Source organism: Rhineura floridana, chromosome 1, assembly GCF_030035675.1.
Source record: "Rhineura floridana isolate rRhiFlo1 chromosome 1, rRhiFlo1.hap2, whole genome shotgun sequence".
Lineage (NCBI taxonomy): Eukaryota > Metazoa > Chordata > Lepidosauria > Squamata > Rhineuridae > Rhineura > Rhineura floridana.
Window position 1 is genome coordinate 274,714,465 of NC_084480.1, and position 232,964 is coordinate 274,947,428.

Genomic DNA, 232,964 nt, shown 5'->3' on the forward strand with positions numbered 1-232,964 from the left:
TTATAGGTTAGTACCAACACTTTGAATCTTGCCCGGAAGCATATGGGAAGCCAGTGCAGGCGAGCCAGAACAGGTGTTATATGCTCAGACCGCTTGGTTCTTGTTAGCAGTCTGGCCGCCGCATTTTGCACTAGCTGTAGCCTCCGAACCATCCTCAAAGGTAGCCCCACGTAAAGCGTGTTGCAGTAGTCCAGACGCGAGGTTACCAGAGCATGTACCACTGATGTGAGGTCTTCCTTACTCAGATAGGGACGTAGTTGGGCTACCAACCGAAGTTGGTAGAACGCATTCCGGGCCACCGAGGCTACATGAGCCTCGAGTGAGAGGGAAGAGTCTAAAATGACTCCCAGACTACGAACCTGCTCCTTTAGGGGGAGTGTAACCCCATCCAGGACAGGGTATATATCCACCATCCAATCAGAGAAACCATCCACCAACAGCATCTCAGTCTTATCAGGATTGAGTCTCAGTTTGTTAGTTCTCATCCAGTCCATTGTCGCGGCCAGGCAACGGTTCAGCACATCAACCGCCTCACCTGAAGAAGATGAGAAGGAGAAGTAGAGCTGTGTGTCATCAGCGTACTGATGACAACGCACTCCAAAACTCCTGATGACCGCACCCAGCGGCTTCATATAGATGTTAAAAAGCATGGAAGACAAAACTGAACCCTGCGGGACCCCACATTGGAGAACCCACGGTGTCGAGCAATGTTCCCCAAGCACTATCTTCTGGAGATGACCCGCTAAGTAGGAGCAGAACCACTGCCAAGCAGTGCCTCCGACTCCCAACTCCGCAAGCCTCTTCAGAAGGATACCATGGTTGATGGTATCAAAAGCCGCTGAGAGATCAAGGAGAATCAGCAGAGTTACACTCCCTCTGTCTCTCTCCCGACAGGTCATCAAACGGGGTGACCAAGGCTGTCTCAGTGCCGAAACCAGGCCTGAAACCCGATTGAAATGGATGTAGATAATCGGTTTCATCCAATAGCGCCTGGAGCTGGTCAGCAAACACTCGTTCCAAGATCTTGCCCAGGAATGGAACATTCGCCACTGGTCTGTAGCTGCTGAAATCCTCTGGGTCCAAGGAAAGTTTTTTCAGGAGTGGTCTCACTGCCGCCTCTTTCAGACAGCCAGGGACCACTCCCTCTCATAAAGAGGCATTAATCACTTCCTTGGCCCAGCCAACTGTTCCATCGCTGCTAGCTTTTATTAGCCAAGAGGGGCAAGGATCCAGTACCGAAGTGGTTGCACGAACCTGTCCAAGCACCTTGTCCACGTCCTCGAACTGAACCAACTGAAACTCATCCAACAAAACATGACAAGACTGTGCTCCGGACACCTCATTAGGATTAACTGCTATTAAGTGGGAGTCTAGGTCCCAGCGAATGCAGATGATCTTATGCTGGAAGTGCTCAGCAAACTCATTACAGCAGGCCACCGATGTATCTACCATGTCCTGTAGGCCTGGATGGAGTAGGCCTCGAACCACTCTAAAAAGCTCCGCTGGGCGGGAAAGAGATGACTGAATAGTGGCAGCGAAATGTTGTTTTTTTGCCACCCTTACCGCTCTTACATACAGCTTGGTAGAAGCACGAACCAGCTCATAATTGCATTCGTCGGGAGTTCGTCTCCATCTCCGCTCAAGCCGCCTCCTATCTTGTTTCATCGCTCTCAGCTCTGGAGTATACCAAGGAGCTGTATGAGCTCTACAGAGGAGAGGGTGCGCAGGAGCGATCGTGTCAACAGCCCGGGTCATCTCTGCATTCCACAGATTAGCCAGAGCTTCGACAGGAGCGCCAGTCCTATCAGCTGGAAAATCCCCCAGAGCCCTTTGAAAAACCTTCAGGATTCATTAGTCTCCGGGGGCGGACCAATTTGATAGGTCCCCCACCCTTGCAGAGGGGAAAGGCCACTGAGAGTCTAAACTTCAGCAAGCAGTGATCTGTCCATGACAACGGGAGAGATGTAAAACTCCCCACATCCAGATTACTATCCCCATGTCCAGTAGCAAAGATAAGGTCAAGAGTATGCCCCGATGTATGTGTTGGGCCACTAACATGTTGAGACAGCCCCATGGTTGTCATGGCAGCCATGAAGTCCTGAGCTGCCCCAGACAAAGTAGCCTCGGCATGGATGTTGACATCCCCCAGTACTAAAAGTCTGGGGGATCTCAACAGTACCTCCGAGACCACTTCCGTCAGCTCAGTTAGGGAAGCCATTGGGCAGCAAGGTGGGCGGTACACCAAAAGGATTCCCAGTCTGTCCCTCTGGCCCAGCACAAGGTGCAAACACTCCAGACCAGTAACTGCATGGACATGGTGCTTGGTGAGTGAGATGGAACTCTTATAGACCACAGCAACCCCGCCTCCCTGACCCTCAGATCTACCATGATGCTGTACCAGATACCCCAGTGGGCAGAGCTGGGAGAGACTAACTCCTCCCTGTTCGCCCACCCAGGTCTCGGTTATGCATGCCAGATCGGCTGCCTCGTCCACAATCAAATCATGGACGAGGGTGGTTTTATTATGTACAGATCTGGCATTGAAGAGCAGCAACTGGAGATCTGAGAGTTGGCTGAGAGGACAACCAACAACCCTGCGGGTATGAGAAGGACCGGAACAAGGCACAGCCACTACATGTCTGGGCTGCGTTCTCCTTACCTGGCACATCCTTCTCACAGCACCATACCTCCCTCTGCCCATCACTACGGCAATTGGGGCCCCCTCAGTTTAGTTCCTAACTAAACTGACCCCAAAGTAAACCCAATGTAAATGTCTTCAGGAGGATGTGGACATGATAAATAAGAACAATGAAAGAATTTAGGATAATCCGTCAGGGAATGTGTTGTTTTTCCAGAAACCATTCCCTGAGGGATTCCCAGATAACGACTGCAATCCTGTCTTCTCCAAAGGCTTAGAAATGCATAACACCTGCTAGTTTGAAAGGAGCTATTCTGTTTCCTCCTGAAGACCTAGATTATCATAAACATTTCCTTTGTTTGAAAGGAGCGCCTATTCTTACTGGGTGACAAATCCCAAATTTCCATAGGAGTCAGGAAGTCTATACCTACAGGCTTGCAAGATATGTACTCAGAGGTCACAGAGGGGCTGTCTCCCAGGAATCTTTGCTGTTGCCAGCTTTCCAGACTCTGGTTCACTGAGATGAATCAAAGATTAAAAATTCCCAATATTTGATTCCTCAGAACAGTCCCCCTCTTGTTAATGAGCGTGTTCAATCACACGTAATTAACGCTTCCTTAACTTGTTGGAACTTGATGCATTCCTCCAACTTCCTCAGATTTCAAGCTTGGGATATCATCCATTTGATCAAAACTCGCATTCCAATTATTGCCACACACTGTCCAATTAATATGACCCCAATTGGATGCATCATAATAGTCAAAAGTCCCAGAAGAATCTTGGCTCCATCCAAACAATGCATCCTACCATGTGTGCTCCTATATCTTTAATTTTGGCTGGAATTCCAGTAATAGCTTGATTTTCATGCTTTACCTGTAAAGTAGCTTGTTCCCCCATCTTTTTAACTGTTCCCAATTGTGTCTGAAATGTAGAGTGTGAAAACAACCCCTGTAAATCTTTAAGGCCGTATCCTAGATATACTGGAATGATTCTATTATGAAACTCTGGGCATAATTGGATCTTTTGAAGTGTCCAAAGAGGGACTTGGAAAGGAAAGTCACTTCCTAATTAAAATATTGCAAATACATACATTAAAGAAAAATTGATTATGTACAAATACCATTGCTCATTATTACACACATTATCATACATCCATTGGCTTGACACACACATTAACTGGACAACCGGTTGTCTCTCACACACACATTCTTTCCCCACACAGACTAAAGCAAACCATTTCTTGATATTTTAGAGAAAGCAGTAGAGGTAAACAGTAAATTACCCTTCATCATAGCATTCACAATTAATAGGAAAGTAAAGGATGAATAGTCAGAACATTAAACATTATAAGTCCCAACACAAACTTATACAAATCTGCGTTCTTCAATGTTTACATTATACATTGATTATGACAAGAGCAGTCCTTTCAAGCTTGGAATGAAGTTGCCTTTTAACACAAAGTTCATCCTCAGAAAGTTGAATGCTTCTGTTAGGTGAACGCTGAAACTTAGTCTGTAGATTGTTTAGTAGTTGAAGATGTTGGACATACAACAACAACAACAACAAATCAACCCCCGTGTGACATTGAAGCACTGCAAGCTTCATCTTGCCTCATATTTAAAGCTGTTAAACACATCAAGCAGGAAGTTGTAATACTGATAAAGGAAACAATGTTATTCGCTCTTACTCTAACAACATAGTTTTATTCAGTGTTAAATTAGGCAGAAATTCCTAAGAAAATAATTTTCTCCCCCAACACTGTTGGAGTTTTGCCTCTGCCATGGAAAATATTAAGCAAAATCCACACACACAAACTCCACTTCAATTGTGCTGCCTGCAAACAGGACAGAGAATTTTGGGAGGCTGCTTTTGCTCACCCCATGCCAGAAAGGAAGATACAAAAAATTAGAAGCATACTTCTAATCCATAATCCTCATTTCAAAAATCTAAAAACTAACAGAACAGCACATTCATGCCCCCTAGTGGCCATTATTCCTATTTAAAAAGAAAAAATATTATTTAAAATCATGATACAAGCAATTAAAACTTTGTTGTTACTGGCATGGATTCATTTGGAAGTAGGTGGTATTTTCTTGCAAATCTATGAAAACAGTTCAGGCCATTATTAGACAACAAAAATGCCATGCATTTGGTTCTTTTTACTACCAAGAAGTAATGTTCTCTCAGTTTCATTAGGTATGTTCCAATAATTACTAGGTCAACCCTAAGAGCATGATATTTTTAAGATAAAAGAACATTTTAACTGAGTACTTCTGTTAGTTTTCAGTTTTACCTAATGTGGATTGCTAGAAAGTTGAATAGGAGGATGTCAGGTTCTAAAATTGGAATGAGTTAAATATTTGCATGAGCTCACTAACACTGAATCTGAATGTGTACTTCCTTCAAGTCAATTCCGACTTATGGCGACCTTATGAATAGGGTTTTCATGAGGCTGAGAGGCAGTGACTGGCCCAAGGTCACCCAGTGAGCTTCATGGCTATGTGGGGATTCGAACCCTGGTCTCCAGGTCGTAGTCCAACACCTTAACCACTACACCACACTGGCTGTCATATGCTAACACTAATACTGCAATACTAAACCAACTTACTTTGGGGTAAGCCCTATTGAATTCAGTATAGCTTACCTTTGAGTAGACACGGTACCAGCCCGAGTCTATGGCTGAACCATGATGCTCGCCACTATGTCCCTGCTTGGAAGTAGTGTTCACTGAGCTCAGTTGGGAGTATTTCTTGCGAGTAAATGTGTGAAGGATTGTGGCCTGAAAATCAATCACTATGTGACATCCCTTGCCACTGTTCATTACTACCATCAGTTGTCACAGTTACATGCCATGACATACCACCTGCATTGGCCTCCACCTCTTCAATTGTATGAAAGGCTGGGTGCTGAACATCTTTTCACTTGGATCACTCACTTCTCCCCCTCCTCTCCGAGCTGCTTCATCTCACCTGCCATATCTCTTCCATGCATACCACCAACTACACTCCACACAATGCAGCTTGCTCATCTGATTCAGCCTTTTCTGTTCTCATTGACAAGTAGATCAACTGTTAATATGTGGCCATAACTTTTTTTAACCGTAATGGAGCCTCCACCTTCCTAAATACCTCTTAGATAGGCATCCACGGGAGTGTGTAGGGATACTACCGGAGTTAGCATGCATGCAGGCAACAGCATTTCTGAGCAGTGTGAGAGAGGATAACCATATGGATACATTCCTGCCAACAGAGTACTGCAAATGAAAATGGAAACGGACTGCCTTCAATTCAATTCCGACTTATGGCGACCCTACAAATAGGGTTTTCATGGTAAGCAATATTCAGAGGTGGTTTTACCATTGCCTCCCTCTGAGGCTGAGAGGCAGTGACTGGCCCAAGGTCATCCAATGAGCTTCATGGCTGTGCAGGGATTCGAACCCTGGTCCCCCAGGTCGTAGTCCAACACTCTAACCACTACACCACACTGGCAAGTATAAGGGGCAAAAACTGGGCAGAATTGGGGGCAGGACAAGGGAGGAGCAAAGTTTAGGGAAAAATGCAATGTTTACCCAGGGTTTGTTTCCACACCGTGTGAAAGACCATCATGAATATGAGCCAACAGTGTGATGTGGCTGCAAAAAAGGCAAATGCTATATTAGACTGCATTAACAGAAGTATAGTTTCCAAATCGTGTGAAGTATTAGTTCCCCTCTATTCAGCACTGGTTAGGCCTCATCTTGAATACTGCGTCCAGTTCTGGTCTCCGCATTTCAAGAAGGATACAGACAAACTGGAACAGGTTCAGAGGAGGGCAACAAGGATGATCAGGGGACTGGAAACAAAGTCCTATGAGGAGAGTCTGAAATAACTGGGCATGTTTAGCCTGGAGAAGAGAAGACTTAGGGGAGATATGATAGCACTCTTCAAGTACATGAAAGGTTGCCACACAAAGGAGGGCCGGGATTTCTTCTCGATTGTCCCAGAGTGCAGGACACGGAATAATGGGATCAAGTTGCAGGAAGCCAGATTTCACTGGACTTCAGTAAAAACTTCCTAACTGTTAGAGCCATACGACAATGGAACCAATTACCTATAGAGGTAGTGGGCTCTCAGACACTAGAGGCATTCAAGAGGCAGCTGGACAGCCATCTGTCGGGAATGCTTTGACTTGGATTCCTGCATTGAGCAGGGGGTATGCACTGTGAAGAAACGGAAGCCCTATTATACACAACCCCTCAACCCCCAAATGCTGGCAAGCCTATAGCATGCACTACTGCAAGCAGCAGAGACCATGAACACCTTAATTAGTAAACACAGGAAAACAAAAAGGCTAGCAACCTATTCCTATGAGTGGCTTGCTGGATTCACACTATTTTGCTCATCTTCCCAATGGGCTACAAGGAGGAGCAGCAGTGGATTCTCCAGCACAGGACCCCCCTCAGGGTTTGGGGGGCCTGTGTCATGGTCATGTACTGTTCCTCTGAGCTATAGCTCCAATGGGTGGGCTTTACCTGTCACCTCAGCATGTCAGTGCGCAGATCTGCCATCACCCAAAATTGTGGTGGGGGCATCCCTAAGGGATTGAAACCCCTGCTGCCATCTTGGGTGATGGCACACGTGCGTGTGCAGTGTGTGGTGTGTGTGTACGAACATGACAGGTAGTTAGGGCAGGCTTATTTAAGCCCTCTACCACCTGTATTGGGCAGGGGTGTTCGGCCATATGGTGCGGCGGGCCCAGGGCAGGTTGGTGCCCAAGGGCCTAGTTATGCCTGGCACCCTGCTGACTGCTATGCCACAGCTGAGATCAGCATAAAATAGTCACAATCCTGTGCAGGGATACACAAGCATCTCAACTTTTAGCCTCATTATAATAGCCAGATATAGAACCATAGCTTTAGCATGTATCTCTTGCTCACATGGCACTTTTGGTGCTTCTTTCTTGGATGGGAACACATTTGTACTTTATGGATACTGCAGAGAGCAGAAATCATGCAATGCTGATGCCTCTGTTGTCCCCTCCCTGCAGGGTCCATGGCTGCAGGACAGTCCAGGAATGGCTGAAGTGAACTGCAGTGGAGAAATCAGGGATGGATGAATTGGCCTGTTTTGGTTTTCTTAGTTCCTCATTTTTTTCCAATCTTAAGTTCAGTTCTACACATTTTTACATCAGTTTGTGGGGTTTTTTCTTTTTTTTGTTTAAAAACAAACCTCAGAAATGTGCATTTTTCCTAAACTACATATTTTGGTACTCAGTTTTGCCTAATATACAGTTTTGCAAGCAGTAGTCTCCTAATGTAATGCATTTTGCATGTTATTTTAGTATATGCATTTCTATGCACACTTTCCCATAATATATGCATTTTTGTACACATTATTTGGTTGGAGGACCAACCAATTTGAAGAAGTGCAAATTTCAAAGGATAACTATGTTTCACTTTGTGTAGAAAGTACAAATTAGGTCACATTAATTAAAATGTAAACTGAACCAAATTTCTCCCCCATTGCCCAGGAGAAAGGAAGAGAGTATCTCCCTTTTTTGATAATCATAATGGATAACTGTTGCTAGAAGGCTGTCACATCCCTGGAGTCACTTCCCCAACCTCTGCTCTGTCCAGGTTCTCTTGCATTGCCCAGCAGGTTAAAGTGATCACCTGTGCCAGGAGTATAATGAGACAATATTCATTAGGTGGGTAGAGACAAACATTGGGGGGACAGAAGGGTTTGGGCATCAGTCACTATAAAAGAGGTTTTGGGGGGGAGTTTTCATAGGTAATGACAAAAATAAACCTCAATTTGTGCATTTTAGTTAGGAACTATGACTTGTAAAATTTACAAAAAGACAAATAAATTTAAAATACAATATTTTCCACAAGCAAAATAGTTATGTAAACGAAATAACAGTGACTAGAAACTAAATGCATATTGTGCAAGTCATCCTACCATAATGATCTGAACTGTTAATAATGCCTAACGCCCAGTGATTTCTCTGCCAACTTGCAGAGGAACTATTCACTTGAAATTCCTTCAAATGTTATTTTAAAAAGCCAAGATTGCTAAGTTTACTTTTCTCTGATGAAGCATTGAATGCCTGTATGGTGTCAATACATGTGTCAAAGATAAGAATGAATTTTCACACAAAGCTGTAGATGTACCAATGGTGATTCCTGCAGCATACAAAGTGTACATGTGCAGAAAAGCTTCCGTGTACAGGTACAATGTTTTAGTGAACTTGTGAGTTCAGTTCCCCTGAGGCAGCTACTTCCTGAACTAACTATCCTAGTCTCCTTTGCCATGCAAGGAAAGCAATTAACAGGTTTTACTTTAAAATTAAATTAATATCTATAAATATCACTTTTCATAAGGAAATGCTTGACACTATGTCACATAGGAACTATACGTCTCTCCAAACCACAAGTGCTAGAATCAAGCACACAATCTACAGAAAGGTCCTGGGGCAGCCAGTTAACGCTGCTTCTCTATGACTGTACCAGCAAATCTCACGCACCCTGTTTTGGTAGTACATAAGTTTGCATGAGAACAGTTAAGCTGAATTATTCATAATGATCATTTGTACTTTTAGATGGAGATCTAAAACTGTTCCAACTAAGGCTGTAGCCATATTATACTCTTCAAAAACCATTATTATGAAATGGAACCAGCTTGAAAGGATATATTTTTCAATTTTTTAAACACACTAGGGAAGAAATGGCCCCCAGACACGTGCACGCACACAATATTCCAGCTCCACATTGCCTGGATAAGTTAGCAAGGTCTCATTAGGCCTCTGAGAGGCAGCTCGCTCACCCTTCTGCTTCTTCTCGGGTCCTGTCCTGGACTAAGCTAGGCTGCTGCACAGTCTATGCCCCAAAAGCCTTTAGGCACACCCATCAGATGCACTAATAACACCCATCACCTATAGAGGCTGGCTGATCACTACAGGAGAGGGAGAGATGCTCTGCAGTTCATAACAATACTGTCCTTCCTGCCTTTTCTTCCTCCAATTGCAAACCCTTAAGTTTATCAACTCCTTCCCCATCCATCAAGATTTGTGTTCACTTCATTATCACCTTTAATACTTATATTTGCTGTGTTAGCATTCTCGTTATAACTTTCCTCTTCTGCTCTCTTTGGATCCCTAAACTGTATTTCTAAAAGCTCAACTGAACTCCTAAGTTACTGCAATGCTAAAAATTTGGGGACTGAAGAAAAATTTCATTGGGGGCAGCATTATCATTTGGGGGGACAATACTCTCATCCCCCCCATCGCTACACCCTTGCCTGTTGCAGCATCTGTTATGTTATAAAATTGCAACTGACTTTCCTATTCAGTGAAAGGCATGCTTTCCACTAAGTAGAGCTGGCTCTTCTTCGTTGTTGTTGTTGTTGTTATTGCCCTCAAGTCGACTACGACTTATGGCGACCCTATGAATCAGCAACCTTCAAGAGCATCTGTCGTGAACCACCCTGTTCAGATCTTGTAAGTTCAGGTCTGTGGCTTCCTTTATGGAATCAATCCATCTCTTGTTTGGCCTTCCTCTTTTTCTACTCCCTTCTGTTTTTCCCCAGCATTATTGTCTCTTCTAGTGAATCATGTCTTCTCATTATGTGTCCAAAGTATGATAGCCTCAGTTTCATCATTTTAGCTTCTAATGATAGTTCTGGTTTAATTTGTTCTAACACAAAATTATTTGTCTTTTTCATGACCCATGGTATACGCAAAGCTCTCCTCCAACACCACATTTCAAATGAGCTTTAACACATAATTATTATATAAACAGACTTTAAAATATATTAAAACAAAACAACAAATAAACGCATATTAAAATAAAACATCTTAAAAACATTTTTAAAAGCTTTACAAACATCTATATATATTTTTTTTAAAAAAAGGTTTAAAAACGTATTAAAAAGCAGACTGGGATAAGGTCTCTACTTAAAATGCTTGTTGAAAGAGAAAGCTCTTCAGTAGCCTCTGAAAAGAAACAGAGATGGTGCCTGTCTAATATTTAAGGAGAGGGAATTCCAAAGTGTAGGTGCCACTACACTAAAGGTCCATTTCCTATGTCCAGAACGGACCTCCTGATAAGATGGTATCTGCAGGAGGCTCTCACCTGCAGAGCGCAGTGATTGACTGGGTATATAAGGGATAAGACAGTCTTTCAGGTATCCTGGTCCCAAGCTGCATAGGGCCTTGTACACCGAAACCAGAACCTTGAACTTAACCCAGTAGCTAATAGGTAGCTAGTGCAATTCTTTCAGCAGCAGGGTGATATGTTGGCGATAACCTGGCCCAGTGAGCAATCTCACTGCTGCATTTTGCACCAGCTGCAGCTTCAGGACCAACCTCAAGGGTAGCCCCACATAGAGCACATTACAGTAATCCAGCCTGGAGGTTACCAGTGCATGGACAACAGTGGTCATGTTATCCCTCTCTAGAAACAGCCACAGCTGTCTGCCGAAGCTGGTAAAAGGCACTCCTAGCTGCTGAGGTCACCTGGGCCTCTAGTGACAAAGATAATAATAATAATAATTTTTATTTTTCAGCCGCCTATCTGTCCGGGTTAGGGACACTCTAGGCGACAAACAACAAGAATAAAAACAATACATATAGATCAACATAATCAAATTTTAAGCTAAAAACCCATTCATTAATTCAGAACATAAATTAATCTGTCCCAATCTTGTAGGCCTACCTGAACAGCCAGGTCTTCAAGGCTTGGCGATAGCTGGACAGGGAGGGAGCATGTCTGAGATCGAAAGGGAGAGAGTTCCAGAGGGTGGGGGCCACAACAGAGAATGCCCTCTCTCTGGTCCGTACCAGCCTAGCTGTTCTCACCGGTGGGACTGAGAGAAGGTCTTGTGAGGCTGATCTCGTCAGGCGGCACAATTGGTGATTCTGGAGGCGTTCCTTCAGATATACTGGGCCAAAACCGTATAGGGTTTTAAAGGTCAACACCAACACCTTGAATTGGGCCCGGTAGACAACTGGTAGCCAGTGAAGATCTAATAACACTGGGGTGATATGATCCCAGCGACGGCTATGCGTAATCAAGCGTGCCGCCGCGTTCTGTACCAGCTGTAATTTCCGGACCGTTTTCAAGGGTAACCCCACGTAGAGCGCATTGCAGTAGTCTAAGCGAGAGGAGACCAGGGCATGTATCACCTGAGGGAGCAGGTGAACAGGAAGATAGGGACACAGTCTCCGTATCAGATGTAATTGATACCAAGCTGCCCGGCTCACTGCTGTAATCTGAGCCTCCATGGACAGCTGGGAGTCAAGTATGACCCCAAGACTGCGGACCTGGTCCTTCAGGGGTAAACTTACCCCATCAAGCATCAGGTCAGTAATTCCTAACTTCCTTTTATCTCCCACAAGTAATACCTCAGTTTTGTCGGGGTTCAGCTTCAGCCTATTCTCTCCCATCCATCCACTTACGGATTCTAGGCACTTGGACATGGTATTGAGGACTTAAAGGAGAGATAGAGCTGAGTGTCATCTGCGTACTGATGGCACTGCAACCCAAAACTCCTGATGATTGCTCCCAGCAGTTTCACATAGATGTTGAATAGCATGGGAGAGAGGATAGAACCCTGTGGCACTCCACAATGAAGAGGCCAAGGGTCTGAAACCTCATCTCCCAATGCCACCCATTGCTGCCTATCCGAGAGATAGGAACGGAACCACTGCAAGACAGTGCCTCCTATTCCTAATCCCTCTAGGCGGTTTAAAAGGATACTGTGGTCAACAGTATCTAAAGCCGCTGAGAGGTCCAGGAGGACAAGGAAGGTGTATTCACCCCTATCCAATGCCCTCCGCATATCATCTACCAGAGCGACCAAGGCTGTTTCCGTACCATGACCAGTCCTAAAACCCGATTGATATGGATCTAAATAATCCGTTTCCTCCAAGTGTGTCTGTAATTGCACAGCCACCACCCTCTCAATCACCTTGCCCAAGAATGGTAAATTAGAGACTGGGCGAAAGTTGTTTAACTCTTGGGGATCCAAGGACGGTTTTTTTAAGATGGGCTTTATTACCGCTTCCTTGAGGGCTGATGGCATTGCACCCTCTTGCAAGGATGCATTCACCACCGTCTTGATCCCTTCGCCCAGTCTCTCTTTACAGCTCATGATGAGCCATGATGGGCAAGGATCAACCAGACAGGTGGTCGGCTTCACAGTACAGAGCACCTTGTACACTTCCTCAGAGAGAAGAGGCTGAAACCGATCCCAACAGACCGGAATGCAACTGGCCGACTCTGGCCCACTTCCTGTCTCCACGGTGAGCGGAAGCATGCTCTTCAGACGTTCGATTTTATTGGCAAAGTGTTTAGCAAAAGTATCACAGGAGATTTTAGAATGTTCCATGGGTTCCTGAGCAACTGAACCGACCAGGCTTCGGACCACTTGGAACAATCTCCTGGGACAACACTCTGCCGACGCAATAGAGGCAGCAAAGAAATTTTTCTTTGCTGCCTTTGTTGCCATCTGGTAGGCAGCTATTGCTGCTCTAACCCGTGTCCGATCGTCTTCAGTGCAAGATTTCTGCCACCGGTGCTCAAGTCGTCTCACCTCCTATCTCAGAGCCCGCAGTCGTGGTGTATACCAAGGTGCTGTCTGAGTTCTGTTCAGGGGGAGAGGACGTTTCGGAGCCACCCGGTCCACCGCCCTGGCGATCTCCTTATTCCACTCCATCACCAGGGATTCGACCGGGCGACCTTCAGTCAGCTCCATATCCCCCAGCGCATTCAGGAATCCTTTGGGCTCCATCAGGCGTCTGGGGCGGACCATTCTAATAGGTCCTTGTCCCCTGCGGAGGGCGTGCGGCATCGAGAGATCTATATTCACCAGATAGTGATCTGACCATGACACGGGGTTAGAAGAAACAGCCCCCATTTTCAGAGCACTATCCTCCCCTCCCGAGACAAACACAAGGTCGAGAGCATGACCGGCTACATGGGTAGGCCCTATATTACTAAGGTGCAGATCCCAGGAAGTCATGGTTTCCATGAAATCCCGAGGGGCTCCTGTGAGGACAGCCTCGGCATGTACGTTGAAATCCCCCATCACCACAAGATTGGGGGAGAGCAATTGCACAGCCGAGACTACCTCGAGCATCTCAGTCAGGGATTCTGCTGCGCAGCGGGGTGGGCGGTACACAAGCAGAATCCCTAAACTGCCCTTTGGGCTCAACCTCCAGTACATGCAATCAACAAACTTGGTCTTGTGGAGAGGGGGTCCGGTAGATAACTGCCACTCCCCCTCCCCGCCTCCCAATCCTCGGCTGCTGTGCATATCGGAAAGCGGCTGGACACATGGCCTCAAGTATAGGAGCTGAGGCCTCATCCAGCCATGTCTCCATAATACACACCAGGTCTGCGTCCTCATCCAGGATCATATCCTGGATGAGTGATGTTTTCTGTACCACAGACCTGGCGTTACACAACAGCAATCGAAGATTGGATGGAGTTCTGCTTCCCCCAGTTATCTTCTGGTGGTAAATAGGCCCGGAACAAGGGATGGATATTAAGCATCTATCCCTAGTTCCCCGATGCCGGCTTGGCCTGCTACCCACGCCCCTACAGAATCTGCCACCTAGCCTTTCAATATTGTGGCCCCCCACCCCCCCACACACTAACCCCCTCTGATGTACACATAGCTCCCTCCGGTACGCCGACAGGCAGGCCTTCTCCTTCGGTAACAGTAAAAACAGTAAAACAACCCCCCGCCCCCCAAAAAAAGAAAAAAAAAGATAGATCCAGGAGCACCCCCAGACTACGGACCTGCTCTTTCAGAGGAAATACGACCCCATCTAAAGCAGGCAACTGACCAATTATCTGAACTCGGAAACCACCAACCCACAGCACCTCCATCTTGCTAGGATTCAGATTCAGTTTATTGACCCTCAACTAGCCCACCACTGGGTCCAGGCAGTGGTCCAGGACTTGCATAGCCTCTCTCAATTCAGATGTTAGGGAGAAATAGAGCTGGGTATCATTAGCATACTGGTGACACCTCACCCCAAAACTCCTGTTGACCGCTCCCAAGGGCTTCATATAGATGTCAAACAGCATGGGAACAAAATGGTACCCTGTGGCACCCCACAGCACAACTGCCAGGGGGCAAAAAGACAATCACCCAATGCTATTCTCTGAAAATGACCCTGGAGATAGGATAGGAACCACTGTAAAACAGTGCCTCCAATACCCATCTCACCAAGTTGGCCCATTGACCATATCATGGTCAATGATATCAAAAGCTGCCAAGAGATCAAGTAAGAATAACAGGGTTGCACTCCCCCTGTCCTTCTCCCAAAAAAGGTCATCCATCCGGGCGACCAAGGCCAATTCAGGGCTCATCCAGACGACTGCAAAATGTGTGACACGCCCGCTATGTGTGTTCATTATTTTTCGGTCGTCCAAATGACGTCTTGCGCTGTTACACATTTTCACGGGTTAAATCCGCTCCTTGCAATACCGGCAAAAATGCGATTTGCTGTTTAAAATCGGAAATCATCCGCTGTGCCTTCAGGAGTTAGGATGCAATACCGCGGACTTTACAGCTGATGGGCGGTTCTTGGGAGTTTCCCCTTGCCCTCCTCATTCCAGCCAATCACGTATCTGCACTTTTGCGCATGTGCGAGAATAAGCCTGGGAAAATTGAACCAATCATCACAATGGTGAGGTGTTGGGGGGGGGGGTCTGCAACTACTGCGCAGATGCATTTTATTTTTTGCCAGCCTGCAAACTGGGTGGCCGCTCTGGGTGAGATCTGCAATGCGCAGCAAGAGAGAAGGGGGGGTTGGTTTCAGCCTGCCTCAGAAAGATTTGTCAATTTCATTCGACTTGCTGGGGTTTTTGCTTCAAATCAGAAAAGCATACATTCCTTTAAGTGTAATATGGCAAATACAGACTTCTGGTCGCTTTCAAGCCTACTTGGAAAGCTTTGTCAATTTCATTCTCTGTGGGAAGGAAAGGGAGGAGGGGGGGTGACACCTTTCTTGCTTTTTTGGAGAAATAAGTGCAATTGCCAGCGTGCGTATCTCCTTAAATATCAATAAAGGCAGAAAAGCATACATTCGTTTAAGTGTAATATCGCAAATACGGGCTTCTGGTCGGTTTGAAGCCTGCTCGGAAAGCTTTGTCAATTTCATTCTTGTAGGAAGGCAGGCGTGAAACCGACCAGCAGCCTTTCCTTCCAGGGGAGAACTCCTTTACAGCCATATTGTGCTTCGTTGCAAAGGGGGAGAGAAGCATATGTAATGTTTTTTGCTGACCAATTGGTTGATAGGGGGAGGTTTTAGAGGCTGAGCTTGGAAAAAGCGAAAAGAATGTAGGGGTCTTACCGCTGCGTGTGCGGGTGCAAAAAAGCTTTTTTTTTAATTGGGAAAGAGCGAACTAAAAGGCAAAGTGAGGACTATCACATGACAAACTGAATATGGAAACCGTGGATTATCCCACTCCGTTTGGATAAGCCCTCAGTCCCATAACCAAGTCTGAACCCAGATTAGAATGGGTCAAGATAATCTTTTTCATCCAAGAGTACTTGCGATTACTGTGCCACAACCCTCTCAATCACCTTCCCTAAGGCAGTACTTGTCACAAATCAATGGGTCCAGGGTGGTCTTTTTGAGGAGCAGACAGATCACCGCCTCTTTCAGGGAGGCTGGAACCACTCCCTCCCACAATGATCCGTTGACCACACCTTAGATCCACTCGGTCAAATCCCCTTGGCAAGCTTCTTGGAAGACAAATATTAGCACTGGACCCAGATGTCCTGAGTTTTAAAAGCAGTTTGGAGATTCCACGGGGCAGTAACTGGTTTGTATGTGTGTGTGTGTAGGAATTGTGTATGTATGTATGTATGTGTGCATTCTAAGACAAACATTTTGTAAAGAAAGATAATTTCTGGAAAGATTTGCAAACGGAACATGTCCTTTATAAAGAACTGAAAGCCTGAAATGTGTGGAGTCATTATCTAAAAAAAGAAACCCAGTGTGCTACACTGGATAGTTTCATCTTGTGGGGTGGGAAGATGTATGATTGTGCGTGTCTGTATTAAATATATGCATGTGTTAAAAGGATGCGTGTGTCTGTGTTAGACTGTGTGTGTGTGTCTGTGATTCTACATCCCTGTGTGTGTGTTTGATAGTGTGCATGTACCTCTCTGTTAGCAGAGTGACTTGAATAAAGCAGAAGGAGTCCAGAGAGAAAACAGTAAACTGATAAACTGAGCAGAAACAGGGTATAACTTGAGGAGAAACGAACAGAGGGTTTTGCCTTTCTTAGGGTCAGGAAGATATTCAACAGCTAACAGATTGGGGAAAACTCCCTCAGAACTAGGCAGTCAATGTCAGTAAACATCATGCCACCCAGACGGGTTGCTAGGCAACACCTCCTCTTCCACCACCATCTCCACCTCTCTTGATTAACAAACAGAATTAACCCTTAGGCCACCAATGGAATGATCCCTGCTGTTGTACTTCCAGCATCCTCCACCCACTTCTGAAATGCAGCCCAGCAGTTGACATCCTTGGTTTGAAAAAGGTTCCCCTGATTTTTACATTATTTTAGCACAGGAGTGGGGAACGGTTTTCAGGGTCACATCCCATTGCAGGGAATGTTGGGGGGAGGGGCAGGTATAAAAGTAAGAGGAGCATTGGATGTGACTAATATCTTTGTATACTAGGCACACACCTCTCCCCATTAGGGAAACAATGCAAGCAACATATGCTGAAATTCCCTCTTCTATAGAATTATTAAAGGCACAAGAGCCCTGTTCTCTTTTGCATGTGGCCACCCTACATGCAGCTATTATCAGGGGCGTCACTACCGGGGTGCGGAGGGTGCGGCCCGCACCCGGGTGTCACCATGAGGGGGGTGACACCCAGAGCCACCCCACCCTGCGCCGTTGCCCGGCAAGGCTGCTCCAACTCCTCCTCGGAGGCGGGCGGGCGAGACCGGGAGCAGCGTTGGCAGGGTGAGGGAGGCGCGCTGGTGTTCCCAGGACTTCTCCGGCTGGGTGCCCCTCCGGCGCGCGCCCTCCCAGGGGCATGGACGGGGTGGCTGGCCTTGAGTGCGCGCGCACGCAAGCCCAGCCACCTCGTCCATGCCCCTGGGAGGGCACGCACCGGAGGTCCCCACCCCCCCGCACTCCCACTTGTGACTCCGCTGGCTATTATTACACAAGAATTGCTGTAAACTGCCCAGAGAGCTTCGGCTATGGGGCGGTATATAAATGTAATAAATAAATAAAAATAAATAAATAAGAACTCTTTTGAAAGGGTTACCACCTCCCCCCCCAAATCTCCTGTGCTTTTAACAGCTACCTGACACGCATTATTTCAACAGGTGAAGCTTCCTCATTGCTGAGCACATGCTAGAAAAAAAGTCGAATGCATTTATTTTTGCTACGCTGTCTCTTCAGCTTGCTGGAAGGGCACTTTTTTGAACCTACCCCTTTCCCCCCCCCCGAATCATTCCCTGCCTAGAGAAATCTATTTCTGTAGAACATTCCTTGCATTTCTGCTTGTTAGACGGGGCGAGTTATTATATGCCTGTGTGTCAGAGAAGGGAACCTAAAACTGCAGAAAATATGAGAAATATTGGGTAAGGGCAGCAAACATTAAAGGGACTGATTCTGAGAGACAACGGCGGCAAAGGAGACACATCGTGACCTTGGAGAGAGACAAAACCAAGAGTCATGGATGGATCCATAGGAGACACTAGACCCTTTCAAAGCCGGTCGGGAGACCGGCCCATCCGCACTGCGTGCCGCGCCGCCCAGTTCTCCACCCCTCCTTGTGCCGGAAAGCCAATGGGCGCGGGGGATGTTAGCGGTTGGGAGGTGGCCGTGTTGCTACAGCAGCCGCACTTGCAGCGACCGCGGCGCCCGGGAGCTGGAGCCTGAGGGGGTGGTTGTGGTGGGCCATGGAAGAGCTGGACGGTAAGAACGGGATGGAAAAATAGGAGGAGGAGGAGGAGGAGGAGGCCGGGCGAAACTGGGGCGCCCTTCCCTGTCTCTGAGGAAGGACGACAAACACGTTCCGAGACTGGCGAGGGAGGGCCGAGCCTTTGTGTTTTTCCTGATCGGGAGGGGAGGGTGAGGAGCGGGTGAATGCGGGGTGTGTGAAGGCAGAAAGGAGGCAGACGCTAACAGCCTCTCCGTGATGCTGAATCTCTCTCTCTCTCACTCTAACTCACACACACACCCATATCTACCTACCTCTCTTTTGCCGGGAAGGACCAGACGAGGAAGGCGTGGTGTGGGAAGGCGGCCGTTAGTCCTATAAGCATCCTTCAAAACTTTTCATCTCTGTTACTGTTTGGTAGCGGGGTGTGCCGCTCCCTTTCTGGGTTCAATAGCAACCCTGTTCCTTTTCTGACCCTGTCACTCCCTGTTAACAAGACCCATTTTCGAAGGGACTAGGCTGCACCTCAGAAGCGAGGCTGATGTATAATGTCAAGCGTAGAAAGGAATGGGAGGGGGTTAGTCTAAAGGCAGGCCATTCTTGTTTGTGAGGGATTTGCTTGGCATATGTTCTGAAGCCAGCTGCATCATAACAACAATACATCTCTCACATATCTAAGCCTGACAGGTTTTAAGGTTCGCGTTTTTAAATGTGTCTATCCTACTTCATATCTGTCTTCTTAAAATTGAGTCTGCTTGTTAGCCACTTTGAAGGGGGGAGGGAATGTGGCTTTTACATGCTTTAAAATAAATAAATAAATACAAAAGGGGGAGATGTTTTCAGGCACAGTAGTTAGGACTGCTTTTGACATGAAGTGCATCACATGAAGAATGTTGGCATTGAAAACTTGAAAGAACAATTTTGATGCAAGTCTATGTTCTAGCCAGTGTCGGTTTTATATTTCAGTTACAGACAAGGAAAATGCAAGGGGAGGGAAAAGCATGATTTCAGTGTCATTTGTGGGGAAAGGCCTAAAAACTTTTAGACTGGGAATGAGCCTTTTGCTGGCTTAGGATATCTTCCCTTTGGTAGAGTAGGGTTTGGCTGAGCTCTCTTGGCATGTCAGTGTTCTCTCATTCCTGAGCAATGACTTTGTATGGCTAGCTTTGACTCTGCAAGTTGAGCATTCATTGCTTTCTTGAGCTGTTAATGTATCTTCATTTTAAAGTGTTACATGTATATTAGTTCCCTCTACTTATCTAATCAGCATTCTTGTCACATTTATCCAACAAAGCACTCATTTGGTTTTGCTGTGGACAGCTGACATTCTCAGGATGATGACAGCATTATTTTGGGTTGTGCACCATCGCCCGTTTTGTTCTCTTTTTATTATTATTTCACAGTTCTTACAGTTATAGCAAAGAAATGCTTTTCTAATATTGATAATATTTCACACTGTATGTCCTGTGGAAGAGGAAGTGATATGTTTTGCTAAGAAAATTTTTGACATGACTGAAGCTAAACCACGTAACCTCAGCAAATTGAAAATGGTAGCCTTTTAGGTCACTTTTCCACTTGGATTGCAATCCTCTGGACAGACTGCTTAAGCCCCATTAAAATACATGTTTTTTGAAGGATTGCAGCAATTATCTTAAAGATTCAGAAGTACTTCTGCAAGTAACTTCATATCTGAAAATATGGGAGAAAGATTTTTGTTAAAAGCAAGATGTTCTTAAATTCTTGGCTTATCCAGGTCTTTATTTGACATTAAGGTATATGCACTGTTGTGCTCAGGTTCTGCTTGTGGGCTCCCTGTGGGCATCTCGTTGACCACTGTGAGAACAGAGTGTGGACTAGATGGACCTTTGGCCTGATCCAGCATGCTATTTATTATGTTCTTACTGTTTTTTACACACATTATTTGTAGTAAGAATATTTGCCTGGAAACAAAAACAAGAGAAGTGCAGGTATCTGTGCTTCATGGTTAAGAACTTTCTAAGAGTAGGGACCCTTTCTTGGTTGATAAAATACCAGTATTTCATGCTGGGGTTCAATACTGGCTGCTTGGAGATGTCTCGCTTGCTGGTGTCATTTCATCTTCTCCTTGCCTCTTAGAGGAGTCAGTTTGGCAAGGAAAAGGGGTAATTAGCCTAACTCACCCATGCAGACCATCACAGTGGGCACTTTTATGGAGGTTACAGTTCTGCAGATTTACTTGGGATTTATTTAAAATATTTATAGGCCACTTTTTCAGATCAGACTGACCTAAGTTGGCTTCCATCATACAAGTCACTGAATAAATTAAGAAGAAAGCACCAACAAACCAGTACTAGCAATAAAACATTAAGTCCAGTATAACAGTACTAAAATCCAAGTTATCATGTTTAAAACAGTTGAGATTTATTTATTATTTATTTTTATTTATTAAATTTATGTCCTGCCCTTCCTGTATGATTAAGGGAGCAATCCAACTCACATATACACGGGGCTGAGGGGAGTTGGATGCAGTGGATCTCCAGCTGGGTCCCAGCTCAGTCAGGCTACATTGGCATAAGTACCTCAGCTGGGGCTCAGCTGAAACTGGTGCAAAATGGAGCCAGCGTAAGGAATGAAAAAGGGGCATGTCTGGTGAGGAGCTGAGGTGAGGGGACTTAGGTCACATCCAACTTGTGTTCAGAGTACTCCTGCAGGTCCCAATCCAGGCAAAAGTTATGCCGGGAAAAAGGTTAGTCTAAGAAAATAATTGCAATAGAAATCAGTAGAGATGGCTTACTCCCCAGTAGGGGTATTTGGGAGAGTAGGCTTTTGCTTTCTGGTCCCTTTGTGCAGCTCCCGGCTGAGCCGGCATTTAACCAACCCAGAGGCTCCTGAATGGCTATTGGATGCGGTGGAACTTTACACTGACTTCTCTTACTCCAGGGCAGCTTACAACCAGCTTCCCCAGAGTTGGATTGCTCTGCCCTCCAATAGCTTGCAGAGCTAACATGAAGAAATCAATAACTGTGCAGTTCAGATCACATTTTGAGGTAACAGATTTACCGATAATGTAACTAAAAGCCATACACACTTTGTACATACTGTGCCTTGCAAAAGTAATCAGACCCCTGACCAGTGCTCTCATATTACTGAATTCGAAATGGTACATTGTAATTTTGTTCTGTATGATATTTTATTTTGAAACGTGTAAGGTTTTATGTTGGGAAATGTTTGTAAGAAACATAAAAAACTGAAACATATTGCTTCCATAAGTATTCAATCCCCACACATTAATATTTGGTAGAGCCACCTTTCGCTGCTAAAACAGCTTTTAAGTCTTTTGGGGTAGGTATGTACCAGCTTTGCACACAGTGTCGGGGGGATTTTGGCCCATTCTTCTTGGCAGATTTGCTTCAGGTTGGTTGGATGTCGCTTGTGGGCTGCAATTTTCAAAGAGTGCCACAGATTTTCCATGGGATTGAGATCAGGACTTTGACTGGGCCACTGTAGGACATTCACCTTTTTGTTCTTGAGCCGCTCCAATGTTGCTTTGGCCTTGTGCTTAGGATCATTGTCCTGCTGAAAAGTGAATTTCCTTCCAACCTTCAGTTTTTTAGTGGACTGAAGCAGGTTCCCTTGCAGTATTTCCCTGTAATTTGCTCCATCCATTCTTCCTTCAATTTTAACAAGATGCCCAGTCCCTGCTGATGAGAAGCATCCCCCCAGCATGATGCTGCCACTGCCATACTTCACTGCAGGAATGTTGTGTCTTGAGGCATGGACAGTGTTAGTGTTTGCGCCACACATAGTGCTTTAAGTTTTGGCCAAAAAGCTCTATCTTGGTCTCAACTGACCACAAAAACTTTCCCCACATTACAGCTGGGATACTCTCATTCTTTCTGGCAAACTCCAGATGTGCTTTCAGATGATACTTTCTGAGTAACAGCTTCTTTCTTGCCACCCTCCCATACAGGCCAGTATTAGCAGAGCTCTTGATATGGTGGACTGGTGCACCATTCCTCCATTCCCAGCCACTGAACTCTGTAGCTCCTTCAGAGTGATTGTTGTCCTTGTGACGCCCTTCCCTGGCTCTCCCTGTCAGGTTCCTACCTGCGCGTGGCTACTGCCTGTCACTAGGCACCACCAGGGACTCCACCAGTCCGGACTGTCCTTTATTTTATTTTTTCTCTTCCCGCTCTAGCACAGATCTCAACAGATCCCCCTGCTAGGCAACCACCAGTCACGTCCTAATACTAGTATTCCCAGAGACTCTGAATACTGGTATTGTTATTCTCTTCACCGCTGCCACCATTTGTTACAGTTCCCCTTCAGCCTTGGTCATTACCTTACCCTCCCTTCTGGTCTGTGAAACCCCATCCAAGGATCAGGCCTTTGGTAAACCAAATTAAGTATTTATTAAAGATAACAAAGCTAACAAGATTAACAAGATTTCTTCTTAAGGCACATAAGCATATGGTTTTACTCAATACTAATCCGAACTCCACCCCCCTCCTTCTCCACTCTCTCCTGGTAAACCACTATCTCAAACCCACCAAACAACCCACTCTTTCTCTTCTCCCCCCAGATTCCACTCTCACTTTTCCTTTTATACGTTCAGCCATTTTAAACACTCAGCCAATCATCTAGCATTCTACTGCCCATTCACTCCCCCTCTTTCACTCCACTTACCATGTATCTTCTAAACAACCAACACTTACCATATATACATTAATATAGGAACATCACAGTCCTCACTGCAGCTTCTCTCACAAGTCTCCTCCTTGTCCGAACAGTGAGTTTTGAGGCACAGCCTTTTCTTGGCAGTGCCTGAATGATGTGATGCAGCTTCCAGTTCCTGATTATTGATTCAACTGTGCTCACTGGGATATCCAAACACTTGGATATTATTTTGTACCCTTTTTCTTCTCTGCATTTGTATTACATTATCTCTCACTTCTGTAGAATGCTCTTTGGTCTTCATTTTCCTTCAGATCCACAGCTTGACCAGTGAGCCTTTGACAGTGGGGTTTTTATCCTGGCAATGTGGCAGCAACTTTAATAGTTCACAGGTGGAGGCCAATGATAAGGTAATTGTGTCCTCGATAGGGCAATTTCTTTCATCTGTGTAAACTGGGAGCTTCCACAGCACAAGGGTTGAATACTTATGCAAACAACATGTTTCAGTTTTGTATGTTTCTTACAAACATTTCCCAACATAAAACCTTACACGTTTCAAAATAAAATATCATACAGAACAAAATTACAATGTACCATTTGGAATTCAGTAATATGAGAGCATTGGTCAGGGGTCTGATTATTTTTGCAAGGCACTGTATCAAGATTGCCTTACAGCAATCGATGGGACTTCTGAGCAGCCTGGTCCAGAAAGCATGTTCCTTCTCTTTGAAACTATTGGTTTTGTTTATATGCACATTTCTACAAACTTAATCAGTTAACTCACTAAGGCTACTTTCCTAAAAGGCAGGGCAGGGATGGATGGCAGGGTGAAGATGGATTAACCACCTGCTCCCATGCCCTGCTGGGCTCATGCTGGTAGGGTGGAAGTGAGGTCAGAACTGTGATCTTTTTTTAAAAAAATTAATGTTCCTAATGGGAGGAGAAAAACATATGCCATCTCCAGGGCTGGCATGTAACATGCCCCCCTCCACCATTTCAGGAGCATGTTGGGGGATTGAAAGAGTTGTATATCCTTTGGATCCATGATTTTGTCCACTACACCCTTTTACAGCTTCATTTGATGTCAGAGCTCTGACTTGGTGAGACAAGGGCTACAAAGGTTTCAGTGTGAGGGGCCCTATAAAGCCAGGCTTTGTCTCCCTGCCAGAGAATATAGAATTGTATGGTAAGAGTTCTTTAATTGTTTGGTGGTCTTAGTATTATTTATATAGAAAATTTGTGATGACACTTGCACTTTTGCAAAGGTAATGGCATCTTTATTTCCTATATGTAGCATACAGTGTTTGAATAACTTTTTTCTGAAAAGCTTGCATAATTTTGTGCTTTCAAGCAACAGGCAAAATGAGAACTAAGTTGCTCAGCAAGCTGTAGATCCCAGGAGAAGGTTATTCTCTTGGTGGTTTCCTATTTTTCTTTTTCTGGCAAGTAATGGACCTGAAGCCTCAAAATTTGCCAGACATGTAGTTTTCTGATTGGTTGGGAAACCCTAGCATATAGTTATTAAAGTGAGGTTCCTTCCAGGTAGCTTCATTTGTGATCTTCTAAAACCTGAGGCAGTGCAGCCTTCCGATACATAGTGTAGGTAACTCCAAGAGATGAGAACAAGAGCACATGGATGATGTCTGAGCAAGAGAGTGAATGTGTGTGTGTGGGTTTTTTGCATCATATTACCACTCATTATCAGGAATCCAATAAACATATTGTCCCTTTGTTTCCTCCTTAATTTCTGCTTCACATACATGTTTGTAGGCTTTTCTGTCTGGCCTGTTTCACCATATATTTTTTATGTTATGATACAGTATTTCAATGAATTAAGCACTTTTTGCATATGCAAATCAACACAGTAAAAATAAATTATATTTAAATTTTAACATGTGAACTAGAATTGATTATTGAACACATATTGGTATGAACTAAAAGAACTTTAGCTGCAGCTGAACTGAAGCTAAACCAGAAGTTGTAATGATTTGAGTACCTGATGTTGTGAATGCTCAGTGGATTCTGGAGGAGAGGATTATGATTAGCAGGTGTTGTTTAATGCTAATATGACATTGTTGCTGACTGAAAAATTGTTTTTGCTGTTAGTGATATCTAGAACATTTTTATTATGTAGACTGCTTTAAAATCCTGATCAAATCCATTCCTCAAAAGACTTGCCCTGTTGGATAGAGAGAAAGATGATCAGGAAAAAGACTAGTCCATTATGCCAGAGTCCCTGGTCAAAGTCTGTCAAACAGAATACATTGGCTATTTTGCTGCGCAAAACTTGGCCAGTTTCATCAGAGCACCCTTTACTGGATTTTGAATGCATATTACATATTGCTTTGCTGTGGCAAATACTTCATTCCAAATAACTTTATACCATTGTTAATATTATAAATAAGAATTTATGTGATTATGAAGACTTATTTTGTGACAGCCTTACAAGAGTCATTTGTACGCATATTGTTTGTACTACTCGGTTGCTATAAAGGTGAGCTCGTTCTTAGGCAAATAATGCCTTTGGTTGCTTTTTTGAAAGGACACAGCTCAGTTCAAGTTTGCTATGGTATAAGGATTAGGTATAGACTGTTTGTACAGAGGGAAGGGGAAAACCAAACAAACTCAAGATGAATTGTGGTGCAAAGCAATTGAATTCCTGTTGGTGTGCATATTTTAAAGCTACATTATTTCCTAAATCAAGGTTGCAGTAGAGTAGAACCTGCAGTGTCATTTTAGGGATGAGTTTTAAATTTTCCTGGATTTTGTCACATGTTCATTTCCTTAGGATCTTGCTCAGTCTGTCTATTTGCTTTAGTGAAATTGATGCTTCAAGTGAAATCTGTAGGGAGCTGTTAGGAATGAGATCAAATTAGTTTGAACCAATATGACAAGGCTCAGTCCTGTAATGGCATTAAGAAATCTTGTTCATTCTCCATAAAGTGTATTGTTTCAGTTCTTCTAGATGTACATAGACCTTTAAAAAAGGGGGAAAGGAAAGGGAAATATGTTGTGGCATTCTTACCCCACCTCTTTTTTAAGGGCTGTCACTCAGAGAAATATTTGTAGGTTAATCATATGGCCTAAAAGGAGGCAGAAGTGGGAGCTGTCTTGGAGGGATGGTTGCAGTGATACTGACACCATTGTATCCTCATTACAGATACCTAATACATGTTGTTGTATTGATGCAAAGTGGTGCATGCGCAGAACAGTATTGTTATCCTGGTTACCTTTACTACTTGGACCCATTTTAAATGTAGACCACAGATAAATACAGATAAGTGTCAATAATATAACTAACAATCACCAGGCCATCTAGCCCCTTTTTGATTAAGAAAAGGGAACGAGATCTCAAAGGATGCAACAATTGGAAAATAAAGCACCATTGTTCTGCCACACCTTCCTGTAGTTAGGGAGATCCAGCAACAAAGGGATAGTAGTAGCCACCAACAACATGCTGCTAGGAACATCATGTGGCAGCATGATGTATGATAACCAAACATAGCACTGGACACCATGCAACAATACACGCATGTACAAAATCAGAATCCACCTATGTAATAAAATCAGGCAGACACAAGCAACAAGGAATTAATGTATCAACAGAATAGAATTATGCCCTCACCTCACCAGTACGGAGACCTCATCCTCAGCTTTAAGGATTTGGAAGTGACCAGACAAATTACAGTTGCATGGGTACAGTATTGCTCTTAATGCAAAACTGCATGGGATGTAGGAAGAGGGTGTGCATGTTAAGACATGACAGAAAACTATACATCTGCTCCTATACTATGTGTTACATATGAACTAAAGGATGAATCAATAAAGATTGCTGCTAATAGGAAATTGAGTACACAAGAGCATTGTAGAGTGAAAGAGAGATTCATAATGGGGATCACTGATGAAGGGACAAGCTCAAAAGAGGGGATTGTTACAAAGAACAGATGCCCATAAAGAACATTAGTTACCAAGAAGGCCTTCATGTTGTTTCTGCTGTCAGATTTTTCCCATAGATACCCTACAGTTTGTGGACACACAGGCCTGTTGAAAACCTCAAAGCTGCAGCTAAACATTAATAAATGATAGGCCTTCCAGGGGATGGAAGGGAGAGAAGCCCATAACGTTCATTACTGTTATTCCTCAACTCCCCCTCTAGGATGCACACCTTAACGTGGTGAGGGGGTTTGAGAGTGTTGACGAAGCTAAGAGCAATGCCGTCAGGAGTCTAGACCAAGAGTCTAGACTCCTAGCAGGGGCACCCAAGGCAGAATGGTCAAAGCTGAAACACCAGACTAAGATGCATCCAAACTCAGAGGAAGGCAATGGTAAACCACCTCTGAATATCTCTTACCACAAAAACCCTATGTACAGAGTATCCAAAATGCAACATGAGATAGTGCTGGAAGATGACACCCCCAGGTCAGAAGGCATTCACCGAGCTACTGGGAAGAACAAGGGACAAGTACAAGTAGTGCTGTGACTAATGATGCAGCTGGGTCAAAGCCGAAAGGAAGCCCAGAGGCTGATGTGCACAGATGTGAAAGGAGAGTCTGTTGTTGTATGACGCACACAATAGGAACATGGAATGTGAGAACCATGAACCAGGGAAAGTTAGAAATTGTCAGGCAAGAAATGGAGCGTATCAACATTACACTACTTGGCGTGAGCGAACTAAAATGGACGGGAATGGGACATTTTCAGTCAGGCAACTACAAAATATTTTATGCAAGAAATGAGAAATTAAGAAGAAATGGGGTTGCTTTAATAGTGAGAAGTGATGTAGCAAGAGCAATTAGGAGCTACAACGCAAGGTCTGAGCAAGTGATATCAATGAGATTAAATGGGAAACCTATCAACATAACCATCATCCAAGTCTATACTCTGACGGCAAATGCAGAAGAAGAGGAATTGGAGAGATTTTACGCAGAAGTACAAGAAGAAATTGATCACACACCAAAACAAGATGTGCTGATAATCATGGGGGATTGGAATGCAAAAGTAGGGAACAGAGAAGAATTAGGAATTGTGGGGAAATGGGGCCTAGGAGACAGAAATGAAGCAGGAGAAAGACTTATTGAATTCTGTGAAGCCAATAATTTGTTTCTTGTTTTTTGAGCAACCGAAAAGACGACTGTACGCATGGACATCACCAAATTGATTATATAATTGGTAGCAGAAGATGGAGAAGTTCTATACTTTCTGCGAAAACAAGACCTGGAGCAGACTGCGGTACAGATCATGAACTGGTTGTATTGAAAATCAGAGTAAAGCTAAAGAAGAACAACAAAGCAATCATAATGCCAAAATACAATTTAAATAACATCCCAGAAGCATATAAAGATCAAATAAGGAACAGGTTTGAGGCTTTTAAACTTAGTTGACAGAGAACTAGAAGAACTATGGAATGAAGTCAGAGACGTTATCAGGGAAGAATGCAAAAAGACAATGCCTCCAGTTAAAAATAGAGAAAGACCTCAATGGAGGACTGAAGAAACTCTTAAAATGCTTAAAGAGAGAAGGAAAGCAAAAGCAAAAGGAGATAGAAACACCGTCAGAACCCTAAATGCAACAATACAGCTACTAGTATGTAGGGACAAAGGACTATTACAATAGTTACTGTATAGAAATAGAAGAGGACAACAAAAAGGGTAGAACAAGAGCCCTGTTCCACAAGATTAGAGAAATGAAAGGGAAATTTAAACCAAGAGTAGGGATGTTGAACAGGGGAACACACTGACTGACTGAGATGAAATAAAAGGAAGATGGAAGCAATACACTGAAGAACTCTGTAAAAGAGATGCCGGGATGACAGATTCATTCACAGAGGAACTGTATGATGAAGAACCAGAAATTTTAGAATGCAAGGAATACTTGGAAGAAACAAATCACCAGGAACAGATGTCATACCAATAGAGTTGCTACAAGCTACTGAGATTGAATCTGTCCAAATTTTGACAAAAATCTGTCAAGAAATACGGAAAACTAAACAATGGCCCACAGACCAGAAGCGTTCCATATACATCCCAATTCCAAAGAAAGGGGATCCCAGGGAATGCAGCAGTTATCGAACTATTGCCCTAATATCCCATGCAAGTAAAGTAATGCTCAAGATTCTACAACAAAGGCCTTTACCCTATACGGAGCGAGAAATGTCAGACGTCCAAGCTGGATTTAGAAAGGGAAGAGGCACCAGAGATGATATCGCAAACATACGTTGGATAATGGAATGGAGCAAGGAATTTCAGAAGAAAATCACCCTGTGCTTTATAGACTACAGCAAAGCCTTTGACTGTGTAGATCATGAAAAACTATGGAATGCTTTAAAAGAAATGGGGGTGCCACAGCATCTGATTGTCCTGATGCGCGACCTATACTCTGGACAAGAGGCAACTGTAAGGACAGAATATGGAGAAACCGATTGGTTCCCAATTGGAAAGGGTGTGAGACGGGTGTATTTTATCACCCTAATTGTTTAATCTATACGCAGAACATACCATACGGAAAGCAGGATTGGACCAAGATGAAGGTGTGAAAATTGGAGGGAGAGATATCAATAATTTAAGATATGCAGATGATACCATACTACTAGCAGAAACCAGTAATGATTTGAAATGAATGCTGATGAAAATTAAAGAGGAAAGCACAAAAGCCGGACTATAGCTGAACGTCAAAAAGACTAAAGTAATGACAACAATTTATGTAACTTTACAGTTGACAATGAGGACATTGAACTTGTCAAGGATTATTAATACCTTGGCACAGTCATTAACCAAAATGGAGACAATAGTCAAGAAATCAGAAGAAGGCTAGGACTGGGGAAGGCAGCTATGAGAGAACTAGAAAAGGTCCTCAGTGCAAAGATGTATCACTGAACATTAAAGTCAGGATCATTCAGACCATGATATTCCCGATCTCTGTGTATGGATGTGAAAATTGGACAGTGAAAAAAGTGGATACCAGAAAAGTCAACTTATATAGAAATGTGGTGTTGGAAAAGAGCCTTGCAGTTACCATGGACTGCGAAAAAGCCAAATAATTGGGTGTCAGATTAAACCATAACTATCATGAGAAGCTAAAATGATGAAACTGAGGTTATCATATTTTGGACACATAATGAGAAGACGTGTTTTACTAGAAAAGACAGTAATGTTTGGGAAAACAGCAGGGAGTAGAAAAAGAGGAAGGCCAAATGAGATGGATTGATTCCATAAAGGAAGCCACAGACCTGAACTTAACAAGATCTGAACAGGGTGGTTTATTGCAGATCCAACAGCAAAAGGTGGCAAGCATCCAAAAGCTAAAAGAAAGAAAAAAGGGGGGAAACCCAAAATGCTTGAAAAAATATATTTATTATGGCAAAAGCCCTATGCGTTTTGGCCACTCTGTGGTTTGGCCTTCGTCAGGGAATAAATGGGACTAAAATATTCTCCAGCAAAACTACTCACACTGAGTGGTCATCACTGAGTGTGATGTGGCTGCAAAAAAGGCAAATGTTATTTTAGGCTGCATTAACAGAAGTATAGTTTCCAAATTGCATCAAGTATTCGGCACTGGTTAGGCCTCATCTTGAGTATGGTGTCCAGCTCTGGACACTGCACTTTAAGAAGGATACAGACAAACTGGAACAGGTTCAGAGGAGGGCAACAAGGATGATCAGGGGACTTAAAACAAAGCCCTGGGAGGAGACACTGAAATAACTAGGCATGTTTAGCCTGGAGAAGAGAAGACTGAGGGGAGATACGATGGCACTCTTCAATAACTTGAAAGGTTGCCACACAGAGGAGAGCCAGGATCTTTTCTCGGTCATCCCAGAGTGCAGGACATGGAACAATGGGCTCAAGTTGTAAGAAGCCTGACTGAACATCAGGAAAAACTTCCTACCTGTTAGAGCGGTACAACAGTGGAACTGATTATGTAGGAAGGTGGTAGGCTCTCCAACACTGGAGGCATTCAAGAGCCACCTGTCAGTTATTCTTTAATTTGGATTCCTGCGTTGAGCGGGAGTTTGGAGTTGATGACCTTATAGGCCCCTTCCAGCTCTACAATTCTGTGATTCCATCCAGTGCTCCTCAAGGTAAACTATGTTATCTATAGAGCTGAACAGTATAAGCAGAACTACAAATCATGGACCATTGAAAGCATCTGTGTGGTTTTAGATTAACTTAATACTTTCAGTATACAATAAAAGCCTTAACTAGTACACTTGTGTCTGTTGCAATTGAAATTTAGAATGTAGCTCCTCGAGACAGTGATTTGTGTATTTTGTGCTTGCTATAAGGCATCATGTGTATTTATATAAAAATATAAAATATGTAACTAATAATAATAGTTATGGATGCAGCTTCCCCTCCTCAATGAGAGATGCCTCTGGAGAGAGGGGAAGAGGAGTTCCATATCTTGATAGAGGAGTTATATCATGGTAATCCAACAGCGGTATAGTTCAATATTTCCCAAACAAGAGGGTATCACAGAGGCTTCAATGAACAGATGCCCAGTCCCTTTCCTGCTTATTGGCACTGTTGCTTATATTCATAATGATGTGTGCAGCACTGATTCACACTTAGTAGCCTGGTTTTGGTACGGAGACAGCCTTGGTCGCCCTGTATGATGACCTCTGTCGGGAGAAAGACAGAGGGAGTGTAACTCTGTTGATTCTCCTTGATCTCTCAGCGGCTTTTGATACCATCGACCATGGTATCCTTCTGGGGAGGCTTGCAGATTTGGGAGTTGGAGGTACTGCATGGCAGTGGTTCCACTCCTATCTGGCAGGTCATCTTCAGAAAGTAGTGCTTGGGGAGCACTACTCGATACCCTGGGCGCTCCAATATGGAGTCCCGCAGGGATCAGTTCTGTCCCCCATGCTCTTTAACATCTATATGAAGCCGCTGGGTGCTGTCATCAGGAGTTTTGGAGTGCGTTCTCATCAGTATGCTGATGATACGCAACTCTACTTCTCCTTTTCATCTTCTTCAGGTGAGGCTGTCAAGGTCCTAAACCGATGCTTGGCCGCGATAATGGACTGGATGAGAGCGAACAAATTGAAGCTCAATCCAGACAAGACTGAGATGCTGCTAGTAAATGGATCCCCTGACCAGATGGATGTTCTACCTGTTCTGGATGAGGTTACACTCCCCCTGAAGGAGCAGGTGCGCAGCTTGGGAGTCCTTCTGGACCCGTCCTTGTCACTTGAGGCGCAGGTGGCCTCGGTGGCACGGAGTGCTTTTTACCATCTTAGGCTGGTAGCCCAGCTACGCCCGTATCTGGACAGGGAACATCTTGCTTCAGTTGTTCATGCTCTGGTAACCTCAAGATTGGACTACTGCAACGCACTCTACGTGGGGCTGCCCTTGAAGACGATTCGGAAACTGCAGCTTGTGCAGAATGCAGCGGCCAGATTAATAACCGGGACCAAAAGGGTGGAACATGTAACACCGATTCTGGCCCGCTTGCACTGGCTGCCTATATGTTTCCGGGCCCGATTCAAGGTGCTGGTTTTAACCTATAAAGCCTTACACGGCACGGGCCCACAATACCTGATGGAGCGTCTCTCCTGATATGAACCTACCCGTACACTACGCTCAACATCGAAGGCCCTCCTCCGGGTGCCTACTCAGAAAGACGCCTGGAAGGCGACTACAAGAAAGAGGGCCTTCTCGGTAGTGGCCCCCGAACTATGGAACACCCTTCCTGACGAGGTACGCCTGGCGCCTACTTTACTATCTTTTCGGCGCCAGGTGAAAACCTTCCTCTTTGCCCAGGCATTTTAATATTTTAATCTTTCAGTATTTGAGTATTTGTATTAATGTTGTAAATGATAGTTATATGTTTTATCTTTTTTTTTAATCTAGTTTTGATTTGTATTTAATATGGGTTATTATGTTATTTTGTCTTTGTAGTATGTCTAAATTGCTGTCTTGATGATTAGGTGGTTTTTAAAATTGATTGTATATATTATATTTGATGTACACCGCCCAGAGAGCCTCGCTATGGGCAGTATAAAAATTAAATTAAATAAATTAAATAAAAAATAAATAGTAGCTGAGGTTATTTGCCAGAGGTATGCTGCTGAAAAAAATAGTTAAGACATCTAAAACACTCAAACCAGACATGGGCTGGCCATTTGATCAATATGTCATAGGAAAGACTGGGACATGAAAAAGGGAGATATGGCAATACTGGATAAAATTTGATGGCATGAAACAGGTGACACAGGCAGCCAGGTAATGCATTAAGCTCTGCTTCTTGGGAACCTTTAAGCAAGAAATGAATAGGATTTAACTTATGAATTCAGGCGAGCAATGTGTCTGCTCAACAAGATGTGTTAGCCAGCGTGCAAATCAGAGCCTAGGTCTTTAGTTGTCCACCAGAGATTATTATGAATACTTGTTATAGACAACTGGTTATGGAATGAGTTTAATGTGTGATCTCACTGGTTTATGTCTCCATGCTTTTCTGTTTCAAACAAATTTAAAGAATATTTAAAGGGTGAAACTTGGATTTTCTGCTCTAAAACATTATTCTCCAGTAGTTAGAAGGGATGGCTGCTGTTCCTTATTCTTTCAACCTTTATTGGCCATTGTCTGGGAACCTGAGATTGGAAAACAGTTTTTTCTCCTTAAAGTATTTTTCCTTAAAACTTGGTAATGGAGTTGTCTGGGAATGAAATTATAATACACTACTTATGGGATTTGTCACATTTCTTGACACAGGCTATGGTCTGACTGCCTGGGAACCATATGTAAGCTGCCTTGGGTTTTAATCATGAAAAGAAAGGCGGGGTAGAAATGTAAGAAATAAATAATAATAATAATAATAAATAAATTTCTTAATGTTTTTAAACTTGTGGGAGCATTGTTGCCAGCTGGATAATGCATAGCTTGCAAATTCAAGCAGGGGCTCTTGTGAAAGTACATAAAGCATGGTAGTGGTTAAAAATAACTAAAAAAACTAATCTTAAAAAGATGGTAGCACAACAGGAGAAAATGTAATCCTGTTGAAGAAACACAGGTAATTGGACTTGTGCTTGCAGCAGTAATCCCTTAAACAGTTTTGCCTCCAATCATTACTTTTTAATGACTTACCTCATTTTATTTTTTTCTTTAGAGACTTGCTACTCTTTAGGGTATTATGTGTTTTAATGTGGACGCTTGTTATTGATTGTATGAAGAGTATTAGAAATACTCGTTCGATATGTCTTTTATATATATATATATATATAAATGCTAGTTCTTTAATCTATAATTAAACATTGGGTAGTAAGTTCTTATATGGGTTTTCCCAATGTTACTGCTTTTCTTTTTGTTCGCATGAGCATTCATTGAAGCAAAAAGATGAAAACAATTGTAATTGATAAGTCATTGCAATGTGAGAGAAAGAAACAATAATATGGAAATTTTGTGACACAAAGTGGTGGGCATACCTTAGTTTAAAATTTGTTTTTCATCGAGAAGTCAGAGGTAACGGATAATTTATGGTGTGTGCGTGTGTGTCGGTGTGCGTAGATGTAGAAAATAGTATTGAGCGATTGGATGAGCAGGAGTAAGCTCAGACTGAATCCTGATAAAACTGAGGTTCTGTTGGTGGGTGATAAAGAGAAATTGGGGATTACTGATTTGGTGCTCAACGGGGTACTATTGCCCCTAAGAGATCAAGTCCGGAGTTTGGGGGTCATTCTTGACTCCCAGCTATCTATGGAGGCTCAGGTAGCGGCCGTCAGTCGGGCAGCGCTTTATCAACTACATCTCGTCCGAAGGATACGCCCTTACCTCCCGAGCCACTTGCTTCCCAAAGTAGTACATGCTGGTCTTATCCTAGCTGGATTATTGTAATGCTTTATATGTTGGTCTTCCCTGGACTACGGTTCATGAGCTGTAGCTAGTGCAGAATGCGGCGGCTCGCCTGATTAAGGGCAGTCGCTGCCATGACCATATCACCCCAGTCCTTAAGGAATTGCACTGGCTACCTGTGGTTGTGTGGGCCAAATTTAAGATCCTGGCTTTAACTTATAAGGCTCTTCATGAGGCCGGCATACTCTATTTAAAGAGTCGCCTTCACTCGTACCAGGGCGCCGGCTTACAAGATCGTCCTTGAATGGCTCACTTCTTATACCTCCAGTAAAAGAGGCGAGGTTGGTGAGGACAAGGTCTAGAGCTTTTTCTATCGTGGCTCCTACGCTTTGGAATTTGTTGCCTACTGACCTCCGTCAGGCCCCCTTCCTGCTATGCTTTTGGCAGATCTTGAACACCTGGCTCTTTACCCAGGTGTGGGAAGGGGATTAGGCTGGCAGATTGCAGTTGTTGGGGGGGGGTTAAATTCAATTTAGGCTGACAGATTGCAGATCTTGGGGGGGTTAAATGATTAAGTTTTTAATTTTTAATTTCTAATTTTTAGGATTTTGATTATGTCAGTGTGGAATGTACTTGTGTTTGGTTGTAAGTCGCCCAGAGTGGCAGATTAACCTCTGTCAGATGGGCGTCCAACGAATCTCATAAATAAATAAATATATGCAAAGCAGATGCTTTTGAACACATTGTTCTTCTGTAATACCAACTAAGTAGTTTCTACTGTGAGATTAGAGGTTTTTAGAAAGGGTAATAGATTAATATTGCATTCATAAATGGTAAATAAGTTTTAAAACAGTAGCCACTCCTATCAGAACACTTCCTTTTATACTCTCAACAGCAATTTTTTTTTAATTACTGCATTTATTCAAATTGAAGAGGTACAATGCCTTGTGGCTCCCATGGATGCAGATGGGCATACTGTAGCATACGAGCCTTTACTTGCAATAGGAGACCCATCTGTTCAGCTAGGAAGCATCCTTACATCTAGTCATCTTTGTTCTTGGAGCCCCACCTTATAAATTACTTATTACTGTAATACAGAGGGGGTTGGATTGTGCCCATTACTTTTAGTACAAATTATGTACATTTTCTTTCTATGAGATGGACCATACAAGTTGGATATAGGCTAACATTTTAGCATTTCCGTCTTGCATGTTGGGTGTTTTTGGATGTAACACTAACTCTGGAATTTTGAGAAAGTGTTGTGAGCCCCACCCCTTTGGTTGGTTATTTCTCTCCTCTCCTGCGTCACTCTCCCTTCACTCCCAGACCGAAAGAGAGAGGGTGCATGATCAAGGGATCTGGGTAAATGTCAAATGCAGTAGAATTACAATGGATCCTGCTGGACCTTCCTGAATTCATCAGGGCTGTGGAGTCGGTACACCAGACCTTCGACTCCAACTCTATTTTTCTACTATCCGACTCCGACTCCTTCATAAATGGCAAATGTATATTAACTAGTAACAACAAATTTACTGTAGTAAAATGGTAGCACAAGGCATTTCATCACCACCACGTGAATCCAGAGCTTGGAAAAGTTACTTCTTTAAACTACAACTCCCATCAGCCCCAGGGATTGGGCTCGTGGGAGTTGTAGTTCAAAAAAGTGTGGTATGATGACAAAGCCACAAGCAAATCACAGAACACGTATTGTACACAGAGATGAATTATGAGGGTCCATAAAGATTTGTGCCTCAGATCAATGTTTTTGTGCCATAACAGCACTTCAGAACATCAGATTTATGATTTTAATGGTTCAGTCAGTGGAGACAGATGCTATCTGTCGTTTGATGGTGGTTGGATATGGGGAGGGGAACTGGTGAAAATTCATGCAATTTCAAGAGGATTTGGATAAGTTTCAAGAGGATATGCCTAGGTTTAGTCAGTTTTGAGATTATTCTCCGAGTAGGCCACAATCCTCAATAGGCCAAACTGCATGATGTCAGATATATGTACTATAACAGTTGCTAGAAATAAGCAACCTGAAATAAAAACAAAAAAGGTTAATACATTTCTCTGATCTGCTCTTTCTAAGTTGCCATGTTACAGAGTTATATATCAGGAATGAAATTTTTTAAAAGAAACTGATAGTTGCTTGCTTTGGTGGGGCTAGAATAGGATACCCAATATGGTGACCTCCAGATATTGTTGGACTACAGCTCCAATCAGCACTGACCATTGGCCATGATGGGAGTTGTAGTCTAATATCTGAAGGACATCATATTGTCCAGTATCAGATGTTTCTACCTGAAGTAACCAGACGCAAAGAAGGACAGGGCTTCTTTACTTTTATTAGTTCTCCAAAAGAGGATATTTCAGTAGGTACAAATTGTCATTTGGGGCAAGTATAAATGTATTTGTGAGAATCTCTCTTCTGCACAACTGTAAAAGTTAGAAGAACACTGTACTATTTCTGTCTGTCTGTCTGTATGCTCCCCCTTCCTATCTAGGTCACTATTGTTAACTGCCTACAGCAGGTTAAGGAAGCTGTAGAATCTTTTTGCCTTTTGAAACTGAAATAATCTAGCTATAGCTTTTCTGAATCTCGGGCCTTCATCTTGGTCTTCTAGAAACTTGAAACGTGTATTTATTATGGTAACCAGCAGTTTTCAGAAGTGCAGAAGTGGGATCCAAACCGAATCTTGTGATTGGTATACACCAGGGTGGAACCTTTTGGCCCAGCATACCAGATATGCTATGAGGATCTGTCCCCACCCCCACAGGTCAACTATGATAGGTGGGAGGGGCAAAACACCCATCAGTTACTGCCATAATGGTGACATCAGATGATTGGCAGGTGGGTTGTCTCACACATCTGACAAAGTCCCTCACAGTGTTTCCAAAAAGTCCAGCAGCAACTGGTTGTCAGGTGCTTGGGGACCATAGTGGGAGAGGCTTTCCCAGCCCTTTGCTCCACAAAGCTGCTTCATGTGAGTATTGGCTTCACAATTGAATCCCCCACAGAGGAACTTCAACAGGGAGTCAACATGACTTCAGCATGCGGTGACATCAACACTGCTTTCTACAAAGATCAGCTATGCAATTGAGTTCCCCACAGGAAATTTGGTTGCATAGGTTATCCAACAGCATTGCTACCTGCCCTACACTTGATGTCGCATGTGACATCAGGTATATGGTAGGTAGGCATGGTTTGGGGGGAAATGGCCTTGTGCGCCAAATTGGAACCAATGCTGGGTGGAGGTTTCCTGCCCCTAGGATGCACCCCTAATATATACATCAGTATACATCAGTATACCAAAAAGGTAAAACAAGGATAATAAATGAACACAAGGTTTTAATGGCAATAAATAAATAAAGGATACTTATCATTGTCCATTTAAAATATTTTAATTCATTGTACAATATCAAAAATGAAAAATTCAGATTTATATAGTGACATAAATTATATTTTGGATTACTGTTAACTAAGTCAGACAGTAACAGAATATTTATTGAACAGCACTTCTGAAGTCAGTGTATAGAGCCAGCCACCAGATACTGATATTTGTGTCACTCTTTCTACATTAGAATCATAGAATAGTAGAGTTGGAAAGAGACCTTTAAGGCCATCAGTGCAGGGATCCAACTTAAAGCATGGGGTTGGACTTCATGGCCTTTCCTGCAACAGGAGAATTGCCTGAAGGCGAAGGCAAATATTGGAAAAAGCTTTGAGGCTTATGTGCATGATTAAATACCCCTGATAGATAGGGAATAGGGCCAGTACTGTCTTTCTTTCATTGGCCTTGAATAGACTAGTAGAGCACACAGTAGCAAGATTGCTGCCACTGATCTGCCACCAATGATAACTGGGTGAGCTGGCTGTGGGAGCACAGTCTTACAGATGTGTTACTTCTGCAAGGCTTGGTGTTCTTCTAGGTCAGCTGATATCTCCATTTTGTGAATAGCGGTTTCCATTTTAGCTATAATAACTGATGGTACTTGAATAATTGTATCAGAATTATAATATAGGATATTTATTTATTTTATTTATTTAACAAAACTTATATACCGCCTGATTGTAAAAAACCTCTAAGTTGTTTCCCAAAAAAATCAATATAATAATTAAAAAGAAGTAATTAAAACGTTTTTTAAACAATTAAAACATCAGCAGACTAAAAGATTGAAACACATCACCATCTATATATCTGGATAGGCTTGCATAAACAAAAAAGTAGGTGTTGAAAGGGATAAGCAAAGGCTCCTGCCTGATGATCATAAGTACTGCTTGGTCATGAGAAATAAAGATGAATTAACATTATTGGTGGTCTGCCACCATGTGTAGTTTGAATCTGAATTCGCATTCCTTTGCTATATATTGAAACCATATTTGATAATAAAGGCCTGTGTGACTTCCTGACGTGGCTGATCTGAGTCAAACCTAAGTCCATTCCCCCCCCCTTAAGCCTGCCAATAAAGCCTGTCAGATCCTAGTGATTGTGTAATCAGCCTTGGGAGCCCACAAAAGTTACTAACTTGCATTTGTTTTCTACTAGCCTCCTGGGTGCTGGCCAAGGAGAAAAAGCTCAGTCCCTCCTGCAACAGCTTGCTGTATTTCTGTGCTGGGTGTAAAGAAGAGGGCTTCACTGCTCTAGCAGCCTGCTTGGTTTATATGCAGAGGAAGGATGAATAAAAATTTTTTCCTATACTAGTGCTTAAATACAAGGCAGTGTAATCAGTTTTCTTTAGCTAAGCATACTTTTTCATAAAGAAACTATTCAAGCTTGCAGCAGTCATATGATGAAGTTGGAAGAAGATTTTCTTAGGAACAGGGGAGGTTGCCTTTTAGATGACCATTTGTCCATCTAGCTCAGTATTGTCTGCTACACTGACTGGCAGCAGCTTTCCAGGGTTTCACAGACAGGATTCTTTTCCAGACCTACAAGGGGATGCTGGGGAACCATTTTTTCACCTAGTTACAGGAGTTACGTTTTATTAACTATATCTGAATCAATAGGAAAAAAGATGCTTTCCAGCTGAAAACGTTGTGTAGGCTTCTTATTTAAGAATATACTTATCTCTTATTTGTAAATTGTTGTCCTTTGAGTGGGTTGGTTCCTTCAAGTTTGCATATGTAATGTTGTTGGGGTTGTTGGGCTGGATCCAGACTAAGTTAGTTGCAGGAAGTTCCCATTAAAATCAGTGCAACTTAAAGTTAGACATGACTAACTTTTCACATTGATTTCAGTGGAACCTAAATGTGACTGATGTAGCCTGGATGTACTCTGTGTAATCTGAAAATATGACTCTTGTATTCCAGAGCAGAATGTACATTTGTAACAGAAGAATGGAAAGCTCAGCATTATCTTCTGTACAATCCAGCTTTTAAAATAAAGCCATTCCTACTTTTTGTGTGTGTATAACTGTGCATTTCTGTGTATGTGTGCTTCCATAAAGAGGAAACCTTGTGGCTGTACATTTCACAGTCTGAAGGGCCCTAGATTATGAGAATGTGCCACTTAATTTCTGATAGTCTTTTAATTTTTTTAATCCTACTGTTTATAAAGGTCATGCAGATATAGCCTTTATGAAAAAGGTTAGAAAAAAAACCTCATTTACATAGCAGAACTTTTCTTTCTTTTGCCCAGTTGAAGTACGAAGGAAATAATTCAGTTTCCTAATAGATTACCTGTTTTTGGCAAATACAACTGTAGTCAATTAGGCATCTTCCAAGAGCAATAGTTCACTGATATGGGAGACAAAAAAAATAGTACTGCTCTTGTTGCAACAATGAGACACGAATTTGTGTGTGTTCTGTAGTACAATCTATTACCATTATGTCATAATAGAACCACCATTGACACTGGTGTAGAAAAAGGCTAATTCCATCAAGCTCCCTGTTGTGATTATTGTTAATTGTCATCAAGTCAGCTGCCTTGTATGGCAACAGCTGCCATGTCCTCCTGGCCTGGACATTGTTACCTGCTCTGCTCCTGGATTTGATCTGAGGGGGAGGAGTGTGTCCTGCACGGGCAAGGTCAAGACACCCAGAACCACCACTGACATAGATGAATTGCTGCTCTTCTAGACAGCAAGTATGTGCACAGACAGAGCTATATAACTCTGTTTTAAGAACTGTAACTTGAACTTGTGATTGAGCTTGCTTTTTTCTTCTCCCTCCAATTCCTTTTTCCTTCTGGGTCATATTTTTTTAGATTGTAAGACTAAGTGCAGAGACCATCTTAGTACTGACTTTTGTAAGCTGCCCCAAGAGCTAAAAGGTGGGGTGTAAATGTCTCAAATACAAACAAAAGCTTCCTAGATCAGAAGAAAATAAGTATCCAATAGATTTTGAAAGGTTGGTATTTCTTATTTCTTATTAATACTGTGAAGCATTAATTTATAAAATTTGCTTGATAAAAACTTCTTTTGAGAATCAGCAGATTATGTATGCAAAATGATGCTGCTCTACTGTTTTCAAAGTATGGTATATTTAGAGCACCAATTTCCATTCCCATCAAGCCTCTCTCCTCCATCGAATCAGGAGTAGGCTAATTTCAGTCTTGCATGGTCTCCTTTTATTTTATTTAGACTTCCCATAGCACAGTGATTTTGCTTTGAAAATTTAAGACATGAGAACATACTCAGATTATCTGAACAAGTTAGTGATGCCTTAATTGTTAAGTAGACCCAGTGTGGTGTAGTGGTTAGAGTGTTGGACTACGACCTGGGAGGAGCTTGGTCCAGTCACTGCCTCTCAGCCTCAGAGGAAGGCAATAGTAAACCACCTCTGAATACCGCTTACCATGAAAACCCTATTCATAGGGTCACCATAAATTGGAATCGACTTGAAGGCAGTCCATTTCCATTTTCAACTTGTTAAGTGACCTTCTAGAGCAAGGGGTTCTTAACCTGTGGTCCGTGGATGGGCTTCAGGGGGTCCGTCAACTGGATGCAAAAACAAAAAACGATTTCCAGTGCAATAAAAACAAATTGTATTTATTTATGGAAGTTTGTAGCTTTCATCAGATTCCCAAAGGGTTATGTGACCCAAAAAAGGTTAAGAACCACTATTCTCCCTGGATAGTCCATCAAGTGGGCTCTGGTTCCACCTAGCGACTGTAGGCAGGAAATTACAGCAGAATTGCTGGGAGTAGGTCGGCTAGCACGTGACCTCCCCAGTCTTTTCATGCCTCCTCGACCTAGGTGGTTGAATTTTCCTTACTCTTTGTTGTTTTTTCTCTCAGTGTTTTCTTACCTCATGTTGTTTTTTCTCTTCCAATTCCTGCTGGTTCGCCTTTTTTCCTGAGTGAGTTTTTTCTCTCTTTTTAAAAAAAGCCTCCTTATTCTCTCCGCTCTCTTCCCCCCCCCCACTTCTATATCTTGCCGCTGGGGCTGATTGAGACAGGAAAAGGAGACCTGACTGGATCTTGCCAGGTTCCTCTGTGGCCGAATCAGAGCCAGTCACACTCTTACCCTCCGCATCCTGGAAAGGTGCGTGTGCGTGAGTGGTATTTTTTCTCGGACAAATGCCTCTCCCTCATCCCGGCAAGGTGTGTATGCGTGAGGGAGAGCGATGGAAGTATTGAGCGCTTCGGCTTGCGTTCCCAGCACTTTGACAACTGAGGGGCCAACGGAAAAACCTGCAGTGGTTGCGGGGGAGGCTGTTCCAGTGCCTTGTCAGGCGTCCAAGGCTGCGAGACAGACAAAAGTCCCTCACGCCTCCACAGTGCAGCCAGCTTCAGCGCCTCATAAGGCGCTTAAAAAGATCAAGCACGGGGAACCAACAAGAGCCCTACTCTTGGCCAGTGCTGGGCTGGCACTCACTCCTCCTGCCTCCGCAATGCTACAAGTTCCCGCCAAAAGGAGATCTACTGGTTTGGAAGTCGCCTCCTCCACGGCTCCCTGTAAAAAACACTCCAAGGATGCCCCTGGCTCAGACACTGACAGTACTATAGGGAGGTCTGGCATCACCCCCATATCATGCCAGCTCCAGTATCCTTAGAGGAGCCATTACCAGCTCCTTCATCTTTGGCACCCAAGTCCAAAAAGCATCCTCCTCACCACATCAGCTTTGGGTGCCAGAGCCCTCTGTGAGTCACCATAAGCCTCTCCCTAAGCACGCTCAACACTCATTTTCAGAGGATGAGCCAGTGATGAATTTTCCGGGGGCATCGTCAGGCAGTGAAGGGGAAGTTTCCTCAGAGGAGAACTGTGGGCATACCAGGCCCTTTCAATTTGCAGCACAGGAGCCGTCTGTGGCCACTGCCCTGCCATTCCAACTCATGCCCGAGGCACTTACCCAAATTAAGGAAGCCCTCATTGGCGTACTCTCCACTGAGATTTTGGCTCCTACTTCAACGCACCCCAGATCTGCTTTTTCAGGGCGTGTCTCTACAGGGCGAACATCCAGACATCCTCAGCGTAGGCTACCCAGAGAGTTTGTGGGACGTTCCTCAAAGAGTGATGGCTCTTCCTCTCTTGAACGTTTTGCAGCGTCCAGAGGATGTGCCACTATTAGACCACATGGAGATCCTTTCGATCCGCTCATGGACCCAGGTTATGAGGTTGAGGAATGGAGCGCAGGCTCAGAACTGGAGGATGCTTCATCTTCTGCATCCTCCGCGTCTCACAGACTGTTTTCAGCTGACCATTTTTTACCCCTCCTCTGTAAATCCTTGGTGGCTTTGGACATTAAGTCTGCAGTGCAAGACCCTTTGTCCTGCCTCTTCCAGAGCAGCTTCGGTGTTGAAAACTCCCAAACCTAAGCTGATGTCTGTTCCTGTGCCTTACATGTTTAAGTCAATAGCCCAGACTGAGTGGCAAGTTCCCCTTCAGAAACGGCGCCCTCCTGCCTTGGCAGACTGTTTCTACTCCCTCGACCCAGTTTTCATGGACATGCTGAAAGTTCCTGAGGTGAACGGTCCCATTTCTTCTCTGGTTTCTTGCTATCTGTTGCCGAGAGAGTCTGAAGCCCAGTTTAAGGATATATCTGAGCGGCGCCTTGACTTTTCTCTTTGCAAGACCCACGAGGCGTCAGCCTTGGCAGTCAGGGCTTCTTTTGTGGCGTTTATCTTTTCACGGGCCTCATTAGTTTGGCTTAATGATCTCCTGGAACCCACGTCGCAAGACATGACTCATGACCCTATTAGACTACGCAAGACTTTTCTGAAGTTTCACAGGGCTGCCGCCTTCGTGGCATATGCCACACTGGACGCAGTTCAGTATTCTGCAAGGGCAATCACTACACAGGTCGTGGCCTGACGCACCTTGTGGTTATGCCACTGGGATGCAAACCAAGGGGCCAGAGTCAACTTGTTGACGCCGCCGTATGTGGGTCTGAAATTATTTGGCAAATGGGCTCTCCAGGACGTTCTCGTGGATCCTAAAGAGAAATGCAAGCCCTTTGTTACGACATGTGCTCTTGGGAACCTGAGTGTGTTTATTTGCCACCCTCATGTCCCATGAAACACACCTCCTTGAGAGGAGGGGATCTTTTGCTAGGGATAAAACAAGCGCTTTGCCCTGAAATGTGCCTAAATGGTGTATATATTTAACCCAAGAAATGCAGGTCCAAACCAAAATAAAGCAAAGCTGTCTTTTATTGAGAGAAAGAGTAGGAAAGCATTACAGAATTACTTGGGTGCGTGGCAGCATTAATCATTAATATCCTAACCCATTCATAACTTTAAACTAAAGAAATCAAAGGACCCTATTACTATAAGAGATGAAAGGTATGAGAGATTACCTATCCTATGCCCGGAGTGGGCGGTTGAATACAGCTGAAGCTGTGGAAGAGCTCTGATCCAAAACCAGGAAGGAATCTCTTGGTCTCAAGGTTTTGCACCGAGACCCAGAGTCTCCCCGGTTCTGTCCCTGCAGTCCTTGATGCGTTCCTTGAGAGCGTCGTACTCGTGTGCGGGAGCTCTGATGTTCCTCAGCCCCCCCTTCCTCTTTCTTCCTCTCCTCCTTTTCTACCTTCAAGCCTCGGTTTTAAAATACTTTTTTTCCCTCTCTCCCCCTCCTGCCAAGGAGGGTATGAAAGTCTGGTGATGTTGTGTATGTGTGTGTGTGTGTATCTCTAACTGACCCTGAAAACTAAGGCTCCTAACAAACAATGGGATTCACTGTGGGTGAGGGAAATTTGCCAAAGAACAAGATTACATTTATGCAGAACATTTATGCCGTAGCTTTAGTTTTGTATCTTAATTTCTGCCCTTGTTACTCTTCGCACAAAACCTCATGGGAAAGCATAACCAGCCATACCATTAGGTGGGGGTGTGGGGTGGGAATTGTAGTTTAGCAGGCTCCATGGCCCTGCCTCGTAACAATCTCCCCCCGTTGGAAAGCATCTGTATATACTTATTCAGATGTCTTTTCACACCTTAGACTTCTTAGTCTTGCCCTTGGCTCTAATGCTTACTTCCGTCTGATATATCTGTGCCATTTGGGATCGGATCCATATTACAAGGGCCATTAAGACGAAGACCAGAATTATTTGAAACATCAAAATCACCACAGTGGGGTGCATTATAAGGGTTAAACCTCCTTTGGCGCCTTCTCCCCAGCCAAAGAGAGAATCCCACCATCTATGTGCCCCTATCTTTTTAATCTTAGCTGCGATATTAGTGATTGCATGACGATCATGTGTTATCTGGAGTGTAGCTTGCTCTCCCATTTGTTTAACTGCTTCTAATTGTTTCTGTAACATAGGATGAGAAAGTAACTTCTGGAGATCAACTAGGCCGTAACCTAATGCAATGGGTTTGAGGTGTTGAAACAAATCTGGATTAACTAATATTCTCTGGATGGTCCATACAGGGACTTTAAATGAAAAATCACATCCTACTATTTCCTCAATACCACAAAAGCATCTATTGATATATCTTAGCATAGGTTGTATATAATACTTATCAATAACAACATAATCACAAAATGTTCTAAGGCACACGCACCCATGTCCAGAATATACAATAGCTGAACTTGATTAATTTCTTAGCATGAAAGAGCAATAAGATACATTAATCATTTTCAGAGAAAAGCAATCTTGATGGGGTTCCAAACTATCATCTTCACAAACAAATCCTAGATTCTTATGGTGTTGACATCCATTCACATTAATTGTTACCCATCTTGCATGCTTAATTATAGCCCACTGGTGCACTTCCTGGGCATAAAGAACTAAATCTTGATCTAAAGTGATTCCCAATGGAATTACAGGATAAACAGTAATAATTTCAGATGCTTCTACCATTACAATAAACAATCTTAATGCATGATTTTGCCTATCATATGTGGCATTGACAAGGCTCCACCAATCTTCCAGTTTTCTTTCCCCCTTGGACACCTGATGTCGAATTAGGGACCTAATTTCCCTGGGTATGAACCCACTATCTGTCATGTGAATAAGTTCCAAAGCCACTGTATGGGCCCAATTCTGCATTTGGGTGCATGTAATGGCCAAGGAAATATTCTGTTGTAAGGACTGCATGGTGTTTACCATGTCATGATTATCTTTTTCCATTCCCTGTTCCCACGTTGGGAGTAAGCTTGCTATAATTTTAGGAGTTTCGGTAGCCTTATCCAGCGCCCTATTGATAGGTTCTGTCATTTTACTTATTTCTTCAGTGGTGTAATGCAATTTGTTGGCTAATATTTCAATATTGGTAGCATCCAAAAAAGCAGCTCCAGTTCCCAGCCACCCTGACAAATCCCGCTTATTTCTCTTCCCATTCTCTCCCTCCCATAATTTAACCCAATTATCCCATCCCCTATTGCTCATCTCTAAATAGGATGCACAGACAGGGAATTCCTTTGCAATATTTAATTTCTCAAGTGAGACTACCACTTACTTAAGTGCAGTCCCTGGTTTTATCAATAATTGCTGGGGGTGGTTCAATTTAATCACATGAGATCCAACAAGAGGGCTTCTCAAATGGCTTAATTCATTTACCTTTTCAATAAGAGGATTCAATGTTATGATTTTCTTAAATGACAAACCTACTTCCAACCTATAAGACCCTGGGGTGCTATATTTCTCAATAACAGAAACATAACCTATTGACTTAAGAGGAATACGATGTTGTCCATAATGACGGTACTTTTCCTGGATTGGCATTATCCAGTCTGGAGGACCAACAGTATGTATTTTGGTCACATCCATAAGGCCATTGAACCTCTTCCAATGCGTTATAGTTCTGGGATATTCTTGCCCTTTTGATGAAATCAGGACAAGAGCCAGTTCATCGGTGGTTCTTCTTTTCTTGGCACTTGCCATAAAAATCTGGAAGTGCAAAGGTGATCCCTGCCCCAAGTGACCATAGAAATCCATAAAATGTTGCAAAATTCTTCATGTATCATGTTGCTGCCTTGGGACATTTCACCAAATCGTGGGGTGCAAGAAATCTTGGTGTCAACAGAAGAATCATGGCAAAAATGAACTTGCTGCTTCTGGGGACCTTTGGTGCATTTAATTAATCGTGACTCCTCACAAGCTGCACTCTGTGAGACAGGTAGCTGATGGAGGATATCTTTTTCCAACTGTTGTCTCCTGGAAGCATTACTTAGTAACCCTGGAAATTGACAGGCCATCTCCACCTCTGTCCTGATAACAGATCCAAGCATTTGTGGGGATGGGCTCAATGTCAGTATTTTCCAGGACACCTGCCTTCCACTCTGCATATGCTCCTAAGATTCCACATATCATCAACAGGATAGTGGGCATGTTCTGGTGCTTTAAGAAAATAACACAGAAATTATTCTTTTCCCTCCCCCTCCCATTTTCTTTCTGTTCGCTTTGCTAGATGCTATTTCTTCCATTCTGTAATGCGCAAGAATGGAAGATGGAATAGGTCACCTTACTGAGAAGCATTTGGAGGCTGTCCTTTCCATTGCTTCAACTGAGAGCAGTGAAAATATTTCCTCCAGGGCTTTCCATTTTTCCCTTGAGGAATTTCCACCTGATATACTGCAGGACTAACTCTGTTTGTTATTCTTACCGGTCCTGCCCATTTGTGAGCCAAAGCATGTTCTTTGACTGAGAATTTTCGGTACATTACAGCTTGTCCTACCTCCCACAGACGAGGATTACGAACCCACCCCAGTCTCTTGTCCACTGCTTGTTGAGCCAGTCCCAGGTTTATGGCTGCTTGTTTGTGGTATTTGGCCAGTTCCTTGACCAAAGACTGCACCCATGCATCAGAAACAACCTTAGCTTCCAAGGAATTGGGCAATTCTACTCCCAGCCACCAGACCTCTGGCATTCTCATCTGCCTCCCTGTCATGATCTGAAAAGGAGAATACCCATGCACTGCTTTAGCACTGCGCATAGTCATTAGAATGAGGGGCAATTTGTCATCCCAATCCTTTCCTGATGCCTTAATCTGTTTGCGTAAGGAATCTTTCAACACCCTGTTAACGCGTTCGATGCCCCCTGAAGAGGCAGGATGTCGTGCAATATGATATTGTTGTTTGATCCCCAATGCCTTACATAATTGTTGCATAACCTCCCCTACAAAATGAGAGCCTAAATCTGAGTCTATGATCCTGGGCAAACCCCACCTGCTAAAAACATTATTAAATAATATTTTTGCAGTAGTGGTGGCAGTTGCATTTCTGCAGGGAATGGCTTCCACATATTTACTGAAAGCATCCACAATGACCAGACAAAAGCGATTTCCTCGGGTTGATGTTGGGAGTGGGCCAGTGAAATCAATCTGCAATCTCTCCCATACCCCAGTTATTCTCTGATGCTGGATAGGAGCCTTTGTTCCTCCCTGATCTGCATTTACCATAGCAGAAGAGAGACAGTTCTCACACCACTGATCTATATCCTTCTTCATTTGAGGCCACCACCCAGTATCCTTAACTCTAACTAGAGTATCTGCCTTGCCTTTGTGCCCCTGTTCGTGAATGAACTGTATAAGATCTCCCCGGGTAGTCTGGGGTACGATCCAATGTTTCCCTTGATTTTCACCCACAGCCCACCAAATGCCATCATGCTGTTCTATTTTCAATTTCCCTGTAGGATCCTTCCCCTGTTTCGCTAGCTCTTCTATCTCCTTATCTCCTTCCTGTAGTACAGCCAGATCTAACATAGTGACATCTATTCCCAATTGTTTCCCACACGTGATTACAGCTGAGATATTTATTGGATTTCTTAGTCGCCCATCTGGCTGGCTAACCAGTCACTCTGGGTGACGTACAAAATAAGCAAAATAGCATAAAATGACACATCAGTACAATAACATTAAAATCTAAAAGCAATGATGTTAAAATCTAGCCCACCCCAAAGGCCTACCTGAAGAGCCAGGTCTTCATGGCCCGGCAGAAACTCATTATAGAGGGAGCCTGGCGGAGATCATTTGGAAGGGAGTTCCATAGGGTGGGGGCCACGATTGAAAAAGCCCTTTCTCTAGTCCTCACCAGTCTAGCTGTTTTCTTAGCCACCCTGCGTCGGGAGGACTGCAGATCAGCATGCAGGTTCTTGCCTTTTTGACCTCCTTCTCATCCTCCTCAGCCTCACTTTCACCCTTTCCAGTCCTTTCATTCCTCACGTTCATCAGGCAGAGGCCGGGACTACCGCTCAGGTCAGCCCAACTGGACCAGGGGCTGGTTTTCACGAAGATTCAATACTCAGGGGGGAACCAGATTTAACTCCGCGTCATCTGGACCCAAAGGTAACAGGCCTTACAACTCCTCACGTCAGTTCTGACTCACACATTCTGCCTGTAGGGGCTCGACTACTCCTCTTTGCCCAAAATTGGGACCATTTAACAACAGACCTCTGGGTACGACAGGCAGTTTGGGAGCGCTATGCTATAGAGCTGAACAGCCCCTCACCAAACCATTTTCTGCCATCCCCCATGTCCAATTCTCCGGAAAAACGCAAAGCTCTTTCTGACGCCATTCTTCATCTCCTTCAAATTGGAGCGATAGAGCAGGTACCAGCCGCAGAGTGTTTCTCAGGAGTCTACTTTTCTTCGTTGTGCCCAAACGTGACAAAACCACCTGAAGGGCAATCCTGGACTTGAAGTTCTTAAACCGGTTTGTCCGACATCGGAAGTTCAGAATGGAGTCCTTCTCGTCCATTCGGGAAACCCTACAACAAAACGATTACCTAGCCTCCATAGATCTCCAAGAGGCTTATTTACACGTACCCATTCACCCCCGACACAAACGATACCTCCGCTTTGCCTACGACCGGCACCACTACCAGTACCGTGCAATGCCGTTCAGTCTCTCTTCGGCCCCCTGGGTGTTCACAAAGATTATGGTCACCCTGGTGGCTTTTCTCCACTGCCAGGGAGTTTACATCTATCTGTACTTAGACGACTTGTTGATCTGCGCAGAAACTTCTCTTCAGGCAGAAGCAGGGGTTCGCCTCGCTCTAGAAACCTTGTCTTCCCACAGCTTCCTCATAAACTGCGCCAAAAGTCATCTGCTTCCCACACATCGTCTACAGCACCTGGGGGCAATTCTAGACACCCGAGAGGCCACAATCGGTCTGTCTCCAGAACGTGTACAAGCCCTACAGTCCACCGCAGCGTATCTGATCACCTCATCCACTGTAGATCTTATGGTCCTGGCCAAGGCCATGGGCCTTTTCATCTCCGTGACTCAGATAGTCCCTTGGGCAAGGTTTCACTCTCGCTCATTGCAGTGGTTCCTGCTTCCCTTTCAGCAGGACATCATGACTTGCAGACGTCGTCAGCTGCGTATTCCCAATCATCTCCGCAACTCATTTGTATGGTGGACGGTTTCTTCAAACCTCTGGAGGGGCATGTCCTTCCAGGATCCACCACAAGTCATCATCACTTCCGATGCCAGCCTGACCGGGCGGGGTGCACACTGTCGCTCCCTTTGCATCCAGGGCAAGTGGTCTCCACAGGAGTCCCGAAACAGCATCAATTGGCTGGAGCTCTGGGCGGCTCAGTTTGCCATCCAGTACTTCGCTACCATACTCAACCTTCATCACATCCTGCTTCGTACCGACAACGTCTGTACGAAGGCTCATGTCAACAGACAAGGGGGAATGCGCTTGCACAAGCTTCACCGGGAAGCCGCTATTCTCCTTTCATGGGCCGAGTCAAACCTGGAGTCCATGCACGCGGAACATCTCAGCGGAGAAGCCAACATGGAAGCAGACTGGCTCAGTCGTCGACAACTCCACCAGGGGGAGTGGAGACTCCATCCAAGAGTGTTTGCTCAGTTACAATGCCACTTTGGCAACATGGTGGTGGATCTCTTCGCTTCTCCCGACAATCATCACCTGCCTCGGTTCTTCGCTCGGTATCCCTCTCCTCAAGTGGAGGGCGTGGATGCACTAACATCCACCTGGCCTTGGGGTCTCCTCTACACTTTCCCCTCAACTCCGTTGTTAGCCTGCACTCTACAGAAACTGAGAAAGGAACATGCGGACATTGTTCTGATAGCACCCTTATGGCCATGCCGTCCGTGGTTTTTGGAAATTGTGTGTCTCTCAACTGAACCACCTCTGAATCTTCTGCCCTATCGGAACCCTCTGTCACAGGGCCCAATCCAACACCCAGACCCATCCTGGTTGCGTCTGACCGCCTGGAGGTCGAGCGCAGCTATTTAGGGGAAGCAGGTTTGTCGCAAGAGGTCATAGCCACCATTTTGGCATCACGCCGTCCATCTACAATCAGGATCTATGGTTCCACATGGCACATCTTCACTAGTGGTGTGCAGCCAGAAACATATCCCCGGTCAACGCGTCAGTCTTGGAGGTTCTCGCCTTCCTTCAAGAAGGGTTCAACAGAGGCCTTATGGCTAACACCTTGCATCGACAGGTCTCCGCCCTGTCATCAGTATTATCCCTCTGCCCTTCAGGTATTAATGGTTGCAATCCTCTAATACGGTGTTTTCTCGGGCACAGCCACACTTTGCCCGCCTGTGGTTCATCGCTATCCATCATGGAGTCTCCAGACAGTTCTTGCAGCTCTCCAGAAACCACCTTTCAAACCTCTCAACAACGTTACCCTTCACCTGCTGTCATTCAAAGTACTTTTCCTCGTGGCCATCACCTCTGCCAGATGCATCTCAGAGCTTAATGCGCTGTCAGTGGCTAAACATCTGTGTATTTTTCTCAAAGACTGTGTTGTTTTGAGACTAGATCCCTCTTTCATGCCTAAGGTGAACTCACCTTTTCATCAAAAACAGTTGTTCTCTCTACCTTCGTTCTATCCGAATCCTACTGGGCCATGGGAGAACTCCTGGTACTCTTTGGATGTCCGGAGGGCATTGAAGGTGTATCTCAACCGAACTAAAGAGTTTCTTTTTTTTTTAATAATTTTTATTCAAATTTTTCCAAAAACAAACAAAACAAAGTCAAAAAGACATAACAATACATCAACAAAAAATGAAAATAAAATAGTTGACTTCCGATTTGTCGCAGATCAGCTATAAGTATATAATATACATCAAACCTGTCCCTTAATGTTTACATACAGAGTCCCTTTTCTCCATAGGCTGTCTTAATTAATCGTCAAATCCCAGTATCATCATTTTATTTTGATCTTTCAACAAAAAGTCTAAGAGAGGTTTCCATTCCTTAAGAAATGTATCTGTCGATTTTTCTCTAAGTAAACATGTCAATTTATCCATTTCTACTAAGTCCATTAATTTCAATAACCATTCTTCCATTGTTGGTGTTGATTCCATTTTCCACTTTTGTGCATATAATAATCTTGCTGCCGTAATCATATATAATATTATTCTTCCATATTTCTTTTCTATTTGTTTATCCATAAAACCCAATAAAAAAAATTCTGGTTTTGACTGAATATTTATCTTTAGAATTTTTTGCATCTTCCTACCTATCTGTGCCCAAAATGATTTTGCCTTTTTACATAACCACCACATATGATAAAATGATCCTTCTTGTTGTTTACATTTCCAACAAACATTAGAAACATTACTATACATTTTTGACAACTTTTCTGGAGTCATGTACCAACGGTACATCATTTTATAAAAATTTTCTTTAAGATTATAGCATAGTGTAAATTTCAAACCTTTTTTCCACATATTTTCCCATTGATCCATTTGTATGTTATAACCAAAATTTTTTGCCCACTTTACCATACACTCTTTTACTTGTTCTTCCTCCATATCCATTTTCAATAAGAGTTTATACATTTTCGCAATTATATTTTCATCATTTGTACACAATCCTATTTCAAAATCAGATTTACTTATTTCAAACCCATACATTTTCTTGTCCATTTTATATCTTTCTAACAATTGTAAATAGGCAAACCATTGAAAACTATATCCTTCCTTTGTCAGTTGTTCTCTCTCTTTCATTGTATATTCTCCATGTACATTTTCTAATAGTTCTTGATAAGTTAACCATTTCTCTTTTCCAGCCATTTCTCTTCTATAAAACGCTTCTTGACTTGAGACACATAATGGTATTTTCGAATAAAACCTTGGTTTATATCTATTCCATATTTTCAACAGAGGACGTCTTATGAAATGATTGTTAAAGTCTACATTTACTTTTACTTTGTCATACCATAGATATCCATGCCATCCCCACTTCAAATTTTATGGCCCTCCAAATCCAATAGTCTTTTATTCCTCAATAAAATCCATTCCTTTATCCAGACTAGACAGCAGGCAGCAAAATAAAGTCTCAGATTTGGTAATCCCAGTCCTCCTCTTTCTTTGGCATCTTGTAGTAGTTTAAATTTAACTCTTGGTTTTTTTCCTTGCCATACAAATTTAGAGATATCTTTTTGCCATTGTTTAAAAGGTAAATCAGAGGATATTACAGGTATTGTTTGAAACAAAAACATCATTCTCGGTAATACATTCATTTTTATCACAGATATTCTACCCATTAATGACAATTGTAGTTTATCCCATCTTAGCAAATCTTTCTTAATCTCTGTCCATAATTTTTCATAATTATTATGAAACAACTTTGAATTTTTATTTGTCATAATGATACCTAAATATTTCAACTTTTTCTCTATTGTAAAATCTGTCTTGTCCATTAACTCTTTCTGTTCCCTTAAAGTTAAATTTTTCACCAACATCTTTGTTTTTTGATTGTTGATCTTAAATCCTGCTAACGGTCCAAATTCTTTTAATTTGTCCATCAATACATTAATTCCTTCCAAAGGATTTTCTAGTACAATTATCAAATCATCAGCAAATGCTCTCAATTTATATTCTTCTTTTTTTATCTTTAATCCCGAAATTCTTTTATCTTGCCTTATATCTCTAAGCAGCACTTCTAAGACCAAAATAAATAAAAGGGGAGATAAAGGACATCCTTGTCTTGTACCCTTTTGTATTTCACATGAATCCGTTAAATCTCCGTTAACAATTATCTGAGCCTTCTGAGATGTATAAATCGATCTAATCCATTTTATAAAATTGTCTCCAAAATCCATTTGCTCCAAAACCTGAAACATAAATTTCCAATTCAAATTATCAAATGCTTTTTCAGCATCTAAAAAAATCAAAGCTGCTTGTTTATCATTTCGTTGTTCTAAATATTCCAAGACATTCAAGACATTCCTGACGTCACGTAATTGTCTTTTAGGTAAAAACCCTGATTGATCTTCCTGAATAAATTGTTGCAATATTATTTTCAATCTTTCTGCCAAGATCATTGTAAAAATTTTATAGTCATTATTCAATAGAGATATTGGTCGATAATTTTTTGTTTTAGTTAAATCTTGCTCCTCTTTAGGTATTAATGTTATATTAGCATTTTTCCAACTATCCGGTATCTTTCCCTCTTGCAGAATAAGATTCATTGTAGACTGTAAAGGTAGTAAGAGTTCTTCCTCCAAACATTTATAATACATTGCAGATAACCCATCTGGTCCTGGTGCCTTTCCTAATTTAATTTTGTTTATAGCTTCAGATATCTCTCTTGACGTAATAGGACCATTAATAGCTTGTCTCTGAAAGTCTGTAATTCTAGGCAAATTCTGTTTAGATATATACTCTTCTATTTTTTCAGATGGAATTTCCTGACATTTGTACAATGTTGAATAATATTGATGAAAAATCTTTTTAATTTTTACATTATCTGTCAACGTCTCATCTCCTTCTTGTATCTTTAAAATGATATTTTTTTGGCGTTCTTTTCTTAATTTATATGCTAACCATTTCCCAGGTTTATTTGCAAATTCAAAAGTCCTTTGTTTAGCAAAATTTAGTTTTCTTTCAATTTCTCTAACTGTCAGCATTGATACTTGCTTCTGTAACATTTTGATTTCATTTACAATAGAAACTTTAGTTGGATTCTTTTTCAATTCTTCCTCTTTTTGTTTTATTTCTTCCAAGATTAATTGCATTTTCTGTTGTTTCTTTTTTTTTAATTCAGAGTTACATTTAATAAGATATCCCCTCATAAATGCCTTACTTGTATCCCAAACAATATTTTCACTTGTTCCTTTATGTAAATTATGTTCAAAAAACTCTTTTAATTTCTTCTTACATTCTTGTACTACTTTGTCATTCTGTAATAAAGATTCATTTAGTCTCCATCTAAATCCAAGATTTTTCTTTTTTAAAGTTAATATCACAGGGTTATGATCCGAAAAAGTTTTTGGTAATATATCCATTTTAAAAGTGTCCTTCGCTAAAATTTTAGACATCCAAATCATATCAATCCTCGAGAATGTTTTGTGTCTTTCTGAAAAATAAGTAAATTCCTTTGCGTTATCATTTATATATCTCCAGGTATCCACCAATTCTAAATGTTCCATCAGTTCAAAGCAAATCTTCGGTAATTTACCCTGTGTCTCTTTGATATTTTTTTCAGAAAGCCTATCAATTTTTGGTGAGATTACCCCATTCCAATCACCCATAACACACCAATGGTCATATGAAAACTCTGACAATTTTTCCATAAGTCCTGTGTAAAACCTTGTTTTATCTTCATTGGGGGCATAGATACCCACTATCACAATGTTTGTACCCTGTAGAGTAATTTCGACCCCCACAAATCTACCACTATCATCCAGTAATACCAATTTAGGAAGCAGTTGTGGGTTAATGTAGAGAACAACTCCATTTTTTTTTTTTGGTCCAGCCAAAATAAATTCTTCACCCAAATTTTTACAAATCAGATATTTGGAATCTTTCTTCTTAATATGAGTTTCTTGTAAACAAATTATATCCAATTTTAATTTTTTCAAATAATGAAACACTTTCTTTCTCTTCTGCGCCGTATTGGCTCCATTTATATTCCAAGTTAGATATTTGTAATCCATCTTTAAGAGTGTATTTTAAAATGTGCCTGATGCTCCTTTTAGTCCATCATCTTCCTTCCCTTCCTCTGCATATTTTGTTGACTTTGTTCCCCAGGAATTATATCCATATCTTTGAGTTTATCTTCATATCTTTTGAAGCTTTTCTCAAGAAGTCCCTTGCTTTTTGAACAGTATTCAATCTATATTTCTGTTGTCTGAATGTAAAGATCACTCCTTCTGGAACATCCCATCTAAATTGAATTTTGCGTTGCTTAAGTTTCTCTGTAAAGAAAGCATATTCTTTTCTCTTACGTAAAAGTCTAATAGGAATTTCTTTCATCACCAGTATTTCCTTACCATCAATTTTAAAGGTATTTTTAAAGTGTTGCTGTAATACCATATCTCTGGTCGTCTTCTTTATAAAATGAACAAGCACATCTCTTGGAATTTTATTCATTGTTGCATATCTGGAATTAATTCTATACACTTTATCTATTTCAAATTCCATCTGATCTTCATTCAAATCCAGAAATTTTACTAGAGCATTAACAATTTTATCTCTGATGTCTTCACCTGTTTCCTCAGGAATTGCACGGAATCTCAAACAATGTTCTTTATTTTTCATTTCAGTCACAGCCATATAGTCCAAGTTTTTTTCTAATTCCAGATTTAATATATCTGTTCTATTCTCCAAGATTTGTACCTTTTCTTTAGTGTTTTTTGCATCCTCCTTTATTTGCCCAATTGTCCCTTTAATCTCATCCACTTGTGTTTTAATATAGTCTTTTATATCTGTCAATTCAGTTTTCATTTCCTGTTTTATATCATTAATCCCTTCCATTATTTTTTGAAACTAAAGAGTTTCGACTGTCAGATTCCATGTTTGTATCTCTGATGTGGATTTCTTGGGAGGGATTCATCTAGTATCACAGTCAAGAGGTCATTACAGGGGGGTTTACCCGCTTCAGATTTCATAGGGTTAGTAGATAACAGGCCCATAGTTATTACATCATCTCCACTTCTCAAGTCTATAAATTTGTTTGAATTTAGGGGTGAAGATGGCTTATCACCCGTTGAAACAGCCTCCTTCAAGTCCAACAGCTTCTCAGTAGGACAATTTAAAGACAAAAAATTGTCTCTTTTAATAGACACTGTGTTCTGGTGAGAGACACGTGGATCTTTAAGCAGAGGTTGGATTGAAGTATTATAAAAATGTCTATTCACCTCTATACCAAATTTTGCAAAAACGTTCCTACATCTAAGGATATCAGCTACAATGGAGGTCCTATTAAAGATTACTTTTAATCCAAAATTAGGAAAATCAAAACACAGGTAATCAACTTCCTTTATATCTAGAACTGATAAATAAGTGACTCCGGTGTCATGAAGTTTCTTTCCAATCAGTTTTGGCTCATCCCTGGGCCTAGGGAAGTTGCAAAACACTAGCTGAAGTCTTAAAAGTACTATTGTTGAGGCTGTTGCGAGAGATGGGTTGCCATTAGCAGCAGTCCTGTTTACAGCTAGGGTCTTAGGTGGCAACGGGACTTTAGGTGGTAATTTCAAAGAGAGTGGCTCAAGGGACAGGAGATCACTGATTGCCGCCTGGGGATTTGAGTCCTCAACTATGGGGGGTAGGGAGGGGAGGGGCCGAAAACTAGACCCCTTACCTTGGAGATTTTGGGATTGAATAACTTTTTTGGTTGCACCTTTTTTCCTTTTTCTTGACTTTCAAGTAAATTAAACAAATTCTTAAAATTAAACTTAGTGCTATGGGAATTTCTTCCCCTTTTTCCCTTAGTTGATTTTTTGGTCACTCCCCACCTATTTTGAGGTTTGTTTCCACCCCTTTCCCCCCACTGCACCTGTCTACATCAGTGGGCTTTTCTGCCCTTAATCCAATAGATCCCTTGAATCTCTCATTCCTTTGGTCAATGGTTCTGGGCGGAACCTCCGGAAGCTCAGTTTGAGTACTAACATTAATACAGATCTCATTCCTGGTTCCCAGGGATCTATATAGATTGTAGCTTCTCTTATCATCGTCCTTTAGTGAAGTAGCAGGAGGAGCAGCTTGGATCAGATGTACAGAAGATTCATTGGGTGTCCTCATATGAGGGCCATAAAATTGTTTGAATTCTGCAATTTGATTCTTAATATCCATGATGTTTCTCAGGATAATCTGGAGAGAGTTTGCAAAAAGCATGTTTTGTGCTCCCATAATATCAAACCATAGTGAATCCGAAGAGCACTTTGAAGCCAGCTGTGAGTGCTGTATGGATTCTGGGACAGTCTGTGATGTAAGGTGTTCCTTTGGGTCACAAAAGAAGGGGGGTGGGGTTGCATCTTTTTTACATTCTCCTGGGGTAAGGAGAACATGAGAGCTACCCCATTGTGATATATTTGCCCCATGTCCAGAAGCATGCAGGGATTGTTTCTGTTCTGCAGACCTAGGAACAGTGTCCAGAAGATGATTCAAAGTTCGTTCACCTACTTCAGGGCTATTTAACTGATGTGAAAGATTCTCTATCGGGGTCTCTGTCCTCTGGAAAAAGTTTGTTATTTTAGCCTGTGCAGTTGCTTGAAGTTTGCCAGAGTCACGGAGGCATTTAGGGGAGAGGCCCAACTCTTTATAGTTCCTCCTTGTAAGCATCATTATTCGGCCTTTTAATCTGTTTCTTATTTGCTGATCGGCATATAACTTTTCCAAGGTGCCTAAGCATCTGAGAGCTCTGTCAAAGCCCCACCTCTTCATATTCATCAACAGGTTTCAAGTGAGCACCATAAAAGATTTAAAGGAGCCAAACACTGGGATCAGGTACTAACAGATAACAAATAATAAAACAGTGGGGCTCCAATAAAAAAAGAATAAAAACATAAAGATAAAATAAAATATAAACACAATATGAGCACAGCAAAATACCCAAGTCAGCAAAAACAACAAAAAATATGAAAAGATAAAAAGGAAGAAGAGCAAAAAAAAAAAAAAAAACCACGGTTGAGAACAGTTTAAAACCACTTTAAAAAAAAACACCTTTGGAATCTACCTTTAAAATCCAGTTAGAAACAAATGTCTTTTTTGGCGGTAACTATAGAGTCTGACTGAGGTCTTCAAAGTATTCCTTAGTTCTCCATATCAGACCTTATCTTTAGTCATGGTGTCTTACCAGTCACGGTGTCTTAGGAGACTTTCCTCCTTCACACTCGCAGAGATATATTTCTTTATTTTCTCATTCCCAGCCTGTGCTGGAAATCCTCCCCCGGGGGCAGAAGGTGGTCTCTCTCTGGTCTCACCAATATCGTTCTTTGAAATCAAGTTGTTTACTCCTCCACAGATTAACAGAGTCAACAACTACCAGACAGGAGTGTTCCAGGGGGTGGAGAATATAAATTCTTGGAAAAGGAGCTTGCAAAGGTCCTAAAAACTGCAGCCTGTCGTTGTAATTCAAAAAGGCAATAAAAATTGTTCAGAAGCAATGAACCAGGGCTTGCAGAGTGCTGGAGTGCAGAGCTCACCAAAGAACGTCTGGTCTGGTCGATTCCCCGAAGCAGAGTCCTATTTTTTATTTTATTAATATCCAGCCTTTCCTCCAAGGAGCTCAAGGTGGTGTACATACCCTCTCCATTTTATCCTCTCAAGAACTCAGATAGGTTAGGTGAAGAGATAGTGACTGGCCCAAGGTCACAGAGTGTACTGCATGGCAGAGGGGGGATTTGAACCCTGGTCTCCCATGTCCTAATCCTTCACTCAAATTGGTAATACTCTAACCATTATACCATATTTGCTCTTTTTAAAGTTTTACAGTCTGTGGTTGTTGTGTGTTGATATAATTCTATTTTTAGTAAATTGCCATGGTCAATTTTTATTGGCAAGATGGATAATAAGACCAATTAATGATGATATGGTCATTTAAAAAAAATTAAACCCCTGTGTCCTGCAACAAAGTCTTCAGCTGATGAGTGTTGTGGGTCATGGCTGGTTTCCTCCTAGCAAAAGGGTCATTCTTTATTTGCAATTTTGCTGGTAATTTCAATATAGAACTTTGGCCATAGTTAATTTTTTAAAAACTGAAGAATTTGGTGTGTGGTACTTGGTGGATTATGGATTATGTACAATAAATTGTAGATGTAAACAGTTTCTTGCATTTCTAGCTTCCTTTATTTCATCATTCAGCTCTTCCAAAAAATTTCACAGTTGTGTAGTACTTCAGATATTGTTTGATTCCGTGGTATAACAGTATAATCTGAATGTCAGAAACTCGGGGCATGGTCCCAATCAATATTTAGATTCCCAAGGCCATAGATTTTCACAGGTCATCTATCCCTGTTCATGGAATGAAAAAGTTTTAATGTTCCTGTGTGAGAAATGCAGAGCATTCCCATCTCTGCAGGCAATTTTATGAATGAAACCCCCGACATTACATCTGTTATAGTTTAAGTTTGACTTCATTGGAGTTTCATTTTTAGCAATCTAAAGACAACATAAATATTGCCACAGGTTAAGAGATAAGTAGGAATTGTATTGCCATAATGTGTATGTGTATTTCTTTTAAGATAATGGAAGTGTGCGAACTGAAGACTTTTTACCTTGCAAGATTTGTGGGAGGACTTTTTCCCCAAATGCATTAGTGAGTATAAAAGAGTATAAAAATCAGGTATAAAAATATTATCACTTTTCACCCTCGATTTAAAAGTAAAGCTGTCCTAACCATTTGAATTGTTTATTTATTTAATTACTTACACAATTCGTAGGCTGCATAGTCATAAAAACTTCTAAGTAGTTGACACTGGAGAGAGACAAATGTAGATTTTTTCTTAATTGTATGGGAATTATTTATGTAGGTTGGTATTAATCTTTTCATTCAAAGTCCTGAATAGATTATGGGATGGAACTGTTTTTGAAAATTTAACCTTGCTTTATACTACTGGATTGTTTTATACTTAATGGGGTTTTGTTTAACTGCTATTAATCCATTATTACCCAAGGCCTTGGGATAAAGTGGGATAATGATAAACATAAATACATATAAGTTTTATCCTCCCAGGTCTCCCCAGCCTGCTTAGAGGACAGGATAGCTCGTAATAGGAGGGGGGGGAACCCTCTTTCCAAATATAAACACATTTATTTCCTCTTCTACTCTTAGAGAAAGCATGTTCCCATTTGCCAAAAAGCTGCTGCTAGAAAAAGGAAAGCATTTGACTCTAGCAGACAGAGAGCCGAGGGAACTGATATTTCCACAGTTAAACCTCTGAAGCCACGGGTAGGTACTTGAGTGTTGGAATATGACTATATTAGACAGTTACCTGTCCATGGACATGTAGTTCAATTGTTAGCTGCGTGTGTGTTGTGTCTTTGGGAGCTTATTCATAGCAAACTTTTATGGGATATAATATGTCCAACAAGGGAGCGGCAGTTACTTTAAGGCACATATCTTACATGATATCATACTTGGTATTAGATCTAAATATATATAAAGGTACTAACTGTAAAGTTTGTTTTGGATTTGAAATATGTAGCCTGCTGGAATCTGAATCATTCATCCGAAACTTAAGCATGATTATTCAAAAGTAATTCCCACTGAATTCAGTGACACTTACTTGCTCTTTAGGATTGCAGCCAGCATGACTATTACGTTCTTGTGTTTTAAGGAGCACTAGTAGCATAATGCATGAGCCGCTTTATAAGTTCACAACAAAAAGTTGTGTTTCTCAAAGAGTTGCAACAATCATGGAAAACTAGAGCAGGGCCATGTTTTACTATAAACATGGATTTGGCATTTGACCTTGAATGCAGATTCTGTGGCAAGGAGTTGAAATTTTTTGAAAGCTAAGAGAGAAAGAAGCATAATTGTGTTTGAATGTGAATAACATTGCATCTCAGAAGACTAGTTTTTATTGTGTGGGATAGGAAACATAAGGAAACACATCATGTACTAGACCAGTTTCTGTTCGTGTAGAAGTGTGCAATCTTTTGGATTACACAAAATGTGCCTGATGCTTTAGATCAGTGTAGTTCACAAGCTTGCATATTCCTATACTAGTTTGAGTTTATTTAGTATATTTGATTAGACAGTCTTACACAGCAACAAACTATATATCAAGCTGTGAATGAAAGCAGAAATTACTAGTGATTCCCAAAGAATGGCACTTGGCAATTAGACTACAATAAGTAATATCTACATGGCACTGCCTTTGAAAACAATTCAGAAAATTCTGATAGTGCTAAATATGGCTGCATGTGTGTTCATTTGGCCCAGCTGGTTAGAACATATACTGATTCTAGTTACTGGTGCAGTTCTAAGCCCAATTCATGTGCTGATTTTAAAGTCCTAAGTGGCTTGAGGTCATGTTATTTGAAGGAGTGCCTGCACTTGCGTGAGCCAACCTGTGGTTCAAGTTCAGTGTTGAGGAGGCCCTGCTGATCTTACGGGCCTTTGAGATCAGTAAGATCCGTGGGCAGTAGGGACAGGGCCTTCTCAGTACTGGCCCCTACCTTATGGATGTACAGTTGGGCCATTCAGTTGTAGTATTTGAAAAGACTTTTAAAATCCTTGTTTCAGTTGGCTTTTACTGATTTGGGGGTTTGGACATACTGCTGTGGCTTTAGAAGTGGCTTCATAATGGTTTATATTTTAATGTATTGGATGAGGACGGCTAAACTTTTTGGAAAGTTTTATTGTGGTATTGCTGTTCACCAGCTTGGATGGGCATGGGTCAGAAAGGTGACTGACTTACAAGTGGTGGCTTTTTTAAAAAAAAAAATACAGCAGCACAAATAAGTAAATGTCAACAGGATAAGACGACAGACAGGCAAAAGAATGTGAAATGTTTAATCTAGTGTATAGGACTAGGGAAAGGGTGTATTTTCATAAACATTGTTTCAGCTTAGGCATGCAGAACTCTGTTAGCAGTGCCTCATGAAATATTAAATGTATTGCTTCTACATTTGTTTCATAATTTCTCTCACAACTCCCCTATCAAAGGATCTAAATATAGCATTTGTAGATATTCTGTTTATCTCCTGAGAGGTAGCATGACTTCATGGTACTGGCAGGATTTATACTTAGCACTGTTATGTAGAATATTATATGGAAAGCTGAAGAAATAACTTGTATCAAATTGCAAATTTGTGTCTGCTGCTTCTGTTGTCTTCTTAGCCAGAACCCCCGAAGAAACCATCAACTTGGAGACGAAAGCATGAAGAACTCATAGCAGCTATACGAGCAGCCAAAGGAGTTGATCAGGCCCTTAAAGAAGGTGGAAAACTACCACCACCACCACCACCTACTTACGATCCTGGTATGTAATGTGAGGAGATGTGCTTGAACTGCAGCATCTGTTTGTGCAGTATTACTCCTGCATGGGTAGACAGGCGCATCCTGTATCCTTCAAAGGGTCAGATGTTTGGCCTGGTCATAAACAGACTAACATACAGTCCAAGGTATCTCAGTACTATATTATTGCCATTCTTGCTTGGTACATATCTCTATACACATCTGAAATCTGTTTTCGTGCTCATGGAGTAAATCTTCGGGAACAATGGATGGCAGGAAAAATTTAGGCTAGGTGCTAAGGAATCTCTTCTCCCTGCTTCTCTGGTTCTTTTCTTGCTAGAGGACAAGTTGTGTCAGTCTGCTAGAGCTGACCTAGAAACTAGCACGTATTACCAAACTAACATGAGCACAGCATTAGGAACATTGGTCTGTATGGAGCATTTTATAAGGTATCCGGGGAGCTGAGATCAGAGCTTTTTTAAGAAAAGGAGGTTTTATTGACAGAGGAAATAAAGGTGGATTATAGGTCAGTTATTGAAGGGTATTCCAAATGGGAAGGAGAAAAATAGTGTTGAACACCAGCAAGTCATGCCTGTGTGGACATTGTATCCAGGCCAGAGGGTAGGTTGGAGAGGGACATATAGGACATTGAGGAGGGATGTAGAAAAAAGAGTGAGCCAAAAAAGCATGTAGACAAGATTAACAGAAAACAAGACTTACCTTTTAAATCTGCTGAAGTACACAGGTGAAGGAAGGGGGAGCAGAATCCCAAGTAGTATCCAAAAGGGAGGAGGCATCCCTACACTTCCCGAAAGGGAGGAGGCATCCCTTCAGCTGGGAGGTTCTTGTGCTGATGGGGCATAAAAATGGATATCCCAGCTGGCTGAGTGTTTGCCAGCAGGGCTGCTCTTAAAATCACATTGATTTCAGAGATCAAAGACCCATGATAGCTTTAGAAATTTAAAACCTGTATGTCTGTTGAAAGGGGCTTTCTAGGGAAACAGAAAGAAATGGGGGTACCTCAGCACCTGATTGTACTGATGTGCAACCTATACTCTGCACAAGAGGCTACTGTAAGGACAGAATATGGAGAAACCGATTGGTTCCCAATTGGAAAGGGTGTGAGACGGGTGTATTTTATCACCCTAATTGTTTAATCTATATGCAGAACATATCATACGAAAAGCAGGATTGGACCAAGATGAAGGAGGTGTGAAAACTGGAGGGAGCAATATCAATAATTTAAGATATTCAGACGATACCATACTACTAGCAGAAACCAGTAATGATTTGAAACGAATGCTGATGAAAGTTAAAGAAGAAAGCGCAAAAGTAGGACTACAGCTGAATGTCAAAAAGACTTAAAGTAATGACAACAGAAGATTTATGTAATTTTACAGTTGACAATGAGGACATTGAACTTGTCAAGGATTATTAATACCTCAGCACAGTCATTAACCCAAATGGAGACAATAGTCAAGAAATCAGAAGAAGGCTAGGACTGGGGAGGGTAGCTACAAGAGAACTAGCAAAGGTCCTCAAATGTAAAGATGTATCACTGAACACCAAAGTCAGGATCATTCAGACCATGGTATTCCCGATCTCTAGGTATGGATGTGAAAGTTGGGCAGTGAAAAAAGCAGATAAGAGAAAAATCAACTCATTTGAAATGTGGTGTTAGAGGAGAGCTTTGCGGATACCATGGACTGCGAAAAAGACAAATAATTGGGTGTTAGAACAAATTGAACTAGAACTATCACTAGAAGCTAAAATGATGAAACAGAGGTTATCATACTTTGGACACATAATGAGAAGACATGATTCGCTAGAAAAGACCATAATGCTGGGAAAAACAGAAGGGAGTAGAAAAAGAGGAAAGCCAAACAAGAGATGGGTTGATTCCATAAAAGAAGCCACAGACCTGAACTTACAAGATCTGAAAAGGGTAGTTCATGAAAGATGCTCTTGGAGGTTGCTGATTCATAGGGTCGCCATAAGTTGTAATCGACTTGAAGGCACATAACAACAACAACAACAACAACAAGGGAAACAAAAAGGTATAGAGATGTTGAAGCTACTTGAAAAGAGAGGAAGGATACAGGAAAGGTTTGGTGCTAGGCCATAAATGAAAGCAAGTTTCTTGATATTGTCAGTTCATGAGTAGTTGGGTGTTACTCTGATTAGAGATGGAGGACGAATCTGTCCTACTCTGATTCCAACGCAGGCTCCCCTATTTGATCAGAGATAAAAAATAGTCCATTTCAGAAACTGCAGTCTAGCGGATTCATTTGTGAGGCGCCTCTGTTCTGCTATTTCTTCCCCTGTTTTAAACATCTAAAAATATGGCATCTAGCCAGCCACAGCTGCAAGCAGCTAGCATGGCTCCTTGCCTCCGTGCATGTTAAATGCACATACAGCAAGTCTCCTTGGGAACAATGGGACTTGATGGCATTCCATTGCTCTGAGGGGGAATTGTATGGGGGAAAACATGGCTGCCCCCAGTGTTTACAGTGTATGTTCTATTTTTAGAAGTTTAAAACAAAACAAAATTAGAGGGATGGAGGAAGCACACAACCCTCAGGCTGCCTTGTAAGTATTTGTTTTTATTTTTTTTTATTTTTTAAAGTTCCCAGGTGGATTTTAAAGAATTTTCCATTAAAAATCTCCAGTTGAGGGGCTTAGCCATGTTTCTTCTGAGAACTGGGACAGGCCAGACTTTTTTGTATCTATCCCATCCCTTGTCCTGATTGCATTTGGATGGAAATTATTTTCTGCTTTCACAGGTCCTAAGAGCACTCTTTCATGTACAGTAGGTGATGGTGACTGGTTCTGCAATTACATTCTTTTCTTACACACTTGATCTTGTCAGTTATGCAGCTGCAGAGAAGATAGAGACTGAAAATAAAATGGTAGTGTGGGATGAAATGGAGGTAACTTGGCATCAACATTTTCTCCTTTCCCACCCACTTGACTGAATTAGGTGTTAAAGCTGCAAAAATACACTTGGAAAATATTGACATTCCTGAATAAATATTTCATGTAGTGGTGGGGGAGGGAGGAGGTTGTTTTAGTGCCCTGCAAAGCTCCTTACCGCCTTATCTAGAAAAATCAGAAGAAATTATCCTAATTTCTAGGAACTGCTGCCCTAGCTCACTTCACTTGCTAGCCCTGCCTACTGTCACCAAAGGTCCCCCCTTCCCCATGGGTTACAAGAGCCCACTCCTCTTCCCCCACATAGCTGTGGGTCGACAGACCCCCCCTTCCTGCCCCCGTCAGTATGACCCTGTCTGCTTCTTCTCAAGAAACAACAACTTTTCATGCTTCACATACAATATACCTTGTATCTGAAGCATTCAGTTCATTAATCAGTTGTGCTTGCTTGGATACATTTTAACTTTAGTCAGCTGAAGATGCAGATAGGATTCTTGGAAAGGTCCAGCCTAACACCTGCTCTCTTAACCACACCCAGCTTTGTTAGTTAAATCTAGACTGAAAACTAGTCAGTACTGTTTGGGAGGTGATCACTTTCTCCCTTCAGTGCCTGCCCGGTAGAGGTGGTGGTAAGATGTTTATAGGAAAAGCACTTTCTGGGTCCCTTAGGGTTGGGGAGTTATGGACCAATCTCCAACATGCTGTCTTTTGGATTAGGGTGGTCAAGCAGGCTCCAGGTGCTCTTGAATGAATGATTTTACACTCAGAAGCTAGGCTGGTGTTGTTCAACAGGCTTTTTTTCCCCACTTGCGGTCTCCATCACTTGAAACTCCCTCCTAAAAGCAAATATCCTTTTGCTTCTAGCCTTTACATGCATGGTGAAAACATTCATTTGGAAAGGCTTTGAGATGCTGATGGCTGGTGATTCTTCATTCATTTTACTGCTTTGCCGCAGACTTTTAACACATGTTTAAAATACGATGCTGTTTTTAGTGATTTTAGCACTTTATGTATTCAGTTTTATGGTTAGCCACTTTGTAGGTGTGGTCTAGAGTGAAAGTTGGCATAAAACCTGAGTAAATTAATAATATAATTTGTACTGTTCTTCATGTTTCATGAATTGCTGGTGAATACAGATTACATCCAGTGCCCATATTGCCAGAGAAGATTTAATGAAAGTGCAGCTGACCGGCACATCAATTTCTGCAAAGAGCAGGCAGCACGTATAGCTAATAAAGGAAAAGTGGTTACTGATTCTAAAGGGAAGCTCCCTACTCGAACACAGGTAAATTATTTTCCCTTTACAACTGATTTTTTTAACCAAACTGTGGGGTTTTTTATGTCAAAACACTGCCTGAAGTTAAGTAATGCGACTTGAGAGCTATATATATTAAGCAATTAAGAAAAAGTCTGGTAGAATGTGGGAAAGAGGCCAGACAAGCAACAATAATACAGATTAAAGTAAATAAAAGTTCTTAAAAGCTTTCAAAGGAAAGTAAGAGACTAGATGTTTTGTATTATCTATTTTTAATATTTACTGTGCTGTTTTCATTGCAGATTTTTTTAAAATAGACAAAGGCAAATAAGTAATAAAATATTAATAATTTTGCTGATTTTTTTTTCTGAGGTTTGAGTGAAGTCTGTTGTTTGTCTTGAAAACTGTTATTTTCCTGTATCACTTTTAGTGAGCAAAGTGCTTCAAAGGCTTTGATCATGACACAATTCACAAGACTGCAAGTACTTTTATGTACTAAAAGTGATAAACATAAGAAGAGCCCTGGTGGATCAGACTGAAGGCCTGTCTAGTCCAGCAACCTGTTCTCTGCAGTTGCCAACTAGATACCTATAGGAAGCCCATAAGCAGAACATGAGGGCAATAGCCTTCTCTAAGCCTTCGTCCCCAACAACTGTTATTCAGAGGTATGCTGCTAGAAGGAGAATATAGCCATAGTGACTAATAGCCATTGACAGCCTTCTCTGCCATAAACGGTCTAATCCTGTTCTGGACAATAGTGTAGTGGCAAATCCAGAAGTGCAGGGTCTTTTCATGATAGTCATGCTATGCCCCCTCACAGCCAAGCCTCCTTACTCGCCAGCTTCCTTTTCCACATTCCTCAGTCCTTCCCAAGGTGCCTTCTCCCAATGTCCCTAGGAGCCAATCAGCATGAAAGGGGAGTGTGTTAGTTACTGAGAAGAACCTTCTTGGTGGCTCACTCACCCTTCTTTCACTGTGATTGGCTTCAATCAGCAGGAAAGGACAGGGAAGCATATTAGAAGGTTCTCCTCAGTGGCTCACGTACTCCCTTTTCATGCTGATTGGCTCATAGAACACTGGAGATACAGGGACCCTACTGAGACCCTGCTCTGAAAGAAGTGAGGGGTCTAAGACCCCCCAAGACCCTGGATGACTACACCCTTGGTTCTGGATTAGGAGTGCCTTTTTTCAGCTTCAGCTGGTTCACCAGCTTCAGCCCCTTTGGGACAGACATTGCTGGGCCACAGTACTTCATGATCTGGTAACTTCTAGGCTGGATTATTGAGCTCTATGTGGGGCTGCCCTTGAAGACAACTCAGAAATGTCAACTAGTCCAAAATGCAGCAGCCAGATTACTGGCTGGGGTTCCCTTTAGATTTCTTATAACCTCTGCTTTAAAACAGCTGCATTGGTTACCAGTTCATTGCCAGGCCTAATTAAACAAGCTCACAGTAGTGCTTAAAGCCCTAAACAACAGGTCCCAAATATCTGAAAGACTGTCTTCTTCCCTACACACCCTCTTGGGTGTTGAGATCAGCAAAGGGGACCATTTTGGTAGTTCTGCTACCCTCAGAAGTTCGGGAGGGGATGGCCCGAGAGAGGGCATTTTCTGTGATGGCCCCTAATTTATGGAACTCCCCACCCCCCACCAAGGTGCAGCTGGCAACTTTACTAGAAAGGGCTGTAAATGTCTTTTTAAATTGGAAGCTCTCATAGGAGCATTTTTATCGCTGCCTGAATATGCGCTGATCTTGGCATCACAGCATTTGTCTTCATCTGGGTCCTGTGTCATACACTGACACACAAAATGTTTTCCATCGTGAGTTATGGTGAAATGCTCAACTACAGCTGACTTCATGGGAAGCTTCTTTGACATTTTGAATTTATATTTTAAAAAATTTGTCAATGAAAATTTACTTTGCCAAAGAACCCGAAGCTTAGCAGTCATGGAATAAAAAGAGAGGTCTTGTGGTTAAGAAACAGGAACCAGAGAGTAGGAATAAATGGACCATTCTCCCAATAGAAGAATGTAGGAAGTGGAGTGCCCACATGATCAGTATTGGGACCTGTGCTTTTTAATGTGTTCATAAATGATCTAAAGTTAGGGTTGAACAGTGTGGTATCCCAAATTTGCTGATGACACCTGATTGTTCTGTATGGTTAAAACAAAATGGGATTGTGAAAAACTCCAACAGGATCTCTCCAAGCTGAGTGAATGGACGATAAAAAGGCAAGTGCTGTTCTGTGTAAACAAATGTAAAATGAGGCACATTGGGACAAACGATTTAAATTTCATATATACACTTATGGAGTCTGAACTGGTGGTGACTGACGAGGAACAGACCTTCAAGTTGTAGGGATAGTTTAGTTAAGCTTTTGACCCAGTGCTTGGCAGCTGTGAAGAAGGTAAATTCTTTCCTAGAGATCATTAGTAAAGGTATTGAAAATAAAACTGCTGATACCATAATGCTGGTATACAAATCTGTGGTGCTGCCTGTTACACTCCCACCCTGCTAACATGCTGCTTTTAGCAGATGGAGACACATGTTAACATTCATACCAATTATAGTAATGCTGTGTTAGGGAATTTTTCCTATTTTCCCCAACCCTTGCTATAAAGGTCCTTGTGCAACTCTGTCCCCTTAAAGGTCCACAGCCCTGAACTGTTACTCAAGGTCTTTTTAACTCTTGATATCCCTTCCTACTCTGCCCACTCTAAATATTCCTAATCTGTCTTTACCCCTTCTCAAACTAATCTCAAAATTATAAACATATGTTGAACCTATACTGACTAACTATCTTTAAAAACATAATCCTCTTCTACATCATAACTCTACAGCAGGGCCCTGCTTTTCGGTGGCCCGCTTTTCAGCATTCCACTAATACGGCATGAGCCCTGTCCTTCGCTCCCTTCTTCTCCTCCTCCGGGAGCAGTGGTGTGATCAGCTGTAGTGCATGATCAGCTGTAGTGTGGGAAGCTTCAGGGGCCAAGCGCTGTCAGCTGGAGCGTGGCGGCTGGAGCTCCCCACGCTACAGCTGATAGATCAGCTGTAGTGCGTGATCAGCTGGAGCGTGGGGAGCTTCAGGGGCCAAGCACTGTCAGCTGGAGCACAGCAGCTGGAGTGCCCCATGCTACAGCTGATCAAAGCCTGCTGCTGTACTGGCACGATCAGCTGTAGCACGCTACAGCTGTAGCGAGGGGAGCTCCAGCTGCTGTGCTCCAGCTGACAGCACTTGGCCCCTGAAACTCTCTGCGCTACAGCTGATCAATCACTGGAGGTTATACTCTATTTCTATTTTGGGCACATTAACAGGTGAATCTGATACTGCAGTAAAATCAGACTTACTACAATATGTTGCTACTTATTTTTTATTATTTTTTTATTTTTACTTAAGCAATGACTCTAGCTGTTGGAAAATATAAACTTGGCCTGCTCAAGATCCATGTTTTCAGCCTGCTGTGCTTAAATCACTCCACTTAAGGAAAGGTGGGCATGGTCAATTAAAAACGTAGAGCACACCTATCATTTTTCAGGAATATATTTCACCTCCCCATTTTATCTTGTGCAAACTGAGACACTCCTCATGTCCATTGGAAACTATTCTGCAGAATAGTCAGTGTCATTATTCCACAGTTGTTTTTGGAGGTTTTTTTAGTGTTGCAAAAGTGTTACTATACTTCACATATTCACAGAAACAGAAGCAAAAGAAAATGATTTACTATAGGAAACCACTAAATTTGCAAAGTAAATCAAACACAGTTAAAGTGACTATCTGAACGATATCAACTGTTTTAATATAGTTGCTTCCTCCCTGCTAAAACAAGATCAGCACAGCACATGTCTTGTTTCTGTTATTTGGGTTGATTTTTAAATTAATTAAAAATCAGCTAGGCACTTTTTAAACTTTTAAACTACAGAAGATCAAGGTCAGAGTATGGGGCAAGGTCAGTAATAGGCACTCTGTGAACATGGCTGATTTTTAATTAATTTCAATAAATTATGAGAACTCTGACAGAAAAAAGTGCAAAAGGGGTCTGTTTCTCTCTTTTTACACTTTGAACTCTCGATTCTTTCTGACTGTTTTGTGTATTGCCATGAAAATTTAGAGGGGGGTTAAGCAAGCGTTTCTGAGTTCAGGGTTATAAGTTTTATAAGGTTTTGTTTTGAAATGAGCTTATGGGAAGGATCAGAATGGCACGGGGGTATTTTCAATTTAACATTGCGAAATGCGAAAAATCCACGCTGGCTATAGTATATAGCCACTCTTGTGGCTATATAATTACAAGACATGTAACTGGAGGAAGACTAAAGACTGTAATTTTGTTTGATTAAGCTGTTCAATAATTGATTTGATGGACTTTCATGTCTTGTTTCAGTACAAGTCACCATCAGTAAAGAAGATGCCTTCTACAGGAATAACATCACCAGCCTCATCACGCTTGCCGCAACCAAGTAATGTCAATAAAATTGTTATAGATGTTGGATATCAGGAATGCAAGAATAAGTATTGTGTCAAGGCTACAAGTAGTAAGATATAATGGTGTGGATCCTGATTTTCTTTCCATTAACAAAACAGAGCTTAATTGCCCCCTCCTTTCCTCTGCAACACCCTATGCTGCCCCCCCCCACAAACGAAATCTGCTCCTGGGGTATAAGGGGTGTGTGTGTGTGGAGTACTGCAGATTAAGGTGGCTGGTAGAAATTGCTGTTGCCCCTACCGCCTAATATGAACCAAGGAGCAACTTGGGATCCAAGCCATTGTACTTAATGTGCTTACAAACTTCTTTAGCGGGAGTGCAGAACTTGTGGCCTTCACAATGTTGTTGGCCTGCAACTCCCATTATTCCTGACCTTTGGCCATATTGACTAAGGCTAATCGGAGTTGCAACCCAAGGACACATGGAGAGCCACAGATTTCCCATTCCTACTCTATAGGCTGTAGGGGCTTTTAACTATCTTCATGACTGTAAAACTGCATGTTAAAACAAAAGGCAAATAGTATCCCTTCTCATGGAGCTTGTTACCTGCAAATGTTGCTATAACTCAGTAGTAGACAACATACTTTGGTCAAGTTCAGTCTCTGACATCTTCAGGTAGATCTGTTAAACAGCCCTGGAGAGCTGCTGCCTGTCAGTGTAGACAGTACTGAACTAGATAGAGAAGTGGTTCAACTGTATCATCAGAAGGTGAATGAGTTCCTTGCTCTGCATGTGTTAAGATTACATACTGCCATAAACTTTTTGAGTTCTCTGCCATCACATCTTAAAAGATAAAAGCTGTATTTGATTTTTTAAGTTGAGATGTAGAATCTTGAAAGCAGTTGTACGTGCCATAAACCTGCTTTTTAGGAAAAAAATAGATGAACAGTAGGCGAAAAAGAGAAAAAAAGAGATGCTATCCCAGCTATACCTCTCTTGTGTTTCTGTGCTGCCTATTGTGGTTGTTTCTTGTGGCCATTTAAGACTACACAAGGAAAATGTGATCCTCTTCCTGACCTGGGAAGAGCATTGCAGGGACTGGGTAAGAAACTAATTTATTAAAGAGTGGAGAAGGCTGGCAAACAGACAGCTGGATTTTTAAAAGTTTGCAAGGCTGCTTTGAAATATTTTAAATTATGACTTGCAAGTTAATGGTATCGACTTGCTTTCTGAATAATCAGAGTCAGTATGTTGTAGTGCATATAGAGCTTTGGACTTGGACAAGGGAAACTTGGCTCGCAATCTGATTGGCCACAGTGAGACATAGGATGCTGGACTAGATTGGCCTTTGGTCTTATACAGCAGGGCTACTTTTGTGTTCTTATCTCCTATATCCTTAAAGTCCTCCAGGTGACCCTGGGCAAGTCATCCTAGGGTTGTACTACCAGGGTGATACTAGGTGGTTCCGGATCACTTTAGTGCTCTTTATAGTGTATGATTTGGGACTTCTATCTCCCTCAGTTGGCTCCTCTCCTTTGCTGGTTTCCCAGTCAAAATCTACCCATCCTGAAGTTGCTATTAGCCCTAATTATGGTAGAGGAGGTGTGGGAAGACAGGCATAATTAAGATACCTGCTTTTTTTGTCCCCTGGGACTAATAAGAACTTTGGAAGAGGTGGCAATTTTTATCAGGAAAAGAGTGCAGGGAGGAGGATTAAAGCCCATCCCTCGGTACTTCAGCTACAATCTGATTTGTCCATTCCTGTGTCTGTTTTTCATTAAAAAAAAAAAAGTCAGGATATCACATCACAGTTCTCTCTCATCACGGGTAGTTTGGTGCTACAAAGTGAGAAAAAAGTAAAACTCCTAGGCACAGAAATATTTTCATTTTTATATTAAAAAGGTACACCTGCAAATAAAATACTATCTACAAGTGGACCAGTGGGAAGTAAAATCCAGAGTTCATCTCCAGCTCATAAAAACTCGGTGAAGACAAGCCCCCAAACAGGGTAAGTACACAGTTAATGCTGTACCTATTAAGATTTCAGACTTACGTAGAATTTAATAAACACGTTTGAATATTTTGTCCCTTGTGGTGTTTGCTTTGTAAAACTATGGATTTTATCAATATGGTGGGCCTTGGATTACCCAAATATCATTTAAGTGAATAAGCAGGGGATCAAGATGTGCATAAACCCCTGTCTATTGAGAGAGAAAAAGGAGTTTGCTGAAAATACTGCAAATGGAGATTTGTGAGCCGTGGCAGGAAAACATTCAGGGTGGCAGCACACATACATGGGAGGTGGAAGGAGGAGATGTAATGAAGAGTGGGAGGGATCGGAGATGGTTCAGAAAGACCTGCACACTTTTACAAGTGCCATACAGTGTTCATTTATTATAGTGAGAAATCTGTCTTTTATGTTGGCAGCACCTATTCTATGCAACTCTGTGCCTATTAATATTAGACAGATGCCTTTGTCATATTGTTTTCAGCTCCTAATAAAACTTTTTTACTTTAGACAAACCTACCAAGACATGTAATTTAATTATAAATATTTGCTTTTAAAACTGATGATTTTATCTATTTTGTCAATTTTTATGTTTTCTTGTTTTTAAAGTCTGTTGATTTTTGTAGATATTTTCTTATGAATATTTTATATTTTATGTGAACCACTTCAAGGTTTTTTTTTATTAACCTGTATGTAAATTTTGTTAAATAAAAAACATACTGGCAACTTTTCAAAAATGGTGACAAGGACACTTGTGCATGAGGATTTGTGTGGAACAAAGACAGTTCTGGGGAAGAACACATAATGGAAGAGAGCATCTGAAACAGTGTCCTTTTGCTAGGAAATTGCAACCTCTTCCTTCCCCAGTCTCTTAAAAATAAGGAGACGTCTGCCTCTGATCATGTGCAGGGTGCCTCCAAACATAAATGAGCAGCTGCAGCTTGCACTTCTCCCTTCATGCTTAAAAATAAGGAATAGGGCTAGCCAGGTCTTTGCATATCTCCCATCCACATAAGCCCTAATGCCTCTCTCTTTAGAAACTGCGGCTGCTCCTTCCGGCTTTAATAAACGTTTTCCCATCCACCACCTTATTTCCTTGTCACAGGCACACTGACAGAATGAAGGAATGAGGTGTCAGTGGGCCCTTGCTTAGCCTGGGAAATTGTTTTGGTACCTGAGTTAAACCCACAGTTCTTCCACTGCACACAAAAGTGCACTCATGCTTGTCTATTCAGCCTGTTTACAGAGCTTCCTTGTTCTTAAAAATGTTTTGTCTGGGATTGAAGTGAGTCAGTAGGAGCCGTGTGATGGGAAGGTATTTGGAATATATTATCAGGGTGAGGAGTGGGGGGCTGGGGCTGCAAAGGCTCTTTAGCTGCTGCCACTGATTTCCAGGATGAGGATATTGCTGAGGAAGAGGAGCAAGAATGGCTTGAGTGGAGGAAGCAGCTTTACTCATGGGCTGGGGAGGGAGAGAAACTGAGAAGACCCAAAACTAGACTGAGCACTCCAAGAGAGCAAGATTAAAAATAGTGTAGTCACACACACAAACCCTCGCCCTACTAATCAGATGTACACTATTCTGAGAATGGCAGCAGAAACCCTTGCTGATTGCATATGTTAGAGATAGGCTCCCTTGCTCAAAAATCCACTCCAGGTTTCCTGGAAAGCTGATTTAGCTGCTGTACAGCAACTTCCCTGTGGACATCTGGCCCCTTAGCATTCTTACCAAAGTCAAAGGCTTTTTCTGGTGTGAATGGTTTTGTAGAGGAGGCTCTCCTGGTAGATTTCTGGGATTTGCAGTAGAAGTTTGGTTACCAACTGCTTAATAGTAGCAACAACAAAAAGGATGCAGCCCAATGCATGTGCTTGCCTGATCCATGGGCAAGTTGTGTATCTCTGATTCAGTGTTCTCCACCTGTAAAATGGAGCTTTAAACTTAAGACTAGTGCTGATAACAACTTGCTGTTTCTTAAAACTGTAGTTAAAAAGAAATCTTAGCTGGTCACTTGTTTTGTTTATTTTTATTTTATTTAACAAAATTTATATTCCGCTTGATTGTTAAAAAACCCCTCTAAGCAGTTTACAAAAAACATTAAAATTATCAGTAAAACAGTTAAAAACAAGTAATTAAAAACATGGTTAAAACAATTAAAACAACAACAGACTAAAAAGATTGTAACACATCAACATCTATTTTTATTTAACAAACAGCTTCAGTGTTCCTCCTCTCCTGTTGCCTTTCACCAGGTCTTTGTGTAGCTCTGCTGACCTGTTTTAAATTTTTCTGTTAGCATCCCTGATCTGTACTAACTCACATGTAGATTTGTACTTGTATATGCAGGTTATCCCAATAAGGTTTGTGATAACTGGCTCATCCTCATGGGCTACCATTTTGCATCAATCTCTGCCCTAAGGTACTGTTTTGAACTTGGCTCTAGTGGGTAGATCTTGGAGTTCTAGTAAAAAAGAGTAGATCCCATAAGCCTGATGTCTGCCCACCCCCTGTTGTAGAAGACTGATGATGATGATGGTGTAAGCAGGCCTGATACGCTTTTTTTACAAATGCGTTGTATAATCAGTTGGATGCCAGAGTGCCTTTTAGGAAGTTGTGATAAATTGGTTTGAAAGAAAAAGCAAAGAGTGTATCTACCTGCTTGTTGAGTTACCCCTGCTGTGCTGCATTTTCATTATCTTACGTGATAAGGGCATGCACTAGCTCCTGCTTTCTTTGGCTTCATTCCCAGTAGTGTGGAAGAAGCTGTTTTCATTTCTAAGTTATTGCCAAACAAATGGTAATAAAAAGTTATGCGTCCATATGGCCCTGTCTGCTTCTTGTCAAGAAGCATAACTTTCCATGGGTGGCATTATTAAAGTCCTAAGGAAATTTTCACTGTGAATAATTTGTAAATAATTTACCGTTGAATACTCCTTTCGATTTTATTTTACTCTGGAGGCAACACTTTTTGCTCTGTCACAGTATTAATGTCAGGTGCTTTATTTTCTATCAGAGTATTAGGTGAAATTATTCCTAACAGTTGTTTGAGTCATCTGGGATCTTCTGTTCTTTAGGAACTATTTGAACGTCTTAGGAGCAACTGCATCTTGAGTTACTATTGTTTCTCTGGTTTGGGCATGCTGTAATATGGATTATGTGGATTAGTTTTACAGGATTAATTTTGGTGGATATATCTGTTTTAAGATAAGAAATTTGATTCAGTCACTGTACCATTCAATCTGTTCCATTCCAGTATAACAACAGTATGGATGATCCTTGTGGGATATTCTGGGTGTAATAGTTCCTCCTGTTCATTTACTACTGTTTTCTTTCAAAATCAACTAGTAAACATTAATTTTTAAAAGCTTGCGGTTTATGCTGTATGCTTGCAAAGCTTTCTTGACCCTCTGTTATGTCATGAAATTAGAGCATGAAATAATACATCTGCAACAACATTTCTGAGTCCTAAATATATTTATTATGTGTAGGCCTTTTGAGCACAATGGGACAATTCCGAGTAAATGTGTACAGTGGGGCCCCACTTCTCGGTGCCCCGCTAATACGGCGCTAGCAGGGCGATCAGCTGGAGGGGGGCTGGAGCTCCCCGCACTCCAGCTGATCATGCCGGAGGAGGGGAAGATCAACTGTAGCGTGCTACAGCTGATCTTATCCTGGGGGCAGTCAGACTCCCGCACTCTAGCTGATCGCGCCGGAGGAAGGGAAGATCAGCTGTACCACGCTACAGCTGATCTTCTCCTCTTCTGGTGCGATCAGACTCTCGCTCGAGCTGATCGCATGGAGGAGGGGAAGATCTGATCTTCTCCTCCTCTGGTGCGATCAGCAGGTTAGGTTCCAGACCCCCACGTACTACAGCTGATCCGCTTTTCGGCGGGGGTCTGGAACCTAACCTGCCTATGAGTGGGGCCCTACTGTATAGGACTATTGTTAGTCTTCTGATAGATAAAGCCATTGTTCTCATCCCAACATCAACTATGTTTATTTATAACTCTAACAAACAACAGGGGTGGATGGCATCCAAAAGCAGCAAGAGGAAGGAGGAGGGGGAACCCCAAGATGCCAAAAAAAGGAATTCTTGAGTAGGAAATCCAAATAGATTTATTAAAAAGGAAGAAGCCCAACTTGTTTCGGCCACTCGAGACTTGGCCTTCATCAGGGGTTATAGATAAAATCATACAATAATCCATTTAGTGGCATAATCATATCATATCGTACAGCATATGACCATACAATGTAATGGGAAAAAAATAGATAAATACTTACATAACGAATCTAAAATATCTATCTTGAACTGTTTTATATGCAGAATGTGCTGAGAGTTGCTGGAGATGCCCTGTTCCCCTCACAGAGGTTTAATCAGAGTAGCTGACTGTTAAACCACTGTGACCACTGGAGCTCTGTCAGGGGAATAAGTCTCCCCTCAGCACCCTTCACAAACTACACTTCCCAGGATTCTTGGGGGGAAGCCATGACTGTCTAAAGTGAAATAAAGGTCTGGTGTGGGTGTGGCCCCCTGATTAGCCAAGCACAGCAGCTGTGAGTATGGTTTTTAGAACACTGACAGTTGGTTCTTACCGAGCATGCCTGGCCTTATCATGGAGTTCAATGCAAAATGTCTTAAATTAATTAAAAATAAGCCAGGCATTTTTTAACTTTTAAACTGCAGAAGTTGGTCAGAGTATGGGGCAAGGTCAGTAATAGGATGGCAGGTACTCTGTGAATATGGCTGATTTTTTAAATTAATTTCTACAAATTATGAGAACTCTGACAGAAAAAAAGTCCAAAAGGGGTCCAGTGTTTTTCTCTCTTTTTACACTTTGAACTGTTCATTCTCGCTGACTGTTTTGTATATCACCATGAAAATTTAGAGGGTTGTTAAGCAAATGTTTCTGAGTTCAGGACTATAAGTTTTGTAAGGTTTTGTTTTGAATTAAGCTTATGGGAAGCATCACAATGGCATGGGGGGTATTTTCAGTTTAACATTGTGGAATGTGAAAAATCCATGCTGACCATAGTATATATTTATTTATTTTATTTATTTCGTTTCATTTCTAGACTGCCCATAACTAGTAGCTCTCTGGGCGGTGTACAAAACTGGATTAAAATACAATAATATAATAAAATCAATAACACATAGCAGCAAGTTAACTAACAAAAAATTAAACGTAAAAACATTAAAATGCCTGGGAGTATAGCCAGGTCTTAACCTGGCGCCTAAAAGAAAGTACCGTAGGCGCCAGGCGTATCTCCTCAGGTAAGCTGTTCCAGAGTTCGGGGGCCACCACAGAAAAGGCCCTAGATCTAACAACATTCCTCCGGGCTTCCTGATGAGTTGGTACCCGGAGGAGGGCCTTAGATACTGAACGAAGTGAACGGGTAGGTTCATAGCGGGAGAGGCATTCCACAAGGTATTGCGGTCCCACACTTTCGTGTCTATATAATTTGATGCATGTAATACAAGGACTAACATGCAGTCCAATACATGTCTACTCGGAAGTAAGTTTCATTGGGTTTAATGGGACTTACTCCCAGGCAAGTGTGTAGTGGAGTACACACTTATCTGGAAGTAAGTCCCATTGGACCCAATAGAATTTACTTTTGAATAGATGTGCATTGGGTTGCAGCCTTAGTTTCCTTTTGCAGCCATTTTAATTCTGCCTTCTATATCTTCAGAATAGCCATGTAAGGTAGGCTAGGCTGAGAGTTAGGGACTGGCCCAAGACAGTACATAAGCAAAAACAATGACGAGTAAAAATTTAATATGTGAAAATGCTCATGCTCAAGAGTATTTTGGTTGCTGTTTGTCAAGGCATTGTGTGTGTGTTTTTATGTCTAGTGTCTCCTAACGTCTTTTCGCCTATGTCGTAATTCTTACAGTTGCAGATGTTCTTTTTTTTGTTTTAAATTATCAAATTCTGTGGTGTGTGGTTTTTTTTAACTTGAGTCTTTTGCATGGTTTAGGGTTGGCATTGCAGGAGATCAGGCTCTTGTGCATTTAACAGTTGTGGGACAGGTAGAAATTAAACGGAGTAAGCTTTTTCTGCTATGGAAATACAATTATAGGGAAAGTACTAAAGTTTGCATTTTTCTTTGATAGGGGATTGCCATATTGAGAAAAATGTGTATTAGTTGGAAGGGGTGCTGCAGTGTTTTTTGCGGCATGTTTAGTACTGGTAGCAATATAATGACTGTAAAAAGACATTCTTTGTCTGACGTCCTCTCTGAGCAAAGATGAGACATAACAGAAATATATTGTAAAAGCAGCATTTCAAGTGTAAAATTTGATTTCGAGAGAAAAAGTATTTGTGTGCTGGTGTATCACCATTGCTGGGGTGGGAGGTGGGGGATAGATGTGAGATTCTGTTGTGCCATTCTGTTAATCTTATGGATAAAAAAAATATTCTACTACACTCTGTGTGTGTGTTTATTTTTAATGTTTTAGGCTTCTTAGATATGCAGCACCCAAGGCCAGCACCTTGTAGGCACTCCCTTTTTCAAAACGCAACTTAAGTGTAACTGTAGTGATTACTTTTGAATAATGGTAAAGTAATCAGTTACTTTCAGAGCTAATGTAATTGCAATGGTAATTTATTACTTTTTGGGGCCATGTAGCAGTAATTGTGATTTATTACTTTTAAAAAGTAATCTTCCAAGCTCTGGGTGCATCTGATGCAGATCCTGATTTCCTTCCTTCTCTGTCATTTCCTGTCAATAAAGATCCAGATGTTATTATTCAGTTATACTGCATGTGTTGGATTTTCCCTGTTCTGCTACTTCAGTTCATTTGACACAGATTTCCAGTCCTTGTATCAATTGATATGTTCTGTATATTACTACAGCTTTCACTGTTGGAAGCTTTCATGCTGGAGGTGGTGGAGGAATGTCAGCAGCAAACGTCTGTGTATGGGTTGTCAATGCGTACTATACAGCCCAAAAAACCTGTGTATTTTTCTCTTGTACTCTAGGTGGCAGTATTTAATGTCGGTATTAAAGCAGATAACCTAGTAGCAGCAGTAGGGTTTAAAGCTTGTATGTGGAGGGGAAAAAATCCAGAAATTATTTTGAAACAGCTGATGGTGTGGGAAAGTGTGTGATAATTAAAGGTATGCCATGTAGAACATGTATGTGGTTCTGCTGGTATATTTTGGATTTAGTCTGGTGTTTATTTGGGGGTACTTAGCTTTTACCCCCTTATGTAGGGGGTTGGATTTTATGGCCTTCTAGACCCTTTCTTTCTATGTGCCAGAGATTCCATGTTCACTTCTGTAGAAGGGAAACGTGGCTTTGAACTTAGAAATGAATGCTTGGAATTGCCTCTTCCTCACTGAAGTGAATCAGGAAGCCTGCAGAAACTGGCAGTTCATGTGCACATCTGAGCATCTCTAGAATTCGAGATCAGAATCAGAGCCAAAGTATTCAGAACTGCAAAAATTTACGTCTCCTATATCATGGTGGGAAAAACTGTTCCAGCTGGTAGGCCATATCCTAACCTCCCCCTCCCCTCATGGGCCATTTTGACAGATTGACAGATTGTCAATCACCTAATGTCATTATGATGTCAGGCAACAAAAGTGGGTGCTAACAGCGCACCCTCAAAGCGTTTTGCTGTGAGCCCCACTTTGTCCAGTTGCAGGCATGGTTGAGATGCAAACTGCACTTGCAAACTGACATTTTGTCTCTGCAGATTGGGAAACTGTCTGCAAAGGAGAAATGTTGGCTTGCAAGTGCAGATTGAATTCCACCTGCAGTCATACAAAGCAGCTCCCCCAGGTGCACTGTCAGCACCAATCTGCAGGTTGGCTCTGAAAGTATGCCTTGAAAGGAGCTTGCTTTCAGCTGATTGGTGCTGACCGCAAGTCCCTAGTGTAGTCAATCCCAATTGGGGTTGCTATCAGCACCAATTAGTTGAATACTGCAGTCAGTGAACCCTAATCCTTCCCTTGCACTCCCCTCCACACAGGAGTCCCCAAGTCCAATCCCCGACCCACTGTCAACCCTCCAACACACAGAGAGGCCTGTATGTGCCCAGTGGTTCATTGTGTGTTGAGAATCAAACCCTAAGTTTTTGTTTGCTTTTAATTCTCTCTAATTCACTAACTTAATATTCTCTTTTAGAGGGTCCATGAAATCACGGACAGTAGCACCAACTAACATGGCACGGAATTCTGGCATGGGTATGATGGTGAACAAAAGAAAAGCTTACATTACTGAAAACTACTCAAACAGGTAATTGATGATCTTACAACCATGTCTATTTTCTGTTGCAAATGTCTGACTATTAATGTCTTTTTCTTTTTAGAGGGGGAGAGATGAGATGGAAATGGGATGGAACTCGAAAAAAATTATCTAGCATATTAGCTTGATGTGGGGGGATATTGTCACAGATAACTGCCGAAGAGCAAGGCAACTGACCTTGGGGTGGGATACTTACAGGAATGCTAGCCAACTGTTCGGTACTATACAGGACATCGACCCTGCCCACAGTCTTGCAATCTTAAAGACGAAAGAAGGAGGGAAGGGAATGGTTTGAGATCAGGATCACAGAAGTTGTGTGCTTTCGTACTCTGTTTAAACAATTGCAAGGTGGGAAGAGAGATGACTATCTGGAGGCAATGAGTTCCAGAGAGATAAGGGAACTAGAGCGCGTGGAGGCATGATACGGAAGAGCTTAACCTGAGATTCACCAGAGGAAAGTAACAGCAGATGAGAAATTAATGAAGATGAATAGGAAGGTATAAAGTGAACTAATATCTACAGTGCCTTGCAAAAATAATCAAACCCCTGATCAGTGCTCTCATATTACTGAATGACAAATGGTACATTGTAATTTTGTTCTGTATGATATTTTATTTTGAAACACTGAAACTCAAAGTCAATTATTGTAAGGTGACATTGGTTTTATGTTGGGAAATGTTTGTAAGAAACATAAAAAACAAACATTGCTTGCATAAGTATTCAGCCCCACACATAAATATTTGGTAGAGCCACCTTTCGCTGCAATAACAGCTTTAAGACTTTTGAGGTAGGTATGTACCAGCTTTGCACACAGTGTCAGGGAGATTTTGGCCTATTCTTCTTGGCAAATTTGCTTCAGGTTAGTTGGACGTTGCTTGTAGGCCGCAATTTTCAAAGAGCGCCACAGATTCTCCATGGGATTGAGATCAGGAGTTTGAACTGGGCCACTGTAGGACATTCACCTTTTTGTTCTTGAGCCACTTCAGTGTTGCTTTGGTCTTGTGCTTGGGATTGTTGTCCTGTTGAAAAGTGAATTTCCTCCCAACCTTCAGTTTTTTCGTGGACTGAAGCAGGTTCTCTTGTAGCATTTCCATGTATTTTACTCCATCCATTCTTCCTTCACTTTTAACAAGATGCCCAGTCCCTGCTGATGAGAAGCATCCCCTCAGCATGATGCTGCCACTGCCATACTTCACTGTAGGAATGTTGTGTCTTGAGGCATGGACAGTGTTAGGTTTGTGCCACACAAAGAGCTTTGAGTTTTGGCCAAAAAGCTCTATCTTAGTCTCATCTGACCAGAAAACCTTTTCCCACATTGCAGCTGGGGCACTCTCATGCTTTCTGGCAAATTCCAGACATGCTTTCAGATGGTACTTGTTGAGTAACAGCTTCTTTCTTGCCACCCTCCCATACAGGCCAGTATTATGCAGAGCTTTTGATATGGTTGATTGGTGCACCATTCCTCCACTCCCAGCCACTGAACTCTGTAGCTCCTTCCAAGTGATTGTTGGCCTCTCTCTAGCTTCTCTCACAAGTCTTTGTTTGAATGCTGAATTTTGAGGGACAGCCTTTTTTTGGCAGTGCCTGGGTGGTGTGATGCAGCTTCCAGTTCCTGATTATTGATCCAACTGTGCTCACTGGGATATCCAAACACTTGGATATTATTTTGTACCCTTTTCCTACTCTATGCATTTGTATTACATTATCTCTCACTTCTGTCGAATGCTCTTTGGTCTTAATTTTCCTTCAGATCCACAGCTTGACCAATGAGCCCTCGACAGTGGGGGTTTTATCCTGGCAATGTGGCAGCAACTTTAATAGTTCACAGGTGGCCAATGGTAAGGTAATTGTGTCCTCAATAGGGCAATTTCTTTCATCTGTGTAAACTGGGAGCTTCCACAGCACAGGGGTTGAATACTTACACAAGCAACATGTTTCAGTTTTTTATGTTTCTTACAAACATTTCCCAACATAAAACCAATGTCGCCTTGCAATAATTGATTTTGGGTTTCAGTGTTTCAAAAAATATCATACAAGATGAAATTACAATGTACCATTTGTAATTCAGTAATATGAGAACATTGGTCAGGGGTCTGATTACTTTTGCAAGGCACTGCATATTTTCTTAAACTGGATCCAATAAAGAAACTGTAGCCAATAGAGATGACATAACGAAAGAGAAATATGAGCAAAACAAAATGCAGAAGAATCCAAACATGCCAGGAAATTAAGAATGGAAGAACAGTTAAAGTTGTGAAAGAGTCAAACCAGGAAGTTCTCCAAGGCAGCCTGATTAGGCTCCTACTTAGAAATGTAAAAACCATAAGCAATTCTGATCAAAGAACTTCCACTTCATGTCATGTTTGATCCTTAGATTTGACATGGGGATGATGCCTGTTCATTTTATTCTTCCCATGTTGAGGAGAAGTTTAGTCCATTTGCCTTAGGTTCTCACTTGCCAGCATGGAACACGAGTTGTTTAACACTGTTACTGTTAGAATTATGAAGCTTTTTGTTTTTGTTTGTTGTAAAAAGCCTGTGTTTTTAGAATGAAAAACTATTGTAAGGAAAAGGTTAGAATGATTACAAATCATGTATAAACTATCAATATTTCTTTATCTAATCTGTATAATGTTCTTAATTTTGAATTTTAATGGTTGATGAAGAACTGGATATGAGAGTGGAGACTGCTCATCTTCTGTCAATGGAGGAACTTCAAAAAGCAATGAGGGAAATTCACCTGCACAGTTACCAAAATTCTGCTATGAATGTGGCGCCAAATACCCAGTGGAATCTGCAAAATTCTGCTGTGAATGTGGAGTTCGAAGAATGGTTTTGTGAGCATGTTCTATAATGCAGGACAAAAGTTAGCCTGCTCCTCTGTTCGCTATGGCTGCATGGAAATCTATGCTGCACCTTCCCTGAGAACTTGTGCTAAAACACCGTATAATTTTCTGAGAGCAATTCTTTTTGGTTGCAGAGTAATTTATATAGATACAAATATACTGTATATAAATGATAGGTATCTGATACTGTGCCATTTAAGAAGGTATTTTTGAGACACTGTTGGAAATATCTTTAATGGAGCAAAACACTAATTCAAGAAGTAGAAGGGCTTTTGTAATCCTGATATGTATTGTATCCACAAATGGTTCTCTTGTTATTCATCCATAATAATGTTAGCCCTGAATCAGTTGGTCTAAAAAGGAATCTAGAGAATATTGACTGCTATAGATAACTTGATGAACAGCTTCTCATAAATCTTACAATCAGAAAAGGTTCAATTTAATTGATCTCTTCTGATGTTATTTTTCCTGATTGGCGTTTTCTTCTGGGTCTCCTTTCGAAAGGCTTTATAAGATGCTTTCCTCGTATATGATGTAAGATTTCTTTTCACATGCCTTTCTTTAACTAGAATTTGATTATTAGTTTTGCAAAGTAATTCACCTTCCTTTAGGCGTCTATGAAATAAATTGCCAATGACAGCTTTTCCTGCAAACTCACAATAGTGCATGGAGGAGGTATAAGTGGTACTTTGTGAATTGTAGCCTTTATCCACCTTCTCCTACATCTCCCTCTTTTCCATATTTGTGAAGCCCTGCTACTTATCTTTTCCTCAAAAAGTAAAGTTTAACCGTAGTTTCAATGTTTGTCCAATATGGCCTAAATTTCCCTTCCCTCGCCCCCTTATAGAGAGTTTAGGGCCGTTGCAGTGATGGTAAGATGTAATAGATATAGAATCACTTTATTTTTTATAATAATTTGTGGAACAAATGAGTTTCAGAACATGGTAACTGAATAATGCTTCTTTTCTTTTTCTTTTGTCTTCACAATATCTTCTCCATAGGTGTTTTTGGTACCTCCTGGAGCTCAATCAAAATTAACGGGCTTCACAGGGAGTACGTTGCCCCACTGAAAATCTGCATCAGTATTAAGTTGCTTCTATGAGTAACAGCATTTTCACAGCAACTATTTTTCCTATGGAGAAGAGCCTTTCCCAAAATTAATTTGATCATTTTATTTCAAACAGCTGTTTCTAAGCTATTGTCTCTCCTAGTATAGAAACAATTGAAACTGTCAGCTGGGTGTTTTGCAGTATTTGACCCGACACTAATCTAATCTTACTTTCATTTTTTTAAAAAAGCCTTTTCAAACAGTGTCGATAATGGCAACTGGAAATATAGTTGTTCTATCAAGCTCTTTTGCCCGCTTCTACTTTCTAGTACGCTTGGTAGTGGTAAATTGCAGGTCCCATAATATTCGATTTAACAAGTTCATTGATGTAGAACTGTTATTTCTGGATCTTAGGCTTTTCAAAAATAAAAAATAGCATTTTAAGTGCAGGACCCCAATCTTGTGCTGTGACCCAATTTTAATTCTATAGCAATTATATAATAGCAGATTTGTTACAGTAGCTACATGTGGTGGAACTGAACCAATACTGAAAGAGACCAACATGTATAGAATGTCATTGGGGCTTGCACCATTTTGCAAAGATCGGTTTATCCTCCTTCTTTCTCTTAGGTATTTCTTCCAGGTATTTAAAAAAAATCTTCATTATGAAGATTTTATCTGCAATCATTGTTAGTAGATTTGTGTACTATCCTTGATGATATATACTTATGGGGGGATAAGTACAGTAATTTAGGAAGTTGCACTTTTAAAGTATAGCTTTTTTTGTTTTGTTTTGCTAACTGGGCCCAATACATCAAATTGCTTCCTGATGAAGACTCTGCAATGGGTATGAACAATCTAAACCAGAAATGTTGATTTAGAACTCAAAGGCATCATTTTAAAATCTTAAGAGCGATTTTTTTATATGAGCTAGTCTATGTGATAGAAATCTAAAACAGCATCAACAGATGGATCTTAACCACTCATAATGAAAATTTGATTGATGTTAATGGAACACTTAATTTCTAAACCAATAACTTTGCATCCTTTCATAATAGTGTTTGCTGTTTTTAAACGGTAGTTGTTAATCTACAAACTAATCAGGATCATTAAAAATGCAGTAACATTGTTTCTATATGAAAGTTTTCCACCATTTTTGATTTAGACCTTTTGCAGAACAAAGGCTTAGCTGATCAAGGCCCTTTCATAAGCTGTGGTTGGTATCAAAATGACTACACAGACTCGCTAGAAATTTTCAGGGTCTCAATTTTCAATTGCAGCCCTTCATGGTCCTTGAAAGGCTACTCCTTAAGGTCAGAAACCCCTTTGGAGACTCTGATACGTACAGTGGATTGCAGACAAAAGAGGATGGGACAGGCAACAGCCCCCTTCCCTGTGTATTTAAAAGTCTATCCCTGCACGTAGAACTCTTAAGATCCCAGCCACAGTTTTGAGCAGTTTCGAAGGTAGACTTCTAGATCCCTCTTCCAATCCTGAGAATACTAGGGGAAACATTTTTTTCAAAATGGTCCTTTTGCCTTTTCATTTCCTAGAAAATCTGGCAAATCAGTTATGTCACACATCTTGTTTATACACTTGATAGCTATTGAGAACGTTCTTGTAACACTTACCCTATAACAATTGTGTTCTGATTTGTTTTTTCCTTTTAAATATGTGGACGTTATGCCTGGCAGATTATATCCCATGCAAATAATGATACTAACTGGGATGAGCTCAGTATATTTAAGAATTCACTCAGGGTTGCTTCAGGTTGCTTTTAGCCGCAGAGTTGAATATCCACATTTGAAAAATGTATACCGTATATTGGCCTAATGACAGAGTAGCACAGAGATGAGTGTCTCCATCAGAAAAGCAAATTTGTAATCAGACTTAGTGGTGGAAATCTAGTGATAAATTTGTTATTCCAGTTAACGTTTGGCATTTTGTAGAAGATAATATGGGTATGTTGGGACTTACACCAGAAAGTTCTGAATGATCTACAGGGACCCTTTGAGATTCTGCTTTGCTTTTGGTATCAGGTTTTTGGGCGAGACTTCAAATGCATCCTCATTCACCAAAGATCTCATATATTTATGTTATATAAATGTTTCATGTGTCTCTACAAGACGCGTTATTACACCTACCTAACAATACAAATTTCTTATGGCATCTTCCTGATCTCTTTAATATGTTGTATTTTTTTTTGTAACTGGCTTCTAATTTCTACTAAACAGTTATGTGAGCTCTTGTTTGCTCTGACTTATATTTTGGAATTGTTCAGTATATTGCAAAAGCAATCTGTAAATGCTTGCTGTATGTTATCTAGTCCTTTAACAATAAAGCAGTTATTACACAATATTTTATTACATCTTCATGTTGCGTAGAGGTTCTTAAATTTTGTTTTTTTGGTAGCATCCATGCTGCCAATATTACATCAGCTCTCAAGTCAATTTCATTTCCTCACTACCTGGGTAGTGTGGGACTAGATGTGGGCAAGCTGAAACTGAATCCTGATGGGACTGACACAGTGGGCATCATCTCTTGCGGTTTGTGGAAGTATTGAAAAGGTTCATCCTTCCCTGATAAAGTTTACACAGAAGTTTACCATTTTCCTGAAACCATTGCTGTGCCATGAATTCCATTATTCCAAGATTTGCCAAAGCTTAAGCTTTTAAGTGTTAAGATATTTCTACGTGGGTACCGTTTTGATGGATGGATAGGTTTAAATCTTTAATAGTGGCAAAGTTCTTGGTCTGTTTATTTAAAATGGCATTTAATTGAATATTGTGCACATTTTATATTGCAAACTAACTTGACCTTTAATGATGGGGCAGGCTAGAACCCCAGTTTAAGAAATTATTTTTAATTCCAAGTTATCGTATAACTAGAAATGAGTCACTGTACAACTATCATAAGGGGGAAAGCCATTGAAATGTGGGGGGAAATGGTGGTTAACTACAAAATAAAATGCTGGTGCATAGTTTAAGAATGGTACTTATGTGCAGAAATTACTAAAGTGTAGTCATCATGTGTGCTTATTAACTTGGTATCTCTGCACATAAGGCTATATGGGCCATAAACTGAACCTTCAAAATTTATTTTTTATACAGCCACAAGAGTCAGAGGGGATTTTTCGCGTTCTACCATGTTAAATGAAAATACCCACCCCACCCCTTTCTGGTGCTTTGTATAGTCCCAATTCAAAACAAAAACTTACAGGTCTTATACTGTTGGATTCAGAATCGCTTGCTCTACAACTCTGGAAGTTTTCTTGGTGATACACCCCCCCCCCGAGAATCCACAGGTTAAAATGAAAAACGGGAGAGAGAAAAAACTAGAAGCCATTTGGACTTTTTTCTTGAGAAATTGTCATAATCTGTTGTCATTGATTACAACTCAGAGATGACTGTAAGGTATCCCTAATCAAATCCCTGAGCTTGCCCCAAACACAGTACTTCATCTGTAGTAGGTTTAAATTTTAAAAAGGCATGGTTTATTTTTAATTAATTTATTTAAAAAAATGCATTACAGTGGATCATAACGTACCCCTATGCGCAGAAGAGTTCTTTCGTTTTACTCTCCCTCCCCCTCCCCTTCCAGTTACTTAGAGGAAGCAGGGGAAGTCTGCTCCTGTGATTGGTGGGCAACAGACATGTGACTCACACTGGCCTTCTGCTGAGCTTGCTCTGTGTGAGGAAGCACGCGTGCACGCGAGAGAGAAAATGGCCGATGGAGGGAGAAAGCAGCAGCAGAATGGAGGTGAGTGGGAAAGAGTAAAAAAATGGGGGGGAGCTTTGAAGGACTCTGCAATTTTTTAAAAGTCTACTTGGAAGTAAGTCCCACTGAGTGCAGTGGGGCTTACTCCCAGGTAAGTGGAGTGGAGGTTCTGTGTGCTAGCAATGAGCTTGAAGGGAAGGAAGGCGGTAAAATGTCTACTCAGAAGTAAATCTGAGTTCAGTGGGGCTTACTCCCAGGTAAGTGGAGCAGAGCTTCTGTATGCTTGCAATGATTTTGAAGGGAAGGAGGAAAAAGAAGTAAATCACACTGAGTTCAGTGGGGCTTACTCCCAGGTAAGTGGAGTGCTATTTTGAGAGAACAGTAGAAGAGCGAGAAGGGGGAAAGATTCTGAGGGCTCGCACTGTAATTCTAAAAATGTCTACTCGGAAGTAAATCTCACTTATTCAATGGGGCTTGTTATGTGCCTTCAAGTCAGCGACCTCCAACAACATCTGTCATGAACCACCCTGCTCAGATCTTGTAAGTTCAGGTCTGTGGCTTCCTTTATGGAATCAATCCATCTCTTGTTTGGCCTTCCTCTTTTTCTACTCCCTTCTGTTTTTCCCAGCATTATGGTCTTTTTTAGTGAAACATGTCTTCTCATTATGTGTCCAAAGTATGATAACCTCAGTTTCATCATTTTAGCTTCTAGTGACAGTTCTGGTTTAATTTGTTCTAACACCCAATTAATTTTTACAAAATTAAATTTGATTACATTCATAGTACAATCCTAACCCCAAACCTAGTCTAAAGTAAATTCGATTCAGTTCGGTGGGACTTAGTCCCAGGTAAGAAGGATTAGGATTCCAGCCCCTTAGAAGAAACAGTTGGGGGGGCAGAGAAAAGGAGGGGAGTTTGCCTTTCTGTCTGCTCATGTTGTTGTGTTGGTCTGCCTTCAAGTTGATCCCGACTTATGGCGACCCTATGAATAGGGTTTTCATGGTAAGCAGTATTCAGAGGGGGTTTACCACTGCCTTCCTCTGAGGCTGAGAAGCAGGGTCACCCACGCTCTCTCCCACTGCCTGCCTTCCTCACTCGCTCAATTAAGCTTGAGGGAAGGAAAGAGTCAAAAAATGGGGGGGGGGAGCTTTGAAGGACTCTGCAATTTTTAAAAAGTACTCGGAAGCAACTCCCACTGAGTGCAATGGGGCTTACTCCCAGGTAAGTGGAGCGGTGCTTCTGTGTGCTAGCAGTGAGCTTGAGGGAAGGAATGCGGTAAAATGTCTACTCAGAAGTAAGTCTCACTGAGTTCAGTGGGGCTTACTCCCAGGTAAGTGGAGCGGAGCGTGTGTGTGCTAGCAATGAGCTTCAGGGAAGGAAGGAGGAAAATTGTCTACTCAGAAGTAAATCCCATTGAGTTCAGTGGGGCTTACTCCCAGGTAAGTGGAGCGGAGCGTGTGTGTGCTTGCAATGATTTTGAAGGAGGAAAATGTCTACTCAGAAGTAAATCACACTGAGTTCAGTGGGGCTTACTCCCAGGTAAGTGGAGTGCTATTTGATTAAACCCTCCCCGTCCTCTTCCCCTCCCTGCCTCTTCCCTGGGTCAGTGTTGGACTACGACCTGGGAGAGCAGGGTTTGAATCCCCACACAGCCATGAAGCTCACTGGGTGACCTTGGGCCAGTCACTGCCTCTCAGCTTCATGAAAACACTATTCAAAGGGTTGCCATAGGTGGGGATTGACTTGAAGGCAGTCCATTTCCATTTTCAAACGTGATTGCATAGAAATAAATCCCATTGAACTCAAAAAGTATGCAAATGATCAAACCCACCCTCCCGTCTCCTCCCTCCTCCCCATGGTCAGTTTTACCTATCTTAAGCATGATTGCACGGAAGTGAATACCATTGAACTCTATAAGCATGGAAATGATCAAACCTGCCTTCCCCTCCCCCTTCCATTGCTCCCTCCAATACATTCCTTCCCCTTCCCACTCCCCCTCCTCCTCCCCCATGGTCAGTTTTTCCTATCCTAACCAAGATTGCATAGGAGTAAATCCCATTGAACTCAATAAGCATGCAAATGATCAATCCATTCTCAGCAAACTTGGACAGGATCCCATTTCTTACCTGCCGGATTAAAAAGCATGGAAATTCACTCATAAGCAAAAAACCTTGCGGTTTAAGAATGTACCTATAGCCCACATATATTTCTATCAAACTTTAAAAAGCAGGGAAATTGGGCAGCCATAGTGAATGCACCAGGGGAGCAGGAGACCTGACCTCCTCTCTGAGATATTGTACTGCCCTACAAATTGGTCAAAATGCAAACACAATTTGGGTTGGTCTTTCACAGTTCAATCCACTTCCTGTGTACCTTGGAAGAATTTGGTAACGTGCCTCTGAGCATATGGTGAGTGGTGGCAACACCTGCAATCAGCCCAAATAACAGAAACAAGACATGTGCTGTGCTGATCTTGTTTTAGCAGGGAGGAACCAACATTATGAAGATAGTTGATATAGTTCAGATGGTCACTTTCAATATGTCTGATTTCCTTTGCAATTTTAGTGAACCTTCCTATAGGAAATCATTTTCTTTTGTTTCTATTTCTGTGAATATGTGAAGTACAGCAACACTTTGCAAAATTTACACTAAAAAAACTCCAAACATAATAATGGCACTGACTTCTGCAGAATAGTCTCCAGTGGACCTCAGAAGTGTCTCAATTTGCACAAGATAAAACTGGGGGGGGGGGTTGAAATATATTCTAGCAAAATGGTAGATGTGTTCTATGTTTTTAATTGACCGTGAACACCTTGCCTTAAATAAAGTGGTTTAAACATAGCAGGCTGAAAACCTGCATCCTCTTTTTTCGAACAGCTAGAGTAGCTAGAAGTAGCAACATATTGGAATCAGTCTGATTTTACATCAAACTGCAGTTTCAGATTCAACTGGTAATGCACTCCAAATAGAAATAGAACATAACCTCCAATATAAAACACAAAAGGCTGTCTTCACCATCACATGACAATGACCAATAAAAAGGCTTTGAAATTAATAAAAATACATTTGACACAGATTTCAAGGATGAATAAGGAGGGGAAAAAATTTTCTGGTTTAGATTCTCTGTAGAAACATCAGTAACACAGGAAAGAAGCAAAGTAAGAACACCAACAAACATACAAAAATATAATTATATTTGGAAATGGCAAGTGTTGCCACCACTCACCATATGCTCAGAGGCACATGTTACCAAATTCTTCTAAGCTACATACTCAGTCTGAGACTGTGACAGACCAACCCAAATTGTGTTTGCATTTTGACAAATTTGTAGGGCAGTACAATGTGTCAGAGAGGAGGTCAGGTCTCTTGCTCCCCTGGTGCATTCACTATATCTGCCCAATTTCCCTGCTTTTTGAAGTTTGATAAAAATATCTGTTGGCTATAGGTACATTCTTAAACTGCAAGGTTTTTTGCCTATGAGTGAATATTTATTATAGTCATATGTTTTTGTATTTAATATACAAAGCTGTTTACATCAAAAATTCATTAAACTCTATAAAAAAAGAAATAAACATGATTTAAAACACCAGCTTTCTATGTATGAATGTGAACGTTGGACAGTGGAAAATGTGGATAAGAAAAAAATCAACTCTTTTGGTGTTGGAGGAGAACTTTGTGCATACCATGGACTGTGAAAAAGACCAATATTTGGGTGTTATAACAAATTAAACCAGAACTATCACTAAAAGCTAAAATGATGAAACTGAAGTTGTCATACTTTGGACACATGAGAAGACATGCTTCACTAGCAAAGACAATAATGCTGGGAAAAATAGAAGGGGGTAGAAAAAGAGAAAGTCCAAATAAGAGATGGGTTGATTCCCTAAAGGAAGCCACAGACCTGAACTTACAAGATTTGAACAGAGTGGTTCATGACAGATGCTATTGGAGGTCGCTGATTCATAGGGTCACCATAAGTTGTAATTATTATGACTTATGGTACATAACAAAACAGCAGCACCGATGAGGGAAGTCGTCTAAAATCAGTTAAAATTAATAACAAACCAAGCAACCATGACTGGTGGCCATTGAAAACCTTGAAGATTCTTTTTAAAAAGTCAACCTACTGAATGCCTGGTAAAAGTATTTAGCCATCACTAGAAATGCTGTTTGTGTGGGCCAAACCAGCCTCAAATCAGAAATGGAGGGAATCCAGAGAATGACCCTGAAACAAACCTTAGATTTGGGCAGTTTTCTATGGGAGAAGGCAATCGGGTCAAAATTCCACCTTGAATTGTGTGTGGAAACACACTGGAGCAAATGAAACTCTCAACACAGGTGAGTTAAGGCTATTCTTTTGTATATTGTGTTTAGGAAACTGTTGCTAACACTTGAGACAGTGCATTATTTCATTTCTGTGTCAAAACTCATGCTCAAAAGATCTCCATGCACCCTGTTGAATACAAAACAAAGTGCACAATGAAAGACTCTACTGTATTTCAGTGCTAGTATGCCTCACTGGTTACAATGTAGAGCTGGACTGGTATACCTTATTGGCTGGAATCAGTACATAAATAAGAGTGATTGGAAGTCTGAAACAATAATATTCAGATCTAAAGCACAGGAACCACTGGACTACATGTGATCCTCGCCCTTAATCTCTACAGTACCTTCTTGTCACTGCCACAATGCTGTAGAGAGAAACAGAAAAGCCAGCAGGGAGTCATGACTCAACCACAGCATGATGCCTAGACTATTACTGTCATTCCACTCTAGGCATATGCATTCTGTAGTAGGGTTGCTGGATGCCAAGTGTACACATGCCCCATCTACAAGAGTGTGACTCTTACAGTGCCATAGGTGGGGGCACACAGGCAATTGGCTGCCTTCCTGCTGGTTCTCCCGTTTCTTATTACAGCAGCACAAAGATACATCATAGGGCACAGAGGGAGGCTCGCTGAGGGCAACCGAGAAACCCAACACTATGATGAGACAGAAGAGCAGGAAAGCAGACTGGTAAACGGGCTGGGCATCCCAGGGGGAGGGACACAAATAGGCAGGCCACAAAAGGTGGTCTGCTCTTGGTGTAAAGGAAGAATACAGAGGTTTTAATACAACTTGAATCACTTTCTTAGAAACAAAAATGCATTATATAATATAGGACACATATACTGTATTGTGTTTTGTTAGCATTCAAAATTTATGTAGTTTAATCCCTGAGAATGAGGTCATAGTTATATTTTGGGCTCTACATTATTAAAGATGACTTGGCAACTTTCTACCAGGCAGGCACCTTTTCCTCTCATTCCTTGTTTTCTCCCATGGCTAATACTGGAATACACTATGACTAAACATTATTAAAACTCTTAACACATGTAAGACAGCAATATAGATTCTTTAATACTAGACAATAAGTTTTCCATAACTGCACTTTTAATATTTGACAAATATAAAAGCATTTGTTAAATTAAATCAGTCTATCTGTAAAATGCCAGTATGCCATGACTGCTTATTGCATTAAATGGCTTGCACCCAAGAAGTCAACCCCAAATTTGAGCAATTCCTGAGTATTCTTGCAAGAACCTATCGCCCTTCTACATAACAATGGTGCTCTTCTCATATTCAGTATTTACTCCTAGAAGTACCCACACATTTTTACTATAAATCCCCAAATGAAGGCTGCAATCCAATACACACTTACCTGGGAGTAAGTGCCATTGAACCCAGTGGAGCTTACTTCTGAGTAGACATGTATTCAATTGCAGCTGATCAGAGCAATCCAACTCATGACAAGGGGGGCTGGCAGGAATGTAGCTTCCATGTTATGTTTGGGAGCCAGCAGGCCAGCTGAGCATAGACTGTAAAGTAAAAGCCAGCTTTCACAAATACTCCTACTGGGGAGTAAGCACTTTCCATATACTTCCATTGTAATCATTTTCTTAGACCGACCTTTTTCCTGGTGTTAACTTTGGCCCAATCGGGACCTGCAGGAATGCTCAAAACATGAGCTGGATGTCACTTAAGTCCCCCCTCAGTCCCTCCTCCAAGATGCCCCCAGAATGCCCCTTTTTCAGGCTTTACAACAGCTTCTGCTGACACCTCTTCTGCTGGGCTGGGGCAAGGGGCTTCTGCCGGCAAAGCCTAGACCCTGCTGGTTCAACTAGGGGTCCACTATATCCAAGTCTCCTCAACCCAGTGTAAAACACAAGTTGGATTGTGCCCTAAATCATCTCAATCTTACATCAGCTTCCTCCCTCCCAGCCTACCATTGATCCTAACATACATGAAATTCATAAGTACAGTATTAGTAATAATTACCTAGGAACCCCTCTTAATGACTTTAAAAAATGTATAAAAATACAAAATTATTTGTAATTTTAAAGTGCTGCATTGTTTCTTGTATTAAAGATAAAATAGTTGTATGTTCAAAATATGTATTTTAAAGGTTATGTACAGATTTTAAGGACTAATGAAGTGCAGATTGCAGTTCTCCATTCCATTTGTCTGCTCCCAATTGTGTTGAAAGCTTCCTTGAGACATGGAGTGTTCAGATTACAAACTTCCACTTTTGTCCTTCATGCCCTCTCCCAGGAACAAAAGTACACCAGTCTTCTTGGGGACTTGGCACGGAATATTTGGATAAGCAGAGAGGAGAAAGTTGCAATGCATAGTTTTCTGGTTGTGCACTGAAAAACCAGAGCATTGTTTAGTTTGTAAAGCTTCACTTAGTTGCAACAGTCTTAACCTGAATCCAACATTACCTTAAACCAACATGACATAAATTGGGAAACTACTTTCTTTCTGCAACATGTATGACACCAGCTTCTAAAACATGCATGACAAAAATTTCTGACACCCTTTATATCTTGACAAGAGTCTTCTTTTTGTTGTTTTGGACGAGTGGGGTTGTTACAGACCTGTTATATTAAAAAACATAAGAGGTGATTGTTAAAGAGTAAATAATTTATCTTTGTGATTCAATGGACAATGTGTCATGGCAGAAATTTTGTAATGGGTAGGCTTAAGGATACACTAGATGCATTTTAAGTCACTACACAGCAGCAACAACAAAAGAAGATCTAACATGAGTCAACAAATCAGTTTAAAAAGCAGTAAGTGCCAACCAAGAAATAACACTAGTAAAATAATGGCTATGTGATTGAGTCAGGAAATTCAATGTCCACCTCGCCAGCAATACATAATGTAACCATGATCAAATGGGAAAGGGAGGGAAAGCTTATAATTGTCCAAAGAGAAAAAAGGATTCCTGCTCTCCAACCCTACATTAGGCATCTCAAGAAATAGATATAATGAAGCAGAATACTTCCCTCACTTGTCAGTCACCTCTTTATACTCACTGGCCAGAAAACTGGAAGATGGGAACAGTTTGTTTTTTATTGAGCAATAAGAACAAGTGGGCCCTGCAACAGAATGCTGCAGTGTGTTCTTGATGTTGTTGTTATATGCCTTCAAGTCGATTACGGCTTATGGCGACCCTATTAATCTTTTTTGGATATATTTATAGGGTTTTCATGGTAAGAGGTATTCAGAGGTGGTTTACCATTGCCTTCCTCTAAGCCTACGGCACCCGGTATTCCCAGGCGGTCTCCCATCCAAGTACCAACCAGGCCTGACCCTGCTTAGCTTCCAAGATCAGGCTCCTGATGTACATGTATGAAATTCCTTCAGAAAAGAGGTGTATCTGGCACCATCATTATGCAGTTGTCATTGTATGCTGAAGATGCACCTCTTTGCCCTTGTCTTTGACACTTGAGATATACTTTAGAACCCACTCTATTTGTTCTCTTGACTGTAACCTGTTTTAGCTGATTTTAATATGGCATTTTAAAATTGCTGTAACTCACCCTGGAAGCTCATAGTGAAGGGCAGGTAAGAAATAATAATAATAATGATAATAATGTAGTAACCTAAGCCTGTGGCTGAAAATAATAAGCATTAGCATCAAAGAAAGTCCCTGCTCTAACTTGGATAAGTTTTCATGTGCTATTTTTCCTGAACATTTAAAAGTACAGCCAGTCTTCATGAAAATCAGCACACAGTGCATGACGCATGAAGATTCTGCCTGCAACTGAGCCCGTTCATCTGGCCTGGAAGGAGGTCTAAGGAAACAGTTTAAGTAGACTTTTGCTGTAAACTGAGAGACTTGGTAGAAATTTTGACTGGACTTCCAAATCTGCCTCAACCCCCACGTCTGCCATACAGTATTGACAGTGGGCTAACCTTCAATTAGGGTCAGGGGATTAGGTTCACATTTAAAGGCGAACTTAAACCTTCTGTAATAATATGGGAACTGAAACACAGACGTCCTTCAAAGTTCTCACTTCTCTGAATTTTGCAATGTACTTCCCAGCCAAGTAATGAGTATAAAAAATGCAATTAGCAGTGAAAATTATACACATGCATTATATAGGGGAAATTATTAGGATTTTTTAAAAATCTCAAACTGATATAGAAATGTGAAGAACGAAATTTAAGATTGGAAAAATGAGAAATGGAGAACCAAAACTGATACATGTCCTCCCCTGCGAGATAAGATCAGCCCCCTCTCTTCCCATTTTTAGACTGCTGCTGAAGACCCATCTTTTTATTCAAATATTTGGTTAAGTTTTTACCCCTTTGTGTTTATGTTTTTAAGGATTTGTTTATGTGTGGTTCTTTGCATGTTTTTGTATTTTTAAATTTCTGTGTAGTTTCATGTATGCATTGTATTTTAAAATCTATGTAATCTGCCTCAGGACCAGCGTTCCGGGTGAGAGGTGAACAACAAAAATAAATTTATTTATTATTATTATTATCATCCCTGGCTGAAATAGAAGCATAGCAGTGAACTATGCTGCAGGGTTGTGGTATATGGCTCTCCAAGTCCCCGCAACCCGCAACAGATGTATAATAGGGAACTTGTATAAGTGGGGAAATTTTTTCAGTCCAAGGGCAGCATTTCTTCATGAGGAACCTTCTGGGGACCACATGCTAGTGGTGGCTGAGACAAAAGTGGACAGGATATATTTGACTCTTACCCTCTTACAGTAGGCTACACCCTGGCCACACAAAAGTCAGGCATTTCTACACACCCACCCCTTTCCATCGTCCATCAAAGCAAGCAAGAGGCACTGATGCGTTCCAGCAGAGGAAAGCACCCTAGGAGGGTGCAGAGCAGGTCCAATAAAAGGCATGACTTAGGGGAAAGGCAGGGTCGAAGAGTATCCTGAGGGCCAAATAAAGAGCCCTGGAGGGCCCCCTGGCCTGAGGTTCCCCACCCCTGGTTTACAAAAACCTTCCAGTGTTATAAACTACCCAGAGACTGGCTTGTAGTATTGTGTAAATTACATTGCAGGGCTATCATACACCACTGTTTTCTAGCCACATCCCTTCAAACCTGCAATATGGGGACAATGAACTGTATTTGCTTTGGAATTTGCACTGATAAAGATGTTTTTCAAAATGTTTTGCACAAAATAAGAAATTGGTTACAGCAGGACCTCTTTCCTCCTATGTTGGGGAGGTAGAGGTAGGCACACTTGATAGTCAATGCTGGTTACATGAAAGCTACTATCTCTTTATTGATTTCTATGAGCTGCTCACTTTTGTCCTTGAGAACATATAAACATAGTTTCTTAATGTGGACAAGGAAATGACCTATCCAGACAATGAGATAGTTATCTCCAACCTTTTTATAGCTCTGTGTCTGTCTTCATCAAATGGAGCAAAGGAAGCAGAAGGGTGAGATATAACTGCCTATCTTCCAGTTTTTCCTTATACCCTGCCGCCTCTTTCAGTCCTGTCAACTGAGCAGTGGCATTTTAAAGCCTCCCAGAATATGGCAACCACACACTTTTCACTGACTACTTCCAGCAGATTTCATCTCCCCGTCCCTGTTTCTCTTCCAGGTCACACAATGTTCTGGGGCTACATTATGCATTAGAATATGTTGGCACACACACACACCCCAAGTGAATGCTGACAACTGCATGTAGGTGACCGTCAAGATTCACCAATATATTTCTCAGGATTTGAACACACACAAAACTGGCCTGAGACTGTCAGCATTGGTTGTACGTTGACACTTTTAACATACATTAAAAAAAAAACACAAGATCAGGATAATATGAAATACCTGTCAAAGTGGCCCACAGAGGGTTGGCTACTTCAGATCCATCTCTATGGCTGGATCTAGTTCATCACCTCTGCTCTTATCAATAATAGCATTTTAACAGAAAACCAGTTTCATATGAAACTAGGGCAAACCATTAACAATTATTCTTCAGGGTTCCTCTGCTACACAGGTCTGAGGGGCAAATGAAAGCAACTGAAATAAAACACATTGCAAAAATGAAGCTCTCCTGCTGGCATACCTCGAGCAGATTCAATGTCAGCCCTGAAACAGCGTCCATGTTTTTCTTTAAGTCGTCAGTGAGGTTACATTCCTGGGTCATTTTTCTAAGATAGCATGCCATTTTATGAATGGTTCTCCTCTGTAAAGAAATATATGTTAATGAGTTGGAGTGCTGTCGGGCTTTATACAACAGTTCTTACAGACTGATTATGGCTCTGAAAATAGAAAATGGCTCTGAAAATAGAAGAAAATGAGAGCTCTTAAAATAGATGAAAATACTCCATCCCCCTTTTAATTCAGGTAAGTGAGGGGAAAGCGACAGAGTTAGTAGTACAGTGTGGAGTTGTTGTACTTAACTTTCAAGTGCCGCTAACACTTATTGGATCCTTCCCGTTTAGTGATGGAGCCTCCAACAACTGCTCTGACACAAAAATTTAAACTGCATACAACTGTTTTCTTATATTGATATTCCTGTGCAGCTGTGACGACACCAGACGCTATTGGTGTCACACTTTTTTCACTGATTTGGTGTGGCCTACTTAAAAAACTAAACTTTGTCGTCGTGTTTTAATGGTTTTTATATTTTATTGTCTGCATATTGTTGTACACCACCCTGATGTTTTAAGATAGGGCACAAACAAACAAATAAATATCACTTGCTTAAACTATGTCTGTACCGAGTTGGGAGTAAAAAATCGTATGACTAGCAACCTCTGGCTAACTTAGATCAGCACTGTGAGAAGTTTCACTCAGAGCCTTTTCAGACTTTTAGTTTATAAGATAAACATGAGCAGCAGCTAAGCATTTCTTGGATGGGACTGTTGATGTTGATATAGCATTTTTCTAGCATACAATTTGCAAATACATTATTTGTTTTATTTATTTGTTTTACAAATATTTTACAAATATATAAGCTGATTCATAGCCTGAAGTCACTGAAGCGGTATACAAGATAAAAATAAAATACAAACAAATTACAAGGTTTAAAAACAGTAAATCTATTTCCATAGATGTACTATTAATATTACACAAATGACTAGGGAAAGCCTTCTAAATTGTTTTTAAATTGTTTTTAAATTGTATTAAATTGTGCTTTAAATTGTTTTTAAAAGTTGTGTTTTAAATTTGTATATTTGTTTTTAATGTTTTTAGTTACTGTAAACCACCCAGAGAGCTTCGGCTATGAGGCGGTATATAAATACAATAAATAAATAAAATTCTAGGAAAAGCCTTCTTAAACAAAAGCATCTTCAATATGCACCTAAACACCATGATTCTAGGTGCCTGTTTAATTTCAGCTTGTACCTTATTTGAGATGGCTGCAGCTGCAACACTAAAAACCTGGTTTCTAGTATAAACTAAACACACATCTGGGGCATGCACTACTCTCAGAAGTGCCTCATCTAAAGAGTGCAGTTGCCAGGCATGGATATATGGGGCGAGTTGGTCCCCTAGGTAACCTGGTCCAAAGTTGTTTAGGGCTTTAAATGAGATTCCTTGTAAAGCTAGCAGGTAGAGTGCAATCTGCAGTGCTGACTGGAATGTAACCATGAACTGCAGCAAGCTCTTACTGGACAGTTTATGACACAACTTCATGACAGCATTATTTTGTGACTCTTGTGAAGAGATGATATGCATGGAAGTTGAAGCCAGTAAGTCAACAGAAAACATGGAGAAACACCATGTTCTAGCCTTTTCTTCAGCTCCCTCTAGGTGAAAATAACAATGGTCTCCCTGCACTTTGAACTGAGACTAGTCTGTTTTTGCGGCCAAGCACATCCTATTTGTACAAAGCATAACTTTTCTTCTGTAGCACACATCATTCAGCCGTTTAAAGAAGGGAGACAGCACCACAGCTATCTCCCTCGTTACTAAACCTTTTCCTCCACTGCATTTAGACTAGGTATCACGCAATTGCCTTTGAAATGGAAATTCCAACAAAAGCTTTAAAAGAATCTCAATGCAAGGTGCCAACTAGTAGTAGTAAGAAGTGGTAAACAGAGTCAAATATTTATAATTAACAGTACTGAGACAGTTGCAGAGACCATTGAGGCCCCCTGGGAGTTTGGCTTTTCAATATGCAGGTAACACCCAACTCTTCTTTTTTATCCAATTCAAGTAAGGCAGTAATCCTCTTCAGGCATTCAGCCTGGACACACAAGGGCAAAAGTGTGAAAAGCAATGGAGTGTGCACATCAATCCAAACCCCAGCGTGGCTGGCCACATCCCATCCACTCCTGACCTTTACACATTTTGCACAAACGCCTAAAGAAGATCTGTAAATGTCCTTCCCTGAATGTTCTTACAAACCTCGTTGCATTCAGGAACCCATCATGTAAACTCAATTACAAGCACTCTTCAGACCTCTGTGTTAAATATGTGAAGGTAAGGAGTAAGTGTGCTTGGTGGCATATGAGGCAGAGCCAACACACAACTGGCATGTCCTGGATAAATTATTTTTTATTATTATTTATTTATTACATTTATGCCCCGCCTTTCTTTTCATGATAGAAACCCAAGGCAGCTTACATATGGTTCCCAGGTGGTCTCCCATCCAGGCACTGACCAGACTGGCCTCATGTGCCTTCAGACCATAGCCTGGGACCAGGCTATGTCTGAAAACTGCTAGTTGTGATGCTAAATCAGTGCCTGGATGCACCAGTGGAATATAGAAGGGCCAATAAACTGAAGCTCAAGACAAAGCTCCTGTTGCATTGTGGTTCATCTACCTGGGTTAGTGGTGTTTACCCTGTGCTGGGACAGGTCTCAATTATCTATACTCTAGTTACCTCCAAATTAGACTACGTAATGTGCTTCTGATGGGGCTGCCTTTGAAGATGGTTCAGAAACTTCAGTAGTCCAAAATATATCTGCAACGTAGTAAATGATAAAGGGGCATTATAATTACGTTATGAAGGTGTTTCACCAACTGTGCTTGCTCCATTAGTTTCTAGGCTAAATTCAAAGTGCTCATTTTGACCTTTAAAGCCCTTCACAGTGTGGATCCAGCTCCGTCACTTGAGGCCCAAGTGGTTTTCTGTCCAGGAATGTCTATTTCTAGCTATAGATGGGTCACCAGCTAAGACTGCTCATGGACAAGGATTGTTGCAGAGTAGCAAAATTAGGTATTTGAGCGTCTGAGTGAGCTTTGTGTATTTGAATCTTTGCTAAAGATTACACCTTCCCTGTGAATTAGTCAGACAGGGACTTTAAGCTTTAAAATAAGAAATAACTACTTTATTCTGGAAGTACATACTTGATAGGAAAGAGGTCTACATCTAGCTAACTAGCTAAGTTGGAGATGCAAACACTAAGCCTAGTGTTTGCCCTCATGCTTGGAGGAGAGGGAGAGACAAAGAGAAGATGTCTGCTCTCCCTCTCAAGAGAAAGAAGGAGGAAGAAAGGAGACCAGAAGATGTGGTCAGCATCCTAAGTATATCAGTCTAGCAGGAAGGGAGAGTCAGCAGGAGATCAAAGGATAGGTATTAGCCTAGCAATCAGGAGGTCTCCTCTCTATCTACCCTTTTAACCCCATGCAGCTTCAACCCACGAGTTCGAGATGAACCACATATTCCAACAGGGATTGCCTGGCCACAGATGCCCACAATCTGGTAACCTCCAGACTGGGCCTACTGCAAGGTGCTCTGTGTGGAGCTGCCCAACTGATGCAGAATGCAGCAGCCAGAGTGCTGACTAGTATGCCTGGTTATATTTGCACAACACTGGGTTAGAAGGGACTGTGCTGATTGCCATTCACTTCAAAGTTCATTCTAGGTGCTTATGCTGACATATAAAGCCCTGCACAATTTGGGCCCCAAGGAGTGCCTCCTTCCTTATTGACCTGCCTGTGAATTAAGACCTGGAAGGCAAGTCTGCTAGTGATCCTGTTACTAGGAAAATATTGGGGCAGGGGTGGCACACAGGAGGGCCTCTCCGCAGTGACCCCCCGTCTCCAACTTCCCATATGATGTGCATCTGGTGCTAATATTATGAAGGAACAGTGAGATATAATTGCAATAAAAAATAAAACTTTCATCAGCAGCTGAATATGCATCTGTTTACCAAGGCCTTTAGGACAGGGTGTATACCAACCTATTTTGTTTGTTTTAGTAGTTTACGGCTATTATGTATTTTATTGATATATGTATTTTTTATGTGGCTGCTTGTTTTATTGTATGATGTGTTAACTAAACTATGTTTCCCTGCCGAGGGACTATCCGGTGAAAGATAGACTATACATATATACTATGTACATTGGCAGGTGGTAACTGGGAAAAGGGTCTTCTCTGTGAGGGCTCCTGAACTGACATGCTTCCCCCAGGGAGACTTGCCTGGTACCTATTTTGATGCTAATTCAGCACCAAGCAAATACCATTTGTATTTTTTCAGGATTTTTATATGAACCCACTTTAGCTCTGCTGATTTCTTTTAATTTGCTTTTTAAAATTCTATTATTTTCAGTGTTTTTGTTTTAATGGTGTACATGTCTCTCTCTGTGTGCAATTTGGATTCTTTGTAAGTCAGCCTGACTGTAATCCTACATCCAAGTACATGGACGTAAGCCTCATTGAACTTAATAGCACTTATTTCTGAGCACACATTCATAGGTTTGTGCTATAAATAAAACAGCACTAAAACGTCACTCAGACGGGTCAGCTGATGATATGTGATCAATTGTAACTTCCTAGTCCCTTACCCAGGCCCCAAGCATTTTTTCTGTTACAAAGAAAAGGTCTTGAAGCACAGTTCCCCTCTAACACTCATACCTTGATCCCACCTTATACATACATTCTCACGAGTCATGAATGAAAGAAAAAAAATGTTTTACTTCTGAACATTTTCTACATTTCTGAAATTACAGAATGGCCCACACGGTATTTTTTCTACTGCAGCCCCCAAACAACCCCTTTCCTTTTTACTATTTTATTTTTAAACACATGCAATCTCAAAATTTCATAACATTTGGTTGGTCCTAATGATGGCATTATATACTGTCAAAGTTTTCGATGTTTTTATTCTAATGGACCAGAAAGTTAATAGGCCAATTCACTTAAAACTTTGTATTTCTGGACTTTTTCATAGCATTTTTCATAGTTGTGAATGTTTTTTTCAGATACAACATTTCACAGGGGAAGTTCTCAGAAATCTGATTTACATTTATAGCCAGACATGGCAGTACAAGTGCTGGAGTGTGTGTACATTAATGAGACATTTACTCACATATTTTGGGGCCCGGTTAATCCTGGCTCCCACTGTCCCTGGGATCAATGTCTCTATTATGGTGTCTTACCCCCCCCATCCTAGCTATAAAAAGGGAACTTTGGAATCGATAGTTCTTGAGACAGCATGTCATATAGGGAAGCACAAATCTGTCTCTTAAACTAGGAAATAGTTCAGACTCTCCCAAAATGTGGAGAAATGTTTTTTAGAATGTAAATAATCCTTCTCCCCCGCTCTTCAGCAAAAGGTAGGGACCAGGCTAGGTGTGTTTGTCAGGGAACAAAATGAAAGACAGAGAAAAGAGATGGAGGTTAAAAGGGGGAAAACACTTTTCAGGGTGCTGACCTGCCTCTCTGGGAATATGATCCAGGACAGTGATTTGCTGCTTGCAGACATGCTTAAGCTGCTTGTCTTCTCCTGTTCTTAAACTGCATATTTGTAAATAAACCTGAATACTACAAAATGTCCTAAATTTCCAGTGAGTCGTCCTTCCAAAGGACACAAAACCCTGGTAAGCACTGCCAGTGAAACAATATAAAACTCAAAATAGAAATATAAAAGACAAAAAGGCTGCATCTTGATCTGAGTTGTAAAAATTCTTATCACACTTGTATAAATATTCAAGCCATTTGGCCATGCTGGTCATGCCCTGGTCATACTTGGCCATGCTCCGCTTAGAGCACAGCTGCTCCAGGCCAAGTACAAAAACAACTGGAAGGACCACACACACTCATCTTTCTGACTCTCTGTGTAGAGTATAGCCAGGCAAAAGGAATGGAAGTCATGTCTCATAGTTATGACATCCTTCCCTGATTGTGCATTCTCCAGAGACACTAAGGGTGCACATTAACTCCAGAAAAATCATTACCATAGATGAATTGCAGAAAATGTCTTGTCCAGTTATATTCACCTATAATAAACAGAACAAAAATTAATTTAGATGTTTCTAGAACTGGTTGCCAAGGGATCCTTTATTAATTCATGGTGTAGAAATTCATACAAGTTGGGTGTAGAGCAATATACTTTTTATTCTAATCTCACACAACACATGTGGCATGTGGTTAATTCATACACACATATTGGAAAACCTATCACCAATGTGTTTTATCTACCAGTAAATCAAAACAAATTTTACCCTGTGCTCCTGCTGCTATGAGGATTGTCAAGTCTCCAAATGCAGACTAAAACTCCATATTCGTCAATGAGTGGTAGGTATGTATATTATGAACCCCTACTTTGTTCAGCCTTGCTTCTTCTTTTTTTCAAGCAATCCCAGTCAGCATTTTTTATAGTCACCAGCTAAGTCTAAGTAGCTTCAAGGACAATTTGCTATCCCAAAATAAGCATATTTGTTGTAAACACTATATTTGAGAAGTGCCATCATGCACAATCTTGTGACAAGAAAACCTCTTTATGTGACACAACATGCTTCTGTAATATGCATGGAACATAGAATCACAGAATACTAGTAGAGTTGGAAGGAGCCTATAAGGCCATTGAGTCCAACTCCCTGCTGAATGAAGGGATAGTATTCCCATTATATAACACCTTGGCCTATAATTTGCACAACTCAACATGCACAATGTTTTTTTCTATAGCAGGCATGGGAAACCTCCAGCCCATGGGCTAAATTAGGTCTAGCAAGAATCCCCATTTAGTCTGCAAGCCCATTTCCCTTCAAGCCATGCATGCCTGCTCCACGCCTAGAATAAGCGTAACAAACTGAGAACTCTGCCCATATTGGGGTTTCAACCTGATAAGAGTTTTCCAAAAGGACCAATGTGAAATCCCAGCAACAGTCTGTTACTTTCAAGATATTTCAGTTGTTTAATTCCATCATTACAGGAATCTGTAGTTTTGTCTCCAAAAACTTTCAGTCAGTTACACATTTCATGATGTCAAAGCAACTGTCTCAACAGAACCAAGTTCATGCTCAAGGAATTTTCTTGAACAGCTAATGCTGGGCGTGCAAAGTTTGACTGCCCATTAAGGCACACGGTATTCAAAATTACATCTGATCATGGCACAAATATTACAGAAGCATCTGTTGATTTAATAAGGTACATAAATGAGTTGGTAGTTATTAATTGCATGAGAAAGTACCAATGCTTGTTCTGAATGGTAAGTAAAATGTACTGGTTTCTATCAATCCGCCAATTTGCACCCCTCCTCAACGATACTGTCCCCAATAATTTTCTGACATTCAACAGATGAACCTCCCTGCAAATCCTCTTGGATCATTGACATGAGAATCTGGTAATTAATTCTCTGGACCTGGGCACAGGCCAATGCCATATCCAGGCTCTCTTGTAATGTCCATGGGTTCTTTTTCTTCATCTGCATTTCAACAATGGCATAGCTCAATTGCTTTACTAGCTTGCACTTCAGTATCAGTTGAATCCAATGTTCCTGGACCATCATACTACACTCAACTCAACACAGTGGGTTACATCCAATGCTGCATGTGCAGAGCTCCACTCATGCAACAGAACTCACCCTTCCTCTCCTGTCCCCACACACCCTCAAAATGTGCTCCAGAGGATCCCCCAATCCTTTGGAACAGATTTTGAGGATGCATGGGGGGCTGCAGGAAAGGCGAGGGAGAAAAGTTCCACTGCAAAAGTGAAAGTTTGCTGTGCTAGCAAAACAGCAGTGTTGGATACAACCCTGTGTCTAGGACAGAGAGGAGGATCTTCTGGATTGAAGGCCTGATGAAGCCACTAGAGGCTTCTCATCCAGCCCCCAGGGTCTCTGTTCCTCTGCCCCACCCTCTCCTCCTTGACTTTCCTGCCAGCTGTGAAAGGCGGAGGAAAAGCAGAAAATTGTAAGTGCTGGGGTCTGATCTAGACCAGGATCCTGGCATGGAGAATAGAGGGGCTTTAATCCTTTGCTAACTGCTTAAGTCCTGATCCAATTGGTCTCCTCCTGCCTGCAATTTATATTGCCAAAAAAGAAAAGGTTTTTAAAAATCCCTTTTTGTTAATGCAAGTTGCAGGTGTGGGTGCCTGATCCAAATCACGACTCTGGTAGATGTGTTTTAACTCTTTGACCCCCTCTACCGTAGCCACAATCCCAATTAGGACTGCACCTGCAATGTGCACTGCAAAAAAAAAAAAAAGGATTTCAGTTTCAATGGATCCTTTTTTTTGGCAATGTAAATTGCAAGTACAGAGGCCCAATCAATATTAGAGTGCGGTAAAGGGTTAAAGCCCCTATCCCCCTTGCCAGGATCCTAATCTGTATCAGGACCCCAGTGGCTACAATTATCTGGTTTATCCTTCCTTCATAGCCAAAGACAAACAATGAATGGATGAGTGGAATTCTGTACATGGATGGATGGATGGACATACCCACTTTTAACTCCAGCCCCAAACAATCACCTTCAACGTTCCCCACCCTTGGTCTACGATGACCCTTCATATGGCACATTCTTCTAGCCAGTTGCCAGACTTAGAGCATATCTGGGTGAAAAAAAAATAAGGAAGAAGGCCGGGTGTGTGTTTTGGTGTGGATGGGTACTGGGTGGGTGGGAGAGATGCTGCTTTGCCAAATTTTTGCTAAGAATGTAGCCTTTGTTCTCTCTCCCTTTGTGCATGTGTGTGTGAGTGTGTGTACAAGTACTCTCAATCAAAGAAAGAGGTGGCAGTGATTAGGTAGGCAGGCAGCTGCTTTCCTTTCCTTGATTATTCAAGAGAGAAAGAAATTGAACCAAAAACAGCACAAGTTTGTGATAAACAAACCAATATGGAAAGAAACCAGCTGTCAGTTTTGAAATCAAAATAAAAACATCAAGTGGATCCCAACCCAAGTGTATATTAACTTCAGAAGAATCAACATTACCTTAGTTGAACTGCAGACGCTGGTGTTACACTGTGTAAATTCAGCACATTGCCCAATCATCGTCTCCTATAAATTTGAATGCAAGTAACAGTATTGTAATTTAGATGTTTCTACATTTTTCCCAATGTAATGAGCCCACTATTATAGCAGTTAATGCTTTATCATGTCACTGCGATTAATTGTGAAAGTCAATGCTTCTGCAAACAGTCATTTGCAGTTATCAGTTTTCCCTCCATCAGTCCAGGGTAGCTGATGCTGGGTACATAATAGTGAATAACTTAACAGTAAGGTCTTTATAGCACTCACAACTTGAAGGGCAAAACCTCTGAAGTGGAAAGCCTCCCACACTCATGCAGATCCTTCTGGGAGGAAAGGTGGGATATAAATTTAATAAAATTAATAAATACATAATTCAGAATCTTGATTTTGCAGGGATCTAACCTGTATGGAGAACCTCTGCTAGGAAGCACCCCATTTCAGAGGTTTGCCCTTCAATTCACAAAGGGCTGTAAAGATGGATAAGCTGACATGATGTACATGGATGGCTTGCCAGCACATCATTGCACAAGGGAACTGCATGCACAAATAAAGCTTTTACGTTTAATATAACCCTGCCAGCATCACAGACACACATTCCTGTTTTATATCTCTTCATAATTATTGTATTGGAAAGAGTAACGTTTAGGTGCTTCTGCCTTTTTAAATTTGTGGCAAAGTTCTAGACAGCAGCTTGAAACAATTTAAAATAATGGTGAAAATATCAAGTCTAAAAAGGAGTTGATTCTTGAATGTTTAGAGAGGTGGACTAGGAAAGCCCATTGTGTGTGGGGGGGGGGATAGGACTGCTAAACCAATTATTTTGCCTGATTGTGCTTCAGCTGTTCATGGGGGAATGGGCTAAAAGACTGCCCCTGAAAATTAGAGATGGGCTCCTGCTGGGAGGAAGGGTGGGATATAAATGAAATAATAAATAAATAAAATAAATGTTCAAGGAAGGGGGAAGTTGGCGGTATTGCTTACTTTAACATCATTATAAGGTAGCCAACTTACATTCTTCATTTTAACTTTTTAAAATAAATAAATAATAATAACCATTGTGCCATACTATGGGGCTCTGCAACTTCTTTGACCATCTGCATTTCCTAGAATGCCCATGGGAAGATGTCAAGATGTCCCAGGAACATAAGAATATGGGAAGTTGCCTTATACTGAATCAGACCATTGGCCCATCTAGCTCAGTACACACTGACTGGCAGTAGCTCTCCAGGGTTTCAGGCAGGAGTCTCTCCCAGCCCTACCTGGAAATGCTGGAGATTGAATCTGGGACCTTCTGCATGCAAGGTGAGACTGTCCTTAATATTCCCTGTGGAGTAGAGATGAGGGTTTGTTTGTTTTTCAAGCAGTAGAGCAGACACTTTTTTAAAAAGTTAAATGACCATTTTAACTTTTCCACTACTCAATAATAATAATAATAATAATTTTAAAAAATCATCCAGAGCTGCTCAATGCACTGAAGACAGCATTTAGACAGCCTCACCTCTGGCAAAACCCATGGACCTACAGTACAGAAACACAAACACATACAGAAGCATAAGAGGTATGGTGTACAGAAAAAAGACTACAGCAAAACAGTGACCTGAGGCTTTGTATATGTGTGGGTGTGGGGGGGGTTTCTGATCTGATTCAGGGCACTTTATCGTTGACATAGTGGTTCCACTCAGGGAGGTGTTAAAATAATCCTAAGGCACTCCAATTCATCTTGTAATTTGGCCCCTGCACAGAGCACTTGAATAACTTTAATATTTTTCTGGAATACGTGCCCAGCTGGGTACATGTGCTGTTAGGCACCCGCTGAGCTATTAAGTAATGCAGTGGCATTTTAAAATGTTTAAATCTTGAGAAGATATTAATATTAAAAAAGGACATTAAAATAAACGGTTGAATGGAAAAATATATCTTAATCTGCACCATTTGGCATCATTTTACAAAAAAGGATAGCACCACACCACATTATCATTTTCTGTTCTTTCAGTGGTTTGTGGTTTGTTTTTCAAGTATCCAGGTCTGCACATGCACACCACTAACGCTGTTATGGAGGATTATATGATGATCCATTTCTAAATAAGAGGATACACCAGAAGCACTGTATGTTGTCAAATGTTCCACAGTTTTGTGTGTTGCTCCTACAGAACTTCCCTCCTATTTTAATAAATTGGTTGCAAGCATGTTTACCCTGTAATCAATCTAAAACTGCAGTAATGAACATAGTGTTGTACTGGATACAATGGAACTTACTGTAGAATGAACATGCATAGGAATGTGCCGTATATGACATGCTTGGGATTTACTCCCAAATATGGAATTATAGGGTTAGTTTTTCCCATCTGCCAGATACTTAAATATTTTAAGCTACAAAGCTATGGCATAGAGGAATTCTGCTTAACAGGATACTCCATTAGACAAGGACCAACTAATCTTTTTTGGCCCTAGGGTTGCATTCACATGTAGTCAACCCTCCAGGAACCACACAGCGGCAGTGAATGTGGCCAGCCCATATTCTTGGACATACACGTTCACATGCACATGCACAGGACACATGCAAATGTACAGGACACATAGGCCCCTCCTCAGCAAATGAACACATGCAAATGTACGAGCGTGCATGCTTCAGGTGCACATACACTCTTGCATGCACACATACTGGACATATACAAATGCAGGATGCACATAGGCCCCTCCTCAGCTAATCCAAACAGATCAGCTAAAGGAGGTTTGTTGTTGTATGCCTTCAAGTTGTTTTCGACTTATGGTAACCTTATGAATCAGCAACCTCCAATAGCATCTGTTATAAACCACCCTGTTCAGATCTTGTAAGTTCAGGTCTGTGGCTTCCTTTATGGAATAATCCATCTCTTGTTTGGCCTTCCTCTTTTTCTATTCCCTTCTGTTTTTCGCAGCATTATTGTCTTTTCTAGTGAATCATGTCTTCTCATGATGTGTCCAAAGTATGATAACCTCCATTTCATCATTTTAGCTTCTAGTGATAGTTCTAGTTTAATTTGTTCTAACACCTAATTATTTGTCTTTTTTACAGTCCATAGTGTCCGCAAAGCTTTCCTCCAACACCACATTTCAAATGAGTTGATTTTTCTCTTACCCACTTATTCACTGTTCAACTTTCACATCCATACATAGAAATTGGGAATACCACGGTCTGAATGATCCTGACTTTAATGTTCAGTGATACATCTTTGCATTTGAGGACCTTTTCTAGTTCTCTCATAGCTGCCCTCCCCAGTCCTAGCCTTCTCCTAATTTCTTGACTATTGTCTCCATTTTGGTTAATGGCTGTGCCAAGGTATTGATAATCCTCAATGTCCTTGTTGTCAACTTTAAAGTTACATAAATCTTCTGTAGTCATTACTTTAGTCTTGACGTTCAGCTGTAGTCCTGATTTTGTGCTTTCCTCTTTAACTTTCATCAGCATTTGTTTCAAATCATTACTGGTTTCTGCCAATAGTATGGTATTGTCTGCATATCTTAGATTATTGATATTTCTACCTCAAATCTTCACACCTCCTTCATCTTGGTCCAATCTCGCTTTCCGTATACGTTCTGCATATAGATTAAACAAATAGGGTGATAAAATACACCCCAGTCTCACACCCTTTCCGATGGGGAACCAATCGGTTTCTCCATATTCTGTCCTTACAGTAGCCTCTTGTCAAGAGTATAGATTGCACATCAGGACAATCAGATGCTGAGGCACTCCCATTTCTTTTCAAGCATTCCATACTTTTTCATGATCTACACAATCAAAGGCTTTGCTGTAATCTATAAAGCACAGGGTGATTTTCTTCTGAAATTCCATGGTCCATTCCATTATCCAACGTATGTTTGCAATATGATCTCTTGTACCTCTTCCCTTTGGATGATAAGGGAGTCAAAGGTGTACTAAAGAACGATAAGGAGATTGCAGAGAAGCTAAATGAATTCTTTGCATCTGTCTTCACAGTGGAAGATATAGGGCAGATCCCTGAACCTGAACTAACATTTGCAGGAAGGGATTCTGAGGAACTGAGACAAATAGTGGTAACGAGAGAGCTTAATGGACAATATAAAAACTGACAAATCACCGGGCCCGGATGGCATCCACCCGAGAGTTCTCAAAGAACTCAAATGTGAAATTGCTGATCTGCTAACTAAAATATGTAACTTGTCCCCTGGGTCCTCCTCCGTGCCTGAGGACTGGAAAGTGGCAAATGTAACGCCAATCTTCAAAAAGGGATCCAGAGGGGATCCCGGAAATTACAGGCCAGTTAGCTTAACTTCTGTCCTTGGAAAACTGGTAGAAAGTATGATTAAAGCTAGATTAACTAAGCACATAGAAGAACAAGCCTTGCTGAAGCAGAGCCAGCATGGCTTCTGCAAGGGAAAGTCCTGTCTCAGTAACCTATTAGAATTCTTTGAGAGTGTCAACAAGCATATAGATAGAGGTGATCCAGTGGACATAGTGTACTTAGACTTTCAAAAAGCGTTTGACAAGGTACCTCACCAAAGGCTTCTGAGGAAGCTTAGCAGTCATGGAATAAGAGCAGAGGTCCTCTTGTGGATAAGAAATTGGTTAAGAAGCAGAAAGCAGAGAGTAGGAATAAACGGACAGTTCTCCCAATGGAGGGCTGTAGAAAGTGGAGTCCCTCAAGGATCGGTATTGGGACCTGTACTTTTCAACTTGTTCATTAATGACCTAGAATTAGGAGTGAGCAGTGAAGCAGCCAAGTTTGCTGATGACACTAAATTGTTCAGGGTTGTTAAAACAAAAAGGGATTGCGAAGAGCTCCAAAAAGACCTCTCCAAACTGAGTGAATGGGCAGAAAAATGGCAAATGCAATTCAATATAAACAAGTGTAAAATTATGCATATTGGAGCAAAAAATCTGAATTTCACATATACGCTCATGGGGTCTGAACTGGCGGTGACTGACCAGGAGAGAGACCTCGGGGTTGTAGTGGACAGCACGATGAAAATGTCGACCCAGTGTGCGGCAGCTGTGAAAAAGGCAAATTCCATGCTAGCGATAATTAGGAAAGGTATTGAAAATAAAACAGCCAATATCATAATGCCATTGTATAAATCTATGGTGCGGCCGCATTTGGAATACTGTGTACAGTTCTGGTCGCCTCATCTCAAAAAGGATATTATAGAGTTGGAAAAGGTTCAGAAGAGGGCAACCAGAATGATCAAGGGGATGGAGCGACTCCCTTACGAGGAAAGGTTGCAGCATTTGGGGCTTTTTAGTTTAGAGAAAAGGCGGGTCAGAGGAGACATGATAGAAGTGTATAAAATTATGCATGGCATTGAGAAAGTGGATAGAGAAAAGTTCTTCTCCCTCTCTCGTAATACTAGAACTCGTGGACATTCAAAGAAGCTGAATGTTGGAAGATTCAGGACAGACAAAAGGAAGTACTTCTTTACTCAGCGCATAGTTAAACTATGGAATTTGCTCCCACAGGATGCAGTAATGGCCACCAGCTTGGACGGCTTTAAAAGAAGATTAGACAAATTCATGGAGGACAGGGCTATCAATGGCTACTAGCCATGATGGCTGTGCTCTGCCACCCTAGTCAGAGGCAGCATGCTTCTGAAAACCAGTTGCCGGAAGCCTCAGGAGGGGAGAGTGTTCTTGCACTCGGGTCCTGCTTGCGGGCTTCCCCCAGGCACCTGGTTGGCCACTGTGAGAACAGGATGCTGGACTAGATGGGCCACTGGCCTGATCCAGCAGGCTCTTCTTATGTTCTTATGTTCTTTCTAAATCCAACATGGACATCTGGCATTTCTCACTCCATATATGGTAAACGTCTTTGTTGTAAAATCTTGAGCATTACTTTACTTGCATATGATATTAAGGCAATAGTTTGGTAATTACTGCACTCCGTAGGATCCCCTTTCTTTGGAATTGGTATGTATATTGAACGCTTCCAATCTGTGGGCCATTATTTTGTTTTCCACACTTGTTGATAAATTTTGGACAGATTCAGTCTCAGTAACTTGTAGCAACACTATTGATATGCCATCTGTTCCTGGTGATTTGTTTCTTCCAAGTATTTTAAGAGCAGCTTCCACTTCACATTCTAAAATTTCTGGTTCTTCATCATACAGTTCCTCCTTGAATGAAACTGTCATCCTTGCATCACTTTTATATTGTTGTGCACCACCCCAATCTCCAAGCAGTGAGAGGTTTCCAGGCATCTTTGCACTTACCTAGGGTTTGGTTTCCTTGGAAAGGTCAATGGAGACTGTGGTGACTTTATGAAATATGGTGTGTTTGTTTATTGATACACATTCCAACCTGAGCTTAAGATGGAGGGGTTCAAAGCATCAGCTGTCCAATAGATCTTTATTTTTCATCAGGCTTACAGGAGGCACCATAAAGCCATGGTGCAGAGAGCCAGCCTCTCTGCCTGCCTCCAGCTTCCAGCCTTTCCTCAGACTCAACTAAAAACACAAGCCTCTCCTTGGCCTCAGCAAGGGGGGGGGCTCTCCTGAAGAGTTTCAATAACAATAGGATCTCCCTGGCCCAGTTAATGGGCACTTGATAGGCCCATTAACTCACCTGGCCACTCTATTAGATTAACTTGAAAGGGACTCATAGAAATCATCCATTTCAACCTGCAAACCCATAACAATATAGTTCTTCAGTGTATTGCTTCCATCTTCCTTTCATTTCATCTTGGTCAGTCAGTGACCAAAAGCACACTGCTAAAATGGGGAATAGTGAAAGTGTGCCAAAATGTAGATGGATAGTGATAGAGTTCAACTGCCTAGGTCCTGCTAAAGCACACTTCTTGAAAAAGAGTACCATTCAAGCAACCTACACCTGCAAAGACTGTCCCATTCTCTCTCTCTCTCTCAAGTCACATAGAGACGAAAGGAGCCTGGGAGAATCACAATTTGATGATGATATAATGTAGACATCCGTAAAAACTGAATGAGCAGAGTGGCAATTACAGAGTAAACACTTTATGTAAAAGCATCCCAATCCAAAAATAATGTATAATCCAACACTTTGTCCTACAGCAGAATTCCTTTGCATTAATCTGCCCTTTCCCGATTAATCCCATCATTTCAATCATAGCATGCGAAAAAGCACAGAGGAATGAACAAAATCTCTCATGTAAGAGATACATGCAACATTCAATGAACAGTTTATTAAACCAATCCATCCTACTAAAGCAAACCACAAACTACATTCCTGTTCTGTTCAGTCACCTGCCTGTCACACTGCTCTAAAAAGGCAACCTCTCTATCTGAGCAGATGACCACAAGATGGCCTGCAGTAAATACAAAAACAAACTTTAATTTACAAGCATTTAAGAAAGATCCAGTCTTGGCATTTTGAAACTACAATAGTGGTTTTCCTTTGTGAATAGTTAGTAATTGTTCATTCCTTGGCAGTTAAAGTATTTGCTCTATTTTCTACATTCTGGCACAAGGATGTCTGGCAACAGACCCACCAGAATCATGAGAAAGTGACTTGCATATAAACAGAGGAAAACCCATTTCCCTAGAACAGAATGCAAAAGGGATTACCTTTTAAGGGGGAAAGTATAGCTGCTTCCTAGTAACTTACCATGGAATTTTGAAAATGTATTAGATAATAATTGTAATAGATTGGATCCAGACTAAGGCTGCAATCCTAAACCTACCTACCTAGGAGTAAATCCCATTGAATTCAGTGGTACTTATTTCTGAATAGATATGGTTAGGGTTACACTGTAAGCCAGCTGAACTAAGGTAGTGTTGAAACCAATGGGGCAAATTAGTCATGGATTAACAGCATTGATTTAAATTGAAATGGAATTCAACTCACTTAGTCTGGATCCAATTCATGAATTACAGCAGTTCTGAAATCACTTGATGACATTCCATGTAAACTCAGCTACCTGCATGTTGGATACCAAACAAACACACACTATCAGCAAAGCCACAACTTGCAGATTTGTTGGTAGTTCAGGCAAACATTTGCAAAATCCCAATGAAGAATTATAGTTGACTCAGCAGCTCAGATGGCTGAGGGAAACAACTGCAAGATAGTAAAATGGAAGTGAAAGAACATCTCTTCCAAATCAAGCAATACTAAGAGAAATCAACAACTGCAATATTATGTAGCTCCACACACAAGAGGGAGCTCCTGCCAATAAAGCATCCCTGCCCCAGAGACTAAGTGTCAAGGCAAGTCTCGCAGCAGAGCAAATTCAGCAGCACGGTGAGAAGGCCAGGGCACACCACTCTGCCCATATGTTCCTTGGTCTAAACAAAGCCTAAGCTTTTAGTAAAGTAACTCAATAAACTATATAAATTATGCAGATAGGCCGGGGGGGGGTTTCCAGTCTGTCACATGTATGACTATCTACCTATTGGACAGAATTCATGGGTGTGCCCTCAGTGCAATGAACTCCTGACTCTCTGGAACAAATTTGTTTCCTTGAGGTCAATGTCGCTGACCTGGAGAAGCTGAGAGAGACAGAGAAGTTGGTGAATGAGGCCTTTGCAGTCATTATAGTTGTGTCCCACTCCCATGACGCTAGCTTTCCTGCTATCATGGAGAATGATGCCCTTAGGGAAAGACAGCATTGCTCTGAGGAAGAGAGAACGATCCCTTAGAAAGGACCCATTCCGTGCGGGACAAGCAACTATCCTCTCATTTTGAGGATCCTTCTTCAGGTGGTGGAGGGATCCTGGTAATGGGTGATTCTATCATTAGGAACATAGATAGTGGGGTGTGTGATGAGCGTGCAGACTTCAGGGTGATTTGCCTTCCTGGCACGAAGGTTGCGAATGTTGCCCCTCATCTAGATAGCCTGGTAGATAGTGCTAGGGAGGAATCAGAGGTTGTGGTGCACGTTGACACCAATGAGATGGGGAAATGCAGTTGTGAGGTCCTGGAAGCAAAATTTAGGTTGCTAGGTAGGATGCTGAAAGCCAGGACCTCCAAGGTAGCCTTCTCTGAAATGTTACTGATTCCACACGCAGGACTAGCTAGACAGGCACAGCTGTGTAGTCTCAATGTGTGGATGAGATAATGGTCCTGGGAGGGTGGTGGTGGTTGGATTTGTAAGGTCACTGGGGAACATTCTGGGACAAGCCAGACTTGTACAAAGGGGAAGAGCTCCACTTGAACCAGAATGGAACCAGACTGTTGGCGCTCAAAATAAAAAAAGATGAGAGAGTGGCTTTTAAACTGATTGAGGGAGAAAAGTTGACAGAAGGTGAGGAGGGTCTGGTTCTGAATAAATCTCTTCTCGGGATGAAGACCAAAAAAATGATGAAAGTGTAAATGAGATAGGCATAGAACTAGGCATTGTGAGTGCAGGGGAACAGGATAGCAATTCAGAGAGGCCAAAGTAACATGGGCCAAAACAAAAGTGCCAAAAACACTTGAAGAGAGACACTAATACTAGAAGCCTCTGAGCCAAGATGGAAGAACTGGAGTGCTAGGTCTTAGAGGACAACACTGATAATGGAAATTTGGTGGAATGGGAAAAACCAGTGGAACATGGTTATCCCTGGATATAATCTCTATAAGAAGGGCAGGAAAGAACATGCTGAAGATGGTGTTGCTTTATACATGAAAGAGGGCATTGAATGCAGCAAGGTAGAAATCCCAAAAGAGGTAGCCTCCTCCAGATAATATTGCTCCTCTTCATCTGGCTCCAAAAGGGATCCAGGGGGAGCACATTGCAACAGGGGGGCAGAAGACTTGCAAGAAACCACTTCCAGCGCTCCTTATCACAAGCACACTAGCACAGGGGAGGAGCAGAAGAGCAGGCAATATAAGGCTGTGCTCCTGTTTCCTTGCCCTCTTCTCTAGCAGCACAGCAGCAGGAACATCAGGAGCTGGATCCTGCAGGCAGCTGGAACATCAGGGACAGATCTTGCAGGCAGTTGGAACTTGCTGGCAGCTGGAGCGGAAGGAGGGACAGTGTAGAGGGAGCACTGGGGCTGTGTGACCCAACAGTTTGGAGGAAGCAAGAGAGGAGCCGCCTAGATGTTAGATCTTTGCCAGGGCTGAGCAGGCCTGCAAGGTGGTGGCTTTTTCTAGGGAGTGCGGCCTCCAGAAGTAAGCTGTGGTCCAATGAGTGGAAGTGTCGCCTTGGCATCTGGCTCTGAATGTGACCTAGAAGGCCTGTGGGAGCCCTTCTCAGCAGAGGTGTGTGTTGTGGCCTTTTTGGCAACGTTTGAGGAGTACTTGTCCTATGATAGGCTGAAAAAGTGGACTTGGGCCAGGCAGGTAGGCCTTGGCCTGTATTAGGGTTGCCCGGTCAGAAGCATCCCAAAACCTGAGATTTTAGGGGCGGGCCCGACTGATGTCATGGGGCGGGCCCGACTGATGTCACGGGGCGGGCCCAACTGATGTCATTAAGCATGATACATTAAGCATCAATCACAGTTGCTTGGAGCATACAATTAAAAAAAATCTGATTGGAAATTAAGCTAGAAATCTTCGCTAAAAGATGGAGCCTGGGTAGGGAACATTTAATCTAGCCTACTTGCTTTCAGCAAGAAGGTTTAAGTGCCTTCAGACCAGGGCTGTGGAGTCGGAGTTGGAAGCAATTTTGGGTGGAGTCGGAGTCGGTAGAAATGTTCCAACTCCGACTCCGGCTTCAGAATAAATTTTGATTGACAAATTTTTTAAAATATAAATTCATAATGTCAAAGAAGATTCCCATGAAGTCAGCTGTAGTTGAGCATTTCACCATAACTCAAGATGGAAAACATTTTGTGTGTCAGTGTATGACACAGGACCCAGATGAAGACAAATGCTGTGACGCCAAGATCAGTGCATATTCAGGCAGCGATAAAAATGCTCCTATGAGAGCTTCCAATTTAAAAAGACATTTACAGCCCTTTCCAGGGCTGTGGAGTTGGAAGCAATTTTGGGTGGAGTTGGAGTTGGAGTCGGACAGTAGAAAAATAGAGGAGTTAGAGTCAGAATCGTAGGTTTGGCGTACCAACTTCACAGCCCTGCTTCAGGTCAGGCCAGTCACCAGAAGGCCACTGTAGGAAGAAAGGAGCCTAGTGTTGTGGAGATGTTAGATGGGAGCATTCAGGAGTAAAGATGGATGCCCCTGAAGGCTTCAATTCTAAACACACTAACTAAGGGACTAAGCCCCATAGAACTCAACAGGACTTACTTCTGAGTAGATATAGTTTGGATTGCGCTGTTGGTAAAGCTTGACTAGGGATCCTCTGCAAAGGCATCCATATCCAAGCAGGGTTGGCAACCCCCTGCCTGGAACACCCTGCCCTTATCTTTTAATGTGGCTGCTCCAAACTTCTTTACAGATTTGACCCTTCACTTCAGAAATAGGTCTGAGAAATTAGTAACAGTAAGAAGATTCTCTACCCTTTCTGTCTACCCTGTGGGCTGCTATAAACTCACTTTGACAGCCAACCCAATTCCAGTGAATAATAATTGACAGAGAGAAAACATACATGGTTTGGTCTACCTTCAAGGCAGCAGCTTAGGAACAACAACTGCAGCCACATTTCCAAATATGTGAATTCTCTTTTACCACTATTGGGCAAGAAACAAACTACCATGTAACCAACAAGGTGCATCATCAATGGGTTTTAGGGGGTTCAGCTGAACACATGCAACCACTGCTGTTGCTTCTATGGATGTAAGGGAGTGAGGTTAACGGTAAATGAAATGCAAACAGAAAATGAAAAACAAAATACAGTGATGCTTTCTTAAATGCAATACCATATCAAACACAACAAGATTCCTATGAGGAAGGCAGACAACTAGCATCCCACAACCAGTCTGGATTCATAACCAAAAACCAAAACTAAAAAAATCCTTGCAGTCAGTCAGTTAATGCAGAATGCTGCAGCATGATTGCTGACATGAGTGAGATCCTATTAGCACATAATACCTCTGTTCTGAAATCTGCATTGGTTGCTGATTTGCTACCAGGCCAAGTTCAAGCTGTGCTTTCCATGTTATGGGTGCCACATTATTCTGCTCTTATAAGAAATCAGTCCTGTAGGACTTCCGGGAAGTGGTGCTGGCTGGTGGTTGTCTCTGAGGGAGCTCTGCCTCAGAGGAAGCTTTTTTCAGGTTAAAAGTCAGCCAAGAGGAATCTTGGACTGGCTTAAATGTTCTCCAAGGTACAGGAGAACCGATCAGATCTTCCACAAGACTTCGTTGAGCTGTCGGCGGCTGGAATTGATCAGGAAATTCCTGAGATAAGAAGGCAAGCTGATCGGCTGAAGACGGAGTCAGGATTTTCACGCAAGCTGGACTGGAATGAAGCGAAGCGTTTTTTCTTTTCTTAAAAAAAACGTTCTTAACCAGCGAGCCCACTTCTGCCTAAACCTTATCATTTGGCTTAAATTACTGCAATAAAAGGGATTTGTTTATGAATCAGCAATTGAGAAACCTGGGTGAGTCATACTTTTTCTCTTTTAAATATAATTAAGGAAGAAAGAAAATATAAACAACTTATTTACTTTTCTACGACAAAAAGCTGGCTTGAATTTGGACTTTTAAAGTTTAAAAACGGATGAGAGGTAATTATTATATTTTGGACTATTTTTCTCTTTGGACTATTTCTTGTTGGATGAATCCGCTGTTCGTATATGCTACTAATTGTTTAGTCTTGGCAACCAGAATTGTTTTGCATTCTTGGATGCAGATAAGGACTGTGTTGTGCTGGCTGGATTCCAATTACAGGCCTGGAATATTAACTCTTCTTTTTGGTGGAGGGAAAAAAAGAAGAAATAGACTGCCCTTAGGTTCTGAAACAGTGATTAATTTTAGAAATTAAAGGCCTCTTTTTGAAAATGACAACTAAAAAAACAACTAAGGCCCAGGGGCGAAGAGGTTCTATTGATACACAGGAAGAGGATATACCCCCAGAAATGTTTCAAAAAATAATGGAAGGGATTAATGCTATAAAACAGGAAATTAAACAGGAAATGAAAATTGAATTGACAGATATAAAAGACTATATTAAAACACAAGTGGATGAGATTAAAGGGACAATTGGGCAAATAAAGGAGGATGCAAAAAATACTAAAGAAAAGGTACAAACCTTGGAGAATAGAACAGATATACTAAATCTGGAACTAGAAAAAAATTTGGACTATTTAGCTATGACTGAAATGAGAAATAAAGAGCATTGTTTGAGACTCCGTGCAATCCCTGAGGAAACAGGTGAAGACATTAGAGACAAAATTGTTAATGCTTTAGTAAAATTTCTGGACTTGAATGAAGATAGGATGGAATTTGAAATAGACAAAGTTTATAGAATTAACTCCAGATATGCAACAATGAAAAAAATTCCAAGAGATGTGCTTGTTCACTTCGTAAAGAAAACGACCAGAGATATGGTTTTACAGCAACACTTTAAATATACCTTTAAAATTGATGGTAAGGAAATACTGGTGATGAAGGAAATTCCTATTAGACTTTTACGTAAGAGAAAAGAATATGCTTTCCTTACAGAAAAACTTAAGCAATGCAAAATTCAATTTAGGTGGGACGTTCCAGAAGGAGTGATTTTTACATTCAGACAACAGAAATATAGATTGAATACTGTTCAAAAAGCAAGGGACTTCTTGAGAAAAGCTTCAAAAGATATGGAAGAAGATAAACTCAAAGATATGGATACAGTTCCTGGGAAACAAAGTCAACAAGGATACGCAGAGGAGGGGAAGGAAGATGATGGATCAAAAGGAGCATCAGGCAAATTTTAAAATACACGCTTAACGATGGATTACAAATACCTAACTTGGAATATAAATGGAGCCAACACGGCGCAGAAGAGAAAGAAAGTGTTCCATTATTTGAAAAAATTAAAATTGGATATAATTTGTCTACAAGAAACTCATATTCAGAAGAAAGATTCTAAATATTTGATTTGTAAAAATTTGGGTGAAGAATTTATTTCAGCTGGACCAAAAAAAAAAAATGGAGTTGTTCTCTATATTAACCCACAATTGCTTCCTAAATTGGTATTATTGGACGATAGTGGTAGATTTGTGGGGGTTGAAATTACTTTACAAGGTACAAACATTTTGATAGTGGGTATTTATGCCCCCAATGAAGATAAAACAAGGTTTTATACAGGACTTATGGAAAAATTGTCAGAGTTTTCATATGAGCATTGGTGTGTCATGGGTGACTGGAATGGGGTAATCTCACCAAAAATTGATAGGCTTTCTGAAAAAAATATCAAAGAGACACAAGGTAAATTACCGAAGATTTGTTTTGAACTCATGGAACATCTAGAATTGGTGGATACCTGGAGATATATAAATGATAATGCAAAGGAATTTACTTATTTTTCAGAAAGACATAAAACATTTTCGAGGATTGATATGATTTGGATGTTAAAAATTTTAGCGAAGGATATTTTTAAAATGGATATATTACCAAAAACTTTTTCGGACCATAATCCTGTGATATTAACCTTAAAAAAAAAAAATCTTGGATTTAGATGGAGACTAAATGAATCTTTATTACAGAATGATAAAGTAGTACAAGAATGTAAGAAGAAATTAAAGGAGTTCTTTGAATATAATTTACATAAAGGAACAAGTGAAAATATTGTTTGGGATACAAGTAAGGCATTTATGAGGGGATACTTTATTAAATGTAATTCTGAATTAAAAAAAAAGAAACAACAGAAAATGCAATTAATTTTGGAAGAAATAAAACAAAAAGAGGAAGAATTGAAAAAGAATCCAGCTAAAGTTTCTATTGTAAATCAAATTAAAATGTTACAGAAGCAAGTATCAATGTTGACAGTTAGAGAAATTGAAAGGAAATTAAATTTTGCTAAACAAAGGACTTTTGAATTTGCAAATAAACCTGGGAAATGGTTAGCATATAAATTAAGAAAAGAACGTCAAAAAAATATTATTTTAAAGATACAAGAAGGAGATGAGACGCTGACAGACAATGTAAAAATTAAAAAGATTTTTCATCAATATTACTCAACATTGTATAAGTGTCAAGAAATTCCATCTGAAAAAATAGAAGAGTATTTATTTAAACAGAATTTGCCTAAAATTACAGATTTTCAGAGACAAGTTATTAATGGCCCTATTACGTCAAGAGAGATATCTGAAGCTATAAATAAAATTAAATTAGGAAAGGCACCAGGACCAGATGGGCTATCTGCAATGTATTATAAATGTTTGGAGGAAGAACTCCTGCTACCTTTACAGTCTACAATGAATTCTATTTTGCAAGAGGGAAAGATACCGGATAGTTGGAAAAATGCTAATATAACATTAATACCTAAAGAGGACCAAGATTTAACTAAAACAAAAAATTATCGGCCAATATCTCTACTGAACAATGACTATAAAATTTTTACAATGATTTTGGCTGAAAGATTGAAAATAATATTGCAACAATTTATTCAGGAAGATCAATCAGGGTTTTTACCTAAAAGACAATTACGTGACAACGTCAGGAATGTTTTGAATGTGTTGGAATATTTAGAACAACGAAATGATAAACAAGCAGCTCTGATTTTTTTAGATGCTGAAAAAGCATTTGATAATTTGAATTGGAAATTTATGTTCCAGGTTTTGGAGCAAATGGACTTTGGAGACAACTTTATAAAATGGATTAGATCGATTTATACATCACAGAAGGCCCAGATAATTGTTAATGGAGACTTAACGGACTCATGTGAAATACAAAAGGGTACAAGACAGGGATGTCCATTATCTCCCCTTTTATTTATTTTGGTTTTAGAAGTGTTGCTTAGAGATATAAGGCAAGATAAAAGGATTTCGGGATTAAAAATAAAAAAAGAAGAATATAAATTGAGAGCATTTGCTGATGATTTGATAATTGTACTAGAAAACCCTTTGGAAGGAATTCATATACTGATGGACAAATTAAAAGAATTTGGACCTTTAGCAGGATTTAAGATCAACAATCAAAAAACAAAGATGTTGGTGAAAAATTTAACCTTAAGGGAACAGAAAGAGTTAATGGACAAGACAGATTTTACAATAGAAAAAAAGTTGAAATATCTAGGCATCATCATGACAAATAAAAACTCAAAGTTGTTTCACAATAATTACGAAAAATTATGGACAGAGATTAAGAAAGACTTGCTAAGATGGGATAAACTACAACTGTCATTAATGGGTAGAATATCTGTGATAAAAATGAATGTATTACCGAGAATGATGTTTTTGTTTCAAACAATACCTGTAATATCCTCTGATTTACCTTTTAAACAATGGCAAAAAGATATTTCTAAATTTGTATGGCAAGGAAAAAAACCAAGAGTTAAATTTAAATTACTTCAAGACGCTAAAGAAAGAGGAGGACTGGGATTACCAAATTTGAGACTTTATTTTGCTGCCTGCTGTTTAGTCTGGATAAAGGAATGGATCTTATTGAGGAATAAAAGACTATTGGATTTGGAGGGCCACAATCTGAAGTGGGGATGGCATGGATATCTATGGTATGACAAAGTAAAAGTAAATGTAGACTTTAATAATCATTTTATAAGACGTCCTCTGTTGAAAATATGGAATAGATACAAACCAAGGTTTTATTCGAAAATACCATTATGTGTCTCAAGTCAAGAAGCTTTTTATAGAAGAGAAATGTCTGGAAAAGAGAAATGGTTAACTTATCAAGAACTATTAGAAAATGTACATGGAGAATACATAATGAAAGAGAGAGAACAATTGATAAAGGAAGGATATAGTTTTCATTGGTTTGCCTATTTACAATTGTTAGAAAGATATAAAATGGACAAGAAAATGTATGGGTTTGAAATAAATAAATCTGATTTTGAAATAGGTTTGTGTACAAATGATGAAAACATAATTGCAAAAATGTATAAACTTTTATTGAAAATGGATATGGAGGAAGAACAAGTAAAAGAGTGCATGGTAAAGTGGGCAAAAAATTTTGGTCATAACATACAAATGGATCAATGGGAAAATATGTGGAAAAAAGGCTTGAAATTTACATTATGTTATAATCTTAAAGAAAATTTTTATAAAATGATGTACCGTTGGTACATGACTCCAGAAAAGCTGTCAAAAATGTATAGTAATGTCTCTAATGTTTGTTGGAAATGTAAACAACAAGAAGGATCTTTTTATCATATGTGGTGGTCATGTAAAAAGGCGAAATTATTTTGGGCACAGATAGGTAGGAAGATGCAAAAAATTCTAAAGATAAATATTCGGTCAAAACCAGAATTTTTCTTATTGGGTTTTATGGATAAACAAATAGAAAAGAAATATGGAAGAATAATATTATATATGATTACGGCAGCAAGATTATTATATGCACAAAAGTGGAAAATGGAATCAACACCAACAATGGAAGAATGGTTATTGAAATTAATGGACTTAGTAGAAATGGATAAATTGACATGTTTACTTAGAGAAAAATCGACAGATACATTTCTTAAGGAATGGAAACCTCTCTTAGATTTTTTGTTGAAAGATCAAAATAAAATGATGATACTGGGATTTGACGATTAATTAAGACAGCCTATGGAGAAAAGGGACTCTGTATGTATACATTAAGGGACAGGTTTGATGTATATTATATACTTATAGCTGATCTGCGACAAATCGGAAGTCAACTATTTTATTTTCATTTTTTTGTTGATGTATTGTTATGTCTTTTTGACTTTGTTTTGTTTGTTTTTGGAAAAATTTGAATAAAAATTATTAAAAAAAAAAAAAAGAAATCAGTCCTGTAAAGTGGCAGCATTTTGGATACTCTGTTCATAGGGTTTTTGTGGTAAGAGGTATTCAGAGGTGGTTTACCATTGCCTTCCTCTGACTTTGGACACATATCATGCTTTGGACACATAATGAGAGGACATGATTCACTAGAAAAGACAATACAGAAAAACAGAAGGGAGTAGAAAAAGAGGAAGACCAAACAAGAGAAGATTGATTCCATAAAAGAAGCCACAGACCTGAACTTACAAGATCTGAGCAGGGTGGGTCATGACAGATGCTATTGGAGGTCACTAATTCATAGGGTCACCCTAAGTCAAAATTGACTTGAAGGCACATAGAAACAACAAAGTGGCAGCACCTACTCTTTGGAACTCCTTGCCTATTGACATTAGGCAGACACCTCTTTTCAGCACCTGCTAAAATCATTTTTGTTTAGGCAAGCCTATCCACGCATGTAGAAGCTATTGTGTTTTTAAATCTGTTTTTAACTCATTGTTGGTTTTATAATTTGAATGCTTTTAAATACATGTCATTAACTGCTTTTGCCAATAATTTTATTGTTTTAATTCTTTCTGTAAACCGCTTTGAGATTTTTTACAATAAAGCAGTATATAATAATAATAATAAAATTTTATTTATGAGTCGCCTATCTGGCCGAATTAACAGCCACTCTAGGCGACGTACATCAATACAATAAAATACAATATAAAACAATGAGAGCCACAATCAATAATTAGACTAAACACTACAATTCTGATTAATAACAATATTAAAAGCTAACCCGCCCCAGGGATCCCATAGGCCTGCCTGAACAGCCAGGTCTTCAAGGCTCGGCAGAAACCTATCAGGGAGGGGGCATGGCGAAGGTCGAAAGGAAGGGAATTCCAGAGGGTGGGGGCCACAATTGAGAATGCCCTCTCTCTAGTCCGCACCAGCCTCGCTATTTTAACTGGTGGGACTGAGAGAAGGTCTTGTGTGGCTGATCTCGTCAGGCGGCATAATTGGTGATGCTGGAGGCGCTCCTTCAGATAAACTGGGCCAAAACCGTATAGGGCTTTATAGGTCAACACCAACACCTTGAATTGGGCCCGGTAAACAACTGGCAGCCAGTGTAGATCTACTAACACCGGAGTGATATGATCACGGCGACGGCTGTTCTTAATCAATCGTGCCGCCGCATTCTGTATCAGTTATAGTTTCCGGACCGTTTTCAAGGGTAACCCCACATAGAGCGCATTACAGTAGTCTAAGCGGGAGGAGACCAGGGCATGTATCACCCGTGGGAGCAGATGGACAGGAAGGTAGGATTGCAGCCTCCTTATCAGATATAATTGATACCAAGCTGCCCGGCTCACTGCTGAAACCTGAGCCTCCATGGACAGTTGGGAGTCAAGAATGACCCCGAGGCTGCAAACCTGGTCTTTCAGGGGTAATCTTACCCCATTAAACACCAGGTCTATTTCTCCTAACCTTCTCTTGTCTCCCACGAGCAACACCTCGGTCTTATCGGGGTTTAGCTTCAGCCTATTCCTTCCCATCCATCCACTTACGGATTCCAGGCACTTGGACATGGTGTCCACAGCCAACTCTGTTGAGGACTTAAATGAGAGATAGAGCTGAGTGTCATCCGCATATTGGTGGCACTGCAGCCCAAATCTCCTGATGATGGCCCCCAGTGGCTTTACATAGATGTTGAATAGCATGGGGGAGAGGATAGAACCCTGTGGCATTCCACAATTGAGAGGCCAAGGGTCTGAAACCTCATCCCCCATGCCACCCGTTGATGTCTGTCTGAGAGATAGGAACGGAGCCACCGTAAAACAGTGCCTCCTATTCCCAATCCCACCAGGCAATCTAAAAGGATACCGTGGTCGACGGTATCGAAAGCCGCTTAGAGATCGAGGAGGACGAGGAAGGTATATTCTCCCCTATCCAACGCCCTCCTCATATCATCCACCAGGGCGACCAAGGCTGTTTCAGTTCCATGTCCAGTCCTGAAGCCCGATTGGAATGGATCTAGATAATCTGCTTCATCCAAGTGTGTCTGTAACTGTTTGGCCACCACTCGTTCAATCACCTTGCCCAAGAACAGTAAATTAGAGACCAGGCAGAAGTTATTTAACTCTTTGGGATCCAAGGAAGACTTTTTCAAGATGGGGTTTATTACTGCTTCCTTGAGGGCTGATGGCATTACACCCTCTTCCAAGGATGCATTTACCACTGCCTTGATCCCTTCGCTCAGTCTCTCTTTACAGCTCATAATGAGCCATGAAGGGCAAAGATCCAACAGACAGGTGGTTGGCTTCACAGTAGAGAGCACCTTGTCCACGTCCTCAGAGAGAAGAGGCTGAACCCAATCCCACCGGACCGGAATGCAACTGGCCGACTCTTGCTCACTTTCTGTGTCCACGGCGTACGGAATCGTGCTCTTCAGGCGCTCGATTTTATCGGCAAAGTGTTTAGCAAATATGTCACAGGAGGCTTTAGAGTGCTCCATGGGTTCCTGAACAACTGGACCAACCAGGTTTCGGACCACTTGGAACAACCTCCTGGGACAACACTCTGCGGACGCAATATAGGCAGCAAAAAATTCCCTCTTTGTTGCCTTTGTTGCCACCTGGTAGGCAGCTATTCCTGCTTTAACCAGTGTCCGATCGCCTTCAGAACAAGATATCCACCACCGGCTCTCTAGTCGTCTCACCTCCTGTCTCAGACCCCAGAGCTGTGGTGTATACCAGGGTGCTATCTGAGTTCTATTCAGGGGGAGAGGACGTTTCGGAGCCACCCTATTCCACTCCACCACCAGGGTTTCGACCGGGCGCCCTTCAGCCGGCTCCAAAACTCCCAGCGCTTTCAGGAATCCTTTAGGATCCATCAGGCGTCTGGGGCGGACCATCCTAATAAGTCCTTGTCCCCTGCAGAGGGTGTGTGGCATTGAGAGGTCTATATTCACCAGGTAGTGATCTGACCATGACATGGGGTTAGAAAAAACAGTCCCCATTTTCAGAGCACTTCTCTCCCCTCCCAAGACAAACACAAGGTCAAGAGCATGACCGGCTACATGGGTGGGCCCTCTATTGCTAAGGTGCAGCTCCCAGGAAGTCATGGTTTCCATGAAACCCCGAGGGGCTCCAGTGAGGACGGCCTCGGCATGCACGTTGAAGTCCCCCAAAACCAATAGGTCGAGGGAGAGCATCCGTACAGCCGAGACCACCTCGAGCACCTCGGTCAGGGAGTCTGCCTGTTGTAAATAAAATACATAAATAAATTACATAAATATAACTGTTGTAAATAAAATACATAAATAAATTTTGGAGTCACCTCTTTTAAAAATGTTTTTAAAGATGTTTTGTTTTAATATATTTTAAAGTCTGTTTTTATTATTTTTAAAGTGTTTTTAGTGTTTTTGTTTGCTGCCCTAGGATCCTACTGAGAGGAGGGGTGGGATATAAATCAAATAATAAATAAAAATAAATAAATAAACTTCATTCACCCAACCCAAAATTCAGAATCATGCCACTTTAAGCTGTTTTGCAACTGTTTAGACTTGTTTTATGGTTATTGGTTTTTAAAGGGATTTATTTCTTATTGTGAACTGCCTTGGTTTCCAATCACCAACCCTACCTCACAGGGTTTTTGGAAAGACTTCATACACACACAAACACTTGTAAAAATACACCCCATATAATAGTTTATTGTCAAACCAGTTGGTCATTGCAGAACATTTTTTTAAAAATCAGTATTCGTTTCCTACATAATAAAAAATGTGATACCTAGGTAAACCCTGCCTAATTGCATTAAAATAGGACTGGAGAGGGAGGGAAAGATTTACAACACAAACACAATTTTTGTTGTGTTTACTCAAAAGTCCCACTAATTTACAGCACAATCCTAACCATGTCTACTCAAAAGTAAGTTCTAATGAATTCAATGGGGTTTACTCCAGGTACATGGGATTAGCATTGCTTTACTCCCAGAAAAGCAAGTATTGGATTAAATACTTTCATATTGCCAAGGTTTTCAAAGCACTGCCCTCTCCAACAGCCTAGGGTCTGACTCTTGCACACAAAAGAAAAAAAAACCTTTTAAGCCATATTCTTATTTACTCAAACTGAAGATCTCAAAGCCACCATTGCCTGACATTGCAATGAAGTCTAGGCACTGCCTGGGTCAACAAATCACAACCCTGGTTTCACTTATTGGCTACAATCCTGAAAGGGCGGGGTTAGAGCTAGAGCGGCTATACAGTAGGGCCCTGTTTCTCGGCACCCTGCTTTTTGGCATTTTGCTAATATGGCACCAGCAGGGCGATCAGCTGGAGTGGGGTCTGGAGCTCCCCGCTCTCCAGCTCATCTCATCGGAGGGGAAGATCAGCTGTAGAGCGCTACAGCTGATCTCCTCCTCTTCTGGCACGATCAGACTCCTGTGCTCGATGCAGGGTTCACTTTGGGCTGGGCGGAAAGGCCTAGGCCTGTTTGAGGCCTATGAGGGGTTTATTTTGATCTGGGGTCAATCAGGCCCCATCCACAATTAGTTTAGGTGCAAGGCCTTAGGTAGATTGCAGGCAGAGCAGCAGGAGGGAGAAGAAAAAACCTGAGATTATATTGGGGTCAGCTTGAACTGGAATCCATAGGCCCTGGATCCATCTGATCTAGGCCTATTGTCTGGTGTGTGCTGACTTTAGGGTTGCCAGATCTCCAGTTTTCAGCCGGAGTCTTCAGCAAAAGGGGGCCCTCTCCGGCCTCCAGCCATACTCACCTTAAACACATGGCTCTCCAGTCTTCCAGCGGCCCCCTCAGCCATGCATGCGTGATTCATGCATGCATACGCCGAAGGCTCTGGCCGCCAATCAGGAAACCCGAAGTATTGATCGAAAACATTAGCCCTGCCCCTCCTTATTCCTTCCTTCCTTCCCTCCTCCTTCCATGCTGCGTCACTGGCGTCGTGCAGCATGCCACCGCTTGAATTGGAGGAGGAGGATGGTGAGGGACGTGTGTGTGGGACAGGGAGACAAGATAGCGTCGCTCTGTTGCTGAGGCGGGTTCCGCGAAAGAAGGTCGCTTGTCCTCGTCGCCACTGCTGCTGTTGCTGCGGCTACGGCCGGTCGGGAGTTGTAGCGGGGCGAACTCCGGGCGAGTGTGAGGAGGAGTGGCAGCACCTGCAGCCGCAGCCGCCGTAAGGGGTAAGTGAGCCGGTAGAGGGCAGCAGGTAGGCGAGAAGGAGGCCGCCCCTCAGGGAGGGGGCGGATGGGGAGGGGGTAGTGGGCCCCTTCTGCACCTGCGTGCTTGGTCAGGAGGTGGGGGAAGACCCCCCCAAAGCCTTCCAGGTAGGCAGGTAGGCGGGGGCCTGGGCAGTTCTCCTGTTCCCTCGCCGGGCGCTTCAGGTGAACGAGTGGTCTTCCTGGGATGCAGGATGGTGAGAGCTGGCAGGGTCCAGAGGCTGTGAGAGGGGCTGAGCTCTTCTGGCCAGGCAGCCGCCGCAGGGTCGAGCCTGGCCCTTGCTAGGCTGTGGCTCCCGGGGGTGAGGTTGTCTTTCTGTGTTTCTTCCTTCTCTCTCTTTCTCTCTCTCTCATCTTGCTTAGCTCGATTATTTATTGCTGGGGTTTTTTTGTCCCGCTTCTCTGGCCGTTATTATCTCCCACAGCCGCTCAAGTCGGTTAAAGAGAGAGAAAGGGGGGGGTTCTTCTGGCTGACAAGTTTACAAACCAAAAAAAGCAAAGAAGAGGCACGAGAGGAGTGGGGCTTAAAGGCAGAGTGGGGAGACCAGTTTTTCAAGGCTAGAACAAACTGGAGAATTATAAGAGTTTCTTTTCTGTTCAATTCAGGCTGGATCTTTTCCCAGCTAGTGTTCTTTCTTCAATAGCAGTTGGTGACTCCTCTTCCTTCTGGTGATGGATGGGAGTCATAAGATTTAATCTACCTTACAGGGCTGTTGTAAGGTATACGGTACTCTGATGTTTTGGGGTGTTTTTAGTGTTTTGTTTGCCGCCCTGGGCTTCTCCTGGGAGGAAGGGCGGGATATACATTAAAATAATAATATTCCAGAGTACTTTATGTCGCATTGGCCTGCTGTGATCTTTACAGCAGCCCTTATTATTCCTGTTAGTTGGGAGAACTGAGAGAGTTGCTTCCTTAAGGTGCCCTTTATGAGTCTGTGGCAGAGGGGAACAACAACTAGTAATTTACTGGTTTGTGGATCAGTCTCATTTTACTGACTAGGATATTCCAGTTGGAGAAGATAATGTTTGTAGAGTGCTTTGAACAGTCTAACCTCTTTTTAAATAGTAAATGCTTGCCTTAGGAATACAAGCAGTACTAGAAGGTCCCTGCTGTTAAAAATCTCACTCTTGTCCATGGTCTTGATAGAGAGCTCCAAGGAGGCAACTACTAATGGCCCTGTGACTTGGATTTTGGGCACATAATGGGGGTGTACTTTGTAGGGTTATTGTATAGATTACAGTTCTTGCACTGTACAGCAGGTGATTAGGGCTGCTCACAAGGGGAGATGCTTATTTTCTGGAAATATATATTTGTCACACATATATGGTAATAGTAGAATAATTTTTAATTTGTTTTTTTATTATTACTTTTATATCTCACCTTTTATCTAAGAAGTTTGTGGTGGTGTACTTGGTTTTCCCCCTCCTTGCAACAACCCTGTGAGGTAGGTTAGGCTAAAAGTGACTGGTCCAAGGTCACCCAGTGAGCTTCATTGCTGAATGAGGATTGGAAACCTGTTTTCAGAGTCGTAGTGTAACATTGTAAAGACTATACCACACTGGGTCTCCAATGCATGATTATTTGGAGCATAATAAAGTTGTAGAAATCAGTCTTCATTCTTCTTAAAACTAAGATAGCGCTTAGACCTGATGATACGAGTGCAGCCAACAGTCAATCTATGGCCTGGAGAACTTTCTAGTTTACATTTCCAGAAGTCAGCCAAGCGGATGAGGGACAAAACACAACAGCTGATGATCAACTACATCATGCTCAGAGTAGACCCACTGAAACCAATCTACTCAAGTAACAAGTCCATTGAATTCAATGGGTCTTCTCTGAGTATGACATTGAACATCACCCACTTTATGCAAAGATTCTTGCAAACTAAGCAATGTTCCCTGCTTGTAATGTTATCGCAATGTGATCTATCAAAACCTAGAGAATGCGTGTATTTTGGCTTCCATTCAGTGCTTGCTGCTCACTGCCTCCCCTCCCTCCCTCCTTCCTGCCTGGGCCAAGGAGCAGCACCACCACCAGTTGCTTGCCACCACTGTCAGGATCGCTTCAGGATTGGGACCAGAACCCCAGTGCCCTCGCGGCCCTGGTCGGCATGATCCTCCAGCCGTGGCCCTGAGGAGGAGAAGGAGGCACTCCTGCGCCTTGAGGGCCGGCTCCAGGGAGTCTTTGATCCACACGGCCGTCCTCGCAGCACCTGGCCAGCCCAACGGCGCCCTCGAGCTCCAGCGCGTCACCGGCAGCGTCTCAGCCCAGCAGTCAGGTGAGTGAGAGCAGCTGCAGGATCAGAGCCTGATTAATTTGTTGAACTCAATGTAGGGTTATATCCAATGCTAGTCCTGTCCTACTCAGAGTAGATCTATTGGAATTAATGGAGCTAAGTTAGCCAGGTCTATTAATTTCAATGGGTCTACTCTGAGTAGCACTAGCATTGAAAAACCGTTTTATCTATCAGGTAGAATTATGGAGAATGCATTAATCAGGTCTTGCTGTGTTTTATTATGCTATATACAGTGTGTTTATTTTACTTTATTTAAACTTGTTAAACAGCTTGAGAACTTTTGATCAAAAAGTAATGTATAAAAATTGAAAAAATACAGCAATAATTTAGAAAGTTTTGGGGTGTGATCCTTCAGTGCACTTAAGACCTGCAAGCTTCAAAGCTTGTCCTGAGGGCTGGTTGTTCATAAGGAAGACCTGGACAATCCCAAATTCTGCCCCAAAGTGCTACCATCAGAAAGGTAAATGCCACACTTCCCTAAGAGGTTAGCCTGTCTCCCATGTTGCCAGTGTCTCGTTGCCACCAGAAGACTTTCTTTTCCAGTAATCTTTATCATCCTGACTTTTTTTCATATTCTTTTATTTTATTTCAACATTACATCCTGACTCTTTTTTAATGTTTCCATTTTAATGTGCAATTGCTGCCTTTTTGTAAGTTACTGTTTTTTAAAGTTGTTATTATTGATTTTACATGTTTCTTTGTGAGCTGCTTTGGGCCCCTTCATTTGTGGGTATGGATGTGGGGGGAATGTGATATAAATTTCTATGTAAATGCACACGGGTGTCAGAAACCTTGAGCTCTATATCTTTCCTTTCCCTGGTACAGCCAGTGTGAACTGGAAACACAATAAATGCTCTGTGGGGATGTGTAAAATATAAGCAGAACGGGCTCGGATGCTGTGCATGCCCAGAGTCAATTCTTCACTGTGGTGAGTTTTTAAATTATTACTATGATGATGGAACTCTCACCAGGTAGCCTAATCCTATGCATGCTGCCTTCAGCATATTCTTACTACATTTAGTAACACAACCTAAAAACCACATAGCATCCAATTAATCCAACTACCCAGCTTCAATCCTAAACACATTTACTATGTTACATTAAATGCAATGAGATTTGCAAAGTAATCAAAAGTAACTGTGTAATCCTCTATATGTCTGGTCAGAAGTAAGTCTCATTGACTTGAATGGGGCTTTTTGGCAAGTAAGTGAGAGGGCAGCCTAAGGATGCAAGCCTTACTCCACTTGTTTAGGGGTAAGCCCCATTGAATTCAGCAGGACTTACTTCTGAGTTTAGGATTGTGCTGCCAGTCTGCTATCTCCGTCCTGGGCTCCTACTGGGAGAAAGGGCTGGATATAAACCTAATAAATAAAATAAATAAATAAAATCTCCTCTTCCTACACTCTGTCCAGACTGCGACCAGATGTAGACACTGTGGCAACAACAGCAAGCCAGCTTTGCCATACAGCTTGGTAAAGCATTCTGGAGAACTTGAAAGTTTGCTTCCTAGTTTGTGACATTTTGGTTGGTCTTAACAAAGATATTGCTTGGCTGTGGATTTAGGCATTTTTCTTATGAACACTCTCTTCTTCCTGTACAGGTGCTGTTGTGCTGCACATCTGTTGTTTCAGTGCAGCCAGAAGGAGAGAAGCAGAAGAAGAAATATGCAGCATCATTTCAGACTGAATGGTTGCAGAATGATAATTTCAAAGACTGGATCGTAAAAGTAGATGACTCTCTTGCCAGATGTAAGTACTGTAATTCTACTTTCACTGTGAAATACAATGGTGTCAAGGCCATTTGGAGACACAAGCAAAATGGTGCACACATTAGAGCCTCAAGAATGGTGAAGCAGGGTGCTGCCATGACATCTTCTTTGCAAAGAAAAGTACACCAGAAATGCTCCGTGTTGCTGCTATAGAGGTTAGCAGTGTGTATCATGCAGTTATGCACCAGCACAGTTACATGAGCACGGATTGTGGAATAAAACTGATTTCTACAATGATTGAGGACTCTGTTCTTGTTAAAAAACTGCACTGTGGAAGAACCAAGGCAGAGTGCATTGTTGAAAACGGGCTTGGACCAAAATCAATAGAAAATGTTGTGCAGGCACTGGGTGGACGTTCCACTAAAAAAGTTCCTTTTTCAATTGCCACGGATGCCTCTAACAAAGGCAACCGTAAAATGTTTCCTGTGGCTGTGCGTTACTTTGATGATGACCTTGGAGTCCAAGAGAAACTGCTGGACTTCTACGAGTTACCATCAGAGACTGCTGTTGCCATCAGCAATAGCCTTCTGAAGACTGTGACTGATCTGGGATTATCTGCTGAAAATATAGTGGCTTACACAGCAGACAATGCTGCTGTCAATTACGGGGTAAGGAACTCTGTATTCCAGTTCCTAAAGCAACAGAAAAGTTCCATTGTGAAGGCAAACTGTTTTTGCCATGTTCTACACAATGCTGCCAGGCATGGCTGGTTTAACAAGAAGTATGATGTTGCGTATCTGGTTCATAAGGTATACACGGAGTTCTCCAGAAGCACCCTTAAAAATGAGAAACTGAGGGAATGCTTTGATGAGCTAGGCATGCAGTACCATGCAGTAATTAATCATGGAAACACATGGTGGCTCTCTCTTTTCCCAGCTGTTGAGTGGCTACTCCAATTGTGGCCTGCTATAAAATCCTATTTCCTGGAGCTTGGGGAAAAGCAGACCGAAGAGATAATATGGAACTTTATTGGAGACCAGGCAGATGAGGCAACTGTTGACACAACTGAAAAGATTTCTGTCCCAGAATGTTACCTCTACTTTGTTCATCACTACATGCAACTGTTTCATGAGACTATTAGTGTTTTGGAAAGAAAGCACTCAGTAAGTCCACAACTCCACACCTTCATGTGCAGCTTGAGGGAGAAGCTGGTAAATTGTGTGGACAACATATTTTTTGGAGCAAAGGTGCTTTCTGCTCTAAAACACCTCCCTGAATCTCAACATGCATCTTTCACTACAGATGCTCTCCAGATGTACAATCGGGCAATAGCATACCTTGATAAATGGTATGATTTTGAGAACTCACAATTAAAAGACTTCACAGCCTTTGATCTGGACAGAGAGTCAGAGGAGCTAACAGTGGACCATGTTAGTAAAGTGGCTTCAAATCTGGGCATTGAAGTTGATGTTGATGGACTTTTTGATGAACTTTGCCTGGTTACAAAGTTTGTGCCTGAGGTCAGAACATCTGATCTTCCTCTGGATGAGAAATGGGTGAAGTTGCTAAACACCATCAGATCAAGAATTCTGGTGAAGGTTGTCAGAGCAGTGTTTGCCATCCCAGTAAGCAATGCTTTCGTGGAGAGAGTGTTTTTACTCATGGGCAACGCATGGACTGACAACAGGAACCGTATGTTATCTTCCCTTGTCAAAGCAGAGCTTTCTGTCAAATTAAACTTTGGCATGAACTGTGCTGATTTTTTCAAATATGTGAAGGAAGAGCAAAGGTTGCTTAAAGCTTGTGTTTCAAAGGAGAAGTACAAATTCTAAACTCAGCCTTTTTTGTTCTTTAAAACCAGTTCCTACAGTGAAAGCACCTTGTTCATTATTTCTGTTTTTCTTTTATAGACAGTAATACTGTTTGTAATGTTGGAGAACATCCCTTGGATGTCATCCACTTCTCTTTCGTAAGAGAGATAAATGCCTAAATCCAGCTGCTAGTCCCAACCAGAGTAGACCCATTGAATCGATGGGAACTTGGTTAATTGACACCATGTAAATTCCATTGCTTCAGTGGGTCTCTACTCTAGTTGGGACTAGCAATTGGATTATGATTAGCAGTTTGATTGGTGATGTAACCTGCCTTTGTTCTGTAAAAGACAGTGTTAATAAAAAAATTGTTTGTAACCTGGTGCTATTGGTTTTATTTCTCTCTCCTCAATTTTTTACCTTTACCTTAATACTAGAGGTAATTGTATAATTGTGATTGTTCGATTTCTTTGAATAGAGACGGATAGAACAGTAGCCAGCCAACACATAAAGTTGCAGTGCCTTATGGATAACTTTGTGGACGATCCCCAGTCAAGTCTTAGCAACAGCACAATGCTGACAGGCAGTTGCCAACTGCTTGCCTAGAATGCCCTCCCTTGTCCTTAACATGGCTGCAACCATATCTACTCAGAAGTAAGTCCTATTGAGTTCTATGGGGCTTAGTTCCTTAATAAGCATGTTTAGAATTGCTGCCTTCAGGGGCATCCATCTGTGCTCCCATCTAACATCTCTGCAACACTAAGTTCCTTTCTTCCAACAATGGCCTGGCCTGAGAGCACGTAAACCCTTCTTGCCATAAGCAAGTAAGCTAGATTAAATGTTCCCTAAAGGCGTTGAACTGTGACCTGGCAGACCAGGGTTCGAATCCTCACACAGCCATGAAGCTCACTGGGTGACCTTGGGCCAGTCACAGCCTCTCAGTCTCAGAGGAAGGCAATAGTAAACCACCTGTGAATACCGCTTACCATGAAAACCCTATTCGCGATCAAATTGAAGGCAGTCCATTTCCATTTTGCATCCATGCTCCCTAAGCTTGTGAGAAGGAATGACCTTGTCACTTCAGATGGACCTGGGAACACCCTATTTTAGGTAAGATTTCTATTTTAATCTCCAATCAGAGATATTTTTTTTGAATGGTATGCTCCAAGCAACTGTGGTTGATACTTAATGTATCATGCTTAATGACATCACTAGGGCCCGCCCCGTGACATCACTAGGGCCCGCCCCGTGACATCACTAGGGCCCACCCTGTGACATCACTAGGGCCTGCCCCCATTTTCTCAGGTTTTTGGATGGTTCCAACCTGGCAACCCTAGCTGACTTAATAGCTGGAAGTGGTGTTAAGTGTTTGGGCACCAGACTTTTTGTATGGTAGTAATTTGGACGGCACCCAAGAAAGGGGCTGGTGGTAAGAAAGGCTAGAAGCCTGCCCCCTCCCCCACAAAAACGCCTGAAAAGGAGTCTGCCTCACAGGATTCTTCTGAGGAGGAAGAGGGTAAGGCACTAGTATTTGGGCCATCCTGGCAAGGCTAGAGGCCATGGAGAGGGTGGCAGGTAAGAAGCCAGCAAAATATTGCGGCACACATGGATGCCTTGGAAGCTTCAACAAGCAAAGCGGATCCCCCACCCACAGGAGTGACCGCTGTCCAAGAACAACAGAGACATGAGGCAAGACCGCAGAAAGTAAATCTGCCACGGGAACCCCCTGCAGGTAAAAGTCACACATTTACACAACCATGGGGAGTGGTCAGCTTGTAGCCAACCATCCCCATGGGGCCTACACAGACATGACCATTCTCCTGCCTGATGAAGTGAAAGGTATTGGGGAAGGGTCAAAGGCCAGTGGAAGCTGAGGCATTGTCACTTCAGCTGCAAATGGCTCCTAAGGCATCCAGTACAGCCGCACAGATGGGGAATGATGAGACAGTGGCAGGGAAGCAGTCAGTTGGGGTGCAGGCAGAGAAGGAAGTGGCTGAGACTAGGGATGTCTATGTGGAAGTAAGGCATGATTTTTGGTAGATTGGGTTATCACTAGCCTCCTGCTACAAAGGAAAGATACAGAAAGCTGAAGTTGTGGATGTCTTTTCCCTCTTGTTTAGAGAACCAGAGCAAGTGGACAAAAACAAGAGGGAAAAGGAGAAAGATATAAAAAGAAAATAATGGATAGGAACTGGTCATATTGGTTGGCAGGGTTCCTGACTTTAGCAAAGCTTTTGAGAAAGTGCCCCATGATATTCTGAATCGCAAGCTAGCTAAATGTAAGGTGGATGGTACACCTATCAGGTGGATCCACAGTTGGCTACAGAATCATACTGTCAACGGATCATACTTATCAATGGTTCCTTCTCAAACTTAAGGAAAGTAACAAGCGGGGTACCACAGGGCTCAGTCTTGGGCCCAGTGCTCTTCAACATTTCTAGTACTGACTTGGACGAGAACTTGCGAACATCCAATGAAGCTGAATGTTGGAAGATTCAGGATAGAGAAAAGTAAGTACTTCTTCACACAGGAAATAGTTAAACTATGGATTTCACTCCCATAAGAGGCAGTGATGGCCACCAACTTGGATGGCTTTAAAAGAGAATTAGACAAATTCATGGAGGATAAGGCTATCAATGGCTACTAGCCATAATGGCTATACTCTCCCTCTACGGATGGAGGCATTATGCTTCCGAATACCAGTTGCTGGAAACCAAAGGAGGGGAGAGTGCTCTTGTGCTTCGGTCCTGGTTGCAGGCTTCTCAATAGGCACCTGGTTGGCCACTGTGAGAACAGGATGATGGACTAAATGGGGCATTAGCCTTATCTAGCAGGCTCTTCTTATTTTCTTTGTTATGTTATCAATTGTAAGAGGCAGGGCTGAGTCCTAGGATCTTTCATTTCACATCAGTATCTTAAATGTCCCACCCCTTCTGCACAACTGCATCTGGTCTGATTTTTCCATCACCATCAACCTGCCATTGCTTTTTTAAAATGAATCAAAGAGACCATTTCACTTTTGTATGGAAGGAGGTTTAGGATGGACAGCAGAGAATGCAGAGAACAAGGAGCCTTCCCATTGACTGCCCGGAACCATCAAAGACCTTTTCATCAAGATTAGCCACATATGAGCCCCATACACACCCCTAACCTTCTGTAGAACCAACAAACATTTGGAACTCCGGTTCTTCTATTTGAAGATACAGGTAGGAGCTACAGAGAAGCTAAAACATAAAGCTCAAATGCTCCTGGCTAAATTGGATTATTTATTGTTACATTTCTATCCCACCTTTCCACCAAGGAGTTCAAGATCACAGAATCATAGAATCATAGATTAGTAGAGTTGGAAGGGGCCTATAAGGCCATCAAGTCCAACAAGATACTGTATATGCTTTTCCCCTCTCCATTTTATCCTCACAACAACACTATGAAGTGGGTTAGGCTGCGGGATAGCGACTTGTCCAAAGTTACCCAGCGGGCTTCATACCTGACTGGAGATTTGAACTCTGGTTCCCCAGCTTACAGTCCAACACTCTAACCACTACTAGTCCACAGATTAGTAGATTAAACAGTGTTAATTTCATGTGGTAGCATTTGGGGTCCCTTTCTGAAGCCTGAATACTACACCAGAATTTGTTTCCATAATGTAATTCAAATTGCCATGCACTTCTATTGAGGAGAGAGAGCCAGTGTGGCATAATGGTTAGTGTTGGACTATGACCTGGGAGACCAGGGTTCAAATCCCCACATAGCCATGAAGCTCACTGGGTGACCATGGACCAGTCACTGCCTCTCAGCCTCAGAGGAAGGCAATGGTAAACCACCTCTGAATACCGCTTACCATGAAAACCCTATCCATAGGGTTGCCATAATTCAGAATCGACTTGAAGGCACTCCATTTCCATTTTTCTATTGAGGAAGCCTAAGTATGAAGGGTCCTGTGAGTACATTGGTGAAAAAATACTCACAAAATTTGATGTTTGTTTGGCACCAGCCATTTTCATAGCCATGGCGTCTTTAACTCTGCCTGTACAAACCAACTGAGGATTGTTGTAATATATTATTTTACAATGAAATCCAATACACACTTACCTGGGAGTAAGTCCCATTGAACCCGATAGAGCTTATTTCTGAGTAGGCATGTATTGGATTGCAGCTGTAATTACTGGCCTTATTAATTATTTTGATATTTTAAATATTGATTTTATTGTTATTTTGCAGTCCTGGGAATTCTCTAGTTGAAGGGCAGTATAAAAGTGTATTTATTAAACAAAAGAATAATACCAGATATTCAAAGATTCCACATTATTATTATTATTATTATTATTATTATTATTATTATTATTATTTATTGCATTTATATACCGCCCTATAGCCAAAGCTCTCTGGGGGGTTTACAACAATTAAAAACATTAAAAACAAATATACAAATTTAAAAACACATTTTAAAAAGCAATTTAAAAGCACATGCTAAAATGCGTGGGAGAAGAGGAAAGTCTTGACCTGGCGCCAAAAACATAACAGGGTTGGCACCAGGCGCATCTCACCTGGGAGATCATTCCATAATTTGGGGGCCACCACTGAGAAGGCCTTCTCCCTTGTTGCCACCCTCCAAGCTTCCCTTGGAGTAGGCACGGAGGGCCTTTGATCTTGAACGTAATGTACAGGTGGGTACATATCGGGAGAGGCGTTCCATCAGGTATTGTGGTCCTAAGCCGTGTAAGGCTTTATAGGTTAAAACCAGCACCTTGAATTGAGCTCAGAAACATACAGGCAGCCAATGCAAGCGGGCCAGAATCGGTTTTATATGTTTGGACCATCTGGTCCCTGTTGCCAATCTGGCCGCTGCATTTTGCACAAGCTGCAGTTTCCAAACTGTCTCAAAGGCAGCCCCACGTAGAGTGCATTGCAGTAATCTAACTTGGAGGTTACCAGAGAATGGACAACTGAAGCCAGGTTATCCCTGTCCAGATAGGAGCATGGCTGGGCCACCAACCAAAGTTGGTAGAAGGCACTCCATGCCACTGAGGCTACCTGAGCCTTAAGTGACAGAGATGGTTCTAAGAGAACCCCCAACCTACAAACCTGCTCCTTCAGGGGGAGTGCAACCCCATCCAGGACAGGTTGGACATCCACCATCTGGTCAGAAGAACCACCCACTAACAGCATCTCAGTCTTGTCTGGATTGAGCCTCAGTTTATTAGCCCTCATCCAGTCCATTGTCGCAGCCAGGCACTGGTTCAGCACATTGACAGCCTCACCTGATGAAGATGAAAAGGAGAAATAGAGCTGCGTGTCATCATCATACTGATGGCAATGCAGTCCAAAGCTCCGGATGACCACACCCAATGGTTTCATGTAGATGTTGAACATCATGGGGGACAGAACTGACCCCTGCGGAACCCCATACTGGAGAGTCCAAGATGCCGAGCAATGTTCCCCAAGCACCACCTTCTAAAGTTGACCCGCCAAGTAGGAGCGGAACATAACACATCTTATTTCCATTTTTCAAGACAATGAGGCTACTTGTATCAGCATTAGGAACATTTTAAGATTCCTCACTAAATTAAACATTACTCAGATAAACAAGTATTTAAATTTTTTAACAAATTAAATGCTACCTACCAGTTTCTGTATGTTGGGGAACAGAACATTTGTATAACCTGCCCGGATTTTATTGATGGAAGCGGATGAATCATCTGGCACCAGAGCTAGGAACACTGGCAGAATCCCAAAGATATACCTTAAAAAAACTAGATTATAAAATTACATTGAATTACTGTTAGTACCAAAGATGGTATATGCTCAAGAGGCTATGATAAAACGCCATAATATTAAATAGTGATGGTTTGGAGATACTTAATGCATTACTGTTCAATAAGATTATTCAGGTTCATATAGAGGCACTGATGACATCATTATAGATTAAGGCTGTAATCCTATACTCACTTACCTGGGAGAAAGTCCCACTCAACTCAGTAGAACTTACTTCTGAATAGACATATATAGCGTTGCACATCACTGCAAATATCTGTCTTCTGAATCAAGAGGATGGCATCCCTCTTCTCAAATTCCATTGAAGAAGGGGAAATGCACAAGCCAGATTTGTCACAGGCTTTTTATTTGGTTGTTTAGCCTGCTCTGCTGAGTTTTAGCTGCCTCTAGGTAGCGTTATTGTTTGGTGTAATGGTGGCTAGTCCATCAGGGCAAAGGGGGCACTGCCCCATCAAGCTCGGTCTACCCTCAGCCAGCACCTACTTGCCTAACTTTATACTTACAACTAGTCCAGAGGGTGGCACTGACTGTCAGCTTCCTCCTCAGTGACACCGTTTCCTTTGTAGAACTCAGCAGGGAGAAGGATGGGGCAAAACTAGAATTAGTTGGCTCTGCCCTGCCATTGATTCTTGCTCCATCAATTGTTGGCCTCCCTGCCTTCTGCCCTCCCAGTCCCAATGGGCATCAGCCACCTCTATCTTCGTGTATTATTTTCTGGCATAATTAGTTTTATTCATGCCTATTGTATCTTGCCCTGCTATCCACGAGAATGAAGGGCAGTTCAAAATATTTCAACAAATGGTTTTTTAAGTAAATGACTCTTGATCCCCTCTCCATTTCTCATTATGAACAAACTGGGCACTAGGCATAAGCAATGGGAACACTAAGCAGGTAAACCTTCCTGTGACTTCTAATCAGTATCATTAGCATACCGCTTGGGAGGGGGTATGGTGAAGCTGAGGGCAATCCTCTGAAAGGAAGCATTATACTTTATAACATTGCTTTCCCAGCCGACAGCATGAAATAGCAGCAGATAAAAAATGAGCATGTGAACAAACATGCAAGCAAGCAACAGGGCAGAGAGCTATACAATTCCTTCACTGAAAGATAAATAGGAGCACAGTCTGCATATTTCTGCAATACTTCCCAGCCCTCAGCTGGCAGCTTTTCTGCACTAGTGGGCGTAGTCTACACAGTTCTGGAAATTGGTAGCAAACAGTGCTGCTTGGCAGGCTTATCAGTCTCACCGTCCTCTTTACCCAATGACAGTGATGCATTCTGCTGCAAAGGGAATACAGAACTGTTGGAAAGCCTAGAAGTGGAAGAATCACTTTTTAAACCACCCAGCCTGTCATCAGATTTAAGAGCTACTACTACCCTCTTGCTTTTCCTTACTATATGGATTGGGATTTTGCCAAGATAAGAATATCAAGACAACTACTGGAAATGGTAGCCTATGATTTACCAAAACTCATTGGAACAGGAGGTTAAAAGAGGGATTAATTTTTAATGCCATCCTTAGTTTAAATCATGAAACAAGAATATTAAGGAGCTAATGGCAAACTGGCATGAGTAAATGGAACTATCCTTACTGTCTGCAGTGTCAAAATTAAGGGTAATTGTAGTTTATCTGCCCTTTCTCTCATAGGCGTTTGATTTAAATATTACACATGTTCCTGGTGGTATGTATATTCAAATACGAGATAACTGGCAAGTCAGCTGGATCAGATCTACAAGGTTTGTGGTAAAGGGCAGCTCTCTTGCAAAAGCATCTGCTGAAGGCAAGTCTTGGTGTTTGGCTCTGGACTGCAGCCTCACCCTTTCAGTAAGACCATTCTTGGGAAGGATCCCACACACTCCTGAGGAAAAGCGAAGGAGTCTACAACATGTTTGAAAATGGAAATGGACTGCCTTCAAGTTGATCCTGACTTATGGCTACCCTATGAATAGGGTTTTCATAGTAAGCGGTATTCAGAGGGGGTTTACCATTGCCTCCCTCTGAGGCTAGTCCTCCCCAGCTGGCTAGGGCCTGCTCAGCTTGCCACAGCTGCACAAGCCAGCCCTTCCTTGTCTGTAACTGCCAGCCGGTAGGCAACTGGGCTCCTTGAGGCTATGCAGCTTGCCCATGGCTGCACAGGTGGCAGGGCACGTAACCCCTGAGCCACTCACTGTGGGGTGATCTTTAGCTGGCCCTTTACACCCAGGGGACACCAGCAGGGATTTGAACTCACAGACTCTGGCCTCCCAGCCAGGCTCTCCTCCCCACTGTGCTATACCAGCGTTATCTACAACATGTTAATTTCCAATCGCATTGCATTTCTTAGGGGGTTTTTTAAGCGAGAAATTCCATCTAAGATTTATCACTTTTGGTTCTTGCCTTCTTTGGATCGTCCCCAGAATGTGTTACGGGAAAAGGCAGAAATGTTCGTTTGCAAGCGGGAAAAAGCACCTGCGGGAAGAGAAGAGACCCACACACTGCCAGTTGGAATTTGGCCCAGCAAACAGTCAAAGGAGGCGGATATTTCTCGGTTCGATACGGCGTGTGGAGACGCCGGGTTTCTTCAAACTTGGGAACAGGGTAAAATAGGCTGTGAGGGCGGGATGCCATCTGACTGCAAGGACTGCTCGCTCCAACCTGCCTTGATCTGCCCGCTGCAAGCAAACGCCTCTGGGTCCTCCACTTCCTCCAGGAGATTCCTGGCATCTGTTCCCAAAGCTGATGGGAATAAGGCGCTTCTAGTTTCGTTCTGAAAGCGCTGGGAAATTCCCGCTGTAGGCCGAGGGAATAAAAGCGAGCGAACAAGCGTGCAAGCTTTTTCATAGTGCCCACAGAGACGCAAGGCAGTCGCAGAAGGCGCGTGCTCGGCAAAAGCTCAAGGTGGGTTGGCGAGAGAAACGCGGATGAGAGGAGCGCACAGAATAGAGGCAGGCAGGCGGCAGGCACTCGAGCGGGATGACCTCTCCCCCCCCCTTCTGAGTCGGGTCTACGCGAAAGGATCGGCGAGGAGAGCGCGTGCGCTTGTTATCAAGGGCGAAAGCTAGATCTGCGCGCGCGCCGCCTCGCCGTCTCCTTACCATGGGACATGGTCCGCGCGGAGAGTGTCTGCCGCTCATGGTGGTGGTGGTGGTGCCAGGGTCATGTCCATTACGTTATCGCCTTGATGCCAAATCTTGGCCGCGACGGGGGCTTTTGCTGAGGCTGAATATGGCCGGCTATGCGAGCTTTCAGTAATGATTAAAAAAAAAAGTAAACAGGTGACTGCAGCTCTCTGTTTGTTTTGCCGCACACTCCGTTTTCTGGGCACTTTTCAGGGAGAATAGGCAGAGTCACTGTTGAAGCCGAACTTGGCTTCTGCCCATGAGACTTCCGTCTGGGTCAAATTAGTTTCGTTTTCCCACATGGCCAGTGCCACTAGCAGCGAAGAGCTGCAGTCTGTCATTCTGGGCGCCACAAGACAGGCCGGCTGCACCTAAGACTCGCGTCCTCCCATATGTTGAGGAAAGGTCGAAAGCCGCGCTGGTGCGAAGATAGAGCCAAAGGGACTACTTCCTTAGCATTGCCGGGCTGTTCCTTCACGTTCTCTGGCTGGCTGGCTGGGCTGCGCTTTCTCCTTGTACGCTCGCGCTCGATGACAGAGCTCTTCAGAGCTGCTCTGAGAGGCGTGGACGGAGCAGCCGCTGGGTTTTTCTCATTGTCCTGGCTGAGTGGCAGAGGAGGTGGGATTAACCAGGTCTCCACTCCCAGCTTCCCCATCGGAGTGTTTATAGAGGCAGCCAAGAAATTTAGGCTTGGGGGGTGGAAAGTAACATTCATGGAAACGCCAACAAGCAAGTGTCACGTTGGGTGGAGTTTTCTCAGAGGGAAGGCCTGACTTCTGAGTTTGCATCTCTGGTTTTCATGTGTCAGATATTAAAACGGCAAAAATTCGCTCTTTTTTGTTTTATTTGAGGGATATACAACTCGCTGTTTTCCTGGGATCAAGAAAGAATCTTCCAACAGCGCAATGGCTGGTGGGAGGAGAGAGGGCTCACTAGTAATGAATATTCTTTGTGTTAGAGGGTACTCCTCTGGCATGGTCAGTGCGGGTTCCAGGATTTTTTTGAGGCAGTGGACTGGACTGGTAAAATGCCCTGAATGGAAGCCTGTCCTGCTTCTTTCTCCACTGTTCATTCACTTATACAAACTGTCCCTCTGGGCCCAGTCTGCTCTTACCTCCTTAGGCTTGTTGCTGTTGGCATGGCCAGAGAGTGGAGGTGAATAAGCAGTGACAGTGGGGAGGAGCAGGTCCCGGGGGCTGTGGAGCTTGAAATTCCCCCCCCCCCCGCAAGGATATGAGCCCTGGCAGAAGCCCAGCACTAGCTACCCCTGATGCCAGACATGGGCATGGTGCACTTTGGTCCTTTCCTTTTCTGTGCCACATTATAATCTGAATGCTGTCTGCTAATCTGTTAGATATGTTTGCCTAAAAGGTTCGTGTCAAAGTGCACACAGGTGATCTTTCAGTTTTGCCAGTACATATAATTCTGAACATTCTGCTCTAATCCTGTAAAGCACACACCCACTCTGGCTTCCTGGTTCTTTAAGAATCATATATAACGTTAACACCAGACCAGTATAATCCTATGCATGTTTACTCTAGAACAGGGGTTGTTAACTTGTAGCCCATGGAACCCCTGGGTTTAGGGGATCTGAGAACTGGGCACACACAAATTCCAAGGCAATAAATGAAATGGTATTTATTTCATTATGGGGGTCCATAGCTTTCTGAACATTCTGCTCTAGTAATAGCTTTTATTATTGTTCCTTTTCAATCATTTCAGAGACATTTCCCCACATTTTAAAGCAGGGGCAGAGGGGTTGAATGGGTCTCTTACACACATGTTAAGGACCATCAGTCTGCTATTAATCTCTGTTAATGTTTGCTGTTGTGTACTGATTGTCTGCTTCCTATAGCTGCCATCATAGCTGAAGCAGTCTAAAAGTAGTTAATCTTTTGGAGAAAACAAGCATAGATTTTTTTTTGTTTAACAAGTTTTAATATTTAATTTGTTTGTTGTTATGTGCTCTCAAGTCGATCATGACTTATGGCGACCCTATGAATCAGTGACCTCCAATAGCATCTGTCATGTACCACCCTGTTCAGATTTTGTAAATTCAGGTCTGTGGCTTCCTTTATGGAATCAGTCCATCTCTTGTTTGGCCTTCCTCTTTTTATACTCCCTTCTGTTTTTCCCAGCATTATGGTCTTTTCTAGTGAATTATGTCTTCTCATGATGTGTCCAAAGTATGATAACCTCCATTTCATCATTTTAGCTTTTAGTGATAGTTTTGGTTTAATTTGTTCTAACACCCAATTATTGGTCTTTTTCACAGTCCATGGTATGCACAAAGCTTTCCTCCAATGCCACATTTCAAATGAGTTGATTTTTCTCTTACCCACTTTTTTCACTGTCCAACTTTCACATCCATACATAGAGATTGGAAATACCACGGTCTGAATGATCCTGACTTTAGTGTTCAGTAATATATCTGTTGATTTTTACACTGAAGGATGTCAAAGCAGTTTACAATATAAAGCTGGCAGCAGATAAATCAAACTTTGAAAACAAATGGGCAGAAAATTTGTCAAAAATATAAGAAAAACCAGCAGTTTAAAAACAAATATACATAATAAAAATACGTCTGGATAGGCTTGCTTAAACAAAAAAGTTTTTAGCAGACGCCAAAAACAATACCATGAAGGTGCCTTCCTAATATTAGGTGTTCCCACATTGAAGAATAAATTCCTTGCAAGTGCGGAATGAAAATTATGTGGCACTTGTAAAAGTGACAGTTCCACAGATCGAAGTTTATGAGTGAATATGAGTGAACAGCTGTAATTATTGAAGGATTATATTTGCAAAAAGATACAACATGGTTACAGTTTGTCACATCTAGGTATGAAATGGTGAACGTTTGCTTTCAGTAAAAAGGAAAAAAGTATTTCACACCTATCAGTCAAGACTTTTCTAGAAAACTATAAATAACCCCTAAATTTTTCATTAGTGACTCAGTCATACTAGACCAGATCCAGGTCCAGGAGTACAATATCCTTTTCTTGCATAATGGATTGGGAGGAGGGCCCTATTTCAGAGGAAACAGACTGGTTTAATAATTAATAAAAGATTGAATAATGTTAGGTAATTTATGGGATGTTTTTTTAAAAATGCAAGGTTGTGCAAGATTTTTTTTACAAATTAGTTTTGTGTTAAAATGGATTTCATTGGAATTGTGGTCAAAGCAACAAGGCAACAACAGTTTAGACTGGTATATATTCCAGTCTTGCAAAATCAGCACTCTCATATATGGTGAAATAAAGCATCAAATGCTACAAGTCAAAAGGAAGTATTACACATATTTTTTATATGTAAGCATTATTACTTACAGTGAATTGAAGATGTTCAGTTTTGTAGAATACTAAAAATAGCTAAATGTTTAAACAGATTTCATAAATGATACACAAAGCTTTGCTTCCTTTCTACATACGTGTTCAAGAAATCTCTTGCGATGGAGAACAAAAACCTGTTACACAGACATTCCCTTGATCTTTCAACCTGAGTCTTCTGTTTTAATTGCTCTGTTACTTTAACACAGGGATGGGGAACTAGATTTGGCCAAATTTGACAGCTGGGAGGGGCTGCCCATCTGTCAAACACCAGATGTCACAATGACATCCAGCAATGGGGCACTCCACAATGGTTTGGACTTCAAAGCACCATGCAGGACTTGTAAAGAGCCTGCGCAGTGCGCCACCAATGATCTGGGTGTCAGTGTCTCAAAGCACTAAGCAGGGCTCTTTGCAAGACCCATTCAGGATCGGCTGGCTGAGGAGTTCCCCATGAGAAACTGTAGCACAGCCAATGTTAATGCAGAACCAAGAGTGCATTTTAACACTCCCAATTGCACATTGGCAGTGCTGCATCTCCACCTGCTCCTCACGTGAAGTCACATTTGATGGGTGTGGTATAGTTTTGGGGAAATGGCCTTGCTGGCCAAATTGGAGCTCGTGGGGCCAAATTAGGCCTGCAGTCTAGAGGTTTCTCACCCCTGTTTACTGTATGTTTTAATTATGGGTGCTTTTATTTTAATGTTTATGTAACGGGTTTTCTTCCTTGTAAACTGCATAGAAGTCAATTTTGCCATTAAGTGGTATATAAAGTAATAAATAATAATTAGTAGTAGTAATAGTAGTAGTAATACACATTAACACAGCCACTGCCCATCACCACATCTTTAGCCACCAAACCCCATAAGTTAATTATTGATGAAATGCTTTCTTTGATCTCTTCTGAATTGTTAACCAACAAATTTATTGGAGCGACCCTAAGTTCTAACATTCAGGAAAATTGAGAAAAAAATCTCTTTCCACTTTTCTCCACTCTATACATAATTTTATAACCTCTATCATGTTTTCCCCTTCCCCAGTATAATTCTCCACACACACACAGAGCCACAAATATTTTGCCCTTTTCCTGTAGAGAAAGCACTTCTACACTTAAATGATATGATTCTCCCTTCCTGCCCCCCCCCATTTTCTAGCTCTATGATACCCTTTTGAGACAGGGTGATCAGAATAGTAACCAGTATTTCAAATGTGCCTGCTATTTATTTATTTATTTATAAAAGTATTTTATAATGCTGTCTCATAAAATATCAGGATGGTATACAGCAATATAAAAACATTAAAAACAATACAGAACAAAATGTCTGGCTATTCCAGGGTAGGGATGGAAAAATCTGTCAATTTCAGTTCTCTCAGTTCCTCATTTTCCTAATCTTAAATTCAGTTCACATTTCTGTAGCAATTTCTGCATGAAATATTTTGAGCATTTTAGTGTGATTTCTCCTAATAAGCGCTTGTTTATATGCAGTTTTGACTACTGTATACATTTTTGCTACCAATTTCCCTTAATATAATACATTTTCGTAAACATTGTTTGGATGGAGAACTGCATCGCAAAATTCAGATAAGTGCAAATTTCAAAGGATGGCTATGTTTCAGTTCTCATACTTTAGAAAATTTGAATTTGCCTTTAAAAGTGAACTGAATCAAATTTCTCCCACATCCCTACCCAGGAGACATTTTAAACAACTGCATAGGCCTGCCATCATAAAAAAAAAGTCTTCAAGAGACTCCTGAAAGTAAAATGCAAGGATATCTGCCAAATCCCTTCTGGAAGAGTGTTCCACAGCATGCTACCGGTGACTCTAAATGTCTGACATCTGGTTGAGGCCAGTCAGTCCTCTGTAACATGTGGGATAACTAACAGCATGCCTCTGGATGATCTCAGTGATTGGGCTGGAATATAATGACTCACGTAGTCCTTAAAGTATCCTGGACCCAAGTTGTTCTGGTAGTACTATAGTTCTTTTTTAAAAAAATCAGTTCCTTTTCTAATAATCTCTGGTCTGGAATTTGTTTTCCCCCCCACAGATGCTACATACACTGAGATTTCATTAACCTATCCACCATAACCACAAGGGTTATTTCCTGGAAAGTTGTTGACAATTCAGATTCCCCAGTATGTGTTTGTATATTAAATTTCATTTGTCATTTTATTACTCGCTCACCCAATTTGGAGATATCATTTTGGAGCTCTTCACAGCCTGCTTGGTTTTTCACCATCCTGTGAACAACTTGGTGTAATTCTCAACCTTGGTTCCCTCACTGCTCACTCCTTACTCCAGATAATTAATGAGCAAATTAAGCCCCATCAGTACCAATACAGATCCTTGGGTTCTAACTGCTGTCCATTTAGGCCTGGGTTGATTCCAGAGGGTCACACTTTTCTTGGAGAACAAACCCACTTTTTACTTCTTATTTTAAAGGACGTTTGTGGTAAGAAAGACAAAGAAAACTACAGTGGGAAGTGCAGGTTAACAACCATTTGACAGCAATGCCATATAACCTCCACACAAATTTTGTGAGAACAAATCAGGATTAGTTGTGTAATATACCCCCCATCTGGAAGCGACCTTAGTATCTAATTACATTTCTAGCCAGTTGCTGATCCATAAGAAGATATATCCTCTCATCCCATGACTATTTACTCAGAAGTCTTTGATGAGGGACTATGTCAAAAGTTTTTTGGACATCCAAGTATGTGATTTTAATATTAATTTAAGAGGAACTGTTTCAGGAAACAGTTTGAATTTTATTGTATATCCTTCCCTGCAAACTGCAGTATGGGGTTGTATGCAAAAAATACTTTGATTTATTTCCAGAAGCTGACACTTGATACAAATTAAAATTAATAAAATGTGCTACAAATAAAGACTATCAAATTATGTGGGTTTTTTGTTGTTGTTCCAGTTAGAGTAGCTATCCTTTGCCTACTTACTTTGGAAGAAGTTCCACTGAAATCTTTTCAGGGAATTATATAGAACTTTCTGCACAGCTTCCTTTTCTTATGTCAGGTCACCATTCTTTTTGGACCAGCGGCCACATTTTGAATTTTGAGAAAGTGCTGTGGCTGCCAGTCACAGAATAGTTGCCATGGCAGACAAGATATAACACAAAATTAGATAGAATAGAGTCATTGCTGCTTTACCCCCATCCCCAGACTTCATGCTTGCTGTGGGAAGTCAGCTGTTTCCTGTTGGTCCTGATTGTGTAGATCACGCAATACTGACACACACCCCAATGCTGTTATTGTCTAATGTGTAATAACAATAGGGACCATTCCCCAGTACAATAAAAAATATACAAGGTGGTCACACCGTACTATCACACGCACAGGAAATGTACACATACAGACCACAGACAAACATGCATCTCTCATACACACATACACGAATGCACTTCAGATACACATAGCCACACATAAATCTCTCCCTCTCTCTGCCTAAATGGATCTTTCCCTCTCTCACATACCAGCCACCCATACAAACAGACAATTCTCATCTCTCTCATACACACTACATAATCTTTCCCTCTCTCAAAGACCACACATCTCTCCCTCCTTCTCTCCCTGTTATTCACACACACACACACACACACACACAGACCAAACATAAATATCTCCCTCTGTCTGTGCTCAATCTTTCTCCATCACACACACACAGAGAGAGCATACTTGAGCCTCAACACACATTCAGAAAAGCCTCTCTATGGGTGAAGGAAATGTCTTCCAATAAAAACATACACAATAGTCCGCAAGCTCACACCCATCCCTATGCGTTTTCTCAAAAGAGAAAAGGAAAGTATGCATGCATTACATGCAAATGATTGTGTACTGAAGGGAAAAAATGAGTTTTTGGAGCTACTACATATGTTTTAAAACAAAAGCTCCAGTCTCTCTCTAGTTTCCTTTATAATTATTGCTGAGGGGTTTCTATGCTCCCCTGCGTCTCTTTAAAGAAAAAAGAACTAGGCTGCTATTGTATGCACACCTATGTGGGAATACTTCCATTTGAACTCAGTGGAACTTCTTTCTCTGAATAAGGAGAAATGGGATTTGGATTTAGTACAGTTTTTTATTTTTATTATTATTATTATTTGTAGTAATTAAAATTGAGCCACAATTTTAGTCTAGGTTTTTATATGACTACTAAAGACAAAGTAGGCTTTGCAAGTTTAATATTAGGGTAAGACTTGGACGTACTTCTGCAGGAAATTATAAAAAGATCCCTGAATAATTTCTCCTTTAAGTTCTCAAGAGGAAAAGAAACTCTTCATTCAGGACACAGAGGTGACCACCAACTACTTAAGTAAAACTTATTTGTATTTTCTCTCTCTCTCTGTAGAGTTAAGAGTCTTAAGGAATACATTGTCATTGGGGGTTGGTTAACATTTATAGGTAATATAAAATACTGTTTTACTCTCATTTCAAGAATAAGTAGAAGTGATGTTATTTTCTGCTAATAATAGAAACATGGGAGCTTATATATCTTTTTTATTATATAATACTATTGTTGGCACACTTATTTTGCAGTAGTAAACACCTATAACATGTTTACCTTTAATAACTTCGAATATATGTTTCTAGTGAAATTCCATTGGTCATCTTTTACACTTTTTAAAACAGTATTTGTTGTATACAGTTCTAAAGTATAAAATATATAACATATTGGTTTATTTTTTAAAATTATGTTCTAGTTGCCTCTGATGAACAGTATGATGTATTTAAAATGCACAAGGCATAATATGTTATGCAAAATGGAGTGATTTTCCAAATTAAAAAAAATTATAGTACCTTTTTGAATACTTCATTATGAAGACTGGTGCTGTTCTCTGCTTTTTTTCCCCTGCCACCTTTTCCCTCCCATTCTACAACCTCATAATCTGCAATCTGTTTGCTTTGTCCCATCAAACCTGATGAGTGTCACTGTTGACTCACCCAAGGTTCTATTTGTTGGTCATTCTAGAATGTAATAATCAGAACGAGTGCTTATTTTTTTTTCTTTCAAAATGCCCATAGTTGTGATGAGTGGGGATGCATATGGATGAAAGGTTTTTATGTTACAAGTCCTCTGGGATAGTTCTTTGTGCACAAACACATTGCACTTCCCTGTAGGTATGTGTATGGATTATGTCTTGCCTTAGTTGCAATAGTGTCAACAAGTTCAGCATTTTTACCCCTGCCAAAAATTTGAATGGTAGCTATTAATTCTTTCTGGAGAAAGTAAAATATAGGTAGATGTTGCTTTTCCTGAGCACTTGTGGATAGGGGGCACACCCTAAACTCCAATACAAGTAAATTTGAGGATTGGGTATCAATTAGGACCTTCCCTGCAGTAGTGCCATCTCTGTAGAATTCAAGTGCAGGGCAACCCAACAATTAATACCCTCCTTGCATTTATATTCTAGCAAGCATCTATAGGATAAAATGGGGTGGGATAACCAGGGAAATAATACATTACTCCTGCTGTGTGCCCTTTGGTTGGTTTTAATATTCTGGATTGTATCCAAGTGAGCTTTATTCAGAGCACAGCAGACCCAATGAAATTAATGGACATGACTAATTTAGGTCCATGAATTTCAAATGCTCTTCTTTGAGTAGAACTTAGATGGACACTACCCTTCATATTTACTGAATTTGTTATTGTTTTAATGGTTATTATCTTTGTTAGCCATTCTGAGGGCTGTATGCCATGCGGTGGGATATAAATATGAAACACAAATAAAAATGCATTAGCAAACATCTCCAAGTAAATAAATCTAAGATCTGGAATTACTGATGTTAAATTATCTCCAAATCCCATATGCGCAAGCAGGAAAAAAAAATCTATATAATAGCAACCCCATATTAGATATGAAGTGCTGCTCCAGAAGGGCTCCTGACCTTGGGGAAGAACTTTTAGGCGAGTGTAAGGGGCTGCCACCAAATTTTTAAAGCCCCTATGTGTTAATTGTTCAGTTACACATGCCATTCTGGATCTTAGCCATTGTGTGCAATGCAAGTTATTTCTATATGCACATGCTTAGAATTGAAACCTAATTCCTTCATGCTATTCGTACATATTTTATGAACATTCTACTGAATTCAGTGGATTATAGGGGTGGTGCACAAAAGGAATTAGTGATCTCCAGGAATATGGGACAGTGGTTCCAAGCCTCTCCAGCTTGCTGTGGTAATTCACATACTCTAATGAAGGCATTTAATACAATGAAATCCACCCATTCAATAGATATAGTAGGCTCCTGTCAATGCATCATATCATACATAGCACAGTGTCATTATATAACAAGGGCACAAAACACTGGAATACTAAAACAGCAATGATAGTCTATATATTGTTTTACCGGTTCCAAAATTTCTAGTTAAAGTAGATCCTCAGAAGACACTGTTGAAGTCCAGCTGCTGTAAATGTCTTTTCTCTCTTTGTATTCTGTTCCTTTTAATGCAATTCATTGCAAGAGTTATAGCATTCGATTGGCTTTGTACGTAATGAGAACTTCCTCTTTTATCTTTTGCTGAGCAGAGCAATTTTGAAATGGCTGTCCTTGTTAATTAAATTACTAAAATAGGGTAATTTTTCACCAAAAAAACCTTGATTTGTTTTAAAAGGGTTTAATATACCAGTTCCAATATTCTATGTCTTTGAATTATAACTCTTGTTTTAAGTGGCTAGGATGACCAAGCCAAAGTCAAACTTATCACTCATGTCGATTTCCAAAGGAAAGTTAAGTGTATGCTTACATCTTTCTCCTTTTTAATATGACCTCCTTTTGGTTTGATTATAGCCATAATTTTTAACTTTACTTTACTTTACTTTTTTAAAATTACTACTAATATTGCAAAATAAATGCAGAATTCATTTTATTTATTTGATTTCTTACCTGCCCTTCACCATAGGTCCCAGGGCAGGTCACAACAATATAAAATTCATTATTAAAAACAGTTTAAAAACAAGTTACAGTTACAAGGTAGGTCCAGCAAATAATATCTCAGGTGCCAAAGGCTAGGGTAAAGAGGTACACATCTTCATTATTCAACGAAAATTGCATAGTGAAGATGCCAGACAACACCTCTGTGGGGAAGGAACTCCACAATGTAGGAACTGCCACAGAAAATACCCTCTCCTGGATCACCATTCCTCAGACCTCTGAGAACAGCGTAACAACCAAGAGGGCTCCCTCTGCTGATTGTAACACCCAAGAGGATCTGCAGAATGGAGGCAGTATTCCAGATGTTTTGGACCTAAGTCATTTAGGGCTTTAAACACTTGTGTGAGTGCCTCGAACTGGGCCTGGAAATGAACTGGCAACCAATGCATCTTTTAAAAAAATGGGTTTTATGAGTTCTAAATAGAATTCCAGGCAATAATCTAACTACTGCATTATAAACCAGTTGTAATTTCTGAGCTGTATTCAAGGGCAACCGCACGCATAGCACATTGCAGTAATTCAATTTGGAAGTTACCAGAGCATGGAGAACCATGGACAAGTCATCTATATTCCGGGCCAAGTTCAAGGTTCTAGTTTTGGCGTACAAAGCCCTATACAGCTTGGGACCAGGATACCTGAAATACCATCTTATCCCTTATATACCCAGTTGATCACTGCGCTCTGCCGGTAAGGGCCTCCTGCAGATATGATCTTATCAGGAGGTATATTCCACACAACCTAGGAAATGGACCTTTAGTTTGGCAGCACCTACCCTGTGGAATTCCCTCCCCTTAAATATTAGACAGGCGCCATCTCTGTTATCTTTTTGGCACATATTGAAGACTTTCCTCTTTCAACAAGCCTTTTAAGTTGAGACCTATCCCAGTCTGTGTCTGTATTGGAATTGCTTTTTAATATGTTATTAAACTTTATTTTTTAAAAAATGTTTTTAATCTTAGAAGATGTTTTCATAGCTTTTTTTAAGTAACATTTTTGAAGCTGTTTTGTTTTAATGTGTCTTAAAATTTGTTTTTATGATGTTTTAATGTTTTTAGTGCTTTTGTTTGCCACCCTGGGCTCTTGCTGGGAGGAAGAGTGGGATATAAATCTAATGATGATGATGATGATAATAATAATAATAATATATTCAAAAGCGGCCATAGGCAGTGGACAAGTCATAGCTAGAAACAGAAACTCCTAGCCACTAGGGCCTCCATTGGCAATGTTGGATCTAGGACTACTACCAAGCTACAAACCATCTTCTAGAGGAGTGCAGTCCGATCCAGAAGAGGCCATCTTCCCACCTCCTGCATTCAAGAACTTGGAATACACTACACCTCTGTCTTTTCAGGATTCTCTTTCAATTTATTGACCCACATCCAGATCATTACGGCCTCCAAGCACTGGTCTTGCACTTCAACTGCCTCTCCCAATTCAGATAAAACAAAGTGATAGAGCTGGATGTCATCCGCATATTGGTGACACTTCACTCCAAATCTCCTGATGACAGCTCCCAGCTATATCAGATGCTAAACAGCATATGGTAGTGTTTAGTTGCATAACACTAGTATTTCCAACAAGACTGTTAAGTTGCTCATTGTGTTTATGTTTTTATTTGATTGACTTCATTTCAGCTCCAGTCCTATGTACACTTAACTGGGAGTAAATCCTTCTGAAATAAATAGGGCTGAATAACCATGTGTAGGATTGTGCTGCTATAAGTGTGATATTGTTATCACTTCCTCTATTTTGTGAAGCTTAGGGGTGAGTACTAATTATGTAGCCAAACAGAGAGGTATCAGCAGGCTTGAGGAAACCAACCAAGGTTTGCAGAAGTACAAAAAAAGTTTAGGGGAAAAAAACTAAGAGTGGGAACCGCAAAACATAGGAACATGCTACTGGCCACATAAAAGAGCCTTGTGTTGTGTCTGCTTCAAATGGTAGTTTCACTGCTCCCAAATGTACTGCATCTCTAGACAGAATGTTCTTGGAAATCATGGAATAGTACGGTTGGAAGGGGCCTGTAAGGCCATTGAGTCCAACCCCTTGCTCAGTGCAGGAATCCAACTTCAAGCATATCCAACAAGTGGCTGTCCAGCTGCCTCTTGAATGCCTCCAGGGTTGGAGAGCCCACCACCTCCCTAGGTATTTGGTTCCACTGTCATACTGCTCTTAACAGTTGGGAAGCTTTTCCTGATGTTCAGCCAAAATCTGGTTTCCTGTAACTTCCATGTCCTGCACTCTGGGATGATTGAGAAGAGATCCTGGCCCTCCTCTGTGTGACAACCTTTCGAGTGCTTGAAGAGTGCTATCATATCTCCCCTCAGTCTCTTCTCAAGGCTAAATATGCCCAGTTCTTTCAGTCTCTCCTTATAGGGCTTTGTTTCGAGTCCCTGATCATCCTTGTTGTCCTCCTCTGAACCTGTTCTATGATGCTATGTCATGAAGTAGCAGTTCCTATGGAAATTCAATGGGGGAAGTTGGTTGCCCCAAGTGTGGCCAGCACACTTTCCCTGAAATTCAATGCAACCAAAAGCTACTGTTTGACGTAGTAGTGAGGCTTTTAAAAAATAACAAAAAAACCCTCAGCCACCTCAGATTTAAGGTAAAATGAACATTCTTAAAATTTGCCTTATCCCAAATGTCACAAAATATCCCACATGCACACCATTTGGGGGATACCAATGGTGCTGCAAAAGTGTGTGTGTAGGGAAAGGAAATATTCAGCATACTTTTAGCCCCAACAATGAAAAATGAAATGGACTGCCTTCAAGTCGATTCCAACTTACGGCGACCCTATGAATAGGTTTTTCATGGTAAGCGGTATTCAGAGGGGATTTACCATTGCCTTCCTCTGAGGCTGAGAGGCAGTGACTGGCCTAAGGTCACCCAGTGAGCTTCATGGCTGTGTGGGGATTCGAACCCTGGTCTTCCAGGTTGTAGTCCAACACCTTAACCACTACACCACACTGGCTATCAGCCACAACATTAGGCTGAGTATATGCCACTGTATATATTCAACATTAGACTAAATATAAGCTCCTGTCCTACCCTTTTTGTGTGTGTTTGGGGTGGATACTGGGCACACACTTCCATGCTCTTCCGAATGTTTGTTGGAGGAAACAGAGCTGATCAAAGTGCTGCATGTTCTCACAGATATCAGGATCAGGGTAATTCTTAAACCGCAATCTCATTAAGATATACTGATAAACTTGTATCAATCGTTTTTATGAATAATCATCTTGAGTGAGATGCTGTGTTCCAGGGGTCACCAACCTTTTGGGGCCAGTGGACACATCTGGAATTTTGAGAAAGTGCCATGCATGCCAGTCACAAAATTACTGCTGTGGCAGTTTGGCTGCCATAGGACATGGCATTACAGTTGCCATGTCTAAAAAAGGAAAAGAAGAGGTATGGCTGGTGGACTTTTTTGTTACAGATGAACAAATAGCCGTTTCAGGCTCTCATTCCATCTATTGTAAATAGGAATTTATCTGGCGGAATACAGTAATGGACATTGTACCCCTCCTAACCCCGTGGGACTATTGGTGCATCTCCTCAGTGTGCATAGTATCTGTGGAATAAAGTTATCTTATTGTTCTATTTCTTCTTATTTTGCTTTGACCAATGTAACTGTTTGTTATTTCAATAAACTGTTTTTGAGAGAGAGAGATGGTCACAAAATACTATGGACACCCCTATCACTGGGGGAAATGGCACCTACATCAGCCACCACCAGGGATGCTCAGAAAGAAATGCTCTTTGCACCTCTGCTCAGAATGGATTGGTGGGTGGGCATCCAGTCCTGACACCAAATGAAATGTGGTCCTGTTTAATGGTGTGTGTTCAGCATAGGCTGAACTACTGCAAACAGGAACTGAGCAGGAAGATTAGTCAGTCTCTCATGTGTTGTGGATCTTTGATCAGATATTTACTGACATTTTATGGATGCCATAGGAGGTACTGGTGAGCATATAGGCCTCATTGGTGACCCTGATTAAAATGTAATTTTTATCATTTGCTACTTGAATTTGTAAATGTCTAAGAACTGGTGCATATGTTATCTGCTGTGCTTTTGATTCCACTTAGTCCACAATCAAATTAAAATCCTTGAAACTAAATCTGCTTGAAACCAGATCCTTAACTGGATTGAGGCTCATGCTATTTACTCTGAGTGGTATTTAGTCCCCAGGCTCCAAAATGGAGAACAATTATGTATGGAATGTGGACTAAAGTAGAGTGTGGTTTGGAGCTCCCAGGGGTAGTAGGAAGAGCCACGAGCTTCATTAAAACAGTAAGTGAAGCTACTATCACCTCTTAGGTCTTTTAAAGCTTCCGTTAACAATGCCACTTGGGTAAATTTCCAAGAAAGAGTGTCCTCTTTCTGATTGTATTTATTTTGCAATATTTGTGCACCACTCTTAGTGTTAAACATCAGATTTATAGGCAGATGATCTCCTTCTCATAATAAGAGAACCAAATCACCAAGTGTTGTTCATGGTATCAAACACTGATATTGTGGCTCCTGGTTCTGCTATAGGTGTTTGTGTGTCTATATACATTTATAATGCCTACACATAAAGACTTTTGAGCTTTGCTCACTGATACCAGGTATATCAAAATAGACCTAACATTTTGTTGAGCTTATTGTCCAAGACACCCAGGTTACTACAATAACCAGAACATTAGAAAAACAGAACCTAAGAGTGTAGCCCAAGGTGGCTGAAAGTTGGCATATATCTAACTCAGGATAGTCTGATTATCTGAAAAATCTGAAAGGGGGGAATTTAATGCAACGTGAAGAGAAGGTTAGTTTCAATATGGTTTGGCTATTCTCATACTAGCTAGAAAGCTGAAATGTAGTACACATAGTGCATACATAGCCCAAAGACATTCTGAATAAATGCCTGTCTAGATCAGATAAAATCCCTATGTAGTCCAGGAACCTGTTTCCCACAGAGGCCAATCAGATAACTATGGAAATCCCACAAGCAGGACATGAGGGCAACAGCCCACTCCCACTCATGGTCTCCAGCAACTGGCATTTGGAGGCATGATACCTCTACACCTGGAAGTAGTACATATAACCATCATTCTGCTACGAAGAGTTAAGGTGAGTGTTGAAAGCAATGTTTATAAAAATAAAATATTTTAATACATGCATAAATCCACAAAATGGCGGCATAGGAGGCTGACGCTTTAGTCAGAGCTCCGTGCGCCGTAATTAATATCTAAGCAGCCACACATTTAAAAGCTGCTGCTTTTTAAAACAATCCTTTGGGGCTCGTATGTGAACTCCCCCCCCCCCTTTTTTGCGGCTTTTCCCTTACCGTAGCAGTAAGAGAGTATTGTGGTGGCCGCCGGAGCGCTGGATACAGCCTGCTTTTCCTGCCTCTGGCGCCGAGGGCGGAGGGCGTTGGCGGTGGTGAGAGCACCACTGAGGCCGAGGAGGAGGACGCCCGGCGCCGAGAGAGTGAAGGAACGTTGTGGAGGCTGTCGACGCGGAGAGTCGGGAGAAGTATCGGCCTGACGGTGGTGAGAGCACCGAAGGGTGCCAGGTTTGGAGTACGACCCGGCGGCGGTGTGGAGAAAGCTGCAGCAAGCTTGGCCTGGCGGTGGTGGCAGCGCCGCAGAGGCAGAGGAGGACGCCCGGCGGATGATGCCGAGGGAGTGAAGGAGGCTTGTTTCCCTTACCCCTGGGCGTTGGCGGTGGTGAGAGTGCCGCTGAGGCCGAGGAGGAGGACGCCCGACGCCGAGGGAGTGAAGGAACATTGTGGAGGCTTGCTGACGTGGAGAGTCGGGAGAAGCATTAGCCTGACGGTGGTGGAACATCATGGGGGTGCCAGGCTTGGAGCCGGGCTTGGAGCGCGCCCGGTCAGTGGCGGCGGGGGAAGCTGGTTGGCGAGAACTTGGGACTTACGAGCTGCTTGTTGCTATGCTTGTTTGTTGGTGGACATTGGTTGGGGTTATTTCTTGATGGAGTGAGGGAGGGCTGGGGCGACACTGTTTTCAGGCAGCTTTCCATTACTAAGGACTCTATTAATCGCGGATTGGCTTTTGGTTGCTTCTATTTTCTGGATAGTGGGTGTGTACGTGGTGAGTGTCTGTGTGATGTTTGGTGTATGTTGTAAGTGTGTGTGGTTGATGCTTTATATTATGTGCCTGGCAGAGAGGAATTATAGTCAGAGGAATTTGTAGGGGCCCCAAAAGGCGTAGTGACGGGTAGAGGGAGATGTCACGTTGTGTGGAAGACAGGCCAGGTGAGGGGAACGTGGCCCAGGCAATTGACGGCTGTGCCATGTTCCGGTCTTCCACGCATCCACAGGTATGCGGGATGTCCTATCAGCCAGCTCTCTGATCTCCAGATGCTGCTTTTTAATGCTAGATCGGTACACAATAAGACCACCCTTATCCGCGATTTAATTGTAGATGAGGCAGCCGATCTAGCATGCATAACTGAGACCTGGGTGGGTGAGCAGTGAGGAGTTGGTCTCTCCCAGTTGTGCCCACCGGGGTACTCAGTACAGCATCACGGTAGATCTGAGGGCCGGGGAGGGGGGGTTGCTGTGGTCTATAGGAGCTCTATCCCCCTCTTCAGGCACCATGTCCATGTAACTACAGGCCTTGAGTGTTTGCATCTTGAGTTGGGCCAGAGGGACAGACTAGGGATTCTGTTAGTGTACCACCCACCCTGCTCCCTAACAGACTCCCTGACTGAGCTGACTGAGGTGGTCTCGGAGGTTTTGCTGAGATCGCCTAGACTATTGGTGCTGGGCGATGTCAACATTCATGCCGAGGCCACCTTATCTGGGGCGGCTCAGGACTTCATGGTTTCCATGACAACCATGGGGCTGTCCCAATATACCACCGGCCCAACCCATGTGGCAGGACACACTCTGGACCTGATTTTTGCTACGGGACATGATGATAGTGATCTGTATATAGGGAGCTTTACATCAGCTCCTTTGTCATGGACAGACCACTGCCTGTTGAGATTTAGACTAGCAATGACCTTTCCCCTCTGCAAGGGTGGGGGACCCATTAAGATGGTCCGCCCCCGGAGGCTGCTGGATCCTGAAGGTTTTCAAAAAGCTCTGGGGAGTTTTCCGGCTGATAAGGCTGGCGCCCATGTCGACACCCTGGTCGATCTGTGGAATGCAGAGATGACCCGGGCAGCTGACATGATCGCTCCTGTGCGCCCTCTCCTTTGTAGAGCTCATACAGCTCCATGGTGTACTCCAAAGCTGAGGGCTATGAAATAATATAGGAGACGGCTTGAGTGCAGATGGAGGAGGACTCCTGACGAATGCAACTTGGCATTAGTGAGGGCTTATAATAAGACATATTTTGGGGCAGTGCAGGCGGCGAAGAAACAACACATCACTGCCTCTATTCAATCTGCTATCTCTCGTCCGGCGGAGCTTTTTCGAACTGTAAAGGGGCTTTTACATTCTGGCCCTAAGGACGTGATTGAACCGTCGAAAGCACGCTGTGACAAATTTGTCAAGCACTTTCAGAATAAAATCTCTTGCATCCATCAGGACTTAGACTCCAATGTTATAGCAGTTGATTCAAACGAGGTCTCCGGAGCACAGTCTGGTCATGTTTTGTTGGATGAGTTTCAATTGGTGCAGCTTGAGGACGTGGACAAGGTGCTTGGACAGGTGTGTGCAACCACCTCTGTGTTAGATCCTTGCCCTTCTTGGATAATAAAACTAGTAGGGATGGCACTACCGGCTGGGCCAGGGAAGTGATTAACGCTTCACTATGTGAGGGAGTGGTCCCGAACTGCCTTAAGGCGGCGGTGGTGAGACCACTTTTGAAGAAATCCTCCCTGGACCCAGAAAATTTGAATAACTACAGGCCGGTAGCAAATGTACCATTCCTGGGCAAGGTTCTGGAAAGGGTGGTTGCATCCCAGCTCCAGGCTCTCTTGGATGAGACCGATTATCTAGATCCATTTCAATCGGGTTTCAGGCCCGGTTTTGGCACGGAGACGGCCTTGGTCGCCCTGTATGATGACCTTTGTTGGGAGAAAGACAGAGGGAGTGTAACCCTATTGATTTTCCTTGATCTCTCAGCGGCTTTTGATACCATCGACCATGGTATCCTTCTGGGGAGGCTTGCGGATTTGGGAGTTGGAGGTACTGCTTGGCAGTGGTTCCGCTCCTATCTGGCAGGTCATCTCCAGAAAGTAGTGCTTGGGGAGCACTACTCGATGCCCTGGGCGCTCCAATATGGAGTTCCTCAGGGATCAGTCTTGTCCCCAATGCTCTTTAACATCTATATGAAGCCGCTGGGTGCTGTCATCAGGAGTTTTGGAGTGCGTTCTCATCAGTACGCTGATGATACGCAGCTCTACTTCTCCTTTTCATCTTCTTCAGGTGAGGCCGTCAAGGTGCTAAACTGATGCTTGGCCGCGATAATGGACTGGATGAGAGCGAACAAATTGAAACTCAATCCAGACAAGACTGAGATGCTGTTAGTGAATGGATCCCCTGACCAGACGATGGGTGTTAGACCTGTTCTGGATGAGGTTACACTCCCCCTGAAGGAGCAGGTGCGCAGCTTGGGAGTCCTTTTGGACCCATCCTTGTCACTTGAGGCGCAGGTGGCCTCAGTGGCACAGAGTGCTTTTTACCAACTCAGACTGGTGGCCCAGCTATGCCCATATCTGGACAGGGAACATTTTGCTTCAGTTGTTCATGCTCTGGTAACCTCGAAATTGGACTACTATACGTGGGGCTGCCCTTGAAGACGGTTCGGAAATTGCAGCTCATGCAGAATGCAGCGGCCAGATTAATAACTGGGACCAAGAGGTCAGAACATATAACACCAATCCTGGCCTGCTTGCACTGGCTGCCTATATGTTTCCGGGCCCGATTCAAGGTGCTGGTTTTAACCTATAAAGCCTTACACGGCACAGGCCCGCAATACCTGATGAAACGTCTCTCCCGATATGAACCTACCAGTACACTGCGCTCAACGTCGAAGGCCCTCCTCCGGGTGTCTGCTCAGAGAGATGCCCGGAAGGCGACTACAAGAAAGAGGGCCTTCTCTGTGGTGGCCCCTGAATTATGGAACACCCTTCCTGATGAGGTTCGCCTGGCGCCTACATTACTATCCTTTCGGCACCAGGTGAAAACCTTCCTCTTTGTCCAGGCATTTTAATATTTTTAATATTATAATATTTAATATTTTTATATCTGTTAATAGTTTGTATTTGTATCTAATGTTTTAACAGACAGTCATACGACACACCTTTTATAATTGGATGATTAGTTGGTTTCTTAGCTGCTTTTAAATTGTTTGTGTTTTATTTTTTATGTACACCGCCCAGAGAGCTTGCTATGGGCGGTATAAAAGTTCAATCAATTAAATAAATAAATAAATAAATGCTAGCAATTAGAAATGCTTATAAAAGTACACATACAATAGTGCACATATTAATACACAAAAGGCCAAAGGACAAATTCTATGCAGAATCCATGTCTATACAAGGTAAAGAATGAAGAAATCAAAACAATGCCAATCTGTAATCCTGAATTAACTAATGAACAATGGCCTGTCAAACAAGGCTCAATACCCAGGAAATACCTGGCCAAAATATGTACTTTGAATTTCCTGGGTATTGAGTCTTGTTGACAGGCCATTGTTCACTAGTTAGAACTTAGGTATAGCCAACAGATATTTCTATCAAACATTAAAAAGCAGGGAAATTGGACAGCTATAGTCAATGCACCATGGGAGCAGAAGATCTAACCTCCTCTCTGACACATTGTACTGCCCTACAAATTTGTAAAAATGCAAACACAATTTGGTTTGGTCTTTCACAGTCCAGTCACTTCCTGTATAGCTTGGAATAATTTGGTAATGTGCTTTGGAGCATATTGTGAGTGGTGGCAACACCTGCAATCAGCTCAAATAACAAAAACAAGGCATGTGCTGGGCTGATCTTGTTTTAGCAACAATATTAGACAGTTGATATCGTTCAGATACTCACTTTGAATATGTTTGATTTACTTTGCAATTTTAGTGAAGTTTCCTATAGTAAATCATTTTTTTTTTGCTTCTGTTTCTGTGAATATGTGAAGTACAGCAACACTTTGCATAATTTACACTCCAAAAGCAATTGTGATGTAATGTCACTGATTATTCTGCTGAATAGTCTCCAGTGAATATGATGAGTGTTTCAATTTGCACAAGATAAAACAGTGGGAGGTGAAATATATTCTCACAAATTTCTAGGTGTGCTCTATGTTTTTAGTTCACCATGACCACTTTGCTTAAGTGGAGTGGTTTACGCATAGCAGGCTGAAAACATGCATCTTGGGTAGGCCAAGTTAATTTTTTTCAACAACTAGATTCATTGCTTAAGTAGCAACATATTGTAATCAGTCTGAGTGTACATCAAAGCTGCAGTTTCAGATTCAACTGTTAATGCACCCAAAATAGAAATAAAATATAACCTCCAGTTTGAAACACAAAAGGCTGTCTTCACCATCATATGACATTGACCAATAAAAAGGCTTTGAAATTAATAAAAATAAATTTAACACAGATTTCTAGGATGAATGATGAGTGAAATATAATTTTCTAGGTTAGATTCTCTGTAGAAACAGTAGTAACACAGAAAAGAAGCAAAGTAAGAACACCAACAAACATACAAAAATGTAATTATCCATCTTTGGAGATGTAGACCCGATTGCATGTGTTGTCACCACTGCTTTGACTCTCCAGATGCTGTTGGAATTCCAACACCCATCAGCTCAGCCAGTGTGGCCACTAGTCAGGGATGGTGGGCTTTGGAGTCCAGCAACATTTGCATGGCTACAGGTTCTCCATCCCTCCTGTGGAGTAAAGGGTTTTGTTTCTCCATTAACAAGATCATGCTTTTCTCACACACCAATCCATTCTAGTTTGTTTATTCTCCTCCATTTCTGAAAGTCTTATACTGTGAAAATGTACCTGCTAACAAAATATTATAGGAACTGAGAAGTTAAACATTTAAAAACCTCAGATTTTATAACATTGTTTTACAGCTGGCAGCATGATTACACATGGCTTGCATTTACTGGAAATGGAATCACAGACTTATCACAAAGCAAACATGCCTAAGTGGGCATTAACTGTTAGCTGCTGGAGAACAGCTGAATAGCCAATCAAAGTATGTGCCTCATGCACATTTTTATTGGAGGAACAATTTAGCAAGAATGTAATTCAGACCCAGCCAGATGAAAAATAATTTCTGCATTATGCAGTGGTCCTTGTCCAGTGGGGGTGATTCAAACACAGAAAATTGTTTGCATGCACAGATTTCCTCAAGGGTTGCAGTAGAACAGGGCTGGACTACAACTCCCCTCATCCATGTAATTTTGCTATGTTGGTTGGGGCTGATGGGAATTGGAATCTGCTAGGGAGGGGAGAGAAATTGGCTAAAGTTGAAGTGGGCATCGGATTATCCCTCAGTTTGTGCATTTGTTGTCTTTGCAGATCAGTCTTGTTTGCTGTAAGCTTCTGCAGCTTTTCCTGATACTGGATTTTTTAAAAAAAGCATTGAATACAGTAAGGCCCTGCTTACCGGTGCTTCGCATTCCGGCGTTCCGTTAATGCAGCAGCGGGAAATTCCCCTTTTTAAAGCTGATTTTGCGATTTTGCGGCATTTTGCAACATTTTCACGCGACGGCCCCATTATGGTCTATGGGTTCTGCTTTACGGCGATTTCTGCTTTACGGTGGGGGCCTGGTCCCTAACCCGCCATATAAGCGGGGCCCTACTTTATAACAACATTGTTATCGATGACATGTTCGATCTAAACAGCTGAAATGTGTATTCCCTTCTGTGTCAGTGAGGTGATGATAGTGGCCATTAAAATTCAGTGTTCGATTCTTAACCTGTCTCCCTTTTGTATCTTTTTTAAACTCAAGCAGTCATAGCACAGCAGTCATTTATATAGTCACAGTGTGTCTGTTAGATATGTCTGCTCAAAATATGCTTCATGTATTAGCAAAAGTTCTCTTGTCTCTGCCTCATTAAGAAATATATTTATAGCATCATTCAAGTGATGATATACCTCAGAGACCATCATGATCACAGTTGTTTTTTTTAAAAAAGGGTGTGTGCATTATGAGAAGACATGATTCACTAGAAAAGACAATAATGCTGGGAAAAACAGCAGGGAGTAGAAAAAGAGGAAGGCCAAACAACAGATTTATTTATTAAATTTATTATTTTATTTATTAAATTTATTAGTCGCCCATCTGGCTGGTTGTCCAGCCACTCTGGGCGAAGTACAAGATAAAAAACAATACATTAAAACGTTAAAACTTAAAACCATAACAGTAAAAACCTAACCCACCCCAAAAGCCTGCCTGAAGAGCCAGGTCTTCAAGGCCTGGCGGAAGCTCATCATAGAAGGGGCATGGCGGAGATCATTTGGGAGAGAGTTCCACAGGGTGGGGGCCACTATTGAAAAAGCCCTCTCTCTAGTCCTCACCAGTCTAGCTGTTTTAACCGGTGGGATCGAGAGAAGGTCTTCTGAGGCTGATCTTGTTGAGCGGCATCCCTGATGATGCTGGAGGCGCTCCTTCAGATAGACTGGGCTAAAACCATGTAGGGTTTTAAAGGTCAAAACCAACACCTTGAATTGGGCCCGGATTGGATTGATGGATTGATTCCATAAAGGAAGCCACAGACCTGAACTTACAAGATCTGAACAGGGTGGTTCATGACAGATGCTCTTGGAGGTCGCTGATTCATAGGGTCGCCATAAGTCGCAGTCGACTTGGAGGCACATAACAACAACAAAATGTATGGATGTGAAAGCTGGACAGTGAAAAAAGCAGATAAGAGAAAAATCCACTCATTTGAAATGTGGTGTTGGAGGACGGCTGTGTACTTTAAATGTAAGAGATGGATTGATTCCATAAAGGAAGCCACAGACCTGAACTTACAAGATCTGAACAGGGTGGTTCATGACAGGTGCTCTTGGAGGTCACTGATTCATAGAGTCACCATAAGTCGTAATTGACTTGAAGGCACATAACAACAACCAGGGCCGGTTCCAAAGGGCAGCCAGGTTTGGCACTGGCCCGAGGGCCCCGCAGCTACAGGAGCCCCTGGGGGGCCCCTGAGGTGCCTCTGCTCCACTTCTGCGATCCGTGGCACAAGCCGTGCCGCGGATAGCAAGACAAGAGCTTCCGAGCCACCTGCCGCCACCCTCCACCCGCCACCATCCCCCTGCTTGACCTACCTTCTCTGCTGTTCTAGGGTTGCCATCAATCAAGATGGCAACCGAGGTTTCCGTAAAGGACTGAAGCCTCTGCCGCCATCTTGGTTGATGGCAGCAATGCACGCAGTGTGCCATCAAGCAAGATGGCGGCAGAGGCTTCAGTCCCTTACGGAAACCTCTGCTGCCATCTTGATTGATAGCAACCCTGCGCGCGCAGTGCACACAGCCACAAAGAACAGCAGAGAAAGGTAGGTGAAGCGGCGGGGATGGTGGCGGGGGGATGGTGGCAGCAGGTGGCTCGGAAGCGCTTGTCTTGCGATCCACAGCGCAGCTCATGCCACGGATCGTGGAAGGGGAGCAGAGGGGCCTGGGGCAGACTGATCCCCAAGGGCCCCGGCATTCCTGGAGCCGGCCCTGACAACAACAAGCATTACTTTGTTAAGAAAAATGTGAATATATGATAATTATTTTGTGTGTTTTGTATATTAATTTTTTTTACTTCAGTACATTTTTACAGCAAAATAGTTACAATGAACAAACTTTTCTTTTTAAGGGGCGAAAAGTAACCAAAAAGGCTTTTCCTATATATTTAAAAATATGCGAGTCATATGCCTTATGCGAGTCGCTTTCTGGAACTTGCCGACACATTGCTTGCTTTATGTTTTCATTCATTTTCACCATGTTGAATACCAAGCAAGAATCATTATCATCATAGTTTAATTGTGTGTGTTGCGAGGAGAGGGAGTTGATCATCACCATTCCGTCATCCCTGACAACATGTAATAATTATTAGATTACTTTTTTAATTTAAGCAGACTAGAAGACTTCTTTGTGCAGCACAATCCATATACAACCCTATCCAACAATTCAATTTGCCTTCTTCTTTCTAGAGCATGTCGAGACACCAACTCACTTCTTATTCTTATTATTTGCATTTATATCCCACCTTTCCTCCAAGGAGCTCAAGGTGGTGCATATGGTTTTCCCCCTCTGTCTTTGAGGGGTTCTCCCACATCAACTCTATGAGGTAGGTTAGCTGAGTGGACTAGTCAGTCACTGGATGGAGTTACTGAAGACAGGAAAGAAAGGAAAAATCTCTTCTAAGAACACTGATGACAGTGTGAATTATCAACTGTCTTTATATGAGATGCTACAATCAATGAAATGGCTCACTGATTAGCTTCTCAATCTTGTTCTTTTATTTACTAGTCTGTTGCCTCAGGCAGCCAAAAACCAGTCAGGCCAACACAGCAGTACTGTGGACAGTCAAAAACTGACCCAGTAGAAGCATCGGAGGGGGCAGGGGGGGGGGAAAGGAAGCTTTTATATATATAAAAAAGGTCATCATTGCTGTGTGTTGATAGTGGATTCAGCAATATCAGATTTTGGTTAGTTAACCTCAAACAGGCTGAATGTAATGACAAGAACTCAGCAATGAAATTACATCACTTAGCTGAACCCCCCCACACACACACACACACAAACCTTGTTTAATTGCCGGGAGATTTAGGTCCTCAGACAGACAGTAAGCCTGAGGCAAGAGGCTCACATGATGGGCAATTACCTGCCTCATTCACATTTGAATAAAAACACACAGACCATCCATAGAAAGAACAAAACCATCAGTAGACAGAATGAAAATCATGTTATTTATCAGCACTAGAAATGGTTGAAACAGAAAAAGGAGAAGATAATGGAAAACTAATACAAACCGTAACCAGATGCCAGTATCAACAAATGAACCATCTTTGGAGATGGCAGGTGTTGCCACCACTCACCATATGCTCAGAGGCACATGTTACCAAATTATTCCAAGCTACACAGGAAGTGGATTGAACTGTGAAAGACCAACCCAAATGGTGTTTGCATTTTGACAAATTTGTAGGGCAGTCCAATATCTCAGGAGGTCAGGTCTCCTGCTCCCCTGGTGCATTCACTATAGCTGCCCAATTTCCCTGCTTTTTAAAGTTTGATAGAAATATCTGTTGGGTATAGGTACATTCTTAAACCGCAAGGTTTTTTGCCTATTAGTGAATTTACCTGCTTTTTAATCTGGTAAGAAATGGGACCCTGTGTAAGTTTGCTGAGAATGGATTGATCATTCGCATGCTTACTGAGTTCAGTAGGATTTACTCCCCTGCGATCATGTTTAGGATAGGTAAAACTGACCATGGGATGGGGAGGGGAGGAGGGGGAGGGGAGCAGGCAGGAGGGGGAGGGCAGGTTTGATCATTTGCATGTTTATTGAGTTCAGTGGGATTTACTCCCATGCAATCATGCTTAGGATAGGTGAAACTGACCATGGGGAAGGAAGTCTGGAGTGGGCAGGGGAGGAGGAAGAAGGAAGAGGGGAGGAGAGGAAGATGGAAGGAGGAAGGGAGAGGAGAGGGGAAGGAGGGGAAAGGCAGGTCTAATCATTTGCATGCTTATTGAGTTCAAAGGGATTTACTCCTGTGCAATCATGGTTAGGATAGGTTAAACTGAGCATGGGGGAGGAGAAGGGGGAGGGGAGAGTAGAGAGAAGGAAGAAGGAGGGAGAGGGGAGCAGAAGGAGTGGGAGGGGGAAGAAGGGGATTGGAAGGGGAGGAAGAAGAGGTGAAGGAAGGGGCAAAGTGGAGGTGATGGGAGGAGGAAGAGGGAAAGGCAGTTTTGATCTTTTGCATACTTATTGAGTTCAATGGGATTTACTCCCATGCACTGATGCTTCAAAATGAATTGGACTGCCTTCAAGTCGATTCTGACTTATGGCGACCCTATGGTTTTCATGGTAAGCAGTATTCAGAGGTGGTTTACCATTGCCTTCCTCTGATGCCCAGGGTTACCCAGTGAGCCTCATGACAGTGTGGGGATTTGAACCCTGGTCTTCCAGGTCATACTCCTAGGATAGGTAAAACTGACCATGGGGGAGGAGGGGGAGGAGGAAGAGGAGGAGGTGATGGGGAGGGGAAGGGAGGGGTTAAGGAAGGGAGAGGGAAGGGGCAAGCGGGAGGGGATAGGAGGGAGAAGGAGGAGGGCATTGCTGGGAGATGCCCTGTTCCCCTCACAGAGCTTCAATCAAAGTGGCTTACTGTTAAACCACTCTGGCCACTGGAGCTCTGTCAAGGGAATAGGAGTCTGCTCTCAGCCCTCTTTACAAACTATACTTCCCAGAATTCTTTGGGTGCAGCCATGACTGTCTCAAGTGAAATAAAAGTCTGGTGTGGGTGTGGCCCCCTGATTAGGCAAGCCCAGCAGCTGTGAGTCTGGCTTTTAGAACACTGACAGTTGGTCCTTACTGAGCATGCCCTACATTATAATTGCATTCAAGCAAAAAAATTTAAATTAATTAAAAATCAGCCAGGCATTTTTTAAATGCCCACGGCGCCCACCCGCTCCACCTACCACTTCTCTCTTTGTTTGAATGCCCTGTGCGCTGCACACGCTGCTTCCATCTACCAAGATGGCAGCAGGGGCTTCTCTAAGGGGCTGATGTCCCTACCGCCATCTTGATTGATGGCAGGCATGTGTGTGCACACAGCATAGTGTGCATGTGTGTCATGAATGAAGATTACAGCAGGGATATCAGCCCCTTAGAGAAGCCTCTGCTGCCATCTTGGTTGATGGCAGCGACCTGCATGCCCAGCACACAGGGCATTCACAGAAAGTGAGAAGTGGTAGGTGGAGCGGTCCCGCACGGTCTGTAGGGGAGTCTGGGATTGGGGGGTCTGGAGCAGGCTGGTTCCCAAGGGCCCAGTCACACCTGGTGCCAGCCCTGATCACAGTGCCTCCTGCCCTCAACTTTCAGAGCTGGTCTATGGTCAGTGGTATCAAAAGACACTGAGAGATCAATGAGAACCAACAGGCATTGGTGGCTGGTAACATTTTGACTTGGTAAGGCTGCAATTTTTAATCTTGCTGTTTTCATCATAATAGGACTTGTAGGGCAGTTATTTAACAAAGAATGTGCAGAGTGCCACTATCTACTCACTAAAAAACATCAATTATTCTCTGCACGTCTATGGATAGGAGAAGAGCTTCCATGTTAGAGGGTTCAAGTATGATTTTCAGATAAGATTGACTCCATACCTCTTATTTATAAATTAAGCCATATCACATGCCATAAGTTTTTGAATTCATGTACTGATTACACCTACACATACATTGCAAAAAAACACAACCAAACACCCTAAATAAACACACACTTTAAAATGTGAGGAAAACTTGCTTTTAGTTGTGTGCAATTTTCCTCCCCCCCAAATTTAACTTTTCACTATGCAAAATACTTTTTTTTCTAAATTAAATGAACAAAATATTCCAACCAATAGACAAAAAATGTTTGTTTCATTTGAGCCAGGGCACATCAGAGTACAGCAGCATATATTTGCAACACATTGCTCAGTCCTGAAAATGTGAAGTAATAATGTCTGCTCACGTGCAGAGTCCATCACACAAGAATAATTGTAATTAGTGTCTTTTATCTGAGATTAGAAAGAATACCTTCCAGGCTTGGGAAGGATGTGGAGCTAGTCAGTGTGTAATACCCAGATAGGCATAGACCCCAACCTTTTCATTTTAGAAATTTACTGACAAACTCACAAAAAAGCAAGCAAGAAATAATAATAGCAACGGCATTCTGCTCTATTCTGCATTCAGGATATCTTGAACTTAAGCTAGGGGAGGGGTTTGTTGAAAGCAGATCCATACACCTTTTCTGGAAATACTCTGGAAGATACCCTGGAACTGCACATGGCTCAGATCAACCTGTCCTGTCCCACCAGCAGCTGCTGAATGTTTGAATGCCACACAGACTCCATTTGTCCTCCTAATCCAGTTCACAAAAATAAATGCAAAGTGATTAAGTAAAAAAATAGATATTTATTATAGCAAGAGACACTGTTTCCACATGCATCACATGAACAGTTTGTAGTTTAGAATTCTGTTTAGTTCTTAGTCGTGGCAGCGAGACTACTAACTGGGGCATGTCACCCTGCTGCTGAAAGAATTGCACTGGCTGCCCATTTGCTACCAGGCCAAGTTCAAGGTTCTAGTCTTGGTGTACAAAGCCTTATACAGCTTGGGACCAGGATACCTGAAAGACCGTCTTACCCCTTCTATACCCAGTCGATCATTGCGCTTTGCAGGTGAGGGCCTACTGCAGATACCATCTTGTCAGGAGTTCTGTTCTGCACAACATAGGAAATGGACCTTTAGTGTGGAGGCACCTACCCTGTGGAATTCCCTTCCCTTAAATAATAGGCAGGCACCGTCTCTGTTATCTTTTCGGTGTCTATTGAAGACTTTCCTCTTTCAACAAGCCTTTTAGGTTGAGACCTATCCCACTCTGTGTCTGTGTTAAAATTGCTTGTTAATATGTGTTTTTAACCCTTGTTTTTGTAAACAATATTTTTAACCCTTTTTATTTAAGATGTTTTTAAAGCTTTTAAAAAATGTTTTTAAGGTTGTTTTGTTTAAATGTATTTTAAGGTCTGTTTGTATGACGTTTTAAAGTGCTTTTAGTTCTTTTGTTTGCTGCCCTGGGCTCCTGCTGGGAGGAAGGGCGGGATATAAATCAAATAATAAATAAATAAATCTTCCCTCAACTTCAAATATTCTGTGATTGAGAACTGCTAGTGTCCTGACATCAGCTGATAGTAGCAGGAGTAATATTACATAATAATTTCTCCTTCGCTTTTGCATTTCTTACTTCACTAGGGGCTGCTTCAGATGAGCATTGATCATTCATCCTGATTTGCTTGCATGGTGTTTATAGGTCTTTCTGTTCATCACTCGTCTCATGTTTTTCAGTACATTTCCCCATCACTTTCCTAACTGCAAAATGTCAGTTTCTCTTTTACAGTAGATTTGTTACACTGGAGTGACAGAGCCTTTTCATCCACTTTAATTGTATAAACTTAAATTTCTCGATATGCACTTGAATCCCTCCTGCAAAATACTGATTTTTTTCTTCTGATAACATTGTGTTCTGCATCACTTGGAATATTACCAACAGTAAAGAAACATGTGAAGTAAATTAGGCTGAGAGATAATTACTTGCCTGAGGACACACAGATTGCTTCATGGCTGAACAGGAAAAATGAACCTGGGTGTCTGCAGAAGCTTCCATCCACTATATACAATAGAATTTAAAAGGTCTTCATGGAACTTAGGTCTCAGATTCTTCAACACTTCTTCCCTCCTTTTGCTACCCTCCAGATGCTATTGGACTTCACTTCCCGTCAGCCCCATCCAGCATGGCCAATGGTCAAGGATGGCAGGAGCTGTGGTTCAGTCATGTCTGGAGGGCAGCAGTTTCCTCACCCTTGCCCTACATTCAGTTGTGGGTGTGCACATTGAGACTGGTAGGGTAGAAGGCATGGAGACCAACAGCAGGTAGAGCCAATGACAAGCAGAGCCAGCTAAGCCCAATCTGCACTATACAATTAAACAGTATCACACCACTTCAATCAGTGAAGTCTTCCCCCAAAGAATCCTGGGAACTGCAGTTTGTTAAAAGTGCTGAGAGTTGTGCAAAGATCCTTTCATATTCTTCTCACAAAGCTACAATTCCCAGAGTTCCCTGGGAAGAGGGACAGATTGTTAAACCACTCTGGGAATTGTAGCTCTGTGAGGGGAATGCAGGTCTCCTCACAACACCTTTAAGCAACTACAGTTCCAAAAATGCTGTGTTTGGGGGAAGCCATGTCTTAACCCTTATATACCCACTGTGCTCTGTAGGTGGGGGCCTCCTCTAAATACCATCTTATAGGAGGTCCATTCCGCACAACATTAGAAGTGGACTTTTAGTGTTGTGGCACCTACCCTTTGGAATTCCCTCCCTTTAAATAATAGACAGGCACCATCTCTGTTATCTTTTTGGTGCCTACTGAAGACCTTCCTCTTTCAACAAGTCTCTGCGTTGGAATTACTTTTTTATATGTTTTTAAAGCTTTTTTTTTTAAAAAAAACAGTGTTTTTAAAGATGTGTCTTAAGATGTTTTTGAAGATGCTTTGTGGTAATATGTTTTTAAACCTTTTTTAAAAAGATGTTTTTAAAGATGTTTTGTTTTAAGATGTTGCAAAGTCTTTTGCTTTTGAAATGTTATAGAGTGTTTTTGATGTTTTTATTTGCAGCCCTGGGGTCCTTCTAGGAGGAAAGGTGGGATATACATTTATTTAATTAATTAAATGTCTATTTAAAGTGTAATGATACTGCTTTAAATGTATAGCGAAGATGGGACTTTCTTCCGGTTTTGTCTTCATTTTCTTCTCTACTGAGTTCTACAAGGCACAACACTGAGATTAAGGGGGAGGAAACAGACAGGCAGTGGCAGCCCTTGGAATGATTGTAAGAAGGAAGGCAAGTGGAGGAGGGGAGTTGGCAGAGGGAGACTGAGGTTAATGGGGCAGTGACCCCATTCACCCAAATAGACCAGCCTCCACTGCCTACATGGTACTATAATACATTAAAACTACACACCTTTAGTGAAAGAATTGGCTAGTTAGTTCAAATCAATTTGAAATTCATATCAAGCATGTACACACTAATTCCACTGCACTGTTCTGGGGTTTAGTTTCACGTAACTAGGGCTTCATTCAAGCACCAGTTCACTCCATTTTCCCAAAGTTTCCTTACCTGATAATTTCTGTATTTTATTCAATCTTTCACACAATGTAAAAGCCACTTCTGGAAAGCTAGCAGAATATAGTGGAAGTTTGGCATTCATTTCATATTAATTGCTTCTGGAAAAAAATCCATTTGCAAGGCCATTAACCCAGAAAATTGCAGGAGTAAAGTGATGAAATTTGGGGCACTATACTGGCATGCAGTTCTTTCCCACCATTTCCATGGGGGAACAGAAGTGTGCATGTGCAGACAGAGTGGGGGAGTAGCAACATGTCCAATGAAATGAAATGAATCTTTATTGCTCAGAGCCATAGGCTACCATAATTTAACACATGTAAAAGGAAAATACAAAATACATATTAAAATACAAGTCTTTTTCAACAAAACACATGTCCAATGAAATTCATGGTTGTGTCACACCACGCCCACTGCTGTGAATGAAATTTAGCACAATATGGCAGTATATTGGTCAAAAAGCCACCGCTTCATAATGCAACAGATACTGCAACGTGAAAGGAATATTGGAAATTGGGACAGAAATGCTACCATTATAATCAGTAAAACTAATACCATACTCCCCAAGTCTGAATGCAGCCTAGGACTGCTGGGTTATAACTACTGTAATAGCAGTAGAAGTCATAACTGGTGGAAATCTCCCACAGGCAGAGCAAGGATGAGGACTTTAGCAACGCTATGCCACCTGGACTCCCTGCTATTTCCTTCCTGCCAACATTTCACAGTCCCCCTCTCTCTAGGCAGCATGCACTTTTTCTTCAGTTCCTTGTTCTGAAAACCTGTCCTTCCCACCTCTGTCAGAACCTTTGTTTGCTTTGGCTGCCTGCAATCCTATGCATGTACTTACACTGCAATCCTTCCTTGCAAATAACTCCCATTGAACTTAACGGGGCTTACTTCTCAGTAGACATGTATGGGATTGCACTGCTAGTCCCACTGAAACCAGTGAAACCAGTGAAACTTGAGCAGTTTTGTTCCACGCAGAAATTCAACCTTAACTGTAGCACTTTCAAGGGGAAAGATGTTAAAGTCTGTATTCACCAAGTCTAATTTAAGACCTCAGCATACTTAATTGCACTCTGTCTAAAGGGAGAGAATCTATTAAGAACCTGCCAACCAGAAGTGAATAACATTCCTTTCACCACCTTCTCTCAACTTACACAGTGAATTTAGCAGAAGCTGGAGATTTACCTGTTAAGTAAATTATTCAGTTATCATTATTTTAGTTTCCATGATATTCAAATACCACAAAGTCTGACTATGCTTTACACAACATTTTTACATTATAAATTGCTTTACATCTGCAATCTATAAAAACAAACACCTGCTTTACAAACTTAAACAAGGCTTTGCAAAGCTCACGAAGCACCCAGGAACAGACTCAGTAAGGCGAATGAGGAATGCCCATTATTCCACATTCAGTGCTGTGACTCAGAACTGGGAGCACCGTAAATGTTGCTTGCAATGTCAGGTACCTGCTGCCACCATGCTGACGGTGTGCTCTTCCTGCCAACTGTAACTTAGAGAGGTAGGTTACTGACGGATACTGCTGCCCTGGGGTCCTGCTGGGAGGAAGGGTTGGATATAAATCAAATAATAAACAAATAAATAAATAATAAATACTGTATGTCAGTATTTGCCAGGTTTCTGTGGGTTTTGTGGGGTAGACACGTGGCTGGGTTGTTGATTGAACATGTGAGGTTGAGTTATGGGAATAGTTCCAGAGTGTGGAGAGTGTGATATGAGGGTGTGCTAGAATAGTAAGTGTGAGTATATTGGTTTAGAGCAGTGGTTCTCAAACTTTTGGACCATAATTTGGGAACAGCTGGTACAGATGTGTTTGATGCGGAAAGGTATTCTTGAGTGAAATGGAATGGAATGTATTTTTAGCTGTGGTTAGGTTAAGTTATGTTTCTGGTGATACAGTGTGCTAGTAATTTAATTGAATGAGTTTGTTTAATTGTATGATTAATTGGTGTGCAGTGGTTGGAAGGATCTTCTTTTGCCTTATGTTGATGATTAAATTGTGCAGTTTGTACTTTTTATTTGATTTTCATTTGTAATATTTTATTCCTGGTGTTCAGAGGATATTTTGTTTAATTGTTTACTATGGTGGGAATTGTAGTACAAAACATCTGGAAGGCACCAGGTTGCAGAAGGCTGCCATCCAGAGTACTATGATGATGATGATGATTAATGTATTAATTGCCTTTCATGTAAGTCTCAACTCATAATCACTGAATAAAAACTAAAATAGATTTGAAAATGGCATTGCCAATTTATCTGGGTTTCACACAGAGACTCCACTTTTGGGGGGTCATCCCTGGGTCTGGCACCCCAATCTCCAGTTTATGGTGCCCCCTGCTTCATAGCCAGATGCATTCAACTGGCGGGGCAAGGAGGAACCTCACCTCTACCCATCAAATGCAGCCAGCTCCAAGGCCAGAGGGGCATGACAATGGGCCCAAATCTCTCTTCCCCAGAAGATTTAGGCCTGTTGTTGCACACATCCCAGTTTTGGAACTGCCTGCATCCCATTAGGGGGCATGGAGGAGGAAGTTCCTCCCACCCATGAGATGCAGCCAGCTCCAGGGCCCACACAGTGACATCTCTAGGGCCTGCCCCTGAAATCTCAGGGTTTGAGATGTTTCTGACTTGGCAACCCTATTTGAAAACAATACAAAAACTACTAAAGATAGGCTTTAAAACAATGGAAATAAAAGGCAGAAATATACAGTATGTACCCAAGGCAGAAATAAATGTACAGTTTATAAATCCAGCTGGAAAAGCTTTTTGAAACTGAAATACCTTCAGCTGCTTCTGGAAAGTACAAATAGTGGGTGTCTAACGTATCTCAACATATTCCATAAAACAGTGGCAGCCACACTGTAGTGTAGGGATCAGATGCACTGAAAAAAGGTCATTTGCTCTTTGCCCTTAGTTCCCAGTAAGTTGTGGAAGAGGTCTGTGTGAGAGATCCAGTGTGTCTGTTCAATGCTATCCTGCAGTCTCTGTTTTTGTGGTGATGGGTCTCCTAGGTATGAATTTGGGTGTGTGTGGAAAGCCCTGGAACCCTTAAAGATCCACTGTGAAGATTTGGCTAGGCATTTTGTGGATACTGTCACTTGGATCTGTGACAACTTGGATGCCATAGTTTGGACAGAGAGATGGTTGAAACTGGTGCACCATCTGATCAGGTTACTATGGATGCTGAGGATGTGGTATGAAGTCTACTACCTGTGTTCTCGATCTTTGCCCATCCTGGCTAGTACAATCTGCCAGATCAGGGGAAGAAGCCTGTTAGGCCCTTTAACCTGGGAGAAGTATCACCGAGTCCTGAATGTACCATTCTTGGGGAAGGTGATAGAGTGAGTGGTGGCCAAATTACTCTAAGCAGTCCTGAATGATACTAATTATTTGGATCCTTTCCAATCAGGCTTCAGACTTGGCTTGGGGATGGAGACATCCTTGATCACCCCAGTAGATGATTTAAACCAGGAAATGCATGGGATGAGTCAGTAGGGATGTTACTGTATGTGTTTGTTTTTCAAAGGAACTCAAAGGGTTAATAGCTAAGAAAAGTGGAACTAGTGAAGGGAAAGAAAGCGTTTAGTTATCATGAGTAATATAAAAAGCAAAGCAGCACAGTGCACCAATCGACAAAGAACAAAGATTGCGCCTGCCTGAATGGAATGCTGCAGTTGATAAAGCCTGGTCGACACCACGAAGACTCTCTGGCTATCTAAGAATACACATCCTGTGAAAAGACTTTGTATGTATGTAGCGTGTAGCTACGCCATTATGTTTATATTGTTTACTGTTGTGCCATATCCGAGTAAAAGGAGAAACTGCTAAGAGCACGAAGTTATGTGTATCCTGTTTTTTATTATGTTACAAGATGCTGTTACGTTTGACACCCTGTTCCTGCTCCAAACCATAACAAGGGATAGGCCAGGATTGCAATGAAATCAGAATTGGCATTGAATTCCCTGATAATGTACAGGTCTGCAATCTTTGTGGGCTGATCCTGAAACCTTCATACTTCTGCTGATTTTCCAGACACCAATTTTTACCACATCAAATATAAGTTAAACTGATCAGCCTTTTTTGCTTGCTAACTGAAAGTGACTAGGAGAAGGGAGGAGCATGGCTGAAACTGATCAGCCTATCAAATTTGCTTGCCAATTCCCTCCCTGTGCTCTGTGTGTGAGAGAGTGTGTATGAGCTGCATTCAGCAGGCGGGGGACACAGCAAGCATTTGGCAGCAGTGAGTGGCTGCATCACAGGTGGTTAAGGCACGCACCCCAGGCAGCATATGGGCACTTGGGACCAGCGATGGAGGGGGGGAAATGGAAGGGAGAAGCAGGGTGGCTGGTTGGGAGGCAAGTGGATGGAGGGATGGTCAGACAAACAGAAGCAGAGGAGAGGAGTGTGACGGCTGGATTGAGGGACTGACAGGCAGACAGGATAGTAGGGGAAGGGGGCATTGAAAGCTGATTTCTTACTTTCCTTTCCAACAGCCAGTCTCTGCTTGCTGACATGAAAACTGACCAGCAGTCACAGAGGAAGAGAAGCTACTTTCCAAACATCAATACTTTCTTTCAAAATATCGATTTTCCTTTCATTTATCAATATAAATATAAATGTACCTTACCTGTTTGAGCCATCCCATTCAGCCAAGAATGCATAGGCCCTGCAGATTGATTTTATTAATTCATTTATTTAGGTGTGTTTTAAAATCAGCTGAAATCCTATGGGAGAACTTTGCCCATAATCAGTTCCCCGTAGTCAGTTCCAGTCTAGAATGGCATCCATAATCATCCCAGGGTTACAGCTTTCTAGGGTGCTCTTGTTATGCAGCCTGCAGAGTCTGCTTCATTTCCTCAGTATTGATTGCACACATGGCTATACTTCAGTAGCTGTCTTCCCAGATGTTTGAGAGATGATCCAGAAATGCCTTCTTAATCCAAGAAAGTGGCCTTTTCCCTTGAAGCCTTAAGATTCAAAGTTCTGAACTATTTCGTCAGATGGTTTCTTTAAAAAAAACCCACCACTTATTTTAATAGTTAGATAGAAAGACAGGCAGGTAGGCAGGCAAACACAGAGATAGTATCAGTCCTGAAAGAAGGTTTTAGTAGGAAAATCTTTTCTATAATAATTAGTGCAAAAATCATATAGTGCCTCTGTCATATGATTTAACTCTGCTGGAGTACATCAAGAAGGGTCTCCCACTGTCCATGAGTATAGATGACGCCTTGTAATGTGTCATTTTTATCACTTTATATATTTATTATTTAAATATTTAAAATCCACTGCATATAACGTATAGATAAAATTAGTAAAATATCCATAAATTGAAAACATAGTTTAAAACTTCAGTAGATACCAGCTAGTTAAAACAAAATTCATATTGTGAAGGCCAATCTAAATAATACCATTTTCAGAATATTCTAAAAGAAGGAAGGGAGGGTTCCTGTTGAATTTCTACAGGTTCCACAGGACAGGGCTCACCACACTAAACGGTCAGTCCCTGATGGAGTCAACCAAACCTCTGGGGTATGGGGAACCACCAGAAGTGCCCCATCAGCAGGTTTCAGTGATCAGAGTGGAGCATAAAGGATCAAGCGGTCCTTAAGGTCTTTGGGGTCCAAGTTGTTCAAGGCTTTTTAACTAACACAAGTACCTGGAACTTGGCCCAGCAGCAAATGGGCAACCAGTGCAGCTCTCTCAGCTGTGGAATAACATGTCACCAGTAATCTGCTGCTGTGAGCAGTTGTCACCAAAGTTTGCCAAGCTCTTCAAAGCCAGTCACCTACTATAGGCAATATGGATTTATGTGTGTGCATTTACAAGAACCTTGAGTCTTAGAAACCAACATCTTGGTGTTTTGACATGAGCACATCCCAAACAATCCCCAGAATATTTTTGAATTACAAATTTAAGGCTTCCCAATATTCCTTATGAGCTAAAATCCCACCTGTTTATATTTTTTAAACATAAAAGCCAATGTTCTCCAATGGCTAAAATGTTGGCTTCACAGATCTTCATCTGATGACACGAATTGCTGCCCCCACCCCATCTTTCAAATAAAGTAAAATTTTGAAAGATATGGTGTGCTTGGGCTACATTTTTTGGCACATTTATGAATTTCCTGGTTGAAACCACAGTGCTAGACATTCTTAACAAAGTTTTAGCAAATAACAAACACACAAAGTGTAAGTGAACTCCACAGTAAGGCACAGTTACTCTTTTCCAGCTGTCATCCATGTGTTCTAAGACTCTCTTATATGTAAGATATAGAATATATTCAATATATGACCCACAAGTAAACCATACATTTATTTGTAGGACTTGGAATAATGACCCAAAAGTAAATTTTGGAAAATTGAATTTGTGATGAGGATGCTGTAGTGGACTTTCCTGATCACTAACCTGCTGCACAGACAGGCAGAAGAACACACAAAATTACCTTGAGGCTCCCAAACTCTGCTCAAAACAAATTCATAACAGCCCCCTAAATGCACTCCAGTTTTTATATTTAATATGTTAAGAGCTGTACATATGACATTGACTTATACCAAATAGCATCTGAGGTGTTTGATTGGGTTAATGTAGGGTTGCCATATTCCAGTTCCACAAATTCAGGCAGGCTAATTTGCATATTATGCAAATATTTGCATATTAATATTTGGATTGTCCAGTTGTTTTGTTTTTGTGCCTAGGAATTACCACCAAAAACTGGGGAAAGATGTGAGAAATCTTTTTTTTTTTAAATTACATTTTCAGCCTTAAATGCCTAGACTCTAGTTTCCAGCACTATGGAATATTGATTGATTGATTAAGAGGATTTATATCCTGCCCTTCTGCTGTTAAAAACAGAGCTCAGCACAGCTTACAAATATAATAAAAACAATAAAAATACACAATCAATATAAAAACACAATAAAAACACAAAATAGCAACAAACATAAAGTAAGTCAGGGCACCAGTTCGGTTAACCATTACATATACGATATATTTCAGAGATGTGGTGGGTGGAGAAAAACAAGAAGCCAAAATGTTAGAAAAAGGAGTCTTTCATACCACATGCTCAGTTCTAAATACTGTAGCAGCAAGTTTTACAAGTTCCTCCAGTATTCCACTGGTGCAGGCACTCAGACATTCAAAGTATCTGTATGTTTCTTAGGTTTTATAAAAGCAGAGCTTTGCTTAACTCAAAATTTCTTCTCCCTTTGATCAACCACATCTACACAGGTTCCACCTCCCTACTCAAAATGAAACTGGGCCTGGAAGTGTGCAACAACCCCACACATACCTTGCCAATTAGATTACCAATGCCAGGATGTCTGTCTTATCGACTGCTCTCCTGCTCCCCCCCCCCGGGCATCATGAAAGACCCAGTCCTGGACATGAAAGTTGGACAGTGAAAAAAGTGGATAAGAGAAAAATCAACTCATTTGAAATGTGGTGTTGGAGGAGAGCTTTGCGCATACCATGGACTGCGAAAAAGACAAATAATTGGGTGTTAGAACAAATTAAACCAGAACTATCACTAGAAGCTAAAATAATGAAAGTGAGCTTATCATACTTTGGACACATAATGAGAAGACATGATTCACTAGAAAAGACCATAATGCTGGGGAAAACAGAAGGGAGTAGGAAAAGAGGAAGGCCAAAGAAGAGATGGATTGATTCCATAAAGGAAGCCACAGACCTGAACTTACAAGATCTGAACAGGGTGGTACATGACAGATGCTCTTGGAGGTCGCTGATTCATAAGGTCACCATAAGTCATAGTCGACTTGAGAGCACATAACAACAGGACTTCCCGGAAGATTGCTCTGCCTGTGGCTGCCTCTGAGAGAGCTCTGTCTCAGAGGAAGCTTTTTTCAGTTTAAAATCAGTCAAAAGGGAACTTTGACTGGTGTAAATGTTCTCCCAGGCAAGGGTGAACCGAATAGATTATCCACAGAAACTTCGTTGGGCTGTCGGTGGCTGGAATTGATCAGGAATTCCCTGGGAAAGGAAGGCATACCTAGCAGCCGAGGACGGAGTTAGGACTTCCAGCAAGCTGGGCTGAAAAAAAGCGAGACATTTTTTCTTTTAAACGATCCACAACGGGCGAGCTTTCTTCTGTCTAATCTTATCATTTGGCTTAAATTACTACAGTAAAAGGGATTTGTTTAAAAATCAGCAATTAAGATACCTGGGTGAGTTACACTTCTCTCTTTTATACAAGGAATTAAGGAGGAGGAAAGAAAATTTAAAAAGCTTATCTTATTTTTTATGGCAAAAAGCAGGCCTGAATTTGGAAACTATAAAGATTAAAACGGATGAGGGGCAACTTATCCGAAGAGAAAATCTGATTTAGATGATTATTTGATTGATATATGTCTGGGACTACTTTTTCTTGGACTACTTTCTTTAGACGAATCTGCTGTTCGTGTATGTTACTAATTGTTCGGCGCTGTGAACCAAATTTGTTTTGCATTCTTGGACGTGCGGGAGATAAGAACTGTGCTGGCCAGATGTCAACAGGCCTGGAATATTAACTCCCTTATTGCTGGAAAAAGAAGCAAATTACTCTTTGCTTGGGAATTGTGGCTATATTGGAAATTTGAAGGGGTTTTTTTCGGCTTTAAGAATGACAATCAAAGAAGTGGCAGAGATCTGGATGTACCCCTGGAAGGGTTTTCCCCTCTGGATATGTTTCAGAAGATAATGGATGAGATTAAGATAACGAAACAAGAACTGGGACAGAGTAGACAAGAGATGGCAACTGAATTTGGTAAAGTGAAACAGGAGTTGAAAGAAATAAAGGATTATATGAGAAAAGAAGCAGATGGACAAGCAATAGAATATGAAAAAGAAATTAAAGGGAAGGAGCAAATTCTGGAGATTGGATCAGATATATCAAATGTGGAATTGGAAAAAGATTTGGACTTTATGGCAAAAATTGAAGGGAGGATGCAAGTCCTGGAGATTGGAACAGATTTATCAAGTGTGGAACTGGAAAAATATTTGGAGTTTGTGGATCCTGGAGATAAAGATTACTGTTTGGAATTCGGCGTTGTCCCTGGAGAAATTGATGAAGATATCAGAGATAAAGCTATCAATGTTTCGATGGAATTTCTGGACTGGAATGATTTGATGGAACTTGAAATAGAGAAAATTTATAGAATTAATTCCAGATATGTGACAATGGAAAAACTCTCAAGAGATGTGCTAGTGCATTTCGTATATGACTATGACAGCAAGATTATTATGGGTGCAAGGATGGAAGTTGGAAGATGGAATTAACACTGATAATGGAAAAATGGCTATTGAAATTATTGGTCCTAGTAGACTTGATGAGATGGATTAATTGACATGTTTATTTGAAGAAAAATCGAGGGATATATTTCTCAAGGAGTGGAAACCTCTCTTTGACTTTTTGCGGAAAGAATAAAGTGATGTTAATGAGATTTGATGATTAATTAAGATAACTACTGGAGGAAAGTGATTTTGTAATATATTAAGAGACAGGTTTGTTATATATCATAGACCTATAACTGATCTGCGACAAATCGGAAGTCAACATTTTATTTTATTGTTTAATTTGTGTTTTTGTTTTTTTTTGGAAAATTTGAATAAAATTAATGATAAAAAAGAGAGCACATAACAACAACAACCTCTTCAAAGTACAGATAAGCCTCTTGTTTTAATTAAAATAATACTTATACATTCTTGCTCTTATCACTAATGGGAGTTAATTATCTTGCATATGCCCATAGTACATTTTCAGATACTTTCAGACCCTCAGCAATTTTCAAGTGGTCTATGTAGAAGAAAAGTTTGGGAACCCCTGGTATAAGACATCTGCTTATGTCCCTATGCTGCTCTCACCCCTCATTTAGATGCCTGGGATGCTTGCGTGTGGACAGACCTCCTTACAGTTATGGAAAGTGATTCTTAATAATAAGTCTCCAGACACAAAGTTACATAGGTATTTATCAGTTGTTTAGTAGAAAATTCAGAAGTGCAGAGTCCCTTCATGATAGTTGCAGCCACGTACACCTTTTTTTGCTCCTGGATTAAGAATGAGATCTTTGTTAATGCATTCTCTCACAACAACAAACATCTCTAGGAGCCAATCAGCATGTAAGTGGAGAGCGTTAGCCACTGAGAAGAGTCTTCTCAGTGGCTGACTCACGTCCTTTCACTCTGATTGGCTCCAATCAGCAGGAAAGGCAAGGAAGCATATTAGAAGACTCTTCTCAGTGACAAACACACTCCCTTTTCATGCTGATTGTAGGATGCTTGGAGATATAGGGACCCTGCTCCCAAAAAAGCAGAGGGACTAAGACCCCCTGGGTGACTACCCTCCTGGTGCTTATAGACATGACCGTAAAATATTTTGTGACGTGCAAGTTCGATATGACATTATTTATTAAGTGTTCTTAGGATTACACTGATGGCATTCCCAAATATGTACTTTCACACAGACTTTGGTTTTCCATAACACAATGTTTGTCTAAGCCTCGACACTTGGGGAGGGGGCACTACTTGCACACCCATTCCATAAGCACATCAAAGTTGGATACACACCTGAACCAAGACCCAGACAAAAGGGCACTCAAAACAAAAGGTAATTATAGTGGCTGAGTAGATATTGTACAGTAGTTATACTGACTGGGCAGCCACTGTCCTTCATATTTTACAAAATACTTTTTCCTATACAAAGATTAAATTTCTGTGTATGAAAAAGTAATATATGAAGTGGTCTCAATAGTGAGAAAAGTAAACAAGTGAATGGTGATCCAAATGTTTTTCATTATGAAGCTAGCTGCCAGATGATGTATCACCTTCCCTACGCATGCAGCGTAGACTGAAAAAACAGCACCCAAGCCACCATTCAATATGTTCACGTGTTCTTTCCAACATGAATCTACAGGTCTCAAAAAGTAATGTGTGACAAAGTCCTCAAACACCTTGTAACATGCTTCAGACATGGTCTCTCATTCTACCAGCATGCCTTCACACCATCACTTTGCCAAAACATAAGGATAGGTAAATTGCTTTTAGGGAGGTTCACAATTATGATTTCCTATTCATTTAATCTAAAAATATTTAAAATACATAAAAACAGCCAGGGGAAGATATTGGAGAAATATAAAATAAATACAAATAAAAAGGGGGTGGGAGGTGAAGAGACCTTAAATGTGCTACTCAACATCTCTCAGCCTATCCTCCCCTCAGGATGAAAATAATGAAGAACCATGACCACCCCCAGGAAGAAGGGCACACTTAAAATGTAGAGGAAAAAAATCATCTACAACCATAGTGTGAAATCAAATACTTACTGGGACACAGTATGAAGAAATATTTATATAAACATGACTCTCAAATATGTTTATGAATTACACAATCTGTAAATATATTTATAGTGCAATCCGATGTTTGTTTACTCAGAAGCAAGTCCCAATGTATTCAATGGGGCTTACTCAAACTGGGAGGTGTGCAGAGAACTACAGCCTCAAGTGATAAGGAACTTGTTCTTTCAACTTGTTCTTTTAAGTTGAGACCTTATCCCAGACTGAATCTGTGTTGGAATTGCTTTTTAATATGTTTTTAAGCCTTTTCTTTTTTTAAAAAAAGATTTTTTTTAAATAATTTTTATTCAAATTTTTCAAAAGACAAACAAAACAAAGTCAAAAAACATAACAATACAAAAAAAAATAGTTGACTTCCGATTTGTCGCAGATCAGCTATAAGTATATAATATACATCATACCTGTCCCTTAATATATACATATAGGATCACTTTTCTCCATCGGCTATCTTAGTTAATCGTCAAATCCCAATATCATCATTTTATTTTGATCTTTCAACAAAAAGTCTAAGAGAGGCTTCCATTCCTTAAGAAATGTGTCTGTCGATTTTTCTCTAAGTAGACATGTCAATTTATCCATCTCTACTAAGTCCATTAATTTCAATAGCCATTCTTCCGTTGTTGGTGTTGATTCCATTTTCCACTTTTGTGCATATAATAATCTTGCTGCCGTAATCATATATAATATTATTCTTCCATATTTCTTTTCTATTTGTTTATCCATAAAGCCCAATAAAAAAAATTCTGGTTTTGACTGAATATTTATCTTTAGAATTTTTTGCATCATCCTACCTATCTGTGCCCAAAATGATTTTGCTTTTTTACACAGCCACCACATATGATAAAATGATCCTTCTTGTTGTTTACATTTCCAACAAACATTAGAAACATTACTAATCATTTTTGACAACTTTTCTGGAGTCATGTACCAACGGTACATCATTTTATAAAAATTTTCTTTAAGATTATAGCATAATGTAAATTTCAAGTCTTTTTTCCACATATTTTCCCATTGATCCATTTGTATGTTATAACCAAATTTTTTTGCCCACTTTACCATACACTCTTTTACTTATTCTTCTTCCATATCCATTTTCAGTAAGAGTTTATACATTTTCGCAATTATATTTTCATCATTTGTACACAAACCTATTTCAAAATCAGATTTACTTATTTCAAACCCATACATTTTCTTGTCCATTTTATATCTTTCTAACAATTGTAAATAGGCAAACCATTGAGAACTATATCCTTCCTTTATCAGTTATTCTCTCTCTTTCATTATATATTCTCCATGTACATTTTCTAATAGTTCTTGATAAGTTAACCATTTCTCTTTTCCAGCCATTTCTCTTCTGTAAAATGCTTCTTGACTTGAGACACATAATGGTATTTTCGAATAGAACCTTGGTTTATATCTATTCCATATTTTCAACAGAGGACGTCTTATAAAATGATTATTAAAGTCTACATTTACTTTTACTTTGTCATACCATAGATATCCATGCCATCCCCACTTCAGGTTATGGCCCTCCAAATCCAATAGTCTTTTATTCCTCAAAAAAATCCATTCCTTTATCCAGACTAAACAGCAGGCAGCAAAATAAAGTCTCAGATTTGGTAATCCCAGTCCTCCTCTTTCTTTGGCGTCTTGTAGTAATTTAAATTTAACTCTTGGTTTTTTTCCTTGCCATACAAATTTAGAGATATCTTTTTGCCATTGTTTAAAAGGTAAATCAGAGGATATTACAGGTATTGTTTGAAACAAAAACATCATTCTCGGTAATACATTCATTTTTATCACAGATATTCTACCCATTAATGACAATTGTAGTTTATCCCATCTTAGCAGATCTTTCTTAATCTCTGTCCATAATTTTTCATAATTATTATGAAACAACTTTGAATTTTTATTTGTCATAATGATACCTAAATATTTCAACTTTTTCTCTATTGTAAAATCTGTCTTGTCCATTAACCCTTTCTGTTCCCTTAAAGTTAAATTTTTCACCAACATCTTTGTTTTTTGATTGTTGATCTTAAATCCTGCTAACGGTCCAAATTCTTTTAATTTGTCCATCAATACATTAATTCCTTCCAAAGGGTTTTCTAATACAATTATCAAATCATCAGCAAATGCTCTCAGTTTATATTCTTCTTTTTTTATCTTTAATCCCGAAATCCTTTTATCTTGCCTTATATCTCTAAGCAGCACTTCTAAGACCAGAATAAATAGAAGGGGAGATAATGGACATCCCTGTCTTGTACCCTTTTGTATTTCACATGAATCCGTTAAATCTCCATTAACAATTATCCGAGCCTTCTGAGATGTATAAATCGATCTAATCCATTTTATAAAATTGTCTCCAAAATCCATTTACTCCAAAACCTGAAACATAAATTTCCAATTCAAATTATCAAATGCTTTCTCAGCATCAAAGCTGCTTGTTTATCATTTCATTGTTCTAAATATTCCAACACATTCAAGACATTCCTGACGTTGTCACGTAATTGTCTTTTAGGTAAAAACCCCGATTGATCTTCCTGGATAAATTGTTGCAATATTATTTTCATTCTTTCTGCCAAAATCATTGTAAAAATTTTATAGTCATTATTCAATAGAGATATCGGCCGATAATTTTTTGTTTTAGTTAAATCTTGCTCCTCTTTAGATATTAATGTTATGTTAGCATTTTTCCAACTATCCAGTATCTTTCCCTCTTGCAAAATAGAATTCATTGTATACTGTAAAGGTAGCAAGAGTTCTTCCTCCAAACATTTATAGTACATTGCAGATAACCCATCTGGTCCTGGCGCCTTTCCTGATTTAATTTTGTTTATAGCTTCAGATATCTCTCTTGATGTGATAGGGCCATTAATAGCTTGTCTCTGAAAGTCTGTAATTTTAGGCAAATTCTGTTTAGATATATACTCTTCTATTTTTTCAGATGGGATTTCCTGACACTTGTACAATGATGAATAATATTGATGAAAAATCTTTTTGATTTTTACATTATCTGTCAGCATCTCATCTCCTTCTTGTATCTTTAAAATAATATTTTTTGACGTTCTTTTCTTAATTTATATGCTAACCATTTCCCTGGTTTATTTGCAAATTCAAAAGTCCTTTGTTTAGCAAAATTTAGTTTCCTTTCCATTTCTCTAACTGTCAGCATTGATACTTGATTCTGTAACATTTTAATTTGATTTACAATAGAAACTTTAGTTGGATTCTTTTTCAATTCTTCCTCTTTTTCTTTTATTTCTTCCAAAATTAATTGCATTTTCTGTTGTTTCTTTTTTTAAAATTCAGAGTTACATTTAATAAAATATCCCCTCATAAATGCCTTACTTGTATCCCAAACAATATTTTCATTTGTTCCTTTATGTAAATTATATTCAAAAAACTCTTTTAATTTCTTCTTACATTCTTGTACTACTTTGTCATTCTGTAATAAAGATTCATTTAGTCTCCATCTAAATCCAAGATTTTTTTTTTTTAAAGTTAATATCACAGGATTGTGGTCCGAAAAAGTTTTTGGTAATATATCCATTTTAAAAATATCTTTCACTAGATTTTTAGACATCCAGATCATATCAATCCTCGAGAATGTTTTATGTCTTTCTGAAAAATAAGTAAATTCCTTTGCGTTATCATTTATATATCTCCAGGTATCCACCAATTCTAAATTTTCCATCAGTTCAAAGCAAATCTTCGGTAATTTACCCTGTGTCTCTTTAATATTTTTTTCAGAAAGTCTATCAATTTTTGGTGAGATTACCCCATTCCAATCACCCATAACACACCAATGATCATATGAAAACTCTGACAATTTTTCCATAAGTCCTGTGTAAAACCTTGTTTTATCTTCATTGGGGGCATAAATACCCACTATCAAAATTTTTATGCCCTGTAAAGTAATTTCAACCCCCACAAATCTACCACTATCATCCAGTAATATCAATTTAGGAAGCAATTGTGGGTTAATGTAAAGAACAACTCCATTTTTTTTTTGATCCAGCCGAAATAAATTCTTCACCCAAATTTTTACAAATCAAATATTTGGAATCTTTCTTCTTAATATGAGTTTCTTGTAAACAAATTATATCCAATTTTAATTTTTTCAAATAATGAAACACTTTCTCTTCTGTGCCGTGTTGGCTCCATTTATATTCCAAGTTAGATATTTGTAATCCATCTTTAAGCGTGTATTTTAAAATGTACCTGATGCTCCCTTTAATCCATCATCTTCCTTCCCCTCCTCTGCATGTTCCTGTTGACTTTGTTTCCCAGGAATTATATCCATATCTTTGAGTTTATCTTCTTCCATGTCTCTTGAAGCTTTTCTCAAGAAATCCCTTGCTTTTTGAACAGTATTCAATCGATATTTCTGTTGTCTGAATGTAAAAATCACTCCTTCTGGAACATCCCATCTAAATTGAAGTTTGCATTGCTTAAGTTTTTCTGTAAAGAAAGCATATTCTTTTCTCTTACGTAAAAGTCTAATAGGAATTTCTTTCATCACCAGTATTTCCTTACCATCAATTTTAAAGGTATTGTTGAAGTGTTGTTATAATACCATATCTCTGGCCGTCTTTTTTATAAAGTGAACAAGCACATCTCTTGGAATTTTTTTCATTGTTGCATATCTGGAATTAATTCTATACACTTTATCTATTTCAAATTTCATCCGATCTTCATTCAAATCCAGAAATTTTACTAAAGCATTAACAATTTTATCTCTGATGTCTTCACCTGTTTCCTCAGGGATTGCACGGAATCTCAAACAATGTTCTTTATTTCTCAATTCAATCACAGCCATGTAGTCCAAATTTTTTTCTAATTCCAGATTTAATATATCTGTTCTATTCTCCAAGATTTGTACGTTTTCTTTAGTATTTTTTGCATCCTCCTTTATTTGCCCAATTGTCCCTTTAATCTCATCCACTTGTGTTTTAATATAGTCTTTTATATCTATCAATTCAGTTTTCATTTCCTGTTTTATATCACTAATCCCTTCCATTATTTTTTGAAACATATCTGGGGGTATAGCCCCTTCCTGTGGATCAATTGAACCTCTTCGCTCCTGAGCCTTAGCTGCTTTTTTAGTTGTCATTCTCAAAAGAAGCCTTTATTTCTAATATTAACCACTGTTCCAAAACCTAGAGGCAGTCTATTTCTTTTTTTTTCCTCCACCAACAAAAGAGTTAATATTCCAGGCCTGTTATTATAGTCCGGCCAGCACAGTTCTTATCTATGTCCAGGAATGCAAAACAATTCTGGTTCACAACACCAAGCGATTAGTAACATATACGAACAGCAGATTCGTCCAAAAAGAAATAATCCAAGGAGAAAAATAGTCCAAAATATATTTCCATCAAATAATAATTACCTCTCATCCGTTTTTAATCTTTAAAACTCCAAATTCAGGCCAGCTTTTTGTCGTAAAAAAAATATATAAATTGTTTACATTTTCTTTCTTCCTTAATTATATTTAAAAGAGAAAAAGTATGGCTCACCCAGATTTCTCAGTTGCTGATTCGTAAACAAATCCCTTTTATTGTAGTAATTTAAGCCAAATGATAAGATTTAGACAGAAGGAGGCTCGCTGGTTAAGAACGTTTTTAGAAAGAAAAAAACGCTTTGCTTTTTTTTCAGTACAGCTTGTCTTCAGCCGATCGGTATGCCTTCTTATCTCAGGGAATTCCTGATCAATTCCAGCAGCCGACAGCTCAACGAAGTCCTGTGGAAAATCTGATCGGTTCACCTATACCTTGGAGAGCATTTAAGCCAGTCAAAGTTTCCTCTTGGCTGGCTTTTAAACTGAAAAAAGCTTCCTCTGAGGCAGAGATCTCTCAGAGACAATCACCAGCTGAGCACTCACTTCCGGGAAGTCAAAAAAAAAAAGATGTCTTTTTAAAGCTTTTAAAAAATATTTTCAAAGATGTTCTAATATATTTTAAAGTCTGTTTTTTATGATGTTTTAAAGTGCTTTTAGTGATTTTGTTTGCCGCCCAGGGCTCCTACTGGGAGGAAGGGCGGGATATAAATCAAATGATAAATAAATAAACATCATTCACCCAACCCAAAATTCAGAATCATGCCTCTTTAGGCTGTTTTCCAACTGTTTATTCTTGCTTTATGGTTATTGGATTTTAAAGGGATTTATTTCTTATTGTGAGTTGCCTTGGTTTCCCAACCCTACCTCACAGGGTTGTTGGAAAGACTGCATACGCACACACATACACTGCAGATGTATAAATACATACAGCCCATATATTGTCAAACCAGTTTATTGTCAAACCAGCTGGTCATTGCAGAAAAATCAGTATTCGTTTAAAAAAATCAGTATTAGTTTCCTACAGAATAAAAATTGTAATACCTGCCTACTTGCTTTAAAATAGGACTGGAGGGGGGACAGAAATAGTTAGAACACAAACACAATTCTTGTTTATATTCACTCAAAAGTCCCATTAATTTACAGCACATTCATAACCATGTCTACTCAAAAGTAAGTCCTATTGAATTCAATGGGATTTACTCAGGGCATATGGGGTTAGCATGCTTTTACCCCCTCAAAAGCAAGTATTGGGAAGGTTTTCTAAACACTGCCCAGGATCTGACTCCTGCACACAAGAGGGGAAAAAACTGAAATGTATACTTACCCAATTTATGAGATTTTCAGATAAATGGCGGGGGGGACCACCATTTTCTGGCATTGCAATGAGGTTTTCTAGACACTGCCCAGGTCAACCAAATTGGCTGCAATCCTGAACAGGCGGGGTTAGACTGAGCTACGAAGTGCTATAAAGTACTGATTTGTTTTGAAAAAAGATTTAACAGTCGGGGGTGGCTGACGTTTTTGTGTATATCTTGAGAACTGGACCACCTAGAAACTTAATTTTTTTTAATTAAAGCTGAGAATGTGGGCCACCTAAGGGGCTAAACGGGCGCCTGGTGGCATGCAAAGAATCCGGGTAAAACCCGGCTAACCGGGCAATATGGCAACCCTAGGTTAATGCCCTTCAGATCATATCAAATTTTATATTTTGTGTATCAGGAAATCAGGAAATGTTTCTATCACAAATGGCACAGGTTTTAACGACATGTTCATCTGGTATAGCACAGTGGGGAGGAGAGCCTGCTTGGGAGTCCAGAGTCTGTGAGTTCAAATCCCTGCTCGTGTCTCCTGGGTGTAAAGGGCCAGCTAAAGATCACCCCCACAGTGAGTGGCTCAGGGTTTATATGCCCTGCCACCTGTGCAGCTGTGGGCAAGCTGCATAGTCCCAAGGAGCCCAGATGCCCCCCAGCTGGCAGTTGCGGACAAGGAAGGGGCTGGCTTGTGCAGCTGTGGCAAGCTGAGCTGGCCCCAGCCAGCTGGGGAGGACTAGCCTCAGAGGGAGGCAATGATAAACCCCCTCTGAATACCGCTTACCATGAAAACCCTATTCATAGGGTAGCCATAACTTGAAAGCAGTCCATTTCCGTTTTCAGTTGAACAAAGATTGTCACAAACTACAACAGCCACCAGAGGGAACCCTAACTGTCTCTTGAACTCCTGGAGAACTCATAGTAAAATGAGAGGGGGACAATGTTCTAAAGACTCCAATTTACAAATCATATATGGTTCAACTCATACGCTCATATACTCTAATGATTTGTTGGATTAATAAAATGTATTTTATTGCTTATTTCTGTTGAAAAATATTACGCCTCATTCACATGCATCTCTTTGAATAATGATGGATTTGTTAAAGAGAATTCCAATAATATTTTAATGTGTTTATTGGAAAGCTCTAGATTTCTCACAGTTTAAGAGGGTGCATATTTCATCCATATCAGTGGTTCCCAAACTTTTTCTCCCCATGGACCACTTGAAAATTGCTGAGGGTCTGGGGGGACCACTTAATGATTTTTCTGCCTGTTGTAGCAATTGTAAAATACAATTAAAGGATATAATAAAATGCAATTCAATATGAACATTTAAGATAATGGATGTGCCATCTCCTGTCTTCAACCACAAATCCAAAGACATGCCACAGATCACCTACATCCACGGACCACAGTTTGGGAACCCCTGATCTATAATTTAAGGACTAAAATTGCCTTTCATCGGACTCTATCCAGCAGTTTACGTAAACACCTGATCAATACAAATGCAGAAGAGAAACAGGAGAAGAATTTGTGATGCAAATAATAATTCCAGTCAATATAAGTTTTGCATTCACACTACAAAATCAGTTTTAAGAAAAGCAGGTTTATGAGCTCTGTTTTAAAAACTTTGCCAATCTACTTCCAAGGAAAAGTCCACATACATACTGATAGCAACCTTTAAACGGACACCCTTATATCTATAACACTATTGCCATCTTTAAAAATGAATAAATTGTATATTCCATAAATAAAATGGGCTCAAAATCTGTGACTGTCACATCCATAACTGAATTTTTGTGTTGAGAAGTAGTGAAAATACTGAACATGTGTAGATATTCAGAATTTCAACAATTTGAAATTTAGGCTTATGTTCTGTCAAGATATGAATATCTGTTTTTTGGGTACTAGGATTAAGTACAAAGCCCAGATACTATGACCTGGGAGACCAGGGTTCAAATCCTGACTCAGCCATGAAGCTCGCTGGGTGACCTTGTGCCACTCAAAGTTTCTCAGCCTAACCTACCTCACAGGGTTGTTGTGAGGATAAAATGGAGAGGTAGGAGAGCCATGTATGCCACCATGAGCTCCTTGGGGGAAAGGTGGGATATAAATGTAACAATAAATAAATAAACTGGCACAAAGAGCCTGACACAAAAATTGTTAAAGCATTACAACTCCTTACAACAAAAATAATATATTTAGCAACGCAGGCCACAATCCAGCACCATGTGAGGCCTGTCTAATTTTCATTGATTTTAATGTGACTTGAGTGCCCTTAAGAGTGAATCAGTGTGTTTAGCCATATAGCAAATCAGGAATATTAATTCACCCTCATTATGGCACATTGTGAAAATGCATTGAATGAAATGGAATGCTCCAGATACATTCATAGAATAAATTCTTGCCCAATTCTCAGCTATGAAGACATGAATCACTAATAGGCAAAAAACCTTGCAGTTTAATAACATACCTATAGCCAACAGATATTTCTGTGAAACACAATTTGGGTTGGTCTTTCACAGTCCAATCCACTTCCTATGTAGCTTGGAAGAATTTGGTAACATGTGCCTCTGAGCATATGGTGAGTGGTAGCAACACCTGCCATCTCCAAAGATGGAGAATTACATTTTTGTATGTTTGTTGGTGTTCTTACTTTGCTGCTTTTCTGTGTTGCTTCTGTTTCTACAATCTAACCTAGAAAATTATATTTCTCTCATTATTCATCCTAGAAATCTGTGTCAAATTTATGTCATTAATTTCAAAGCCTTTTTATTGGTCCATGTCATATGATGGTGAAGACAGCCTTTTGTGTTTCAAACTGGAGGTTATGCTCTATTTCTATTTTGAATGCATTAACAGTTGAATCTGAGACTGCAGTTTGATGTAAAATCAGACTATTACAACATGTTGCTACTTAAGCAATGACTCTAGCTGCTGGAAAAAACGGGATAGGAGGGAGGAGGAGGGGAGGGCAGGTTTGATCATTTGCATGCTTATTGAGTTCAATGGGGTTTACTTCTGTGCAATCATGCTTGAAAATGAAATGGACTGCCTTCATATCAATTCTGACTCATGATGACCCCATGAATAAGGTTTTCATGGTAAGTGGTATTCAGAGTTGATTTACCATTGCCTTCCTCTCAGGCTGAGAGGCAGTGAGTAACTCAAGGTCACCCATTGAGCTTCATGGTTGTGTGGGGATTCTCCCATGGAGAAGGAGGGGGAGGGTGAAGGAGATTTGAAGGGGATGGGGAAGGGAGGGGTGAAGGATGGGAGAGGGAAGGGGCAAGAGGGAGGGAATAGGAGAGAGGAGGAGGGGAGGGAAGGTTTGATCATTTGCATGCTTTTTGAATCCAGTCAGATTTATTCCTGTGCAAGCATGCTTAGGATAGGTGAAACTGACCTGGGGGAGGGGTGGGGGAGAAGGAGGGCAGGAAGGGGAGGAAAGGAGATTGTGTGGTTGGGCACTGGGCAGAGGGGAAGCCCATTTCCTTTCCAACAGGAATACATTGTGAACAGTATCATTCTTTCTCATGGTTTCCCCCTCCTTTTTATTCTACAGCAGGCACATGTAGCCTCCCACCCAAATTTAAACCAAAGCTGTCCCTGGCCACATCGACACCAGACCTTTATTTCAGACAGTCATGGCTTCTCCCAAAGAATCCTGGGAAGTGTAGTTAGTGAAGGGTGCTGAGAGTTGCTAGATTCCCTGTGTTCCTCACAGAGCTTCAATCAGAGTGACTGACTGTTAAACCAGGGTGGCCACTGGAGCTCTGTCAGGGGAATAGGTGTCTCCTCTCAGCACCTTCACAAACTATACTTCCTAGGATTCTCTGGGGGAAGCCATGACTGTCTCACATGAAATCAAAGTCTGGTGTGGGTGTGGTGCCCTGATTAGGCAAGCCAAGCAGCGGTGAGTCTGACTTTTAGAACACTGGCTGCTGGTTCTTACTGAGCATGCCCAACATTATCATTTAGTTCAATGCAAAATTTCAACAGATTATGAGAACTCTGACAGAAAAAAGTCCAAAAGGGATCTGGTTTCTCTCTCTCTCTCTTTTTACACTTTGAACACTCTATTCTCTCTGACTGTTTTGTGTATCACCATGAAAATTTAGGGAGTTGTTAAGCAAGAGTTTCTGAGTTCAGGACTATAAGTTTTGTAAGGTTTTGTTTTGAAATAAGCTTATGGGAAGGATCAGAATGGCATGGGGGTATTTTCAATTTAACATTGCGGAATGCGAAAAATCCATGCTGACTATAGTATACAGCCACTCTTGTGGCTGTATAATAAAAGATAAATGTTCATGCCATTCCAGCTTCTTTTTTTCCAACTTTTTTTCCATAACCACAATCAGATTACCTCTGGTTTATGTATTTAATGTTCAAGGGATTTGTGTGGGATGCAACATGCTTGTGAATGCATTTTACTTAGGAAAAATCTTCTCCCTCTCTGTTTCTGTCACACACACACACATACACTGAAGTATAGCAACTGAAAAATGCTTTAAACTGTAATTTTTAAAATCAGTTGCCATTAGAGTGAAATCTTTAATGCATCTCTGGTGGAAAGTGTAATTTCTTCATGTTTGTTTGCTGCAAAGCACAATAAGGTTGACTTTGTATGTTAATTCTACAAAGCACTATAATTTTAAAAAATATAATTATTTTAGGTTGCAACTCCTTCCTGGGAGTAAGCTCCATTAAACTCCATAGGACTTACTTCTGAGTAGAGATGTATTGGATTATGCTCCAGTGATGTCCTTTTAAAAAATGTATGAATGTATGTCACATTCTGCAACAAAAGGTATCTGAAGTGACTTACAGTAAGAAAAGTAGCATCCAAATTTCAAATTTAAGCATGAACCAATAGCCCAACTCATATAACAGGGCATTAAAATAATAAATATATGCTACTCTGTATCAGTTACTTTGCATTTAGTTAATGTACTTAGAAGTTAATGTATGTAGACATTAATGTATGTAAGTGTTCAGCCGATTGACAGCAGTGACCATAGTACCATTAAACATACATATAAATGGCCAACTGACAAGAAAATCCAACACAGTCATGTTTGACTTCAAAAGAGAAAACTTCCCAAAAATGAGGGGAATAGTAAAAAGGAAATTTAAACGCAAAGTCAAAAGGGTCAAATGCTTGGGAGTTGTTTAAAAACATAATATTAGAAGCTCAACTGGAGTGTATACTGCAGATCAGGAAAGGTACTACCAAAGCCAAGAGAATGCTAGCATGGTTAAAGAACAGAATCAGAGATGCTATTAGAGGCAAGAAGGCTTCCTTCAAAAAATGGAAGTCTTGTCTGAATGAGGAGAATAAAAAGAAACACAATCTGGCAGAAGAAATGCAAGAAAACAAGGGATGCTAAAAAAGAATTGGAGGAGCACATTGCTAAAAACATAAAACAACAACAACAAACAATACTTTAAATACATTCAAAGCAGGCAATCATCTAGGGACGTGGTTGGACTCTTGGATGATAAGGGAATGAAAGGGGTGCTAAAGCAGGATAAGAAGATTGCAGAGAACCTAAATGAATTCGTTGCATCTGTCTTCACAGTAGAGGATATAGGTCATAGGGCAGATCCCTGTGCCTGAACTAACTTTTGCAGGAAGTGAGTCTGAGGAATTGATGCAAATAGTAGTGATGAGAGATGACATTCTAGGTTTAACAGACAAAATAAAAACTTACAAACTGCCAGGTCCAGTTTGAATCCACCTGAGAGTTCTCAAAGAACTCAAATGTGAAATTGCTGATCTTCTAACAAAAATATGTAATTTGTCCCTCAGATCCACTTCCATACCTGAGGACTTGAAAGTGGCCAATGTAACATGAATCTTTTAAAAGGGATCCAGGAGATCCCAGAAATTACAGGCTTAACATCTGTCCCAGGAAAACTGGTAGCAAGTATTGTTAAAGATAAAATAATCAAACATATAGAAGAATGAGCCTTGTTGAAGCACAATCAGCATGGCTTCTGCATGGGTACGTCCTGTCTCACTAACTTTTTGGAGTTCTTTGAGAGTGTCAAAAAGCATATAGACAGAGATAATTCAGTGGACATAATGTACTTGGACTTTCAAAAAGCTTTTGACGAGGTACCTCACCGAATTGTTCAAGTTTGTTAAAAAAAGGGGGGAATTGCAAAGAGCTCCAACAGGACCTCTCCAACCTGAGTGAAAGGATGGTAAAATTGTACATGCAAACAAGTGTAAAGATATGCATACTGGAGCAAAAAAACTTAATTTCACATATGCGCTCATGGAGTCTGAACTGGTGATGACTGACCGGGAATGAAACCTTGGGGTTGTCATGGACAGCTCAATGAAGATGTCAACCCAGTGAGCAGCAGCTGTGAAAAAGGCAAATTCCATGCTAGGGATCTTTAGGAATGGTATTGAAAATAAAATTGCTGATATAATGTTGTTCTATGGTGTGGCCACATTTGGAATACTGTGCACAGTTCTGGTTGCCTCACCTCAAAAAGGATATTGTAGAGTTGGAAAAGGTACAAAAAAGGACAACCAGAATGATCAAGGGGGTGGAGTGATTCCTCTACGATGAAAGATTGTGGCATTTGGGGCTTTTTTTAGTTTAGAGATAAGGTGAGTATGAATGACATGATAGAAATGTTTAAAATTATGCATGGCATTAAGAAGGTGGGTAGAGAATTTTTTTCCTCCCTCTCTCATAGCACTAGAACTCATGGACATCCAATGAAGCTGAATACTGGAAGATACAAGACAGATAAAAGAAATTACTTCTTCAGAAAGTGTGTGTAAAACTATGAAATTCACTCCCTCAAGACACAGTGATGGTCACCAACTTGGATGGCTTTAAAAGAGGATTAGACAAATTCATGAAGGAAAATGATATCAGTGGCTAGTAGCCACAATGGCTATGCTCTGCCTCCATAGTTAGAGGCAATGTGTTTCCAAATACCAGTTGCTGGAAACCTCAGAAAGAGAGAGAGCTCTTGCATTCAGGTCCTGTTTGTAGGTTTCCCGTGGACAACTGGTTGGCCACTGTGAGAACAGGATGCTGGACTAGATGGGCCATTGGTCTGATCCAGCAGACTCTTATGTTCTAATGCTTTCTTTCTTGTTATAAACAAACCTTTTTGTTGTTTATGAGAGTGTGTTGTTGGGTTAAAGGGATTAGTTAGACACACACTTAGAGCAGTGTGCAATTGTCTTCACACAAAAGGTCTCGCCTCTTTAGGGAACATCTTCTAGTGGTCATATGTGGGGTGCACACACACATAGGGATTCCAATGTACATGTGTAATATGTGCCACCACAGAGATTCAGTCTACACCATTGTTGGAGCAACTTTTGTTTGGGTTCTTCTGTTTGTAATCCAGAAGGAAGATGGAGTTAGGGTCTTCCAGCTGGCTAGGCTTTGCCTACCTTTACCTGTGCTGTTCTCTACCTAACTTCCTTCCATTGTAAACTGATATGGTGAGGGAAGTTGACCTTCCCCTCCTTCCTTTGTCTTCTTCAACTGTCTGAGGAGAGAGGATACATCTTTGTCTTTGCTCTCTCTCCTGAGCCATGAGGGCAATACCCACGTCTGGGCATTGCACCTTCAACTTAGTTAGAATTAGCTATGCCTTTCCTATCTACTGTGTATTTCTATAAAGTAGCTTTTCTTATTTTACTAAGTCTTAAGTCTCAGTGATCTAAATGCAGGGTAAAAGGCTGCTACATAGGTAAATACACACACTGGCACAGGTAAATACATACTCAGACTGCTGAGTATCTCTCTGTATATACAGTAGGGCCCCGCTTACTGGTGCTTCGCTTCCTGGCGTTCCGCTAATGTGGCAGCTTTAGTTTTCTATTTTAAAGCTGATTTTTGCTCTTTTGCGACGTTTTGCGACGTTTTGGCGTCATTTTTCTGTTGTGTTGGTGTATTTGATTTTTGAATGAATGTTGGTGTGTATATGTGATTGTGTCTGATGTGAATGAGTGTGTGTGTTTGTATATATGTTCCATTATGTGCCTGGGAAAGGGGTTTTGTCATCAATCGGAGGGACTTGAGGGGCCCCCAATTAGTGTAGTGACGGGCAGAGGGATGTATGGCGTTGTGCGAAGGACGTGCCAGGTAAGGGGAACGCAGCCCAGACATGTAGTGGCTGTGCCTTGTTCCTGTCCTTCTCACATCCGCAGGGTTGTTGGTTGTCCTCTCAGCCTGCCCTCGGATCTCCAGTTGCTGCTTTTAAATGCCAGATCGGTGCATAATAAAACCTCCCTCGTCCATGATTTCATTGTGGATGAGGCAGCCGATCTGGCATGAATAACCGAGACCTGGGTGGGTGAACAGGGAGGAGTTAGTCTTTCCCAGCTCTGCCCACCGGGGTATCTGGTTCAGCATCATGGTAGATCCGAGAGTCGGGGAGGTGGGGTCGCTGTGGTCTATAAGGGTTCCATCTCACTCATCAAGCACCATGTCCATGCAGTTACCGGTCTGGAGTGTTTGCACCTTGTGTTGGGTCAGAGGGATAGACTGGGAAGAGCGGTGAGGGTGGCAAAAAAACAACATTTTGCTGCCACTATTAAGTCATCTCTTTGCCGCCCAGCGGAGCTTTTTAGAGTCCTCAGGACATGGTAGAGTCATCGGTGGCCCGCTGTGATGAGTTTGCTGGACACTTCCAGAATAAGATCTTATGCATCCGCCGGGACTTAGACTCCCAGTTTATAGCAGTTGAGCCTAATGAAGTGTCTGGAGCACAGTCTTGTCATGTTTTATTGGATGAGTTTCAGTTGGTTCAGCTCGAGGACGTGGACAGGGTGCTTGGACAGGAGCGTGCAACCACTTCGGTACTAGATCCTTGCCCCCCTTGGCTTATAAAAACTAGCAGGGATGGAACAGCTGGTTGGGCCAAGGAAGTGATAAATGCCTCTTTACAAGAGGGAGTGGTCCCTGGCCGTCTGAAAGAGGCGGCAGTGAGACCACTTCTGAAAAAACCTTCCTTGGACCCAGAAAATTTCAACAGCTACAGACCAGTAGTGAACGTTCCATTCGTGGGCAAGATCTTGGAACGAGTGGTTGCTGGCCAGCTCCAGGCGCTGTTGGATGAAACCGATTATCTAGATCCATTTCAATCGGGTTTTAGGCCCGGTTTCGGCACTGAGACAGCCTTGGTCGCCCTGTATGATGACCTATGTCGGGAGAGGGACGGAGGGAGTGTAACTCTGTTGATTCTCCTTGATCTCTCAGCAGCTTTTGATACCATCGACCATGGTATCCTTCTGGAGAGGCTTGCGGAGTTGGGAGTTGGTGGTACTGCTTGGCAGTGGTTCCGCTCCTACTTGGCAGGTCATCTCCAGAAGGTAGTGCTTGGGGAACATTGCTCGACACCGTGGGTTCTCCAATGTGGAGTCCCACAGGGGTCAGTTCTGTCTCCCATGCTTTTCAACTTCTACATGAAGCCGTTGGGTGCGGTCATCAGGAGTTTTGGAGTGCGTTGCCATCAGTACGCTGATGAGACGCAACTCTACTTCTCCTTTTCATCTTCTTCAGGTGAGGCTGTCAATGTGCTGGACCGTTGCCTGGCCGCGATAATGGACTGGATGAGAGCTAACAAACTCAGGCTCAATCCAGACAAGACTGAGATGCTGCTGGTGCGTGGTTTCTCTGATCAGGTGGTGGATATACACGCTGTCCTGGACGGGGTTACACTCCCCCTAAAGGAACGGGTTCGTAGTCTGGGAGTCTTTTTAGATCCTTCCCTGTCACTTGAGGCTCAAGTAGCCTCGGTGGCACGGAACGCGTTCTATCAACTTCGGTTGGTAGCCCAGCTACGTTCCTACCTGAGCAGGGAGGACCTCACATCAGTTGTACATGCTCTGGTAACCTCGCGATTGGATTACTGCAATGCGCTCTATGTAGGGCTGCCTCTGAAGACAGTTCAGAAGCTACAGCTCGTGCAAAACACGGTGGCCAGACTGATAACGTGGACCAAGCGGTCCGAACACATAACACCTGTTCTGGCTCACTTGCACTGGCTTCCAATATGCTTCCGGGCCAGATTCAAAGTGCTGGTTTTAACCTATAAAGCCTTATACGGCGCGGGACCACAATACCTGCTGGAACGCCTCTCCCGATATGAATCTGCCCATACACTGCATTCTACATCGAAGGCCCTCCTCCGAGTTCCGACTCATAGAGAAGCTCGGAGGGTGGTAACAAGAACTAGGGCCTTCTCAGTGGCGGCCCCCGAACTGTGGAACAGTCTCTCCGATGAGGTGCGCTTGGCGCCAATGTTACTATCTTTTCGGCACCAAGTCAAAACCTTCCTCTTTTCCAAGGCATTTTAATCTAACTTAATCTAGTTTTAACATGTGCTGTAACTGTTTTTAGTTTTCTTACTGTCTTATATTGTTGTTGTATTTTATTATGGGATTTTATTGTATATATTTGTATTTCTTTGTTGTACACCGCCCAGAGAGCTATGCTAGTGGGGCGGTATAAAAATTTAACAAATAAATAAAATAAATAAATTTTTGCACAACGGCCCCATTATAGTCTATGGATTCCGCTTTACGGCGGGGGCCTGGTCCCTAACCCACCGTATAAGTGGGGCCCTACTGTATACATATTTCCATAACAACCATATTGGATCTCTGAGTGCTGTTGTATGCAGGACCTGCTTGTAGGCTTCCCATAATGGGCATTTGGTTGGCTATTGTGAGGACAGGATACTGGACTAGAAGGGACTGGCCTAATCCAGCAGGGCTCTTCTTCTGCTGGCGAGAGCATCCTGTGTGTCATTTTGTGGGGATATCAGAACTGCCCCAGAAATGCTACAGGAGTGCACCATCCCACTCTTTCTTCAAGTAAATGATCGTTTTAATGACTTTTAAATGGTGTAGTGTGGCACATATGCATGGTTTGTCCCAGTTTCCAAGCATGTACTTTAATCCTTTACAATAAACAATTTGTTAAAAAAACAAAATGCTGGGGTGCAGTTTAATCAGGACTACAGTGTGGGCAAAATGGGTTAAATCTCCATTCCTAAACCCACTCCAACTTTTATTTCTTGTGAAATGTGACCATACATCTCCTGTATTGTCTCGTTTGGCCTCAGACAGGCTCATCCTGATGCTTAGATCAAGAAATATAAAGCCAGGACTCATCTGCTCTTTGATAATACCCTACTCCTATCTTCAGGCAATCCAAACAAAATTGGTGATAACACCGAGATTTGACAGACAGCTCATCATCATTTTCCCAACATGACTGCCACCCTTTTTTTCATATAACTATGGTACTAATCTAGCACCTGTAATGTTATGTTATGTTAATGTTTATTTATACCCCGCCTTTTGGCCAAAAGGCCCTCAAGACGGCTTACAGAAAAAGTAAACACAAATATAAAAATACATCAACAAGACAATACATCAATAAAGCAATACATCAATAAAGCAATACATTGTACAAAAAATTAAATTAAATAGCAAATAACATTATATTAAGAAAAAACATCCAGGAAAAGCATTCTGTCTCGCCTGAACTTACAACTATTTCAAGGGACGGTATACCAGTCTGAAATGGCAATGGCCTGTGGCTCAGGCCAAGAGTAGTACGGCTTAATGCTGAGGGTCTCTGTCTGCATGCCCTGGCCCATGACAACTCCGCCGACGCTGGTAGAGTGGAAGCAGGGCAGCAGCAACCGGCAGGCCGACCAACTGGTCTGGCCCGCGGGCCCTCCAACACTGCTGTAGTAGCTCCTAGGCCTCGTAATCTTGCAGCTCCTCTGGGGCGGTGGGTGCCACCATAAGCTCCTCTCAGGCTGGCCAAATGACTCCCCAGCGATGTCTGCAGGTGGAGAGAATAGACTGGGTAGATGTAGACCTTGGTCAGCCAGTTGTCATCAACTCATTGTCATCTGCGAGCAGCATGGGATCAAAGAAGCCACAGGCCACAGCGCAGATGATGATGTAAATGGGGCCAAGATGGTGTCCGGGCGCACCTGCTAGAGCAGCTTGCTCTCGCAATTGTAGTAGCGTAGTGGATGGTGGCAGAGCAGGTAGACTGGGCAGGGCCAATGCCCAAACCACTGGTGATATTCCCAGCAGGACGGAAAGCACTCCTCGCTGCTCCGCAAGACTTTGAAGGGCCCCAGTGTGTAAAGAAGGCAGCAGGGCTGCGGGAAGCTACTTTCACACCGGCGCCATCTTGTGAGGCCTCTTGTCCTGCATATGTTCCTCAGTTTATGAGATTTTCTGACAAGCAGGGAAAAACAACGGTTTTCTGGACTTGCAGTGGGTTTTGGCTGTTCCCTTTGTTTCGAGCCTCCCCCCCCCACTGTGCAACTCCGCTCTCCGACATAGCTGCGCACGAAGAGGGGCTCTCCTCCAGCGCTTCCAGCCTGCTTTTAGAATGATCACATTCTAGAAAGATTAAACCAGCCTAGACACCCCAACCAGATATAGCCTGTGGTATCAAATGCTTCTGAGAGGTTTTATAGGATGGACTGATAGGTATTTACCTTGTCATCATCAATTCAGCATAGCTGAAGAAATTGTTGCAAGTATACATTGAAAACATATCCCAGTAAGTAATCACTTACAGATATCCACGCAAAGATGTGCATTCTGAAACATAGGAAGCTGCCTTATTGGAAGTCAAGCAATTGGCCCATCTAAGTCGGTAAGGTTTACTTGACTGGCAGCAGTTCTCCAGGATTTCAGACAGAATCTTTCTAATTGCCTGAACCTTTTTTAGTTTGAGATACCAGGGATTAAACCTGGGACCTTCTGCATGCAAAGCACATACTCTACCAACAAGATATTGTCCCTCCCATCCATTTCCTGTCCTTTATAACGTGCACAGAATGATTGCATAGCTAGCTACCTGACCGAAAGCAAATCAGATAGAATCAGACATAATTGGAATAATTGTCCACACCATGGAACAACAGTATCTTCATTTGAAGTTGAATATTGTGAATTACATGGTACTCAGAGTAGTTTCTTAGATAAACTGTATGAAAGATTTTTAAATCAACTCTATCCCCATAAGCATCAATAGATAACACAATGAATAACACTTTTATTGATGTAAACAAGGAATCAGGCAGATGTGGTGAGCTACATGTGTGCATTAGGCTATCACACCATAAATTGTCATCATGTGCAAAATAAGTTGTAAAGATATCCTCACAAAGATAATGGCAGACACATTGACAATTTGGGTCTTGTCTTCAATTTTCTTCATGCATATTTGCAGTTCTGCATAGAAGGAAAATGCCCCATCACTTGAAGGGAGGATTATATGAATAAACCCTCACTGAAATTGATTGCTTACAGAGACATGCCACATGACATCTGAAATATATAATATGAATGCCATTAACACCACTCTAATAAAAAGTCACACACACACACACACGTTTTCTCTGGATCCCAGGAAGAGTTTTGTTAGAGTGACTAACAAAATAGAGATACTAAGGCATTAAAACAAAATGTTTTAGGTTTTCAGACGCTCTGATATGCATCAAAGGGTTTGCCTGATTATACAGCCACGACAGTGGCTGTATACTATAGTCAGTGGGGATTTTTCACATTCCGCAATGTTAAATGGAAAATATCCCCCCATGCCATTCTGAGGCTTCCCATAAGCTCATTTCAAAACAAAACCTTACAAAACTTACAATTCTGAACTCAGAAACGCTTGCTTAACAACCCTGTCAATTTTCATGGCGATACACAAAACAGTCAGAGAGAATCAAGAGTTCAAAGTCTAAAAAGAGAGAAAAAAACTCAGAGCCCTTTTGAACTTTTTTCTGCAAGTTCTCATAATCTGTTGAAATTCATTAAAAATCAGCCATGTTCACAGAGTACCTGTAATCCTACTACTGACCTTGCCCCATACTCTGACCTTCATCTACTGCAGTTTAAAAGTTAAAAAAATGCCTGGTTGATTTTTAATTAATTTAAGAAATTTTGGCTGGAAGCCTATTATAACGCAGGGCATGCTCAGTAAGGACCAACTGTCAGTGTTCTAAAAGCCTCACAGCTGCTGGGCTTGGCTAATAAGAGGGCCACACCCACACCAGACTTGATTTCACTTGAGACAGTCATGGCTTCCCTCAAAGAATCCTGGGAAGTGTAGTTTGTGAAGGGTGCTGAGAGGAGTCTCCTATTCCCCTGAGAGAATGGTTTAACAGTCAGCCACTCTGATTAAAGGTCTGTGAGAGAAACAGGGCATCTCCTAGCAACTCTCAGCACCCTTCACTAAGTACACTTACCAGGATTCTTTGAGAGAAGCCATGATCGGCTTTGAGCCATGGCTTTGAGAGAAGCCATGATAAATTGTTTTAAATTGTTTTTTAAAGATGTATTTTTAAATTTGTGTATTTGTTTTTAATGTTTTTAGTTGTTGTAAACCGCCCAGAGAGCTTCGGCTGTGGGGCGGTATATAAATACACTAAATAAATAGATAAATAAATAATGATTGTCCAAAGTGTAATAGAGGCCTGGTGTGGATGTGGCCAGGGACAGCTTTGTTTTAAATTTGGGTGGGAGGTAGGGTTGCCAGGTTCAGGGCCTGAGACTGATCCTGTATCTTTAGGAGAAGAGAAAGTCAGCCAAGTGCCGGTGTTCTTGCAACATTGTAATGGGAAAAACCACAAGGTAGAATTCTCCCTTCCTCCTGCCCAACTGTGAAACATACAGAAGACGTCTTGGTTGGCAGGCCCAGCCTGGTCAGTTTTGCCTATCCTAATCATGATTGCATAGGAGTATATCCGATTCAACTCAATAATCATACAAATGATCAGACTTGCCTTTTCCCTCCTTCCCCTTTCCTCTCCCTTTCTCCTCCCCTTCCCTCTTCCTTCTGCCTCCTCCCCTGTCCACTTCAGGCTTCCCTCCCCATGGTCAGTTTTACCTATCCTAAGCATGATTGCACGGAAGTAAATCCCACTGAACTCAATAAACATGCAAATGACCACATCTGTCCTTCTTCTCCCCTCCCCCTCCTGCCTGCTCCCATCCCAGTCCTCCCCTCTGCCTTTTCACCCCTCCCTCCTCCCTTCCCCATCCCCTGTGGTCAGTTTCACCTATCCTAAGCATGATTGCCGTGTGTGTGTAAATCCCACTGAACTCAATAAGCATGCAAATGACCACATCTGTCCTTCTTCTCCCCTCCCCCTCCTGCCTGCTCCCATCCCAGTCCTCCCCTCTGCCTTTTCACCCCTCCCTCCTCCCTTCCCCATCCCCTGTGGTCAGTTTCACCTATCCTAAGCATGATTGCCGTGTGTGTGTGTGTGTGTAAATCCCACTGAACTCAATAAGCATGGAAATGATCAATCCATTCTCAGCAAACTTGCACAGGATCCCATTTCTTACCTCCCAGATTAAAAAGCAGGGAAATTCACTAATAGGCAAAAAACCTTGCGGTTTAAGAATGTACCTATAGCCCACAGATATTTCTACCAAACTTTAAAAAGCTGGGAAATTGGGCAGCTATAGTGAATGCACCAGGGGAGCAGGAGTCCTGAACTCCTCTCTGAGATATTGTACTGCCCTACAAAGTTGTCAAAATGCAAACACAATTTGGGTTGGTCTTTCACAGTCCAGTCCACTTCCTGTGTAGCTTGGAAGAATTTGGTAACATGTGCCTCTGAGCATATGGGGAGTGGTGGCAACACCTGTAATCAGCCCAGATAATAGAAAGAAGATATGTCCTGTGCTGATCTTGTTTTAGCCGGGAGGAAGCAACATTATTAAGACAGTTGATATAGTTCAGATGGTCACTTTAAATATGTCTGATTTACTTTGCAATTTTAGTGAAGTTGTCTATAGGAAATCATTTTCTTTTGCTTTTGTTTCTATGAATATGTGAAGTACAGCAACACTTTGGAAAATTTATACTAAAAAAACTCCAAACATAATTGTGGAATAATGGCACTGACTTCTGCAAAATAGTCTCCAGTGGACCTCAGAAGTGTCTCAATTTGCACAAGATAAAACAGTGGAAAGTGAAATATATTCTAGCAAAATTCTAGATGTGCTCTCTTTTTAATTGATCGTGAACACCTTGCCTTAAATAAAGTGGTTTAAACATAGCAGGCTGAAAACATGCATCCTCTTTTTTCCAACAACTAGAGTCGTTGCTAAAGTAGCAGCATATTGTAATCAGTCTGATTTTATATTAAACTGCAGTTTTAGGTCCAACAGTTAATGCACCCAAAATAGAAATAGAACATAACCTCCAATATAAAACACAAAAGGCTGTCTTCACCATCACATGACAATGACCAATAAAAAAGCTTTGAAATTAATAAAAATACTTTTGACACAGATTTCTAGGATGAATAAGGAGGGGGGAAATTTTCTGGTTTAGATTCTCTGTAGAAACATTAGTAACACAGGAAAGAAGCAAAGTAAGAAGAACACCAACAAACACAAAAATAGAATTCTCCATCTTTGGAGATGGCAGGTGTTGCCACCACTCACCATATGCTCAGAGGCACATGTTACCAAATTCTTCCAAGCTACACAGCAAGTGGATTGGACTGTGAAAGACCAACCCAAATTGTGTTTGCATTTTGACAACTTTGTAGGGCAGTACAATATCTCAGAGAGGAGTTCAGGTCTCCTGCTCCCCTGGTGCATTCACTATAGCTGCCCAATTTCCCTGCTTTTTAAAGTTTGGTAGAAATAGCTGTGGGCTATAGGTACGTTCTTAAACCGCAAGGTTTTTTGCCTATTAGAGAATATATATATACATATCACCTTTTTGTGATAGTACTCCACTGCTACAGAGTACCACCACCTCTTCTTCTTTTTTTGCTGCAAATGGAAGCTTTTTGTGCTGGCACCCACCCACTCACTCGCAAATATTGGGTGGTATCCAATTAACCCGTTCCATGAGTGCAAGTATTTCTGCTTGCCCAATGGAACTTTTCTCTTTCCTCCCCCTGTTCTGGGTTTTCCCTCGGCCCTCCAGAGCGGATTTGGGCAGGGGGCAAGGCATGTGCAAGTGCCATTGTGCAAGTGGAAATCTTTGTGCTGAAGAAATGAGTTAGTTCAATATACCACCCATTATTTATTTATTAAGAGATTTCTTTACTGCCATTCAGCAAAATGATCACAGAGGAGTTAGCAGGATTGTAAGAATGGCAGCACATCTGCCTGTAAAAGCCTGACAAAACAGGCAAATTACCTTGTGTCTAAAAGGAAGATGAAGTTGAGGTGAGATGCACTTCATTGGGAGGGTCATTCCACAGACATGGATATATATATATATTCCTGAAATAACTTGTTTTCTGTGAGAAGCTGAAATTGTAATCTTGTAGCTACACATAATGAAACTTAATTAAACATTTGAAAAACAGACACAGAGGTTTGTCTTACTTAGTGAGGTTTTGAACAATTGCTTTCTGTGTACCACGTACTTCAAGCAAATTAAGAATAACAAAATAGCTTGCTTGCATAGCAGATGTTAGCCATGTGTGTATGGTATATAACTGATAGTACTTTAGCTTGATGAAAATGATCTAATTTGGCATGGAAACCCTCTGTAATTGTATCACTCAAGCTAAAGATATATTACAGTGACTCCTCATTTATTTTAGGTGTATTGCTTCAAAAGAAGCTGAAAAAGCAGCCACAGTCAGTCACTGAAGCAAGTTAGAGAAGCTGTCCATTGTTGGGAGAGGAGTAATGTCTTGAAATTTTGAACACCAAACACAAACTATGTTCCAGCAAGCAACATATGCCTTAAATTCAAACAGTTCAGTAGACTCTTTTAAATTAAGTTATGCCTAAGGAAAGTTTTTTATACTGCTACAGTTGGCAAATTTTCACCATACATTCAGATACTTATTCAGAATGCTTTGGTTCAATACCAATCACTTTCAGAAGGGGCCGCCCCCACTGTTAGGTGCAGTGATGACTCCACCTGAGGTGGCAGTTGCTAGGGAGCAGTAGCAGGTGCAAGGAATTGAAGGACAGAGCTGGATGCTAGCCTGTTGCCCTGAGCCCTCCACCAGACTGCTGGTAGAGAATGCTGTTTGGTTCCCAGGCATGAAGTAAGATCCATTGCCATTCCAGTCAGCTTCTATACATGCTGCCTTGGGCTCCTTCTGGGAGGAAGGGCAGGATATGAATGAATGAGATTAGATAGATTAGATAGATAGATAGATAGATAGATAGATAGATAGATAGATAGATAGATAGATAGATAGATAGATAGATAGATAGATAGATAGATAGATAGATAGATAGATAGATAGATAGATAGATAGATAGATAGATAGATAGATAGATAGATAGATAGATAGATAGATAGATAGATAGATAGATAGATAGATAGATAGATAGATAGATTGCACTTGTATACCGCCCCACAGCCAAAGTTCTCTGGGCGGTTTACAGCAATCAAAAACACCAAAACAAATACACAATTTAAAACACATATTTTAAAAACAATTTAAAACACAATTTTTATGCTTCCGATAAGAACATTTCAAAGCAAAACCTTACAAAACTTATAGTCCTGAACTCAGAAATGCTTGCTTAACAACCCTCTAAGTTTTCATGGTGATACACAAAACAGCCAGGGAGAATCAAGAGTTCAACGTATAAAACAAGAGAAAAAAAATTCAGACCCCTAGTTGGACTTTTTTCCATCAGTGGTCTCATAATTTGTTGAAATTAATTAAAAATCAGCCATGTTCACAGAGTAATTGTAATCCTATCACTGACCTTGCCCCATACTCTGACCTTCATCTTCTTCAGTTTAAAAGTTTTTTTAAAAATCCATGGCTGATTTTTAATTAATTTAAGAAATTTAACATTGATGTTGCACATGCTCAGTAAAAAAAAGGGCTGACTGCAGGTGTTGCCACCATTCACCATATGCTCAGAGGCACACGTTACAAAATTCTTCCAAGCTACTCAGGAAGTGGATCGGACTGTGAAAGACCAACCCAAATTGTGTTTGCATTTTGACCAATTTGTAGGGCAGAGAGAAGGTCAAGTCTTCTGCTCCCCTGGTGCATTCACTATAGCTGCCCAATTTCCCTGCTTTTTAAAGTTTGATAGAAGTATCTGTTGGCTATGGGTATGTTCTTAAGCCACAATGTTTTTTGCCTATTAGTGAATAGGTATCTTCCAAGGATGCAAATACACTGACACCTTTAATCCAGTCATTTTTTTCATGTGTAGGTATGCTTTGATTGAGACTGAAGATCCATGATCTGGGCCAGGTAGGGCAACAATGTGGCCAGGTAAGTCAGTATCCCTAGAACCAGCAATCTTAAGTTTTTATTTAGTTCATAAATACAATTCTCTTCTTTAACAACCAAACCCCCATAATCTCAAGTTCTTAAAAACAGACAGCCTTTTATTTTTTTGTAATGTGAACACATAAATTAATGTCTTCACCTAGATACAGAGCTAGGCCCACTGCAACTAATCCTGGTGGGTACCAACCCCATGTCTAATTCTAGCTGACACAGAACAACATCCTACCTGCAATTATTGGAGGGAGCATTTGGGCATGACTGATTTAAGAACAATGCTATGATTCTTTTCTAGCTTTCCCACAACGTTTGCAAACATATTAGTTCAAATTTGAAGATGTGGGTAAAAGTCCCAAAACACGATCTCTATGTCGGTAGCAATCATGAAAGACTAGTCAGCCATTTGATTCATCTTTTTAAAAAAGTTGTATACTCTTTAAACTGAATAGCTTGGATCCAAAAGGTTGCTTGTATGAGCACTTGTGTACAGAGGTGTCCCTGATTTTCCCCTTCCAAATGCAATCCCCCCGTGCCACCTCCCATGCCATCCCTGAAAATCTCTGCTTTGCGTGCAGAACTCTGCTTGGCTTAGGATCCAGCCAAACTTGTGGATGTACCAGTAATGTTAACCAAGAGTAGCCATCACAACCAACTTTTTTTTGTCTAAGGGCCACATTCTAACACAGCTTTAAGAATATTGACTTAAGTGTCATCAGTAGCAAACAGTAGCTGTGCCACAAGGGAAAGGGACCATAAAATAGATAGAGTGAGTGAGTGTGTGTGTGTGTGAGTGAGTGAGTGAGTGAATGTGGGGGGGACTTGTCCTTCACCTCAGGCAACAAAACATTTTGGACCAACTCTGCTTTCTGATACTACTTTTGAAAATCCAACAGTCAAAGGTTTAGGTTTGTTCCCTGACTTTAGTTATCCCCACTAACTAGGCCGTAATGACAGTAATAACCATAATTTCAATATCTGCATTCACTGAGTTCATATTTCTAAATGTTAAATAAAGGTGACTGCATTAAGATGCTTCACAGTGTCTTGAATTAAGGGTCAGAGGAGAAGACTGAGGATATTTAGGCTGCAGTCCTATAATATTTGGTTGGGAGTAAGTCCCACTGAAATCATGCATAGAACTGCATGGCTATTGTTCTGTTCCACTCAGGGCCACCTCAAGACATTTTTCCATCTGAGACGAAGATCAGGATGGTGCCTCCAATGTACAAAAGCTGATCAGACTACCGGTTGATTTTTACTTTGTCAACAGGACAGCATCCCCTGTTGCACCAGAGGGTAGCAGGCTAGCTTAGGGGCCAATGCTGGCCTTGCCGCACATGCAGCTCTATCCATTCCTCAGCATCAGCTCCCTGACATAGCAGCCTCACTCTGCCTAATGGTAGGGCCAGTCTTGGTTCCACTTACAAACTGGGCATATGCCACAATGGCTGCTTGTAAAGGAGCTAAACTGGGTAGCAAAGGGAGTTATTTTAATCCAGCAATCTGGTCTTTTGCCAACAGCATTGTTTAGGAAGCTTTAGAGAACAAACATAAAGTTGGAGATGTCATATTTCAAAGTAGGAGGGTGGATGAAAGAACCCCTGAAATCAGAAATCAGAATTAGCATACTTTTGAGACCTTGGCTGCTTACACAATACATTTGAAGCACACACACACACACACACAGAGTCCTGGGAACCATAGAGCTACGATGTCCAGCACCCTTAACAAACTATAGTTCCCAGAATTCTTGAGGGAGTGTGCTTTAAATGTATGGTGTGTATGCAGCCTTGATAGCAGGGCATTTTGCAAGATTTTTGAGTATGACCTTGTAAATCTTTTCATGAAGGTGTTGGAATTTAAATCTAGGATGAAGTTTTGGAGACATTTAGGCTGCAGTATCCACTTACCTGTGAGTGAGACCCATTGAATCCATTGATGTGTATTGTTAAGATTATTTAGCTATTCTCAGAAAGTTTATTCCAGATGTTGTAATACTCCAACTCCCATCATTCCCAGACAGCATGGCCAATGGTTGGGGATTATGGGAGCTATAGTCCAGCAATTTCCGAAGAGCCTCAGGTTTCCCAGCCATGGTTTATTTCCATTTGTAAAATTAATTTTCAGCTATGGATATTGTGAGATTATTTGGGACTCACCAGTGACAAGCTAGAATTGGATGAGTAAGATGAGTAATTTGGCCCATTTTCTTGAGCTACATGCTATCTAGGAAGCATAAGGAGAGAACTGCTTGTGCAGTGGGGCTTTTTAGAGTTCCTCTCCAATGAGAAGACCTCTACATCTCATCACATGTTCTTGTTGGAATTTCCTTCAGTTTCAACAGCAGTTCCTCTGTGATGAATCTTAGCACTGACTGTAATAACCAATGTGGGGATTTCTATATTTCTGCTGTGCTTACTGGAAGTAGAACATTAGATATTTTTACAGATATAATTAGGAGCATTTAAAGGATCGTGGTTGTACCTAATTCTATGCTGATATCACTGGACTATTTTAGCATGGCTTGGTATCCTACTTTACACAGAACAGTCCTCTGTCTGAAGAGCTGTCAGAGGAGAGCCTCTCTGTTGTTGAACTCTGGTTTAAAGATAAAAACTCTTCAGAAGGGAGAGTACGAGGGATCTTGAAGTCACCCATCAACAGCTATCACTTGGATAGTAGACTGAGAAGGTACACAGGCCACCCATTACAGTTTTACCCACTATGGTCTACTATATATTTTGGGAAGTTGTCTGTCTGTCCATCTGTCTGTTTTCCATGCATTCAGGCACCTCTTAAGATATCATAACCAAATTTGGAATGATGGTTCCCAAGACTGAGGTGCTGGTTTTTGTCTGTGATTGGATACCATTGGACATCATTTTGAATCAAGATGGTGGACCAAAGCTTTCAAAACTGCACTGACTTTTTGGTTGCTTAGAATTCCCAAGCAACGCTGAGTACAAGGCTGCTAGTGTACTATATTTCTATTTAAATTATGGTAATAATTTCTAAATGTGCATCCATACATATCAATTTGCATACTGATTTTTTTCTGAAAATCAACATCTTCTTTTGCCCTCTTTTTGGCAATGCATAAGTGGCCTGGACTATTTTAGAAACAGGGAAGATGGGAAAAGAATATATATTTATTTCTAATTTATTAGTTATTGCAAAACTGCTTGTGACATAATATTGAAGAACCATAATGCACCATCAGTTGATATACAGCCAAATAAAGTCCTGAATATTATAGCAAAGTCAAAATTGACATATTTTATTATATCTGGAGAAGAAAGAATAAATTAACCAGAGAAATGAGGAAAGATATGTCTTCTGCTTGGGGCAACTATATAAAATTATATATAGTAGAAGAAATATTACAAGTTTAATGACATTTGCTGCCAGTTTATGCAATGGATGTTCAGATTATGACTCTTGCTTAAATCTATTTTTGTATTGATCACAGGTCAGGACAAGACACATTGCATATAAATACACAAATGCTACAACGCCAAATAAAAATAAAAATAAAAATTGTTAACTACATCAAATTAACACTTATAAAAGCAGAAATGTGATTTCATATTGTATTAAGATAATAATTGCACCATTTCAAAAGAAAATGTTGAAAGGAGGGCCAGTGGAAGTTAATATTATGATTATTCATATTTGTTTATCACTTTTTACAAAACATCTCAGAGCAACTTGCCAGTGGCAGCTGGTGGTTCCATGTCAGTGGGGCTGTTGCACCCCAGGCACAAGGGGAGTTAGATCAGGGAGAGGAGTCAGATGAGGATGAGGTCTCTGGGGTCATTGAAGGAGGGGGGTACTCTGCCAGCCTGCAGACTTCCTCAGCCAGTGCCCCCATTGAGGTAGGTCCTGCCCCATCTGCGAGCTCCCCACCTGAGCCATTGGGAAGGGACCTTTCGCGTGCGCCAACCCCACCCACGCAGGAATCCCCACCCTGCACTTCAAACGCTTCCCTGCCAACCAGCTTCCTGCTCCCTGAGGTCGCGCCATCACCTAGCAAAGCCCCACTGTCGGATAGGCTGTTGGAGGCTCGCCCCCCCTCACCCCACGTGAAAAGGTGGAACTTTCAGAGGGTGGAATTTCAGGGGAGCCGTCGTTTATGGGCAAAGACCTTCCCTACTTAAGCAGGTGCCCATGCAGGCTCTAGTGCTGAGTCAACTCTCCCCACACGCTGCAGAGATTGATTAGGTAGACTAGTTAGGGAAAGCAGTGAGTCAGAGTAGACTGGTTTATGAAGTGCACTGTTTTGGATGTAACCATCACACTAATAAAATGAGAATTAAACCAAACCTTGCCTCCGTCTCGTGTCTCGGACTCTGGGCAGGACAGGGGCAGTGGAATCCGCTCCAGGTTTTAGTCTGAACTTTCAAGAAGTTCTCCAAGGTTCTGAAGCTTCAGCTGGCATAAAATACACCAGATCCAAACCCCATTTAGTAGTGAGGCTATTGTTGGCTGAGCTGGCCCAGGCCTGACAGAGAGAAACCAAGCTTTAAAAGGAGTTTAATGTACACCACCCTTTTTGACCATGTCACCAGGTCACATAACTGAGCTAAATGGATCTAGGATCCAGTGTAAGTCCCTCCCGTCCAGTTCCACCCTGCCATGCCCCTGAAATGCCCTTTTGGGGGGACTTGTGCCAGCCTCAGCTGATCTAGCTGTGCCCTGGCTGAGCTCAGATGGGGAACTTATGCCAGTGTATCTCCAGATGAGTCAGAGTTGGGGACTTACCAGATCCTAACACACTCAGCTCATCTTGGATTTAGATTGCTTCCTAAATTAAGACCCAAACCCTGGGTAAACAGAAACAATATGCTGACAATATGGGTGCCACTAGATGCGTTTCTCTATGGAAAACATTTCATATTTGGGTAGCCACCACTGAAAAGGCTCAGTGTCTTGTTGCCACCCTTTGCACTTCCCTCAGAGGAGGCACATGGAGAAGTTCCTCTGCTGATGAATATAGGCCTGGGTAAGTTCATATACTTGCACTACAATAAAGTGCTCTACGTGGGGCTGCCCTTGAAGAACGTCTGGAGGCTACAGCTAGTGCAGAATGCGGCTGCTAGGTCACTAAGTGGGGTAGCCCAATGGGACTATATGTCACTAGTCCTGAAAGCTCTGCAGTGGCTGCCACTGAGCCAATTCCAAGTGTTAAACACAAAAACTGAAATGACTGAGGACCCAAGGAGTGACTCTCCTAATATCAACTATCTTGGGCCCAAGGGTGGGCAGGCAAGGCTTTGCTGGTGGTGCCACCTCTGGCTGCTGCTCAGTTGCTGTTGACCCATGATAGGCATTTCTTGGTGGTGGTTCCCCATTTGCAGAAAGACCTGCCTAGTGAGATGTGTCTGTCTCCCTCATTATTAATTTCAGGAAAAAGTTTAAAATATTCTTGCTTATCCAGACATTTGATGTCTGAGAGATACTGCCCATGGCGATCATGATATTAATAACAAAGAGGGTATGCGATTGCTTTTAAATGTTTACATATGTTTTTTAATTGTTTTTGAATGTTTTAAATATGTTTAATTTTATTTTAAATTGTCCTGGTTTTGATGTTTGTTGCCTTGGGCTCCTTTGGGAGCAAGAGCAGGATACAAATTTAATTAATTAATTAATATGTGAAAAGGCAGTCCTTGAGATATTGGGATCCTGAGTCACATAAGTCTTTATAGGTCAAAACCAGCACTTTGAAGTTGAGCTCTGGTGAGAGATGGAAAATGCACTCCTCTATTTGTGCAACCCAGGGTTGCACTAACTGTGACTCACTAATCCATCAGCAGTGCGTTGTATCTTGACAACTCCCACATTTATTTATTTTTTGTATGGAGTATAACCAGGAGTTATATTGAACCCCTGGTGGACAGCTACCTGTGTGGCTGTTGGGATATATTCAATCTTGTGGGCCACAACTTAGGCAGACCTAGTGCAATCTTATGAACACATAGAAATAAGTTTATTGGATCACATGGTTTGTGTTATGTGTTGGGAACCTTTCAGATGCTCTGCTGAAGCACAGACATCCAAGGGTGGTGCTGGTAGACACACTGATGGCAACAGAGTCATGGTCCCACTCCTTCCTCTGTGCATTAAGTGAACACATGGAGGAAGTAATCTCTGTCTGGAAGGTTAATAATGTGCAATAGTAAACTAAGGAAAAGGGAGGGTGTTTTGGCAGAGATCCTTACAAAAATACAACCTAAACAATATAGCAAAACTATACATTTTATGTATTTATTGCCAATGATTCTATTGGATTTGAAATTAATTTATTTTTATTCAACAAAATGTACATACCACTTGATTGTAAGTGAACCCCTAAGTGGTTAACAAAAAATAAAACAAACATTAAAATTGTCAATAAAAGACAAAGTTAAAAACCGTTATAGCAAAAAAAACCAAAATATAATTAACATCAGTTCAGCTAAAAACATATTAAAACAAATATCAGCTGCTACATGTCTGCCTGAAGAAAAATGTTTTCAGCACTTGCTGCAGTGAGTAAGGCAAAAGCACCTGCCTGATGTCAAAAGGCAGGGAATTCCAAAGTTTATAAAAATATATATTTATTTTTATATATGTTTAAATTGTTAGTATACATTTTATGTATTTATTGTCAATGCTTTTATTGTTAGTTGTGTTGGGATGTTTCACAATTCATAAATGAAACTAACAAACATACATTCTCTTTCTTGAATACTGCATCCAGTTCTGGACACCACACTTTAAGAAGGATGCAGACAAACTGGAATGGGTTCAGAGGAGGGCAACAAGCCTTGAGAAGAGATGACTGAGGGGAGATATGATAGCACCCTTCAAGTACTTGAAAGGTTGCCACATAGAGGAGGGCCAGGATCTCTTCTTGATCATCCCAGAGTGCAGGACATGGAATAATGGGCTCAAGTTACAGGAAACCAGATTTTGACTGAACATCAGGAAAAACTTCCTAACTGTTAGAGCAGTACAACAATGGAACCAATTATCTAGGGAGGTGGTGGGCTCTCCAACACTGGAGGCATTCAAGTTGGACAGCCACTTGTCAGGTATGCTTTAAGTTGGATTCCTGCATTGAGCAGGGGATTGGACTAGATGTCCTTGCCTTATAGACCCATTCCAACTCTACTGTTCTATGAAACATCCAGGCTTGCCTAGTTTTTTGGCTATATAGGTTGGAAGCAAGGTTTTTGACACAGCAGAATTTATTCTGGAATGACCCATCTAATGCCATCTAATGCCAAACATGCCAATCACAGAAAGCCTGGCAATGTAACTGAACAATGTACACAGCCTGCTAGAATGATGCACTTTCATTCACTCTTCTAGGTAATCACATTTGTCTGCTGAATAGTAGAGTCTTGGCTTCTGTAGCAACAGAGTTTTGAGAGCATTGGAAGACAAGAAAGTGATCAGTCTTGGCTTTTCTAAAAGGCTACATACAGATTATATCTCTTTAGGGTTGTCAACACCTTGTTTTTGATGTGGGAGAAGCTTTGCATCAATTTATTGCAAATTGACTTGAGATAGAAACAAATCAGTTGTTGTACCCACCCTTTTATGGCAAAATTACTGTGTAATAGGTAGCAAAATGTGCATATATTAATCTCAACAAATCCAAATGATCTTGAAGAAAACATTTGGATAACTGGGAATCTGGCCAGATCAGTAGTAGTTACAAAAAATCACACTGCCTAAAGTCTGCACCTCATGTCTTGCTGGTGATATATCATATATATTTTTTCCCCAGGATCCAAATCCCCTTCACCATATTCTCTTGCCCTCTTTCTCACACACACATCAAAAGCCACTCCTGAAGGTCAAGAGATTCTGCCCCCTCCAGAGCCACAACTGAAGCAGCATGGTGTTTAAAACTCAAATGTACACATTACAGTCTATTCATTCATTGTACAGGCAGTGGGGATGCAGCTTTAAGATTTGTAAAAATGTTCATCTAGGAAAACAGAATGGGAACTGCCCAAATGCCAATTATCATAACAATTCTGTGTGACAGACTCATCAGCAACAGGAAATTTATGGGCAGAGATTCAGTGGTTTTAATTGAAGGCATAAAATTGTACTTCCAATGCAAGGATATGCCCAGGAGGTTGTCTCCCATCTCAGGTCACAGTATAATTTAATGGATGCTGACAGTTGGATAGTGGCTCTGATGAGTGTGAACACATGCACACACATGCGCGCACACACATTGTAGCCTAGTTAAGTTGAAGGCTGTGAACTGCTATTATGGTATTGAACAGCAACTGTGCTGGGTATAACGTATATTGTTCTTTCAAATTGCTTTCATTTCTCAGACAACTGGGATGTCTAGCCTGCCATTCTGATGTTTTCTCCAATACAGTTCTTTTGGGAAAAGTGGTTACAGCTCTTCGGGCTCCTTCCAACAAGCTCTTAAGGGAAACTCCCTTGTGGTTTGTCTTGGAATGCTTTCTTCTTCTCAGTCAGACACCGTCACCCCTGACCGCTTTCCGTAGCCTAGCACGAGCAGCTTTCGAAACAGCTGAACAACCTCAGTAATAGAAAAGCAAAAGAGTTTTATAGTAATGTCCTGTGTACAGACTTGTTAGAGTTGGAGCTGGGAGATCTGGGTTCAGTCCTCATTGCTAGAGTCATTAGGTGGCCTTGTTTACATCACCATCTGTCAACCTCAGTAACGGGGAAGTTCAGTAGCCTACACTGTGAACAGTGACTAAGGCAGCAGTATTCTACCCTTTAGCCTATGGGCCAGATCTGGCCATCCAAGCCACAGGATTTGGCTCAACAGACCCCTGCAACTTTGTATCTAATCAGGAGACAAAGTGCTCTGCTTGATATTTAGAGGGTGGTCTCTAAAGAGCAGAGTGCTCCCTGTCTCAGTGCTGAGACCAGGAAAAAACAATGCCTCTGCCTGTTCTTTAAGAGATTATCTCTCAGCAGCAGGCAGAGGGATCTTTTTTCTCTGAACTAAAGCATTACAGTGCTGAGATCAGAGATCAGTCCTTTGCCTGCTCTTGAAGAATAAAAGACAGCATTTCCCACCCCAGTGCTGGAGTGGGGGCGGGGGGAATGCAGAATTTCCAGTGCTTCCCAAACCAGCACTTGGGTCAGAGGGGCAGGAAATTCTGCTTTTTACTTTGCACAGAATGATTTGTGCAATGTAAAAGGCAACATTCCCAGCAACCCCCACCTCATTAAGGCAAGGAACTCTTTTTACCCTTGGTTGCAATGCCACCCAATTAGTAGTAGACATATGATACACACTAGTATACAATCACATATGAGACCATAGTAACCTTGGAAACCATTGCAAAGTATGATTGCAACAAATGGAGTCATTCTTTGTAACTAGGTGTCCTGCAAACCAGATTTAAACCTTATTGGTGGTTAAAATATGTGTGCATGTTTGCCTTTCTAGAAGCTAGGCCGTGTAACAGATTATGAGTATCTTTTGCTAAGAGCCTAGTACCAGTCCTATCATTATGCTATCAATGGCAATACTATATAGAGCACTGAGGCAATAGATTTCACCTGTCAAGTCCAGCAAACATATTTGCGTAGGTTAGGTGCCATTTTGTGAGAGGCTTTAGATTTTGATGTGTCTGGGAGACCAGCCCAAAAGGGGTTAAATCCTGTATCACAAAAGGACATACATATATTTCATTTTCTACCTTGGGAATGCAACCAGTAAGTGTGATAACTATATATAACACAGTCAATGAAAAATGGCCAACCTGTGATGAGCAAACAACACTGGCAGAAAACACAAGAGCAGAGCAGACACATAATTCACAAGCCAGACAGTGAGAGATAAGACACAGAATAAAAATAAGTGTGTCCCTGTGTGAGAGAGGGAGGAAGGTTGAGAGTTGGATGGGGGAGGGGGAGAATAGAAACGTTTTATTAAAAGTGCACATTACATGCACGGCATTTAAAATCGTCATTCATCCGTAGTTACTACTGGGGTACCGTAAGTGTGTTACAATCCTTTATCAAAATGACAGGTCCTGCTTCCAGGCAAAAAATAAATTAACAGGAGCGATTAAAAGCACTGATATAGAATATTGGCCTTTTAAATCAATTACCTTTGCTTCATGTCACAGAATGCAACACATGTCACAGAATGCAACACGTGTGCTTTTAACAGAGCTGTTTTTGTGCATGCATATATTGCTTCGCAATCCCTTGGTAATACTTACTTACTAGTAACCTGATGACAATGTGAGATCAGTCCTCTTTAAATAAAAAGAAAAGACTACTGGCCACCATATCACATAAAAATGGATATGCTCCAGTTGATGCTGCCTTCTATCTATCCTCAGGTTATTGCTAAATCTAGCTCAGTATTGTCTACATTGACTAGCAGCAACTCTCCAGGGGTTTCAGGCAAAGGGTCTTTGCCAGTCCCACCTGGAGATGCCTCGGGACCTTCTGCATGTGCATAGCCCATCCCTCACTTCAAAGCACTTTAGAGTTTGATTGATTTAAATGGGAAAGTGAATAATGTGCTTAACACCCTACCATTGAAACCAATTGGATAAAAGTGCTCAACTTTGGCTGCATTGCACACAATAGTTTGGATTCACAGGTGCCTTGTTTGAATGGAAAGGCTCTTCCAACTCACATGAGGATGATGATTTCTGGCCCCTCCATGCCATAACCCAGTGCTATTCTCAAGGATCCCCTAACCCTCGTGTTTGGCTTTTCAGGTAGCTATTGGGGGCTGCATCATGGAAGATGGGGCAGGAAAGCCCTAGTCCATGCGTTCTTTAGATCCATCCCAAAGTTAATCCATGTTGGCCCTACTGAAATAGCGTATGGAATAACAGGAATCCATCTGCCGCCTTGAGTTCTTTGATGAAAGAAAGGCAGAATATAAATGTAAGGAAATAAATAAAGAAATCTGAATCTACAATAGCAAATGAAGGATAAATACATAAATATTAGACAGGCACCATCTCTGTTATCTTTTTGGCACCTACTGAAGACCTTCCTCTTTCAATAAGGCTTTTAAGAAGAGTCCTTATCCCAGTCTGCATCTGTGTTGGAATTGCTTTTTAAGATTTTTTTAAAAAAATTTAAAAAGATGTTCTGTTTTAATATGTTTTAAAGTCTTTTGTTTTTAAGATGTTTTAAAGTGCTTTTAACAGCTGGTATAGCACAGTGGGGAGGAGAGCCTGGCTGGGAGTCCAGACTGTATGAGTTCAAATCCCTGCTCATGTCTCCTGGGTGTCAAGGGCCAGCTAAAGATCACCCCACAGTGAGTGGCTCAGGGGTTACGTGCCTTGCCACCTGTGCAGCCGTGGGCAAGCTGCATAGTCCCAAGGAGCCCAATTGCCCCACAGCTGGCAGTTGCAGACAAGGAAGGGGCTGGCTTGTGCAGCTGTGGCAAGCTGAGCAGGCCCTAGCCAGCTGGGGAGGACTAGCCTCAGAGGGAGGCAATGGTAAACCCCCTCTGAATACCGCTTACCATGAAATCCCTATTCATAGAGTAGCCATAAGTAGAGATTGACTTGAAGGCAGTCCATTTCCATTTTCAAACTGCTTTTAGTGTTTTCTTTGCTGCTCTGGGCTCCTTCTGGGAAGAAGGGTGGGATATAAATTTAATAAGCAAATGAATATAAGCTTGAACATCAGGGCCGGCTCCAGGAATGCTGGGGCCCTTGGGCATCAGCTTGCCCTGGGCCCCGGGGTGTGTGTGTGTGTGCGGGATGACGCCGACGACGCCATCTTTGTTGATGGCACGCGTGCGTGCTACGCATGTGCATCTCTGCATCAACTAAGATGGTGGCAGGGGCTTCAGTACCTTAGGAAAACTGTGGCCGCCATCTTTGTCAAGGGCAATGGTAAAAGCAGACAGTTATGTGGGGGGGCATGGGGGGCGTGGATTGCAGAAGGGGAGCGGAGGGATGGCTGAGGGCCCCCCTGTAGCTCCATGGGCCGTCGGGCCAGTGCCCCACCTGGCCACCCTTTAGAACTGGCCCTGACCTCTCCCTACCCCCAGCATCCACCACCTGAGGCACTCTGCCTAATGGTAGAGCCAGCATTATGTGATGGTCTTTAGAAAGAATACATTGCATATCAAGTGTCAAAGTCTGAACCATAAACAAAGAAAAGAAGCTGGCTTTGAACATTTTGAATCAAAGCAGGGTGTGGGAAATTCAAGTACTGTACAAAGTAGAACAAGAGAAAGTAATAAATGTTTTGGGGCACAGGGTAACTGTGGTGAAGTGCCTTCAGACCATTTCCTGTGGAGTATATAAGACTCAGTTCAAGACATGACTTTTAAACAGTTTAATAATAGAGATAAAGAGGAACAATAGATATTGTACAATTTGAATGTAACATATGATATGTAAGATGAGAAAGGAAACGAAAAACACCTGAAATGAAAATAATAATAGATTTTATTGCAAAATTGAATTGCCTGTTCATGGAAGATATATGTTCAACAGGGCCGGTTCTAAAGGGCGGCCAGGTGGGGCACTGGCCTGATGGCCCCTGGAGCTTCAGGGGGGCCCTCAGCCGCTCCCCTTCTGTGATCCATGCCCCCCACGCCCCCCACATAACTGTCTGCTTATACCATTGCCCTTAACAAAGATGGCGGCCACAGTTTTCCTAAGGTACTGAAGCCCCTGCCACCATCTTAGTTGATGGCAAAAATGCACGTGCATAGCACGCACGCGTGCCATCAACAAAGATGGCGGCGGAGGCGTCATCCCGCATGCGCACACACACACACCCCGGAGCCCAGGGCAAGCTGATGCCCAAGGGCCTCGGCATTCCAGGAGCCGGCCCTGGGAGAGGTGTTGAGGTGCTGGAGAACAGAACAAGTGTGAGGTGCAGCTTACCCTGCATCCCCTAAGATAGCCTGCTACCCTCAGGTGAAGTGGAGGATGCTGTTCCAAAACCAACGTTGAAGTGATTGAACTGCCTGTGTAGTCAGCTTCTGCACATGGAAGAGGGAACATAGGAAGTTTATTTCATTTATTTATTTTGATTTCATTATTCATTTCATTATAAATTGTTTCTTATTAAGTGCAAGCTTTTTCCAACAGAATTTTGTATGCTGCCTTGAAGTCCATGATTGATGGACAGGTTGGTTAGAATTATATATAAAATATAAATAGAATGAGGTAATTTTAAAAGCCCCAAATCTTGAAAGGACACCAAAGGCATGGTTGTATCTAACATCAGTCCTATGCAGAGTAGACTCATTGAAATTAATGGACATGACTAACTTGGGTTCATTAATTTCAGTGGGTCTACTCTGAGTAGGGTTTGGATGGCTACAATCCCTTCTTTCTAGTGTCACCTGTCTAATTCTTAACTCAAACAGGCCTACCATTTCACAGTCCAACTAGATTATTTTGAAGGAACACACCCATCTGCCACAACTACACTACACTCACTTATCATAGAATCATAGAATGGTAGAGTTGGAAGGGGCCTATAAGGCCATCGAGTCCAACCCCCTGCTCAATGCAGGAATCCAAATCAAAGCATTCCTGACAGATGGCTGTCCAGCTGCCTCTTGAATGCCTCTAGTGTCGGAGAGCCCACTACCTCTCTAGGTAATTGGTTCCATTGTCTTATGGCTCTAACAGTTAGGAAATTTTTCCTGATGTCCAGTCGAAATCTGGTTTCCTGCAACTTGAGCCCGTTATTCTGTGTCCTGCACTCTGGGACGATTGAGAAGAGATCCTGGCCTCTATGTGACAACCTTTCATGTACTTGAAGAGTGTTATCCTATCTCCCCTCAGTCTTCTCTTCTCCAGGCTAAACATGCCCAGTTCTTTCAGTCTCTCCTCATAGGGCTTTGTTTCCAGTCCCCTGATCATCCTTGTTGCCCCCCTCTGAACCTGTTCCAGTTTACACTCATCTGGGGCAGCAAAATGTCTTGAGCTGGCTTTGAACGTTAGTTTTATATATATCATACATATAATAGTTCAGACCAGCGAGACCTTTCAACATCTTAGCTAGCTTTGTGGAAATGCTTATAAGACATTAGCTGCTGATAACTAATTTGAATTTCCTATTGATCTCTTTAACTGTCCCCTGATGACACAAAGGATCATTCTTGAGGCATTATAATACTGGGTATAACAAGCCATCCAGATAAATTCCTGCAATGCTCATGCCTTAGCATTAATGAACCTTGCCTGAGATATTTCTTCGAGAGCTACAAGATGCTTCACTGCTGTCAATCTAGCCTGAAATTCTTTCTGCTTCGGTAATGGCTTTCTCCACTCTGGTGGGCATTTACGTAAGTGCTTCTATAAACAATTATGTATTCAAGAAATGTAGGCAAGAGTTTAAAAAGACAAACAATGTAAATGACACTTTAAACATACTTCTTTAATAAATGTTGCATATAGTGTGGAGGAAGAACTCAACAAAAATCCCAACATGTAAGAACAAAATAAAAATGTTATAGGAATGATAGGGGGGCAAGGCAGTCAGCATCCGTTAATGCCTTTATTGTATCAGCTGCACTGGTTACCAGTGCCTTTCCAGTTCCAATTCAAAGTGCTTATTTTGAGCACCTTTAAACCCTTAACGGTTTGGGCTCAAGGTATTTATTGGACTGCCTGCATCCATACTATCCTGCCCACACCTTAAGATCTGCTCTTCCATCCCATAGGGTCAGTAAGGTGGGTAGCCATGAGGGAGAGTTCCCTTCTATGGTGGATCCACAGCTATCAAATTCCCTCCCATTAGACCTGCCCCAAATCTCTGCACTGTAGGGTTTCCAGAAAGCTCTGAAGATGTATCTTTTCTAACTGGCCTTCCGGGCATATTTGTTAGCTAGGTGATGGTTTGACTCAGTTATGTTCTCTCTGATTCTGTACATTTTATGTCAAGTGTTGATTTATAGTTGTTTATAAAGTTTTACATTTTTTATGGTTTAAAATTTTGTACTTTTAAAAATGTTTTGTTTAACTTGTAAGCTGCTGCGGATGGGCATTTGCCAGAAGAGTGAAGTGAAACTACTTAAAATAAATTAAAAATAAAAATGTGTTCATCAGAGCTACAAATGGAGTCTGTGTTTGTGTGCTATGGGGACACATTACAGTGTACACTAGTTGCCCAAAGTGTGGCAATTGCTAGCTTTTTTACTCCTTGTAAACTTCGGAGAACTTAGTTTCAGTGGGGATTCCATAATGCAAGGGGTAGTGACAGCTACCAACTGGATGGCTTTTAAAAATGTATTAGACAAATTCTTGGAGGATACCGCTATTAATATCTACTAGCCCTCGTGGCTATGTTCTATGCCTAATATTTATGTCTCTGAATACCAGTTGGGTATCACAAGTGGGGAGAGCACTGTTGCACTTAAGTCCTGCTTGTGGATTTCCTGTGGGCATCTGGTGTGGCTTGTGGCCATAGTGAGAACAGGATGCTGGACTAGATGATCCTTTGGCCTGATCCAATGGGGGTCTTCTTATGGTCTTATGCACACACTGTGTGCAAAGTTGGCAAATGCTGACCAAAAGTAGCAATCAAAACTAATCCACTGAAACATACTGCTTTCAGTTCCTCCAAAAACAAACGAGGGATAATTCCAGTGAATCTGCAGCAAATCATTAGACAGTTATGTGGGTGGCTTCAGCTCTATCGGAGCTGCAGAAATGTCTTTAAGCCTGATTACTTACTGCTAGAGGCTCACATTGATTATAAAATGTGTGTGGGGGGGTTAATTTCATTAACAATGTAGATTTAGTGTCTGCCCTAGTACATAAGTGCTAAGCTGGGGTGGTGGTGAGCAATATTGAATAATTGCATGTATATATAATACTAAGTATTATAAGTCTATGCTAGCAATATTTGATACACAAGTGCACTTTAAAAAATCAGATCCCATTAGTAAACTGAATAATTTATCAGCTTATACAACAGAGCCTAATTGATGGTTGCATTGCTTCTCTAGATATTACAGTTATTTAATGCTTTTGTACTATGCTGATATGGAGGATATTCTTACAGTTGGGATTCAATTTCAAAAACCAGCTTCAGAAAAATTAAATATGCATCCTGGAAATGCATCCTAAGAAAATCACACCATTATCTACCACATCAAATATTCTTTCAGTACTAAATAACTTTGCTTTTGGAGACCTGTCAAAAAAGTAAAATACTGATACTATTCATAAAGGTATACATGCAAGTAAATGCATATGCAATTAAAATGTTGTGCTTAGCATATAAAGTAACTAACCGCACAATCCTTTGCAGATGTTACCAAAAGAAAGTTCCTTTGTATTCAGTGGGATTACTGTGTCAGGTAAGAGTACACAAACTTGCAGACAAAGTTGTATATTTGTCCCACAAGCTACTACTTAGCAATTATCTGAAACATAATACTCTTGATTTCATGTCCTAATGCTTTGAACAGGATACTTAAACAGGGCTCAAATCTCTCCCTGTTGATATCAGTGGGTCTTAAATTGTTCTTAATTTTGTTTGGTTTGTGTCTGGTATGTTCTAATAGATGCTCAGGGGAGATTATCTTTTAAAATGTGTCATCAGCCCTCTTTTCTACTTAATATATTCTGACAATATATTTATTTGCTGGACAGGCAGCTTGAATTTCTCCACATCAATAACAAGGATGCTTTCAAAACTAGAATTAAATACACTAAACTTACAATTATAAAAATATATTTACACACTGCAACATAAGAGTATACCTAGGCCAGCCTTTGCCAACTTGGTGTCAGATGTTTTTGACTACAATTCCTATCAACCCCAGCCATGGTTCTAATGGGAAATGTAGTGCAAAGCAACTGGAGGGCCTCAGGATGGTAAATGATAGATTATTCCATCCTATATCCCACTCAAATTTTACCAGAAATCTAGTGTTTATTTGGAATAAGGTTGGATCCAAAGGACTTTTCACTGGGTTCCAGTGATACAACAGTTTCCCCTCTCTTTTCTTCCAATTGTATTGCTGTCACTCCCTCCCCAAATATCTGTTCTTGAAGGCTGGGGGACCCCCTGGAATGGCATGGAACTGGGGATCGCAGCAGAAAGAGGAAATCAAGGTAATTCCCGGGTTAGGGGAATTTGCACCTTGCACAATTTGGAAGTGCCTTTCTGCTTGCAAAAGGCACCTTTGGAACCACCCTATCCATTTTTTAGAGCCAGTCTTGATCGTACTAAGACAAATATGTTCAACACAATCAACAAAAGATCTATACCAAATTGACAGATATCAGATTCCATTAGGAACTTGTTAAATATTCATTGCATTGGCCACATTAATTCCCTAATGCAATACTTTCTCTGGATGTCACTGAGTATTCTGATAAGTTTTCCAACCACTGAACTACAAAGAATGAACATGAGTAAAAATAAAAATTATGCACATCATTTCTCAGCACCATCAAAATTTGCAGCTACAATACATTAGGGATGGGTGAAAAAGTCAATTCAGTTCCCATTTCAAACTAAATCTATTCTAGTCACACTTTCTG

General features: G+C 41.4%; 2 protein-coding genes across 5 annotated transcripts; one reads left to right on the forward strand and one right to left on the reverse strand.

Annotated features, from left to right (window-relative positions):
* Positions 1–18,417: 18,417 nt before the first annotated feature.
* On the forward strand, positions 18,418–88,588 carry ZC2HC1A (zinc finger C2HC-type containing 1A). The gene is made up of 9 exons (XM_061601900.1): positions 18,418–18,582; positions 60,768–60,841; positions 61,358–61,474; positions 63,371–63,512; positions 67,555–67,703; positions 72,052–72,127; positions 73,996–74,101; positions 82,233–82,343; positions 85,019–88,588. The coding sequence occupies exons 1-9, from the start codon at positions 18,567–18,569 to the stop codon at positions 85,191–85,193; spliced, it is 966 nt and encodes a 321-aa protein (XP_061457884.1). The 5' UTR covers positions 18,418–18,566; the 3' UTR covers positions 85,194–88,588.
* Positions 88,589–94,387: 5,799 nt separating this feature from the next.
* LOC133372834 (interleukin-7-like) lies at positions 94,388–147,678 on the reverse strand. 4 transcript variants are annotated; one of them, XR_009759564.1, is made up of 7 exons: positions 147,013–147,678; positions 143,784–143,915; positions 117,248–117,316; positions 109,378–109,443; positions 106,406–106,447; positions 100,337–100,456; positions 94,388–96,880 (listed from the first exon to the last, which is right to left on the reverse strand). XR_009759564.1 is itself a non-coding variant. In XM_061601924.1 (6 exons), the coding sequence occupies exons 1-6, from the start codon at positions 147,020–147,022 to the stop codon at positions 96,704–96,706; spliced, it is 543 nt and encodes a 180-aa protein (XP_061457908.1). In that variant the 5' UTR covers positions 147,023–147,673; the 3' UTR covers positions 94,388–96,703. The 4 variants fall into 4 exon arrangements, 2 of the variants coding, with proteins under 2 accessions (XP_061457908.1, XP_061457916.1); XR_009759563.1 differs by lacking the exon at positions 117,248–117,316 and adding an exon at positions 103,107–103,187 and having other exon boundaries at positions 143,788–143,915; positions 147,013–147,677; XM_061601924.1 differs by lacking the exon at positions 117,248–117,316 and having other exon boundaries at positions 143,788–143,915; positions 147,013–147,673.
* Positions 147,679–232,964: the final 85,286 nt, after the last annotated feature.

Coding starts and splice junctions, on each gene's coding strand:
- LOC133372834 (XM_061601924.1), bottom strand. Junction 100,457..106,405: donor TTTTCTGCAATTCATCTATG/GTAATGATTTTT, acceptor ATTTCTTTACAG/AGGAGAACCATTCATAAAAT. Junction 96,881..100,336: donor TGACATTGAATCTGCTCGAG/GTATGCCAGCAG, acceptor TTAATATAACAG/GTCTGTAACAACCCCACTCG.
- ZC2HC1A (XM_061601900.1), top strand. Junction 60,842..61,357: donor CTTTTTCCCCAAATGCATTA/GTGAGTATAAAA, acceptor TTCTACTCTTAG/AGAAAGCATGTTCCCATTTG. Junction 63,513..67,554: donor ACCACCTACTTACGATCCTG/GTATGTAATGTG, acceptor TGGTGAATACAG/ATTACATCCAGTGCCCATAT.